General features: G+C 39.0%; 8 protein-coding genes and 1 long non-coding RNA gene across 26 annotated transcripts in view; 3 read left to right on the plus strand and 6 right to left on the minus strand.

The window, feature by feature from the left end:
* LOC119141171 overlaps positions 1-3,319 on the plus strand; it is a 6,444-nt gene extending 3,125 nt beyond the window's left edge. Inside the window, exon 2 of the long non-coding RNA XR_005101863.1 lies at positions 728-3,319. This is a non-coding gene — a long non-coding RNA (uncharacterized LOC119141171). The remainder of the gene's footprint in view (positions 1-727) is intronic.
* A 19,591-nt stretch (positions 3,320-22,910) lies between these two features.
* Positions 22,911-44,528, minus strand: LOC119140945. The gene is made up of 7 exons (XM_037372596.1): positions 44,489-44,528; positions 41,101-41,265; positions 39,149-39,271; positions 37,089-37,136; positions 34,609-34,697; positions 32,994-33,086; positions 22,911-23,099 (listed from the first exon to the last, which is right to left on the minus strand). Exons 2-7 carry the CDS (start codon positions 41,210-41,212, stop codon positions 22,911-22,913), a joined length of 654 nt encoding a protein of 217 aa, XP_037228493.1. The 5' UTR covers positions 41,213-41,265; positions 44,489-44,528.
* A 14,443-nt stretch (positions 44,529-58,971) lies between these two features.
* KIAA2026 (KIAA2026 ortholog) lies at positions 58,972-114,044 on the plus strand. Of its 2 annotated transcripts, XM_037373239.1 has the most exons (8): positions 58,972-59,756; positions 61,877-62,077; positions 69,665-71,088; positions 82,502-82,578; positions 88,006-88,095; positions 102,061-102,176; positions 106,012-106,199; positions 107,595-114,044. In XM_037373239.1, the coding sequence occupies exons 1-8, from the start codon at positions 59,242-59,244 to the stop codon at positions 111,221-111,223; spliced, it is 6,240 nt and encodes a 2,079-aa protein (XP_037229136.1). In that variant the 5' UTR covers positions 58,972-59,241; the 3' UTR covers positions 111,224-114,044. The 2 variants fall into 2 exon arrangements, with proteins under 2 accessions (XP_037229136.1, XP_037229137.1); XM_037373240.1 differs by lacking the exon at positions 88,006-88,095.
* Positions 114,045-121,914: 7,870 nt separating this feature from the next.
* MLANA (melan-A) lies at positions 121,915-130,622 on the minus strand. The gene is made up of 5 exons (XM_037374513.1): positions 127,772-130,622; positions 125,183-125,279; positions 124,982-124,989; positions 123,434-123,527; positions 121,915-122,312 (listed from the first exon to the last, which is right to left on the minus strand). Exons 1-5 carry the CDS (start codon positions 127,843-127,845, stop codon positions 122,244-122,246), a joined length of 342 nt encoding a protein of 113 aa, XP_037230410.1. The 5' UTR covers positions 127,846-130,622; the 3' UTR covers positions 121,915-122,243.
* Positions 130,623-135,194: 4,572 nt separating this feature from the next.
* On the minus strand, positions 135,195-143,416 carry LOC119140976 (monocarboxylate transporter 13-like). The gene is made up of 4 exons (XM_037372634.1): positions 143,215-143,416; positions 139,193-139,336; positions 137,262-138,065; positions 135,195-135,421 (listed from the first exon to the last, which is right to left on the minus strand). Exons 1-4 carry the CDS (start codon positions 143,414-143,416, stop codon positions 135,195-135,197), a joined length of 1,377 nt encoding a protein of 458 aa, XP_037228531.1.
* Positions 143,417-157,281: 13,865 nt separating this feature from the next.
* On the plus strand, positions 157,282-177,068 carry ERMP1 (endoplasmic reticulum metallopeptidase 1). The gene is made up of 15 exons (XM_037374134.1): positions 157,282-157,577; positions 158,398-158,699; positions 162,136-162,263; positions 162,622-162,727; positions 163,586-163,732; positions 165,234-165,326; positions 166,683-166,895; positions 168,115-168,335; positions 170,921-171,095; positions 171,642-171,832; positions 172,444-172,596; positions 173,114-173,316; positions 174,047-174,162; positions 174,628-174,791; positions 176,324-177,068. Exons 1-15 carry the CDS (start codon positions 157,303-157,305, stop codon positions 176,486-176,488), a joined length of 2,652 nt encoding a protein of 883 aa, XP_037230031.1. The 5' UTR covers positions 157,282-157,302; the 3' UTR covers positions 176,489-177,068.
* Positions 177,069-185,705: 8,637 nt separating this feature from the next.
* Positions 185,706-239,061, minus strand: RIC1 (RIC1 homolog, RAB6A GEF complex partner 1). Of its 7 annotated transcripts, none has more exons than XM_037373904.1 (27): positions 238,658-238,735; positions 234,548-234,617; positions 227,364-227,471; positions 222,865-222,955; positions 209,045-209,152; positions 207,797-207,939; positions 207,423-207,559; positions 206,350-206,441; positions 205,179-205,267; positions 204,025-204,169; positions 203,486-203,534; positions 202,242-202,391; positions 201,684-201,887; positions 200,195-200,233; positions 199,817-199,927; positions 199,118-199,207; positions 198,395-198,555; positions 197,267-197,405; positions 195,288-195,404; positions 193,644-194,372; positions 193,165-193,323; positions 192,921-193,054; positions 191,557-191,909; positions 190,608-190,802; positions 188,640-188,817; positions 188,313-188,501; positions 185,706-187,878 (listed from the first exon to the last, which is right to left on the minus strand). In XM_037373904.1, coding segments are annotated over exons 3-27 (4,089 nt in total). In that variant the 5' UTR covers positions 227,365-227,471; positions 234,548-234,617; positions 238,658-238,735; the 3' UTR covers positions 185,706-187,592. The 7 variants fall into 7 exon arrangements, with proteins under 7 accessions (XP_037229801.1, XP_037229799.1, XP_037229795.1 ...); XM_037373902.1 differs by having other exon boundaries at positions 222,865-222,941; positions 238,658-238,734; XM_037373898.1 differs by lacking the exon at positions 234,548-234,617 and having other exon boundaries at positions 222,865-222,941; positions 238,658-239,060.
* Positions 239,062-243,715: 4,654 nt separating this feature from the next.
* PDCD1LG2 (programmed cell death 1 ligand 2) lies at positions 243,716-274,563 on the minus strand. 2 transcript variants are annotated; one of them, XM_037373916.1, is made up of 7 exons: positions 273,682-274,563; positions 266,002-266,070; positions 264,325-264,687; positions 262,974-263,258; positions 262,268-262,408; positions 261,485-261,526; positions 243,716-259,332 (listed from the first exon to the last, which is right to left on the minus strand). In XM_037373916.1, the coding sequence occupies exons 2-7, from the start codon at positions 266,054-266,056 to the stop codon at positions 259,250-259,252; spliced, it is 969 nt and encodes a 322-aa protein (XP_037229813.1). In that variant the 5' UTR covers positions 266,057-266,070; positions 273,682-274,563; the 3' UTR covers positions 243,716-259,249. The 2 variants fall into 2 exon arrangements, with proteins under 2 accessions (XP_037229813.1, XP_037229814.1); XM_037373917.1 differs by lacking the exon at positions 273,682-274,563 and having other exon boundaries at positions 266,002-266,175.
* Positions 274,564-278,017: 3,454 nt separating this feature from the next.
* The window catches only part of LOC119141512 (programmed cell death 1 ligand 1-like), an 11,902-nt gene continuing 1,561 nt past the window's right edge, over positions 278,018-288,358 (minus strand). The window contains exons 1-11 of one of the 10 annotated variants that reach the window (XM_037373914.1): positions 288,080-288,358; positions 287,873-287,932; positions 286,415-286,488; positions 285,907-285,975; positions 284,906-285,256; positions 284,138-284,419; positions 282,803-282,913; positions 280,543-280,593; positions 279,519-279,581; positions 278,974-279,033; positions 278,230-278,315 (exon numbers count right to left, since the gene is read on the minus strand). The exon at positions 288,080-288,358 is cut by the window's right edge and continues 1,289 nt beyond it. In XM_037373914.1, coding sequence (XP_037229811.1) covers positions 279,011-279,033; positions 279,519-279,581; positions 280,543-280,593; positions 282,803-282,913; positions 284,138-284,419; positions 284,906-285,256; positions 285,907-285,975; positions 286,415-286,451 — 987 coding nt within the window. In that variant the 5' untranslated portion in view covers positions 286,452-286,488; positions 287,873-287,932; positions 288,080-288,358 and the 3' untranslated portion in view covers positions 278,230-278,315; positions 278,974-279,010. The other 9 variants (XM_037373907.1, XM_037373906.1, XM_037373913.1 and 6 more) reach the window with 9 other exon arrangements.

A 288,358-nucleotide genomic window follows, 5' to 3' on the forward strand; every position in this document is an offset into this window, starting at 1 on the left:
GCTGTTGGCACCTCCTGGGCAGAATGTTCCCTGCACCAGGCTTGTAGTTCTCCTTCCAGGGCACAGCCATCAATACAGAGCTACAGAGATGTGACTAACCTAACTTCACTAGAAGAAGAGATTAATTTCATGTTGACAACAGTAAGATAATGGGGATAAAATGCATAGCTAGACATCAGAATGAACAGGACAGAGAGGAAAGGAGTCAAGAATGTGAAAGTAAAACATGGGACTGGTGAGGAAAGTGCAAAGATGTAATTGGAAACAAAACCAGAAAACAGTGACAAAAAAGTATAAATGCATAGAAAAGGAAAAATTGAAATGAGATTTTAGGAAATAAGACAATGCTAGTTTTCTTAGAGGAAAACTATAAAACAAGAATGAGAAATTAAGTGAAAACTAAGTAAATTGAGAATGACATAACAGTAAGCATGAGTTTGTTTTGAATTTAAGGAATTTTTTAATGATTAAATGTTCAAAAGCAAACCATGATGTAAATCGGTTGTTTGGTTTTGTTTTTTTTTGAGATAAACTAGTTAACAGTTTAAAATTATGGGATGAAATATGGGGGCTATTAGAATGGAGCCTTTGCATGTGTAGACATTTTCATAATTTTCCATGGGTAGTTTGCTTTAGCATGTAAATAAAGATAATTACTTGCTTGAGATTTTATTGGTTCTGGTACTTGAAATTCTGTCTGAAATCTTAAAAATTTTATGTTTGTCAGTAGGAGACCTCTTGATGGAATGGCCTTGATGTGGATAAAGTCATGGGGATGGGCAGAAGAAGCCAGAGATGAGCTTGACGAAGAGACAAATGCATATGACACGTGGGGGGGGCATGAAAGAATGGAAGTGTAATACAGAGCAAAGGAAGCAGAAATAAGCCCCCAGAAGAGGGAAACATATGCCACTGAGATTTCAGGATGACCTGTGCAAGAGGAGCAGGAAGCCAGGAAAGAGAAGACAGAAAATCTTTTTACAGATTTATTTTTCTTGTGAGCTTTAGACCTGGAGCCTTTTGAAGACTTGTAGGCAATGTAATAAACTGTGTGAATGTTTCATTACTGTTTTGCTCAGATGTGCTGATGTGCCTTCCAGGGAAGAGGAAGAGAAGAAGGAAATGGGAACTTAGTAGAACTCCCGTGAAGTCAATGTGACTTCATTCCAGCACAAACATGTTGGGAGAGCAAACCAGGCTGGCTGACTTAATTAATTTTATTTAAACTTGATAAAGAGAGCAAAAGCAAATGCAGTATAGTTGTTGCTGATAACGTAGCAAGCATATGTAAGAATGGTAACCTATATGTAGAGATGACTGTTCTTTTCATCGTGTAAGGGGAGTTTTGAAATACAGGAAAGTCGTGACACTAAGAGTTCATAACATAACTTTAATTGATTATGATAGGAATAGAGAAAGATTTGATATGTATGATAAAACCAGTTTTCTATAGCAAGGCAGTTAAATAATAAATCATTTAATAACTGCTTAAGAAATTTAAATGCCAGGTAACACTACTAATGCTTAGTTGGTTAAGTGGGATTTTTTAGGAATGAAGGGTAAACTCAAAACTCATCATGTAAGCACAGAAGTTAGAAAATGAAGACCAGACCTGGTCAAAAATACCTACATTTTGTTATGTAGAAGGAGAGAGGCATGTCTAGTTTATGTCCTGTTCTCTGTTCTTTCTCTGGCTCAGAAGTCCCTTTAAGTTTGAGCCTCTATTATTTTAGAGAAGATATGAAAGGATGACATATACAGGGCCATTTAATACTTTCCACAGTACCATTATCTTTTATGTGGGTATTTCCTCTTTAAAAACCAGAGTGGTGTAGACACGGTCTTATCCTAGAGTAGTATCCAGTCTTCAAAACTTGGGCTAATTAGGAGGAAAAGCACCAAGGCCTTGGCTTTTTTTAGAAGTCTATGTGTTTTCTCTCCATGGTTTTAGATTTGTGAGATTCTTTTCTTACATTTCTTGATATTTTCTTAATTTTTTCTCAGTGTGACAGAATACTTTCCAAAGGTATAATAATTTTCAAAGGAAATATCAGAAACCTTTTCTGAAGCTGTAGAATTTATTGTGGTAGGCCTGGTGTTAGGATAGATAGGTTGCCCATTATAGATGTGTTTCCAAATAATGTCACTCTGTTGTTGGTGAGAATTAAAGCTATATGAACTTTTAGCTGGCGATCTTATGAGATAGCTCAGGCTAGCAAAATAAATTGGTAAGTATGATAGCAATTGATAACACCTTGATGTGACTAAAACTTGAACTTTACTGTAAGCTACTGTTCAATTGCATAATTTATAAAGAACATTCATTTTCTTTATAATCCAATCTTTCTATTTCCATCTGAACCTGTGTGATTCACATAATTGATTCCTATTGCTCTAATGTATTTTTTGCTTCAGGTGAGCATCCTGTGTTACCAGCAGTGTACATGCTACTGTTGTTGGCATTGCACAAGTAGAAGAGACACTGTTTTGGTCTCATAACTGAATCTGGAGCATTAGCAACTGGAAGCAGCTCATGAAAAGTTCTTAAAAGTATAGTGAATCAAGTCTTCCATTGGTTTTACTTGAAATTTTCCAGGGAAACATAAATTAGGCTATTGAGATAGACATTTCCATTAATTTCAAAGGAAAATTTCTATTGCATCTGGGCCAAACTTTGTAGAAAAGCTTATTTAAAATCAGTAGGGCATTTATAAAGCACTCTTGACTTATAATTTGATAAAATTACTCCTTGAAAACCAGTGGAGCATTCATATTGAATTTTCAGAAATGGCAAATCTATAGTTCATCTACTTTCATTTCAGTAAGTTTAGGTTCGTGAAGTAGAAGAACTTTACAGCTAGGTTTATTATATATGGGATAAGTAGAATAGCAGGAGTTTCAGCTTCAGCTTCCCAATTGTTTTCAAAGATCATTCCAAATCTTGAGGTTAAAGAACTACATCCTGCAAAATTAAATGGAACTGAGCACTCTAAAACCTTTTATGGTCTCCTGCGTGTTTCTGAAATCTCTAGGTATGCCATTCAACTCTTGTATAGTCAAAAAAAATAACCCTCGTCTCACCTTCCACACTCTGTAATGAACTGCATTTTAGTTAGTGAGCTGGCTGAAATGTGGAAATGTATCTCTGATTTGGGAGTATGTGAAAAATAATTGCAGTGAGAATTTTTACTACAAAAATAATAAACCTACAAACCCAGACTAATAGTGGAAACATCAAAGTAAATGTAATTATCTGGGTGTTGTGATATCCAGTGCTAATGTTATTTTTTAATAAAGTCTAAGAATTTGTTTGGTGTAAGCCATTGTAGACTTCTTGCATGATTACTGTTTTATCCATGTAACAAGGGACCTCTTGCATTCTTCTCCACTCACAGTAATGCAGAGAAAACTGTACTTCACCAGTTTTGCAGGTAACTTTTAAAGAAATTGGAAAGTAACCTTTTCAGTGGTTATATTAACCAAAAAGGATGCGTGGAAGCCTTTGTCACTAACATCCCTCAAGAGAAGTTTTCAAAATTTGGGAAGGCAATTTTTTAACCACATAAATCATATTTTTTCTACTAGAGCTATTTTTCCATACATGCAAAAGGACCCAAATTGAGACCCCATTTTGTCGCAGCACTCTCCAAACTAGCCGGAAGCAACAAGGTCTTTTACCATCTCATACCAGCACACTCTTCATGCCAGTCCCTCTGCTGCCTTCACCTAGTCTCTCCTCATCCAGGGTGTGCACACACACTTTCCCTCCTCTCTCTTCCTCGGCTGCTCTCTCTTCACTGGCTGCCCAACCTCTTAACAGAACCAGCCACACCTGTACCTTGTCTACGTCAGCCAACTCACCACCCCTGAAGCCAACCCACAGCTGTATATTATCAATGTTAATTAACCCAGCTTCATTCCTCTACACCATTTGTACAAACCTCATATGAAACTTTACCTAACATACTGTTTAGCATTGTCAGGACAGCTTAGTTTAACTAGGAGTAAGTACATAAAACTGCTTCTAGGATAATCTACAGAATAGAGAACCTGTCTTAGAAGACTAGGAGGGTTGACTTGCTCAAAGCTAAACACAACAGATGAACAAAATGAGAATAATTATGTGACCTCAGGTGCAGTGTTCAACAAGAACAAACTGAAGCTTCAGAAAATTTTGACTCATTTCGAGGTTGGCAGCTAAAACTTGGTTTCCAATGAGCAGAAGTTGAGGGCTAAAGGGAGGTAGTTATTTTTAGATCATCGTACAGCAGTAGTATTCTATATGGTTTTTTAACATCTGTAGCTTGCCAAACATATGAGATAAGTTTATATGGAAGTCACCTTCCAGCCTGATCTAGCATTTCACCCACAGCTGACCCAGCCTTTAGTGTAGGACATCACCCTTTGCTACTCTATTTCCAAAGTGAAACACTGACTTCATTTTACTGCCTTTGATTCTTTCTTATGTGTCTGTTAACCTAGGACTGAAGGTTCTGGTTTTGCGGTGATGTTAGTTACAAAAGGCAAAATTTTGTCACACTAGACTACAGCTTGAGTGTGACAGTAGGCTTTACGCTACATTACACGTGGCAGTGCAATGCTAAGCAAAAGGTAAAGTATAATACAATAATAGGTAGTAGTCACCTAAGTGAAATATAATGCAAGAATAGTAATAGTTAGCTATTACCTAATACTAGATAATTACTGAAAGAGTTATGTAATTGCTCATAGACCAAAATAAACAAAAGCAGAACTCCAGGTAGGCCAAAAAAAATCCAGGCATGTCTTAAGGCTTGCGTTGTTAGCTTAATACAAAGTCTGTGTCCTGTTACAAGCATTTGCGTGCCACATTTCCTGGACTTCAAGGCTACACCTTTAACATAACTACAGACTAAGCAAAGCACAGGAAACTCTGCACGTGAATTAACATTTGCAGTTGCTAATACTACTATCAGCATTAGTTGAGCTTGCAGGCCTCACATTTGCAGGATACGCATTCTCAGCTGAGAGTCAGGAGGAGGGAGTTTCCTTTGCCTGGGCCATGGTGTATTAACACTGCAGTGGCCATGCAAATTAAATCAGGGATTTTCTTTGTCTGAATTAGAAATGTAATTGTACTCTACATCCTAAGTATTTAACTGCCTCAGTACTTCCAGTGACAGAGCACGTGGGAATGGTTCAACGCTGCACAAAGGGAGGCTCAGACTGAACATTAGGAAGTATTTATTTACCAAGAGGGTGGTCAAGCCCTGGAACAGGCTTCCTAGAGAGGTGGGCAGTGCCCCAAGCCTGTCAGTGTTTAAGAGGCATTTGGGCAATGCCCTTAATAACTTGCTTTAACTTTTGTTCAGCCCTGAAGTGGTCAGGCAGTTGGGCTAGGTGATTGTTGCAGGTCTCTTCCAACTGAAATACTCTATTCCATTCTATTCCATTTAGAGCATATTACTATGCCCACCATGACAAACCAATTGAAAAAAAATATCTGTGAGACAGAGTAAGCACCTTATTTTGTTAAATAATGGCCATTCTGATGACTGCTTGCACATAAGTTCTCTGTAATTTATTCCACTGTCTGATTATAAACTTAAATATATGAAACTTTCATAGCTGTATGCAACGTTATACACATAGCTGGTATTCATAGCTGGAGCCACAATAGACTCAGCCCTACAAAAACAGAGACAAGTAGGTGTAGTATAGTTCAACTAACCTTACATTACTTAAAAATGTCTTAGTGACAAGTGCAAGTATCCTATCAGCCTCTTGCAGTAAGGTAGATATTGAAGCCTTTTGGTAGAACAAATACATTATTCCAGACGGAGAAGACAATATATACCCGCATTTTTGGTCCCATATCTTGCATCCCATTCCTGGACCTCCTCTGCTTTTTTTCTGTCTGTGAGCATCTGGAACTTTGTCCAGTTTTATTCTGAAGACTGCCTGCCTATTCCACACTGGAAAGTAAAGGTTTTTATTTTCTGTTAGAATCAAGTCTCACCACTGTTGCTTCAGCTGTCCTGTATATGTGTAATTAAAGACATTTTCTGAATTTGTATTCAATATGCTTTGCATGTAGACAGGATTTTGCCTCTGTTTATGTTATAATAACATTGATTCTCTGCTTCCATCTTAATTTACCTTATTTCATTCTATAAGTAGTCTGCTCTGCTAAGGAAGGACTTACAAACTAGGCTCAGCCTAACCCTGTAGCTGAGCTGGCTATTCAGGGAGCTCTTCTCATTTTTGTGGAATCTGGCAGTTGTAATAAATAGGTTGACGTTTTCTTTAACTAAAATGTCTGTCTAAATACAATAAAGTATCACTTCCTAGAGGGACTGTAAGACAGTCCTTCCAGCTGGTTAATTGAGCTTGTGTAAATTAATGTGATTTTGGTTTGCAGTGATGGCATTCTGAGCATTTATATGTCCAGTGCCATATAAAACTACCAACATTCTATACACCATGGCTGCCATCCTTCATTTCTGAAAAAAGGTACATTTTTTATAACCCCATGGTGCACATACTTACATGTGTATGTTGAATGTCATTGCATTCAACATACACAGAGTGACACAATCAACATATCAGATAGTAACTATAAGCTATTAAAACAAGACTGAAAAAATAGAGTGAATGTTGAATGCTATAGTGACATTACAATGTTCAGTAAAATAGTTCTTGGACATGGGTGGAGTTTTATGAGTAAGGGATGTAATATGGTTTCCCAAGAGAATGAAGTTGTGACTGGGGACAGAATCAGCCTATTATCCACGTTATTATTGTGATGCTTTTATTTTAAAATGTTGTTTAGTTGTCTGGTATTTAAAGGAATTAGCTGGGACAAAAAGGAAGAATTAAGTAATTTTATAGTTCCATGGGATATAGACTAGAAATCTAAGAAATCTTAAGAAATTTTTTGGAGACATTCAGGAATTTTGTAACCCACGTAGGTGATTTTATCAGGTAGTAGACTTTGCAATAAAAATCTCTTTAGGGATACTGCTAAACATGCAACCAAATGAAAAAAGAGAAATAAAAAAGGCTTTAGCTTTTCAACACAGGACACGTGTTTGCGTTACACTTTACGCACGATAACTGAAGACCCTGCCTTGTGTTAAATTGTGGAGATCATACGATCAGAGATTTTACCACCTGATCTAAAACTAATACATCAGAAAATTCCATGTAATCAGCTGTCTGATATGACATATCCTGCAGTAACATTATTGCTAGATCTTACTAAAGAAAGGAGTGAGTAGGTCTGTCTGGTTTAGGGTCAGCTTGCTGTTAAATATGATGTGAATCCACTACTACAAACTCAAACTCCTGCAAGGACCAAAGTGTGCACTGACCAGCACCTTTCCTTTTTATCATTCTTGACTCCCACAAGCCGTGGGAGCCACTCCCAGAATGACATGTTCCTGATTTTTCTTTTCCACGCTGCCTTTGCAAGGTTTCTAAGGACAATGGATTGCTTAGCCTTAGGATGGCTACGTCTATCACTTGCTGTAATGCATGGTAAGAGGATGTAAGGGCCAGAATATAACCCAATCCATTTTAAACTAATTAATTTTAATTTTTTTTTTTTGCTGGTATACTCTGTGGATTTGGGGTTTTTTTGTTGTGGTTTTATATATAGCTGTTCTACCATGCTTTACACTTGTGGATTATCAACTGCTCTTTTGTACAAGAAATTGAAGTGCATTGTTTTGGGAGGAAACCTTGCACTTGCAAACCTGTGGAACAGAAATGGAGATGCTTTTCCATTTGTTCTGAACAAAGTTTGCTGAGGCAGTGGAACTGCCTTAGGCAGTTACAACACGGTAATAAGGTGCTCGAGGAAATGCAAAACCAGAGTGTGGTAAGGGAGCCATCCACTGGACTGTGGTGAAACACACAGCCAAGACAAATTAAAATTAAATAATCAGTTTTTTCTGCCTTTTTGACTGCAAGATGTTGGGTGTTGTGCTTTTGTCCAGAACTTGCTTTTACTATTAAATGCCAAATTTCTTTACTTTTTGTGTTCATTGTAAAGAACTAATTTTCCCCCAAACATGAAAGTTTTTTAAGATCAGGATACAGAGCTGCATTTTCTAGAATACCCATTCAGCTAAACTGTGAACATGAAGTTCCATTTTTTTTCCAGTTTATATAATGGAAAGGGAAACGTACAGTACAAAAAGAAATGAGATTGGAAGATATTCATTCATCTTTTTGATTTATGTGCTGAAATACAATTTAATCCTAAAGTTTTTAGTTTTACATTTGTGGTATTTTCACTGAACTTAAAGCATTTCCAAATTCTTATTAGAGATTTATTTAGATTATTTTTAAAGGTTCTTATAGATAATTTATGGATGATTTATTTTAGCTCAAAGAGAGAATTTGCCAGTCTTTCCTAACCTTGGAGAAAATATTAATTGAAAAGAAAATTAACATTTATCTTTATTCCCAATAATCCAGCACATAGTAGACTTTTCCTATCATCCTTACTGATCAAATCTTGATCAGGGATTGATCTGCAGTAAAAACACTTGACTTCGTTTCTTGGCAAAGAATGGCTTAAGTAGTTATGTTACATATAAACATGCAACTGAGCAACAGTTAACTGAAAAGGTAAGAAGAATTCAGCACAATACCAGAGATAGCTTTCAGATTTTTATTCCTTCCTGTATGGTATGTTCATCTGAGGCATGTTTGTCTTCTGATCACGGGCAAAAACTGGCAGTAGAAAACAGAATCTTTTCCTGAAGCTCATCTGACATAACAGTAAGTAAGTTTATGAATTAAGCCTATCCTTAACCTTTTTATCTCCACTAACTTGAAGTACTGGTTTGGGGTTTTTTATTTACCTTTTACTAAAAGGTAAGCAAAGCAAATTTTGGATAATCTGCATGTGTAGTCTGGGTAAGTATGTGAAAAAACTGACTTTAACCAGGTTACAATATCAAATAATTGATGGAGTTCTATAATGAACAGAAATGCATCAAGATCATGTTCATAAAATTTAATTTTCTTGCATTATGAACACAATAAGAAATGTAGGTAATATTATTTGTTACTTCACTGTTTTTTTATATAAAAATTTGAGTGCTTTAAGGATGGTTTAATCACTCTTAAACTTGTTTATTTATTTTACTACGGAATCTGGAAACCCATAAGTCTCTTATGGGTCTAGACCAAATGCACATACAAAGTTGAGAACTTCATATGCAATAGTTCAGGGTATAATTTCTTAATGCTGTAGTATATGACCTGTAGTTCTGGCTGACATAGCATTGCAAAGCCTTATGTCAGCATTTTCCTCCTGTGAATTTTGTCATACATGCCTATGCAAACTGGTCTATTAGGGAAATAAAACTCTGGCTACAATTTATCTTTGTCTATGTTGGCTGAAAGCTGCGCTCAGGATTGTGTTAAATTGTCGCAATCACATTTTTCTGCTCTTCCAGTGGATTCTTAGACTACTTTGGGAACAGTCTTTTAATTTATGAGAATGTGTAGGCTGCTGTTGCAGTCAAAATACAGTTATTTTATATTTTAGAGAGGAAGAAAGACTGAATTGGATAACCCTTTTTATAGTTATGCTAATATTAATACTTTGCTTTCACTAAGAAACTAAAGTACTTGAAAATCATATATTGCAGGAGAAACACTCCCCCTTTTTCAGCTTTTTACTGCACTGTAGTTTGGGGATGGTTGGCTGGTAGCAGAGAACTGATGTAGTTTGGCCCCTAATCTTTACATCACCACCAAATGAATTCCCTGTCTAGCTCAGGTGGTTTGCTGGTATTCCACAAGTCCAAACTGGAAACTGCCTTTCTGTAAGAAAACCACAGTATGTAGGGTGATCCCTTTTATCAGGAACAGCAATGGTAGTTGCTTCATGATAGTTGTTGCAATAGGTATGGATCACATTTTGACGGAGTTGTGCATGTGTTGGTTCAAAGGTGCACAATGCAATCCTGTGCTGAATTCTTTCATTTAAACTAAATGAAGTAAAAAGTCATGTATCAGGATCATCTGTACCAGGGACAGTCTCCCATAGTTATCCGGCTATCCTGTAACTTCAGAACATCTTGAAATGCAGTGCAAAGTGACCTTTTTTCATATAGTTATCTCACAGGAAGTCCAGTTCTGTATTTTGAATAAAACAGTGCCATTTTAATTTGTCCTTTCTTTCTGTCACTCCAATAAAATGCAGTTTAGGCTGTTTTAAAATACATTTTCTGCAAAATAGCTGCTATTAAAAGCAAACATTAAGGAATTGTAAAATTTACTTAGTTAAAATGAACGATTTGATAATTTAATAAATGCTGGCAAAACAATTCACGCTGGTACGAGATACAAAACTTTTAGACTTGGTATAGTGTACATTGCATGCCACATCTCCTGCTAACTCAAACCAGACAGAAAATGGTGCTTTCTCTTTTCTCATGGTAATTTTATTCCTTGGCCTCCTTGCTTCTTGTTTTTCTGTCTCTATTCAATTTTTGGGGGTAGTATTGGCTAGAAGAACACAGTTTCTTGCCAGTGCTCGTCTTTTTTGTATGCTGGGGGAGGGAAGATCAACAAAATAGACCTTCTGTATTGATTTCCAGCAGAACTGAGAGGAAGTAATCCAAAGCGTGTCTGTCTTGCATCTGTATGCAAAGGTCTGGGGGTGGTGAAGAAGTCTGACATTAAAATGTAGTGAACAGATTTTAAAAAAATGGTAATTTAAGAACATGTCATCATCTTCAATGGTGGAGCTGATAAATAATACCCAAAGTAAAATGACTGTTATTTTACAGAATATTTCCATTGGCTTATTTTCACTGTTAGAAATGTATCAGTATGTTATAGGATTCGTAGCTACTATATGAGCAACTCCTTTACAGAAACTAAACTGCTAGATGAGAATGTAAAACAGTCCTTCTTATCATCTCTTTCAGCATCTAAAGCAAAAAGGGACGTATCTTTCCATCTAGGGTTTCATGTTTTTTATCATCTTCCCAATACAGTTGTTAACAATGAGGTGGAATAGCTGACATGGACTTCGATTATGGGACAGCACCTTTCTGTATTTGATCTGTTTGCTGAACTTCCAGTTACTGGAGAATACAAAGCATTTTCATAGAGCACTCTGAGAAAGGGGCACTTTATTTCTGAGATTAAATTTTGAGCCCATGAAATCGTATTCCAATTAGGGACCTATTTTCAAAGTAAATTGATTTCAAAACATAAGTTAAAATAACTCTCAGGCTTTACATCTGCCTCTGACTTTCTTCTGCCAAATATGAAGCTTTAGTACCATATTTTAATTTTTAAGCAATGTTAATCTCTTGCTGTTCTGTTAAAGACCCATTCAAACAGAAGAGGATTGAAATACAGTCTTCATTGTGCAGCTGAACCAGCAAGTGTTCAAGAAAAAGGATTGTTACTAAGAGATCTGAGAAACCGTAATTCACAGTAGCCCTAAAGCCTTTCTAGATCCTGCTTCTGCCAACACTAAACCTCCTAGGCACTGTTCTCTAAATGCCAGCTCCTCAGCTCTGCCACCCCACCATGGTTAATCTGGCCCAGAAACTAATATAGCTCCTGTTTTAATTACATCAGGCACTTGTGCATTACCAGTGAGCACCACTTCTTTGGAAGTAATTGATGATTTGGCCTATTTTAGGCCAAAGTAAGAGCAGAGGGAAAAACACTGGTGCTCTAAAGCAAGATGAAGCATAACATTCAAAGCCAAGGAAATTGGTGGTGGCAGTACCACTACATTCAGCAGTACAGCTGTACTTTGCATCTTTAAATGTAGCTGAACTTCACAGTTCAGCAGTGGAACGTTGAGAACTCAGGGAGAACTCTTCTGTTAGGGGCAATGGACTGCATTACCATCACATCTTTACCATGAATCACCTTGGCAGTATCTTTATTTACTTTGTGCTGAACACAGACCGAAGCCGTCCAAATGCCAGCAACAAGGTGGGCATCATAACCACAGAAAAAGATTATTCTGTTGTACCCAGGGAGGGAGGGACTGGCTAAAAAGCATCACAAGTACCATTGTTACATCTCAGATTGTAGTTCACATTGCAATCTGTCTGACTTCACCCCAAACAATGCCTTCATCAAATGCCTTCTGCCTTCATCAACAGTTAAGTAATGCACAGAATAAGATTATGTAATAAAATAATTTTAATATTAACCATTTATAAATTAGCACCTCATTGTACAGCCAATAATATCTCTGTTTGCCAAATGCATATCCCACTGTGATAAGGTGTGTAATAGGGTTTAACAATGGAATTACACTAGTATGTCTGTGGATTCTCTTATCAGCAACTTATTAAATAAACAGTAGTAGTTCTGTTCATTAGCACTAATACTGCAGAATTGCCCACAAAGTAGCTCCATGCTGGGAGTAGAAGAATTGCTTGTCAATAGCCTACTTTCATCCTTGTTAGAAAAATAGGACTAGAGTTAAAATTTTAAATGTATTCGTTATATTTATTTGCGATTAAGGGTCCATAGTCAGAACTGGGACCTTGCTAAGATGTTATGCAAAGACAGTTTGTTTAGATTTCTATTTAAAGTATGACATGATAAGAAAGTATAACAAATGGTAGAGAGAATAGGACTACAAGCAGGAAAGGATAAGGGTTATAGTATATTTCTGACCCACTCTCTCCTGTATACTTTTTGTGGATTTTAAAGCTTCTTGTGACATAAGGGCAAGCATAGGCGGTAAAAGTCTGGGCTAAATGACTAGACACTAAGTGTCTATTATGCCTCTAATTCTACAACCAGACTTTATGACTCAGCTGATCCCTTCCATTTCCGTAGTTGTTCTCTATTTACACAGATAGTTCATAACTTTCAGCAATCCATGGTACATTCCTGGTCCTGTAAAATTAATTCTCAAAGTCAACTTTAAGTCATATTACTAGGTTTAGGGTATTACCAGATGGAACCTGAAAAATTGTGACAAATAAATTGAGATTAATCTTAGGTTGTAAATAAAAAGATCAGTTCATCATTGTGATTTGAAGTAATGCTTTTGGAAACTGAACAGATGACTAAAAGACAAAAGAGAACATTGCCATATCATCTGTTTTCCCATAAAAATACTGGACCCAGTCCTGCCATAAAGACTACAGGACTGAAGCCCAAGATATACTCACTTCAGTGTGAAGCCAAATATACTGTCACTTAGGTTTGCAGATGGCTTATAATGAAGATATGGTGTGTCTGTATTTCTAAACTGTCAGTTCAAAGCTATCAAAGCCTTAAATGTGTTTTGAGTAATCAAGAGGAAAGCTGTATAAAGTTAGCTCGTTTTTCATGATCTTTGTCACCTATTGAGAAGAACACTGCAACAAATAACAAATTACCCTAAATTTTATGGCTAAAATTAAAGCACAAAGAAATCAAAGAAATAGAAATATAGTAATAAGAGAAAGCATATTAAAAATTCTTTGATTTAATCAGCTAACTTTTTTTATAATAAATTTGTTTATATCTCTGTAAGGAAGATTGTGGCAGGGCCTTGAAAACATCAACAGGCTCTAATTGCCATGAGAAACCTTTAAGCCTCTTTCACTGCAACCCCCCCTCTGCAATCTCTTCCCCACGCTGAGTGCTTGAATGCTTTTATTTAAGGTCAGTTTACTTTCCCTTGCAAAGAGGCCAACCCCTGCTGCTTCCTGGCAGGTTATCTGCTGTTTCTTCCTCCAAATGTCTGATATTAGTGCCTTAAAATTGTGTCTCCATTTTTTAATAAAAATAAATGAATTCCAGAAAGTTATTTTGTAGATCTTACAGTCAAGTTAACCTAACTTAACTGATGAAAATCTTTTTGATGCAGGAGATTAATAAAGACCCACGATAAAAGTTTGCAATAAATTTTTCTCCTCTATCTCTCGGGGGGGAAAAAAAGAAAGAGCTGTATTTGGAAGGAGATACCAGGTTTACTTCAATAGGGTTTGCCAAACTAGATTATAATTAGATTGCTGACACTACTATTTTGATAGCAAATTTCATTTGCCTTCTAAAAAGTATTTATGAATCTTCTGTTAAACTTGCCAATTCTATGGTGTCTGAATTCTTATATATATGAAGTTCTGCATTAAAGACAGATAATGTTTCTATTTTTAAGCAATTTATGACAATTAGAATCATACATGAGACTATAACACAATGCTGGCAAGTCTGTGTTCACAGTTAAGACTTGTTAAATTTCTTGAGATTTATATAGTACACATGTACCTAAAGACTGTAGATCATTTCATCTGTTCAAACTAAGTTCCAAAGAATATTCAGGATGAGGTCCTTTACAGCTTTCTGCCAGTAACTTGTTACATTTTATTAGAATCGAAACCATATGAAATTACTTTCATTTCTATTTTGAAAAAAGCAATTGACTACTAAAAGGTCAATATCAATCCTGAGTGATTGATACATTTGTGAGACATTTTGGTATTTCATACTCTAAAGTGTTCATACTCTTGTTACTTATGGAAAATCCATTAGAATCTTATTACTTAGCTGTGAGAATGTGTGTGGATGTCAGTCATACCACAAAGCTGCAATTCTGCACTAGAAAAATACCAGAGGAATGTGTGTAGGACTGGGAATCATGAGTTAGAATTCTGACTTTGCCGTTTGCTATTTCCTGGTCTCAGCTAAGTCATTTTTCTGTCTCTAGTTTCCTCTATTTAAAATGTACACAATAAAATTTGTAAAAACTGTACACGATAAAATTAATAAAAAACCTTTATTGCATGTTAGTTTTTTACAAAATCTTGACTAACAAAGTACTATGGGATTGTGAAGTGTTACTGCAGGCTGTACTGGTGCAGACAATATGACAACTTCATCCATTTTGCTTACTTACAGTTCTAAGGTGTAGAATAAGTGCAAAAAGCCACAGTGGATTTCCACCAAATCAGTACATCTGGAGCATGATACATATCCAATAGTACCTTGGGAAGGTATATGAATACAATGAGAGTTTGGGGCCTAAATTTATAGTTCTATTACATGCAGATGGTACAGCTGCTGTTGTCAGAATGATTTTTTCAGTTACCTCTAAAAAAAAGTAGATAATGCAATACTGAAAACACTGGACACAGAATTAAGAACACATTGTAGAACAACAGAGATAACTTAGGGTTCATATTTGAGGATTCAGTGCAGTGTCTTTCTGAGCAGAAAATTTCATACAAATGTTTTATTCTCACTCAAGGTATTTTTATCCCATTTACATGTTCCTGATGCTCCTCTCAGAAGCAATTTTTCTGGCATAAATTATTCTTATACAATAGAATCACCAGCAGTTGTTATAGAGTGAGGTTAGAAGAAATCTCCAGATATCATGTAGTCAGCTCTGCTGCTCAAAGCAGGGTGAACTCGAATGTGCTACTTATCGCTTGTCATGCACATCATCACTTTTTGTCTAATTCATGGCTGTTCTTGAGATCCATCTGATCATCAGGAGCAAATCTTAAAGTTCTTCTTTTCATCTACTGCAAGAACTGGGTTTTGTGCTGCATCCAGATTACATTTAGTAAAGTCCACTTTCAAAAATATTGAACAATTATCCCTGTTAATTATTAGACTCATTTAAATGGTAGATAATTGAGAATAATGAGTACTGTCTAGGTATTGAATAACTTTTCGATACTTGTCAGATGGTCTTTAAAAGCATAGCTAGTTGTTACCGTCTCAATAACATGGTTTTGGGAAAAAAAAAGTTATAGCAAAGGCACCTCAGTGTGACATGATGAAATATTAATTTCTTTACTCTTGAGTCAAATCCATAAAGCAGTTGTAAGGCTTATCTTAAGAGTGAAGCTTAATTGTCAGCAAAGATTGCCTAACTTTGTAAATACAGAACACATTTGTTTATAATGTTAGCAGTCAACTTATGATAGTGGTTAATATTAGTTTTAATACTAATGTATTAGTATTTAGTACGACCTTATTCAAAATAATTGCATAATTATGAAGAAAATATTAAATTAATTTCAGACAGAAAATGTGCAAATGCCAGTAAAGGAAGCAGCAAAGGTCAGAATGTATGGGTCTTCTAAAACTACCTTGAATTATAGATCCCCTATTTCTAAATAACTGCTTTATATATAGAAGCTCAGATGGAAAACAAAGCAAACTCATAATTAATTGTAATTAACTACTTTCTGTCTTTCTAAGCTATCAGAAAAATGAAGCTGAAACCAGGCTGAGAGATCCTGCAAATTTCATAGTAAAGCTGCAGGAAATAATGAAGAACATATGACTTTCTAAACAGTAAAAATTTAAGTACCCCACATGCATGTAGAGCTATATTTAATTCCTTTTTTTTTTTTCTGCATTTCTTCTCATACAGGAAAAGAATGTTATTCAATATGCCGCTTAGATGGGATGTCTACTGAGGAGCTGAAGCTTCAAACAACAGGCAATAGATCTAATTTCTGTTGTGTATGAGCACATACTTATTATCTTACAAATACACCCCAGGGCACCATTTCAGTTAGTCTATCTTATTTGCAGCTCTCTGTGCAACTGTAGAATAACCTGGGGCCAGAGGCGAGCACAGGGGTAAAAGATTTTGTTTAAATATACCTTTATGACTTCTTTTCTTTGAGAGTGATTTGCACTTACCTGGGAAATTATGATAAAAGGGCTTTGGGACCGATATTCAAGGCATTGTCCTCTGCGCAGCTATGTAAGAAATGCAGGTTTTTATCTGGGGCTAGTGTACTTAACTCTTCTATTTGTTAGTTTTCTAGAGGGAGGAAGGAATAGCATCGTGCTATTCTTTCTTTACTTCATTTCCAAACTTTTTCTTAATCTCTCTCCATTTTGGTTGGTTTTTTTCTCCTTGTGTATGTTTCTGCTCTCCATACTGTGTCTTTCTGTTCTCATCTGTTCTTTCTACTTTTCTCCCTAATTTCAATCCCTTTTCTGGACTTTCTCACCCCCTTTTTCAGGAACTTCGGATGTTCAGTCTCTGTAAAACACCTTAGAATCCCTTTGCCAACAAACTGGTAGCAAAGGTACATTAAACAACATTTAAGTTTTTCTTATCAGTGTCTACTAATCACTTCAGTTACTTGCTCTGACAACAGTAAGGCTTGAAGCCTGCTACACCAACAACTTGACTAGAATACTGGAAATCTAGTTGCTTTTTCTTTGTAAATATTTTTATAAGGAAGTAGTGCAAATGTCAGTTTTGCTGGTGTAGTGCCTAACAGGACAGTCTTAATGTTACTGAAAATAGCATGCCTGTCAGCTGCAACTTCAATATCTATGAGAGAAAAATCTATTTACTGGTAGTAATTTGCATAACTTGTGGAATTTAGGTAACAATTCTATCTACATGTATTAGATCTTTTAGTTTTTAATGTTGTTAGAATACCTGATGTACATTCTGATTTCTTCAATAAAATTGTAGTTTATTCATTACTTTTAGTGCTGTGGTGGTGGGATTCTTACAGAATTAAACAGACTTCAGTACACTGAGATGTCCTTACTGTATTTCCTGAGATTGTTCAAATATTGAGAAGACTATTACTGCAAGAAAAACTACACCAGAAACAATCAGGTAAAATGACAGTAGCTTTCGAATTCACCTGATAATCATAGTGCAATTACTTTTTATTTTCCAAATGAGGCCTTGTTCTCCTTACACAGTTTTCTGCTTTGAAATAACCCATGTGTTTCGATCTGAGTTTTCTGAAGATCAAGAGGGAATCTTTCACTTGTTATGACATTTTTTCTGACACTGAATGTATTTCCCCTCAGGTTCAAGCCTGCATGTAGTCGTGAAAACATTGTGCACTGAGGTGAGTCAGTAGGATTTATTTTGTTTGCTTTTATGTGATTCTTCTGTATGTTTGTGTAGGTTGTATTGAATACTTTTGCTCTTTGGATTGAATACACTGTAAATTCTGAGGCACTGAAGCTGCCTTTGAATCATAAAATCACAATATATAATTTACATTGGAAGGAACTCCTGGAGGTCATTTTGTCAAACTGCCTGCTCAAAACAGGCTTACTTTCAGTGGTAGATGAGGTTGCACAGGGCCTTGTCCAGTTGAATTTTGAAAAACTCCAAAGATGGACATTTTTTAATCACAAAACCTGTTCCAATTCCTACATATCCTTATCCTTTTTTTTTTCTTCTTTACAGGCAGTCAAGATTTCCCTTGCTACAGCTTGTGACTTCTGACTATTGTCCTTCTGCTGTGCACCTCTAAGGAAAAGCACAGAAGAGATAGATTTGTAGAGATATATGTACTAACGTACAGAGGTTTATATGTACTAAAAGTTTCCTTCGAGTTCAGGGAAATACTTATGTTGAACACTTTTGCAGTTCTTAACAGGCAAGGGATTAAGCCTCAAAGAGTGGTGGTATCAGCCCAGGCTCCATCATCAGCTTTTGGCGACAGTCCCCCTAAATTCACAAACTTGGGAGTTCGCAATGTCCGAGAGATGTCCCACTCAGGAGGAGATGATCTTTGCAGCCCATTGCGGTCCAGGAGAGCTCAAAAGGGCCTTTCTTAGGACCACGGTTTTTAGGGTTGGAGATGATCAGCTTTAGTAAACAGCAATTTTCCATCCTGGTCACCTGAGTCAGTAATTACCGGAAATTTTCAAAATTCCACTGACGGTGGTACTGTGCCATTTGGATTTGGATAGGGAACGTTCCAGGGCTTGTTGGGGGATGTTATGATTCAGGTAAGGAATGCTCCAAGGCTGTCAGGGGATGTTACAATTCAGATGAAGAATGTTTGTGGTAAGGTCAGCACCATTTCCCACCTCAGCCATGCGCAAGTTGCTAGTACAGCCAAGGGACACTTAACCACCCAGCTCATTGCACAGAGGCTAGTGCCTAATGGGGATTCCTGAGCCCAAGGGGAGGGGGTGAGATGAACCACCGTGCCACCTCTCGGCAATGCCCCTCCAGCTAGGCGAAGAGTCACCCTTCTTATCTCCAGGCTAAACAAACCCTGCTGCCCTAGCCTCACCTCCATCCTTCTCAGAAGCCTCACGCCACTGCTCAGCCTTGCCGCAGTAGCGCTGGGAAGCCCAAACCTGCACACAGTGCTGCAGGTGTGGCCTTGCAATGCCACACAGAGGAGGACTTGAACGGCTTGGCTGTGCCCTGCAGTCATTGCAGGCACAGCACATCTGGGCCCTGCGTCAGTTGGAAATAAGTATCAGGGTTCGCAAAAAGAAATAATTCTTTTGTTTTCAGCTGCTGAGAACTCTTTTTGTAGCTTGCTGATGTGATAACACCTGGATGCGAAGTGGCTACCGTTCACAGGAATCCTGGGAGATGATGCTGAGCAGGGATCCGAGGAGCCAGCGGCGGCCACCGGCAGGGGGCTGGCGGGGACCTGCTGCTTTGCAGCCACTCGTACGCACAGGGAACAGGAGCAGTGGATTTAAAACACACGAACGTCAGAGGAATTTAGCCTGCTTGTGGTTTCTTTGATCAGGCAAATTACAGACAAATAGAAACAAAACCAAAGTGACATTTCAAAAAAATCTCTGTTCATACACACATACTCCAACATTCATGCCGTGTGTTATCTAAAAGCAGCAACACTCAAGACAGAATACTCTTCTGCCTAAATCAGCAGGGAACTGTGAGATACATACATATTATTGTATCTGTTGTAATGGCAACACCATCCCATCATCCTGTCCAAGAAGAAAGGGCCCTTGGCTTCAGGCTGGGTGGCTGGAAGGGTGAGAACGCTGCACCAGGGAAGAGGCACAAACGAGCCTCTGTCCATTGATGTGCTGTGTTACTAAAGAACCTTAATAGAAACTGCGTGATTTGGATTACTTACAAGTTTTAGTACTGTTGCAATTGCCTTAATGCTAGATTGTAATTGTTTAGACTGTAAAAGCATTAATTAGACTAACAATTTCTAATTCTAATTTCTACTTCTTTGGCTGCCTATAAGGAAGGTGGTATATAACACAGTGTATACTAGGCACGTATTTCAGGGCAAGCAAGGCTGGCTGCCAGTCTCTTGCTACAACATGACAGTTGTTCCTAAACTCACACTTTAATGCAGTCATTATTTTACTAGTCTTGAGTGTTTTTTAATGTAAATGTGTGTGGGGGGGGGGGTTACTGTAAATGACCATTCCCTTCTCCATGATTGAAAGAACTCTGGTTTCCTGAAAAATTAGCACATAGATCCTAAGAAAATATGGTCCCCTCTTTCACATACATTATCTTAGCTTTTGTCAGATTAACTAGCATAAAAATCACATTCTTCGTAGTTATTGATGTTCTTCTCACAGGTTTTATTTTAACAAGTCACAAATATGGTCAAAGTACTAGAAGTTATATATGAAGAATACTTGCATTAATTTGTTCTACAGCAAACAGAATGCAGTATTTTCTTTAAGGAACAGTTTCTGAAGAAAAGAAAAATAAGAGCAAAATATTTGTGATAGTACTTTAATAATTATCACATTAGCTAAGTAAAAGTATCAGTACTGTTTTGAAAATAAAATGCAAAATATTAATTATATTTCACGTTCAACTGGTAGACACACTGGATAAATGTTTTTTTGTATTTTAAAGTGTTAAAGGCTATATTTTTCTAAAAGACAGACTGGCATTCATTTTCTATTTTTAAATAGAATTTCTACATGCTTTCCACCCCACAAAACAAAAACTTATCTGCCGCTCATGAGATGCTCAGATTAGTGGGAATTTGAAAATGTCAGTTTGAAGGTTTATATGAGGAAAATAAGAATCCAAAAGACATAAGAATTTTTTAACTTGTTTCTCTATATACATTTGTAGTTAAAAAGCTGGCTGGATTTATTGTGTTTTCTGCGAAAAACTCTCAAATGACATTACTATCTTGTATCTCAAATCTGAAACTTTACGAAATTTCACTGCTGCTTCCCATAAGGACTTTTGTTCCTTAAACCATTTAAAAAATCTTTTTAAGGTAGGTGGTAGAAGTATAAAATTCTGCAAATAACCATAATTTAAGTTTTAAATATAAAATAGATTCAAAATTCACTGAGGTCAACATTACTTTTTTGCTGGCATCAGCAATGCTGATTTCATTCATATGCTTTGTATGAGCTTTATGATGAGTTGTGATCATTTCACCAACTTACCATCTAAAGACTGTGTTCTGTAATGTAGTAATCACATTATAATCACATAATAATAAATTATTATTACCAATAATAAATGTATGACTATGAAGTTATAGTGTATCAGTTAGCAAAATTATTGTACCTGATATATAAATGAATTTATTTATTGCACAACATAATAGAAAGGGCTAAAATAATTTAATTCTAGTGTAATGTATGCTGAAATCAGTATCTAGAGTTTGGGTTTTTTTTCTTCCTGCTGATTTCACTGAATTCTTAATAGATTCAGAAGTTCTAAGTATTATTTAGGGAACACTCAAAAGCTGTCTTCTGCTCAGTCAGCATAGGAAGCAACAGACTGATTTTCACTATTTGAAGAATACAACAAGCTCAGCAGTGAAACCCCACAGTGCTAGTAGGGGTGGGGAAATAAAAAATCTAAGCTCTCACAGGTGGTTGGAGTTTGGTCTACTACAAGTAATTGCCATATTGTAATGTGCATTGGTGTGATTGACTGACATTAGGATTCCTATTTCAGGTATGCATTGTTATATTTATATAGAACAATTCCTGCAAGTGCTGTGTAGCTTATGGGTTGTTCCACTGCAAGTAAGTGACAACCTTTTGGCATAGGTGTGTGATGTCTATCATTGATACACATACATTCCCAGATGACTTGCATCAAAGAAAATTGCCACTAAATCACAGTGGAACTCCATGCATAGCAGCAAGGAAACAGATCTTTAACACCTAGTGATCCTGATCACTTACGGTTTGTTTTCTCTTGTATTTCAGATGTTTTGTGCCTTGCAGGGTATAGTCTATGGATATTTAAGTGTCAGCATCTTCCAGTTCGCACTGGCAGACCCTGTGGCTGAAAGGCAGGTACTCTTACTGCTCCTCCAGTGTACCCCACATAAGTACCCAGTGTTTATTTATTCAGTCGTTTTGAACATTTAATTATTTTTCAGATACTGTTCTGCACTCTGCTTTGCAGCTGAAGACATGACTGCATTTCCCTCTGTGATTCAGGGACGGAAGCCAATACGTCCGAGCAATTTTCTGTCAGTGTTCCAAGACATCGGTTACGGCCCATTGGTTCAATGTGCCTCCCTCCCTCTGCCTGCATGTGGCAAGTCTGATGCTCTGTGTACATTTTCTTAAGAGTGCTGCCATGCTGGATAGATGCTGAAGTTGCATGATAGAGTATGTGGACTAACTTGGAGCTACAGGGGCCAAGAGACCTGTCTACTCTTCAGCCTTCCCTTTGTTGTCCGTTAGACCTGAGATGCATTTTCCACTCCTTTTCCAAAGTCAGTCAGTCAGGACATGCACATATGCACTTAGTAACTTCTAAATGTTTTCTTCTCAAGTTCAGGTGAGCTCATAAGAGACATTTTTTTAAAAAGTAAAATTTTTACTACATGGAGTAATAACTGTGCTTTGTACTTCATATCCATATATGCTTCCTTCTTTTTGCTGTCTTTGAAATATCCCCTATGTATTTTTCCCCTTCCAGAAGAATCCAGCTCCTTAAAACCATAATTGTGCAGGTAAGATACAGAGAGACTGATCAGGTAGTGTGTTTTTCAACTTAGCCTTTCTCTTTTCCTGGTGAGAATACAGGATGTTACTCATGCAAAATGGTGACTCAATAAATTTTTAAGTAAAAATTAAGCCAAAACAGAAATTAGTTGATGTCAACCTTCCTTCTCTAGCTTATCTTATTATATCTTATCTTATTATAGGAATTGTATGGACACTTAGGCCACTGAAAGGTAGACAAGTTACTTTTCCTGTAAATATGACACCCTGAAGTAAAAATTTTTTTCCTCATCAGGTGCTTTGTTTTCCAGCTTGCGTATATCAAGTGAGTCATCATTCACATACAGGTAGTAACTTTTGTCTTCATAGCATTGGAACTGCACTGAATCTCCTTGGTAATGCATGATGAAAAAGTTATTATCTTCACTCAGCTATGAAAATACATAAAGTAAAGAACATGTTATATTTCTAAAGCCTTTCTATAGGTTTTCATGTGACAAAAATTCATGTATATTGCTGTCTTGTTGTATTTTGAATGCTTTTCTCCAGTGACACATATTTAGCAACTTTTAGATAAATCTTTGGCAACACTTAATCATTGTGGGACAGATTCTGTGATAACTATGAATAAAATATCAAAGGACTGAGTTTTTCCAGACCCATAGCTGCATTCCTTTGCTTCACAAAAACACCAGCACAGTATTCCTCTGTAGTATATCTGTTATTGGGATAATTTAGGATTTCCACCTGGTTATTCTCTTACCACAGACTTACCCTGTCAACTTCCACTAGCAACAAAATGCCAATCCACAGTTTTTCTTACCTCTTTTGAAGTAAAATTAGAATGTTACAGTACCAATTACTCTTAAACAATTGTTCTACTACCTTTGATTTTTCTGTACATCTCCAGTTTCTAATATGCTTTTTTTAAGATCTGTCTTCAGAGGAATGGCTATTGTCAAAACAGCCCCTCTGTGTGTGGATATGTTTGGGCTCTCTAGGCACCTCAGAGTGAGGGTGGAGAAATAGCAACCAGGAAATACAGTGTCAGGGAAAGGAAGAAGATGTGCTAAGAGGTTGCCTCTGAAACCATAGGTCCTGGAGACTGGTAGCTCTGTTAAATATGCAAAACCTGATAAACTTAGGGTACCAAGGAGCTCTGAACCTGCCCAAGGTCTCTGGTATACACTGGTCATGTAACACACATGATGGGTCATGTAACCCACACCACATGCAAGAAGGCAGCAGCTGCTGCAGGTGGACAAAGACCACGGAGCAGTGTATATAAGCACACCTGCTGAAAGAAGGGACCCTGTGTGTGACTGTGCACAGCTGGCTGCAGACCCCTGGAGCGTGGGTACGAGGCCCGGCTCCTGAGTGTGTGCACTGTGCCAGGGAGTAACTGAGAAGACGGTGTGAATAGTTATCTGCTGCTAACAGCAAGAGCTTAATTAATAAAAGGTTGAGATTTGTGTTCCTCCCATCTGAACCACTTATCAGGGAGCTTATAGTATCTTTGGGGGAAGACAGGGATGGTAAATGAATGCATCACAATCAAATTATTTCATCTTCCCTTTTGACTGATCTGTTTGAATGCCCAGAAGACAGTTCTATAAACCTGACCCATTTGGTGTACTATCTTTGTGCATAATGCTTAAGAGGACCTCTAAAATGAAACTGAATGGTTGGGGAAAAGCAGGAGTATATTAAAGGGTCCCAGCTATGCTGGAGATTACCGCATTGGCAATAACCACCTTTCCATGGAAGGAGAAATGTGTCCTCATATGACAAGGGATGGAAAGAAAATGTCCTGCAGTTATTGCAGAGTCCATGAAAGAAACATGAGGATATGCCTCCTATATTGGCAAAGCTATAATGGGAAGCAGCTAAAACATTGTCCTGATCAAGCCACTGTAGCACCAGAATACCTGCAGCCTCAATCCAAAAATTCTGTTTTAAAATATACTATTAAGAAGGTTGTAGACAATTCGTCTTTAGGAAAGAAATACCTTCTAGGAACTCAAAAATGCAATAAGGAAATATAAACAGAATAAAAGAATCTGGTGAGTTCAGGAAAAAGAGGGAAAAAAAGAATGAAAGAAAGAAAGAAAAAGAAAGACCTGCAGAAGCAGGAGAGGTATTAACGTGTATAATGCAGAAATTCACCCTAGAGCAAGGGAGACCTCAATGGGATATGGCAAGTGTGAGTCAAAATTATGTGCTTGCAAAACCAAATCAAGATGCAAAAATTACAAATAACTGCTGTATCTGCATGAAATGATGTAAAATTAGATGGAGAGCCATCAAAGGAAGATGATTTGGGGAATGATATTGTGTGACTGGGAGAAGAACAAGGAGGTGAGAGCAGAAGCATATCCAAACACTAGGAGTTGCAGCAGGTCATTGAAGGACAAGGTGTTTTGCAAGAAATCGTGACACAGATAATTTTCTGTTATGGTCTGTTAAGAAGGCTGACAAGGAAACTTGGAGAATATGGTGGACTACTGAAAATAAAGTTCATCATGAGGGCAGCACCTACGGCAGCAAGCATGTCTGAGTGACCATTTGCAAGTTCCAAGAAAAAAACAACTGGTTTTCAGTTATAGATCTGAGTGTTTCTTTGCCATTGCATTAAATGAAGAACCAATTTGGAGGTTACATTTCACATTTAGTGACAAAAAAAAAAATACACCTTTACTCACGTCCCACAGGTGACAATGCACTTGTGATGGCATATGTATGCTCACATTAGAAAAATGCTACAAACGTTGTCTCCACAGGTTCAAGAAAGAAACATTGTTTTATGGAATAATATGTCAGTGATGGAAGCTACAGAGAATGATGTAAGAAAGTAGTATCCAAGTTTTAAAATAAATATACTCAAAATTATTTAAAGTCAGTCTGAATAAGGCACAAGGAGCATAACCCCAGGCTAAGCTCAACTGCTGCACACTAAGCCAGGAAGAAGGTTTGGAAAAGGAATGGGTATGAAGGGCAGATGAAACAGAACAAATCATCTTACGCTGCCATGACATGTTACGCAAAGGAGTATAGGGCACACTACAATCTACATTTTTCCTCAGATGAAGCAAGGAAATAAACACATGATCAAAAACTGCATGAGTTGTACAATGACTCAGGCTGGCCACTGCCATAAAAGATAACAAAAAGTGCTTTTTACAAATACTTTAGAAACAAAAGGAAGGCCAAGGATAATCTCCACCCTCTACTGGACACAGGGAGGAATTTTGCCACAAAGGATGAGGAAGAGGCTGAGGTACTTAATGCTTTCTTTGGTACTGTCTTTAATACCAAGATCAGTTACCCTCAGGGTACCCAGCCCTCTGAGCTGGAAGACAGGGATGAGGAGCAGAATGAGGTTCCCGCAGTCCAGGAGGAAACGGTTAGTGACCTGCTGCTCCACTTGGACATGCACAAGTCTGTGGGGCTGGATGGGACCCACCCCAAGGATACTGAGGGAGCTGGCAGAGGAGCTTGCCAAGCCACTCTCCATCATTTACCAGCAGTCCTGGCTAACCAGAAAGGTCCCAGAAGACTGCAGGTTAGCCAGTGTGACGCCTTGTCATGGTTAAATCCCAGCTGGCAACTAAGCACCACACTGCTGCTCACCCCTCCACCACCCCTCCCACCCCTCCTCGTGGGCTGGTGAGGAGAACTGGGAAAAAGGTAGAACTTATGGGTTGAGACAACAATTTCATAATTTAAATATAATGAAATATTATAATAATAACAATTGTAATGAAATGAAGAGAGACAGAAAGAGGAATAAAATCCAAAAGGAGGAGAAAAAAACCAAAAAAACCCCAAGTAATGTGCAATGTAACCACTTACAACCTGCTGATGGATGCGCAGCCAGTCCCCAAGCAGTGATCCCTGCCCAACCAACCCCCCAGTTTACAAACTAGGCATGTAATTCTATGGTGTGGAATATCCCTTTGGCCTAGTTCAGGTCAGCTGTCCAGGCTGTGTCCCCTCCGTATTCTTGTGTCCCTCTAGCCTTCTTGCTGCAGGGCCTAAACAACTGAAAGGTCCTTGACTTGGTGTAAACATTCCTTAGCAACAACTAAAAAAATCTGTGTCTTATGAACATTATTCTCATACTAAACCCAAAACACAGCACTGTTCCAACTACTCAGAAAAAATTATCTCTGTCTTAGCTGAAACCAGGACACACCCATCTACAAGAAGGAGAGGAAGGAGGATCCAGGGAACTACAGGCCAGTCAGCCTGACCTTGGTGCTGGGGGAGGTTATAGAGCAGATCAAACTGAGCACCATCACATGGCACATTCGGGACAACCTAGTAAGCCCAGCCAGCATGGGTTTAGGAAAGGAAGGTCCTGCTTGACAAACCTGATCTGCTTCTATGACAAGATGACCCACCTAGCAGATGAGGGAAAGGCTGTGGATGTTGTCTACCTGGACCTTAGTAAAGCCTTTGACACCATCTCCCACAGCATCCTCCTGGGGAAACTGGCTGCTTATGGCCTGGACGGGTGCACTCTACATTGGGTAAGAAGCTGGCTGGACAGATGAGCCCGAAGAGTGGTGGTGAATGGAGTCACATCCAGCTGGTGACTGGTCACAAGTGGTGTTCCCCAGGACTCAGTGCTGGGCCAGTCCTGTTTAATATCTTTATCAACGATCTGGATGAGGGGATCAAGTGCACCCTCAGTAAGTTTACAGATGACACCAAGTTGGGTGGAAGTGTTGATCTGCTTGATGGTAGGAAGGCTCTGCAGAGGGGTCTGGACATGCCGGACCGATGGGCCGAGGCCAGCTGGATGAGGTTCAAGAAGGCTCCGTGCCGGGTCCTGCACCTGGGTCACACCAGCCCCACACAGCGCTACAGGCTGGGGCAGAGCGGCTGGAAAGGGCCTGGTGGGAAAGGGCCTGGGGGTGCTGGTCGGCAGCCGGCTGGGCATGAGCCAGCAGTGTGCCCAGGTGGCCAAGGAGGCCAGCAGCACCCTGGCTTGTGTCAGGAGCAGTGTGGCCAGCAGGGCAAGGGAAGGGACTGTCCCCCTGCACTGGGCACTGGTGAGGCTGCACCTCGAACCCTGTGTTCAGGTTTGGGCCCCTCACTGCAGGAGGGACGTAGAGGGGCTGCAGCGTGTCCAGGGAAGGGCAGCGGGGCTGGGGAAGGGTCTGGAGCACAAGTCCTATGGGGAGCAGCTGAGGGAACTGGGGTAGTTTAGCCTGGAGAAGAGTCGTCTCAGGGAGGACCTTACTGCTGTCTACAACTACCTGAAAGGAGGTTGTAGGCAGGTGGGAGTGAGTCTCTTCCCTCAGGTGACAAGGCAGAGAACAAGAGGAAACAGCCTGAAGTTGTGCCAGGGGAGGTTTATATTGGATATTAGGAAACATTTCTTCACTGAAAGGGTGGTCAAGCACTGGAACAGGCTGCCCAGGGAGGTGGTGGAATCACCATCCCTGGAGGTATTTAAAAACATGCTTAGATATGGTGCTTAGGGACATAGTTCAGTGACGGACTCGGCAGTCTTGGGTTAACAGTTGGACTTGATGATCTTAAAGGTTTCTTCCAACTTAAATAATTCTATGATTCTATGATGATAAGCAAACTAGTGGAACTGAGCTGCCACCTTATTTGCATCGAAGAAGCTATGTATCTTGGAAAGCACTACAAATAAATTATATGGTGCTTTGGATTTTGACTAAAACAGGGTTGATGACACACCAGTGTTTTGGGTATTGCTGAGCAGTGCATGCACAGCATCAAGACCTCTTTTTCTGACTCTGCAGCAGTGAGTAGGCTGGGGTGGGCAAAAGGCTGGAAGGGGACATCCCAGACTAGCCAAAGGGATACTCCATGCCATATAATGTCATGGTCAGCCATAGACTGGTGCAGAGGAAGAAGAAGGTGGGGGTTCTTTTGCTTCCAAGGTGGCTATTGCTCAGAGACTGGCTGGGCATTAATCTGTTTATGGCAAGACCTGAGTAAGTGTTTTTGCATCACTTGGGTTTTTTTCTGATATTTGCATATTATACTGTCTTTATCTTGGCTCACAAGTTTGCTCACTCTTGCTCTTGCTATTCTCTCCCCTGTCCTGTTGGTGGGAAGTGGTATTGAGTGGATGTGTGGGGATATGGCTGCCTGCTGGGGCCAACACACCTCAGTGCTTTTAATCTCACAGCTGGTACTGTCCTGACAAATGGTAGGACTGTGCTTCCAGCCCTGGGGCAGTTGGTTCCAGGTGTATTGGATACCCTCCACATGAAAGCAAAGTGTGGCCTCCACTCTGCTGCCAAAAGGGAGCATGAAAAATGCTTTGGCAACATCAATTGTAGCATACACTCTGTCTTGTTCAACTCCCATTCACAGTGGAGCTCTACAACATCTGATACAGCAACATTCATTGGTGGCATGACTTTATTCAAGCCACGGTAGTCCACTGTTAACTTCCACCCTCCATCAGGCTTCCACACTTGCCATATGGGACCACTGAAGGGTGGGTGAACCTTACCTATCACTCCTTGGCTCTCCAACAGAAGAATCAATCTATGAAGCCAAAAAACCCCTCCAACTGCATGATGGGTGCCAAACAGGACTGTGATAGGTTGACTCAGCCAGCAGCCAAGCACAGTAAGCGTGGCATTGTCATTACTGACAAGGTCAACAGTTCTGAACCAGGTAATTCTGTGGACTTCACATGCCAAATTTTGCCTGTTTGGAGCTTCATTTTCTTTATTTTGGCCTATTTCACTGGAGTAAGGAGGAAGTCCTACAATCAGATCTTTCATGACTGCACAGCTAACATCTGACTTAATCTGTCTGTCTTGTTTAGCTTAATCTAACTACTCGGTAAAGTATATATAGAATAAAAACTGTTACAGCTCTTCACGGAGCTTTGAAAGTTGCAGTCCTTCAGATTTCAGTCCACCCAGGCTAAGGAATTCCAAATTTTGGGGAATTCCCAAATTCAAAGTTTTGGGAAAATGCTGTCCAGTTATAATACACTAACAACTTTGAATTATCTGCCAAGGGACAACAACTTGAAAAGGAACATCCAGATCTAGTTACAGAATTGTTGGCTTCAGTAATCTTTTAAGCAAATGTCTTAAGTCAAGAAGGAATTTAGGTGGGGTATCAACTGAGAAAGGAAAGAGAAAAGAATGAAACTGACAGAGAACTGAATGCTACTAGTACTTAGTAAGAGCTAAGAGGTTCATTATACATATGCAAAGGTCTAAGGGTGGTAATGTGTCATGAACAGTAAAATATTACAGCTGAACTAGAACAGAAATAACACTGAAGGGAGACAGTACAAATATGTACTGAAGGAAGTGTGTACTTCTCTGATAACTGGTATATAATTACTAAACACTGCACTTCTGGAAGAGTAAAAAAAATAGTAAAAATTTATACGTAATTAATGAGAATGGTAAAATGAGAACATTAAAATCTAGAAATACATGTAACACAGAGAATATTAACAACTCTCCTAAGTAATTCTCCCCTCTACTATGTGTCCCCCCTGCACTCCTCTCCGATACTACATGGCCGCATAATTTGGGTCCAGACTTCTAAGGAAACTGCTAATTTATGAGACAACCTGCAAGAAGATAAGAAGGACATGAAACAGTAGCAGTCCAATTGAGAACTCCAGGTCAAATCAAGTCATTAGTGTGAACAGTGAATGCTAAATAAAACTCATTTCAACATCATAACCACATGCTGGTTTTTTTCAGAAATGACTGGGATTAACACTTCCCTGTGCATGGGCTACATCAAATGAAAAAAGTCTGTAAATGTACTCTTATTTACGCTAGAAGAGACTGTGGGAGAATTATATATGAGAGGTGAGAAACATCCCATCATTGCCAACATGTTGTAGGGACATAGCAGGGAAAACCTTTTCTGTGGTGGAGCTAAAAGTAAATACTGTTCTGTATCTCTTAATTCATCCTGCTACGTGGTTAACTGCATTTGCTTGTAGTATATTACTAATTATGATAAGCATGCTCTATCATAGAGTTAAAATAGTTATGGTAATAAGCAAATGCAAGCCTACTTCTGAGGGTTGGTTTCTTCACTGCTGCTCCTGAGTCAACCACTGGGGTTGGTTTCTCCACTGCTGCTTCATCCAGGTGACTGAAAGTGTGCGCACTGTGTGAGGTAGTAACTGCATGTACGATGCAGTTTTCCACTCTTGCCAACATAGTGTTGCAATAAATACTGGTTCTGATCTGTATTACCTTCCTGACTTAATCCTCTACCAGAATAGGACGTTATTATAAACAATTACCTGCTGTTACAAGCTGTTATTATTTTATTGTGATAACAGCCTGATTAATAAAAGATGTTTTAATAAATATTGGTTGTGAACTGTGTCTCCATAAACCTTGGCTACAGAAATGGAAATTTACAATACTATAGGCAACTCTTTCTGCTGGTGTAACAGCAACCTCTACAGATTCTCATATTTCTGGTAATTCTTCTGGAAGTCTTCCAATGAAGAAAAATGCCTGTCTTTAAGATTTACTGTTAGAAGCTAGCAGACTAAATATCACATTGCAGCATCACATAGCTTTGTCATTGGTGATGAGAAGTATTTCTCCATCTTTGTCGACTACTCCCACAGTTTTTCAGCCTAAGGACAGTGAAGGCTTAATTCATCACACCAGAATTTATTTCCTGGTCAGTGCACTCATTCTAGAAGGCTTAAGAATCTCATGACTATGATTTTGCCTCTCACACAAATGACTAAGATTCTTTTTCTTTTATTTGAAGTTATCAGCAGTAAACCCTGATGAGTAAGTAGATCACTGTCTGTCTTGTTAGGCAATGAATGCATTCTCAGAACAGATTTTTCTTTTTTATTATCTGTTTAGAAACCCAGAGTGATGAATAGGTCTCTACAGGCTGTTACAGCTCTTCTTTCCAGCTGTCCCCCAAAACTTGCAGTCATCAAGACATTAATTCTTTCCCTATGAACAGCTCCACAGAAAAATGTGTTTTTTCTACAGAAAAGCATATGAAGTAAACTTTAGAAGAATGCAGTATGACTGTGATAGTTTACATTATAAAAAGAGGGGGTTAGAAGTTGCATTATGAATTTCCTAAGCTTTGTAGCTTTCTCCTTCTATATAGAGCCAAGAAATATTTGTGGCAAGTAAGTGCCTCAACAGGAACTTAAAGTGAAGGACCCACTTGAATCGTCCAGGCCCAGTACACAGGAGTTTTGTTCATTAATTATTAGGTAAAAAAAGGAATAGCACTGTAGTTCATACTTTTGAAAGACCATTTCAGAATGACTTTAAACAAGAAATTTGTAATTTCAAATTAGCAGAATTCCTTTCTTTTCTAGGAGAAATGTTAGCAATGTTAGAAATATTAGGTTGGGAATTTTAGGTTTTCAGCATTTCACATGTGCTATTACGAAGTTCTGAAAGCTATCTGATCCCAGATAGCTTTAATTTTGCTCTCTGAAATTGGAAAGATTGTCTTTTCAATCGTCCTCAATAGTCATACACTGGACTACATCCCTAACAAATATTCCAATTAACTACATATCATTGGTTTTTCATATTCTTTAGGTCAGAATGTCTGTCTAAGATCTCTTATAAATCAACTAAAGTAGTTTTGTTCATGTGTTCACAATGTTTTGTCTTTTCTATCTAGAGAAGAGCCAACAAAAATCAAGCTTTGGTCACAAAAACATGTTAAGAAACCACCTAGCTACCTGTATTTCTATACACAATGCATTATTCCTGATTTATAATCATCTGCTGATACTGAATCAACTCTGAAAGTATTTCCATGACTGCTTACTTTTAATTTCTTAATTATATTAGATTATATATAAAAAAATGTATTATCTATATATATATTATGTTTTAATTATTTCCCAGAAATTTTTGACTGATGGATTCACTATTTCTTGAAAACATTATTAGTCTTGTAATCTGACCCTTCTAGATACACTCATGCAGATTTTCTAGAACTTGTATAAGAAGTTGTACCAAGTGAAAACCATTTTGTATCTCCCTGGATTTTATATAAGCAGAATAATATGGGAAACATCTCCATCTTTCCTGTTTTAACTGAAAGTCAGGTATTTTGCCTGTAGATTGAAGGATGTACTCATACATACAAGTCAAGTAAAAAGTATGGAAGTTCTTATATTCCTTCTCTGAGGAAAATACTAAAAATCAGCTGAAGTAGGAAAGTAAATAATTAGTCACTTAATGAATAACAGCAGGATGCATTTAGCTACATTTTTTTATACCTAGATTTGTATATACACTCAAACACATGGTTTTATTTGTTTGATCATTATTACATACCTGTTTGAAGTCAGGACCTTCATGGCTGCATGTTTTCATGTTGCATCTGGTCAATGAAGGATAATTTGGTTCTGAACAGGATGCTTTCAAGACCTGTGTTTACAACCACATAGATCGGTAATTTTGTCTTCATATTTTGCTGTTTTAGTCCACTGAATATAATACTAATTCTAAAAAACCCTCACTTTTTTAATGAAGTCTATTAATTATTACATTTAAATTATCCAAGATTAATAAAATGTTAAGTTCTCAAAACACTTCCATGATACATATATTCCTCTTTCACCATTTGCAACGCAAAATGAATCGGGTTGAAAGTAAATACTGAAGACAGTCCTTCAAAGTGTTTAATGTCCAGATTCTATTTTGCAATGCAGTGAAGGCTGAACCACATTGTAATGGAAAACCAAAACTTTATCACAGACAAGGAGCCTTGTCATCTTCCACATTAGAATTCCTGTTGAGATTAAGAAAATTATTTGTATTCTACTGGAAAAAGGAAGGTCCATGCTCTTTCCAAGGTTTTTACATATTTGCGAGACGCTAAATATGTCTTAACTAATTTTCAGATAAGAACCGATTTTATTCATGTCAAGAAAAGTAATCTGGTATAACATGGTACTCAAAATAAGTGATTGGGATAGTAAAATCCATTAGGGTTCAACACTCAGTTCTTTCCCTGATTCGGTGGAACACCTTTCAAACAAATAATTTATGAAAAGATAATCTCTGAACCAGAAAAATCCTTTTAAAATCGCTACTTTTTCAAGGACAGAAAGGAAAATCCCAGCAGGTTAATAGGCTATAAATATAATGAATGTATCTTAAAACATACATTTTCCCAGATCATTTCAGGAAACAGATTATATGGGAAGTTATCTCTGAATTAAAAACAATCAAAAAACTTCAAAGACTTAATTTGAGGAAGCATTTACTAATTTATACCATCATGCATGGCCAGTGTTAGATGAAGGGTCATTCTTTATCTCAATATAACCAGTGTAAACTGAGCTTCTTAGACCTTTGCCCTGTTTTAGAGGGTAAATTCCAACATAATGTTCTTCTTTAGATGAATTTTAGTAAAGGTTATAACCCTTCAATAGGCAAAAGTAGCCTTGCCTGCTCTTCCTCCCATAAATAAACCTTCACAAGACAAGAGAAAATGAGAATATTTTAACAACTGGTGGTAAATGTTTAAAACAGGATACTATATTCAGCTGCATTTTCTTTTCATCACATTCCTTATGTTGTAAATTAGATTCACTAGGAAAAAATAATTCCCCTCTGAAACTCATCTCTTTCCAAGGCAGCATTCCTCCTTCTTCCTCCCCGTCTATTTCCTGCATGCTTCCTGGTTAAGAAGCCCCCTCTCCCTCCACAAAGACTGGAACACAACATCCCTGACTTCTTCTAGTAACAGTAGTTAACTACATAACCCCAAATTTTTTGCAATAAACAGCTTCAAATATTTCCCCAGACAGAATACAGGGAGGGAGGTAGAAATTGTGAAATGTGGCAGGTGGTAGGTAAAAGAAAAAGAAAAGGTCTTGGGGGAAACTGTCCTATAGTAAGTAAAAGCAACCACAAATTACAAAAGAAATAAACTACTTCTTACCTTCAGAGAGAGCTGCTTCTTACCCTTGCACAACAGGACAAATTCATTAAGCTTTGATCTCTGCATGAGGATCACCAAATTTTTAGAATCTGCTTTACATAAAGAAGAATATTGCAATAAAACGTATATCACTTCGTAAAATGAAGCATAGCTGAAAATACTTTGTAAAGAGATTCAGGTTCACTTTACACCAATAGGCATAGGAATAAAAACAAATATAATCACTTTTGACACCATTCTCTTCTGTAAGGTATTTAAAGAATTTTTTTATTTAAAAAGCTCAGTCTAGTTTAAACAAAGTCTTTATGGTGTTTAAAATTTGCCACATATATACTTTATTTCTCTATATTTATAGGTAATGTATGGAATATCAGTTATACATTGATATATATAATATGAACTACAAAGGCATCTATAGTAGTACTTAATTTACATAATACACTTTACTATCTACACATCACTAAGGAAAATGCAGCATTTTTTCCCTTTTACTTTCTGCATGCTTTCTAGGACAAGCTACCACAATTACCATAAAGCTTTCCACTACCATAATTTCCAATACCATGGGTGCATTGGATTTAGCCCCTTTTGAGATAACAGTTTTTTCAGCTGCAGGAAATAAGTGTATCAATAATACAGGACACTCCTCAGCCTCACAAACTGACAATATTCGTACCTTCTGGTACTTCAAGGCCTCAGCAAAAAATAAATAAATTAAGGTACCCTTTGTCAACTGATACAGCACACAAGGCTATGACCTAGCAAAACCCATGACAGTAATAACTATCCAGTGATGCTGTAATTATCTGTCTGCCTTGCAGATTTACTTCAAATAATACCACTTGTGCAGTACAGAGGTGTACTGTTCAAGAGAGAAAATAAAGTACCAGTTGATATATATGTCTGTCCTTGAAGCAACTGATGCAAATGTTACAGAGATTAGGTAATTATGCACCAACAGTCGCAGCTGCAGTTAAGGAGAATTTTTTTTTTTTTCATATTAGCAAAGGTATTTTTTAGCCTTTGAAGGGTATTTGGAATCAGCAGGACATGTTCAACCCACCTGACTGATTTTACCTGCTCTAATCCTGGCCCTGGTTTTAGTTGCCCTAACTTACCCTAACTGTAATGCTTTTGTGAAAGTCTTGTGGAGGAATTTTGTCTGAGCCAGCTGCAGCATGAAAATAGCATAAAAATTCTTGTTAAAAATTGAGACAGACTCCAGCCAAATGTATTTTACTCAGTTTACAAGTGTATTCAGATTAATGTAGTGGAATGTAGAAGGTCTAAAATTTTGCCATTTTTATTACTTTTTGTGACATCAGTTTAGATTTCCTCAGCTGCAACTGTCCAGCCAGCTGTAGCATGTAAGAGGCACATCAGCAGGCAAGAGAGATTTCATACCCAAGTCAAGAATGTTCTGACTTAGATGTAAGAATGACAACAAAAGAGGAATGCAGGTGTCCAGCCAGTTGACAATATGTCAAAATGAATTACATCCTAACAATCTTTGGCTGTCTCCATCTGTAGATTTTATTGTGACTCGCTTATACATTGTTTAGTTTGAGTAAATCCAAAGGAGTCTAGCTTTCCCTATCACTTCTGAAAAACTTGACAAGTGGTATCAGGCAGACAGTGAATGGTAGGGGAAGTACAGAACCTTTCCATGATTTTATATGTGATACTTGCACTCTCTGATGGACTTCAGATTAATTACCTAGCCTCTCTGGTTACTAAAATCCTACCAGAGTCTAAGGGGCAATTTTACAAATTCACGCTAAGGAAATGCTTTGAAATTAACTAAATACAAGAAACTACTTGTTTGGGGTGTCCCTGAAATGCAAAGCACTGGGATTTGGGAAGGTATCAATATTTTATAGTTACCTAGAAAACCTCATTTGGCCATTGTTCAAGATACAGTATTGGACCAGATAGATACTTGCTCTCATCTGTTACAGAAGCCCTTTATGATTGAAACTGGAATATGTTTCTTTTCTAGTGGAATACCTGGAACTAGTATATCTTTGATTTTCCCAATCACTTCTTATACTTAAATATGAAAGTTTGTCTCCTCTTTCTTCATATCCATTTCTCTTTGCTTTTCCTCTCCTGTTACTAGCTAAGACCTGTATGCCAGCAATAGAACACGCTCACTTTTCTTTAAAAAAAAAATAATTGGATTTTCTAGCTTACACACATTCTGTTTCCTCAAATACATTTGTCTTCAGTCCAAGCCATTACTCATAACTTGCTACCACAAACTTTGTGACTTGGAAGATTTCTTCTTATGGAACACAAAAAGGCTCTTGTTTTCAGAACTGTCCAGCAACCTGACCTGAATGAAAAACTGGTATAAAATGTTACTTCTAATGTCAAGTCTACGTATAAAACATTACTGATTTATTTTCTAACTCTCAAATCTCTTCAAAATCAGACCCTAACAAAGAGAATGATACCTTTTATTCCCATAGGAGTCTTACCAGTAACTGCTGGTTCATTCCTTGTGAATACGCTTAACCATGCAATATCTGAAATAGAAGATATTTAACAAATATGTGGAATTAGATAGTTACATTCTTCAAATTTAAAAATGTCACAAACAAATAATTGCTCTAAAACATAATCTGAGAAAGAGCTTGTAATAGCAATAGGCATCAGGCTTCATTTCTTGGAGGTCTCTGAATTCATATAACCCTGGAAGACAGTGCAGTTACACCTGTGAACAGGTACCCTGAAGTCTGAACTCTAATACATGTATTGACTCATTAACTATCTTTTACGAAAGAGAATGTACCTGAGAAAAGAGGGGTCAGTAATGAGATGTAAGGCCTAAAATGCTATCAAAGAGAAGCCTACAAGTCTTTGGTAGCAGAAGTGAGGACACTACTATGGAATGTACAAGACTGGAAAGAAACAAGCAGCTACAGCGGGGAGGTTTCTGGCTTTTCTAACATCAGCCTGAATCAGCCAGCTATGTGGGGAAGGTATCACCCACTTCAGGTCAAAGTCACAAACATCCAGGTTACGGCTGGTTCCTAACATGATGTTGTCTTAACTATATGATTATTAATATATGTTTGTGGTGTTTGTGTTTACATATACAAAAATATCACATATAATGTCCTTTCTTTTTCTTCTAGAACGTCAGTACCTTCTACATCACAACCGTCACACTACGAATTTATTCACAAACAGCTTCTATTATATACCTATACAGATTTTGGTCCTGTTCATAAATTAGCAATACTAGTTGTATGAGTTACTTCAAAATTCTATGAAGTTATCAAGTAAAAGATACTCCAAAGGATACAAAGCATACTTAAATACCTTATTAGTGTAGCTGTCATTATTTACAATTTAATAGGATAAAAATAACATTAATTTAGTTATAAATATATCAAACAAGTATTTCTATGACTTTATCTGAAGCATATGTAATGGTTTTCAAATTCCTGTAAAAGCTGGGGGTTTGTAAGAAATAATGTTTCAGCAAGTTGATAGCTATCTCACAGATTTCAACTTTTCCTGTATTTCAGTTAGAAATATGGTTTATTGCTTTTTCTTCCAATTTTCACATCTCTGGAAAATGTAGAAATTTACAATAGTTCTATTTGTTGTTATTTGTCTTTCTGTCCCAAAACATCACCCTCTAACAACTACTTCTGTGATGTTAGTTGTGATATCATTTTTGGTGACAATTAGAGAAGCCCTATTTGAGATAAAAGAAGAGTTCCATGAAAAATAAAATAATCCCACAAATTCCAAAATCTTCTCTATTTTTCTACATTTTGCCCTTGTCTCCAAGGATTATCTTTGCTTTCACTCTCTTAATAGCTAAGCATCTACACTTTCCATTAACTCAAATGGGAGTGAACAAAATAGTCTTATTATTTAAATATATTATCTACCTACTGTAAACTGGAATAAAAGTTTTCTTATATCACTATAAATATTAATATGCAATACAGTGTTACATCTACAGAAAATATAAAATCATAGAATCATTTAGGTTGGAAAAGACCTTTAAGTTCATCAAGTCCAACCATAAACTGCCAAGTTCACCACTGAATCATGTCCCTAAGCACCACATCTACACATCTTTTAAATATCCCCCAGACAGTGACTCAACCCCTTCCCCAGGCAGTCTGTTCCAATTCTTGACAAGCCTTTCAGCAAATAAATTTTTCTTAATATCCAAACTAAACCTCCCTGGCACAATTTGAGGACATTTCCTCTCATCCTACCACTTGTTCTGGGAACAGACCGACCCCCACCTCAATACAACTTTATTTCAAGTGGTTGTAGAGAGCAATAAAGTCTCCCCTGAGCCTCCTTTTCTCCAGACTAAACCTCAGATCTCTCAGCTGCTCCTTGTAAGACTTGTGCTCCAGACCCTTCACCAGCTTTGCTGCCCTTCTCTGGACACGCTCCAGCCCCTCTATGTCCCTCCTGAAGTGAGGGGCCCAAAACTGAACACAGTACACATAACAGTACATTAACAAATATTGTTGGTGAGGTTTGATATAAAAAAGCACACTACCTTCATGAGATTGTGAGTCCTTGGTTGATATTTCATGATGACCATCTTCATCTATGTCAAAATGCACCGTTTTTGAATCTTCAGTCAGTATATAGCATTTCAGTGTTTCTCGCAGACTGAATGCTAATCAAAAATGAATTGCAATTAATTTTATTAGCAACAGAAAAACAGTAAAATTTCTCAATAAAAAGATCGACTGTATTTTTATAGCAATCTAGCTTGATCATCTATGTACATTTGAACTATGAACAGTATAGCAAACGTACAATACAAATCACACAGTGGGCTTAAGCAGATGTTTTTTGGGTTTGGTGTTGGTGTGAAGAAGGAAAGCAAAGGTTTATTTGCTTTGAAGGTTATCTCAATGAGAAGAAGAGATGTATGCTGTACCTTTTGAAGAGTTATTATGAAAAACTTGAGCTTGGAAAAATGGCTTCCGACCCAAGAGCCTGATGGATAGTGTAAGAAGGGGGATTGTGGACAACCTTCAGATAGCTGTGTTGAAAGATATTAATGGGGGTGGGAGGAATTTAAACACAAGAGAGGGGGAATAAATTAGCAGTTGGCTGGTGAATGAGTAGGGTTTCAGTGGGGAAGAGAGCTCTGTGGGGAGCTGAGGCCAGAGCAAAGTTGTGCACAGGAGCCTGCGCATGGAGAGAAATGTGAAAAATGGAGTTACATTTTCATTCTGAAGAAGAGGTGAAGTAGGGAAAGTGTCACTGCAGCATACTGTTTCTATACTAGTTTCCTTTATTTCATAGATAAGTAGTTGCCTGTTTCCCAGTTTTGCACTTTGAAAATTGGATCTGTGTACAGACAAGAGTTTTAGGTTACAGTGCAAATGTCTACCTAAAAGAGCAGCATTTATTTTGAGGACCTGACATCTCTTACTGAAAAAAAACCCAAACAAAACCCCACATCAGATATTTGTAGCTAAAAGCAGTCAGGAGGGAAATTGTTCCCTACCACTATTGAACACAACTGTGCTGTTCTGGATGTAAGAAGATGTAGGCCCAGCCACCTGCATGTCACACACCTACAGAACAACACTATAAGGCACACAATTTTGGTTATGTTAGGCTGAACATTGTTTTACTGGAATATGTTTGCTGTCTTCAAATTCAGTTAAGACACTTCTGAGACCACACTCCAGGGTATGGTATAAGATAAAGAGTCCTTTTTCACCAGAACAATTCGGCAAAACAACAGGATCCTCAAAATGCACCAGCATGACATAATGTTCTTTCTGGGAATGCTTGACTTCACCAAAAACTTTGTTACTCATTTTATATTGAAGTACCTCCTCTGAAATACCTGCATTTAAGCAGACATTTTGAAAACAGTAGAATTGTTTCCAAGAAGCTTTCTTCCTGCCCTGTTCAGGGTGAGCCGAAACTCTGCATGTACATTCAACAAAAGAGATGATACACACCAACAACTGGCATCACACCCTTGCGCAGCTGATCTATGCATGGGCAAAGACCTTCTCTTCACAGACCTGGCAATTAAGGCTGCCAGGCTTCCAGAAAAAAGACGGGTTGTTCCAAAAAAGCAACAAGACAACAATTACAATAATCAACAACAACAAAGCAAACATTTTAAAAATTGTTTAAATCTTTGTAGTGTAAGAGTTCTACTTTTAACTAGAATTACAAGTACAGTGCCCAAAATAAAATGGTTGGCAAGCCTGCTATGTCGTTCACTCTTTTCCAGGGTGGTGTAGATGTACTTTAGGAATTACTGGTCTGAATTTCATGGTGTGAAAAAACTAATGTTGTATTTTCAGGAGTTGTTCTGTATGGGTTGTTTTAAAGCCAGCTTTTATTTGTTCCTCCATTCTTGACCTTATTATAGATAAGCTGTTCCAGATACCTAATTTGTTTGGATTCTGCCTTGGATCGGAACCATGTTTCCAAGATTACAAACATACTTGTCACTCAGGAAAGAGTTACCTGACTTTTCAGGAGCTGTTCTCACAGTGCTCAGCAGACATTGCCTCTTAACACGCTGCCTTCTGTGGAGAGACACTTCACACGGCTTTTTGCAGCCTGAGCGGAGCAGCATTGCAGCAGCACTCAAGAAATCCTGATAAACTGAGATGTCCCTCTTTTCCAGTCCTAAAGCAGGAGTTAGGATTTTTCACAATACTTTATGTTTCAGATAAGAAAACAGTTTGCAAAGAGTATTAATTTTGGTAAATAACAGTTAAAGGCAGGATAAACTCAGTAATATTTGACTGCTTGCATGACTCAAGCCTGTGTCCTGTAATGGTGTGTTTCCAGTGACAGCAAATCAGTTATCTATCTACACCTCCACTAAGATGCAGGTTATCACAGATATATTTGTGTTGAAGGAATATATTTTTAAAAACTTCCCTTAGATAAAATATAAGCAGTTTAATTGACTTCAGCTTAATTTATTTGTGCTTCTCTAGTCATAGGAAGCTAGCTACACTTTGCTAGCTGGATTGAAAAATCATATTCTTTCAGAAAACTAAGATAATTTTCAGGGTATTTGTAAGTAATTGAAAATGATACTAACTTCAACACAGCATAATCTTTCAGTAAAGACATGCAGCCATATTACAATCTTAAGGTTCAGGAAACAATTACCTCAGGAACGAGGACTGGAGTTCGGAAATTTGAGGAGTATATTAGGATTGTTAATGACTATCACAAGTGATCAGGAAAAGAGTATCGATCTCCTACCATTCTCTGCGATCCATATTTTCAAATAATTAATGTTCTCTTTACAGTTCAATAATCTGACTTCAATGTGCTCTGCATTTTTCCAATGATGTTGTATTTGTGACTATATTTACAAAAAATAACACTTTTCAGTTTTTAAAGGCTAGGTGAATAAAAGGATCTAAGCATTACCTAGGCCAGATATCCTAAGGAGAGGGTGGTGCCTATTGACTGAGGAACCACCTAGGCAGCTAGTAAGATATTCTGTGGGTGCAGCCTGAATTACTGCATTCCAAAAATGCTACGGACTTTGATTTGGTCTGAAGAAAGGGAAACTGGAATTCTTAAGTCTACAAACTCTCCTGAAGTCAACTGCTTATGACAACTGTTTATGGCAAGTACAGACCAAAGAAAACAACGAACTGCAATTTCGTCTGGTATCCTGGCAAAAGAACCAAGCAAAGATGGGTGTAATTTCAGCCCCATGCAGCTTTGTACAGAATAACTAAATATCAGTTCGGCCAGAGAGATCATGGCTCTGATGCAGTTGTAATGATTTGTTAATTCACCCAGAGGAGGAGAGTGCAGTGTTCTGGTTTGGTTCAGTTCATTGATGCAGAATTTTGCATTAAATATTTACAAGAAATGTTAGAAATTAAAGACCTCTGTCCCTTGCAATTCTCTTGTTACTAGACTACAAAGGCTAACTAAGGCTTTTTTTCTCTCTCTGTCTCTTTATTTGTAACTATTCAGTTAGGGCATTGAAAATAGAAACATCTATTAGAAAGAATTAGTTTCTTCTTCCTATTAAAGATGTCTCATTTTTCATATGTCTCATAACTTGTAGTCAGAGGTAGAAAGTAAAAGCTGGTCTTCTTTATCTTGCTGAAATTGCTTTATCACTAAGCATGCTAAACAAAACAGAAGACCCTTCGCGGTCTTCCACTAAATCCTGACTGGGACCAGACCTCTGCAAACATCTAACTGAACCAGGCTCTGCAGAGTATGTGGGCAGTAATACCAGCTTGTGGGTCTTGAGAGATGTTAGTGTGCTAGGTGCTCAACATTAACAAAGCATCGTAACTCCGTTAGATCTAGGGTGCTTGAAAACACACATTTAATCCCTTACAGAACACTCCTGCTGAAAATGTAAGTGCAATTCTATTTTGGTTGCATTTGATCAGAAGTTCTGAAGATCCCAATTCCTGATTTTTATGCCCTGTGAAGCAGCCCGGAATTGTGTTCTCCTGGATTTGCCCTTCATATATTATGGTTACTAATGGCAAGGTATGTAGATATGTAGATTAGTCCTTTTTTCTTTTTTTTTTTTCTTTTTTTTTTTTTTTGAGAACCAGTGTGATACCAGGCAAACCATTTAGATTCAGAGTCTTGCATCGACATTATATACACAGAAAGATAGACAGGTAATCTTGAAGTTCTGAAGGACTGTACTTAATTATTTTGGCTTGTATGAACAAGTAGAAAATGGAAGTCAGTAGTAGAATTTCACTTCTGTAAGCTCTCCAGAACAAATAAAGCTCACTACAATAAATAACAAAAGCTTCCATAGTCTGAATTGCCTCACATGTCCCTGAAGACTGACGCATAAATACTCCAATTCCAATAAGCCTTTCCTCTCATGCCATTTTCTTACATAGATTCACCTACTCCCACTTTTTTCATTCTCACTCATAGTTTTTAATGTTGTGTGTCTCTCCCTGTGTCTATTTCTTTGTTTTAATGTCCTTCATGCCTATTTCTTCAGTTCTTTTCTCTCTTCTGTAAGGCATATGCTGCCTGAAGAGGTCTAGGAAGATCTGGATACTGTTCTTGGCTGCAGACCACGGTTTGTTTTGGAAACTTGGATCTGTTTTGTTTTAGTTTCCAGCTAAGCTAGAAAGAAAACTTGAGCTGTAGCTCTTTAAACTGCAGAAATCAGGTATACTGGAGCACATTTATAGCCAATGGTGATAAGATCACCCTCAAAGCACAGGGACTTTGAAAATTGTTCCTGCTACACAGACAGTACCATTTCATTTATATGAAGGCACCAAAGAAAGCCTTTTACGTAGCTTCTCTTGGCACCTTATTGATCTCATTTTTTCTTAGCCACCATTCTCTCTTCCACTTAACCCCCAGGCACATCCGAGCACAAAAATAAATCAAATTCAGTACATGAAAACAGAATTTAAAATTTTGGGGTTCATTCACACAGTGGTACCATCCAAATCTTATCTCATGCTATATTAGTAAATGCATAACAAGGTATCTCTAAGACCATCAAAGGATCAGAGCTGTTTTTGTGGAGTGTACTGGGTTGCAGCTGCCAGTCCTGCTTCCAAAGAACATTAAGGAAGTCCTCCAAGTTTGTTAAAATTTTACAGTGGATTAAAAAGAACTTTTGGCATCCTATAGCTGTTAAATAATGAAGTTTTCATCTCTTTCAAATCAGACAGGATTTATGAAATCTATACTCTAAACTAGATACAGAAATATATGAAAACAGGGATAAATTAGACTGAGGAAGAAGAAAATTTTCAGAAGAAGATTTTAAAGTCAACTGAAAAAATCACTATTTGTTAGAATCTAAACAAGCAGTCTGATAAAATAATCTTAGCTTGAAGCCCCTACTGTATTTTCCATTCTTGCTTACCTTATTTTGCCTGCTTTTGTCTCTGCTGGGACACTTCTACTCAGCAGAATGCTAGCAGCAGCTCTGCTACAGCCAATTTATTGCCTGCACACATGGCAGGAAGCCAAACCTCTAAATAAAAGAAAAGTCTGGCATGGACCTAATCTTTTAGATTTCTACATTCACTCATTTGCATCAATATTCTCACAACTCTTAACTGCTGCTGGAATTCCAGGAGTGCTGGAAACAGTAACAACAAACTTTAAAAAGTGTTTCTCTAAGATGCCACAGAAGCTGTCTTCCCTGAAGCTGCACACAGATTTTTAGCTGGTAGTTCTGCGTAAATGCCTGAATATCCTTATAAATTCTGCTCTGATATTTTACGTCACTGGTAATGTTCTTGTTATCTGTCATTCCTTCCAAGGCTGATTCAAGGACAGATGCTGGTTTACAGTAATATAGACACATTAAAAGTAGGAGTGTAGCAGGGAGCTTGAAACAAGGTAACTGCTTAAACATTTACCCAGCTATTAAATGGGCTTTGCAGGCGTTGCACCAATGACAGTAGTTGGACTGCTTGTGACATGACTGAACTCGTTTATAGTGGGTGTGCTGTATTTCTTTGCCCATAAAGCCCAGATAATGGTTTTCATCATACAAGAGGTAGGTCTGTCTTTATTACATTTGGCATGTTCAGTTGGCTTTATCTATCTGCCTAAGTACATTCCTTACCCTTCACTCACCTGTTGGTCCTCTGTCATACACACTAAATTTGTTTCAATACACAAGGTTGCATTTTTAAAGGAGTGAATCACACTTTTGTATACATCATTGAAATAGTTAAACTCCACTAAAACCAATGATGACTTCTTGTTTTCTTAAAATCAAGGAGCTACTGCTTTTATCTAGAATTTGCGTACTGTGTCAAGAAAGTTCAGTATTTTACCTGTGTTTGTTTTAGGAAAAGTCTCTTTTAGTTCTTTAAGCCCTCACTGGACACTGGCAGTATATGAGGTCAGTTGAAAGACTTTTTTAAAAGATATGTTTAAAGACAAAGCAATATGAAACTTTGAAATCTCAAGTCTTTGGCTATTACTCAAGCAGACTCAAAAATGTGGGAAAGATTCTAAATGTGATGACATAGAACTGTTGCTTCAGTACAGGACTGAGCTGAGATAGTTCATTTCCTTCTAGTAGCTCGTACAGTGCTGTGTTTTGGATATAGGAAAACACGCTGACGTTTTAGTTGTTGCCAAGTAGTGTTTACACTGTCAGGGACTTTTCAGCTCCTCACACCACCCCACCAGTGAATAGGCTGGGAGGCACAAGAAACTGGGAGGAGACACAGCCAGGATAGCTGACCCAAACTGGCCAAAGGGATATTCCATACCATGGGACGTCATGCTCAGTATATAAACTAGGGAGAAAGCTGGCTGGGGCCACTGCTTGAAAACTGACTGGCCATTGGTCAGTGGGTGGTGAGCAATTGCACTGTGCATCACTTGTTTTGTATATTCTAATTATTTTAACATCATCATCATCATTATCGTTATTATTATTTCACTTCCTTTTCTGTCCTATTAAACTGTCTGTATCTCAACTCATGAATTTTACTTATTTTTTCCCAGTTCTCTCCTGAATCCCACTGGGGGTGGGGGTGGAGTGAGCAAGCTGCTGTGTGATGTTTAACTACCTTGCCAGGCTGAACATGACAAGAACAAATGCAATGAAAAATGTCAGATGCAGTAAAAGCTTTTTTTTTTTTTTTTTTTTTGCTATTTTTTTTTTTAATACAGTCATTCAGAGGCTATACTGGGCAAAGATCTGATGACACTTCAGCAGCTGTATTTTTTGGTAAGGAGCAGATGGATCCAGGTTGCAACATGTAGACTGCGTGTCACATTACCATCCTTACAGGCTTATCTGTTCTTAGGCCACGAGGTAACATTCCAGGCTTAAGTGAGGAGTTTGTGGTCTGTCCAGCACAGAACAATTTTTTATTTTAAATGACCAGCTGTATGAATGTTATCATGCACTACACCAACACTACTGTAGAATAGCTAAATAATAACATAAGCCAGCAGCAGCCATAAAAAGGACCTATCTCAAACTAATAATTGATACAGTCTAGGTGGATTAAGCCACGTAAATGCTTATTGCAGCTGACCTTCCATCTTAGCCCTTGTGGTTTGTTTTAAACTTTATTGTTGTTTAGACTGTAATTGACTATGTCATTGAGCATTTCTGGATCTCAAGAGTCTTTCTAAATCCAGATCAGTAGTGGTCTTCAATAATAAATAGAGGTTTTATTTTATTATATTTCAAAGTTTAGTGTTGGCAGAAAGCTCAGCAATAAACCATCTGTGCAGAACCTTCCCTGACCAGCACGTGCTCTCATCAGCAATAGTGTTTTCCATTCTCTCTCTTTCTCTCCCCAGCCTCCCAACCCCCTTTTTGGTTCCTGCATCTCCTCTTCCCTTTCTGTCACTCTGTCTCTTACTCTTCTTCCTTGTTTGGTTCTTGTTGGTTGTTGTTTTTTCCCTAGCTTCACCATTAAAGTCAATGTATTCATCAGCCATGGACCCCACTAATAGCTATATCCCCAGAATTACAACACTAGGTCTAGTCCAGCACTGCACATACTTTCAAAATTTTCTTCTAGTTCAAATTAGTATCTCATACCAAATTACCCTGAAAGACAAAAGCCTTTAGAAAAGAGTTGTATTGAGAGAAACATCAACAAAATTACTATAAAATTAGTTTTAGTGCAATTATCAGCATGGAAAGTAACAAGAAAAACAACTGCCTAAAACTGGTTTGGTTTTGTGGGTTTTTTAGGTGAAAGGATATTTACCTGCAAAAAGTTAGTATTTGCAGCAGTGAGAAGGAAAGAAGTTTCCTGGTACCACACACTATTGCACAAATAATATTGAACATACAGTAAATACCAGCAGCCACATTTTATCAGCCAGTTAATCTGCAAACAATTTGCAGGAGACCTCACTCAAAGTCTCTCAAGTGGAACAAAACTGAAACAGCCAATGGACTGCACCAAAAAAAAGATCAGATATAAAGACTTATTTCTAATTCTGACTCCAGTGTATTGCCAGATTAACACTGAGGAAAAGTTTGATCACAAATAGTAATATTCTAAAGAAAGTCAATGCAAAACATTTTCAGTGAAAGCAACTTTAAACATTAAATCAGATGTGAAAGATAAGATTTTCAGATTTTGGAGATGTCAGGTCAAAAATACTTGCTCTAGTTTTGAATACAAATTTTCTAGTCTGAAATCCAGTGACTTACTATTAGAGAATACAGATTATATTTTCATTATACCAGAACATATATTGATATTTGTGTGAGAAGTTCCTCTTTTTCTTCACATTGAGGTCTTTCTCCCCCAAAGGCATGAAGGTATCGAATGTAATATAGTTGGCAGCTTACTAAAACAAACTGACAGTGCAATCTATTGATACATTTTTTTCTTGGATACGATAGGGGTTTTTAATATTCTAAGAACATTTTAACATGAGCATGTAACAGTCAACTTTATCTTACTTCACATCCTGTTTACATGGCATGCCAAAGATGTATATAGGACTAAACCAAGTCTATTTAGCCTATCTATTGCTCCCAGTATTTCCAAACTGTCATTAAAGAATTCTATTCTACTGTACAGTGAAGCTTTCTACTACTCAAAACAGCAGGACTTACTTAAATCTCCATGTGTTTTTGCATACAACAGAAGACTAATGATTTAGTAATGCCTATGCTGACCACTGCTGCAAAGTCTTTTTTGAGAAACTTCTGTTCTTAAAAATACACACACAAAAGTGAAAAATGGCACTGTATACATGGAAGCTATTTCTGCTCCTTTTCACTGTTTTTTAACATTTCTCAGTCTAGAGTTCTTGGGACAAATGTTACTGCATTTTTCACTATCGGTTACGTCATCTTTGGTGATTCCAAGAACAACAGGATGATGTCTTCTTGAACTTGAGTTCACAAAAGATGTTCTCTCTTTACTTGCTGGGCGGCAGAGGTCCACAGAAACGGTTCAGCAGAAGTAGCCCACTGCATAGTACTATGCTGCAACACCCAGCCATGTTATAAGCCATGTGCTTTCACTATCTGCAGGGGAAAACCTGCAGGCTGTCAGGATATCTCCTTCTCATACAGTAGCTTCTTTTCTTACATGCAAAATTGAGTCACATTAACTTTGGCTTTAGCTTTTCTATTCCAAAGGAGAGTAGGGTTAATTTTAGAAGAGAATGGGAGTAACACAATATAAAGGGGCATTTCAGAAGTTTACATTTTCACATTAAAAGTTACACAAAAGGAGGCCATACTGTATCTTTAAAATGAGGTAAGTTCTTCTATTTTTTTATTTTTTTTAGTTGTTTTGATTTCAATAAGGATTTTCAATAAGGCACAACAAAGACTTATCCTCAGTGCAGAAGGATCCAACTTTTAAACAAGCTGAGTGTAAACAAGCCCTCGGTACTTAACAGAGGCCCCTGCAAGTGCTGATCATGCTGGCCAATGCCATTGTGAGGCCACTCTTGGTTATCTCTAAAAAGTCACAGCAACAGGGAGAGGTTTCTGAGGACTGGAGAACAGCAAATGCCACTCCTATTTCCAAGCAGGATGGGAAGAAGGATTGAGGGAAGTACTGACCAGTTAATTTCACCTTGATCCCAGAGGAGGTGAAACAAATAATACTAGAAAACATTTCTACACCACAAGAAGGACATGAAGGTGATTGGGAGTAGTCAGCATGGATTCATGGAGGGTGAATTATCAGGGTGTTACCAACCCAACCTGACAGTGTTCTGTGACGAGATGACTGGTGTGGTGGATCATGGGAGAACAGTGGATGCTGTTTACCTTGTCTTTGGTAAGACTTTTGACAGTCACCCAGTGCATACCTATTGACAAACTGATGAAATATGAGCTAGGTAAGTGAGGTGGGTTTAAAACTGGTGTCACATAAAAAGGATGGGGAGGGGGGAGGTGAAGATTTTCCCAACCCTGTGGTTTTGATCTGTCTGTCAGCACCCCAGGAAAGCTGAGACCCTTGTGCCCGACCACTCTGTCAGCGTACCATTACAGGGACCCTTCACTGAACAGTCCCGCTGGATCGAAGGGCAATTTGACTGACTTGTTCAGGGAAACACACCAACAGCATAAGGGGGACCCTCAGCAGGTCTTCCCACTTTATTTGAATGTTACCTGCTGCCAGCAACGGCTGGCACCCACAAAGGGCTAACACTTTCTGCAGAATAACACTATTATGAAATCGTGACAAGTTAAGATTTGTGAGTGCCAGTAATAGGGACTATCTGCAAAAACAAGCTTGAACTTACATACAACCAAACTGTATACAGCCAAAACATTAATCACTAATAACAGCTAGTGTAAGTTATTTAGCGTGCATAAGACAAAGTTCTTACCCAGCAGGCGTCCCTATGAGGAGAAGACAGGTTCAGTCCATCACCCGATCCCAAAAGTTACGATGGAGTCTTCCCTAACTCCTCCTGTCATTCATTCCCTTTTAATACTTTACTTTGCTCTCAAGTGGAATTTGAGTGACTCTAGTCATACACTTCTATTATTGATCGGTGTAAGATTCTCTCACTTTCATTTAAAGACATAGTTATAAGAAATAGAGAGCGCATGCTCAGGGAGGGGTGGTCATGCCTTGGAGGTAGGTAACGTTGGGATGGAGGTGTGCATTAGGTTTATAATGAGATTATAATGAGCAAGGTTCATCTAAGGAGAATAATTTCTCCACAGTTGTTGGCTCAGCAACAGACATCTTCTCTTACATTTTCCACCTGACAGCTGCTATGTGGCTTATCAGCTGTATGGTACTATCACATTCCCAGTCCTGCAGGGAGTACAGCAGAGCCTGGCCGAGGTGTCTCCACCCCACTCCACCCTCCACTGCTCCTCTAGGATAGCAAGTTGTGTTGCCAAGGGAGCCATGTTGGAGTAGATTGTGTGCGTGCCAACCATTCTGAAAGGGGCAACTGTATTTTACCCTAAACAGGTTATAATACTACAACCTCCATTAGGTCCCAGTTTTCTATAATTTCTCCCCTCCAAGCAATTTTTCCACAACTGGTGCCAAGCTTAGAGGGTTGTAATCAGCGGCATGAAGTCCATCTTGGAGATCAGACAGTCATGGTGTACCCCAAGGTTGATACAGAGACTAGTACTGTTTCATATCTTCATTAACCATCTAGATGATGGGACAAAGTTCTCCCCCAGGAACTTTGCAAAGAACTCAGAATTGGGAAGAGTGGTTGATACACCAGATGGATACACCACAAACTGTCACTCAGAGGGACCCTGACAAGCTGGAAAAATGGGCTGACAGGAACTTCATGAAGTTCAACAAGGGGAAATGCAACCTGCTGCACCTGGGGAAGAATGACACCCCACACCAGCACAGCCTTGGGGCTGATTGACTGGAAAGCAGCTTGGCAGAAATGGAACAGGTTGTCTGGACAGGTTGTGGAGCCTCCATCCTTGAAGATACTCAAAATCCAACAGAATAAAGCCCTGAGCAAGCTGTTCTAGTTGCTCCTGCTTTGAGCATGGAAGCATGGAGGCAACAGACCTCCAGAGGTCTGTTTCAACCTCAACTATCCTGTGATTCTGTGAAAATGATATTAAGAAAAACATTAATTATTTATATTTATTCATTCATTTATTTACTCCAACTTTTCTAAATCTTCTGTTTGGAAATAACTGTGTTTTTTCTTTGAATGTAGAGTCAAAACAGATGTACAGCGGACATGTGGTTGGGTGGACTGAAGACGGTTACATTTAACCAAAATTTACTGATGGTTTCCTACAAGTTTTGTGAAAACACTCCAGAACAAGCACCAGTATTCGTAGTTATCCAGAAATACAGATCATCATTTTTATTTATAATTTTCAAGTATTGCCCAGTCTTTCCACTATTCTTCATTGATGGACTGGTACACAGTAGGATACAAGTGCTGTCTTGTATGTGTGTTCAGCGTGTAAGGTGACTAAGCAATGCCACAGCATCTTTTGTTTGACACCAGCAACCAACCACAGTGACATACAATGCACACTGTAGAATTGTTGATAATTTGAACACATTTGGAGAAGTTCTCTTTCCAGTCAGAAGTAGACATTCATATCTGGGTGACTGCAGTTTATTCAACAGTGCACTCATGGCAAGACTCAGAAAGTACGTACATCTCTGTTAAATGCCATGTAATTCTTCATTACAGAAGACAAAATGACACATAAAAGTTGTTGTAGGTAGATACAATGATCCGTTTGCCAGTATAATTAATTTCAGGTACCTTCTCTTTTTTTGTTTGTTATTCTTTTATCCTACTTTGATTGCATACTTTAAAAAAAATCCTTTTTCAAATATTTTGGTGATACATGTCACAGCTCCCAATAAAGGCTATTATCTTGCTTTGTCATATGTGGCCCCATTCTTCACTGTAGATTTAATTTCAGGGTGTAGTCTTAATATTTGTATTTCTTTCATCACCATAGATGAAACGATCTGTTTTCTAAGGCAGACCTGAATATAGCTGAGATGTTATCACACCAAAATCTACGGACATCACATTTCGTGGCTTCTCAGGTACTAATCTATGGAATGTATGCAGAATTCTGACTACAATTTCTCATAGCCTCAAGACAAGGCCAGATGTATAGCAAGAAGTAGCAAATTTTATTAAGCTACCTAGTAGTGTTGAAGAAAGTATAAATGAAGTTCCAGGCAAATAAGCCCTTCTTCAGGAAAAAAAAAACCACCAACAACAAACCCTAAAAAACAGTGGAATTGAAAGGTAAACATACATTAAAAACATCTGCTTTTATTTATTTAGATAAGCAGCATATGATATATACCATCCATGTTATCTCAGTACTGACTTGAGGAACTAACAAAACATTTTCAAAGACAAGCATTGAACAAAAATTCTAACTTTTTGGAATGCAAAAAAAAGTAGAAAACTGTGGATAACTGACTAGCTGAAAAGGGTCACATAGACATAGTCCAGCTGGCTGGACAAAAATGCACATTGCTCTCAGCTTATCTGAAGTAAAGCAAAAATAACTGTCTTTGGCTGTTCTTGTTACACAATAACAGGAAGATTTTGGTGGGAAAAGAATGTTGCAGGTGGGAACCGATAACTACAGAAGAGAAACAAGGGGCGGGCTTGGTATTTAGGCAACTAACCAATAATGAGCTTAACTTTTGTAATATGTATGAGCTAATTATAAGAAGGCATAAAAGGTGACTGTAAGGTACAATAAACGAAGTCTGCTGATCACTCATATTGAGCGACTGTGTCTTCCCTCCGTCGCGACAAATGGCGCCCGAACAGGGACCCTAGAGAGGGCTGAACCTGCGAGCCACGGTTCGACGGAGATTCGGGTACCGGTGCTGAAAGCAGCGCAGGAGGCGGAAGGGCACAGTCCCCGCGCCCGGGAGCACCTACAGAGGGTCCCGCCGGCCACGCGTCGCCGAAGTCTCGCAAAGGCTGCAACAGCGCTGACGAAGGTATGGAGAGACAAGCGACGTACGATTCGCTCATATGCTTTTTAGAAAAGCGGAGCGTTCGGGACATAGATTGTAACAAGGCATTACCCGGGTTATTAGCGTATGGGATAGCATCCGGGACCCCCGCGGCAGCGGCGAGCGGCGGCGCAGCCCGGCAGGCCCCTTCCCGGCCGCGGCTTCTCTCCGAGGCTGCACCCCCCCCCTCCACCCCCCCGCTCCACCCCCCCCGCTCCGATCGGCGCCATGGCGATGCAAGCGGCCAAGCGAGCTGACATCCGGCTGCCCCCAGAGGTCAATCGGACCCTTTATATTCGGAACCTGCCGTATGAAATCACAGCGGAGGAAATGTATGATATTTTTGGGAAATACGGACCTATTCGACAAATCAGAGTTGGAAACACTCCTGAAACAAGAGGAACAGCTTAAGCTTCTGAAGGAAAAATACGGAATTGAGTACAAACCCACCAAAAAAAGTGCTTCAGATGTCCCCTACAAGAAATGGGTTTCTGCCTTGAACTAGCAAACATCTCTGTGCTTAAAGAGAAGCCTTTTTGCCTTGATGGAGATAATTTATTCTGTATTTATGCTGTATTCTGAATGTGGAAATTGGTTGGGACTAGGAGGCTGGCTTAAAGGCATTTTGCAAACGGGATTATTATTTTTGATCGTTATTGTAATAATAGTTTCTTGATCAAAACCAGCCAACACTATTTGTAAGCATTAGGCATATCTGAAGAGAATGCCTTTATTTGAATCAGCAGTTAAGGTGTAGTTTAGTCTGATGCTGTGGTTTTATCTGCTTCTGGTGAATTTTTGAAGTGATGAAATCAGAGATACAAGGTATACTAAGAGTTATGAGGTAATAAGGTAATAATCTAAGTAAGGGTGCTGTCTTTTATATCTACAAGTGCAACATGCTTTTATGTAGCAGAGAGAAACTTTGACAATAATGTCGCTTGAGCGAGATGTGCATGTGACAACTTGGGAAAAGGGATATCACAACTGGAGTGCAACAGTGTTTCTATGTCTGGCAGAGTGAAATCTTTCAAGACCTGAGTTTAGACAGTCTAAAATAAATTGTTAGTATTCAGAAAACCCATCTTAGGCCTCTTTTGCTTACATAGTGTTATGGAAGTCAACTGCTATTGTAGAGAATTAATGATTTTTTTAATACATATTGACGAATACTACTATTTTACCTTGAGGCAGTTGAGTGAGAAATACTCACGTGTAGCATTTGAGGGAATGTCAGCATAAATCGCACTTACAGTAAGACTGCATTTTTAATTACTGTACTCGTTAAGATTTGATGATGCCATAAGGCTAAGGCCTTATATCACAGATTGGTTCTGAACTAAAAGGTGTGTGCACATGTAGATATGCACATTTGTGTTATTTTCCTTAATTGGCTACAAAATAATATAATTAGGTTGGGGACTAGATCTTGGGAATTTACCTATTATACTTCTGTTTGTTAAGGAACGTGCATAACACAGCACCCATGTAGGCTTGGCTTGTGGCATAGTTGTCAAATTTAGCATAGACATTCAGACAGATAAGCAACGTACTCTTCTTGTGTGTATCACCTACAAGCCATTATGGCTTAGTGTGTAAATCTGTATGTAACTATTGAAAAATCCACTTATGAATGTATATAGCTTAGAACTAATTTTTTCCCTTTGTTAATTCTTTGATATCAATGAGGAATTCTTCAGAAAATGTATGGACTGGTTGGTTGCATAAGGGCAGTTGTTATTTGGACAGAAAATTGTTAATGGTCAGGGATTTTCCACTAAAATATTTGCAAATATTCCTAGTCAAACATCAGTTTGGTTTCTTTTTGGGTTTTGAGCTTGCATTAGTCCATGTTCAGAACTTTAAAATTACCTTTGAATTTTTTAAACTTTTTATATCACTGGAACAGAAAGAGCATCTAAATTAAAGCTTCAAGCTAACTTTATTTTTCAAGTATTTCAGGAATTATACTTCTGAACTGAGATTTTATAAGTTGGCTGTGTATTTTCCTGTGTTAAAATGCTGTTATTGAAAATGGTCAACCAAGCCTATGTCGCCCAAAATAAAAACGGGGGAATTGTGGATAACTGGCTAGCTGAAAAAGGTCACATAGACCTAGTCCAGCTGGCTGGACAAAAATGCACATCGCTCTCAGCCTATCTGAAGTAAAGCAAAAATACGCTATCCTTGGCTGTTCTTGTTACACAATAACAGGAAGATTTCGGTGGGGGAAGAATGTTGCAGGTGGGAACCGATAACTACAGAAGAGAAACTAGGGGCGGGCTTGGTATTTAGGCAACTAACCAATAATGAGCTTAACTTTTGTAATATGTATGAGCTAATTATAAGAAGGCATAAAAGGTGACTGTAAGAGACAATAAACAAAGTCTGCTGATCACTCATATTGAGCGACTGTGTCTTCCCTCCGTCGCAACAGAAAACAGATACTGGCTTTGTAGCTCATGATAGCTTCTCTCCCCATCACAAAACTGCATATTCCAGAGACTACAAATTCTTTTTCTTTCATTAAGAAGACAGCCACCTCAAAGAAATCGTAATAGGCACCTGTACCCTAAGAGCTTTTAAGCAGCTGGGAAGATGGTAACTGATTGGCTGACAAAAGTCAAATCCACTTTATTGTTGCTATTTCCAGTCTCTGTGAAGTTGGATTTCAGAGAGGAAGAGGCCCTTTGGAGAACACCTCTCACATTTTGGGCAATCATAAGCGGGTGTAGTCGGTATAATGTGTCAGGGAGCAGGCTAGCCAGGAGCAGAGAGACACAGTAAGGCATGCAAGGCAGAGTGCTGACTAACAAGAGCTGCAGTACCAAGTACCCAAGCAAAAAGAATATGACTTACAATTCCCTCTCCCCTCCGACAGTATGTGTTTGGTCCAGCTGAAACAGTTGGACTATAGTCTTGCTAAGCTTTCTTTCACTCTGCTCTTCCTGTGGCTAACAGACTTCTTGCAAAGTGCCTGGCTGCAGGCATGTTCTACAGTGGGAAGGATGCAAGCAACGCATGTTTCAACGGGACTGAAATACAGGAGAAGGACGTGCACGGCCCTGAAGAAAGAAAAGCTTTATTTTGAAGATTACTGGAGAGATGATCATCACTAATCCAGGACAGGCCTGATCTCAAGACTTGTGAAGGCTTGTGGCTTTACATGTTGTTAGGCCAAGGACTGAAGGGAGGAGGGAAGCTGCTGCTTGAGTGTTATGCGGGAAGAGGGCCAAGAGTCCTGCTTGGATGAATTTTCCCATCTGATTGACCCAGCAGTACCAGAAAGTGAGCATTGCTGGCTGAACATCCCAAAGCCAAAAAGCTGCTAAAAGAGCTGCTAGTCTAACCTACTCTTATTTATACTAGTAATTCCCACTTTCTTGTGGGTTGGGATGGCTCCTTTCCATCATCTTCGGTCATACTTTTTCTACAGTTGATTTAATCTTCACATATGTTACAGGAATCCCTCCAACACTTCTGTCCCTCTGATGGTGACCCTCCACTTTCACCTTGGACTGGGAATTAGACAAGCTGAACACTCTTCCTGGGATGTTATTAGAGAAAACACAAGACATCATTCCCTTTGTTTTGTACAAGGATGTGCTGATCCATTATGGTCCCAGTAAGAAAGGCACTCAGACTCTGCAAAGTATTATTTCAAATGCAATTTGAAATAAAGAAATAGAGAACTGTTACCTTACAGCACTTCAGATGCTGTGTGCCATGAGTAGCACAGCATCAAATGGGCCTCTGATCAGGGCACACTGTGAAGACCTTGTCTGTGGAAGGGCTACCCCATTGTGGTCATTCCAGCTATTAGAGTATTTTCTCACAAGAAAACAAATTTATTCATTGTTTCTACAGAAGCGATATTCACATGATAAATTCTTGCTGCACTGTTGGATAGAGGTAAGGTCATGGAGGTGCTGTAATTGCCAGTACAACATTGGAGCTGCCCACTCCCGTGAGATGGCTGTTTGTCCTGTGGCCATGGCACTGGCATGGCACAACACAGGCCTGAGGGTCATGCTGTACATGGCTACACTTGGGTTAACGTTTGCATGGATCACTAAGGTCTCAACTTACCATGATCCTCCAGGCAAGATCACCTCCCTTCAATGCTGCAGCACCTGCTCCAGTAACACACCCTGCATGCTGAGGAGTCTGACCTCCATTCTGTGGAGCCTGCAATTCAAGAGGAGGTTTTGGAGGATAAAATCAGGTAGCTGTAATATTATTAAGTGATAAGGAGAGATGGCAGGACCTCGAGGATCAGCCTTTGCACATAGGCTGTACTAGGGCTTTGTAGACTGGTGTTGGAAGGTGGGGCTAAAGGGCGCTTCTGCTAACCTTGTGGGTCCCAAACTTCTGTCTTGCAGGCACAGCCTACAGGGGAAGCATAGCACCACGAGCTGGGTACCACGTCTGTGGTCTCCGCTTAGGCTTCTTTTGCAAAAACAGCTTGACAGAAGCATTTATGAAAGCTGGCTGTGACCAACCGGGCATGGAGGGGACAAATTTCCTAGTGACCTTAGAATGAGTAAGTGCAGTAACAACAGGGGAGTGTTCCTACATTTCTTTATATTGCAAAGTCTGATTTATTCTCATGGTGTCATGAGCAAGGTCTCTGGTGTGATACTTGCAGTGTACAAGAAAGAATGCCCCTATATGAGCAGATGATGGGTCTAATAAACCCTGACACACCACCACCACCACCACCACCACCACCACCACCCCGCCCCTTACATTCATTCTTTTTGTTAGCATGATACACTAAACGTTTCATTTACGATGTTGGGACAAGCTCGAAGCTGTGCACATGAATATCTGTCTCCCAGGGGCTTACTGCTGCTGCTGTGGCACCCTGGCGCGCAGGCAGTGTCCCTCCGTGCCGCTGTGTGGCGAGCAGGGCTGCAGGGCTGAAGGGCAAATCTGAAAGGACTGCAAGGTGCAGCCCCCAGGACGGATCAACGTGGTTTCTAGTAGGTTCCATTCACAACACACCAACTTCTCCAGTCAGTACTTCAGCAGGTAGAACTCATTGCTTTTTCAGGCTTCCTCGCTTTAACGGCTGAATGTCTTTAACGGCACGCCTTTAACATTCCAAAATCCGTTATCCGGGTGCCCTTAGGAGGAAATCTCGGACATCCCCCGCACAGGAGCACGGCTGGCGGACACTACGCAGCAGCGGCGACTGCCCTGCCGAGCCCCCCCAGCGCGACCGGCCAGCGGCACCACCCCGGCACGCAGCAGCCCGCAGCGCCCCCTAGCGCGCCGCAGGACGCGCCCCCCCCGCCCACGGACCTGCCCACGGACCCTCCCGGCGGCTGCCGTCCGCCCCGCCCCACTTCAGCGCGCACCAACGGCCGCCGCCTCCGCCAGCGCAGGCGCCCGCAGAGCCCCCCGCTCCTCCCTCCGCCCGGGCCGGGCGCCTTCTGATGACGCCTCCGCGCCCGGCGTCTAAAGCAACCAGCGCGCCGCCGCCGCCGCCACTCAGGCGCATGCGCGCTGGGTGAGTCGCCGAGGCTCTTTTTCTCGCCCTTCCGCCGGGCCGCCGCGCGTCCTCCTCGCCCCCTCCCGCTCGCGCCGGCCGTTAACTGGCACGGCTGCCCGCCGCCACCGGGCCGGCCCCGCCGCGCTGTGAGGCGAGGAGGGGAAGCGCTCGCCGCGCAGAGCACGGGCTGGCGGGGGCGGCCCGCGCGGGGACGGCGCCCGCCGCCCGCCCTCTCGCCCTCTTCTCAGGAGGGGCGTCGGGCGAGGGGAGGAGGGCGGCCCCGTCACGGCGAGGGGGCGCGGGCGGCGAGATGTGGGAGGAGGGGCGCGCCGGGGGCGGCCCAGCCGGGCGAGGGCGCGGTGCCCGGGCGGGCGGGGCCCCGCGCAGGCCCGGGCGCCAGCCGGAGGCCGGGGGAGGCGGGTGCCGGGAGAGGCGGGCCAGGCCGGCGGCCGGCCGCTGCCTCGTGCCCGGCACCTGTGGCCCGTCCCCCGCGGCGGGGGGCAGGGCTGAGGCCATCGCGGGGGAGCGTGGCGAGGACTGAATCGTGTCTCTGTGCGTAGGTGAGCCCGATGTCGATTCGCCGGCTGGGCGAGGGCGAGGGGGAGCGCGGCGGTCCCTAGCTGATGCTGAAGAGCCGGCCCGGGGCCGGCAGCGCCCCTGGAGCCGGCGAGGCGCTGTGCGTGCGCGGGGTGGGAGATGGACGCGGCAGAGCCCGCGGGCGCAGCGCGGGGAGACTCGTCAGCGGATCGGCCCGGGGCGAGCCGCCTTCCGTGCGGGGACGAGGAGCCGGACATGGAGACAGATGATGCGGCGGGGAAGAGCGACGGCTGCGCCTGGGAGCGGAGCCTGAATCACGAGCTGCAGCAGGGATACCGCATCTTGCGCGAGTTTCTCCTGGAGAAGTACCGACCTCTGACAGCACCGTTTTTGAAGCCCCTCGCGGATCAGGCGTCTGTCAAGGAAGAAGGAGCTAGCTCCCTCTCGGGCCCTGAGAGCAGTGACTGCCTTCAGCAGTCGCCAGCTGGAATGTGGCTATTGAAGATGGAAGAGAAGTTTTCCAGTGGGCAGTATGCAGGAATAGCAGATTTTGTGGGTGACTTCCGGCTCATGCTGGAGACATGTTACCGGCTGCATGGTGTAGATCACTGGCTGTCCAAACAGGCCCAGAAGCTGGAGATGATGCTGGAACAGAAGCTGGCGCTGCTCTCCCGGTAGGTGTAGAAAACGCTATAGGGGCCTTGCCAGATCCTGTTTATGTAAACGGTGTGTTTCTTTATGTGAAAAATACTGTTAGCGTTTTTTTTTTAAAAAAAAAAAACCACAATAAAACACTTTAGCTGTCAGTACTGCCAGAGTGGGGGACGTTTCCTACTGGGAACTATAAAAATCGTAATTCAAAATACTTCAGAGATTCCAAACTTGAAAATACCAAAATGCAAAATAGGGCACAGCATTTCCTGGTTAAGATTGTGCCCTTTATGAACATGGAAGCACACTTGTTTAGACAAGATGTGAAATGCTTCTTTCTTTATTGTGTACTGTCAAAAGCAAGTGAAACTACCTAAACTTTGTATGAACATCTGGCTTTTTAAAATTGTAAATTTTAGCCTGTGAAGTTTTTATTGTCTTCAAAATAGGAGGAACAAAATTTTGAGCCAAAGTACCTGCTTTGAAATTGCTTATTTTTTGATCATCATAAAATGAAAGATAATGCTTAGCATGTTACAGTCTTAAATGGTGAAATGGAAATTGGTATGTTTAAATATAAGCCCTTGGCAGGAACTTGTTTATCAGCCAAAGCAGCTGAAGCATAGAAAGCTGTCAAGTGGTGTAGAAAGCCCAGTGTAAATCGTGACTGGAATATATGCTTTCTCATGAGTTTAACATAGGCTTAGTTTAGTCATATTCAGAAAACCGTGGTGGCTGCTTACACTGAAAGGTCTGCCAGTCTTCTGAGTGACTTGGTGTTGTGCATGTAAAAACCAAGAGGATTTTTGTGGCAAGGGGTGAAGGTGAGGAAGAACCAGTATTAGGAACTGCTTAAAGCTGTGCATGTCTGTCAACCTTAAACTCGCCGGTGATATGGAGTGTTAGCTGCCAGCGGTGTGTGTAGTACGAACACTTGAAGAGCGTGGCACAGAACTTGACTGTATAAGCCAGAGTGAATGTATTCTGTGTTGGTGTAGCAACACTGTATTTGAAACTGGTTTTGTGCAACAGCTGTTTTGGGACAGTTTGGGATAGAAGCGAAGGGAACTGAGCCTAATGGGGCATGAATGTTGCAAGTTTGCTTGAGTAAAGGTGATTTAGAAAAAAAAATAATTCGGAAATTGTGGTTAAAAGACTTACTGCTAGAAAATAAATAGCTAACCAAACCAGCTTGGAAGGTATGTGCCAAGTTAATTTCTGTATGTGTTGTGACTGTAATGTCTCAACTGTACTGAATTGAAGGGCATTTTCTTGAAGACTTTGTTGAATTGGATTCTGTAGAACCTGAGAATGCTCAATGCCTTTTTAGTAGAAACTCTGTAAGAAAGTGACCTCAATGTATGTACTGTGTCATCAAATAGGAACATATGTATTTAGTAAAAAAAAAATCAATTTCTGTTGTCATTCTTTTACATGTCACACACAAATGACAAATGACAAATCTTGGAATAATCATTCTTACTTCATTACAGAGCAGTATTTAGCTCAATGATCCCCATCAATTGACTCAAGGGAAGCAATCAGTGTTGGTTGTATGATTCTCAGATTTACAAACCACAGAAAATTACCTTAGAGTGGATGTTGCTTTTGAAGGGAAGTTGGATTTTTCCCCCTCCCCTCAAATATTTTCAAAGGTTGTGGGTAGAGTGTTACTTCTCATACCAGTTCTGCTGGAGTACTTTGAAACAGTATAAGATGAAACATAACTTTACAACCAAATATACAGTGTTTCACTTTTAATCTTTCTTTAATTTTTAACTAAACTGCTGTTTCACACACACACACACCCAACCCAAATCAACAAGTGCATGTGTATTTTTAGGTGTCTCCTAGAGGTGATAGTTTTTTATCACAGGTATTGTGGATGTATTTTCTTTCCAAGTCTACAAGTAATATTTGGTTACTTGAGATAAATATTGACCATTTTCAAAAGATGTGAAAACATAGCTCATGTTAGCATGTTGGTTTTAAGTTTAGAATTCCATAAAGGAGCTAGATGTCAGGTGAAAAATAACTGCTTTTTTTCGAGTTACATGCTTGATCTATGATTGGTAGTGTAGGTATTGAAGTGCTGTTGGCAAGGGAAATTGTAATTGTGAATTGGCTTGCTTTTTTCTTCTAGGCATTTAAGAGAGAAAACATCGATAGCTGTAACATCTAGAGGATGCTATGGGCTGGAAGATGAGAAAGGAACAGCATACATTTCAACAAGACGTCGTTCCACACCTCGCAATTTAGTAGGCTTGTCAACAGGCATGTTTGAGTCTGTGATGGTTCACGTTCTAAGACAAGAGGAACAGCTGAGAGCAAAAGAAGAAAAGAGGTAATAGGAAAACTTGTTTTGGTTTGGTTTTAAATAAGTATGCCTCCCTAGTTCTCTACAGGGGCTAGCTCCTTAAGGATTTTTTAGGTAAATAAATGTTGTGGTGCATTTTGTCTTTAAGTTCATGAATGAATCTAGGACTTCAAAGCATAAGGCACAATCTCGTCCTTTTTCTGGCTCACCTTCACCCCGTAATACTCTTATGTCCTACCCTCAAGCAGTGCAGAGGGATGGGGAAGGGAAATTGTGGTCAACTTATCACACATTCTCTGCTGCTGCTTCCTTCTCACACTCTTCCTCTGCTCCAGCGTGAGGTCCCTCCCATGGGAGAGAGTTCTGCATTAATTTATCCAACATGAGTCCTTCCCATGGTTTGCAGTTATTTACTCACTGCTTCAGCGTGGGTTACCCACAGGGTCACAAATCTTGCCGGCAAACCTGTTACAGCGTGGGCTTTTTTCTCTGCATGGGTCCGTAGGTCATGCCAGGAGCCTGCTTCAGTGTGGGCTTCCCACAGGGTCACAGCTTCCTTCAGGTACATCCACCTGTTCCAGAGTGGGGTCCTTCATGGTCTGCAGGTGGATATCTACTCCACTGCAGGCCTCCGTGGGCTGCAGGGGCACAGGCTGCCTCACCATGGCCTTCACCATGGGCTGCAGGAGTCATATATATATATATATCTGCTCTGGTGCCTGGAGCACCCCCTGCCCCTCTGTCTGCATTGATCATGGTGGTTGCAGAGTTGTTGCTCTGGCATATTCACACTCCTCTCTTCTGCTGCAATTTGTTGTGCAGATATTTCTTAAAAATGTTAACACAGAGGCACCACCACTGTTGCTGATGGGCTCAGCCTTGGCCAGCAGCGGGGTGTGTCTTGGGAGCCATCTGGCATTGGCTTTATCAGACATAGGGGAAGCTTCTAGCAGCTTCTCACAGAAGCCACCCCTGTAGCCCCCCGCCACTACCAAAACCTTGCACATGGTAAGACAGCATTAGGTTTAGGAAACAAAGTATTTCCAGTTTTTTTTCAAAGTTCACAGTTTTGGAGATTTTTCCCGTATATAACCAGTTCACTCTCATTTCGCAGGTAATCTTCATTTGCAACAGATTTGAAACCATACAGTTCTGGCTGACTGAAGTCTTAGCCAGTACCTTTTCCCTAAAAATGAGTGAATCTTTGTTTTTCTAACCCACCTCATACTTTGCAAAACAACAAAGATCACAAAGTTTATTGTTTCTCTGGTAAAATTCTCTTGATTTGTGTTCAACTCTGTGTTCTGGATCTCTGAACTTGGTAACACTTATGAAAAAGGATGTTTTGATTGGACTTGAATTCATCCATAGTCAGTAGAACATACTACCTGATGAAATAAAAATTTTGCTTTTATACACCTGTTTTAAGCATGTTCCTGCAGAACTGTAGTTATTAACAGCTAAATCCATACATAGGGATATGCTCACAAGTCCCAGATTCTGTGCAAAGGATACTCCACAGTGATTGATTCAACAGAATGTTCTACAATACAGAAAAAGATCACAGCTTGCCTCTTTATGCCCTAAAATATGTATCAGCAGGTAGCTGGTTGAAAATGGCTCTATTGATCTCCTCCAATAATCATGCTTCTGGTATCTTCTTAACTTTCCTTATTTCCTCGTGGATTGGCTATGTTTTCAAAGTAACTTGGACCTCTTTGTACCAATTACTGCCCAACTTACCAAAGTGAAAATGTTCCAAAGGTACGTAGTAGTAGTGTTTCCTTAAAAAGGCTTGGAAACTGGAAGGCCTGTAAAATTAGGAATATGTTGCTAGTGATGATTGTGTGATACAAATTTCTGAAGTTTTACATGTAAATGTACATACTTGCAACACTAAGATGGAACACTTTTTGTTCAAAAATGTTTTACAACTTCCTAAACTTATTTGATTTATTGCTAAAATATAGATTTTGTTGAATGCATAGTTATATGTTAGGAAGAGAAAATTGTTATTTAGCTTGGGGTTTTCTTGGTGGTTTTTGTTTTTTTTTTTTTTTAGAAATACCACATGGTGAGGTTGGCACAGAATAGATACTTCCAAAACTATATGCAAAATTGCAGACTTGAGTAGTTTAATTGGAGTGCACAGTGCTGACCTTCTGATAATCCATTGCAGTATTGCTTAGAGCTATAGTCTTGGTCTATAGGCAAAATGCATGTTCATTATTGAGTTTGGCTTTCACTCACTCTTCATTTTTTTTGTAATAAAAATGAATTTTGCTGCACTGAAATTGCATTTAAATCTGTTCAAAGCTTATATTAAATCTGCCATGAAAATTCTAGTAAAAATATATGACTGAATAATATCAACATCTTTTTCAGGCTACAAAATGTTAGTGCAGAATTGCTGTTTAATGTATTCTTAGAACTGAAGTGCTACCTTAGTGGATACAGATTATTTTACTGATTGTTATTATTGATTATTTCATTCAGTCTTCTATTGCAGTTGTAAAAGAGTATCTGAATCTGTTGCTATAATATAGGCTATCCTGTGTCAGAATATGATTATGAGTGACTGTGATGGTCAACTCAAATGAGCGGGTAAACTATTTAGGATTTTAATTGCTACCGTATGGAACTTTGCCTTCTTCCCAGTCTAGCTCTGCTGCTGTTTTTCCCCATAACATTGTGAGCAGTGTGGTAGTGTAAATTGCTTGTGTGCTGGCAAATCAGTTGTGTTTGGATAGGCAGCACCTTCTGTTCACTCAACTTGCAGATGAGTTATCAGGAACATAAACAGTGCTCACTTTTCACTTTCTGGCCATCCAGCTGACCACTTTACATACGTGTACTTTCTAACTTGTTTAGTCACATCGCTAGGAATTACATACTTTCAGCCCCAGATAAGTAAGGTTGCAAATGCAAATGCCTTTCTACAAACTTAGCCTCATACCTGAAGAAATTGTCTGTTGAAGTCCAAGTTAATATCTAATCTGTTGCTTTAGATATTTAGATACTCTTGTAAGATACAGGTGTCTTAGGATGAGTACAAAGAACTGCAGTAAATGAAATCTTCAAAATAGTTTTTGAATATTTTTTTCCGAAAAAATCCTCAAATTGATTTTGCAAGTTTTTTCAATTGCATGTTTTGCAAGAATATCCTGAAGTGTGGTTTTTATCTTCTTTTCTGTAGTTAGCTTCATGGAAATACTACTCCAAATCCTCTTGTTATTTTTGTTATATAGGCAGAGAGTTCTGTTTCTTCTTTAGTGTAGTTTATCCATTTCTTGCACAATCTGTTTCATTTTGTCTTTATTTACTCTATAGCCTCCCTCAGGTGATACATTCATCATGGAAGACTCAACATGTGAAAACTGAGGTGTCTTTGCGAAGCTGATTTCACTATTTTGCAGCTATTAAGTTTCTGTACAGTAGTGAAAGCACTTTGCCCCTCTGCCGAGTGTATATATATATGTGTGTGTGTGTGTAACAACATCTGATTTACTTTTCTTGTCAGTATGGTTATTAACTTTCCTTTTTATTCAATTGTTCTAACTACCAGAATATTGAATATCTTCTTTGGATTATTAGTTACATTTCCATGAGGTTTGACTCAGTTGCTTGGTTACATGCTGATTAAGTAACATATCAATATACATACTAACTTACATGTTAGTTAACAGTAAGTAATTGTGGAATTATTGTATAATTGGAAATGCTTGCCTATTTAGAGGCATTTAGCCATGGAAACACAGAGTTAGATTCCTGCTGAAATTTTTAAAACCACCGGTGAGTGACAGGTAATTAACTGGTGGACTTCAATGTGAATTAAGTGTTTGTATGGCTTTGATTTGTTGACAATTATGCTAGGCAGCTCGATGTCTTTAACATCTCTGAAAATGTGATCCTGGGATGCATTTCAGACATATTCATTAAAACATTTAAAGAATTCAATTACAGCTGCAAGTTAGTAATTTAAATTGGCAAATTGTAGAATGAGGTATGCTTGTACAGTCAATTTTGTCTTTCATGAGGATGTTTGCATGGAATTAACTGGGTCCTATGAAAAATGTGGAATATGTCATAATGTGATGTAAGACGTTACAGATACACAATTAAGGTCACATGGACATCTGCAAATTTAATTTCTTCTGGCTATTAAATATTTATTTGATTTAGTTTAATGTGTAATATTGCTATTTTGTGTGTAGCTTTTTAGTTTATTTTTAAAAGGTTTGTAGAAGCAAGTTATTGTAGAATTATAACAGTTCTCTGTACCTTGTCATTAGAGTTCCAATGCCTTACCTTTTTACCTGTGAAAAATTACTCAGCCCAGGGAAAAAAGTACAATGTAGTTTCTACCTCCTGTCCCTTACAAGTGAAATCTCTTGTTGCAAGTGAGAAGGATCTGGTGGTGAGATGTGCCTGCTGTCTTAAGGGAGAAAATTGTGCGACAAGTAGGGGGTTATGTCTGGATTCTGATTTTGGTGGTATCTGTACTTGGGGAGCATGCCCGCTAAGTTTTAATGTCAAGTGTGATGGGTTTATCCACTCAAAAGCTGCGAAACAGCTGCTGCAGATGTGTTCTAGGAGTATGTTTGTCTTTTGTTAGTCTGACCTTAGAATAGCTTTGTGTTGTTGTAAACACAATACATGTCTGCAAAGATATTATCTATAAATGTAAGTAAAAGTATGAAACAAGTGTTTTTACAGTTGCTGTCAGCATAAAAGCCAAATATGTTTGTCCAGAGAATTTCTTAGTGTGAAGGATACTGCTAAATATCATTATTTTTTCTCTCTCCTCTACCCTCCACACCTGCTCCTCTGCCCCAGCTCCTCTCTTCTCTTCATCCTGCTCCTTCCTTTCAACCCGCTTCCCCCCCCCCCCCCCCCCCCCCCCCCCCCCCAAAAAAAAAAAACCACCCCAAAACACAACAAAAAAACACACCAAGAAATAAAAAACCCCCACCCAAACCTCAGGAAAAAGCAATACCCTCTAAAAGGTGGCCAGCTAGTAGGAAGACCTCAATAATGAAGATGTGAAAGTGTGCTATTATATACATTTTCTCTTGAATGTCTGCTGAGAATGGAATGACTACAGATATTGTGATACAATGATAGTTTAAAAAAAAAAAGGCAGACTTTTTGGAAGTGAAATGTATGTTTTTCTTTTTTAAAAGGATATTTAAAATAGTATAATGATTGTCATTTTATGATATGCAGGACAGAGGTGAATCTAGGTTATTGTATTTGTTTTGAGAATTCTACCTTAAATTACTAATTGATGATAAGTTGAAACTGCTTGCAAAGGCAGAATTTTTAGGTAGTCTATGGCCTGTGTTTTTGTTAAATAATACTGAAATCTGATATTTTTTTCTACAGTTTGTTCTACCTCACTGTCTCTCTATTCATATTTAAGCTTGTTTTCATACCATTTTAACAAAATTCACACCTTTTGGAGGCAGCAGGTTATTTGGAAGCATGTTTTACAGCTAGGAGGGAGTGGGATTTAGGAATGCTTTGAAATTTATTTTTGAGAACACTTTCTACTTACTATAGTTTCTTCCTCTACCCCACCTGTAAGTTGCTTATTTTTATTTATTATATTAATGCAATATTTATGCATGGAAATAGAAAAAAAAATTTTTTAAAAAAGCTCACTTTAACTATGCAAGTAGTGTTGTTGAATTTACTGGTTTATTCACCTAGAATGGCAAATGGGATTTTTGTCATTAAACCACATTGATTAAATGTTTAAATTAGTGCTGCAGATTGGGATTTTTGTCTTTAGATCCCATCCGTTGAATGGTTACATTAATGCTGCATTGGGAGAGTGAAGCTGAGAATTTACTGACCTGTTTGCTTTTACATTTTAATTTTGTTTTACATGAATCTGTCTTTCCGTGTTTGATAGGCACATAAATAACGATGCATGCATGTAATATTAAAAATTGCTGTTCAAATTATGGTAGCAAGTCACTTGAATTTTAATTTAATTATATAAGATAAAGCATTTAGTGGAATCTTACTGTATTATATGTCGTTTTGCACACACAGAGGTTGCAGATCTTAAGTTTGTGGTTATGGCATATTTCTCTTGCATTGATACTAAAATGGGGGCTAAGCTAGTTTGTCACATTTGTAAATTATTGAGATATCCAGTCAATACTTAATGCTTCAAATACATGTTCATCAGGCTAGAAGCCACTATTAGCTTCATGTTGTCAAAGGAAACATTTTAACATACCATTACTCTTTGGCTGAATCTGGAAAACATTGATGCTTTGAATGGATACATGGCATTTATTTGCTACTTGTCTACAGAGGAATAACTGGAGGTTAACAATCTAGAAATAAGGACATGTAAATTCCAGTAACAGGTCACATTAATGATGTAGTCTGGTGATGGTTTCTTGAGTGGTCAGTGGTAGAAGCTTCACAGGAAAAGATGTTAGAAGTTTGGATGAGCTCTAGAAATATTTTCCTTTACGTACAACTGTGTCTGAATTGGAGCTTTTGGAATCTAGTCACGCTTCAAGGCAAAAACGCTAGTTTACCATTGCAACATTAAAGAAAGATCCTGCCTGTTACTGGTAACCCTTTACGTTCTTGTGATTCATACAGTTGTCCTATTTTTCCCTTTGAAACTAAATTAATGTACCGTGTGTTCTACTAAATTAGATGTTAAGCTGTGAGTGCTTGATTATCTGGAGTGGAAGCATTTCTTCCACTTAAACTTGTTGCCTTTATAAATTCATCATGAAATTTAAATAAAAGTAAATAGACGTTCCCAGTCTATCATATTAGTTTTGTATATTGTTGTCATGTTACCTCTTGCTAGTGTTTTGCGTAGAGTCCCAGATTCTTCAGAAGTTTTTGCAGGCCTCTAATTACTGATAACCTCTTTCTCTGAATACCCACTATTTCTGCTCTATCCTTTTTTTAGATAGGGGGACCAGAACTGAATACAGTTTTTCAGGTGAGGGCAAACCATTTATTAATAACATTTTGTTTCTGGTGTTATTTTCCATCATTTATTCATGCATCTTGATATTTGTTTCCTTTTTGACCACCATTGCAAACCAACTAGTAACATGCCTATGGGTGGGAGGGAAAATTGCTTTTGTATGTGAATGAAGTACGCAAGTTAGGCATGTATACTTGTGTACTGAGGAAGGGAGTTACAAGGTAGGTCACATAAATCACAGGGCAACCATTTGAAAGTAAGACTTACCTGGAATTTGTTTTCAGAGATTTTTAAATGGATAGTTTGCTGGAAATACTTAATGCTGCCAAAAATGGATTGGGGAAGGGAATATATTTTAAAAAGAAAAATCTAAACCACCTAAACTACTGATATATGCCAGGTTTTTTTTCTTTCCCCCTTTTTTAAACTAGTAGTAATAGAAATAAAAGACTATAATTTCCCATTTTGGTGCAGTGATGTGTTGTGTAATCCAAAGTAAGACAAACTGAATTAAAAGTTTATGTACTGTGTTCTTTATTACTTCAAGATAAGTATGTTTGTCATGCTGTAGTTCTGGGTTTTTTTCTTCATAGTTTCTTTTCATTCACCTGATAACGGAATGTTCATGAACTTTGTTTTAATAGGCTGAGAGAGCAAGAAAGAAAAGAAGCAGAAGAAGCTAGTCAGAAAGAAATAGAAGAATGGGAAAAGGCACTTTTAGCTCAAGCAGCACCTACAAGGATGGAGACAATGTGGGAAATTCCAGCTATTGGTCATTTTCTTTGTTTAGCACAACAGATTTTAAATTTACCAGAAATAGTATTCTATGAATTGGAACGTTGTCTTCTGATGCCTCAGTGTAATGCCTTTTTATCTAAAATAATGACTTCTTTGTTAAGTCCTCCTCATCGCAGATCTACATTACATCGCAGGCCTACACTTTCTTACCGGACTTGGGAAGCAGCACTCAGACAGAAGGTGCAACACTGGTATACTGTTGTAGGGCAGACTGACAATCCTAAAAGTGCTGCAGAAAAACTTGGATTGTGTCCTCAGTTTTTCAGAGTCCTTGGAGAAGTTAATCCCTTGGAGGAAAAACCATTTCATGAGCTACCATTCTATCAAAAAGTGTGGCTGCTAAAAGGTCTCTGTGATTTTGTGTATGAAACACAAAAGGATGTTCAGGATGCAGTGCTAGGTCAGCCTATCCACGAATGCAGAGAAGTAATTCTTGGTTATGACTACTTGGAGAACGCATATGTTCATTTTCCACAGTTCTGTGGTGCAGATGTTCGGATTTACAAACAAAAACCTTTCCAGGCTCCTGAATTCCCATCTCCTCCCATCAAAGTTAAAAAAGTGTCGCGTATGAAATTAGAGAAAGTAAAACATGAATATGTAAACAAAAGCAATGGGGAGGTCATTTCTTGTGGTAGAGGAGAACCGCTACATCCTTCCAAGACAGAAGTAGAGAAAAGTGTGAACTCCATTGTTTCCTGTCCGGAAAAAAGTACACATTCAAGTAGCTTTAAAGCCACTACAGAGGAGATTAAGTATGAAATCAAGACCTCAAGAGTCTGCAACATTAAAAAACCTGGTTGCTGTAAAGAGAACTTGAGGAATTTGATTAGTTCAGGAGAGGTTGTTGGTATGGGTGGTCACCCTAGTTCAGGAGAAGTAAGAGCTGTGGAGAATGGACAAGGTTGTGCTGAAGTGGCCAGAGTAAAAGCAGACATCAGTCCATTCAGGGAGAACACACTGAAAGCTTGCCAAATGCATGTCAATGGCACTCACTGGGACAACCAAGGCATAAATTACCATGAATCTGCTAAAGAAACAATCCTAGAGAACTCACTGCGAAATAATGAATTAAATAAGTTGCGGGCAAAAAAGAAGAAAAAGAAAAAAAAGTTGAAGGATATTTTACATGAAAATCTACACAGAAAACTTGATGACTTGCAAAGAAAGCGTGAGATTCATCTTCATCCATTCAAATCTTATAAATCTGAGATCCAGAACAAGTTGTTTATAATTAAAAAGAAAGCGAAACACAAGAAGCACAAATCTGGTAAGTCGACATTCTTAACCTGCAGTAAAAATTACAAAGGTACTGATTTCTGGGTTTTAAGTCTTTTCTTAGCTGACTAGTCTACATCTTGCTTTGTGGAACAAGACAGCCTTGTGGCATTAGACTTTTCTGATGTTAATCTTAGTGTGAAAGTTTCCCATTCAATAACAAACATTTAAAACAAGCTTATCAGCTGATTAAACCATGATCCATTTGCAGAATGTATCTGTAGAGAACATAATTCATTGTTACAAAAAATATTTAGGAGGATGAATCTGACTGGTTAGCATCAGTATAGGTTGAAGCTGGTTTATGCTGCCTTATGTCACAGCAATTCTGGAAATATTTCTCCACTTTCTGATAATATTACCTTATCCAAATTTCAAAGAAATGTAGAGTAATTATGAGATCACGAATCTAAAATCATTCCTACTGGAACCATGCAGTCTTAGGTCACCAAACCATACCGCTTTGACTGCAGGCCTTATCATGTTTCTGCTTAGTCCAACAATTGAGACACAGAATTTGTGCAGATGGCATTTTTATTACCGATGTGGGCAGAATCTAGCTAAGTATTTTAGGTAATGGTCCATGTTGCAGTTATCTCACTGGAAAATTCTAAAACAAATTTAAAACAGTAAAGTTACAATGTCTTTAAATCAGTTGAAATTGTCAGGTAGTTGTATTGTTGATATCCTATGAAGCACCGTAAAGGTTGATCTGCTCTCCTGTTGAGTCATGAGCTAAGCTATCAGTGCTAGATTTTAGCTTTAGTTAGACTGCTTCAAACATTTTATGTTTTTTGAAGTAACAAGCTTATCTTCAGAACGGTGTAAATACTGATTTCAACTGAAAAGCAGAGCACCAAACCCAGAGATCTATGTAACAAAATGGCTTCTAAAGAGTAAGAAAATTCAGAGGTCTGATGCCAATGCATTTTATCTAGAAGTTGAGTGGAAGTTTAAAGCTAAGTAAACAATGTTTAGATCCTAGATATTTGTGCAGAATACCCAAAGAACTGTCTTACCATGTAGTTCACAAACCCCTCCCTCCAAAAAGATTTCAATGCCTACATCTAAACATAAATTTGAAGAGTTACAGTTGAAGTTATGTAGGTAGTATTCAGAAAGTGATGTATTTTACATTCACTTTTGTGACTGTTTGGTCTTCAAATGTATCACTGTTTTCATTCTTCTTACAAACCAAACAAGAACAAAATGACTAAGCAAAATTACAAATAAGAGGGCTTTAAGTTACAGAACTAACGGGGGGGAAAAACTTGGGACCAACTGTGCTTTATTTTTCTGTGAAAGTATTTAACGTAGGTCCCCATCTTCATTGTAACCCTCATTTTACAACTCATGCTTAAAAATACACTTTCTATGAATTAATCGATGCTCCTGGAACAGCATGTGTCATTTTTTAATAGGTAATTGTTTTGAAAGACAACCCCTGTTAGTGAAACAGACTGGCAATATTTGAAAGTAGATTTTGAAGGTAATTGATAGAGATGATGTTTACTGTGGTAACTGCTTTTCTTATATGTGTCAGAAAAATAACAAAAGTTAAAAAAAGCTGCCTGTTTGCCTCCATCTTGATACTTGATATACTTAATAGCGTGTTAGCAGGACTTTTTAATAGTTAAAAATTATGTTTTGTTTTTGTGTTGGGCTTGTGTGGCAAGATCAAACCACCAGTGTTTAAAGATAAGAGACAAATTTTGAAGTGCTGTTGGAAGAAGTGTAAATACTGGCATGGGAGTTTAAACTTTTATTTAAAAAAGGAATGAGTCATGAACAGCTATCACAGAATGATTGTATTTATAATAAAATGTATTCTATCATATTATAGATATTATAAATATTCTCACTGAATATCTCAGAAAATAATCTCAGTGAAAATTCTCATTTTCAATTTCTAATTTTTAGTCTGTAACGTTGAAGAATTTGTGGTCTTGAGTAGAATCCAGACTAAATCCTGCACTGTTACTGGAAACTGTAGTGCTTACTGTAATATGCTTAATTGCAACAACTAAAAGCAGTTCTTTCAGTTCAAAATTCCTGTCTTCTAATTGACAGATTGGAAATTAGGCTCATTAATAGAATTGGAATCAAGGGAGGACGTTACTTCAGTCAGTTTCCTCTTTGTATCTCGCATATGTGCATGGATGCTAAGTGAAAACAGCAATCCCTGGCTCTTCATTATCTCAGTTACCTTACATATATTGACCTGTATAGCTATTATGTGATCTCCATTTTTTGCAATGTTTCTTTTGTTTTGTGAAACTCTAAAAAAGGTTTGGGTTTTGTAGCATCTTAATACCAAAGCTCATCTAATGTTGATTGTGAGATATAGGAATATAATGGAGGTTATTTATTCAGTTATCATCCTTTATTAGAATGCATTTTAGGACCCAAATATGTTTCAGAAGCTTGTTATAAAACAAGCTGGTGTTCCATACTACTAAAAATGTGGGAGTTAAAACAGTTCTTCAGTTTTAATATGTGGTTTTACTTGACTGAATAATAAATTCAGCAATAGAATGCCATGTACCTCGGTTTTTCCAACTCCATATTGTTGTAAGGAGCTTAACGTTATCAGAGGTAATTTAATACAGAAAATAGTCAGTATACAGTTTTGTTAAGAGTATCTGTGACTGTTGACCAGATGCCATTGATCATCTGAACTTAGGTTTTAATTATACATATTTTCATCATCAGAGAACACCGTATTACTCCCTGTCAGTTTCAGACAGGGAGGAAATGTGTCAGTGCAGGTGGGAATCCTGAAAAGATTAACAAAAGGTTTTATGTCACACATTCTCTGGTATTTGCTCAGTTTTGCAACCCTGAGTGCATGCAGAGACTTCCTGTGTGTCTATTCAATGAGAAATGATGGAAGTTTCTCTTCTCCACTTTTACTTTTCCCGTGTTTTTGACTAACTGATCTGCTGGATCTGATACTTGAAGTTGCACTCAGATGGTGTGTTTGTTGCCATTCAGGTGGAGGGCATAAAACATTTTCTCATCTGCATCTCATCTCATTGTCCTCTACATGGTATGAAGGGTCCTATTTCTTTTGATACTCTCTTGTACTTTACCTCTTAATATGTTGAGGCATTTTCTTTCTTATTCTGACAACTTCATCACTTCAGATTTTGACCTCACTGGAGAAAACTTTCCTAAAACATTACAGTATTACAAGATCCTTTTTCCTATGGTTGTCAAGTGTCTGGTAGTCCTGTGGCTGTTAGGCTGATATGGATAGGATTGGGTTGAATTCATGGTAATGCTTTATGATTTTGTGATGTTTTGTAATGTTTAAGGCTAAGTAGTATTTCTCAAAGTTCTTCCAAAATCTTGTGTTTAAAGATACCCTTACAGTGTAAAATGGAGAAAGATTTGGTAAAACTTGTTCTGAATTCACAAAAACACTTGATTTAAATCTGATCATAGCCATAACCACTCTTTACAAAGTTCTTTAAAAGTATAGGAGGTAGAAGAGAGCATCAGGAATGTAAAAGTGAGTACCTTTCCTTATATTTTAACAAGGTGATTTTTTTTCCACCACTGTTGATTCTCTGAGGCAGCTAAATGTAAATGAGTCATAGTTCATATTTCTGTTGGTGATTTGCATGTTCCTGGCTTGCTGTAGCTGTGGTACTGAAGATACTGTATATGACTAAGACTGGTTGTGCCGGGGTTTTTTAGCTGAAAACTTCCATTAAGTATTGTGAGCAAAACTTACTGGAGAGCACAGCGATGTCATGAGCATTGCTGTAGTTACAAGGTTTTCTTGCAAGTTATGAAAAGGATGACGTAACCACTTCATTGAATCTGTGTCTTTGAAACAAGGTGATGGTTATTACTGTGGGAGTGTTCTGTGTCAATGTTATTGACAGAGTAGTACCAAATATAATGGAAAGACAGAATCAGTAGTTCTGTACATTTTAAATGTTATATTTTTACAACTGGAGTTAAATAAATGAGGCTATAAATCCTTGAATTGGACTGTGACAATAGCGATAGGCTTGTTTGGATCTGGACTAAGATAGATGGCTGTGCTGAAGTGAATTGTGGGGTACAACGAGGGTTATAGTGCAAGGCACACTACAAAAGCATGAGAATTGTTTCAGTTGGGGATTGGATGAAATTCAGAACATCCGTAGGGTTGAGAAAATAGGAGGGACCAGAGGCTGCTTGAAGTACCTCTGATGTGCCTGAAGCAGAGGTTGAAGTAAGTGTAAGTTGAATCTCTTTTATTCCAATTGGTGTAGAAAACACCAGCATAGCACACACCTTTAGAAGAACCTCAATGTAAATTCTATACCCTGTACTTGTGCTCTGAAAGATTCATAGCAGTGCACCTGCTTGAAGTCTATTTCACGGTATATTTTATTTCTTTAGAGTACCACTACACTTTGTGTATGACGTCAAGCATTGCCTGAATGTGAAGAACTGAATTCAACAGCCTGGCAGCGTAGATTTGTAGTGTCTTGTGTACTGTCTTTGGGAGTTTAGTCTTCACTTTTGTCTTCAGACTTGCAAAAACTTCCTTCTACTGTTGTCCAGCCTCTGGATCTGGAACAGCCCTGTTAACCACACTGAAAACAGTAGATGAGGTATTCTACCCAGTTTTAACAATGTACTCAATGCAATAAGCTGTGGTGTCAGTATCTTTGGTAACAGGTGCCACTGAGGTTTTATTGGCTTAGCTTGCATTGTTCTGTAGTTCTGTACATCAACATTATCTGCTTTGCTGTTTCGACTGTATAAAAGCATATGCTATGTGTGGAAGTAGTGTAAGTGTGGAAGCTTCAAAGTCTATAGTAATACTTCATTTTCCAGATTATTGCACATTATATTTTTCTAAAAGGGGAGCTGTTTGGAGCAAGATAGATTAGGAGAATAAAGAGAAAACAGGACATGCCCAGCAGTTGCCAAATCTTTGAAAGGCATGAAACGTGTATTACAAGTCTGTGAACAAGAAAATACGGGGCCAGTTTTTCTATTTGAGAACAGTGGAGTTGCTGCTAGAATGTAACAAGAAAACAGGAATTCTTGGAGGGGGCTAACTTTATCTTACCCTGCAAACATTACTGAGTTAGTGTTTGATGTCAAAAACATCCATTTCCCCATCTGGAGGAATAAGGCTCTGCTGCATATGCAGTAAAAAATGCATTTTTAATAAAAAATATTAAAATTTTGATATTTAAATTGGTCTCTGTTGCCACTTTATAATTTGAAGCATGGATTGACATTACTTTTGTTCTTCCAGAAGCCACAAGGACTCAAATATCATAGTTCATAAAATGTTGTAAAAATGTTCCTGTTTTCAAGTCAAAATGATTTATATTATGATAACTTATAAATGGTTTTTATTGTCCTTCCTGAGGTAATTTACAAATGTCAGGAGCATTTCTATGGCTTAGTATTTTGTCTGCATTTCTATGCCTCTAAAATAGGACTAGAAGAGATCTGAAACATCATTTATTTATTCCCCCTACTGCACCTCAGATGGCTTGAGGTGGTTTCTGTTTTAGTTGCATCATATATCCCTAGTGGGTTTTTTGGACGTCATAACTTGTGTCCAAGCCCTAGTTTTTATGTTACCTTGTTAATTGCCTGCACATCTATTCAGTAATAACATCTGTGGAATTTGGTTTTGCTTGAAAGAAAACCTATGGCAGCCAGATAACTTCTGGGCTTACTGAACTTAAATAACATCTAAGAATTTTCTCAGAGCTGGCTAAGGGGCTGTTGACTATTACAATGTTGGTTGCCAGTGAATCTTACAACAGAAGTGTTTCAGCAGTGGTGTGATTTCAAAGGAATAAGCATGAAAGATCTGTAGATCTGGATTTGGTTTTTACTTTCAGCAATGAGTTTGTTTAACAAATTAAAAATATGTAGAAGGAAAATAGATAAAAACCTGCTCTTAACTACCAGTCAAAGGTATAAAATAATCCAATCTCTTGGAATTGAAATTTGAACTGATAATAAATCAAAACAGTATTAATTCAAGGGAGTCATTATTTCTTCCACTCCACAAATTGTAATCACCATTATTATAGAACTAAAAATTAAAACACAGTAATGTAAAATTTTTTCATCTTTGAATTATTTTACTCATTTTGGTTTAGTTTAGGTTTGTTGCATAAAGTAGTCTTTACTCTGAGACTAAGTCATACATGAAACCTGGCATACACTATTTAAATAGTACAGATATTTCAGCGCTTTCCAATACAACATTCACTTACTTTGAAATCAGCTTTTGTCCAAATAGCATGTTTCATATTCATGTTAGTGCTTTCATTAACCCCTGTTATTGGCTTATGCTAATACTCACTATACAGGTTTCTATCCTCATCATCCATTAAGAGCCAAACGCTGTCTGGGTGGACAGGGCAGTATCCAGGTTAAAGATACTTGTGTCTGCTTAGTACAGTTTTCAGCTTTTTTGGCAGATAGGTAAGGTGTTGCTCAAATAAGTTTACTGTGGAAAACCTGTATTTTACTCCATTCCTGCTGCAAGGTGGAGTTTGTTTTTTTATTCAGAAAAAACAATGGAATGATGGCTAAAATGTTAGACAACTGCACTGTCCTTTACTGCAGATTGTATGCATTTTGACAGTGTTCTTTTTTCAATCTGATATTAAAGTGTTTTGTTTCAGCAAGTAAAGTCAGGAAACAGGCAAATTGAGCTTTTGGGCTCCAATGCTACCAGCTGTAGGTATAGGTTGGTAACATGCTATTGCAGAGTAATACTACCTCAGATCAATAAAGAGCTTTGTTCTATATCCACAAATAACTGAACTGTAGTCTAATTTAGGATAAGATTTGTTGGGAAGATTAAAGTGATTATATATTTTCCCTTTATTCTCTGGTACAGAATGAGAAGGACTCTATTTGCTGCACACTCCTGGTATGTCCACTGAACATGGAAGGGCTCTTGCCTTGTGTGTCTGTAGTTGTCCACTGCCTAATCTCAAGAATGGTTTAGCTCTCTGTCAATACTGGAGGTGGTGTAAAAAGAGCTGATCCTCTTCTGCAGCATGGGAGGGGAAAAGAGCTGATAGTTACGACTTCTGTCCAACGTAAGATGTCTTGTACTCTCTTTCCCTCTGAACTGAAACCCAAGATGTGGATGGAGCCTCTTGGAAAACGCAGTGTGGAGACATAATTAATAATTGTGGCACGGTGAAGTCAGATTAGTGGGTGATTGTAAGGTTACACAGGAATAATGTAGGCTGACATTTTCTAGCTTTGGAACAGTTCCATTTGCAGCAGAGTAGTTTGGTTTTGGAGTTTGTGGTTTTGTTGTGGTTTGGTTTTTTTAAACATAAATTTGATATGTATATATTTGAATACAAACTAGCTTTGTTTTCTATTCAGTAATGTTATTTTGTAATTCTGGCAAGGAGGAATAAAGGTCTTTTTTCTTTTTTTTTTTCTTCTCTCTCCCAAAGAAGGATTGACTGTATCTGAAATTGAACTTTGTATCAAAAAGAAGTAGAATTTCAATCTTTATTACAAGTATTACCCTATAGTGGAAACAGGAATAAGAATAATTCCATATTTATTTATAAAACATTTATCAATACTTGTCCAAGTATTTCTCTACTCTGCAAAAAACAATTTAGTGTTGTAGCTGTGGCAGAATAGGGGGGCTACTGTTAGCCTCTCAAGATGGGGCTAAAACCAGCTTTTATGTTGTTGCAGCTATTGAAGGAGAAGGCTGCTTCAGCTGTTTCAAGGTCATTATTTTCTTTGGACTTCTTGTTTTAGTTTGGAAAACTTAATTTGTTTTGGTAGGGAATGTTTTTCTCCTTCCTTTCTTACATGATTAGGGAGAAGCATAAAGAAATTGATTGGACAAAAGTTACTGATTTCCTATGTATCTGTTACTAATATATGTATGCTGTGCATGGCAGTCTTCAAGAGTCAGAGCCATAGAAAAGCTGGTTGGAAGGAACATCTGGAAGTCACCTATTCTGAATCCTTGTTCGTACCAGGATCGTCACAAATACCAGATCAGGTCGACTTGAAGACCTCTAAAGATGGAAATCTTTCTATTGAGCCACTGTTCATCCTTCCCTCTTTGAGAATTTTTGTACTGAAATTGTTATTTTGTCTAAGTGTAGAGCTGTTAATCAGGTGTTTTATGAAGTATGGCTAGTAGAAGCTGGGAACCAAGAGGTGGGAAGCAAGCAAGGGTATGTTGGATTGGAATAGGTGACCTGAAGAGATAATCATATGAGCTTCTTTGTTAGAAATTTTTTTCTTCATTAAAGTGTGTTTTTTTCTAACTGATTACTTTTAGTGAGGAATTAAATATATTTATATATTGAGAATGCTTTGAAAAGTACAGTGTGCTGTGATTCAAAATGTGTCTAGCTACTGTCAGAGATGTTACTTCATCTGCTGAAGTAATTTAAACCATTTTAAATAGCCTCTTTGCTTATGGGCAGAGAAGCTCTGTTGGAGTGGTTTGAGAAGTTGCCACTCACAGTTGATGCCTGTTCAACCCCTTAGTGATTTTTATGCTCCATACAGAATCTATGCCCACCTCAGCCTGGCAGTTGAAGCTGGCTGCTCTGTGGTGGCATGACTGACGTGTTTGCATGGTTATGCTACATAAGACAGAGCCAGTAGCAGGGAGGTGGTAGAGGCTGGCATCCCCTACCATTGCTGTTGGTTTTGCTGAATGTGTCAGCTTGTGGTCTGAGAATCTAAACTAAGAGATCTTGATTTTTTTTATTGTGGAAATCTGATCCTTGGTTAATCTTATCCAAAGATTTTTCAGCTTGAAGGTAAATGAATTGGAGTATTTTTAGGTACTAAAGCTAATTTGGAAACTGGATACAGGTGCAGCTACATTGTCTCAGGAATAATAAATAAAAGTTTTCCTTTATCATTTTGGGGATGTTTTTCCTTGAAAAATTACTGAATAATTTTTTTCTTCTAAAACTTGACAAACAAGAATATGGTTTTTGGAAAACCAGAGATAACTTTTTTAAAAAGTTTATCAGTATTATTCCTATAGCTTCTTTTGAATTTCAGTGTGATTATTTTATAATGACATTTCTAAGGTAAAAGATGAGTTTGCCAAAGTTGGCTTGCTGTATATATTAATTCTCTCCCATTGTGCAAATATCTATAGTGTTTTCTGGGGTTTTTTGGTATGTGATATGTACCTGCACCAAAGGATATCTAGTGTGTATAGTCACAATGTGGGAAAGAATCTGTGGTGCTGCTATGTAGAGATATATTCTTAGTTCATGGCCGATGTCAGCCTGGGACTTGTGCAAGTCTTACGGTACATATATTCCAGTAGGTGTGCTTTATGATAACCCATATGTCATACTCTATTTTCAAAAATGTTTTTCCCTTGATTTGGTTACACAGAAGGTAAGGCTCATTTGTCTTGTGCTCCTAGTCAAGTGTGGGTTTTTTTAATTCTTGTGCTGTCTGTTACCCCATATCTTCCCTATTGCATACTTTTCAGATGCTGCCATGAAGGAAGAACTATTAAGTTTATTTTTTTGGTAATTAACTGTAATTCTTCCTAACAAATCCCCCACCCCCAGCTTTTTTCAATAGGAAATATTGGTGAAAAAAAAAGAGTATATTTCCGTTAACTGTTACTTTTTTGAAGTATACTACATCATACAGCACCTGGTGCCGAAAATTTTCAAGTAAATATTTGCTGAAAAGTGTGTTGAAAGTATTCAAGTAAAATGAAGATTTTTCAGCTTAATCACATTCAAGTCTTTCTTTTTGTAAAGAAGCAAGACAAGTCTAGCTGCCCCATGTGTTTATCCCTTCATTTCTTGCCAGGTAATGTTCTTTTACAGGATTATAACAAGGAACCACCATATGACCATACTTCTTTTTGAGTCAGTTAGTCAAGAAATCTTACATTACTTGTCTGCTTTAGTTCGTTAAATGGACAACACAGTTCTCAGTAGTAGCAATTACGTTTTCAGTGCAGTTGGATCCATAAAATACGTAACAAATGCTGACTTTTTTGCCCATTGTCAAAACTGAGTTATTGTTCTAATAACCTTGCTTCTGTGTTTTAGCATTTGTTCTGTAGCGTAAAATCTTATGTTTCGTTTTGGTAGTTGAGGGCTCTTTAAATTCTGTTATTTATTCAGTATGTGGACTTCCAAATCTAGCTTGATTTATTGATTTTTATATGATTTGGTTTTATGTGATGTTTCAAATCTAGATCCTTTGAGCCCTGTGCCCTGTCTCTTAAGTGTGTTTTATTTCAGATTCAGGTAAGATGTTCAGGAAGCTCACAGTGTAATAAATTGAAAATAAGGTAGTGTAATAAACTAAAAACATAGGTGCCTAGGCACCTATGAGTGGGTTTATGTATATGTACATATGTATTTGCACACACAAGCAAGCATCTATTAGGAAAAATTAAATGCAATTCCTGTGAATAGTTTCATTAATTTAAATACCAAATCTACCTGTGTTTGTGTTATTGCCAAGTGCCTGTAATGATTCTATTTGACAACAAATGCCACATACTTTCGTATGATTTTTTTAAAAGGTTTTTAATTATTGTTTAGGACTCATAAATGTGAGCACGGCAATAATCTTAGAGTGATGGTTTTGGTCTGCATGAATAGGGCAAAGGTGAGATTGTTTCATTTTACCATGTGAATGTAGAAATAACTATATAAGAAACACCATTATCTTGCATATATGGCTTGGTGATACAGCTACTTGATTTGAGAAATGTATGTGATTTTGAACCCTGATACTATAGGCAGTAAAGTACTTGCCTTAGCTTCAAGGAGGTTTTTAGTTACATCCATGTTCTTACATAGCACAGTTGACTGTGAGTGGCATCATAGGAAGGTGTTTGCTTTCTTCTAAAATGTTAGGCTTTGCTACGGCCAGGAAAAAAAGATCAGCAATCTGATTTAATTGGTAACTTAGAGATTTCTAGATATTACTGATGCTTTGCGGGTATTTTTTATTGTAAGATACAGAGATCCCAGGCCATAATATGTGGTTCACTTTACAGTGTCAGAGAAAAAATCTTGCAGGTAAGATGATATTTTTCTTAAGTTTGTGGCAGATTGTGGATTTCACTCCTTTCAGAACGGTGGTGTCAATGTTTCTTTTATGACTTACATTTTTAGGTGGTATATTATGGGCATCATAGTGGGTTTATTATTTTCTCTTTTTTTTCTTTCTTTTCTCCCCAATTGCCCTGCACAGAGAATTGTTTAATGCTTGCTTTTGCTGAGTCTAGTTCTGATTCATCATGTTTATGTGACTTACTGTAATCCGTTAGTTATAGTTTAACTTTCAAGTCTATATGTAATTTGGTTTTATTAATGAAGTACAACAAACAGCCTTATAAAGCTTTTCTCTTTTAATCTTACAAGGAAAAAAATCGGTATCTAAAAAAGCAATCACAAAGAAGAGGAAAGGTGTCACAAAGTCTACCATACCAGAGTTTCAGGTAAATTATTTTAAGTTTTGCTTTAAACACTTGAAATCTGAATGTCTATAAAATAAGTCATTTAGTTTCTGATGGAGACCTTGGATATCCTAATCAAAGTTGAATTTCCTTCATCTAGTTCACAAGGTTTAATCTGATAGTGCTTTTAGGAGTGCATTTCACATTTTCTTGGTAGAGGATGTTCTAGCACTTTTTATTATGTGCTTCTTACACACTGTTTCACAGTATTGTTAAAGATCCCAGATAAATCTGTTACAGGACAAAACCTGTAAAAACTAAAGTTGTTAATGGATTTTTTTCAGGTAGATATAGTATTCTTGTATAAAATTACTTGGGTTTTGTATGTGGTGTGACACTGTGATCCTTGAATTGAAATCTAGCTTGATGTATAGAAGGACTTGCAAAAAATTTGTAGACTGCTGGGTTCATCTTGCTTGCAGCTTTTACCCCTTGTCTGTATGTGACCTTTAGACCAGGGAGCACTAAGCAAACAGTACTAATTATGGTAAGGTGGTTTTATGATACTGTAATAGTTACAGTACTTCAGTTCTAAGTCACAATTTATTTATGCATGACTGCTTGGCTTGAAGTTCTCATTTGGCTGTAAATTTTTCTTTTTCAGAAAGCAATCTGCTATCCTGAGCAGTAGACCCACATTAAAGCATGACTGTTCTGTAAAACTCTCACATAGAATCAATTTATTCTATGATGATGATGTGTTTCAGGTGGAGCTAGTAGGATATCTGGTGATAAAATTGTTTAGTAACAGCCAATATCGAGATATTTGAGTGTACACTGACTTTTGTATTCTAATGGTAGTGACTAAAATGTTTCCTAGCAGCTCCAAAAAACAGGTAACATTAAAAATTTTTCCCAGCACATTACCTGCATGCCATGAAAGTACATGGTTAGGTTAGAAATATTTTTTTACAGCATTAAACCATTGCATTTCAGTAGTCTAAAACATTAATGCTTAGCCCAACTTCTTACCTAAGTGTAAAACTAAACATTATCACATTACCTAGGTGAAATGTTAATTAAAACTTAACAAAATAATCCTGGCTCTTTTAGTCAAAGCTTGTCTTTGTATTTGTTTTAGGCAAAGCTAAGACTGTTAAGTATGAGCAGTTTAATCTTATTAGGGAAGTTTTTAATAATTTAACCTGTCTTTTTCAAGAGGACAGGCAGGACTGGTATAAATTAAGAGTATTTGCAAATATTAGAACATTGATATTTGGAATACTGCTAAGACTTTTAGAGCCTAGTAAAGTATTCTTCAAGATACCCTTCTCCACATACATGGACACATAATGAAATTATACAACTGTTTGAAGGTGAGAGCATATTTTTTAAGTATTTGGTAAGACAGCTTGAGTATATAGAGGCCCTGTGAGTGTGCCAGGGAGGGTATAATCATAAGAATATTACCATTTTTAGATAGAGATATATATATATATACACACACACTGGAGAGACTTGCTGCTCTCTATCATAGTTCGAATGTCATGGACAAAGCAGTAAAAGCATAGGTCAGTCAAAGTCACTCCTTTGTATGTGACTTCAGGCCTTATGTTAATTTCATAGCTCAAGGCTGCTTTAAAAGAAAAAACACAAACAACAAAACAAAAAACAAACCCAGAACAAAAGCAGATGCATGTTAAATTCTCTATACGAAAGAAAAAGACACAAGAAATGTCCTGGTTTTAATATCTTGAACATTGAGAAGTGAGTCTACGGCTTCACTGATGCAGAGTTATTTGGCTGTTGCATAGTTCCTTTTAAAAGAAATTCTGAATTCCAAGCTTATTACCACCTTTGCTTACTAATGTTTTAAAGACATTGCAGCAATTATATTGCATTACAGAAGGGACACTAAATGTGCATTTTTTGGATTTCTTTTCCAGTTAAAGTACATTTAGGTTTGGTAAGAAGTGCTTTGTCTCAGTCTTTCCTCCTTTCCCCTGACATATATACACATGTAGCTATACAGACGTGCATGTACTATAACTAAGGAAAAAAAAGGAACACATGCATTTTAAGGAACTGGACTAACTTCAGCTGTACTGTTTAAGTGTGTCTTAACAGTTTCAGTTTTATCAGCTATGGTCTATATTAAATACAGATACTGAAAGGGACTGTCTGGATGTTTTCCACATGGAGAAGGCAGCAATAAAAGAACAGGTTCATCAGAAATAAAAGTATAACTTGCAGCGGTTACACAGATAACCTGAAGTTAAGCATGAAACCCCACTGAAGTGAGTAAAAATTATGCTAAAAGGTTGGCTGAAGTTAAGGGAGGTGAGGAAGGAACATCAGTGATCTGGGGGAGTGCACTAGGTTTGTATTTATGAATAATCCTCAGATTAGATTTGTTTTTATAATCATGAATAGTTCATTTATAAATTCTGAGAAATGGATGATGGAAGAGCCCCCAGCTGGAATAGAGCTTGGTCCCTCTGTCTTCCCTTAAAAAAAACAGGGGATGTTTCCTGTCTTTCCTCCTTGAGGAGTCAGTGAGGTTCTTTGAGAGATTACTAAGATCTGAGATTGTATCCTAAGAGGAGAGTTGAACACTGAATTTGAAAAATTACTGGAATACTGAATACCTGAAGCCTCCATTATATTCAATAAGCCCATATTTAGTAAGTACTGTGCCTGATGTGAAAACGTCTTTGTTGTAGTTGGCATGTACGTAATTAATTACATGACTTGTACATTAATCAATCTTTAAGCCACCACGCCGTGTTCTAGAGAATAGGGTCTAGCTTATCTTTCACTACCTTTGATCAATTATAAAGGAAACATTTTTTCTTATGATGGATGATTGGAAGGCATGTTCTTCATGACCAGTATGTGAAACTACCAGAAAGCTATCGGAATGTGACAGAATGATTAGATTGTAACATTAATACCTTCATTTTTGCCTTCACATTAACTTACCTGTTAAAACATACAAAACAATTTAAAAAGTCAGGGGTGTTTGCAGAAAATTGACTTGCTAAGTTCAGCTAATTAACAACCATGAGAAAAGAATACTGAAACATTAGGCTTATCATGAGAAATAGCAGCTAGATTCCATATTAAAATGTTCATACAAAATAGATTACACTTTATAACTGTTCTTTTTATCTTTCCTTCAAAATGCTGGCTTCGTTCTGTAAGAAGGGAAATGTTAACCAAGCAAGAGAAGTTTCAGAAATAGCTTCTTCCCAATCAGTGTGCATCTTTAGTACCTCATCTCAAATCCTGCTGTGGTTGAAGAAATATAAATTTCTTCTTGACCTTTTTTATAGTGGTTTTTAGTACAGTATTGGAGTATTTCAAATAATAAACTAAATTTTACAGTAAATCCTCTAAGCTGAGGTGCTGTTACCTTCCTTGTTTTACCAGTGGGCAGTTGGAAAACACATATTGGCCTCAAATGTACACCTCTCCTGATGAAAATTGGGACTTAGAGATTTGATTACTCTTCACTGTCACCCCCAGCCCCAAGACAACTTAACTTTACATATTGGCATTGCTTTTCACATTGACATACTTTTGATTAGTATACACTAACAATTTTGTAAATTGGATCCTTATGTTTCAAGTGACTCTTCTGAAAAGGAGAGACGGGACTGGGACCTGTGAAAAGTTTGGCCACATGAATTGTCTGATGACATGTAGGAGGTTTTTATGGTAGAGTCAAAGATAGAGTTGGTATTTCCAGGACAGCGTTCAACTAACAACATTGAAATCATCCTTCTCCTTACAAACTCTTTGCCTTCTTAGAAGTGAGTCCTTGAAAGAAATTCACCTGCTTATAGCTAATGAAGACAGTATCTTTCTTTGATTCGTAGTTCTGCTTAATCTTCGATCCATGGTACACTGGACTAAATGTGTCTCAAAGGAGAAAATAAAAAGCAATGATAAAATCTAAAAACTGAATTGTCATGTATATAGTCAAAGGAGTGGATTATAACTGTGCAGGGAAAAATCTTTATCCATGCCTTTATTTACTTATTTCAAGGGTTTGATGTGACAAACTTGTACCTTTTTATCTAATACTACAGTATTACAGATTTCAGGCCAAATGGGAAAAGCAAATCCAATATTTGGCTTCCAGTTTACATCTTACATATTTGGAACTTCTTCAAGGGCAGGATAGACATGCAAGTTCAACCTGGTAGTTACACATAGTAATGCTGTTTTCTGGGTTAAGAGATGAAACTTTAGCAACTTAATTTTACAAACATTGTCTACAGCAAGACAGTGCTAATTTCCTATTCATTTGCTATTTTAAACTTGATAAATGTAAACCCTGTGAACTTTAGTTTAAGTCACTCCAGTTTCTCAATGCTCTCAAATGTACACAAGTGTTATGAAAATAATGGCATGTATGTGTTAGAGGTTTCTGAAATTTACGTGTTTTGCTGAAGTGTCAGTTCTGTGTTTTAATAGTGAAACAATGTTTTTTTAATACACATTCACTATAAATCTAAAACTGCATGTGTAATTGAAGTAAAAATATATTGTCATGAATTACTGATTTGGAAAAAAAATTAAAAATCAGCAGTTGTATGATAACATTTTTGTGGATTTTTTCCTGTTTGGATTTTATTTCCTGAAATTAATGAAAGTATTTCCACCTAAGGATGTTCAGAAAGAAGCAAGTCTTAACATATGATATGGAAGAACTTAACAGTTTAGTAATTTCCAGTTTATTAAGGTCTTTAATTGCCCTAAATGATGGTAAGCCAAAACACACAGATTACTTTTGTTTGTCAGTTGTTTTTCAAGAAAACAGCATCCATATTTTGAAAGGAAAAACATAAAAAGCTGTTTTTGAAAGACAGGAATAAGAAAAATACTTTTTCAAAACATAGACAGGTAGGTACATTCTGTAGACATGACTAGGTTGTCTTTCAGGAAAACTCTGTGTAAGCATATAAAGTTACATTCAGGAAAAGTTGTTACAAGTATAATTACGTTACAAGTGCAGCATAATCCAAGGCTGTTACAAGTATAATTACGTTACAAGTGCAGCATAATCCAAGGCTGTAACAAGTATAATTACGTTACAAGTGCAGCATAATCCAAGGCTAGTACACTTTAATTCACCAAGGACTAGTTTGATACTCAGACCTCTTCCAATTCATTACTACAGTTGAGACAGATTTGGTAGCTGTCATTCACAGAAGTTTTAAGAAGATACCTACATTTTGAAATGGAAGCTTACAGGCAGAGATGTGGTTTATATCTGAAGAATTAAATATTTATTAGATTTTCTTACTTTCAAAAAGACATTTTGTTACATTTTAAAATGCTATAAGGAAAAAATTAAATGGTGGCACTAAGTAATAACACATGCTTTTAGGTTTTATTTAATTTCATTGTACACTTTCCAAGTCCCATATTACCAAGTGTTTGTGTTCATTTGTTTTTTAGCTTATTTGCACTAATCTTGATGAACTCAGGGAATTAATCACAAAGATTGAGAATGAACTCAAAGATCTGGAGGACATTAAAAAGAAATCGGTATGTGACATTAAAAGCTTTCTCTTGTATGGGTATAAAACGGTGCCAGTTGTTTGCTGAGGCCTGTCAACCGAAGTTTTTATGCCTATTCAGTAACTGCATGAAGCCTCATAAGGTTAATAACTGGAGACTGTAAGCTTAATCTTTTCTGTATATAGTTCTCTGTTCACAATGTTTTTACAATAAGTAAATTCAGTAACTGTTTTAACACTTTTCACTGCCAAAATAAAATATGGATAGTGCTAATACCTTAGATGGAGTAGTTAATTTCTATTAAATATGTGAGCATTCTTCTGTGAAGACAAACTCTTAACCAACAAGCAGTTACAGGATAGAGTTCTTATATCTGCCTATGCAGTGCTGATCAGATCTTCTTGTGAGCTGACTCTTATGTTGCTTGTTAGGATTCCTAACTCCTTTTGTTTGCAAGTAAGTTATTAAAATTGGCTTTGCTTAATTTTTACTCAAATAGGTTGTACAGGAAAGCATGCTATCTGGCTTTTTGATACCAGATTGAGATACAAATTCTAGCTATGTACACTGGATCACTCAATCTATGCAACTGAAAACCTCAAAAGAGTAATGCTTAGACAAGAGAATCCAACATGTTTGGGATTTTGTAGGAGGCAATGATTCTCATAAAGATGGTGATTAGTTTTAAATACATAAATGGTACTCATTGAAATGGCTTTCTACAGCCAACTCTTCTTATTACTTACTCTTTATTGCAGTTTTGTTTATTAAACCTTCGATAGGCATTTCTGTGGCACTTCTATGATAAAAATATTGCTTTTTCTATACCTGAGAAACTAGGCTGCTGATTTCTGTGAATGTCTTTAGTTTCATACAGAAACAATTCATTCTTAAATTATGTAAATAGGGGAGAGAGATATGGTAGGTAAGAGGCAATACAAATTAGGACTCTGAAAGACAAATTTCAGTGCAGATACTTAGCATAATAGCTGTTAAAATATCCAAAGGCATAAAAACAGACTTAACTTGAAATTATTTTGTAGCTGCTAAATTGCAGATTGGTTTTATAAGACTGTCAAGAGGTTATCAGAACAATAGCTCAACAATAGAAGAAAAAGCCAAAAATGAGAGTACATGCTGATGTGTCAATAATCTTAATACAGGCGAGACTTTTTAGTCTACTAGTAAAACCACACCAACAAGACTTCTTCAAGGGTAGACAAATGCTAAATATGTCATAATTGCTCTTTGGAGTGAAATCTGATAATGTCATTATGTAAATAAGTTTGATGACTTCAGCAGGAATACTATGTTTAGTTCTAATCACACAGTCTTAAAAAACCCAAACACTTCAGTAGAGCGGAGTTAAAATACAACTTATTCAGCATTCAGAAGCTGTGAGGTAAGAACGATCTTTCTGTGTGCCTGTATAGATCTATCAAATGGAAATTTTATGTAAAGAAGAAATGCTAGGACTAATTGCTGAAAAAGTTGTTATAAGGAGACAGTAAACTATTGATTTTTAAGCAATAATTATCAGGGAAATTTCATATTCACTTGAAATACAAATAAAAAATGTTAGATGACTAGTCAATAAACTTGACTTGCTAAAATGAGGTTTTATTTTCAAGGGAAGTCATTAGAACTTCATTTTTTATGTCTAATGTTCTGTGTAATTACTTCAGATATCTTAAAAACTGGAGGAAATGCAGATTTTCATTCTTTAGCTCTGACACAAATGACAGTGGCAGTTTCAGAAGCATCCAGAATAAAAGGTTGTTTCAGCTTTTCTCAAGTACCTGGTCTACCAAGTAAAAACACTGTTCTAATTTAGTGATGGAAATCTGACCTAATATGATAGGTTACATTAATAGGATGGTATTCATTTTGCTGCTGTTCATGGACTACTTTCTTGTTTTGACCCGAAGATGGTGGTGGTCTTACTACTTCTGGGTAACTTTATTGATTTCTGTTTGCAATAGTGACCTAGATGAAGCCACAGGAATCTTTCTTCTTTGTGACTAACTTCCTTGGTAATTCTAGTTTTAGTAGTTGTTAGCACATGCTAATGAGAAACCCTCAAGGCAAACTTTAAAGCTTATGCTAAAAACTAACATATATTAGAAATAGGGCCTGTCTGATTTATGTTGAGACTTTAAAGCATAACCTTCCTCTTACTCCTAACTGCCCTTTGTTTCCTAGGAGACTATTCTAGAGTACATAAAAGGAAATCCTTCTCCAGAACTTGGAAGTACTGGAGGCTGTAATGAAAGAGCTGAGCTGTAAGACTTCTTTTAACTTGAGTAAACTGTTAATTTTTTTGTAGGTAGTTGGACAGTTTGTATTTGACACTGTTCAGAACATCAGCTTGAGCCAACAAAAGACACGAGAGATTTTTAGCCCAAAGAATTTAGTTTGGCAAGTTAAAAGCAAATTAGCACAAGGTTATGTAATGGAAAGCCATGGGCAATTTTAAGTGTAGGCATTACTACCTGTTTCTTCTGAAAAATGAAAGAATAAACCTGTTGGAAAGGATTTTCACTGTTTGGTTCTGTATTTTTTGTACATCTGTATTGTCTTTTGAATTAGCTGTGACTAATAGTTTTACATTTAAAACATCTTGCACTTTTGCTTGATTACTGGTGAGTTTGTTGTAACAATTATGAGATTTCCCTTGTGCCAGTTTGCCATAATTGTTTAGAAAGGAAAATTAAAATGACCATAGTTCTTCAATATTTTTTTAAACAGAAGTTCAACTCAGTCTTGGTGTTATCACATACTAGACTGCTTTGCTCTTGAACTGTAGCCACAGTTCTGAAGCAAGGCTGCAATTTCACATAGCCTTTCGACTGAATAAGCCAAAACTGCTGCCAAATAAATAGTTCCTCCTCCCGGTGTCTCTGGCACTCTTGTTTTTATATATAGATAGACAGATGGATGTACTCACAGCTTATATTTTCTGTGCTACCCCATGAGAGAGGGTAGCAAAGTGCTCAGCTGCATGGTGATAGAGTTAGTCTGTGATAAACCTGACGACTTTTTTACTGTTGTTGAGGTGTTTGTAACCCAGAGCAGTTTTCTAGTGCAATTTATCATGCAGTTGCACAAATATCTGCACTTGTATTCTGCCACAGTTTGAGGGGTCACTCTAAGAACAGGAATGAACACCTGGGGGCAAAAGGCAGTGGGACTGCTTTTGACAGGAAAAGTGCCATTTTCTGGCAGGTGAAATTGTATGTTATTTTAAAAACAGGAGTGCTCTGAAAAGTCTATCCCTTCAGCTACTAAACAGTTCTTCTCCTTACCATCTACTACATTTCTAGAGGGAGAGGAGAGAATAAGTTAGTCGGATTTACTATTTGAGTGCCTGACTGGAAATCAGAAAGCGGGAGGTACAGAAAGGGGACTTGAAGGACTTGAATCTAATGCTCTGTGCACTGTCTGGCAAAAAGGTGGCGGTGACTTCCTAAGGAATGTCTAAGCTAGAATATCTTCTAGCTTCTGTACGTTCCTTAGGACATCTGAAGTGATATTCATTTTAAAGCAATGTAACTAAAAAATAGAGTAAAAATGGAATGAATAGAAAAAACAAAGAATTTACAGTAATAAACAGATTCTAGTAAAAATCATATCTGTTTAGTTGGTAATACTGACATAGGTAAAATGTTGGGAAAGTCACAAGCAGTCAGTAGAAAATTATGAATCTGAAGTAGAACATATTGGCTAAAAACTCTATTGAGATTTTATTGCATTTTTACCTTGTTTGCTGAAAATTTAGACTGTATATATAAGCATGGCAGTTCAGTTGAATGTGACTCTGAGAAATTTCTTACAACTAGCAAACTGATCAAGACATGCAAAGTAGCCTAATTCCACTTGAAAATCTATTTGCAACGATACAAATGAAAAACAAATTTTGACAACCGTGATAGTGAAGCATTCATCTAAGTTTTCTATATAATATATGAAATCTATTTTATGAGAAGAGATGGTGAAGTAGCACCTGTCAGTTTCTGATAGAAACTATCAGTTTCTAATATTTTGAATCCCATTTTTCTTGTTGTCTTCTGTGTCAGGTAAAATCAGTGGGAGTTGCAGGGTGAATGGAAATCTTTTTACTGCCTTTTAGATAATCAGCTTCTCTTGTAATCTGAAGTCACTTTTTTCTGTGAAACTGTTAATTAAATTATTATTTAAGTTGTACGTATTTAACTGTTGCATATCATAGCAGAACTTGATTTTTTTAAAAGAAAAAATCCTTTCTTGCCATTTTGTAGTATGAAACTGACAGGATTTCAGATACTTGTATCAAATAACTTTGGGCTTTTTTGCAGAATGCCATTTTGCAAGCTGACTTTGTCGTGAGCATGTTCATTGTAAAATGAACTGGCTTTTGACAAGGGCAATTAATTCTAGACCCTGTCCTGATTATGTTAAAGCATAGATTGTCTTGTAGAGAACATAAACATTGGAAGTTTCCTTGTTTACTGAAATGTAAGACTTTATTTTGGTAGTGCCATTGGATTTGAGTCATTCCCTGCAAGTCTGATTGGTAAGTGTGTAGCTGTCTGGGGAGTGAGAAGGTAGCTCCCTGTAGGAAGAGAAGTGAGAGAAAGGTGAGAAGAAGGAGAATTACTTAGTCAAAGGACACTATCCAAGTTCATGGCTAATTAGGGTTTGGAGAAAATGCATCAAAGATTTTATTTTTTTGCAGAGGTCTGTTACACTCTGTTGTAAAAAAACACTCTTCATAAAAATGTAAAAACGTCCTTTATAAAGCTTTTGGGTTCTGCCATCTTCTAATGTTGTTCCTGAACATTTTAATTAGACAGTCATACTTGTCAAGACAGGTGAATGTCTGTCTGTGTTTGGGAGTGGATGTATTTTTTAAGCAGATGAGTCAGGAGGGCTAAAAACAAACAGGTTTTCTCCTGTTCTAAGCGCATATTACCTGCGGAAATGTCTTTCAAGTGCACTTAAAGATTCAATTAAACCCACAGGTTCAAGTAAAAAATATTTAAAACCTCAGGCATAAATCAATTTTTAGGATATTGAGCTATCCAAAGGATTACATTGGGCTGGGATGGAACATAGTATTTTCTGTGTCTGCTTTTTTTTTTTCATGTTCCAAACAGGCAGCTTTTAAATGTATTCATAGAAAGTGGAAGTATCTAAACTAAGAGAAGAGACTGTTTTCTGGGGTTTTTTTTGTTAATTTGCTACACTTTACTTAAAAAAATGTTAATATATGGCAAAAAATAATGCAAAATGGCTCATTTACTGAATCAGTTTATAAAATATTTCTTCTGTGTACACTAAAGAAATGGAAAATATTGCCATATGTTTGAAAACATTCAGTAGTGAAACTGTTTTTAGACAAGTCTCTACAGGGACTTCCCAAGAACGCTCAGTAGAATTGATGTAGCCATCAAAAATAGATTAGGACTTTTACTAATATTTTAGTGAATCGAACCTCAACTTTACAAACAAAGTGGAAAAAAATCACTGTCTCTTCTCATTTGGGCCTGGTGGAAACCTTAATATTACTGGGTTCAGTCATCTTCACTTTTTTGCAGGAGGTAGACTTCCTTCTTCTCATTCCTCTCTTCTCTTCTTCTGGCCTCTTCCCCCACTCCTGAGAAAAATGTGTACCATGCTTGAGGCTTTTGCATGTAGAAGTTTTTAGTTATACTTGTTTTCATCTGTATTACTGTTTATGTAAATGTACATGTAAACAACTAGATGTCTCTATGACAGTTTTGCCATAGAGGTACTACTGTATGTTCAGACCATTTCACAGTGCTTTGGATTTTGGTCACTTAGTATATTACTTTGAAAAAAATTAAGGCATTCCTGTCACCACATAGTCTGAGAAACCTGTGTTTGCATGCACGTTCACAGATTTAAACTGCAGATGAAGAGATTCTTATTCCAATAAATAATTAGGATAACAGAATTTAATAGACCTGCTTGAAGTCTTTCAGCTGAAACATTTTCATTTTCAGCTTAGTTTCTGTGTTACTGTGCGTTTTTGTCTGTAATGTATCTAACATACTCTGTTTTTCCATTCTTTGTCCCAAGAACTTGATTTGTACTGAAGTCACTTCCTGTCATTGCTTCTCTCTGGCTTGCCTGCATCTTTTAAAAACACTGATATAAGCCCAAGACATTGAGTTTTGAGTCTGAAATTTACAAATTTACATCCATGCAGTGTCTTCTGAGAAGAGATTGAGCATGTGGAGCTTTTGGAAATCCAACAGCTTTTTAGTTGTCAGCCAGCTATTTAGTTGGATAATGTGAATAAATAAAGCCAATTTTAGGCTTCAAATTTTGAAATCTTCTCCACAATAATTACATTTTATTTTCTGTTATTTCTGTCTTCTGATTTTTTAGCTAACTTCCAATTTTTTGTCCCAGTCTTCAGCTTTTCTTAGCTCCTCCAGTATCATCTTTTTCTGTCTTTATTGTCTAGTTTTTTCACAACTATTTTATCTTAGCTTCCCATGATCCTTCATGCCTTCTCTTGTGAGGCTAGCCCTCCAATAAATGTTTGCTAAGAACCTTTCCTTAACCCACTTTTATCATGTACCTTCCTACAGTTCCAAAAGTGAAAGTGTGGATTCTACATCAAAGATATGAATGTGTACTCATATTTAATCTGGGACCTTTTTGTCATAAAGACACTACTGTAAATTCAGAACACTTCACAGTGCTTTGGATTTTGTTCAGTTAGTATATTATTTTGAAAAAGTTGTTGAAGGCATTTCTGTCCCCACACAGTTATTACGAAACAGCTGTTTAAGATGTTCAGCTGAAGAATAGAGAAATAATGTATATCCAGAGTTAAGAAGATGCAAAATTCAGCTATATGGAAGGCAGTTAAGTGAGATCCAGAACAACTTAAAAACCATAACTTTTTTTTATAAATAGTTTAGGATACTACATACTTCTGTGACTCATGAAGAAACTGGATGTGTAGGTTATTTAATATCTTGAAGCTTTTTTAAGGAAGATTAAAATGTGACAGTTCAGTGATGGATAATTTCACCTTTCTGAGTTAGACTCAAAAAGATAGTAAGATCATGCTGATAATAAACTTTCTCCTGTTTTTGTGCTTTATATCTTCAAAATAAATGTGGTAGATTGATCAACACAATGATGATCATGTAGTAATTTTGTGTAAGGAAAACACACAGAACATGTGACTAAATGGCTGAATGAAAAGTCATTTCATCGTAATGAGTTATGAGATAAAGACACTCTTGGTAGCAAGAAATTTATTGGTGTTTTTTACTTCATTTGTTTGCAATGCTTAATAAAAGTATGGGATACCATTTTAGGATATAGCATGGTGTGATGGGATATCTAGGTCATGGAAGTGCAAGCTCAAGTCTTTAAAAAAAAGTTTGAGGGCTGATAAAAGATTATAGCTTTTCATTAATTGCTGATAAATGCTTAAAGATAAAATTTATTAAAGATGTCATAAGTGAATTTCTTTTATAATATACTACAAATAATTCTTACTGACTATATTCAGTCCCAGTCTTCAAATAACATATAATCATAGAATAGTTTGGTTGGAAGGGACCTTAAAGACCATCTAGTTCCAACCCCCCAGCCATTGGGAGGGACATCTTCCAGTGGCCGAGGTTGCTCAAAGCCCCGTCCAGCCTGGCCTTGAGCACTGCCAGGGATGGGGCATCCACAGCTCCTCTGGGCAGCCTGTTCCACTGCCTTATCAGAGGTTAGCTGTTGATAGATATTTATAATATTCAGAATGACATTGCTGAAGGTAAAATACAAGATACTGACTTTCAGGAACTTTTACGGAAAAGTAGAAGATAACTCTAAGCATTTTGAAAATGAAAACACTTTCGATTATACATGAGTTTGTATAGTAGGAATACATAATCTCATCATACATTCTTAATCAAAACTGCCGTTGAAGTAAGTGTCTGAAATCTTACTCTTTGGCCCACAAATTGGTTAATAAGAATGTTCAATATCAATCCACATCAGAATTGAAAAAGTTATCAATCTCTTTTCTTTAGGTATCTGATGTCCAAAGCAGCTGGAGATCACCAACTCCCTCTCTGTGTGACATCACTAGAAAACGCTAGACTGGTGATGTCACACATACCACAGAACCCCGCTGCAGAATGGAGCAGGCCTATTAAGGGTAAGGTAAGTTGTCTCCCTCCACCACCACCCCTTTTTAACAATATTGCATGGTTTTATAAGATTTATAATTTTCTTTGTTTTATGTCCCTGGGATATAAAGTAAAGATGAAAGAAAATCTTATAAAACTGCATAATATTGTGGTTGTGTGTGTGTTTATTTAAAAACAAAAAAACCCCTCCCCTAAAAAGTTCAGTCCTTACCCCGTATATCCATATCCTGGCTCCAGTCTGCTTTGGGGTTCCATGATGAGTATGCCAGAATAGTGTATGTTGAGGCATCACGGAGAGTGGAGTCAGCATTTCCTGGCTGCTCTGGATGTCAGAAACCTTATTTTAAAAGGTAAGTTTTCAGTGATAAATGTGTTGAATGTCTCTCTCTGTTTATATGGAAACATTCAGCATATTACTAAAATCTATTTTTATTGTGTTTGCATTTTTAAAATACACTTGTAAATTAACACAGCTGAAAGTCTCATTTTATACTTGTCTTCTGTCTAGGACTTTTTTCTCTTTTGTACGGTTGTCAATTCCTTACATTGTGTTTCCAGACAAAGATAGCATTTTGTTTGTAACTACCTGGAACAAGACGGTAACTAAGTTCTGTTTAACATCTTTAACAGTGATCTGGATGAGGGGGATCAAGTGCACTCTCAGTAAGTTTGCGGACACCACCAAGTTGGTAGGGAGTGTTGATCTGCAGGAAGACAGGAAGGCTCTGCAGAGGGATCTGGACATGCCGGACCGATGGGCCGAGGCCAGCTGGATGAGGTTCAAGAAGGCTCCGTGCCGGGTCCTGCACCAGCCCCACACAGCGCTACAGGCTGGGGCAGAGCGGCTGGAAAGGGCCTGGTGGGAAAGGGCCTGGGGGTGCTGGTCGGCAGCCGGCTGGGCAGGAGCCAGCAGTGTGCCCAGGTGGCCAAGGAGGCCAGCAGCACCCTGGCTTGTGTCAGGAGCAGTGTGGCCAGCAGGGCAAGGGAAGGGACTGTCCCCCTGCACTGGGCACTGGTGAGGCTGCACCTCGAACCCTGTGTTCAGGTTTGGGCCCCTCACTGCAGGAGGGACGTAGAGGGGCTGCAGCGTGTCCAGGGAAGGGCAAGGGGCTGGGGAAGGGGAGGAGCAGCTGAGGGAACTGGGGTTGTTTAGCCTGGAGAGGAGGAGGCTCAGGGGAGACCTTACTGCTGTCTACTACCTGAAAGGAGGTTGTAGGCAGGTGGGAGTGGGTCTCTCCTCCCAGGTAACAAGGGAGAGGACAAGAGGAAATGTCTTCAAGTTGTGCCACGGGAGGTTTATATTGGATATTAGGAAACATTTCTTCACCGAAAGCATGGTCAAGCATTGGAACAGGCTGCTGAGGGAGGTATTCAGGTGGAGTCACCATCCCTGGGGATATTTAAAAGACATGTAGATGCAGCACTTAGGGGTGTGGTTTAGTGGTGAACTTGGCAGGGCTAGGCTAACGATTGGACTTGATAATGTTAAAGGTTTTCTCCAACCTAAATAATTCTATGATTCTAGAAGTCAGATCCAAGGTATAGAAGCAGTTGTACTGGGAATGTGAATTACAGATCACATAAGAACATAACTGAGTACACACCCAAGTTATGTACTGGATATTTCTATTTAAATAATCAGTTAGGAATGCAGGCTGTCATCAGACTTAGAATTTGCTCAAGTAAATTGAAGAAGAACAGTTTCTTCACACATCTGTTAAGACCAAGCTCTTCAGTGGTAGAGAAAGACTTGTTTTTACATCTGAAGTACTGTCTTGGGTTGATGTAATTGCATAATTTTAGTTCATGTCTACTAACAAAAACCTGCTGGATTCCAGAAGGCAGTGCATACAGATCTCCATTTCTCCAGATGCTTGTTGACAAGAGGACTGAACTGCAGGGCTGTAATAGCTATTCCTGTATAGTAACCCGGCTGTTTCACTAAACCATTCCTGGTGGGATTTTTTTTGAACTGTATTTTGACGACTAAGAGTGGAACAGTCATGGCTACTCTGTGGTCAGTTCCTTCTCCGCTGCCATTATGTTGCATTCGATTAGTTAGTTAACCCATAACATCAGATCATACTCAGAGGTTTTTGTCTTTCATTGTAAGGAACTCTGCAGTACTTGAAAGGGACATTTGAAGATCTCCCCACCTTGAAGCAGGGCTATTGTCAGTGCTTCATTAAGCATCCATAACCCGATTAGCCACCTTCTGAAAACCAGAAGGAGAGAATGGCAATTCAACAGCTTCTCTGCACAACCTGTTCTAATGCCGTGTGTTTCTGATGCAAATATACTTTTAAGGTCCAGCCTGAACTCCTAGGCTTCAGTTTGTAGCTCTTCTCCTGTATTATGTTATTCAGTATTACTGAAAAGAACTTGCAACACAGACATCTGTAAAGGCAGGTTTATTATCTGTAGAAATTAGTAGGTAGCTGTGTAATGCTCAAGTAGGGAGTTAAGTCATACCGTTATCAATTCTTGATTTGCTTTCCACCCCCACCACCCCCCACCACCCCACTGGAAAAAAAGCAAGACTGTGTTAGAGAATAAAATTGCATAGGAAATAAAATGCTGGATTTTGTAGTGATGTATCTTAAGGTTATAGAATCTTTCTTTATGTCCTTTTTTATTGTTGTAATTTTTAAGGAATCGTAGAATAACAGCATATAATTTGTGTAACATCTGGGCTTTGCAGAAATCTTTTTTGCACAGAATTCTGGTTTGCACAGAAAACCAACTGAACCAAAATAATTTTTAAAAGTTAGGAATTTTTTTTCAGTCTTTTGGCCCATGTTTGTTATGTGTCCTGACTATTTCTGAGGGAAGAAAATTCTTGTCATGGCTTAAAATTGTGTGTTTCCACTAACAGCTTTATCATCAATTCCTAAGCCCCCCCAGTAAGAAAAATCAGTAATTGAGATACAAAGAAATAATTAATTTACATTTTCTTAAGAAAATCATGTTGCTATAATACTTGCATTAAAATTATTTGGAAGCAAATGTGGATTTTTCCAGAGATTATATCCAGAGGACACTGATTTTTATTAAAAACTAGCTCTGGAATTCAGGGGGCAGGGGTGGGGGTTTTATGGTTAGTTTTTTGTTCAGTTTTGTAAGCAAGGATAGTGACTTGTATGTATTCTTCTTTGAAGGCAGTAAAGTCTTGAAGTCTGCTATTGATGACATTTTCCTTGCATCTGGCTATTCAATGCATAATACAGTTATCACTTCAAGTTTACTCAGTGGTCAGCTGATATTTATCTGGCTCATCTTACTCTTTTTCTTACTTTTTTTCCTACTTAAGCCAAGATTTTAGCCTTATTTAAAGATGAGTTCTCAGAAATTAATAATTTTTGTTGTGTTCACTCTGTAGTATTTTTTCATATCTTTTGAAGACTGTTTTCACACATTCCATTTTTTGCTCTATCAAATGTATGTACAGCATTTCTGTATCCTGACAGTAGTGCCATGTAGAAGAATGGCTGCAGAAGCGTGGCCTTAGAATCTCTGAAGATCTGCACAATCCAGGCCTGGTATTAGAATAGGCCTGTAATCAGAACTGTACTGAAGTTGCTGTGCTGAAGATAACAAGAAAGGTAGCCTTGAGCTATTCGTGAGTCCTGAGACCAAGTAATTATGTCGTGCCAACAGGCCGTGGCTGTAACAAGCTACAGCTGCTGGCAAAGCAGGTGCAGGGCCAAGAAAGATAGGGAGCGGTATGGGAAAATAGGGAGTAACAAACTACAAGGCTGCAGCACAGCAACACAATTAGCTACATGGATAGAATGCTCATTTTAGTCATGTTAATTAGGGGTGTGAGAACCGCGCGTGTTTAGAGACTACTAACCAATTATTATATTTCTGCTTTACGAATATGCATGTGTATCAGCTCTATGTAAGTAGTGTTAGAAACTAATAAAGTTGAGCAAGATGCATAACTCATATTGAGCGTCTTCTTGACTCCAGCAAACCCTTCTTCCAACAGTGCCATTGTTGATTTTTGCCATTTTGATTTTTGTTTTGATACAATCCACTAATACTGTGTAGTATATAAACTAATTGTTTTAAAACTGTCTATGAAATGTTTTGTATATCTTAAAATAGATATAAATCTGTTCATGTAATATTCTTTATATGTTAGCCATTAATTCTGATGACTGCTAACATTAGGAGGTGATACCAAATGCCTTCATAGGCTACAGTATACACAGGGGCTGTTTTCTGTTGCAGTGTTCAATGGCAGGTTTTATGCTGCAGTGCATTACATGTGCAAATATTATTGGCCACAAATGAAGGATATCAGAATACAGTTTGCTGACTTGTCTGTGTGCTCAACACTAACCATTATGTGGTAATGTGGCATAATTTCTTGCTTAAAATCTTCGCTTTTGTAATTTTAATTGAAGAATGACAAGTAGCTATTTGCTTTGCTAGGTAACATGTAAGTGGTTATTGAAACAGAGCAAGGTCTTAAAAAGATTAGTCAGGATGAGTTTGGTACAATGTTCTGGGTGATGCTCTGTTTGTGTTGAGAAAGGAACAAATAATAAGAAAAGGTTCCACTGACAATGTTAAAGTAAAGGGATACACCACTGAGGATGTTAAAGTAAAGGGATGTACTCTGAATAATTAGAAAAGATAAGGTGGGCACCTGAAGGAGATAAGGAGACCATGGGTCAGGAAATTGTTGAACAAAGAAAGCTGAAAGGTTTACTCCACCTAGATCCCACCTACTATGAATAGAATTATTTGTTAGGTGTTGAAATCAAATGAATATAGCTTCTTTTTCTTGCAGAATCAGGCTTTTTACTGCCTTACATCCTCTCTGACAAGGCAGGAGATAAAATGCTCATTTATGTAAAATGCACAGAATTAGTAAAGTGGCAGAAGTACTAGAGTATACCACATCTCTTTTTGTAGCTGTTATACATATATGCATTGTTCAGTCTTTTATGTAATAAACTACAGAACAAAGTTTTGAGAAGAAATATTTATAAGGGGTATCTAAGAGAGTTAGGAAATGTGTTCTGCCGTATTACGGCCACCACAGTCGCACTGTATATATGTATATACATGCTAGTTATTTCCCAGTGTCTTTTTATCCTCATTCAGCTTTTCCAGACTTACTAATTCTTCATAGAAGACCATAAGATTATATACAAAGAAAATCATATACATTTGAGTTAAAAGCTTAAAGCTTTTATGTTGGAAAACTAGTCTTTTCTGTGTAGCCTGTTACTTCATAAATTCATAAATGACCAATTTGCAAAACTTTTTAAAAAACCCTTTGTCTAGAATTCTAGAAATAAAAGAATGTAATGCAAAACCTGTGTGGCTTTTATCCCTGAAAACTGTAGCAAATTATTTTTGTAAATAATAATGATATAAATGATATCACTTACATTAAATGAGGTTGTGGTAAGATTTTCTGTGAAATTTTATCTGTATCTTAAAAATGTACATACATGGTTGGTTTCCCTGACCTGAATGGATTACTGCTTATGTCTGTTACTCATTTAAGTAATTTTAAACACATGGTGTGTTTGTAGGTTTCTGCTTCAGTTTTAAGTTTGACCCGTAAAAAGTGAACATCCTTGCATTTTTAACTCGGACATTATCTCTTTATATTATTAAAAAAGAAAAGTATTGATGTCTTATACAGGTTGAGGGTGGATGTTACTGTGAAACTTAATATTGTCTTCCACTTGTTTTCCTCCATATGCTGTGTTAGTTACAAGGATTATTGTACTACTAATACAATATAGCAAGATTCAGGTCTAATGCAATGATAAATAAATGGTACTTATGTTTGCAGGGAAGATGGTACCACCGGAAGCAAGCAGTAAAGGAATTGCATGGTACATTGATGAGACTGCTTAATGAACTGTTACCATGGGAACCAAAGCTAATGAAAGCATTTCAAAGAAACAGGTAATTAGCTGCTCATTTTTTTAACAATAGTGCATGGGATGGAAAACAGAACAAAATTCACCTTCTAAAGGTTAGTAAGTTGGCTTCTCACATAAATGAAATGAAAATACTTTGAGGAGAGGAGTGAGGCACTGGAAGTGCTTTAGCAAGTTAGGCAGCTGCTTGAATGTTAAGTGTGAAGGAATCAGATTACACAGGTTGTGCAGAACTAATGCTGAAAAGTGTAAAAGGTATTGTGTTTAAAAAAAAGCCCAACAACATAGTGCTAAAAACAGTAAATGGGTAGGACTACTAAGTGTTTGTTCCTCAGTAGCTTATTATGGATATAATACATGAAATAAAATCCTTGTTTGGAAATTTAGGATGTTGTTGAACATTTTGCTTTGGATAATGGACCAAAGTACAGACTTTACTTTTTTCTATTCCTTTCTATTCAAGTTTCTGTTCATTTTCCTTAGTAGTTCATTTCTTCCTGTTTATAGAATTCAGACTCTTTTGTAAATGTGGCAGATAGTATTACTGTTAGAAAGAATTTCAGTTTTCCTGTATATGGGATTTCCAGTTCTATCCTTCATGTAAACTCTGCTATGGAATGGTTTGGTGCCCAGTGTTAGTCCTTGTTTGCTAAATATGGTTACAGAACTGTTATGTAAAATGTGTAGAAGTACTATATATGAGTTGTGCCTAATATGAGTGAATTCTAGTCTGAAACTGGGTGGTTGTGTGGTTGACTGGCTCAGTATTAGATCAAACTTGAAATCTAGAAAAAAATTATAAATATCTGCAATGAAAAACAAGAAAGAATTTGAAAAACAGAGGGTGTTAGTTAATACTTACAAATAGTTAAGAGACATGGCCTTGGGAGAAGGAATAGACACCAGAAATAGATGAAGCTAAGAAATAACAGTGTAAGGTCAAGGAGAGCTACATGGTTCGTGAGACCAAAGAGAAAATTACTTGAACCGCCTGTGGAGTACCCCAGAGAGCATGCTAAAAGGTCCACCCCCGAGCAAAGAGAGCCCCCTGCTAATGAAGCCCCCTCCTCACAGCAGTCGCCTGTGAAAAGAAAGCACACTGTGCCTTTCGAGGGGGACGATGCTCGTGAGAGCCAGTGAGACTCAGCGGTGCCCGAACCTGCCGGAGCACAGCTGTGCGGGGTGTCCCGGCACGCGCTGGGAGGTGCGGGGCTGTGCGGACCCACCGCCTCACCCCCCTGCGCAGCCGTGCCGTGAGCGGCTGTCCCGGCCCGCGGCTGGGGCCGCTCCCCCGCACCGTGTAACAAACTGTATTAGCAAGACAATAGCTGAGGTCCTGCACATCTGTGCACTGGTAGCTAGAGAAGCATGCATTTAGAGTAGAGAATAATTTCTGAGATTAACTCATTTCTCAGGATGTATATTTAAGGCTGTAACCCTGGTTTATTCAGCAATGTTAGCTAAGTATTTCCACGATGTTTGGACAGACATAGTATACCAGGGAACAGCTCCAGCTGAAAAACGATCTTTACAAATTGTGGGGAAGAGGGGCAAAAGCGGCAGGGGATTGGGAGGGGCGGGGGGGGTGGTGGTGGCAAGGAAGCTGTACCAGTGCCTTGGTCTGGTTCATTATGTAGCTGCTAGGGAGCTGTGTAGTGCCAGTGACAGTGGTGAAGAAAGGTGTGTCATGTGGAAGGGAAAAAACTGAGTAAAGATTGCTTGTGCTGGTGTAAACAGCAGCACTGCAAGTCTAGCTGCAGTTGCAGTGTCTAAAGGGTGTCTCAGCCAGCTACTAACCTCAGTGTTGCCTTCTAGATTATCGAGGGCTGGGCAGAGCTTGATTCTGGGCAAGACCTCAGTGTGGAATAAGAGTCTGGAGTTTTTCTGCCTTCCTTTTTTGATGTCTTTAATAGGAGCACTCTTAATGAGCCAAATTTTATTTTTTTTCCCCTTTCTGAACGGTCCTCTGGTCTTTTCAAAGCTATCCAACCAGCTTTTTACCCAGCATAAAGTATACCAGTCCAAGTCGTGAGCAGCCAGTTTCCCCAGGAGGATGCTGTGGGAGATGGTGTCAAAGGCTTTGCTAAGGTTCAGGTAGACAACATCCACAGCCTTTCCCACATCCACTGGGTGGGTCATCTTGTAGGAGGTCAGATTCCTCAGGCAGGACCTGCCTTTCATAAACCCAAACGTGCCACATGATGGCGCTCAGGATCATCTATCTGCTCTATAACCTTCCCAGGCACTGAGCTTAAGGTGAACTGCTTGTGTCCACTGATCACATTTGTTCACTGGCCCCACAGTAGAAGTTCCTCAAAAGAAAAAAGCAAATTCCTATCTAGAAGTAGTACAGAAGTTTAGTACAGTAGTGGTTCCCTAGTGTCCTTCTGTAGTTCCGTGGTGTCTTCTTATAGTTCTTCTACACCTAGACTTCAAGCTCGAAATCCTAATGACAGAGTTGAAGTATCGTCCACACTAGATCTTCATACAGACTTCAAGGTTGTCCTCTCTCAGTGAGAGTGTCAAAGCTGTGAGTAAACTGTTAGGTCTTACTGACCCTGACCAGCCTCACCTGGGCCTCTATCCACATCACCTGCCCATGGGCCCAGGATCCCCACTTCGGGTCATTCTGCAGCCTTCAGTCTCTGCTGTAGGAATGCCAGTTTCCAGATCAACTACAGCAGTTACCCTGCCTGCCCATGAGTCCCGCTGATCTGGACTGACTCTCAGGTTGACCTTGGACCTGCATCATCACCATGGACCTGATTCTGATCTGAACCTGTGACTTGACTTCCCACCTTGACATCATACCACCTGCCTCAGCACCAGGAGGTTGCCTGTTAATCTGAGCTCTTGCTTAAACCCGGTTACCACGGCTAGGCCTGATGTGCACCCTCATTCACAAGTATTCTGGTTGGTGAGGCTTATGCCCTACCAGCTCTAACATCATGTTTGGCTTCTCCCTCTCCATCCTTTAGAGAGCAGCTGCCCATTGCTGTACTCAATGCAAACAGCTGATATTTTAACATGTGAGAATGAGTAAACTTAAGATTTTGTTCTTAACTGTCATAAGGGTTAGATCCAGACTAGAGCCTAGATTCTATTCCACACACGGTGCTAATTGCTGTAATTGCTGTACTTGTTTGCTAAGTAATCCTTACGGATACTGTGTTAGTTACTGTGTTAGATACAGTTGAATCCTGTAGTTCACTGTATTTGTACACTGAAATACCCTAAAATGCCCCCTAGATCTCATCTAAAAAGTGGTTTAGAAGAAGGGACAGTTGGAAATATGTAGCAGTTCAGGAGTATCAAGGTAAGTGGATATGTTTCTGAACATTATTCAAATGAGTAGACCAGCTATGTATGTTCATCATATACACATTTAGTGGAGTGTGAGCCTATGGAAATGACAGTGGCAGCTGTTCTAATGGCCCAGAGATAAAGTTTTCTTAAAGGAGGAAGTTACTTTACAGTCCCATAGCTAGGCCAAGCGCATGATGCATTTGAGAAAAACAAGATTTAGTTAATTTTCTAGCTGGGCTTGCCATCAGAGGAAAAAATAAACTTGTTACAGTTAATACACAAGCCCATACAGGTACAGTTGGCACAGTGCAAGATGAAGGAAGAAATAGAAGATGGATGCAGTAAAACAATGATGGACATAACTTGACTCAGGGACATTACCATCACTTCACTTTTTCTGGGTTTTAGAGACTTGCAGACGGAGCTACCCTAAAGTTTTTTGAAGGGCACAGGCAATTTTACACCAGCTTTTTGTATGGCATCAAATACAAAGGAAAAAAAGAATGTTAAAAAGGGTCTCATTCTTTAGTAAAGTTATTTTTGTTATTTTCAAGGTCTAGACTGAAGAAGGACTATGATGACTTTAAAAGACATCCAGACCATGATAAATTTACCAGAGAATTGTGCAGTAATGATGAAAGTGAAGTTGAATATGGCAAAGATTCTTTTGCAGTAATATGTGGTAAATCTTCAGAGTCTGCAGAACATGTGGAGGTTCCCAGAAAAGATCACCCAGACAATGGTAAGCATTTACTGGCATTTTATAGCTTGAATTTGATTCAGGAGCTGAATCAAGTTGATTCAGGACCTTAATTTTCCTATGTGAACTTGTGTTCTACTTTTTACCTTTACTACTGTGACAGTATTGAAATAGGTTGTGATGCATGTCTGACAGATGCAGACTGGAAGAGGACAGACATGATCAAGATGAAAATTCTGATTAGTGCATGGTTTTGCCTAACTGTTTCTGGGATAACATAATAGACCTGCTCAGAATTTGTTTATAGTGGGTTGACCTTGGCTGGCTGCCAGACACCCATTCAGCCACTCTTACACTCTCCTTCCATAACAGGTGAGGGATAGAAAATAAGATGGGAAAGCTCATGGGTCAAGACAGGGAGGTCACTCACCGCTTACTGTCACAGGCAAGACAGACTTACTTGGGGAAAAATGAACTGGATTTATTGCCAATTAAAAATAGAGTAGGATGGTGAGAAACAAAGACAAAACCCAAAACAGCTTCCCTCACCTTCCCCTTCTCCACCTTCTTCCTAGGCTGAACTCCATTGCCAATTCTTCCACCTCCCCTGTCAGGTGGCACAGAGGGGATGGGGACTGGGGGCTGAGGTCAGTTCATAACACTGTCACTGCTGCTCCTTCCACACACCTCTGCCCTGAGGTCCCTCCCATGGAATACAGTCTTTCACTCAGTCCTCTCCACAGTCTAGAGTCCTTCAGGGTATGACTGCTCCAGTGTGGGTCCTCCATAAGCCACAGTTCCTGCCAGGAGCCTGTTCCAGTATGGGCTCTCCATGGGCTGCAGCTTCCTTAAGGTCACCCACTGTGGAATGGGGTCCTCAACAGGCTGCAGTGTAGATACCAGCTCCACCATGGTCCGCTGTGGGAAGGGGTCAGCCTGCTTCATGATTTTCCTGGGTTGTAGGGGGATCCATTCCAGTGCCTGGCACGCCTCTTTCCCCTCCTTCACTGACCTTGGTGTCTACAGTGTTGTTTCTCCTATGTTTTTTTTCTCACTCCTCTCTGCCATGCTTTTCTGCACAGCGTGGCTTCTCCCTTTTTTTTTCCCTCAAGATAATCTTGCTGGAATAAAACATTCTTACACTCTCACATGCCCTCATCAATTGGTGTGAATGACCAATTTCCACATTGTCTCCCATGCTGGTCAGGTTTGTGTCCCTGTATGTTCATGCTTATGACTTCCTCCTTTCCTTATTACCCCCTTTTTGCATTGAAAAAGGTCCTTGACCAGATGCCCTTAAAGAAGCAGACATTCGCCTTCCATATATCCTTACATTTGCAAACTAGCATTTTGTCTTTAGCTAGATATTGTAAGATCGTTATCTAGAGTTACCAGTTGCAAATGTGTAAAATGGTTTCTGTTCTAATGTCCTTGCAGATGAAATGAAACTATTAGAAGTGAATTTACCTGCAGGAAAAAGCAGAATTCTGAAAAAAGAATCAACTTCTAAAGAAATACAGAAGACACTGCCCAGATTTGTTAAACGACAGTCCAAGCAAAATAGTTGTCTGGATCAAAGCACTAATGACTTTTCACCAAGGAAGAAAGCTAAGCTGGGCACTAATGAGACTGTGGTTCAGAGTTCAGAAAGTAGCCTGCAGCCAGTTAGTTGTGTGACTGAGCTGAAACCATTTGAAGGGTCAACTCTAGAATCATTTTCCTTGACAGATGCTGCAACATCAGTATCAAACTTTCTGAAAGGGACCAAACCCATCCAGGCCTTGCTTGCCAAGAGTACTGGGAACAAAGTGACCTTAACAAATCAACTGTCACCTCCCCAAGGCATAAATGTGTCTACTTCTGAAAAGCCACTTCTGTCACCTTTGGAATCATCGCTGATAAAACCAGCGTTACCCTGCCAGACCAGTTCAAAGACTGCTTTACAAATGGTATACAAAATGACAAATGGCCACTGTGTACCAATAGACCTTCACAACAGCTCTGTAAAAATTCAAATGCAACCTGTGATTGACTCTAAAACAGGAGAAAAAGTCATGCAACAAGTTCTTATTTTACCTAAGAATTTTCTTATTCAGCAGAAGGAAGAAAAAATGGTGTCCAAGGACACTCAGTCACTACAACAAAAATCATCTGAGCTGCACTGTACAACTTTACCAGAAATATCAAATGCCAGTGTTTCTTTAACACCTGTTCTGGTAACAGGCCCTGCAAATGCTACCACTCAGTCACCTAGTACAATTTTTAACAAGAATAGTACCCATTTGTCACAAATGACTGGTCCTATGAACACTATGCAACCATTGCCTGCTGTAACTTCAGCAGGTAACTTACTATCATCAGTAACTAAGGTGAGCCAAACAGAAACTGAGAAGATCAAGACTACAGTTTCAACTGCCACATGCCCTGTGTCTTTGACTTCATCTAATCTCTCTACAGCTAGCCAGTCTTTGATACCAGCAACAGCATTAAGTGGGTCTACAAACACTGCTTCTACCTGTTACAGTCTGGCATCACAGCAGACAACTGACTCCTTTGAAACTAGGCAAGAGCTGAAGACTGTGTGTGTAAGAGAATCACAATCTATTCTCGTCACAACACGAGGTGGAAATACAGGAATTGTTAAAGTGCGAGCAAACCCAGACCAGATTTCACCTAGTAGTTTATCTTCTAGTTCAGTTTTCACTTACACACCTCAACTTCAGGCCTTTCTTGTGCCAAAAACCACAGCGTTACCATGCTCTACTCTTCCATCTGTAGCAACAGCCACATCTGGTCTCCCACATACTGGACAATCATCTCTTTCAGGATTTTCCCCCTCCACAGCTTCTTCTGTTAACATTCCAGCTTTCCCAGCTGATTTTACCCAGACAATGGAAGCAAATATCAAATTCACATTACAGCAGCCGGCTGCTGGGGGCACTTTGGGTCAAGTAACAGCGAACTCCTGCTATGTGTCCTCTCCTCCTTTATCCTCCATTTCATTAGCTACCAATTTGATGTCAGCAACTCCAAACGGTCCTATTAGTGTGACTAGCATTGGACAAAATAACACTGTCATAACTCCAAATTCTTCAATGCAGCAACAAGCTGATACTAAAACCAAACCAAATCCTGTTATACAATCTGAGTCTATTTCAGCAGCAAATGGAGATTTCATCAGTGGTACTGCAGTCCAGAAACTTACATTAGTTACAAATCCACCTGTTTTATCACCCTGTGCGGCATCAGGAGTCAGTATTATTCCATCTCTGGCATCTGCTGTTAATGCTCAGAAGTTGCTTTTCATTAACACACAAATTGCCAATGTCCCATCAACCACCAATCTAGTTGCAGAGTCATTGAAACATAACCTTCCTTCTTCCCTAAGCAAAACCTTTGTTAGTGCCACAGAGCAACCACAGGTGGTTCTGATCCCAACTACAGTAGGAGCACGGGTAAGAATAAATTCATCACCAACTGTTGCTCAAGTAAAAGATGTGAAAATTGGACTAAATATAGGTCAAACCATTGTAAATACTAAAGCCAATGCACAACAGGCTGCACCAGTTAATATATTGCACTCTGCCATTTCTAAGGGAGAAGACAAAAAGTGCATGGGCTTGGCGCTGTCTTTGACAAGTAGTAGTACTTTGGTTCCTGTTCCAAATTTTGTGAGTCAAAGTGCTGTGTCAGTTGATGAATCTGTATGTGTTGCAAAAAAAGCTGAAAATGCCTTTACAGTAACAACAGTAAATGCATGCGTAGAATCTGTTTCAGTAACATCAAGTGGGACTTCTGGGATGCAGCCCACTGTCTTGATTGGTGGAAATGATCCCTCAAAAATAAGGCAAAATCTGGGTAATCGACTGTGTACATCAAATATTGGAAATAGTGTGGGTATATCAACTGTAAAGACAGGACATCTTGCTTCATCTGTGCTGATTTCAACAACGCAACCAACAGTATCTCCTCAAAGCTTAGCATCTGCTTTGCAATTTCCAGTCATTAGCTTGCCTGGATCTGTAGCCACCCCCCACAAAGTGTTACATACAGTTCCTCAGTTGACAGCAGTTCCGGCTCTTTCTCCAGTACCAAAAAGCCAGTTCCCCACACTGCTTCAGTTTCAATCATCAGGAGTTTCAGCTGCTCTGCCAAGTAGTGCAGTTATTCACAAACCTCAGAGTGTGTTGCCCCCTCCATCACCAAATACAGGTAAAGTTACTAGGTTTTCCTCCCTACAGTGCCAGCAGGTGCCTCCCAGTATAGAGAAACAAAGTCATGCTTACACATACGCTTCTACTGTTCAGATGTCTGCAGCTTCACCAACTGTAACAAGCAAGGCAGGAGGTCAGTTGAATGAACCTTGTATTCAACAGAAAATAGTTATTAACACCTGTATGCCTTTGGCACCTGGAACTCAGATAATGATTAATGGTACTTGTTTTGTTGTTCCACCACAAGGCTTTGGAGCTGGCAGCCATGTTCTTCTTCTTTCTTGTAATACAAAACAGACTTCTTTAACTATTAACCATAGTCAGGAGGCTCAAGGTGTACCAGCTGTTAATCCAGTAACCTCAAAAATCATGCTAGCACCAAGTAATTCATTAAGTTGTCAAATATCAAAACATCCTTTGAAAAGCTCTACAAAAATTGTGAACTCTTTTGGGTCTGTGGATGCTTTACCCATTGTGCATGCAACACCCCAGGAATTTAGTACTCCAGCTGGCTCATGTACTTCGCTCCCTGCATCAGCACTGTCTATGCCTTCAGTGATAAAATCTCCTGTTAATGTTGCAGCTACGTCTTCTGTGGTTTCTGCCATTCATCCTCAAAACCCTCAGTTACCAAGCAACACTTCAGTGCTTCACTTGGACACTTCTATCAAAAAACTGTTGGTCAGTCCAGAGGGAGTCATTTTAAATGCTATAAATACTCCAGCATCAGAAGTTTCATCTCTGTCTTCATTACTGCCTCCTGTTGCTGTGTCCACAAGCAGAAATCCTACAACTGTCTTCCCAACATCGCAGTCATCCTGCCTTGACAAACCTGACAAAGCTGCATCCTGAATTTACTGCAAATGAGCCACTTTGAAATTCTGGGGAGTTCTTCTGACTTTGAAGTTATAACTTGAATGATTTCTTACATTGTTTGAAATAGTTGATTTACTCAAAATTACTGAAGGTTATAGTTCTTTCCTGTTTACCTGTGAGGCTTAGGAGGAAGAAATATTTAGTTTGTCAGAGAGAAGTTTCCAGAGAGTTCTTTAGTAAAAAAGGTCATTTCTGACCAATGAGTTCATTAAACATTGTAGTTTGGAGAAATCCAGCCTTTTGCACATGTTCCATCTTACACTATGGACTGTTTGCCAGTGTGTTTATGACAGTATATATCTCCTTTTTATTTGTCAAATTTATTTTTTATTTGTTTCTGTAAAAAAAATTATGCATTGTAAAAATGCAATCTATGATACAGAATTGTACATATTCATGAATTCCTAACAATCTGTACTAAACTATCTGTACAAAGAACTATGCTGTCTTATTTATGTTTTGTTTACATAATGTATAGTTTTTTAAGTATTTTAGTAACTTTGGACCAGTGTACTGTTTAGCAGCAAAGCAGAAAAATCTGCATATAATAAATCAAGTTGCTGTACTGCTTTGTGTTGGTAATAGTTTAAAAATCTGTATATCTGTTACACCATGGCAGGATACATACGTATACATCCTCCTTTTTAAAATGCATCTCAGCTTTTGGAATATAGTAGAATGAAATTGTTTAATCTTCTCTTTGTGGTTTGCATTTCACATGATTTCATAGGAGCTGGGAAGAAGGTTGTCTTATGGATACTCCTGTTATCCTGCGTGGGGTTAACCCATACTTCATCCATTCTTAATAATGTTTGGTTATATTGCCTAAAATCTCCAGTGATGTGGTAAGGTTAGAAATGGTTTCCCAGACAGCAGCCTAAGTCATGCTGCTTGCTGTTCAGGACTACCGTGTTTTGTTATAAAGCTCATAAGTGTGTTGAACAGTTCATTGTTCTCATTTTTACAGCCTTGTATGTATTTCCACATATCTGATGACTGTAACAAGTTCACTCTTCAATCTTCTGTCTAGCTATAACAAGCTACCCAGTTTTTTCACCAGTCATGCTTTCTAGATCTGTATTTTTTTTCTTTAGCTTTTAATTGTTCTCCCTGGACGCATGGTGCTAAAACTTCACACAGTATTAAAGGAGGCCTTATTGGTGCTTTGAGTGGGAATAATTCACATATTACATAAATCTTCCTTTTTTATACAGTGTATTCAGTATTTGGCTTAGGTTCAGCTTTTGATCTGATAAAACCCCTGAGTCATTTTCTGCGTATCGGCTAAATTCACAGGTGTCTGCTGCAGTGTTCATGGAAGTAGAGAAGTTTTTTGGTATCTTTTGAGTCTTGGCATATAAAGAAAGGGTGCCTATCCAGCACCTCTTATTTGATGGAAGGTGATGATTTTAGAAATGCTGTGTTAAAATCTGAGGTCATAGTCTCTGTCAGTTGCTTGGAAGATCCAGTCTTAGGCTGGACATCTTTGTGTGGGATTTTTTTGTTGGATTTTATTTTTTAGAATCTAGAAGGGAAGATTTCAGAAGAACTCGTGAAAGTTAGTTGCCTTTTTAATACCTATGACTTCAAAGAGGGATAAAAGCTTACATATCTGTATTTAGCAGCATTATTAGACAGATTTTCATCAAGACAAAGCTTAAGCTTTTGCTCCCCATCCTGTAGAGTTTTCTTCTTCCTTTACCCATTTGCTCTACATAATTTGGCAGTTTGGATCTTGGGTTGAAGAATAAGACTAAAGCTTATTCCCTTGGTGTTGGCTGCCCGTAATATTGTTCTGAAAAGTAACTAGTTAACTAGAGTTCAGGAAAAGCGTAGGGAAGAAAGGCTTGTGCCTTCCATAGGTACCTTCCTTTTCTGCACTAGCTAAAAAATTTGAGTTAGGAAGTGGCCTCATTTTAGGTCAGCAATCTCCATATTACCTCAGGGCTGGGAAAGATTGAGCTGTCAGTTTTTGTGGTGACGGAAGGTTTGGTTTTCTTTTAGAATAAACTACCTGGTACACTTGGTATTTCTTGTTAAAGGTGTTATATAATTGGTTTTGAAGACACCTAGTAGTAACTAATGACTGCCTCCAATATTAAGACTTTTTAAATCTGGCTGCATTTTGCAGCTGAATGCTGCAGGTGATTCTTTCCAGCAGGGAAGACAGCAGAGAATGGTAATTTCTTTATGGACATTTTAAGTACTCTAAAACCATATATACCAGCAACACATTTTATTTCCATTTCACTGGTGGAACCTTGGAACTGACTTTCTTGGATTTTTCTCTTCTCTTACAATGGCTGGTTTTCCTTTTTAAATTTTATATTGTTTGTTGTAGACTGAATAGCTACATTTTTTGGAAAGGTTAAGACTGGATTCTGCTATAGCAGGTGGCCTGGATGGAGAAAAAAATCTTGCATGATATTTTTCTACGTGCTTATGTAGTAGGAAGATTTATGTTACAATTAATTCTAATAAAAAGTGAGGAAAGCTTAAATGAGGAACTCACAACTGAAGCTCCCTACCTGAATGATTTCTTTGAAGTTTTCTGAATTAGTACAATAATATTTTAGAATTGGTTTATAAATATTTTATCATTTGGCAGGATAAACTTTGCCACATGCGAAGTTGTATTAGAATTTTCATGGACTTCTATTCTCTACTGGACCCATGTTCAGATTCCAAATCCTATTGGAGAAAGGCTTGAGATTGCTATGTAATGGGTTTGCATGATTCATTATTTTGTAAAAACATGTTTTAGTTATTTGTGTGAATAAAATTCCTCTTGCCATCACTCTTCTTTGATAATATACATGTCAGTCAGAGTAAAATTTTCTTTCAATTGAAGTAAACAGCCATTGACAGTTTGCTTTTTATTTTGTTCTCTGTACCGAATGTTTAGTGCACAAGAACTGTAAAAAAGTAGATTATATTCACAGATACAATGAAAAAGCAGAACTACCTGCATCTTTACTTGAAGTTAAAAAGACATTTTATTACACACATAAACAAATAAGTATATAAATCAATCTTTGAAGAAAACACATTCAGCTTTTCAGAGCTTGTAAAATGCCTTGCTTTTAGATCCCTTCAGATACATACGGATATTCAGAACTATATTACATACAAAACTTTGAGATATTAATGACTTACAACATTTTGGATGATATATTTGATATTTACCTAAATAGACATATTCTGCACAATGATTTTACTTTGCTTTGAGTAAAAAATTACATTCATTTTGCCTCACTGTTCAAACCTCTGCGTGTGCACTACCGTTTTCTTCTAGGGACTCTGCCTCTACCATACTAGAAGCAATTACATTTGATAAGTATTAAGAGTCATGGAAGTACCTGTTCAAATTATGTGTGTTATTGTCAAGTCATTCAAACCCACTCTGATTTCATTGTGTGACATAGCAAAGAGTAAGTACAATGTCAAAAGTGAAGCAAAAATTCTCGTAAGTGAAGAGAAACTTACTTGTCTCACGTAAGTAGGTCAGAAAATTACTAAAAGCTGGCATTTGAAGGGAGTCAATAGCTTCATCGCAGGTGTTGTCTCAGCTGGTCTTGCTTATATTTTGTGGTAGTGCGGAATTTTAGTAGCCCAAACTGAATTTAAAGTAGATTAATAATTTTCATTAAGGCACGAATGTTTGTTATGATGAGGCTGTTTCCTTTAGAACAGTAGGAGGTGCTCACAAAGGCTTAAATTCATGTAGCCTGGTCTCGGTAAGCTGCACCTGAAGTGAGTTTACTGACTCAAAATAAGATTAATGTTTGTTATGTTATGTTAATGTTATGTAATGTTAAAGGTCCGTCTATCCTAGTATCATGTCTCTTGGAGCAGTCAACAGAAGCAGTTCGAAAGAGTGTAATAACAGCCCTGAATACTCTTCTGGTGTCCCCTAATCCCTAAGAAAGAGTCTTGGTCGGGAAGCTGTGATTTTTTTCAATGTAATAGTCCTCAGTGTATTTTTCTTTATTAAATGGACCAGTCCTTTCTAGGATTCCTCTTGAGCACATGTAAACTACTACCATCCGCAGGCTTTTGTGATAAAGAGGTTTTTACAGTGTGTAGATAACTCTCCTGTTTGTTTCTGAACCTGACACCTGCTAGTTTCGTTTGATGCAAATGATATTTATATTGTAAGATACAATAAGCCTTTGTTCTTCATACGTTTTTCCATGTGGCGTGTGTAGACATTTGCCATGTTGACCGTCTCTTCTAGAATAAAGAGACATAGTCAACTATTTCTTATATGGAAGTAACCAGTTACTGTCATTGCTGTGTGTACCTTTTTCAGTTTTACTGTATCCTTCAGATTTGGGATCAGAATAGTACATGTTCTAAAGCAGTATGAATCTATTCGGCACTGTGATGATGATTTTTCTTGTAATAATTACTTCAATTTTTTGGAGTGGGTTTCCATTATTTAACCCTGTACCAACTTTTTTTTGTAGAAATATCAGTTTAAACCAAATACACAGCACTGTCAAAATAAATTCAGTTTGTCCTGTAAGGATATACCACTTGCAGAATGTCATGGCTGTAAAGGCATGGTCTTTAAGCCAGATTATTGAAACCAGTGCAAGTCTGGTGCTCTCCTCTCTGTACAGTTCCTACTTCTGTTTGGTTTAACTCTCTTGAAAATACAGAAGAACAAACTGCTGTAAGTATTTTGAACATGATTATTTTTTATCTCATTATTTTTTTGCATAGCTAAGTCTGTATATTAGGTGCATGATCATTTTACATACATAGGCACCTAAATAAAAAAAATTGAGTTGTCGAAGAGCCACTTTTGTAAATGTGACATGGTATGTTCTATTTTAAATATTTTTCTTGAAACTACAGTTGCATAAACCAAATCTTGATAAACATGTCTTCTTTTCTCAAAATATTGAATTTGCTGATCAATATTTATACCTGGATGTCTGGAGTAAACTTGGAAACCAGGATGCATTGTTGTTTCATGTACGCTTGGTCCGGAAGTTCTGCAGGAAGTTGGCGTTCTTACAATTATCTTTTATTTCAATCTTGGCTGAACTGAACACGTTAAATGGAAATGGTATGTAAAAGCAAAGGAAATGTAATGAATTTCTTATAATATTCCTTGAAATTAACTTTATTACACAAGAAGTGTATTAAAATGTGCATGATTTTCCACCTTTTGCAGATGAAGACAGTGAAGTACAGAGTTCTGATAGTAACATGGAAAAACTGGGAACAGGATCCTTGGCCCCGACTCCTCTTCCAGCATCCCATCTGTAACTAAAGGTTAGACAACTAGCCTTGCTTTTTACAAAGAAGATAAATTAATTAAAAAAAGAAATCGTTTAAGGATGTGAGTGGCACTGACAGATAGCATTTATACAAGTTTAATAGCACAAGAAAACAAGATAGGAAAGAAACCACTATAACTGTGATTTTTATGATTGTCTCCAGATTTAGAACTTTGCTTGTCAATATTGATGTCATAAAAACAAGACAATATACTTCTTCAATTAGTTGTTCATATTGATTCCTTCCAGTAAATGTACAAGTGTAAGATCAGACTATTTTGGCTGTCTATAGGTCATGGGTGCCTAGTACCAGCATATACACTGAGATCCTGTCCACATAACATGCTAGTATTTGTAAAATCATTCCTCACTTTTTTTAAATTATCTGCAGCAGTAAAATAGAGTATCGAAGTATTAGTGACAGGGTTACAAAAAGGTATGAGTGGAATTATGATGGAATCAAGATATGCAATATATGAAGCAGGTATTTTTAGCATTATGTTCAATTTTAGCTACTGGGGAGGATGAGGAATTGCTTACATCGGTTTCTTTAAGGCTTGTCTGGCTAGTAGTCTACTGTTCACTACATGTTATGCCTTCAAAATACTGCTCCTTCCTATAGAGTGCTTTTCTGCAAGGTGATATTAGAAGAACCTTTGATAGACAAACACAAAAAGTCAGGGGGCCTGTCGTATTTTCCTCCTTCCTTGGCCTAAGAGATTGATGGAAAAACATAACCTTTTGGTAAAAAAAAAAAAAAAAAAACCAAAAAACCACACACACACACACACACACACACAAAAACCCACAAAAAAACCCCCACATTTGAAAGCGAGTTTCTTGGTTTCTTGCTTTGGCACGTGGAGTGTGAGTGATACATCTGGTATAGCAGTCCTTGTATGAGCTGCACTTTGGACTGGGTATTTGTCTCTCTGTAGTACCCAGTAGAGAGTGCTTAGTGGAAAGAACGAAATAGGTCAAGTATGAGTTAATTTTCCCCAGTATGTATACACAGGCTCCAACAGTAATTCCAGAATTGTGTGAATTCAGCCTGGACTTGTCTGTGACATGAAAGAACAGATTTTGCAGCCAGAGAATCAGGTACTGGAACAAGGTGAGCAGTAATTCAGAGAAACAAAAGCAGAAAAAATGATGGACATAAAAGCATTAAAAATCACTTCTTCAGTTTAAGAAGTGGTAGGAGGGGGTGCGTAAATCCTAAAAAGCAGAAGTTTTGAATGAGGAATTGACTGAAATATCATAGTTGGCCTTCCTGTTGGTAAGGCCAAAACCCAAGAGGTATAGAGTATGTGGACTGCATATCCTGGGGATTACTTACAAATGTAAGAAACACAGGCTTCTTAAATCTATGCCGATACCAAAAATGTTCAGGATGAGATTTCTGGAGATACAGAAATAGGAGTAATTTATTGTAAGTTAGGCACCTGATACCTTTTAATTCTTGTAAGGATGCCTTTACAGGAGATTAATGATCAGGGAATATACACACATGCTGTAAGATTGTGTTGTTTTACTGCAAATTCTGAAGTGGTTCCAAGATTTTTCCAAATATGGTTACCAGATAACAAGCTTGGAGTTCCTCCTGCAACCAACTGCAGGCAGCAAACTTAGCACTGAACAGAGTCTAAAAGCGGCTGCTGTCTTGCTCCCCGAGTGTCAGTAAAGACTTACTTGGGGTGTAAGTGATTGTATGCAGAAACAGCAGTTACTTTTGCTGAGATAAATGGGAAAGGAAAAACTGATAGAAATTGAAAGCTTAGACCTTTTCCTTAGAAAATACTCTTCAACAAGAATTTTTTTCTGTGACAGCTGTAAGAATGCAGCTAATGATAAGGTAAATCCAAAAAAAGAACAGGGAAGAAGGAAGGCTGCTTTTCTGCATAAGCAGAGAACATAGTGAATGTGCAGCAGAGCAGTCTGTTTCTCCCATCCAGAAATGGAAGCTAGCAGAATTGAAAAGACTTTACAAAACCAGTATTGAAAGACTGAAGCATTTACATATTAGGCCATCAGTCTGTCTCATACTCGTTTGTGCTTGACTCGTGATGTGCCTCTCAGGGAAGGAACAAATAAAGCATGTGTTTGAAACACATAATTGCGGCTATTCTAAAATAGTTTGGAAATGTGAAGGCACACCTGCTGCTCAGGCGTCGTTCAGGGCTTGGCCCATATGAGCCCAGCCAGAGTGGAGTTTACTGGGAGTTTTCTGGGGGAACTAGAGAAGGCAATAACATTGTAGCTTAGGTGTCAATAGTGTCACAGCGGATTATACATTCTGCCCTTTTTTTCCAGGTAAGATTGGGCCCCGTAGTCTCTGGTACTCTTTTGATGAGTAAATTTGAGAGACAGTTCAGAGTGGATGAGGAGGAGATGAACAAGGGTCTGAACTTTATATTCCCGTGAGCACAAGGCATTTAGGGATGCTGCTACCTACAAAAATGTGGTCTTTTCATTGGCCTCAGAGTAGAATCTTTGTGGACAGAAGGTCTTGGAGAGCTAGATTTTTGCAGCAAGGGAAATAATAGTTCATTCTCTTTATTAGAAACCAAGCTGCCTTTGTGCCAAGAATTTTCTGGGGAAAGGAAGTGAAAATGGTAAGGATGTAGAATACAGAGGGTCAATTCCAAAAAGTGCTCAAGGGCTGGTTTTTAGCTGTCAGCTTGTATGAGATGTGCAGATAGCAGCTGTAGATAGCTTTTTTTAACTTTGTACTGCTGTTAGTTTACCTTTATTACTATATATGAAGTTCAGTGCAGGTATGTGGCCGAAAGACAACACTGGAAGCTTTCAAGCACTTTTCAGATTTAATGGGCAACAAAATATGTTTAATGAAATGGCATGAACATGCAACAATGTGTCAGTTTTGTTGCAGAGTTTAATATGCAGGAAAGTACAAATGAATAAATTCTGCTTCTCCAAAGCACAGAGGAACTCATTAACCTTTTCCTTTGTGTAAGAAGTTAAAAGCAAACGTTTTCAAGGCAAGAAAATGTATTCATGTCATGTAAATACATGGACATACACCAACAGAATAGTGGATGCTTTAGCAGTATTGGACATAAACATGAATCAAAATACGGTGGCAATGTTTTATTTAAATGAAAAATTACAAGCAACATAGTTAATACTAATACAGTTATTAATACCCTATGGCACTTTGCTCAGTAAGTGGTTTGCTACATGGTTCAGTATGCCAGCAATATTGCAGTCATCAGGACCTGCTGCATTTTACCTTTGTGCAATGGCTGACTGATATTCTGGAATCTTTTAAGACTACCCTGAGTCTTGTAACCTCATTATGAAGTAGATGATCCAGCAAGATCTTACCAGGATTCCAAACACAGACAATGCAACTGCTATTGCCATTATAATTTACCAATCTGACCCAAACACACTATATTAATAAGGAGCCAGGTTTCAGGTTGTTCATTGTAGATCTACATAAAGTTTGCTTGCATAGCTGTAGAGATGTTGCTAAGAATGTCTTGTAGCTGGCTGGTTCAGTATTAGAGCAAATGGCAAATATACGCAGGCAGGTGGTTAACAGAAGGTCAGTCTGTTCTTCAACTTGAAATTTAGACAAAATATGTAAAGATCTATAACAAGAGGGTGTTAATCAGCCCTTACAAACAGTTACCATGACACAGCCTTGGGAGAAGGAATAGACACCAGAAATAGATGAAGCTAAGAAATAACAATGTAAGGTCAAGGAGAGCTACATGGTTCGTGAGACCAAAGAGAAAATTACTTGAACCGCCTGTGGAGTACCCCAGAGAGCATGCTAAAAGGTCCACCCCCGAGCAAAGAGAGCCCCCTGCTAATGAAGCCCCCTCCTCACAGCACGTGTGTGGCAGTGAAGAGCGTGGTCCCTCCAAACTGGGACACGCAGGGAAGACCCGGTGACAGCTGTGCCTGAACCTGGCCGAGGACAGCTGTGCGGACCCACCGCCTCACCCCCCTGCGCAGCTGTGCCGTGAGCGGGTGTCCCGGCCCCGCGGGTGGGTCCGCTCCCGTGCACCGGGCTCAGGGCTCAGGTGTGCGGTAACAAAGCTACTGAAAAGTATGTGGGATCAAGTAAAGCAGTTTGAACTCTAGGCATTTCACTTCTTTATAGTAATTAATCTTTACAGAAATTACTTTCTCTCTTAGCCATGAATGTTCCATCCAACCGTAACGCTTCACAGTCTTTTGAAAGGATGTTGCCCCACGGCAGAGAGTTGCAGAATACAAAATTGCTCAAGATTATTCGCCTTAAGCTAAGTTTTCCAGTTCTGCAAAAAAATGAATGGGCCATGTGTTCTCCGCTCTGGCACTTACTAGCTATAAGCTGGCATTTTATATATTTGCCAGTGTATTCTTCTTCCTGTCACTAAACAAGTCCACAGATTATTTTTCCTTGAAGTTGTATATTGGAAATGACACGTGTAAGACAGCTTTTTAGGTTAAAGCACCTCTCTAAATTTCTAGATTTTCTGAAAACTTATGTCTAATTATCACCATATATGAAGTTTGCGTTAGGCAAGTAAATCTACCTTTTGTTTAAAACTTTTTTTGTTTTAAGGTGTTCATGTTTGCATATTTGATGATAAAGAACTAGATTAATTACTAATAGCAGTTAATTGCTTTATGAAAACAGTTATCTTCTGTAACTGCTTTTCATTTTAATGATTGTTGTACGGTTTTAGCTGCCTCCTGCTTGAAGGTACCTGTCCTTGTGTATAAATTTGTTGATCTGCATATAATCCTACATAACAGTCTGTCAGGTGAACAGTAACAAAAAAGGCTAAGTAAACAACTGCCAATGTATGTAGTCTAAGTTATGTGTATCACAATTCTTCGTTTTCTGTTACTGCTAGCATTCTGACAACCAGGAAAAATAAACACCTTGGAGTCTGCTGTCTTCTGTATTCTTCAAGGAATGTGGGCTTCATACATATTCTTATATTGCTTCATCATATTAGAAACAGATGATATGTAAAGTCTGTGTCTACCAAGCTCTTTTATTTTCTCACAAGACTGCCCATAGGAAACTAAAGGTGATCATCATTATGCCCATTGACTGACCAGTGTGAAATAATATGGACTCTAAGCAGGAATTCCTATGTGGCCTCGATCGTGTTTTATGAAGCATTATTTTATTGCAGGTACGTAAACAAGTGATGAGAGGTAAAAGCCTGTTGTAAAATATAGTCACTTTTTGCAGGTTAATTTTAGAACTGCTGGTAGGGGCAATGGTTAGTCATTGCAACAGGACATGTCATCAAATGGTTTTGTCCATTTTATGACAGATTCCGTGTACATTACATTCTAGGGAATAGTTTATTACTTTTTTACAGAAAGGGAAGATGAAAACAAAGGTGCCAACACTTTCTACTCTGGTTGATACTCAATGGTATGTACTTACTCTTGGTAGAGCTATGAAGGATGCCAGATGCCCAGACTTAAATATAGTGTATTAATCTGACTACAGGAAATTAAAAACTTAAACCAAAAGCACATTCAAATTTATTGAGGCATTTCAAGAAGCAGTTCTGTAAACTAAGCAGTAATAATTTTCAGCAACTACTAGTGAAAGCATGTGATTTTGTTAAATTATTGAAGCTTTGAGAAAGTTAAGCATGTACAGGAAATTAAGAGGGAGCATGAAGAAATCCAATCATATGTTCAGAGTTTAAGATTTCGTGTTATGGTGAATAAGGTGGTGGTGACAGATCTGCAGCAATTTTTTCATAAGCTGGTGGAGCATCAGGTACCTTTAGTAAAGAAAATGGGTGTGAAAGAGGGAAAAAAACAATTGAGTTACAAGAAAATTACATTAAAGATGTAATGAGCTATTTACCATTATATCACATATGGCATTACCTCTTAAAATAGCTGAGCTCATTCATTATGTCTTTATTTTTTTTAAGGTTAGTTTTTGCTAATATGTTTTTTGGTTTTGCATCAGATTTAATTAATTTTGTTTTATCATTCGTCCAAAGAGGGAATTTTTAGTGTTATAAGGACAGGATTTTATTTTTTTTTTTTTATCCTGAGAATTCACACTAATACTGAAACTTTTCTCTAAAAGTCTTGATGCAGGTATATTGTCTTATTTCCAATGTTAACAATATGGGCAGCTTATTTTAAATTATTTGTAAATTAGTTTTTTCCCTATTTTAAAACTCTTTAAACACACCCATAACTTGACATACATATTTATCAATTACGTTATTTTAACTTCTTTATAATTATAGGTTTGAATAGTCCATCTTTCTGCAATGATTAGAGGAGCTAAAACCTTGAAGTTTTACAATGTTCCCTGACAGTCCTTGTCAGGTTATAGTATACCAGGCATGGTCCATTTGTTGTATTAGGGCAGGGGTCCTTAAACTTTTTAACCAGGGGGCCGGCGCGCGGATGCAGTGGCAGGCAGCCATCTGCGGCTGCTTGGTTTCCCCCCGCAACCCCCGGGGGGGGCGGGGGGTTCTGTAAATACCAGGGGCCGGATTGAGGACCCTGGGGGGCCGTATCTGGCCCGTGGGCCGTAGTTTGAGGACCCCTGTATTAGGGAGATATTTGTATATTCAGTATATTTCAGCATTAAGGTGTTACATCATTCTAACATACTGCATAATGGTCATACAACTTAAGAATAAAGATAAGTGAAGGAAGAGAATTTTTTAAAAGAAGAATTCTTAATAGTAGATTTTGTTAAACACTTTTTACAGTAAAAATTGTGCAAAATCCTACTTTTTAAATTAATGTAGAGGCATTGAAAACCTAATCTAGAGAGCACACCCCAAGAAAGGAGTCATTGAGTGGCTGTTTACCAGGATTGTCTGGCCATGTCATACTATGTTGTAAGCAAATGAAACCCTGAGCTGCAACTTACCACAGAATTAAAGCTTCTGTACTCCTGCAGAGCCATTTTGCAGTCCAGTATTGTTCCTTCACCTACGACGGTTCGTATTGTACCCACACTAGAGCTTTTCTGTGACAGTTTATGAAGAAATATGGGGAAGATTAAAGGAAGAAGGGAATGTGAAGTTGGAGCAAACTATGCATCATTTAATATTTGACGGTGTATGTACAGTATGTATTAGAATCTGGGATTAGGGTCAGGCACAATGCCAGCAAGTAAGAGAGATCATCTACCTGTCACTTTTTGCTGTCTCTGCTGAGACATACCCTCTCCCCTATATTATCCAGTAATATGGGATTACCAGAAATTATGAAATTATCAGAAAATGAGAATGGCATTTACCAGAAAAATGAGAATCACATTTTTTAGGTCCAGGACTGCTGCAGGAATTGACACTTTCTCACATACCCAAATGCCGCCTCTTTATCCCACCCATTTCTTTCTCTAATCTCCAACTCTTTTCCATTTTTCCACCTTTCTTTTATATACATTCCATAACAGGCTAGCCAAAAAGCTAATAAAAATCTGATTTTCAAAACCAGAAAGTAGCAATATGCAATGAGAGTGAATTAAAGAGATTGTGCTTTTTGACATGATGTACAAAGCAGGCATAAAGGAATTCTGGTTTGCTTTTTCAAGGCTTTTTGAGTACTACCTTCATTTTTGCAACATTTCACTATGAAAGTTCAGGTTTTATGTATTCTGCCAATTGATATATGTATTGGATAGATCACTGGAAAGGTAACGGGACAAAGTTATAGGAATTGGCAAGGAAGTGGATTTGCTAACTTAGATGACAGATGTTTTTTAATTCCAACTGGTCACATCTTTTTTGAAACACTAGGATGACTGGAAGATATTTACTGTAAATAATATTTACAGTAAATATATAATAAATGTAATATATATTTTATATATTAAACATATGTATGTTTAATTAAACATATAAAAATAATTATATGTATAATATAAAACATACAATGTAAAAAAATTCAATAAGGCTTTCGCTTTAAATAATTAAGAGTGGCCTCTCTTTTATAGGAGAGAAAGCAGAACTTCAGAGATAAAGCTTTGGGACTTCTAATAACAGATGTTATGAGGAGGATTGTACCTTTGTTTTTAATATCTTTTAAGAAGACACAAAGTAGAATTTTTTAGAAGCAGTGTTTAGAAAGTAAACCTCAAACCTGCACTGTTGGGTTGTTTTTTTTTTTAAATCTTAAAACTGCAAGTAAACTTTTATACAAATAAATCATGCATCACCCATACATAATACTTACTTACCTACTTGTAAGTTATTCTTCTTCTCTGCTTCCTAGATTAACTCTAATCATATCTGTCCTTACTTAGGGGCAAGTTTTATGAATAATAAATACATTATTTTTATTTAAATGAGATTACATAGAACACATCTTGGTTATGTGTAAATATCATAATGCTTCCTAGAGATCAGTTTTTCCACTGATGTGCAAAGTTGAGCAACAGGCTTCATCGCCCTATGCTTCTGCTTCGTCTTACCCCTTTGCCTGACTTGCAAGTTCTTCAGGGCAAGGTGTGTTTCCTATTGTGTGATTTTACCTGTGTATAGGTCAGTGTATATATTGCCTGAGGTAATGATGTCCTGCTACAGATTTGATGTTCTCTGCATTAATGTAATGCAAGTAATCATAATGTGTCATTAAAATAATAGCATGCTAGAAAGTGAGCAGCCATGCTTACCCGCAGACCTTTATAGCCAATACGTCTTTTGTAATACCAGCAGCCAAAGATAAGTAAAATTGCCAGGACCAAAATGAAGAGTCCAACACCCAGAGCTCTGTTGGGAAAGCAAAATAAAATAATTAATACCAGAGCTACATGCATTCTTCCAGGACTAAGAATGATTAGAGCAAAACTTTGTGTCGGTATCCTTTTATCAGAGGAAAGCATGGAGCAGAATTTAACTCAGAAAATAGACAAAGTATCAATAACTTCAGCCACTCTCTGTCAATTAGTCAGTTGGCTAAATTCTCTGCCAAGTTCTTAAGCATTTTAAAAATGAGGAATATATTGCTTCGAAGATAATAATCTACCAGTGACTACTGCATCTAGAAAAATCCCTGCCTGTAAATCTTCAGAGACACAGCTCATATTTATTTGTCAAATTTCTCTAGGCAGCAAGTGTTGAGAAATGGGTCCTGACTGCATTAACTGAGTCATATTGCAACAGCTGCTGGTGACAGAAGCTTTTTTTTTTTGATACATAGAACACCAAACAACCTCAAAACCTGAGTAAGAAACTGAATTCTTCATAAAGAGCTCTGTAATTCTTTAGTTATTGTTCTGTGACATACGAGGCACAGAATTGGCGTCACTGGGTCATTTTAGGGAACCTAGGATTTGCAAACTGTGCTGTAAGACATCCTTCCCACAGCTCACTGAGGGCTTGGAAGAGGTAGTGCGGTTCCACTATCTTGTCAGAAAGCAAGCTGACAAAGTAATTGCAAGTTTCCTAGTCACAAAAACCCTTCCTCCTATGCGAATATACTCCCCATTAAGACATACAGAATTCACGCCCCACTTTTTTTGTTCTTTGTCTGTTCAGGAACAGAAAAGTCTGCAAAATCCTTAAAGGAAAAAGAGGACAGGAAAACAGTGACCACATGAGTCAGGGTAAACCCATTCTAACATACTTCCATTGGGACTGAGTAGTGCAGTATGTGATTTATCAGAGACCTTTTGTATCTACTCGCTGTCATTTTCACTGACTCAGAGTCTTGTGAAGGAGTGTTTCCTTGTGACCTAAGAAGCCTGAAAGAAGATGCCAGCAGGTTTTGTGTGGCAGAACACACTGTCTTTTTGTCTGAACTGCCTGTGTGCAGTTTGAAGTGTGAAGCCTCTCGTAGCCGAAGAGATTTTCTTTTTCACAGGTACCTGAATCTTGCAAGTTACGCCTGCCCTTCAAGACTGGGTGTTGGCTGGAGACCTGTTTAACCCAAGAACACAGCTCATGGCATTCACTTTTTTTCCTGGTGCAGCCATGTTGCAGCTGATCTTCAAAGTCACAAGATAGCTCCTCTGGTTTTGTTACAGTCCCCAGCACAGTTAAAACTTGCAGAGACTACTTCTCCAAGCGACTGCTGCCTTTTCTGCCTTTTGAAACTGCTTTTTGCTTTTCTTGTGCGCTGTGGGTTTAGCCATCCATTAGCCTGTATCCCTCACAGAATATAATTTCTGGAGTTGGTGATTTTAACTGCATGTTTGCCATGTAAACTCCTTCCCTACCTGTTCAGAGGCTAGTATGAAAAGCGTGTATGCAATTTCTTGCAATTCCAGCTATAGCTACAGCTGTGCTGTTAGGAATCTGTGCTTGTATCTTAAATGCTCCTTCTGGTACTGGAAGGAGAGAGAGTCACTTTTTCGCTTGCATATCTAGAAGAGCTGCTTACAGCTGCAGCCAGTAGAACTCATGGCAGTTAGAGGTGAGCATGCTTAGTTTCAAGTGCTGAGACATGACTAGCCAGCTTTTTATTTTAGAGAACTGAACTGCTTTGGAAGGACTATGAGAGAGTGAGCCTCCCCTTTTCTTTGTTCTGTCTGCCCAGGATAAATGGAGAAACAAATATCTTGCAGTAGGGGGAGGGGGACACACACAAGCCACCAAGTTTGGCAGCCAGTAGACCAGTATCAGAAGCGCATTCCACCTACAGATATCCCAAACATATTGGAAATATTTGTTTAAAGTAATAACATATCACCAGTGGGATAATGTCACTAGTAATCCAAGACCAAACATAATGTATTGTAAGCCAAAACAATTAACTTGAATTAGTTCTGCTTAAGTGGAGTCTCACACAGAAACAATTTACTGACAGTCACATTAGTATGGCATTGATGTCTCTGTCTGCTTTTTGATGGCATTTTACCATTTCTCTGGGATTTTGGCTTGTATTATTCTTTAGGGTGAGACAATCTCTTGAGGTTCTGAAGAGTGGTTTGTGAATCTGGAGATAAAACAGTGTAAAGACCACCTTGCAAACAGCCTCAAAATTCTAAATAAGCCTCAGTAAACCTGGTAATTTTATTATAAAGACTAATTACTTGTGATCATATGATCACAGTCTAGATTCTTGAATTCTGCAATTTTTCTTAACTGTTGAGGGCTCTTTATGATTCTGCAGTGACAAACATCAGAGACAACTACAGGATAGCTAAAATGCACTCCATCTATATACAATGGCGACTTTCTGATACTATTTTGTACACTTCTTTCACCATAAATTTTATTCACCAGCTTACATACTAATATAGGTTTTGCTTTATGCTTACTCTTCTGCTGCAATATAGCTGTGTCCTTTCCCTCTGAAAAAGTTGTCATCTGCATGGTGGTTTCTCCTGGGCATTTTGTGACCTTGGTCCTGCTCAAACCTACAGGATAGGAATACAATGCCTCAGTGGAATAAATAATTTGTTATCTTTAATATATATATTTTTAAATTTTTTTTACCTATTTGTTTTAACAGGAGCATTTGGGGGAGTCAGGGCAATCTGATATCTTCAGAATCGAGTAGATCCATATACATATGCACCTGCCCAATTTTAAGGCAAAACTCAAAACCATAACTATAGCCTACTTTTGAATAGCTCCACTGACATCAAGATATTTATACCTGAGTGCAACAGAGAAGAATTCAACATGGTCTCTTTAGGTACTAAGTGACAGCAGACTTCTGAAGCAAAATCTCTTAGGAATATGGAAAGAAGGGCAATTTACCTGCACAAGAAAAACTGCAGAAGAAAAACTAATATTGTCCTTAAAAGTAGTTGTTCTTTATTTCTGTTACTTCCTGTAAATGCTCAAGTTTTCAATCAGCCTAAACTCTCAGAGACTGATTGATTTTCAGATGGTTATACTAATTTACGTCTGCTGACAATCTATACTTAGATGTGCAGGGAATTTTATATTATAATCTTAATTTGCATTCTTAAAGGAATAATCATCCAGCTAAAAGCAGTGTGAATAGTTAAAAATCTAATTGATCGAATATAGCAAAGAAGAAATGCACAAGTAGTCATAGTGCTGTCATTTAAACAGCACAGCAACGGATCCTACTTGATAGTTTCCAGCTAATACACAGGTATTCCAGCCTTACACAGGTAAAGTACAAAACCCAATTACTTCACTGAAGAGAATTCTAGCCAAGGATACAAAACATTTGCAGAGTTTGCTTAGAGACAGTCAAACCTCTTCTGAAGCATAATTTTGAAACAACACACAAAATCTTGGGTAGAATAAAAGGCCTCTTACCTCCTTCAGACCTGTATCCTGTCTGTTAACTGAATGGCATGTGCAGCTTTCTTTCCCTTCACTTGGTCTGTTTTTTTCTTCTTTGATCTGTTCTCTTATGACTATCACGAGTTTAAATTCCTTTCAGTACAGCTTCTGAATGCATTAATTAGCATGAAAGAGGCAAGGAGACAACTTTTCATATTCTTCTTACAGTCTGCATCCTTCCCTCCTAATAAGCAGCTCAAAAAATTATTTTTTCATTTATTACGTGCCCTCTGAGAAATGGCTTAACACCATTTTACCTGCCTAATTAGTACAAGCTCCTAGAGTGGGCACACTGCTTCTAAATTCAAACATGTTTCTATTTAGGGCTAATTATGTTGTGACAGAGGGTTGGTGGTTTTCTATGTGTTCAACTATAGCTTTGTTTATGCACACTTTTTGCACCATTGTAACACTGTGGAAACTCGCATAGTTGGAACAGAGCTCATCGGTGGATGTTGTTGTACCATGATAGAAGTGTCTTAGATTAGGGAAAATACAGTTTAGTTCTGTGCAGGACTAATGAAGCCTGGTTTCCTACGGATTTGTGTGAACTGCCTGTCCTCACGCTACAGAAATTCCATTTACAACAGCAGGCAAGAAATGGCAGTCTGGGGTTAATTTGGGGGTCTGGTTACTATGATCAGCTAGCAGTGTTAGTTACTGCCAAAAGTAAAAAAGAAGATAAAATAACCATGTTCTGCTTGTCATTTGTCCCAATGAATTGTTAATTTGGGTGCCTTTGTCCTGCCACTGATTTTTTAAGTTTGAAGGGCTCCAAACTTGGAAGTTTTCACTTATCTTTGAAGCTGTGAAGCTGGCTCTAAATGTGATTGAAAATGACTTGATAGACTCAAAAGTGAATAGGAAAGAACAGACAGTGTGATAGATCAATATCCGCTTCCTTAGGAAATCAGATTAAAAGTCCTTACATCAATATTCTTAGCTAGTGCAGGGCTGGGAAGAGCCAAACCATTTTTCTGCTTGTGTTTTGTCTAATTATGGTAAAAATCTAATCTTTGTTTGGACGTTTTCCCATGGTGGTGCCCCGTGACAGGACCAGAGGCAATGGACATGGACTGAAACATACACAGACTGAAACATGGGACGCTCCAGCTGAACACCAGGAAACACTTTCTTGCCATGAGGGTGACTGAGCCCAGGCACAGGTTGTCCAGAGAGGCTGCAGAGTCTCCATCCTTGGAGATATTCAAAAGCTGTCTGTACACAGTCCTGAGCAACTGGGGGCCCTGCTGGAGCAGGGGTGTTAGATGAGATGACCTGCAGAGTTCCAACCTCAGCCATTCTGTGATTAACACCACAAGGGTCTAACTGTTTTTGCTAGACCCACTAAAGTTTGAAACACCACCTTTTTTGGAGGGAAAAATAAAGGAAGGAGAAAGAATGAACATTAGTGAGAAGCATAAATTTACTTATTTGGCCAAATGTCTCAGCGTTTCTCCTATATTATCCCAGATTAACTCCATGGGAGTTTCAAAGGTGAAAGAGATGCAGGGGAAGGTTTTGTAGATACCCGTGTGTGTAAAACAGTAAGTTACGCTATCACAGTCTATCACATTCCCAAGCGAAATGTCAGCCCTTGTGCAGTACTCTGAAAATGTTGTGGAGCTCATTGTCAGATCACGTGTTTTCTTGAAGAAAAGCTCCACTTCTGGGGGACGGTGATAACTAAAGGGTCCTGTTTGTTCTTGTCAGAATCAGAACTGAGACCTACAGAAAATCCATGTGATGTCAAAACCAGTCTCTGCCCCATCCTTGCCTCATGGGGGGCAGGGGGAGCAAAATGTCAACTGATTGAATATTCTGTGTTCTGAATGTATCTGGGCAGGGGGAGCAAAATGTCAACTGATTGAATATTCTGTGTTCTGAATGTATCTCTTGTTAATAGTATAACACGGTAGGGGAATAAAAAGAACAACTTTCTCATGGATCTGTGGTGCCATCTGATATGTAAATGCACATTGCTGCTATTAAGGAATTGGATGGATGAGAAGGTGAAATGCCATGTCCTGGTTCTGATCTCAGGGTTTTTTACAAAATCTTACTTCTCTGAGGGCACTGCTAACTCCGTGACTTGTAAAGTCACTGGAACTGATGTATGGATTCCATGGGTGTTACCTTTTTAAAGATAACATTTCAGAAGAAGAGTACTTATGAGAAACCCCAGATCAACCCAGGTCTTTTGTGATAGCCAGCAAGCAGTGGTAAGCCTAGGACACTCTCATGAATCTTGATGACAGGTATGAAATTAATGCTTCAAGTGTAAATGAAAATAACATGCTGACTTTTTACAAGAATAGCAGTTGGTTTTATGCTGTTGACAGCGTGAGTCCATCTTTCTAGGACAAGATTCTGGGATTCTTATTAATTTATTTGTTTCTCTTAATTGACAATTTTTATTTTTCTCTGGCTTCTGAGCAGACAGAGCAAAGTACCTTGACAGCTGATTAACAGCTTTAGTTTTGAGTCTTCCAGGAATTTCAGTGGAAACTGTCGAGTGTTTCAGTGCTAAATCTACATTAGCAGTAAAACAGTGCAGTAAGAGTGAATAAGGAGATTATACCCCTTTCAGCTGGTGAGAGATCCTCATCTCTCCATGATTTGGGGATTTACTTTGAAGTAGGTATTATCAGGCTTCCAGGGCAGAACAGTTTTACTATAGGCCTGATTTGGAGGTTTTTTTAAAAGAAGTTATTCCTCAAATTGCTGCTGCCTTGCAGGAGCGGGCTGGAAACTAGGACCATGCGTGGCAATCAGTTAGCTGAGGGGAATGTGCTCGAGCTTGTCTAGACAACAATTAACATGATGAGGCGTGTTTGCAGAGCACAGGGGAGTGGGGTTCGGATGGCGCCATGGATGGCACCAAGGAAAGGTAACACCTTGCGGTTAATTGATGGCAGTTAACCACCAATCACGGATTGCCTAGCCTGCAATGCTTAGCTTCAAGAACCAATCTGTTTAAAACGCGCAGCTTCTGAAAGTGTATATAAACTCGTGCTTCTGTACAATAAATTGACATTTGCTTGCATCAAGCTGCGTCCTGTCTCTTCATTTGCCGCATGCCTCAACTGCAAGCACCTCCAGGAAGCAACATGTTGTCCTGGTGACTGCCTTGCACAGATACCATTAATATGCTGTCATCCTGAAAGCCTGGTTCATGAAAGTAAGTTCCTCCTCAAGTAATTACCAAGTGAAACTGTGGTCCTTAGTGTCAGACCCATCTTCCTCTGCTCCATCTCTGAAAAATGTACAGTAAAGGAGTGGTAGTCTTAATCCTGTAGTAGCTATGCCAAGAGGATGCCCTGAATGCAGTGGTGTTTGTGGTCCTGCACCTTGTTTTTCCAAAGAAAAAAAGACTGGATAGCTTTCTGGTGTGTTTTTCTTTGCTGCTACTTTATCTGTGGTTGACTGGAGGATTGTTCAGATTTATGGGACTTTCTCCATGAGATGCAGGATGACCAACCATGGGTGAAAACCTTTTGGATGCACTCAGGTGCTATCTGGGATGAGGCAGAGTTATGACTTCCCTTGCATGTAATTTCAGGAGGCCATATCTGGGTTCAAGAGAATGGTGTTGCTTTCTAAAGCCTCACAGTTCTGCTTCCACCAGTGAGTGGCTAAGTGGTTTGGAGTGAGAAACTCTTTGCAGGTGAGATGCTGATTTAGGTTTCTGAGGCCATCTCAGAAACTTTGTTTGAAGAAAGTGAATATAGGCAACACTGACTACGTTGCCTATATTCACTATATATTCACCAGCAGCTTGGAACAAAACAGCCCTTTGCAAGCAATCTCTGCAGTAGCAGTCCAGTGAAACTTGACTTGGAATATTGCTGCTACACCTAAAGTAAAAGCAGTCCCAAAATGACTACAAACACTTGCTACTTCCTCTGTGCTATTAAACAGATAATAGTCATCAGCTGACAGAGTGTCCAGACAACTAATGCTATTCAGCGCATTTAGCAGAAAAAAATAAAAGAATGACTCTTCATTTCTCCCTTCACAGGCTCACAGGATCCTGTTCAGACTGGTGGGGACCTGGGGGGCTCTCCAGCCGCAGCCCCAGCCCAGAGCTAGCCGTGGATTCAGACCGGGCTGCTCAGGGCATCACACAGCAGGGCACAAAACCCCCAAGGATGGACATGGCCCAACCTCCCCGGGCCCCAGCTCCACCGCTAGTTTGTCCTCATAGCTCCAGCCTGAGCATCTCATCTTTCAGCTTGTGCGGCTGCCTCTGGTCCTTCTGCCACCTGCCACTTTGAAAAGCCCAGCTGCATTTCTTTCTTCCCTCTTGTCGGTCTGGGGATGCTGTTGCATACCCCCAAAGCTGTCTCTCCTCATGGCTGGACCAGCCCTGATCCCACAGTCTCTCGGTGGTCCTCTGCTGAACTCAGTCATGGTTATCAACTTCTTTCCTGTACTTGGTGTCCCAAAATGGATGCACAACTGCAGAACAGGGGGGAATAATGACCTCCCTTGACCTACTACTGTCTGTGCCCTTGTTCATACAGCCCAGGATACCACTAGCCTTCTTCACTGCCTGTATCAGATGTCAGGACATACCAAAATACAGAAATCAGTGACGGGGCTTGTAAATATAGAATTTTAACAAAGTCAGAGGTGGACACTGCATCTGGTAAACATCTCTCCCTCACCACCTCCAGCAATTTCCCTTCCTTTTATTTTATAAAATGAAAAGTTATTTTAAATATCGGAGCACTGCAGCAGACTAAAGACTAATACTTTCTAGAAAAATCTTAAGTTTTTCAATTGACAGGATTGAAAAATGTTTTCTCAGAAATTTCAGGGCCTTGCTACAAGACTTTGCCCACCCAGTTGTGTCCCTTTCAACGTGTGTTCTGCAATCAAGCTGATACTTGAGTTATTAGTGGTTAGCTAATTTCCTGTAAGTTAAATTAAATTTTTTAAATAATTGTTATTCTTATGAAACAATAAATAATTAATTTAGGTGAGTGATTTATGTTAAACTTGGCTTAACAGATGAATTGTTTCAATGGTAAAAGTTTCTGAAGTTCATAAGTAGGGCAGTTATATTTGTGATAGCTTGAAAGCTTTTAAGTAGTATGGTTTTTCCTTTTAGTCTTTCTTTTTAAATGTGATCCAGCTCCTCCTCACTTCTTTTACATTCCCTTTTCCCCTGATAAAATAAAACGACAAAAAAATGTTATTTGGTTATAGACTTTATTCTCATAAACTGAATATTCACTCAAAGAGCCTCAAGATAGTTGAAATGTAGGTATAAGCAGTCACCTAGTCCATCCCACCTTTCTGAAGGACAATTGAATAGATTCAGATTCTCTCTCGTGTCTTATCTATTATCTGACATGTCTCTGTTTTCATATTCTCCCTATAGTCTGTTTCTACGCTTAACAGGCTACAGTAAAGTTTTTCCCCATTACATAACTCTGCCTCGCTGCAAATTATATTAGTTACAAATTGCCTTAATAAGAAAATGAATTAAGGGTGTCTTCTTTATCTCAACCTACTATGGATTTGAAGGCTGTTCTCATGCTCTGTACAACCTTTTTTCTTCTAAACCAGACAAACTTTATTTCTTACACTTTTTCTTTAGGCTGTGTTTTCTTAACCTTTCTCATTCTTGTTCCACGTAATTCTTTGCAGCTTACATGCCTCTTCCACTTAAAGCCTTGCAAGCATCATTATCTCCTCTATCTTATCATAGCATGGAAAAACATTTACTATTTTTAGTATAGGATTGCATTTGGATTCTCACTTGAAGTCCACTGTAGCCTTAGGTTTTCCTCTGTTCTTCATCAATCCTTCTCCATTTTATGTGTGTGTATTTTGCTTTTTACTTCTAATATTTGGGACTGCATTTCTCTTTACTTACATAACTTTCCCCATATATGAAGTTTATTTATTTATCAGATTCAAGCTCTGCTCTGCAGAGTAGCTGCAAACCCTTTAGCTCAAAAATATATTCATGTACTCTTGCTTTCACATCCAGCTTGTGTACTGAAGACACTGAACACTAATTCTCCATGCTAAACATCTGTGAGCTGATGCCTTTTTCTGTTTTATGGTGATCGCTGCAGTCTGCATTTGGGGGGATGTTTTCTATCTGCTGTATACATACGTATATATGCTGTATATTCATGATAATTTGATTTAGACTATAGTTTCCCTACTTTGCTTATCATGTTCCTGTGGGACTTCTATAGCCAAAAATGCAACTTCAACATCAAAATAGTATGATAAAGGTTACTGGTGTGGTTTGCTTGTAAACTAATGACTTTCTTCCTCAGTTTCAAACATTCCTACCCAAAACTCCCATCATTTTATAAAACCTACTAATATTGAGCTTTGAGAAAATAAAGCACTTCCATACATCCTGAAATGCTGTTAAGGTATCTGATGTAGTCACACCACTACACTATGTTCTTGATACCTTCTGTTTTGAAGTTTCAGGAGGTGGAGGGAAGGGTAGAGTAATGTTGGCTTCTTTGGTTTAGTATTAGGCTGGCTGCTTCTTTCTTTTTTCTGTTGAAGTTGGTCTAAAGTAACTAAAAATCCAGCTGATAGAACAAGAGTGGCTCCTGCCATGTAGAAACCTGCTCTGTAATCTCCAGCCATGTCCACAATCAGACCTGGAAAGAAACAAATGGCAGCAATGTGAATGATAGAAAACAGGGTAATGTGAATTAGTTCGGTAGTGTGAACATACCCTCTGAAGGGAGTACCCTGGCTACGCCTGTCTTGCAGCTTTCTACATCATGAGTGCATGGAACATCACCCCATTATAGCATTTTAAGTTTTGAAACACAACTCACATCTCATTTACTTCGTGTATGTGAATTGCTAGTAATACAAAACGCTTTACAGTTTGAAGCACTTTCCAGCCTAAAGCACAGCCAAAAATTAAGGTAATGACAGAAAAAAAAAAAACATATCATGCAGCCTTGTATCCGAGTAGCCCCATGTTCTGTGGTGTAGCTATCACCAGCTGCTGTAATTTGGGCTGTCACTGTACAGCACAAGAGAGTTTAAGGAAGGAAATGAGAGGCATCTGCTGGAGACAATGTTGGAGAGGTTGCCTGAAGTGTAGTGGGATTTCCCTTTCATTTTACAAAGAGTCATGGATGTTAACAAAAAGACCCTAGGTTTCAGGCAGCTTTAAGCCAACCGAAATACTTAATGCCATTGTGTACTGTACTGTAAAAACAGTAGTTTTTAGTAGTGGCATTGCAGCAGTATGTGTGGTAGTATCAGCCCTGCGGGTACAATGGCAGGTTCATTTGTGGGCTGATGAAGGTTGCTGGCTTGGTCTCCCATTGGAAAGTCTGTCCGCATTTAGTGTACTCCCTAGCCCTCACTCCAAACTAACATCAGTCCTGCTAGGCAAAGGAACTCTGAATCTAAATCTTTTAGATTTTATCCTTAAAGCAGGAGAGAAGAGCTCGGGAAGCACTTAGGATTCTCTTCTCTTCCATACATTCTAGCTTACTATATATACACAAAGAGGTTACACTGATCCCCAGGTAATCAGTGCTAGTGACCAGCCACTATATAAATGTCGTTAACTTTGTATTTTGTTCAGATCTTCCTAACATACTTTTGATACTGTTCTATCTCAAATTCTCTACAAATCTTTCTGGTTCCTGTATTTTCAAAAGTGAATGAAAATATTCCAGTATTTAGTCTGACCCATTTGTAACCTCTTAGTGGTGTCATTACCACAAAAGTCGCTGTGCCACGTGAGCAGCGGTCTTTGGACGAGCACTCAGATCCACATTTTACAAGCCACAGTGGTCTTTTTTCTGCCATATCACTTTGTAAAGTCCCTACAGCTTGCAGGTTTTGTGTCTTGCATTTTTCCAAGACAACTTTGTCTCATTGCCAGCCCATAAATCCATGTGCTGTCTTATTGTCTGCTTTTTCTTCCCACTGTTATGTGCTGCCTCCCCCATTTATTATATTGATTAGCTCAAAAGCTGTCTGAAAACAGCAGGCTTCTCTGTGAATATTTCCTTGAGGTTTACATAGCCTAATGTTTCAAGCTGTTCAAGCTGACCTTCTGTAGAAACCCTCCCAGCAATACCAGCATTTATGCAACATCGCTAGTCTCAGATTTCAGTTTCTTCTCTGAAAGTGTGGATCTGCTGCTTGTCTCAAAGGTACACTTTCATAGCAAGAGGGTGGGAGTCCACTCAGTGGAATTCTGTGGGATTTAGGAAGCAGCAACACCACTATGCAAACCCTGCCATTCTTACCTGCTCCCATGTTGAATAGGTATCTAAATCCACATAGAAGATGGGAGCAAGATATTGTGGAGAGGAATTAATTTTTTTTTATATATGGTTCTTGGTTCAGATACCCCTGAGCTAAAAAAGGGGAAAATTTCGGTCCAGATTCATATTTTTTCAGTTTGGGTTACCGTTCCCCTTTCTTCTTGTAAACTGTATTTGGCAGAGCATCATCTTAACTTACCAGCAAGAGGAGGCCCCACAAAACCTCCAGCACTTCGAATGAGCATGAAAAGTCCTAGAGCACTGTCAAAATCTGGCATGCCCGCAACATCTGCTAGCACTGTAATGTGAACGGCAACTGTCGTACCAAAGAAGAATCCATAGAAGCCAGTGAATATTGCCAAGGACAGGTAATTGTTAGCCAGTGGCAACAGCATCAGGGAAGTACTGATCAGTGCAATTGTCATTGTCAGCAAATGAACAGTTCTGGTAATGTGGAGATTGGCATACCAGCCACATAGCAGTCTGCCTGCAAAGTCCACTGTAGCCAAAATGGATAGGAGGGATGCAGTCCACGATTCATCTATTCCCAGGCTGTAGCTAAGTGGAACTAAAAATAATGGAGGAACAAAAAAACTCATAGCAGCTAATAGGCCAAAAATGGCATAAAGTACAAACTCTGGTTGCCTCACAAGCATCCAGTTGAAGGTTTTGTGTGTGATGGGAGACTGATCTTTGTTTGTCCTAGATTCACCATCGCCAGCCGGTGTCTCAGTTTCAGAATGGCTAGCCTCAAGCAGGCAGCTGCTTGCCAGGGGTCGCATCAGTGCTCCACAGACACAAATGTTGAGTTGGATGCCACCTATGATCAAGAGGGCACCTTTCCATCCATATTGACTGATCAACCACTGGAAAAATGGCCCAAACGTGAATGCAAAGGCAGATTCTCCAGCACTGGCAATAGCATTGGCCAAAGCTCTTTTCTTGGAAAAATAATGGCTAACAATGCTAATGGCTGGCGTCCATGAAAAGGAAATCCCAAGTCCTGAAAAACACCAATACAAATAGCACCAGTTAGACACTATTGAGGCATTTTGTGAAGGTGGAAATTAAAGCAGTCTGTGCTCCTACATTTGCAAAGTTAAAAACTGGTAAAAGAAAATAATTTTTGTTCCTAGCAGAAGCATGAGCTCAGCTGTACCATGTGTAAGAGTTTATTTACGGTGTATATTCTGTAAGAGCAAGCTGTACGTTCAAGAAAAAAAACAGGAGTATGAACTATACAGTACTATACGCTCACTGTGAAGAAAAAAAAAAAAAAAAAAAAAAGGTTGGTTTGACAAGTTTGCCAGTGGGTGAGAAATTACATGGCGGTGTGGTTGGAACCGGAGGGATGTCGGTGTCCCTGCTGTCCGAGCGAGGGCTGGCAGCAGACCAGGCCGCTGGGTTAATCTGAGCCGTGCTCAGAGCAGGGGGCAGGAGGACGTGAAAGCAGCTGCTGCGCTTTGCGCCTGGTGTTCCTGCCCCACCGCTCTGAGCAGGCCTCAACCTGCTGTACGTCACAGCGATTTTAATGGCTCCCTAGAAACTATCTGGCAGCCCAGGGCTGCCAAAGAGCTCAAATTCCAGACGTTTTCTCAGGCATCCAGCGTGGAACTGGGAATGTTTTATTTTTCTCCCTGCCAACTCCACTTCCTGTTCCAGGAAAATGTGCTGGCTGTAGGAGACAGCTTTCTGGCCTGTTTTCACCTGGAGTAAAGGAAAGGACTGAAATCAACTGAAAGCCTGGGACTGTGTTCAAAACATAAGGTTATTTGATAGAAAGCACAAAATTTTGGATCTCTATGTCCTTGTACTTCAGCACTCCAGATCATTTAAACCTTCACAGAGCCTTTGGCTCCAAGTAAAAAAGGAAACACTTTTCATTTTCTGGTTGCAGGTGAAAATTACTAGCATCTAATTATTGACCTTCTTCATTGCTGCAGGTTTCTAGCACAAATTCTTACTTCCAGAGTGGGACATGAGGGAAATGACCTTTAAAGAGGGCTGCTGGTTCCAGTTGCTCGTGAAATCAAAATGGAAACCGTATTTTTAAACTCCTACAATTAGCAGCCTCACATAAGGGCTCTGAGCTGCTGGTGAATGAAATCCACAAAGTCATAAAGTTCATACCCTGTAGGAAGCCAGTTGTTGCATACATCCAGATCATGTTGAGTCCAAGACATCCCAGTGCCATTCCTGAAAAAGCCAGGAGTCCTCCAGTGATCACAACTGCCCGATGGGTGTACCGTACACACAGTGAGCTGGCAACAGGGGCTGGATCAGCAGCAGAACACGAGAAAGATAAATACATTAGGAACATTAAGCTGATTGACAGCACCAAACAATCAAATAAAGCATTTGGAGGAGAAACACTGTTATAATGCTTGTCTTAAACAGCCAGAATTCTGCTGGATGGGGGGGATCAATTGAGATTTTAAAACTGGATTCTTGCTGATAGGGAAATGACTGTCACTGGGACGCAGATTTTAAAACATATTCAAAATAGCTGGACTTTTTTAAAGGGAAAGTATTCAAGTGCCTTCATTGCAGAATAGTTCTGTGGAGTTTCATGTAAGGACACAACTAATGACATGACAGAAATTTGTGTAGCATTTCAGCAGAACACGAAACCCCAGTCATACAACCTCCAGGTTAACCTATAAAAATAGTATTAGAATGTATTATCAATACGGCTGGCATGAAAACTTTCTGGAGAATACTAATCTTCATCTTTTAGAGCTTTGCAAAATTATCTGTTCATGGAATTGCAAATGCTTTATAAAGGACCAAAAATCAAGGTTTATGTCGAGGTAATACTTCTCCAGTAAATTTGCAGTTCATTTCTTAAATTTATTTCAGCAGTATGGTTCCTGTCAGCAGACTACAGCAACACTTCAACACATGAGGGCAAAGTTGCACCAAGTACAGATCTGAGCTGGTGCAGCAGTTCCAACCATCAAAGCACTGGTCTGGAAGCACCTGAAATGCTAGGGCTATTTTTGCTTCATTAAGGATCAGTTATACTGCCTGGCTGTTTTTCCATCAGTGTCACAGAGTTACGATCAAGGCCATGCCTATCATGGAAAGTGACTCGCTGTTCTGTGGGGATGATTTAACACCCCAAGTTGAGGATTATTTTTAAATACCTGTGGACTGTAGAGGGATCCCAGGCAGCACCTGACACTACCCGTTCTCGGTGGGGTTTAATAGTGCAAACAGGGAGTCAGCTCCCTACGATCTACTAATATTCTGGAAACTGGAGTTCAGGAATAAAATGAAATTCAGTTAATGAGGACCATGCTTATAAACTGAAATAGATGGGAAGACAATGAAAAGAGAGCAGTCAGCAAGGAAGCTTTTATAGTCATTTGTAGGGGAAGGTTGTTGTACGTTCACCTGTGTTAAGTAGGTTAAGAGAATTTGGTAGCTAGAACAACTGAAATAAACCTTGCAGAGAGATATTAATGGCTGCAAAATCTGCAGGACATTCAATATCTGCTACTACACCAGCAGGTAGCTGGCAGAAGTTATACAAATCCCAAATGTCTCATCAGCATTTACAGCAAAAATACAATGATTTGATAAGCATGTAAAAATGATACTGGAATTCAGTCATGGTCTGTAAGATGTAGTGGAACGGATGAGACAGGATAAAGCATATACAGTTAGAGGATTGTACATATATGATGAACAAAAGAAGAGAAAAGTAGACTAAGGATAACAAGAGAGAGATCCATAGAAGTGCTTAAACACAAGAGAAACATCTGCAGTTGGGGCAGAAATACTGCCCAAAAGCAGTTTTTGAAACATCTGCAGTTGGGGCACAAATACTGCCAAAAAGCAGTATTTTAAACAGAAAATGAGAAGAAATAGGCAGAAATTGAATATGGATTAACAGGAGGAAGAAAGAAGCTAGCCACATAACTGGAGACGGGGAAGATAGCTAGGGTCCAAAGTCTGAAAGGATACAGGGCAATACACAGAAAACTTACAAAAAACGGAAAGGGATGACAATCACAGTTTAAAAAGAAAGGAGATGGGAGATGTACATCACTACCAGGAGAGGGCCTATGTGTGTGATGGGGAGAATCCTTGCTGTGGTAAATTGAACAGCCTGTTGCAGATGCAAACTCCAGAAGTAGAAGCATGTGCTCTCCTTCCACAAAAGACACAGAGCTGCTTTTGAAAGGATCCAAATGGGAAAAAATAATAATCCACTGATCATCCTTCATACTGAGTCAAATGACACTGAAGGTTTCCCAGAGGAACATATTAAGAAAGACTAAGCCAGGCCAGGAAAGATGCTCAAAGAACTGGAGGCTCAGATGATCTTCAGCAGAAAGTCTTCTGGTCCCTATAAATGAAGCAAAGGCAGGACAAGATAAGGAAAATTACCTAGTGACCCAAGACATTATGAGCTTCTATACAGAAGGGGGTTGGAACATTTGGCCATCAAGCTGTATTCACTGAAAAAGGACTCTTTTCATTGGATTTTGAAGGATGAAAAACAATTTCTGCTGAAAATTACAGCTGCCTTCTTTGAAGTAGGCCAGCCTCACACCTAGCTAGGCAAATACAGTTTTGCTGGTTTATACTTTATATTATTATTTAATATACTCTATCCTTGATACATTCCTATATAATGTAAATATATATAAAAAAAAACCAAAACAAAACAATAAACAAACAAAACAAAAACCCAAAACAGACTTAAAAAGGACTTTGAGTTCTTTTATCCTCCTATGTTGGCTTTTTTTTCTTGTTAAGTTCATATGCCTGAATGACAAAATAGTATCACAATAGGTCATGATAAGTCTAATTTGTAAACCAAATTTGATAGATTCCCCTTTATTAATTTCTGTGGTCTGTGAAGTAGGTGGAAAAGCAGTTTTTTCACTGATTTGTCAATTAATTATTTGTGTCAGAATAAAGCAAGCAGCAATGATAACAGTTTATGAAACTCACAAAATCTTTTTGACTCATGGCTTGCTTTATCTTTTTACTTTGACTTTTGAATTATTGTTTTGTTCTTCTGAATAAATTTTTCAAAGAAAGATCAGTTGCTCATGATCTCAGGAAGTACTGCAGTTACAAGCAATAATATTGATAGGTGTGGACTGAGTAGGATGCATATAATTATATAGTGTCTGTGCAATGAAATGTCTCCACAAACAAAATTATGACAGCATTTATTATGTAAGGAATTTATTACATAAGGATACTTACCTATTGCAACTATTTAGCTGTATGAGAATAAGTAGAGTGGACTTCGCAAATTTGGTACAGATTGTGCCTGCACATGTTTGGAATCCTCACCATAATGGTGAAGGATCATCAAGTTTACAAAGGTGCAAAGGACTCCGTAAACAATTAAATTAAGAGTCAAATGCAGCATATTTGGTATTTTTCCCTCCTTTGTTTGGTGAGATATGGTATTTGACCTGATTGCATAGTTCATTACCTTTGACTGGGAAAGTTCACTTCTCTTCCCTTACTCTCTGTTTGCATGGTCTCGTCTTCCTTATGCTCTCCATGAGTGAAGTGGGGTGTTTTTTTCTTTTTAACTCAGTGATTTTTCTGTTAGATCAATAACTTGGAATCATTCAGAGGGGAAAAAGGAGAGCTAGAACTGGCAATACACAGAAGGAAGGGGGACCTTGATATGATAAAAAGATGTGGCAGAAAGCAGGAGTGAGAGTCACCATTTTGGTATTTGATTGCTTATCTGCTAGGCAGGGTCACAGTCCTTATGTCTAAAAGTACTTTGAAAAAGCGGCAGTCACTGTAAGATCAGTGAACTTGTACAAACCAGTCTAAGAGCTTGATCCAACAAGCTCTGCAGTTCTTCTGATTATCTCAAATGAGTTTGATTCAAAGCCTGTAGGAAAATTGAATCATAAGTCTAGGTACGTGAAGTTCTTTATGGCAATCAGATTCCTGCGTATGTGTAGAGTCCTCATTAACCCATTCCATGTCTGAGGCATGGATACATTTTTATGAGAGGAAACAAATGCCAATTTTCTGTAAAGACAGAAGGAGGAAGTATTGTCCTTACACGTTTTCATTTTGTGGGTTTTTATAAAGGAGGTCTTCAAAATCTCTTGATTAGTTAAGACATTAAAATAAGGTGCTAGAGGAGCACTTCTACCTACCTCCTAAATGAAAGATGGCAATAGTTACTGATGTGATCCAGGAAGTGGTGCTTGCAAGTTCATCAAAGTGCTCCTGGATTTCAACAAAGAACAGACCAAAAGTCTTGAGGACAGCAACAGTGAGGCCCATCACGATGAAGGCTGACACTACCACAACCCATCCATAGCCACCATCTGGTGGACTGCTGTCTTTGGCCTGCATCTTTTCTAATTCTCAGGTCTCCTCTCAGGCGTTTTTTGCTGGGGCACTAGCGATGGTGGTGAGGATTCTTAACAGATCTGCAAATTAGTAGAAGGACCAGCATTAAAGAAATCAGTTAAAGTTTCTAGGAATGGCTTACAGAATTAATCACCAAGTGAAAATACAATATGCATTTCAGTGGTTTGATTGAAAATATTACCTTGGAAACATGCCCCAGGAGACAAAAAGCAGGGTAGAAAGTAAACAAAAGAAAGTAAAAAACTGGAAGAAGGAAAAATATTTAGGTAAGGGGGGCAGAAAAAAGCAGCACGTACTGAACCAGTATAGCCATTTTTACAGTGTAAGCAACTTGCAACGAACACTGCACAAGAATTTTAGGGCCTCAACCTTTAAGCATTTATAAACATTCATGGCTCCAGCACTGCAAGGCGTTTTTGCCAAAATGGGGAACATGCTTCCTTTTAAAGGCATCTTAATAGGGAAGCACATCTTATTAATGCATAACTGAAAAAGTGTATTTCCCCTTAGAAGTTTTGTGACAAACTTGGAGTAATAATGCAGTGCACAGAGGGCACAGGAACTGGCTGAGGGAGGAAAACATTCCTACATTTTTCTTGTTTCTTCATGGACACTAAATTCTGAGCAGGCATGTTGTAGAGAATGCAGGAGACCAAAAAAGACATGGCACAGAAAGCAGGTTTGTTCTAAGAAGGAGAATGTGAGCTAAAGATAGCTGAAGATGTACTATACTTACATTTATCATCCTTGTGTGCAGCTGGAAAAGGTGAGGGTTAAGAGAGTCCATACCACTAGAAGCCACCCACTGAGGTACATGGTCTCAGGAGGACCTAAACCACTGCAGCAGGGTAGGGGAAAGAAGTGTCAGAGCCTTGTAGGGATCAGAAGCAAAATCATTCTGCTGCCATATGTCTGGCTCAAACTTCAGACTAACACGCGGCACTGGATGCATCTGCACGATGGACATAGCCAGACAGATTCATCAGTTGCACAGGGTCTCAGACAACATCCTGAAATTCTTAAAACTCAGCCACAAGAGCAGGAGGAATGCCTTGTGGTTGAGGTCTATATGAGAGAATCTGGCTTTCATTCCCAAGCTTCTGGGTGACCTTGGGCAAGTTGTTTGATTATGCTGTGTCTGTTTCTCCCATTGTCAAATACAGCTAATACTTTCAAGGGTCATGAATTTTGTGAGGTTGAAAAATTAATACTTGCATTAGTCCTCAAATACTATAAGAAAATACAGAAACTAGATCAAGTTGTAGTCATGTGTTCTGATATTGCCGAGTTCAAGTGGCATGGTCATAATTTGATTTGCGGCACTGAAGAACATAAAAAAAGCATGCAACATTCAAGCTAAACGAGCCTGCCTAGGCAGAGTGATGCTGATATTACTGCACTCTGCATGGACATGCCTGGGCAAGGGATTATGGTTTCTGCCACAAGACAGACAGAAGAAATCACGCTACTTACCAGGCAGCACCCAGACTAAAACAGGTATGATACAATCTAATACTTCCTGACACCACCCAGCCCACTTCACCCTCATTAGGCAAATTCTGCCCTAGGAGGAGCATAAATCAGGCCCTACTTCTCACAAGACTTAAATGAACAGTCTTTTTCACGACCACAAATACCTCTCGTATGTCACAGCTCAGAATTCATCCTCCAGTCTCTTTTAATGATCACAGTGTTACATGAAACTCCAAAATGAAATTACTAATTCAGTTGCGTGATTAATTAATGAGGTAGATATCTGCCAGGAGCCCTACATGCTGTAGGGAACTGCTGGAATGCCTGAACAGAGCAGAAGAAAGCGTAGATGTTGCAATGGCTGGGTATGTTGTTTCTGACACCATGCTCTGCTTCCTTCTCTCCTTCACTTGCAAGTGAAAGTTTACTGCAAGAATGTAACTGAGAAAAAACTAAGCTGCAAAAACACACCCAGGATTTCTTTTTGCTCTTAGCTATCGAGTAACAGTAAATGGTAAAGTTTTAGTATCTTCACTTTCTCCTTTTGCCCTTGAAACTAATCTTTTAAAAGAAAGGAAAAACCTGTGAGGAAACTGTCCTTTCTCTTGTGCTTGGCCACACACAATGTCCCTCAAGAATGTAAAGCCATGCTCAGAAGCATCAGCATTCTACCTAGCATCCCACTAACTTCTACCTCCAGGTTTTCCCCTGGCAGCTGGAATGGGTGCCCCAAGAGACACAGGGGCTTCAATTAGGAAAGCCACAATGCTGTCATCTGTGCTTGGTGTGTGCATCAGCAAGAGCAGACAGCTCTGCCAATAGTATTATCCCCTTCATGGTGAAATTTGCCAGCAACAACATACAGGCAAAAGTGCAAGCTTTATCTTTGCAGCTGGATAGCTACAGAGGCTTTCTGTGGCACTGGGGGTGTTCTTTATTCTTGCTTTGCAAGTTCTCCAAGCTATTTCTGCTTTTATTTCTGTCAGTGAATCAGAAGGTTTATCAGACAATAAAATTATATAAAGCTTGTCTGACTGCTTGCATTTCGGGGTGCCATATAAACTTGTGAAGACTGATACTTGTGTTACTTGGTTATCTTGTGTTGCATGTTCTAATTTGTTTTTTACAGAAAAGTAAATGAGTTTAACATATTTGCTGCATGTTGGAGAACTTGGTGGTGGAATCAAGAAAAGACTGTTGTTGCCATGAATCTTGTTTCCATGCAACTCATACATAAAACACCCCAAATAACTATGCTCATTCTCTCTCAGAGGCTGGGTAGACTCTTTGTGAGATGGTGACACTTAGCACTTTGCAGAAACAGGTTGCCTGATGACAAAAAAGGCAACATTAAGTTTTTCCATGCTTAGATGAAGAAAGATGACTTGTCAGTGGGGATTTGGTTTAGGTTTCCAGTACAAGCATGCTACTTTACCTTGGATTCAGACTTACCAAATAAAAAGAAAAATAAATAATAAGAAGAAAATACACTTGACGTACACTATGGCAAACTACTTCTACCAAAGGCTGATACTGGGACAGGACCACCAGCTAGATTACCTTGAAAGTAGGAAATATTCAGCAAAATCAACTACATAAAACTAAATACAAAGTAGTTTGACAACACAGTAACTAATAGAGTCTTGTTTTAATGGTTGTATTAGAAGAAGGTTTGAAAGAAGCACTGAAATAAATTGTAATTTATGCTGAAACTTCCTTCACACACGTGCCTTTGCACACAGCCAGGGAATAGGTACCTACTATGTTTGTCACACTCAGATATATCTGGTATTCATGTAACACTCAAACCAGTTCTGCTGGTGCTCTCACACTGCCGCAGCTTCAAATACAATAGAGCCATGCTAGTTACTGCTCTTCAGACACAAATTCAAGAGGACCTCTTAATAAAATTCTCCTTTCTCACTTCATTAACATCATTTTAGTAAAAGTCCGTGCAATTAATATGGTCTATAACACAATTTACTGACAAAGCATATCAGAATGGAAAAGAAGGGCTGAATGCTCTGAGCAGCCAGTTTGAAGTTACAAGAAGTATAACACAAAGAAATTACCTTATTCAGGTAACCCAGGCTTGTATGGGATATGAAGATTTCTCCTCACCTTCCAGTTGCATGTAAGTTCTTGAGTTGTGCTGCAAACCACCAGGTCATCTTACTCATTGCTCCTTGTACGCACAGTCTATCTGAACAAGCCAATCTGTCTCATTCAGGATGGATAAGCCATCAGATTTTATAAGAATTCCTTCTTCCCCTCCCCCAAAGTCATTTGACTCCACCTACACTCAAAAAAACAAAGTTCTGTTCAGACTAGAGATCAAAGAAAGCAAAATCAGAGATGGGTGGAGGGAATGAAAGAAAGAAGGCAAATTTTATACTGCATCTGCACTGTACTTGTACTACACTTGGACTGCTGTCCACAGTTTTTAGTGAACTCAGTTATTAGGCCAACAAGAAAGTTCAGATGTGTCAGCCAGCCTCAAACTCCCTGGAGTTCTAGGGCGGTTACTGCCAATATTCGCTCAAATACGAAACTCATCCGTGGCTGTTGGGCAGACGCTGGAGAAAGCTGAGCATCACATCATCTGTATCAACTACAGAAATAGTGGGAAGCTCGAGTATGTTCTCCAGGTCCTGAGCCTCAACATGGACAGTCAGAACCTTTCACCATATCAGAGAAGTCCCTCTGTTATATGCTTGTTTTTTTAAGGGCCTCCAATTCTTTATATACTGCTGGACCTTGTAAAGCTTTCAACTCCTGGCTTTCGCTGCTGGTTTATTGTAGCTGATTCTGTGTTTCCTAGTAATTTGCCTTGCAATAAGATCTGGTGGCTATAGCCTGCGTTGTGATACCTGGAGAGGAGGGTGGGTTGTTGCAGTAGCTTCTTGCTTTTTGAAATGTTTTTATTTACATGCTTGTGTGCTTACCTTATGGCTTGGTCAGTAATCTGTGTAGTTGGTGTGTGCTAAGAGGAAGTACGAACATACAGGTTGGTCAGTGGACTTGTATAACTAAGAAACAGATCTATTTCATATTTTTGGCATTTTTCAAGTGGGAAATCAAGTTCATGTGGTAACGTTCTAATTTTCTTTTGCTGGGAGAATTCTCTAGGACCGTTTTGTAGGGCTGGAGAAGTCAAAAGTATGGCAAAGAAAAATTATGGGGTAGTTTTTGAAGTGTATTTAAGTTTGCACTGCTGACTGAAAAGTTGCTGCCAGCCTTTCTTCATCTTCCTGCTGCTATGTGGGCTTTCATGCAGTGAGCCAGACTGGTGAACTGATCCTGCTGGGAAAAACCTATGCTGGGGCAATTCCTCAATTTGGAGAAATTCATTGTGTGCCTTCAGAACGCAGAAGGCAGAAAAAAAATAGCTAGGAATGAAACTTTGTAGATGGGGCTGCTTAATCCAGAGGAGACACTCGCATGGCAATTATAGCATAGTATGTTCATAGCCCCCACGAAGCTGTGAGCCTAGAAGCTCTGCCATACAGACAAGGGAAGCTGGTGGCTCCAGTGGTGCCAATAAGGCGCAATAACTGAATTGTGGACTTAACTTTAAGGCAAAGTTTCAGAGTAACTTGTCAGCAGTGACACTGCTCCCATCTGCCTTCCTCCTTCCCCCCCACGCTAGACAGTTATGTGCTACGTTGCTGCATGGCTTCTGTTTGAGAAACCTGAAAGGCTGTGAGCTGAAAAATGTCTTTAAGCCATATTTTCTTTACACCCTGATATATATAAACTGGATCAGTAGGTCTGGTTCTTTCACAGGCTTATTTCCACTCCTTACTCTGCAGGCCTACATCGCCTTCCAGAGCCTCACCATGAAAAAAATGAACAGTGTAGAAATTGAATGTGTGTAGATGGATGACACCAAGCTATATTGTCCAGACAGATGCACATATCACAGTGACCGTGATAAATAAGACTACATTTCTAACATAGTTAGAGCTGTAAACCAGATGAAGACAAACAGCAATCCAAATGGATTTTGTTGATGACAGCAGAGATGAAGCCTCTCTGGACAACCTGTGCCAATGTTGTACCACTGTCATCATGGTATTTTCCTCCTAATGCCTAGTTTGAACTTTCCTCGCTGTAGCTTATGGCTTTGGCCTTTTGTCCTTTTCCTGTGCTACTCAACTGAAAGCAAAAGGCAATTCTTCGTATGATCACTGCAGGCCTACAGAGGGTTTTGAAGTCTTTTTTGCCAGTTGCACTGAACTTCTGTGCAGTCCATTAGAAAATACACCAATGTAGAAAAGGAGGTACAATGTAGAAAAGGAGGATAGCCTAGTGGATGAGGAAGAATAGCTGCTTGAAATTGCCAAGCCTAGGAACTAGTAAATAAGGATATACCATGTAAACAAAATTAGATTTTCCTTAATAGTTTGTATCCCCTCCCTTTTTTTTTTTTTAATCCATTTAAAATGCTTAAGATGTGTTAGCACTTAGGAATCAGACATTAAGTCAGCAGTCAGATGAGAAAAAGCCTTTAAAGATTAAAAACCTCAAAGATTTTTTTTCTATCTGGTAATACATATGGGAAAAGAGCAGGATTCTTTGTAGTAAAGACACTTGGAAAGACTTCCTTGCTATTTTGAGTTTGTTATTAATCAAGAATTTTTCATTATTTCAGTACTGTGTTATTTTTCAGTCATGGAGCTTTAAGTCGATAGAGAAAATAATGATTTTGGAACAGTTCATCAGTCCATTGGATCATTTTTTAATATTATATTCACTGAAATTATTGGAGATTATGTGCAAAGGAGTATTGTCATGGTCTGTCATGACTGTGGCTTAAAAACAGATGGTCTTACTGATAGTACACTGAATGTTCACTTTCTACAGTTCTTCCTACTGCACACATCTTTAGTTATATCATTCAGTTTGGGTTATCCAGAACTACTATTATGAATTACTACCACAGTAGCTTTTGCTCAGCTGATCAGCCTAAATTATCATTTTCATAATTTTCTGTCAACATATGAGATCTTTATGCTATACCTGCAGCTTTGTACAGTACTTCTCCCTATTCATCCACTGTTTTTCTCCACATTTTACATTTGAAAATTAAGCCCAAGCCTCTCCCATTTCTCCTTAAGAAATAAGAAAAAGCTGTAGACCGAACTTCTATAAATGCTACTTACATTATTTCTTGTTTAGCATTTAAGCATTTCAGAACACTCTTAAGAGAGCTTTCAGGTTTCCATTCATACATTGGAGAAAATAGTTTATTTCAGGTGGCAAGAAGAGTCATTTCTGTTTAGATCTAGTTCGTCAGCTCAGCTTTCACTAAGTCCAATGGCTAGCTTCCACTTTAAGTGCTCGGGTAAGCACAAAATACATTCATAGGTAGACTGCTACATGAAATATCTGCTGTGAAGTGAAATAAGAATCTGCCTGGAACACCCGTCCTTCAGAGAATAATAGTGACTTATTATTAGGAAGAGATTATGCTTCAATTCAGTCCAATTAAGTCATAAAGAATTATTGAACCATTCAGGAGTTAGCTGTGTCTTGGCTTTTACTATTAGGTTTGTAGCACAAAATTGGCAATGGCTTAAGCAGAGCCTGGCTATAGATGCTTTTCAAAATGCCTTTTCCTCAATGGTCTCAAAATTAAAAATTGTGACTATGTTTTCGGTTGCTGCAAATGGTTTCAGCTCCATTGATTTCAGAGTTATTTCACTCCTTTCACCAACCAGGGAAATTCTTCACTGATTTCTCAGTTGGAACAGGGCTGCTTTTGAAGAAGACACAAAATATGTCTTTTGGCTGTCTATTATTGTAGTATGTATAAGATGTGGAAAACAAGTCTCTGGAGGGTAGTTCTTATTTAAATAGACTACACAAACGTAAAAGGCCAGCCTGCCATAAATACACACAGAGCCTGGCAAAGTCTCCTAGCAGTCAGCTGTGCTCTGGTGGAAGGACATAAGGATAGCTTATGAAACCATGCTTCCTGCACTCAGCAGTCCTTGGTGGGGATCACACTTGACCTTCAACCTGGACCTACCAGCTCTTATCACATACACACCCTTTTTTTACTGACCAAAGCTTTCTGAGAACATTATATAAACAGATAGTAAGCCAAGATAAAATATTGCCAGGTCATATCATTTCTCAACCAACAGAATATTTACCAAAATGACTGTCTCTTTAGTCTGTGGTGTTAAATGACTGCTGATGTAATATGGGTAGCCTGAACATGAATTGTCTGAGGACTGTGTGTAGGAGAGATGCTAGCATGGGAAAGTATTGGGAAATGATTATGGAATAAATAAACAGACTGACATTGCTGCCAAAACAGCTGACATGGGTTGCTAAACCAAACTGGGTAAGAAAAGAAATGTAGGTGAGTGTGGAGAGACTTGAGGTCCTGAAAGAAAAAGGAGATTGAGATCTGCTCAATGTGATTAGAGAAGGAGAAGCAGGGAAATGATTTGGTTGCAAAACGTTAGGCTGGTGAAGGAGGTGATTTCTGTGCTTGTGTTTTGTGGAGACAGGATAGCTGGCAGGATTTCACAGAAGTTGTCAGACTGCACAAAGTGACATATTTAATAGTTAAAGGAAGAATAAATGGCTTATATTTGGACTGGGTTCCATTTATCCTATTGTCAGCTTAAGAAATTATTATTAGTTTAAGACTGACTGACCCTTTCCAAGCTGGGAGCAAATGAAGAAAAAGACCTCTATCCTGAAATCCCAGCGGGGGTGGTGATAGCCACCCTCCCCTTTCTCCAGGGTAACATCAAGGCCTGCCCCCCTTTAATAACAAAGGGAATGCTGAGTCTGCATGGGAAAGGGAGCCGTGTATCCACAGGGAAGAGGGTGACATAAAGCCTGTATTGGCTTCAACGGAAGGGTATATCTGTCTGAAGAAAGGTTGTTTTGTTTTTCAACAAGCAATAATCAGTTCATTTTTTGTATGGAATTGTTGGGGTTTGTTTTGTTTTTCAATAAGCAACAATCAGCTCATTTTTACTATGTAATTATTGGTTATGATTACAGCTCCCATTACAAAATAACAGGGTAAGAAAGAGAGGGACCACAGAAAATAAGTACTGCTAAACAGGGAAGAGAGGTAAAAACTTCTTAAGCTTACCAAAACAAAATGCAAATAACAGTCTGTCTGTGCCCTATCAATCTAGAGTCTGTAAGTGGTTCTTCCACCTCCTGTTCCAGAATGAGTGACCAGGGTTTCATCAATCTGGTTTAATCATGGGATAGTAGTGGAAACACCCAATTCTTGGGTACGTCTGGAGTGTTGATGAGGCATTTGCTGTCCTTGTATCTTGGGAAAAAAGATGGATGTGTTTAGCTAAATGAGCCCTTAATACCCTCTGGTTGATGTCCGGGAAAGATTTTCACAAGGATTCAGCTGAGAGTACTGACACTGAGGGATGTAAGCTCATTAGATTCCCTGTGCCATTTTCTTAAACTAGTCTACCATAGGTAATGCCATCAATGGCTACATACTGAAACAGAACAAAGTCTTAAAAAAAAGATGAGTCAGTATGAGTTTGGTACAATGCTCTGGGTGATGCTCTGTTTGTGTTGAGAAAGGAATGTACTCTGAATAATTAGAAAAGATAAGGTGGGCACCTGAAGGAGGTAAGGAGACCATCAAGTCAGGAAATCACTGAACAAAGAAAATTGAAAGTCTACTCCACCTAGATCCCACCTATTGTGAACGGAATGATTAGGTGTCAAAATCAAATGAGCATGTATGTTAAGATGTTGTGTAGCCTCTCACGAAAACTGTATAAAATACCTAACTTTTCACTGAAAACTTTGGAGCTAGTTTGTCTGGTGCAAATTGGCTAGCTCCCCAATGTTGCACGAAATAAATAAATACCTTTGCTGTTTAAAGACAAAATTGGCCTCTGAGCAGTTACTCTGTGCTGTTTTGGCATCAATTAATGGCTAGATACTGTAGTTTGGAGTTATGTCATAAAGTGAGGCAATAATGACCAAGAAGAAATGCAAACTCCCCAGACAGCATGAAGTGTGCCTGTGTGGAACAGTTTTCAAAGTGAACAGCTGCTTATATCTGAACTGAATCCAGGCTACACAAGACTACACTGTGTTTGTACAAGGGTGGATGCTTGCACTGAGTTCTTACAATATTCTTTCTGGTTCCATGTTTAAGACTAGGATAGCTACAGATAATAAAGAGCACCTGTTGATTCAGAGCAATACTGAATGCTTATCAAGTGTGCAAGGCAAACATTTTCAGGCTTGCAGCACACGGAATCAGAGGCTGGCCATAGCTAAGAGATGGAGACTAGCCTGTGGGTAGTAGTGACCAAAAAAACCCCTTGAAGACAGGGTAGAAAACTGACTCAATCTAAGCTTCCAGTTACAACACTGTGGCTATAAAAGTGACGTGACTTATGAAGATGATAGATCATTCGATGTGACTGAAGAGAGGATAGCTCCAAGGCCTGAGGGAGGAGTGAATATCTAGCTGTATTGCAGCAGGAGGGCTCAGATGCTTGGTGGTCCAGGCCTGGCTGTAGTGCAGGAAAGTAAGATTGTTCCAGACCCACAGGTGTCACTAGGAAAGGCTGACACAACAGGCCCTGGATACTCAGGGTGTAAAATCTGGTTTCTCCTCCTCACAGGGTTTCCTGCTTCCTGCGAAGCTCCAGTTTCACCGAAAGCTGGTCTGGAAGATCCTGCCTGTCAGAGACGCTATGGGACACAGAGTAGATGGAGGGAACATGTTGTAGTGACAGAAACAGATTCCCTGACACTTCAAAACTGTGGCAGCATGCTTAAACAAACAGCTCTGCCTCCCTGCAGGGTAGCGAGTATTTTACCTTTGTATCTGGCATTGGTGTTGGCACTGAGATACCACCTCTCCTTTTGCTTCAGCAGTGCAGGAAAGTTACTGAAAAACTGGAAATCATCAGAGAACAGTTAGAAAAAGGATGAAAGGACTAGAAAAGTAACAGCTTATAAGGCTCAAGCTCAAAGATGAATGTAAGAGGGAGTCTTGATCATGATGTGTTAATACCTACAATGGACCAGAAATCCTGTAACAAAGGGATTTTCAATTTATCAGTCAATGATATAAGAGGATCCAATGGATGGAAAAGAAGTGAAGGTGAAGAAACTAGTAGCACAAATCACATTTGAATGAGAAAGGTGACTCTGGGAACAATTTTCCCATTATTTGATGGATGCTTCATAATTTTTTATTTTTGATCAAAACTAAATGCTTTTCTGAAGACAGTGTTCTAGATCCCTTACTGTAAATAACTGATGGTGGCCTTAACCTATGAAAAGTTCATATTTCTATTTATTGGTTAAGCAAGAATGTTATCCTGCTATCATTTAACTTGGTTATGCTACTAAGTTGGAGAACAAACCAGGCCCATAGTCCATGTGAATGAAAGGCTGGATTTTTACTTTTTCTGCCTAAAACATAGCTTACAAGTATAATTCATGCTCAGTGAGCAAGGGATTTCCCTCTGTTGTGAGCTGGCAAAATGAAGCAGCGTGAATTACAAGACACTAGGTTAATCATCAGCCTTCTTGACATAAAGTCAAATCAAATCTATGCTGAATCATTTGTTTGGAAATTAGATCCAATTATCTTAAATCGGTCATTCCAGACTAACAGAGCAATAAAGAGCACTGTATTTGTTGACGTATTTGACCCTGATGTTCCAGTCATGTCAAAACGTGTATGCACTATACTTCCAGTTTAATTCACATTGCACAGTGCCCTTCCAAATACTGTGCTCAGAACAGATAATAAAAGGGCTGTTGGTATTCCAAACATCAGAAGCCTTTCTGGTCCAAAGCAGAAAATTACTTCTGAATTTTGAATTGACAGAATATTAAAAATAATTTTGACCTGTAGAGTGTGACCATCACCAAAATCAGTGTGGTCAAGTCTTTTTCTTAACTGGGGGCTTTTTAATGTTCAAATGTTGCCCAAAGAATGAAATGAAAAAGGCTATTAAGAAAGGGATGAAATTCTTTTAGAGTTCTAATCCTCAGGTAAGTGTAAATCCAAAATAAATGAACGATGTGTAGCTCCTGATTTCTCAGATTGTGTTACCCTCCAGAGCAATAGTGTAGGGCCTGTTCTAACACAGTCAAACTGAAATGCAGCAAAATGTGTTGCTGGAGAGGAACTGCCCCTGTATAAAGCTGCTGAGTTGAGGTTTTCAGGAGTGGTGGACCCCAGTACTTCAGCACTGATGATATTATACATGAAATCAAAATAAAAGATGAAAATGCATATTTGATTCCTTGTTTGACTTCTCTATACATCTTTAAGACCTACTTAGGAATTTCAAAGAAGAAATGCAGATTAATACTGACTATCTGGCTGCATCTTTCTTTAAAATCACGTTTTCTTATGTATTTCAGTAATGCAGCCTTACCATCATGCAGATTATTAATATGACAATTTCAAAGAGCAGCTTCCATTCTATTGCATTTGTGGGGGCTTACATTTAATTAGCTTTGGTTATTTGTGTTGCAGGCATTTCACTGAACTTCTTATACACTTGTATTTTTAAGAAAACATTTACATTGGAATTTTTCATAGTAGAGCTGCTTCTAATGTAAAATCTTCTTTCGAGTGCCGAGTCTGGGGGTATATTTGTCTGCCTGTGAAGCAGGAGGTAACACAGGTGAGTAAAACAAAAGCAGGAAGAAGAAGAACTAAACAAACCTCTCAGGTTACAACTATGTTACTGGGTCTTAAGTGTAGTAGCAGAGTCTGGAGTGTAAATCATAAATTGTAAGCAATAATTTTGTCTGTACTAAGGGTGCAGTGAAGCAAATGAGGAAACTCACTAGGCCAGAATATGGAAATTTACTAGAGCACTGGAGATGTGCAGAGACCATGGACATCACATTTCAGTGCACCACTCCTTCAGACTTGTTCATCCCAAAGGGCATTGCAATTCCATGGGGCAGCACAGAGGCAGGGTAGAAAGCAGCAACATTCAGTGTTCCTCTGCAAACACTGGATATATTGGAACAGCCAGTTCTCTGGATGACACCATTACATAATCTGTTTCCAGATTATGTCACAGAGCACAAGAAACAAGCACCTCTTACGATAGCTTTGGGAGTAGCCAGGTACGTTGCGGAGCAGTACCGCAGTCGACCGGCTCAGTATTACATCAAACATACGCAGGCAGGTGGTTTAACTGAAGGTCAGTCTGTTCTTCCTTCAACTTGAAATTTAGACAAAACATGTAAAGATCTATAATGAAAAACAAGAGGGTGTTAATCAGCCCTTACAAACAGTTACCATGACACAGCCTTGGGAGAAGGAATAGACACCAGAAATAGGTGAAGCTAAGAAACAGCAAGTGCAAGGAGAACCAAACGGTTCGTGAGACCAAAGAGAAAATTACTTGAACCGCGTGTGGAGTACCCCAGAGAGCATGCTAAAAGGTCCACCCCCGAGCAAAGAGAGCCCCCTGCTAATGAAGCCCCCACCCCGTGGAAAGGAGGAACCCTGTGCCTTTCAGTGGGGACGAGGCTGGTGAGAACCTGTGAGACTCCAGCGTGACTAAACCTGACCAAAACTACTTGCTCGAAGCCTGTACCGTGTTTCAGCCCGTGCTGAGAGGCGCACTAGCTCTGCGGTGCAGCCGCCCCGCACCCGCCTCTGCAAAACCTGGCGGGCCGCGGCGTGACGAAGGCAGCGAGATGGCCACGGAGCGGCCTGGGCCACCACTCAAAGGCACCGCAAAGGCTTGGCTCCCGGGCAGGAGCAAGCGGAGTGCTGCGAGGGCGACGGCCCGTGCCACCTCTCGGGCTACCCTGCGGCGGGTGCTCGCCCGGGCACGGCTTCACCGGCAGCTGCCAGCACCCCCGAGAGGTGCCGCGCCACCGCGGGCTGTCCCGGCTCCGCCAGGCCGGCGCGGCGGCTGCGCAATGGCAAAGATGCAGTGCGGGTGGGGGGCACGGACGGGCCCGGGGGCGCAGAGCTCCGCTAGTGCCGGGACTGCGTGTGTACGGGGCGTCACCCCCCGTTGTCCCTGGTGTGGTGGCTTTGTGGCACTCTTCACCGCCGCCCCCCGCCACCACGGTTACTCCTGCGCGCTTTCCTTCGCGTTTCGGTATTAAAAAAACCCAAAAAAGCCGCGGCCACACCCAGCGCGGTCCGCCTTTGCGGGCGACGCGCGCTGCCCACCCCTCTCGGGCCAGCACGAGGCGCGGGCGGGCGGGCGGCGACGAGACCCCGCCCCGTGACAGGCCTGGCCCCGCCCCCACCCCGCGCGCCGAGCCCGGCGGCGCAGAGGGGCGGGCGCTTTTTGACCCTCGTCGGTGCCCGTATCGCGCGTCTGCGCGGCGGAGCCGGCGCCGGCAGCGAGGCGAGGCGAGGCGAGGGGCCCATGGAGCGGAGCGCGGCGGCGACGGTGTGGCGGCTCCGCGCCACCGGCGGCCACCGCGACCGCCGCCACCCGCCGCCGCGGGAGGACAGCGACGACTACGTGGGCAGGAAGAAGCGGGCCGGGCCACCGCCGCGGCCGCTGCCCGAGGGACGGGGGGCGCCGCTGGTGCTGCTGTTCCTGCTGGGGCTGCGGGCGCTGGCGCACGTCTCGCACCGGCAGCTGCTGAGCCAGCCGCCCGCCGCTGGGCCCCGCGACTTCAGCGCCCTCCGCGCCAGGTACGGCGAGCGGGCGGGGCCGCGGAGCCTTCCCGTGTCAGGCCGGCCGCGGGGCAGAGTCCGCCCGGCATCACCCCGCGGGCGGCGGTGGCTGCCGCTGCCCTGTGCTTGGCGCGGGGGCCCCGCTCGGGGCGACCCCCGCTCGGCAGACGCCCGGGCAGCCCCGGCTGGCGGCCGTCGGGGCCCTCTGCCGTCGGGCGGTCGCTGGGTCGCGGTCGCTGGCGGAGCGCGAGTCGCGCCGTGCCCCGGCAGGAGCTCGGGGCTCGCTCGGGCTCCCAGAAATGGGGTGACGGTGCGTAAGGGCCCCCGCGCTCCTGCCGGCCGCCCCGTAAAGGTGCTGCTTTGGGCTGGTCAAACAGCGCATCCTCCGTAGTAATTCTCGTAGTCTTACAAAGGTCTTAGCGCCTGGAAAAGGGTTTTCTTTGCAGATTTTCAGCGGTGTAGATCTTATTGACGGTGCGCTCGTTCAGGGAGGAGCACGTATGCTTATGCAGAACGTTGCTGAAGAGGAAATGTTCAGCTTCTCCATTCAGCCTTTTGTTTATTTTTTGGGATGGTGTGCTCGAACCAGAAAACCAGTGGTTTGGTTTAATGTTGTGATGGATAGCCTGAGGAGCACGGAGTGAGGATCAGTACTGTATGCCCATTACCATGGTGGTCCTTGCCATCTTGACTGCAGTTACTGTCTAATTGGCTTTAGTCTCTTCCACTTACTACGAGTTTTGAAATAGAACAATGTACAACAGTATTATAGTTGTAGTTAAGTTGCATACTAAATGTTGAATGTGTTGATGCTGAATGTGTAATTTATCTCTTACAGGGGATATCTTGACAACATAACAGCAATTGGGCCCAGAACAGTTGGAAGTCCAGAAAATGAAGTTCTTACAGTTAACTACCTCTTAGAACAAATTAGGGCCATAGAAAGAGAAAGCACAGATGCTCACAAGATATCTGTAGACATACAGAGGCCTACAGGCTCTTTCAGCATTGACTTTTTAGGAGGCTTTACTAGTTACTATGCAAACATAACCAATGTTGTAGTGAAGCTGGAACCCCGAAACGGAGCCGAGCATGCAGTGTTATCCAATTGTCACTTTGATTCCGTACCAAATACCCCGGGTAGGTCCACATGTTCGTTCTGCGTTTCTGTGTATTAGGTGAGCCACAGAACTTGGCTTGCTGTCTTGTTATACCAAATAGCCTTATACCCACATGCTAGAATACTGCATGTGCCAGCTAATCTGCTTGATTTCAGTAAGATCCAGTATTTAGAGTGACAAGTTGCTCCTCCAAAAGTCAGGATTTCACCCTCACTTTCTGGTAGGCAGCAAATTACGGATACTACATTTAGAATTCTAGAAAGCTTGGTTATGTCTTCCTTTCTTATAATTCACTGCTTACGCACGTAGTTCATGTGCTGCTTCCACGTGTCATTCAGGTCTTTCCATACTTTTGTACTGATTTAATTCTGGTTTTCCTTTCACAAGATGCTTTGTGCCAGAAACTGTTCCCACCCTCACTAACTAGCCTGTGTTTTTCTTCTGGTGTCCTGCTTTATGTTTCTAGTGTGAAATCCTTAAGCTATGCCAAATCTTTGTTTTCTTTCTGCATTCAGAGCTCTCTTAAGAAACTCTTCCGATCAAAGATTAAGGGGTACTGTTGCCTTAAGGGGTACTGTTGCCTTGGTAGCATGTACATTCTCTCACTGCTACTTTCACTGTCACTGTTGCGTATTCTTTTACTCTTGTCCCTCTCCATTTTTATAAGTCTGATCATGTTAAATAATAATTGCAGCAGTGGTGTAAACAGCTGTGTAAATACATGGTTTTAACAGTGCAGGGAAGGTAGGGAACTGAAAACCACATGAAAACATTTGTTACAACACTCAGCCACAGGTGTGTGCCTGTTACTGCTGTTGAAAAATAACTACAGGTTTCACTCACCAACAGCACAGCTTTTACCGAATTTTCTTCATTTACACCCCACACGGTATTTTATTTCTGAAGGTAAACATTCTGTTCTTTAGCACATGCAAATAGTCTTTTATTATTGAGAAAACAGTTGAGTATTAGCTAGAGAAACAAAGCACTTGCGGTACTCCTTGTGCCTTTTTTCTGGGAACAAATAGGATGCAGAATTTCTCAATCATATGTATGCAAGATTGAGTTTCCAAATTAAGCTTAATAACTGCATGATTATTACACATGATCTGTTATTTAGGAAGTGCAGAGATGCTAATTACTGTATATATAGTCTAAATATGGCTGCCTAGACTCAGAAAGAATAGTTTGCAAGCATAATACAATCATTATTGAGAACTGTCTTTAGATTGATGCCTGTGTAAATTGTGGGTCCGTTACATCTGCAACGATTACTTTCTTTACACTCATTCAGACAGCAAAATACTTCACCCGCCTTGCACAGTGGTGCCAGGAATATTAGTGATTTGTATAGAATTATACAGAAATCTATGGAGGAGCTAGAAATCAGCCTGTATGCTTGCCTGTAATCACAAAGCAGCCTAGCCCTTTACCACAACAGTCAGGAACTGCTGTCTTTCATTGTCTTAGTGTGAAACTTACACATCAGCTAAAGAAGAACCTTTTGTTTTCTGTTCTCTTGTATTTCTGTAAGGTACTTGCTTACAGCTTTTTTTCATTCCAAAAATTGTTATTTAACTGGAATCGGCAGGACTCAGTGCTCAATAAGTAATGTATTTGAAAGTCAGATGATAAAACATGACCTGCTATTGATGCTTACGTATACAAAATCAGTAAAGCAAAACTCACTGAGCCATTAGAACATCAATGCTTAGTTAGAAAGCTCGAGTTCCTTGTGAAGAAAGAACATAAACTACATTCCTAAAACATGTCTCTTGTTCTAATGGTACTAATTTCCAGTTTGTATGGCCTATTTGATTCTTCTCCAATAAACTTGAAGCAGAAACATCCTTGAAATTACCATTGCAGATGTAAGGGAATGACATCATCAGCTACGTTACTGATACTTGCCATAAAATCTGTTTTAACCTCCTGTCAGTTTTGCTGTATATGAAGTGTTTGAGGATGGTACTTTCACTGTGAGCTTCTGTCATTAGTATATGGTTTCACGGCTGCTTTAGTCAGATGTAAATCTGTCTGTCTGTTGAAATGAATAACTTTCAATTTCTTAGCTTTACAGCAAGGCAGATAAGTGATTAATCTCATTGAAAATTATGATCACTTCTCTGCCGAGTTTTCAACACAGCATAAGTTAGATAAAAGAACTCGTGTGGCTAAGAGTAAACTACTGGTAAATTCAGATAGCAATATAATCAGGGCTTTAAATTGGGTATTTGGGGGGGGCTTTTGGAAAGCTTTTGGCAGAACAAGGCATTCATTTGTGAGAAACAGGTTAGAGAACAGTGGATTGGAAACATTTTGGTTTTATTTATTTATTCTAAAATACTTCCATACAATAAACTAAGGCTGAAATTTAGACTGAGACGTGTTTGGATCAGGAACATGCCCTTTTCATGAAAGGGGCAGATATATCTAAATTTTGCCAAGTAACAAGCTTTGGAAGAGCTGCTTTGGTTTTTTCTCTTTTATTTTTGAATGTGTAAATTAAACAGTTTAGCAGCTAATGAGTCTGCCCTAACAGCATGTTGACGCCTGACCACACTGACATGTGTGTGCATGTCAGTGCATGTGGGCATCATATGTGCAATGCAGGCTTGAAAGAATGAGTTAAATCTCCGTTTGCTCCTGTTTTATAGATGAGAGTGGGGTAGGGACATGCTATGGCTGGCACCAAAGTGAGAGAAATGAGGCAATGGTAGACCTTGGCTAAAAGATAGGCACTTAATCAAGCTAAAAAAATGGCAAGGTGTGGGAGGGGGTGTGAGGAACTCGGAGCACGGGCAGAATAGTGTTGGATGAGGAACTCAAAGAGAACAGGCTACTGAGCTCTCGGCAACTGAGGTTTTCTGCACAGAAAGAAGGGTGATGGAAAGCATCTTGTCATGAAAATATGTATTATAATGTGTACTGTCATTTAAAAAATGTTTTCAAGGTGTGAATTCTGGTGTTTCCTTTGCTTTATTTTGCAATCTTGGCTTTATGTTACTTTGAAATTTTGTCCTCTTAACTGAATATGTTACAAGTGTAGGATGCTTTAGGATGACTTGTGTGAGAATGTTTATTTTTTAAAATTTGAGTATGCCAGAAGTAAAAATTATGTCCTTGTTTATTTGTATTGTTATTAGAAAAATAGATAATGATTACTTTACTTGCTTAGTAACCTGGTTAGTGTACTTTTCTTGAACAGCAGTATTGGATCTGGTATCTATTATTTCACTTGCTCAGCTTTGGAACATTATTTTTCTTTCTGCTGTTGCTTTTAACTAGTGTAGACGCAGGGTACAAGCAGTAGTAAAAAATACACTACAGCTTGACGTAATTGTACCTCGGTTAGATTAGGTGACTGAGATAGCATAAAGCTTTTTACTTTTCTGGTCTTTATTGCAATTCTGCATGTTTGTTGTAAGCCGTGCCATTCTGCTGATTATTTTAAGGTGCCAGTGATGATGCTGTTAGCTGCGCAGTGATGCTTGAAATACTTAACACGCTTTCAAAATCATCAGAGTCCCTGCAGCATGCTGTCATATTCTTATTTAATGGTGCAGAAGAAAACATTTTGCAGGTAAGAATATGCCAGAATTATAAAATACCCATCAAAGCTGTGTATCAAAACTGACAGAGGAGTAACTCTAGATATTACTCTAGTATTTAATCTGTTGAAATACTAGTTAAATGCCAGTCTTTAACATTCTGAGGAAAATGTATTTGATTTCAAAGGGAAAAATATACATAGATTAAGAATGTTGTTCATATTAGTTTAATTAGAAGACTTGGGTTTTCTGCATCTGTTAGTGTTGTAAGTGATCTGGCTGCCTTGTCCAGTCTTCATTTACGGTCATACATGGTGGAAAATAACGTTTAGGCTGGTCTGGAAGATATTTGACCTATTTTTTTTTGTTTGTTTTTGTTTTCCCCTCAAGGCTAGTCATGGCTTCATTACACAACATGAGTGGGCCAAGTCAATTAGAGCTTTTATTAACCTGGAGGCAGCAGGTGTAGGAGGAAAAGAACTTGTTTTTCAAACAGGTATGAGCTTGCATTGTGTCCAGTTTCTATACTATGATAATTTGATAATAAACAATGTAGACTTGCAGGAATGTTGAAAGTGATACATAAGCAAAAGACAGGAGAACCTCTGTGCCTTTTTCCCAACTCTGTGCATAAAAGTTCCCCTCCATCTTTAGATACACGTAGGCTAAAGCACTGCCACAGAAGTTGCCTCATAGGGGGAAGCCTATGTAGAACAGAATTACAGATGTTGTATTTACCTTTTACATCAAGGTAATAAGGAGGAAACCAGATTTGGGTCTCTTTTATGTCTTGCATACCAATACTGTCATGTGCTTTATTTAATTTTCACAGCAGTTCTTGCAAAATGTCTGCAGGGAGATGTTGGCATTAAAACTCCAGCTGCTGCTCAGGAAGCAGGAAAACTTGTGTGTTTTGTAGGATACAGTTATAGTTCTGCTCCATTCTAGCTGACTGCGGACTTCCTTCTGCTGGAAGTGCTTAATTGAATGCTTTAATGGAGAGACTTTTTTTTGTAAACAGCAGTTTGGAGGTATGATACGTAGATGATAAATTGGAAACTTTACTAAAGGTTGTGACTTCTTCATTAGTGCTGGATCTTGTTTTGGGAAATGACTTACCTACTCTTCGCTGAACACTCAACACATCAGTGTTTTTTTCCCCCCCCCCAAGTGCAGCTAATTCTTTCTCTCAAGTATGAGTCATGCAGCCAACACAGATGCACTTAGAATATACCCTGTGGGGCAACAGCATTAAAACTCTATTGAGTTCCTTTGCATTATTTGTTACCGTAAAGATACATGTCTTAACTGAAGTTCAAAAAGTAATTGTGAACTTTCTGCTCATCTTTATTAGGACCTGAGAATCCTTGGCTGGTACAAGCATATGTAGTTGCAGCCAAACATCCCTTTGCCTCTGTGGTGGCACAGGAAATATTTCAGAGCGGTATTATTCCGGCAGACACAGACTTCCGTATCTACAGGGACTTTGGCAATGTTCCAGGTATATTATCAGAAGACATGTCAATGTGCATCATGCAACCATTTATTTTAAGTTTATAACGAGGAGACTATTTTGCGGTTCAGTATGTGAAGGTACTCATGTTTTATTTGTCTTTCAGTTTGAGAGCAGATTTGCCCGCTTTTTTTTCTAAGGCAAGAACCTTTAGACTTGGCTTGTCCTGTAGGTTGTTATAGATGTTTTTTGGAGACTGCTGTTTTCCAGGAGGAAAAAACATGGTGGAAAAGTTTCCTGCAAGCCATGAAAACACTCAAGGAATTAACAGTACAATATTAAATACTCTGGTTTGAAACATTTTGGTAATGTTGCTAATAAATTGCAGGAATTAAATGTCTGTACCTAATAGATAAACCAAAATAATCCTTTTTAAAGATAGTGACTTAGTAATCAATGCGTTTTCATTACCTTTTATTTTTTCTTTCATCACAATCAAGCACAGGACAGCAGGTTTTGGTTTTGCTAATCTGTTTATAATTCTGCGGAGAATGACCAGTGGGATAAAACCATGGAACACACAATGAAAACACAATTCAAAGAAATGTAAACTTCTGTAAAATCCTTGCTGTCTGGCACAGGTTGTCACTGGACTCACTTTCAAGAGAAGTGATATTTCTGAATTGATTCTTAGAACAGAACTGTTCCAAAGTAAGCTTCTAGCATGAAAAATAAAGTAGCTGATGTAAAATGTGTTCATTATTTGTTGAGAATCTCACCTGGATCATAAATGGTAAATGAATTCTCACAGACCTCAGTTTTTGCTAAGCAAACAGAAATAGAATAGTTGAGCTAAAGAACTTGTCTGTTCCTCTTTGTTTGCTGGTAGAATTTAGGCCTGATTTGTAAAATGCCTGGAAACTTGTGAGGATTCAGATTGCAGACAGCAGCATTTTGGATATGCGGCTGAGGGGCCTGTGTTTAGGATACAATGGATGTATAATTAATCTTGCAGAAAACTTCATTTTCTATAATGCTTTGTTTATTTTTTACAAATTATTTGGACTTTTAAGAGTTTTTGGACTGGCTGTTTGAAAAGCTGTTTACAAATTAGAAGTAAAGAGAACACACCAGGTATTTTAAGAGGGTGTTTCTATAGTTCCACAGTGCTGCTTTTCATCATGGATCTCTATTGATGTTTTACTAGTAAATGTTTAGAAAGCACCTTGTTCATCTTTTCTGAAGCTGGGTTGATTAGGAATTTTCATGTTGCTCCAGTAGAGATCAGTTTGTGTACAGATGTCAAGCAAATCGATAGGATGGATTGGATGGAAATGGAAAGGATAGATATTTTAAAAATGTTAAAAGTGTCCTTTCTTTAAATACACGTGCAATCTCGGTCTTCCTTCTACAAGGCAGGCTATTATCATAATCTTTAAAAACAGTGAGTACACTACAAAGTAGAGCAATGTTTTGCGTGAAAACTTTCACGTTTGTTTTGAGGCTTTACATTTACGTAATTTCAAATATGTTTTTTCTTTCTATGTAGGAATAGATTTGGCTTTTATTGAAAATGGCTACATTTATCACACAGAATATGACACATCAGACAGAATTGTAACCGATTCCATTCAGAGGGCAGGTTTGTATTTCAAGAATATGGTAATTTACTAGAGAGTTGTGTTGTAGCTGCTTTTTCATTCTGCTGTAAGACTACTATCACAATAAATTAATAAATTTTATTATGTGTTTTAAAGAACAAAGCATGAACTGAATGCATGTCTTTAAAATATGAAGGAAATATGTTTGGTCAACTTGGGAGGATAAACTTCATTAGCATCCAATGAAGTTGATTTGAAGGTAATGGTGGAATCTAGTTAAGGTTATAATCTAGCCACTGATACCTCATTGTTCAGTGTTCTGCATTCCTTTTCTCTCAGTAAGTCCCCTTATTCATTAATGTTCATGGGAAGCTTATGGTTAAGTTGGTAGCAGAGAGACTGATCTGCGAGCAGAGGTTTTTCTTTAGAATGAATCTGTCAAACTTACAAACATAGCACACAGACTACAGATAAACAGGATTTATTTTCTACTGGCAGGTTGTGCTCAAAGCAGAGTATTTGACAGACTGCAGTAAAGAAAATTGGATTAAGGCTTCTAGTTTCCCAGGAAAACCTAACATAATCCTAAATGCCTCCAGGATTTTGACCATTTTCCTCTTCAAGCTTATACAGAAGCCAGCTTAGATGACCACCATGAATAAGAGTTTTAAACACTTTTTGTGCCAATGCAGTGGCAAGATGGAAAATAACACTTCCAAATTCCTGTCGGAAAGATGGTTTTACTGGTCATGGTGGTTATGTGGAACATCTTTTGCTATAACATATAACAGCTGGGGAAAAAAAGAGACAAACTTTTCAGCCAATTAGCACTTTTACAGGTAAAGTAAAAGCAAAATGAAATTGAGAACAGTTGTTCTCATTTGATTACATGTGTTTTGGCTGTACTGTGGGAAAGGAAATGGTTGGTACCCCTAGGCTACAAAGGAAAATAGCCTTCTTGTCTCCTACCTTACAGTCATCTAGGGAAAGAAAGGCAGGTAGTTAACAGTCATTGAAACATAGAGGGGTTGCTAGTGGCAAGGAGAAGAGGAGGAAGATTAGGAAATTATAAACTCCTTTATGGGTAAGCCTTGAAGTCCAGTGCTTCAGTGTCAGACATGAAGGGCTTATGGGCTGAAAGCATGGCTACTGCCTTCATTGAACAGTATTTAAATACATGAAGCTTATCAAGTATACTTATTTTAGTGACAGCTGTATAGAAAATACTATGCTGTGTGTACCATCCTATAGCTATTTGGAATAATCAGTTGTATATTCATGTCTTTGAGGATATTTCAATACAGTTTTATTTTTAAGAATGTTTATATTTAAAAAAATGCTGTGTACTAATTCGTGAACCCTGATACAGTTATGTTCTTTATCTGCTTTTTCAATAGGTGACAATATTCTAGCTGTCCTAAAATACCTAGCAACATCAGACAGGTTGGCGAAATCTTTTGACTATCGACATGGGAATGTTGTGTTCTTTGATGTACTTGGTTTATTTGTCCTGGCTTATCCTGCTCGTGTTGGCACCATCATGAACAATGTTACAGCAGCAATTGCTTTTCTTTATTTAAGCAAAAAAGTATTACAACCCAAAACCAGAGGTAAGTCTAGGTCTTAAAATATATATATATATACATAAAAAAAATTATATCACCTTACTCTTTAGTGAATAGCAATCAGTAGATGAAGGAAGTGTTCAGGCAATTAAGGCCTCTGTTAAGATAAACCTCAGAAATAAAATTTAGTTGTGCAGCATGCCCTAGGAGTTGCTTTGTGTTTAAATCTCTCAACTGTGATTAATTATGATGAAGAAGGGCTATGATAGGCCTAGATGTCTAGCATTTGTGAATCATGATAGTGTCTCTTATCCTTTCATGAAGATTAGAATTAAATCTTTTAAAGGTCTGAAAATGAAAAAAAAATTGCGTAGTATCTGTATAAACTTTGTTCTGTTAACACTGGTCAGGCTTTGGAATCATGTTTCTTTAGCACCTGTTCATAGGCAAGAGCAAATAAGAAAACAACAGATGGGGAAACAAAGCTTAATAAAGGGTGTAAAACAACTTAAATTTTCTAGTTAGACCTTTCCATGTATGTGTAAGAACATGCCTGTTTTAAAAAAAAAAAAAACAAAACATGGTCCCTGAACCCCCAGAATCCAGCAATCATTTCTGGAGTAAAAGAAAATTTAGGAAAAACAACTCCTTTTTCTTTTCTTTTTTTTTTTTTTTTTTTAGACTTTATAGGTGATAGAGGGGCTCTGCTGGTTCCCTAGGGAAATTTTTACTATTAGGATCATGGTAATCTACAAAATATGCTAGTACTTTGGGAATAAATCTTGCAGTGGGGAAGACTGCAAAAAGATTTGCAAAGAAATAGGCTAAGTGATTTAGACCATGCTGTTAAGAAATCATAGAATCGTTTAGGTTGGAAAAGTCCCTTAAGATGACAGAATCCAACTGTTAACCTAGCACTGCCAAGTCCACCACTAAACCGTGTCCCTAAGAATCATGTCTACACATCTTTTAAATACCTCCAGGGACGGTGACTCAACCACCTCCCTGGGCAGCCTGTTCCAATGCTTGACAACCCTTTCGGTGAAGAAATTTTTCCTATACCCCATCTAAACCTCCCCTGGCGTAACTTGAGGCCATTTCCTCTTACCTTGTTACTTGGGAGAAGAGACCAAGTGCCCAGGGCACGCTTTCTTCTTTCCTTGTGCAGTTCTGTTTTGGTCATTAAAGCGATTGTACAGTCTTGATAGCCTGCAGTTCAATACATGACCATTGAATGAAACTTCTGTTTTTTTCTCCTTCATAGCTATTCCTAACCTGAAGAAATTCTTCACTGCATTCAGCTTAACACTGATAAGTTGGGTCTGCACACTGGTGACAGTCCTTACAGTGGCAGGATTTGTCTCTGTTATTGGACGGTCTCTTTCTTGGTATACCCATTTCTATGTTTCTGTGTTTCTGTATGGCACGGCAGCTGCAGCTAAGCTCATTCTTGTGCACACGCTAGCCAAGAAGTTCTTCTACAAGGTAAACTTGACTTTGTTGCTAATGTTGAAGGGCAATGTAGTGTTTGATCTGTGGGAGATAGGATTTTTGAGTTGATTAAAAAGACAAAATAAGTTTACTGTGTTGGACAGAAGTATTGAAATTGTCACTGTAAAAACTGCTTCATCTAAGCACAGGGTTTGCTCTACTAAATTCAGAGAGTTAAAAGCTTCGTGGTTTAAAGCTTCCTCCTTGCTTATGACCTTTAGGAGCTGCTTCAGAAAACAAGGCAAAAAGCCTAGTAGAATACAGTGTCCAATACTTCTCTTCCTGCCATCACTTCAGTAATAAGAGAGCAGAGCAACAGCTGGAGAACTTAGGGGTTTTGATATGTTTCAATGTTCTGTTGATACTTGCAGAATCTACATATATACTCAAATGTTCTTTAAATCTTGCCAGATTCTTGCCTCTGAATGTACTTGTATAACAGGTTCCCTAAATTTAATAACTTATTTTGGTATGGTGCCTCTTCTATATCTCTTAATATTTTTAATCTTTATTTGATCTAATTTGTCATTTACATTTTGTTATGTAACTTGGAATTCTAGTTCTCTCTGTTTTATTCTGTCCTATTATGCATGTTCTTTTGGTAATGTCATTTGTATTCACAACCTTTTAAGCAAATAATACAATTTTTTTCATATGGTTCATATGAAAGCTTTTTTCTTACATCTGTCAGATCCTATAATTCTGCCATGCCCTCTTCCAATATAGTAATCTGCTGTACAGCACTTTCTAAATGAAGCTGTTGTAAAAATTGGAGTTGCCACTTTCTCTCTGTGATTATTCTGATTGATAGTTGTTTTGATCACAACTGGAGATGGAACAGAGCTCTTGTTAGTCCCATGTTCTTTTCTGCAATAGGTAAAGGCTTGATGAGGATTTGGTGTGTTACCATTCCATTGCTGTCATTTGTCACAATTACTGTCTGTCTGCCTTTTTTTTTGCTTAAATTGTTTCTTACGGACTAACCAACATGATTTAACTTGCATTATTATGTCATAATTACAGTTTATAACAATCCCATATGTTTAGATGATAGTTTAATGGTTTTGTATTAAAAACAATTAAGGCCTTGAGGTATCTGACACTTCCAGGGCAGAAGTCTGCTACTAGGTTTAGGTTTTAGGTGCAGTAATATTTAGTCACTCAGCTTGCTGTTACTTACCTTCTCAGCCATTTGTACAAGCTTTTGGCAAGAGAATTTAGGGAATCTAAAGTTGTCAGCCAAATCCAGCTTCATCCAAGTATTTGAAGAAGTTTTAAAAATTTACTGAAATGTGATTGTATGGAAGGTTCCATTATCTGCAAGTGTTTTTTTTAATTGTTTAGGCAAGGGGAGTGTTAGATGTATTTGTTTACATATACCAGTTATGTGGTGGTGTCCATTTGTGGAAGAGATGAGCCATTCATAAAACAGATCTGATGTTATAATTTTCTACTTTTGTACTTTCACTAACTGTACAGCTATTCCAGGCTCTGGATCTACTTCTGTCCTGTTGGTTGTCTTTATCAGCAGATCAACCAACTTGATATCATGAGTCTCTTAATTGTCTTGCATGCTGTAGCTTGCAGTACACCATACAGTTTATGCTGCCTCAGTAGCTGCCTCTGTAACTAATGTTGTACTTAGCATTGCATAATAATTTTGGAAGCTAATCTCTTACTTCACAATCTCAGGCAGTGCCTCAGTGTTTTCTGTTAGTGGCACAAGAACTTGTGAATTACTAAGCTTTTTGTTTTGAAATAGGTTTTGTTTCTCCCCTCCCTCCTTTTCTTTTTGTTTCTTGTCAGCCCAAAACTGAACTAGGCACTTTCTGATAGCCGTTGTTCATGCAAGCAGTCCTTCTTGCTACTAGCAGGAGTCACGGTCAAGAATCTTGCACTACAAACACTGCAGCATTGCTCATACAATTTTTCAAAAAACTCACAAAACCAAGCCACATTTTTGATGGTTACACTTTCAAAAAAGAGGGAAGTTTATCTGGTATTATGTGACTCATGCATGTCTCTTCTTCAAAACAAGTAATATATTTAAAAAAGCAGACTTCTAAAGTGACAGCTATGGCATGACACATAAAGGCACCCATATAGTATTTGTACACTAGTAACAGTGCTTGTATAAGAGTATTAACAGCTGCTGTGCAAAACCAGGTTTAGAATCTCAAGGAGATACAGATAACTTGTTCATGCATAAGTGAAGCATATAAAAAAGCTATGTAGTGCAAATACGAATGCTTTTTATAGAAAGGCCCTTTTTGCCTGTGTACCTGAAACATCAGTCTTGCAACTTCTTAGTATTGTCATTTGTGCATTCCCATCCTTCCTCCGCCCCAGCCCATGTAATCTCTTTTTTTTAATCTGTCAGAGCAGATTTAAAAAATTTAAGAAAAAAAGGATACATCATGGGTAACTTAAGTGGTAAGAGAATGGTGAGATGCTGCTTGTCAAGATTTTGTCCAAGGAAAACGATTATACACAAGAAATAAGGATTTTTCTGTGTGTTCTCATGAGATGTGAGATGTGGAATATGCTCAGTAATGAGTGTATTTGCTTTTTTGTTACAGAATATGAATGAACAGTACCTGGGAGATACTTTTTTTGATGCCTCATTGATGATTTGGTCTATAGCATTGGCTGTGATTACTCAGATGGGCCTTTGTTCAGCATTCATTTGTACATTATGGGTAGCATTTCCTTTACTCACTAGGCTGATGATCCATAAAGAATTCAGCCAAAAAGGTAAGAGTTCTGAGGGGAGGAGGTTGTATTTTGAAACCTCTGCCCCAACTCTGTTATTTAAGCAAAAGAAATCCCAAACTGTGAACCTGAATAATCAAAGTAACCATGTGGCATTTCTGTAACAAGAAAGTGTTCTTGAACTACAGATGGTTTGAAAGTATGGAGAAGCTCTTAAAAAAAAAAATACTGAAATACTGTGTCTCAGTCTAAAAAGAACAATACTATGTAGGGTTATTAATAAGCAATTACATACTTGGATAAACAGTAAAGGTTGGTAAAAAATACTGTCATATTTAAACAGTGTTTGGGACAGAGCGCCTGTTTAATTTTTTTTTTAATACACTAATAATTTTGTGTTGTGTTTAAGGGTTATATTGGCATTGGCTATGTAAAATGAGATCCCTTTTCCGTGTCCATGTCAGGGATTAGGACCTGTATTGTGTATTTGGCCTTGCAGCAGTATATAGATACATATGTTAGTGAAGCTGTCCATGTCCTTTTAAGCTTTTACTTTTTTTGTCTTTTGGTTCTTTCTGTCCCCTGTAGGCACCACAATGAAGTTTGTCATGATGTATATGCTGGGAATGTTTGTTCCCTATCTGTATATGATGTATCTTAGTTGGACTGTATTTGAAATGTTTACACCTATTATGGGACGAAGTGGTTCAGAAATTCTACCAGATATGGTATTGGCAGGACTTATTGTGGTCATCACTATGATTTTGTCATCTTACTTTGTAAGTAGATTTGTAAATGTTGTTTGAAACTTTTAAACTTTCTGTAGAGTTCAGAATCAGTGTTTTTCTAAATTAATTCTTGAAGTTAATGATATTATTATAAATATTACAGGAAATTTCTAGGAAACATGTCAAAGTTTCCATGCTTTGTATTGTCAAAAAAAGTCATTGAAGCAGGGGTTACAAAACCATATCTGCTTTATGTTGAACTAGTAAAGATTGGTGTAAAATAAGCAGTTTAATGCTGGAATTTGGACAGGCTTTCACTTTAGGTGAAGTATAATATGTGGCTGAACAATACATACACTACATTTCAAAAATATTCTCAGGGCTTCTTTTTTTTTTCTGCTGCCCTTGCTACAAAGGTTCTAGGTTTTTGTTGGCAGACGTTTTTAAAAAATGGGAAATTTTTAAAAGCTCTGTAAGTGTACTTAATTCCTTTTGGTTTTAAATACTGAGATTGCAAAGAAGTGTCTTGTAAAAGGTAGTACTTACAATGGAATCTTTTAAGTGTACTTTTAGTTCCATAATTGGATCTTAGAGTTACACAAATAGTGTCTTATTTCTGAAGTGTTGCAGTTTTATAACTAGGCTGTCTTTTTATTCCCTAGATTAACTTCATTTACCTTGTCAAAAGTACAAAAACAACACTAATAACTCTAACTACTGTGTGTGTAGTCACTCTGATTCTCGTTTGTAGTGGAATCTTCTTCCCTTATAGTTCCGATGTGGCCAATCCAAAGCCTAAGCGAGTCTTTCTACAGGTAAGAAAAGCCTTGCATATCATATTGTGTCTGTTTGCAAGAGGGTGTGTTTTTTTCAAAGACCACTGCCCCCCAAAACGTAAGCTTCCCTTTCTTGGTTGCTTTAAAAGCTCTAATGATATTTCCTGGATTTGAAAGAATTGCTAGTGTTTCTCTTGTTCAACCTCTGTGTTCAGTTTATCTCTGTCAGAGGAGCAGGGTTTTTTAGGGGGTTTTAGGTCAGAGAGTTGAGTAAGCAATGGTAGTTCAAAAAGTGAACGTGATGGGAGATCAACAAATACAGGCACAGTCATGTTCTGAATGTAGGCGTTTTTATGATATGTTTCTCTTACCTGAGTAATTCTCTCTATATAATTCATAAATACCATAAATACTCAGATACATGTTCAATGCATACTCAAAATACAGTTGACCTTAAAGATTGACATGGGAGGGTATTTCAGAATCACTTCTGACTCTTGTGAACTGCTTAGGCTCCATCATCTTTCTGTGTATCTTTTTTTTTTCTTCCTTCTAGCACACGAGCAGACGATTTCATGGTCTAGATGGAAATATAGTTAAAAGTGACTCTGCTATATGGATTAATGGGTTTGATTATAATGGAATATTTCACATAACTCCCCATGTACCTGAAATCAATGACACCATCAGAACTCCATGCGAGGAGAAAGCTCCTTTCTGTGGCCTTCCCTGGATTCTGCCAGTGCATTTCATGTTCCGGTTAGTGTGAACACCGCTTCACTGGAGCACTTAACTGGCCAGAGTATATTGGTTATTTATGCAATCTGGCTTATGTAAGGGAAGAAAACACAAGGCTAATCTTGGTCTAAAGGTAAATAATCCTGCCACTTCAGAAGACACTTAAACTTCTGCGTAGGTGGAGTGTCTTCTGCCAGAATCTGTGCAAGAAATTGCTGGGTCTGTTGCAGGAGCTGTAGAAGCTGATGTGTGGAAAATTGATGTCAGCACCCCTGGAAAATAAGGTGAACGGGGGGCCTTCTAAAGGGAAGTTCAGAGGAGGAGTACGTATGTCTCTTCTTTTCCTTCCCCCTGCCTCACCGCAGCAGAGGAAGTCTAGAGTAGCTGGTCTCCACAGGAGAAAACTAGCTGTTGTGACTGTTTCTCATACCCGAGGAACTGTGTGAGCAGAAGTGTACCAGTTTGAAGATGCAGATACTCTTACTTATTTTATTGTTTTGTACATTAAAGCAGATGGAAGTAATGAGTGAACACACTGATGACTATTTTTCTATTAACGCACCCTTTAAATATTTGTCTGGCCATAAGCTGATAATTTTACCTGCCTTCTGCTAGAATCAGTAGCTCTTGAATATTTCGTTTAGTAACAGCACAGTCAGGTGTGCTGTCCAAAAACTTCTGGGATTCTCATATTTAGTACCCCTGAGTGTTGCACTGACAAGTAGTTAATGTTTGTTTGTTTTTGTTACAGGAAAAACTGGTATCTTCCTGCTCCAGAAATTTTCCCAAGAAGCCCCATTCAGTTTAAAGTTCTGTCCAAGGAGCTGATGCCCTGGAATTCTGTGAGGTTAAGCTTTGAAGTATCTGGTGAGTGACTGAAGCTTCTGGTTTGTGATTTGTGTTTATTTTTATATCCATAATAAGGCAGATTTTTACTATAGTACTGCAGGTTCTAGTGCCATTCCCAATATGGTGAGCTTTGTGGGATTAGCATGAATTAATTCAGTTTCATAACTCTAGAGTCTGTGGGTGTTGTATTGCAGTTGTTATTTGGGGGACTGATAACCTTGTCTATTTTGAGTAAGCCTTGATCTTTTTATAGCAAGTCCTTCCGTGAAGTCCAATTTATAGCTCTGTCCTTCTCCTACGTAATCTCATTTATTTCACCACTTAGAAATAATTGCAGTTTCTGCTATACGGAAGACAGTTGCATCGTGTTTTGGAAGACACAAATAGTAATACACAGGTAACATGCTACAATATAGGAAAACAGATGGCTATTCCGTACGTCCACTTGCTGGTACATATAGATATATATCCCTGTCTCTGCAGGTCCAAGTCACATGTCGTTGTATGTTCGGCCACATGAAGGGTCGTCTCTGTCTGCCTGGTCTCTTGGGAATGGTACACCGGTTGCTAGCATAGGGGGAGACTACTTTGTGTTTTACTCTCATGGGCTGCAGGCTATGCCCTGGCACTTCTGGGTAGAACTGACGGTGAGTATGCTGCTGGAAACCTGATGATCCTGTGGTCTGCCCTGTTGTCCCCATTGCTGCATTCTTATGTCAAAAATGTCATAACAACTTCCTTAAGCTTTGCTTTTGTTGATAGATCCTAATTGTAGCTTCCCTCTTTTAATTTGTCCTTCAACTTTATATATCAGCTCAAATATGGTTTTGATGCTTAGTTCACTAACTTGCTAAACAGCCAAAAGGAGAATTTTTTTACTTCTCTCCATGGTCTTAGTTGTATGTTTGGATCTCATAGTTCTTGAAGTTTTATCTTCATTAACTGTTATTTCAGACTTCTTTTTCCCGTCGCGAGTAGTTTTCTTTTCATGTGTCTTGTTTGCTTGGTGTTGGGAAATTACAGGGAGTGCAAGGTGGGAAACTTACCTATCTTGAAGCTGAAGAGAGCTGTAAAAGCTTTGTTTACTAAATTTTCTTTTACATTATTTTCAGTTGAAAGCAAGGCTTCCAGTATTGCTGTTCCAGTGGGATTTATGATCTGCCACCCCGCACCCCCCACCCCTGCCAACGCACTTGCCAGTGAAAAACTTTTTGCAGAGCTGCATATTTTTGAAAGAGTTTTAACAGTGTCTTTTTCTTTGAGTAAATAGTACAAGAACCTTTGAAAGTTTGGAAAGTCCCTTGTTCCTCCTGGATCATGCAGTCTAAACACTTAACCAAATAATCTTCTGAGGGTACTTGATAAAGGCAGACAGGAATCTGCAGTGTGATAAGCTTTGCAAGACTGATAGTGGCAGAGCTAGGGAGAAAAGGCTTTTCATGCTAAGGAATCACAACAGAAGGATCAGTATAAATACTCTGTTGGAGTCTGTCTTGATTTGTCAGCAAAACTGCCAGATACAAACATTGAAGTTAGAGCGTGTGCAAGCTATGTAACATGTCAGAGGCACTGTGATTTAAATACCTGGTTGCAAGTTCAATGAAAATCTGACTTGTCATGTAATGAAATTGGTACATTTCAAGAGGGAAAGTGTTTTAACATGTAGGACGAAGACCTGCAGGATGAAGTTTATTGCATAGGATCATAGAGTAGTTTAGGTTGGAGGGGACTTGGAAAGGTCATCTAGTCCAACTCCCCTGCAATAAGCAGGGGCATCTTTAGATCAGGTTGCTCAGAACCTAATCTAATGAATTCTATCTAATAACCCTCATATACAAGGAAAGTAGTGTACCCATACTGTCTCCAGCAATGGTCGTCCAGGCCTTTATTCCTGACCATCTCCACCTGTCCCCATATAAGAGGTCAGGGGTTTTCCAGGGACATACCCTCAGAAAGTCCCTGTACTTTCATTAGTGCTGGCATGGTCATGATGTCCATTTCAGAGGCGGGGGGTGTCTTGATATCTTGCCTCGCCTGGGACCTTTTCCATAGCCTCTTGATGTACAGGCAAGAGCAAACTGATACATACCAAGTCTGTGGAAAAGTACATCTGGACTGATCTCATATTTAAAAGCCATAAACACTCCTAAAGACTCTGTTGCCCTTTTCTCACTTTCAGGCCCCAGGAAAGCGTTCTGATGGAATAGTGTCTCTTGCCGTAGCAGCACATTACTTTTTTGGGGAAGATCAAAAGTCACCTCAACTCTATGCCTTACTGGAGAGGTTTCCAAACTGGACGTTTTCTTCTGGTTGGTCCTGCACCTATGACCTTTTTGTCTTTTAATGTTGACAGTAATGCAGCACTAATAGGGTAATCTCTGTGACAGAGAATGCTGGTGTGGCAAACACTTCCTAACAAGATGCTGGAGACTTTCACAAGAATTTAAAGTACTTTGGCACAAATGGTATTTCTTTAGCAGTTTGATTATTTAAGGACTACTGCTGTTTTGGGGATATAGTGACACTTCATGTCAACATGAATACAGTTCACCTTGGTTCTTCCACTGGAGTGCTAGTTTGACTAGTGGGTTTCTTAAAATGAAAACTTCATTTGAGCAGGTAAGGTTAGCATAATGTAATGACAACTGTACTGAAAGGGTCTCATGAAGTTGTTTTGATGTTATGTAAAATATAACCATACTTTTCATGCATGGGAACTATCACCTATGAAATCTACCCATCCCATTAAAGTAAGACCTTCAGCTAAAAGATGCTTGTTTACATGATAGGGTGGCAGAGGTGGCAAAGTCCTAAACATTACTTTTGTCACAGAAACTTAGAATGGTTTGGGTTGGAAGGGACCTTAAAGACCATGTAGTTCCAACCCCCCAGCCATGGGCAGGGACACCTTCCACTAGACCAGGTTGCTCAAAGCCCCGTCCAGCCTGGCCTTGAGCGCTGCCAGGGATGGGGCATCCACAGCTCCTCTGGGCAACCTGTTCCACTGCCTCACCACACACAGAGTAAAGAATTTCTTCCTAGTATCTGATCTAGGTCAGCCGTCCTTTAATTTAAAGCCATTACCTCATGTCCTATTGCTACAGGCCCTACTAAAAAGTATGTCCCCATCTTTCTTGTAAGCCCCCTTTAGTTACTGCAAGGCCAGTGACTGGATGTCACTGGATGAAGTCCGTAAAAGCTACGATACGTATGTAGTTTGCATTCCCAGTCTTTGACAAATGCATAATGCAGAAAAATAGATACTATGACAGAATGTGGTAATTATTTATCTGAATTATCTTTTCCAAATAATATGTTTCTGCTAAAAACCTAAATCCTACCTTTTTCCCTGTCTCTTCAGTCTTACAACTTTGAGTGGGCAGGTTTGACCTAACTATCTTTCTGTTCCTATTGGGATCTTTCAGTATAAGCATATAACCGTGTAACTTGGTCTCTTGTATGTAAGAGTGCTAAATCCCCACTCCTTTATGTGGATGTCTTATAATTAATCTACTCTAAATTTCAACTTATCTTCTAATTTATTAGAATTGGCTAATTTTGGTATCTCCTCTGGAGAGACTTGGTAATGTGACAGCATTGCACTTTGTTAATACACTGAACTTGTTTCTTAAAATACCATTTGCTTTCTGTAAGGAAAGATACCTAGAAGAGTCGTCTTTAAATGAGGTCTAATATCTCTGGATTGCTCTTGTTTTATTTCCACAGGATGGGTTTTATAAATGACTGTGAGTGATTTAGAATATCTTCCAGTTTTAATCTACAAGTTCGGAAGCCACTGACCGCTTTGGTTTTTTTTTTTTATACTCTCACGTTTTTTTCAGTGCAGTGTTAGCAGTTAATGTTAGTTTCTGAAATGCAAAGAACTTTGTGTACCTGAAGAAACGTCTTCATGCTTTTTTCTGAACCATATATAAACATTCTGTGACATCAGTACCATGCTACAAATTGTGTAACTAGTATTTTGTTCATCTCATGTGTATTGCCAAAGCATGTAAAACAGATTTTGTGCGTGCATCATCATTTCAAGTAAAAACATGCTAGAACTGGAAGTCTGCAGGGCATGTGAAAGAACATTTTGTGATGCTTTGTGTGAGTTGTGATGCGTAGCAGCTCCCTGGTCAGGTACTTTTCCTTCAAATTGTTCTGTAGTGGCAAGAGCCAGTTTCATGTGTTGCAAGGTGCATTCCTCAAAATTACCAACTGTGACTCATGGACTTAAGAGGTTTGATTACTGTAATCATAATGAGCTGGCCATCAATTCTTAAAACCAGTGAGTCTTTTTACATTAACATGTGTGTAATCATCACTCAGTTGATTGTATCTGATTTGAAACTACAATCCCTATATTCTGCATTTATAATTTTTAAAAAGTGCTATTAATGATTTGAAAACCAGTTTTCGTTCATAAGACTTGTTTTGAATCTCAACAAATATTTTGTACTGCACTCGATGCACAGCTAGTTAACTAAAGCTGCACTGATATTTACTGACTTCCTGTTTTGATTTTTATTTTGTGTTTTGCTTCTGATTTAAAGCTTTGAAAAAGTGCTGTGTGGGAATTCCTACTGGGAACCAAAAATACAAAAATGTCTGTTAGCAGTTTCTGAAATGTCAGTGAAGCAATAATTGTGCTAACTCAGGATTTAACCCTTATTAAATAAATTGAGGGATGTCTAGTTTGTTGTAAATACTTGTTTTTGTAAATAAAAGCAAAACTTAAATCAGTAAAATTAGATTTTCAGCATGATTAAAGGCATATTTGGAGTTCTTTCATTGCACTAATGTTCTATTTAAGCTTGGGGTAGAAATACTGCTAAGTGATGCTGCCATTAGACAACTAGAGCAGAGATACACATGGGCAAAGTATGTATAAATTAACTAAGCTGAGAAGCGTTAAATTGAGGGCCCTGCCTGGCTGCCTGGAGAAGAAGTGTTTCTTCTTGAAACAAGATGTGGTGTGGAAGAGTCACTGGCAGCAAAGCTGCTTTGCAAAACAGACAGGCAAGGGCAAACTTACTGTTGAGTGCAGGTCAAAAAACAGGATGGAAGATTCTGCTGTTTCAGTGTCCATCTGCTTCACCATTCAGTACAAACAGATTAGTCTTCTACTGTAGTTTATTATTTCTCATAAAAAGTAGTGTGTGTCTTACTCTTGAAATACACAAAAAGCAAGCAGCTGGTAATTTTAAGGATAGAAGGGCATGGGAGTAGAAAAAGTATTCTTAATGGGAGCAGTAAGCATTGGAATTCTTCAGTGTTCATCTGAAACGGTTCACATGCACAGCCTTTTCTAAATTGCTTTACTCTTCCTTAATGCTTGAGCTCTTCCCTGACTTTCGATGGCTTTGAGAATCTGTTATGCTCTTTGTTAACATACAAGTACTGCTACTATGTATAGGTAAAAGAGCTTCAGAGATCAGCATTTTATCAATTTAAGCATGTGGTTGCAAAGGAGGCCTGTACATGTCGTGTACGTGATCAATAGAAAACAAGTTGTGTCTTGCACTCAAAGCGGTATGGGAAGGCTCCTCCCTTTTCTGTGTTTAAGCACTTGGGAGTACGGCCACTCGCCATAAGATGGCATTCATTCCGCGGCCCCGTTGAGTATCTCAACAGCCTTCTGCTCTAGGATAGGAGACTAAGATGAGACAGTAAGTTGGGGCTGTGGAAATTTTTTTTTTCTTGGAGGCTCTCCTTCAGCTAAAGTGAGCTTACCGCCCTCAGCAAGTTACCCATCATCTCTTGTAATATCATGGTAGCTGTAGACAACTTCTTCCCTTTATAATGAAAAGGGGCCTGTTCTGTACAGGTTCTGGCTAGATGATGCATTCATTTGTTTAAGTAGTAGTGGATCTCAGCCTGTAGCTTGCAGATACTTCCGCTCTAAAACCATCTAAATTAGTTGCCTTGGACTAAAACATACTAGTGAAAAACTAGCTTGCTTTGGTTGACAAAAGTGATGGTGAAAATCATCGTCAGAAACGTGACTTGACTCAAGCAGTTTTACAAGTATACCCTGAATGAGAGAATTTTTTTTTAAGGGGTAGCACGGAACCCAGCATTGTTGCTGTTTCTCAAAGGCCATTAATTTTACACAGGTTGAGAATCAGATCAAGAAAGCTTGATGATATGCAAATGCTGGTGAAAGAGGAAGTCAGGCCTCTTTCTGTGCTGCTAAATGCTTAAGTAGGGCAGAGGGGCAAGAACCAGGACAGCCAGTTTTATGTAAGCTGGATAAGCAAAACGAGAGGAGAGACAGTGAGCTGGAATTCCATAGAAGATGCTGACCCTCTAAATGGCCCATTTCTGCTATGATTAGATTGAAATAATAGCGCATGATGAATAAACCTTCTGTGATGGGTTAACCTTGGCTGGCTGTCAGTTGCCCACCAAACTGCGCCATTCATGCCCTCTCCTCACCAGGGCTGGAGGAGAAAATAAGACGAAAAAGCTTCTGAGTTGAGACAGTTAGCGTAACAGGCACAACAAACTGGCCTTGAGGAAGATTAATTTATTGCCAATTAAAGTGGGATAGCAACAAAGAAAAAAATAAAAACCGCCTTCCCCCAACGTCCCTTTTCTACCCAGACTCAACTTTACTCTTCTGCCTCCTCTACCACAACGGTGCGGAGGGATCAGGGATGGCCAGTTGAGGGTCAGGTCATGGTGTCTGTAGCAGCTCCTCTCCCCTCACACTATTCCCTGGCTCCAGCATGGTGTCCCTCCCACGGGATAGAGTCTCTCATGAACTGCTGCAGCAGTTCAAGAGGATCCTCCTCTTGATGGGGCAGTCTTTCAGGAACGGACTGTTGCAGACTGCAACCCCCGTGAGCCACAGCTCCTGCCAGAAAACCGGCTCCTGCACGAACTCTCCATGGGCTGCAGCTTCCTGCAGGGCTCATCCACCCCTCTGTCGTGTGGTCCTGCACAGGCTGCGGTGTGGTTGTCTGCTCCGGTGTGCTCCACAGTGGGATGCGGGGGAACAACCTGCTTCACCATGGTCTAAAAAGATGTAACTGCTAAACCACAGTAGGAGGGTACTAATATTAAGAGCATTAGTGTATCAGTTAACATACGTGTTCACTTGTATGGAGACACAGGCTGCAGGGGATCCAGTGCCTGGAGCAGAGACTCCTGCTTCTCCTTTGTGGACTGGTGTGGTGAAAGTTTATTAAATAATGATTGATTACTGCTTATGAAGAAGTCTTTGATCATGCATGTAATCAGGACTGTTTAACTCGGGCAGTGAGCTCAAGGACAACTACAAATCACATTTAGTGAGTCAGACAGGTGGTGCTTGTCCCAGGCCCCCTGCGCAGGCAGGATGCATGCGGGACCACCCAGACAACAAATACGGTGTGCAGCTGTGTTGTGACAGTAACTCAACCATGCTCGGACATCTGGCCAGCATCATTGGTGCGTGTGGACCTTATGGACCATGAGATCTGCATGTGGCACAAACTTTAAAACCTTGCATACACTAGGTATGTAAGCTGGTTTTGTTTTCACAAAGTATAAAGGCAGGCAAGCTCTGGGACTGGGCCAGAAGCCTCACCTATGGGTGGAGGCACCGTGTAGGAACTTCCCAGTTACTGAGATACTCCGGGCATCAGTGGCAGTGGGGTTTCCCAGCTGAAGCGTGGGCTTGGATGATGTTATTAAGGTGGTAATTGGTGATGTATCCTTTTCTTAACCACTGTAATGCTTTACAGTCACAATTTGGTGCATCGCTCCTATTGCTCTTCTATCATATTGTGTGTAATAACCAGTACTGTTTCCTTTTATCATATTGCATGATATTTTACTTTATTATATTGTAATATAATAAACAAGATTTATTGTTATATGTTATTTGGAGTCCATTTTTTCTTGGTACTCAGTCAGTCAGCAAAACACAAGCCAGGCTCACAGACAGGATACAAGTTAAAATGTCTGTATTTAATAAAAAAGAGGCAAGTTCAACTGTCGCTAGTGTGACGATTGATACTCCCAGGTAGGAACACATGCCTTACTTGTATTTTAGCCACCAAGTGGTCTTGTTGTGCTGGACTTTGTGAAAGTTGGGATGCATGCTTGGGAGAAGCAGAACCCCTTGATGTGGTAAAACGTGTGCAAAAGGTACCTGTTGGAAAAGGGAAGGGAGTGGCTGCGTTAGGGCGTTGTGGATGGAATTTGCTAACGGCTTAGAGGAAACAGCATCAGCAGCAGGAGCAGATTTGTGTAGAGAAAGTGGAGTCAGAGCAATACGTAATTTGTAAAGTGAGGTGGTCCTGTTGCAGTGCCAGAATTGTTCGTTGAATACAAGTTGGATGCTTACCAGACTGTGGCTGAGAAGGGTTCGGGTTGCTCAGTGGTAAGTATTGTAAATGGTGGCGTAGAGTGAAAAGGGAAAAGATGTGCAGTTACTGCTGAGGCAGGAACACGGTGGGATCCTGACGAGTGGGACGGTGATACATGGAGTCAACTGATTCAGATGTGAGTGTAGGGGGAGAGTTTGTTTCTGAGGTTGTAGAGATAAAACTCATCACTACAGAAGAAAATTAGAATCGGGGCCAGATGGATGGCAAGTGAGACATGATGTAATTGAGGATTATACTCAGCATGAAATTAATGATATGACAGCGATTCTGGCAGAAATCAAGGGAATCTTTGCTCACTTGGATGGTGCAGCCGTATGATTTAGGAGCGTCAGGAATTGCATTGGATGCTGTAGATAGTAAGAAGTTTGTAACATCAAGTTCTGATTCTTTTGTGCAAGATGTTTTTCAAATTCATGATGAGGGAGATATTTATTTGTTCGCCTTCGCAGCTGCAGGTTGCAACTGCAAATACCCCAACGGAAGGGGACTGGCCAGGAGGAGATTAAAAGAGTGCATACAGTGTCTCAAAGAGGAAGGGATGAAAATTGCTGCCTTCATAGGAGACGTCGGCACGATGATACAGGCTGGGTTAACTGCACCTGTTAGGAATAATAGCATTAAAATTGCTCTGCCTGCATATAACAATGTCATCATGACACTTTTTAATAAATGAGACAGGGAGCCCCATAGAAGAAGTAATTGGGAAGGTACAACAATTGGGAGATTTAGGGGAATGGGATCTGATGCAAAACACAGGGCATGGTAATAGAAATGAAAATAATAAAGCTGAAAATAATAGAATCTCACAGAAAGAAATGTTCGCTGCTTTGTTAAAAGATGTCAAGATAAGATTGATGGAATTCCTACAAATGAGATGTGGAGGTTATTTAAACAGAGGAGGAAATAAATCAAGTAAGTAAATAGCCATAGCCGGCAGAGGTTTGCAGAATCGCCCAAGGATGCAGCTCAGCCTTCTGCCCCACCCTGCGGACCTGGAGGGGGTCCCCACACCCCAGCAGAGGGCCCCCACTGGAGAGTCACACTTTCCAGGGCACAGGGAGGACTGGGGACAGTTTGACGAGCCACATCCCTGGCGCGATGTCAAAACCTTCCTTCAGTAATTTGAAGAGTTAAAAGATGGAATGAAAAGAGGGCCAAGCTCCAATACAAAGGTAGGTTAAGAAAGACAGTCACCCACATGTGGAGCTGCAAATTTATTGGAAGACTCAATTCCCCCAACAAGTCAGAGCCCTTGTAGATTCAGGAGCAGAGGCCTCTTTAATTTACAGAAATGCAGAGTGATTTAAAGGTCCGAAGCTGTTCAAACTAAAATTGAAATGAAAATAGGAAATTTTCCAAAAAGAACCTGTCTGGTTACAATTGTCCTAATCCCCAAATATATTATTGGAATTGGTATTTAAAAAGGGTTAACATTGCATTTACAAGACCGACAGTATCAGTTTGGAGTAAAGCTATATATTATGGCTACACCTGTACTTGTAGGAAAAGTAAAAATGTCCCAGACACAGATTCCTTCTGCAATGAAAGTTGTTACAACAAAACAATACAGAATCCCAGAGGACATGAGGAAATTTCATCAATAAAGGATCTGTTAGAGACAGGCATTTTAAAACCGACCACTGCTGCCTGGAATAATCCAGTGTGGCCGGTGAAGAAAAGCGATGAGACCTGGTGAATGACCGTGGGTTACAGGCAGCTAAATACGCTCCGCTGTTAACAGCCACAGTGCCAGATACTGTCACTTTGATTGAAAAGGTGCAACAACATCCAGGAACCTGGTATGCAGCAATTCATGTGGCTAAAGCTTTCTTTACAATACCCAGCGCCGAGGAGCACTGGGAACAACTCGCCTGTACTGGGCAAGGCAGACAGTGTACTTTTACCCATCTGCCTCAAGGGTGGGTACACAGCCCTACCATTTGTCACCGGACAGTGGCTGAGTGTCTGCATTTGTTGACGCCGCCAGCCACCATACAGACAGTATGCTATATTGACATTATGATTCAGGGAGAAAGTGAGCAAAGAGGTGCAAGATCAATTAGAATTGTTAATTCAGCATATGAAAAACAAAGGATGGCAGATTAATCCAAGCAAAGTCAGGGACCAGCTCAGGCAGTGAAGTTTTTAGGGATACAGTGGCATCGTCGACACAAAGAAATACTGCCAGAAGCCAGGCAGAAAAATTTGGATTTTGCAACACCGTAAAATAAAACCAATGCACAAAGAGTTATTGGATTATTTGGATTTTGGAGACAGCATACTCCATGTTTAGGGCAAATTCTTGCTCCTTTGTATGAAATGACCTGGAAGACATAGGAATTTGAATGGGAATTATGTCCCTGCTAACAGATGTTTTCTTTAGGAACAGGATCATGACCTTTTAGCTCCATCTTTTACAGAACTACCTGTTTTGAATCATGAATCTTGTCCTATGTCTTATGGTCCATTTGGGCAATACCATTACCCCAGGAAGCTATCCAGGAATGACTAATACAATGACCACAAGCTGGTGGTGGAGAAATAGTACCCACTTATGAACACAAAGCAACAATACCTGCGAAGTGAATAAACCTTGTCAGGTAGTTAACCTGATGTTTTCACCAGGAGTGACCTTGTGGAGAGCCCTTGGAAGGAATGGACGTCTCTTCATGCAATATCAAGCGGACCAAGACACAGTGACTTTGTCAAATGATAGTACTATTGCTACCAAATGCAATACTTTTACCCCTTGTTAAAGATATTACAGAGAGGCAGCACCAGCTTGGCTGACAGGCTCAGCTGTGCCCATGGTGGGTCTGTTGGGACCGGCTGTGGCTGCCATGGGCAGCTCTACTCACCAAGGCCACCCCTACTCACCAAGGCCACCCCTGCAGCACCCTTGCTACCACACCCTTGCCACCTAAACCCAATACACCTCTTTTCAAAGCAGCTGCTTGTAACTTCAAAGATGCACTAATAAGGTAATTTTAACTTGGAAATTCAATGCCTTCATCCTGTAAAACAGGCCATAGGCGTCTGATGTAAAAAAATTAAAAAAATCTTCATCAGGTAGTTTCTTTGACAGCTTTCTTTCTCTGAGACTACTTGGTTGAATTTTGGTAACTTACTGTCAATGGGTTGAAGTCAGAAATAGTTATTTTCCACAGGAGTAACTTCAAGTAAAGTTGAATACAGTTGTCTTTTAATTACAGGTATAACAGCAGTGAAATTGAAATACAAAATTAGCACATAGGATTTGCATAGAGATAATCACTACTAAAGAAGTACAAACTTCTAAAATTTCACAACTAGAAAGATTTTACTGCTAAACAACAGTAGCACAATAGTAAGATACTAATATTAAGAATGTTAGTATATCAGTTAATACATGTTTTTACTTGTACAGACCCAAACCTGATCAGCAGAAAGCTGATGATGGGCTTGACTTACATTGTTACCACAGAACCACAGAAAAATATTAACTTGAAGCACAGTTTTTATTTCTTTTAACATAGATTAAGCAGGTTTTTTATCATAAAAAAGCTTTAAGTATCCCCTTATAACAATAATGGATTTTGACGACAGATCACAACAGGCATGTAGGTATGATAGACATTATCTGTAACCAGTAGCTACAATGCAGACTAAGCTTAATGCTGGGACTCTTGAACCAGACTTCTTTACTGTAACTTCATTATTAATTTCAACTCTTAAATGGAAATTCAAGCTGCATTCACTAAAATCCCCAGCTTTCAAAGTAATACTCGCAATTATTGCACTTGTACTGGTTGTATTGGCTTAGTAAAGCCGTTCTAAAGCAACAGTTTAATATTTGTACATTTTAAAGCACTTGATCTTATCTACAAAGAAAATAAACATGATTATACCACCATTTATTTCAACTTAATTGTGAATATTCTTAATTTTCAGAGTTTAAATGGATGTGCAATTAGTAACTACACTAGAAAAGCAACAAATGCTGTAACTACCCTATGATGACTAGTTTGGTCCATGTCAGTAATCAAGTGATGTTATAAAAAATAAACTAGTTTATTTTGTATAAAATGAGTAATGTTGCATTTTTCAGATTGCACAGTACAAACAAGCTAATATCTAAATTAATACTGTTACAGGTAGTTATTACATAGGGACAGCAGCTAGAAAAAATAAGTACCTCAAAGCAACAGACTTCTGCAGCCATCTTTCCATAACATTGTATGAAAGTTAAATATGTCTTAGTTACAAGTATGCATATTATAAAATGTTTGAAAAATGTTTAAGTATGAGCTGTTAAACTAATTTTCCATAGCAAGAGTATATGATGATATTTACATTTTAAAAATTCATTTTTCAGAAAAGAATTTACAATGAAATAAATAACCTTCAGCAATCCCTTAAACCCAACTACAAGATCTGTAAGTGGCAGTAAAAAACAGTCAAGCCACCTTGTGTCAATGTTAGGTCAGTAAAATATGCCTCATCCAGTAAGAAGTGCAACTCTGCTTTACTAGTCATCTAGAAACATGCACAATACATCTAAGTACCTTCAAATATGGTACAACCTCGAGTATTTGTACAAGAGTATTCACAAAAACATACAATATATTTTACAGTCCTTTAATACAAAATATTGATATCAAACCAATCTGAACTGCATTGATCAGACATTTTTTTAGGCAGGCAAGCTGCGAAGGATAACAGTTCTTAAATTTAATCCCCTCTTTGCCTTTTAAACTCAAGCAAGAGATAAGTAGTTTCGTCAGAACATGTGTTGGTGATGTAAAGGTACTGATGAATATTAGTTGAACCTGTCTCCATATGTATTCGCTGTCTCTCAACACTATTAAAGTATTAACAGCTACAAGCTAGTCTGAAGATTGCATAAAAAAAAATCTTGCCTCTTTTTGAAATTATTAGATGAAACTGCTGCTTAGTTATCCCCACTAAAGATTTCAAAGATTGAAATATTAAAAAAATAAAGAGTTCAAATCTAAAACATGGAAGCATGTCTAAGAGCTGGTTTGCTTCCTTTCACACCTGATGCTTGGGAAGTAATTAATCTTCCACTTAAGACACAATACAGTCATAACTGCCTTCTTGGAATGAATCCTCATCCTCTGTCTTAGATTTGTCCTCTTCATGCCTGCTTGCATTGCTGCTCCCAGCATCACTCTGAGGATTAGTGCCATGGCTAGAAGACGTCCTGCTTTCCTCAGCTCTGGGGTTTGCTTGTTCAGTAACCTTAGAAAGATTCACTGGCTGAAAAGCTTCAGGCTGTACTTGCTCTTCTACTATTTCACTTAGTTTCTGGATCTGTGGTTTGATGCTATTCAGAAATGGCTTGTACCCAGGGCTAGGAAAATAATGGTATAGAACACCATGAGTCAATTACAAAAAGCGTACTTCTGTCATATGCCCGAAAAGCAGCTTTTCCTGGGAGATGTTTGCTATAAATAATTATCTTCTATAATCCTTCCTGTACAATTTTTTTTCTTTTAAATAGAGGGAAAAAGGCAACTATAATCAAACAAATTATGTTGGGGAAATCAAACAAAGTTGGGGACACTGTTGTTTGGGGTTTAATTTGTTGTTTGTTCCGCCTCCACCCCCCCAGCACCCCCACTCCCTCCAGTTTGTTCACAACTGTATTAAGTGACTGTCCTGAATTTTCCTGTAAAAGTGCTTTTAAGTAACTGTTTCAGCTAGAGCCGAGATAACTCAAAGTTATTTTTCAGGCAACTAATTATCTACAACTGGAATGAAAATGACATGGAAAATAACACTTACCAATCTGTAGAAGCCCATTTGTCAACAGCATGTAGGCCAGTCTTGATATTCTGACAGATTTCTCCATCAATATCAGAGGATTGCATTATGCTGAAAACCTGGTTGATCACTGAAGATTCTCTGAGGATAAGGCCTATGATAATACACCAATCCAGACATCCTGCTTCCATGAAGATATGTAGCAAGTACCTAGAGAGAGAAACAGTCTACTTACTACTTTTTGCACTCAGAAGACAAAATCCCAGTGTGATTCTGTAGACTGTTTTTTTCTCCTAATGCTGCATACTAGTAATTTTTAGTTTCAAATACAAAGATTATGTTACCTACCGCAGCTGGACCTGTGACTTGTGCGGCCCTTTACTAGCCAGTTCCAAAGAGAGATGTTCAAGCTCTGACTGAGTTAAACTTAAACTGGAGAAGTTTTCATCCACCATGGTCCAGTCACCATCCACCACAGAACTTGTTTCCGTCAGGTCTGTTGCTGAACCAATGCTGCATTCATCACCTATCAAAAACACTCAGAAACATAAGGGAAAAAGAAACTGCTTACTTCCATGAGACTCAGAATTTCAGAACTACCACTTCCTACAGAAATAAACAAATTACACAGTACTGCTTTGCTCACAGTGCTCATAAGGTACTACGGGCATACACTGTCCATCCCACTTCAGCATTCTTCTTGTCACACTATATGGTAGAACAATTACTGCAGGAATGCAGTAGTTTTTCTATCAAATAAAAATAATTCTGCAGAATAGTATCAATAAGGGATCCTACAGATATGTTGGCAACCACTGTCAGGGCACAGCGACAGCCTCTTACATACTATAGTCTTATGTCTGCAGGAAGGGTTGCAGTCTGTCTAAAGATACCACCTTCTTAACCTTTAACTTTTTTAAAAAACAAAGGTGGAATAGCAACTTCTTTTCTTCATACAAAACTCTGAGCATTCTGAATGCTTGGTAATGTAAATATTTACCTGCACTAATTTCAAGAAGAGGTGTTTCTACTAAAAACGTGAAGAGTAGATGCAGCCACAGAATTTTCACAAGAACAGTAACAGCAAAGTGAAAACCATTACAGTGGTGAGTTATGAAGTCATAGTGAAGTCATGAGGGCACCTACCCTCCAGAACAGCTGCCATATTAAAGTAGATGCAACTTTTCTGTGGAACATGTTTACAAAGCCAGAAAGTAATTTTATTAGCTTCTTGCCCATGAATGCCACTGCTGGCTTATTTATTTACGAAGTTATTATTATTAGAATTCAGCTTGTAACATTTTAAAGACTATTAATTTAGTTTTAACTTTAGGATAAACTGCTTCAAAATGTCCACTGAACTCAAAGGTCTTCACCCATCTTAGAAAAAAACATGAGATACTTGTTTATAGGAACAGCAGTAGTGGCAGGACAAAATAGTGCAACGAAAAGAGAAATAAATTTTCTCCATTTTTTTGGAGAGTTCTGTAACAAATTTATTTAAACCTAATGCATTCCTGCAGTCTCCAGAAGTAATAAACATGAGAAACAGGAGTGAAAATAGAACAAGGCAGTGCCCAAGCACAGGGACAGAACCTCACTCTTCCTTCACTTTTTAATAGCAGCTCTGACTGTCACAGGAGGCACAAGCATCTCAGGGAAATTGTGGTTCACACTTAGGTACTTAAGCCGTTCGCCTAATAAAGTGGAAATTAGATGATCTAGACACTGCTGAAAATGTTCCTCTGTGGTCAGAAAAGATGCATACAGATTAATATTCCCCTTTGTATCTTCCTAAACTGTTAATCATTTGAGCTTTTAGAAAAGTGATTTAAGCAAAGCCATAAGGGAAAAAGAAAACTATATGGGACTGTCGTTTTCTCAACTTTCTCAATGAAGAATTTATCTCATAACTTTCTAAAGAAATCCAAAAGCAAAACGTTCATGCATTAGAACAGTGCCAACTCGTGGAAAAGGCTGACCTGAGCAAGAGACAAAGATAGAAAAAACTTAGAACACTCTTCTCAGACAGACTGTAAAAGTACTAAATTTTGAGTTACCACCATAGACAGGAACTTCAGCAAGTATCAATTTCATACTCAAAGTACATAAAGATGTATGACATGGGCATTATCTTTCTGTTGTAAAAATTTCTGTTCACTTTTCAACAAGTCCTCTTCCTGCGACACACCCCCACCCCCATTACGGTTATCAGCAGTTGAGAAGCAACAATAGAGCAGTGGCATGCAAATACCAAGGTGTGTGTACTTCCAGGTGCATTTTTGCAATGAGCAGACAGAAGGAAGAGTGACTAACCTTTGCTTAGCAAAGGAGAAAGGAATGCATCTTGCATGTGTGGTCCATGGGATGAAACGTTGTCAATCTCCCTCTGAGAGGAGCCGATAGTGCCAAGCCAGCTGCGACTCCGAGGTGTGTTTGAAACCCCTGTGTCCATTTCCATGTTTACGAAGGTGTCTGCAGACTGAGATTTTAGCAGCTGCTCCCCCACAGCTGAAAAAAAACCCCAAGAACCCATCAAAAAGAAGTCATGTAATCATGAAATTTGGAAACCTCTCTCCAGGCATTTCAGGAAGCTAAAACTCGTATCTAAGTCAATATTCAATTAGTTTGCTGAGGGATCACCAAAAGCAAGGGAATGCACCAAGTTTAGGTCCTTCAAGAATTTCTGATCAACTTTTTATGCACTGGCATAAAAGAAATATCAGTTGGTAAAGGGTTAGCATCAATAGAACTAAATAACAGTGCTGCTACTACCAAGAGGAAGACTTGGTAGCTAGTGTCAACTTTGCCATAAGAAGGTAAACCAGCGAGCTAGGAGATTAATAATACAACAGAGGCTTACAGCAAGTAGTCAAAATTCCTACCCTTTCAACATAAAGCAAATTTCAAATATTAGAAACATTATTTTTTTAAATTTTAAAAAGTTCATCAAAACCTAATCTAAAAACTATGTAAGAATGTTGATTTTAGTAAATTTCTGTAGCAGAATTTCCATCACAGAGCAATATCCACGTTCAACTCAACATCTGCACAAGTGATACCCAGTTCAGTGCACCTGAGAAAGCAAGAAACCTCAACAGAAACAGTAGTGTAATCAGACTACACAAGAGATGCTGTTCGTGCTAAACAGAATCCCTTCAAAAAACACACTCTGTGGGAGAAAGCTGTGAAGGTGACAAGCCTCAACCTGTCCAAAAAGCCTCAGCCTGTTCTTTGCTTGGTTGAACTGATGTGAAGGACATACTCAGACTGATGGGTACAGGACAGCAGAAGGAAAACTTATTCCAAATCAACTCAGACGTTACAGCACCTGTCTTGTACTTTCCATTCTTGAAAGGTGAATTAATGGAGGAAGCCGGTATGACTGGAAATGGCCAGAGGAAATCCTTGTGCAGCTTTTTCAAAGCAAACACAAAATCCTCCACACGGGCAGCTCTGGCTCGCTCCTTGCACAGCCACCCGATCAGCTCAAAGCCTAACTGTGCAGCAAAGCAGCCCAGGTCTTTCAGCTTGATTTCTTCTAGCAGATGCCGAGCATGCCGCCAGAGCATCATGTCGATGTACATGTTCTCAGCACAGTCGCTGTCTTTACTCCACCTACAGACAGAGCAGAGAACAGGGACATTAAGACTGGTAAAACTGAGTCATAATGGCTGTTGACCACAACCACAGTACATTAGGTAGTGGGAGCTTTCTATACACCAATAAAAGCAGTTTCCACTGTTCCTTGCTATTTATGTTCTCTGAAAGATCCCATTGTCTCAACAGGTAAGTGAAATAAGGGCAGGACATTACAACAGCAGCAGTGTCCATAGAATATTAAACTCTCAGCAACGCAGAAAAAAGTAAAGGAGAGGTAAAAGGCAGATGCCATTGCAAAGTGACTTCTGAGAAAACAGGTTTAGAGAACAAGTCAGGAAAGGTCCTAGACTAATGCTTATCAAAACTCTTAAGATTGTACTCTCTATGGAAAATCACTAAATAGAAGCATCTGAATTTCTACTGAGATTGTTCTGAAAGTCTTACATGGGCAAAAAAGTGAAACCAAGACAACAACGAATCCCAGCTCAGTGCTGCTTCTGAACACTAATACAGATCAATAAGTATTCTGTACACAGCAGTTTAAGCGGGATTCACTCCAAGGGGTAAAGGCTCTATTTATGGCTTGGCAACATACTGCTAGATCAAGATGTGCACAGTATCACAGTGCAAAGTATGCTATGACGCTGCAGTACTGTGAGCTGTTCAAGACTTACCTTTTAGCAAAACAGATCATTCTGATATAAGGCATGGTCTTGCTAGCTATTTAAACTACTACATACACATCCAGTGGATTCAGAGGTTTTTGGTCAGCAGTATCTACCTAGGTGTGCCTGTGTATGTGTACATACAAACACACACATGTGTATTTACATGTGTGAGAAAATATCCTCCCAAGAACGTAAGAGAGAGGCACAGACATTTTGACAGTCGGGAAGAGACACATGCAGAGGGATGTGGAGGGAGACTATGACAAATCTAACTCTCATATAATGTTCTCCTATAACTTAAATTGGTGAGAAAGTTAGTACCTAACAAAGCCAGGAAGAAGGTATTACTACCAATTACCTTTTTCCAGATGGGCCAGAGGGCATACTCAGTGTCTTTGTCAAATTAAACTTGCCATGAAGATTCTCTGCTGATTGGGATAAACTAATGCTGCGATGTCTGAAGAACTCAAAGCCACTACTTGAACTAGGTTCCTAAAACCAAGAAAACCAAAACATACAGTCAAAGGAGCAAACATGCTATATAGTAGCAAGATTAATCATAAAAGGTTTGATGCATAGTATTTGCTGTTCTCATTACAAACCTGAGTTGTTGGTGTAGCTGGAGGTGTCTCTGTTTCTCCAGAACCAATGGCTTTAAGAAATCTGATCATATGACGACAAAGATCCCACTTTCCCTGCTCTAAGGCAGTATTAAATAGGAGAGTAGCATGTTGTCTGCTAACTGCTGGAACTTCCATATTCTGCAAGTAACAAAACATAATTAAGTTACTTGCTTTTGCTATCAAGCAACAAAAATCCTATTAAGTCAAACCACACCATGTCACAGTCAAATATACCAGAGATTAGAAGCAGCATATTTCAAGCTATTATATTCCTTTTTATAACAGTAAACTAACTACTTACGTTGCATGATATTCCCCCCCTTCACAACTGGACATAAGCTCAACAGAAAACTGTTAAAAGTGATTTGTTTTAACATGTCTTAACTTCGGTATGACAATATTTTTAAAATACTACACTAGAAAATATCACTTCTCTTGCAATATGTAAGTACCATTACCTGTAGGATAATAAGATAAGAGGCAGCTGTGTCCAAATCCTGGGCCATTAAGCACTCCTCAAATAAGTCCTTTGGGTTTCCAACAGCAGCAAACAGGTAATTCCACAGGGCATATTCTGTCTTCCTAGCACAATGAACAACTGTCTGCAGGAAGAGGGGGAACTCTGTAATGAACTTCGCCACAGTGGGAAGCAGTGGGTCGGGAATGGGTTCCCGCGAGGTAGCTTCTTCTTCCAGCACTTCATGAAGCATCAGTTCTAGTACATGAGAAAAGTATGGTAACGTGGCACAGGAGTGGGCCAAAAGCAAGGCTTGTTCACCGAGGTTCCTAACCAAGAGCTGGCGTAAAATGTGATGGAGGTAGATCTGAGAGGTTCTCTCAACAATGGAGAAAGGAAAGAGAACCTCTAAGTGTTCTCTAGCACTGGTTTGAGTGTATAAACAGTCATAGAGCACAGTGTCATTAACAGCACCAAGAACCAAGGCATCTTCAAACAAAACAGCCAATGGGTATATGTTGATGTGGAAAGGCAGCATGATCCGTCTTGACAGAAAGGAATGCGGTTTTCGATGATCTCTGGGAAACAGGGGAAGCCAGACTTTCATACCTGCCCCACCACAGCTGAGCCACAGAGCCTCCAGTAAGTGGCGTTTCTGTTTGTTGATCCTGCAAGTAGTCCATACATTTTCAACAGACTGGGCTAGGACAACTGGAGCACAAAAAGGCAGCTATTTTAAAAGAAAGAAAAAAAGAAAAATCAGAATTCTTCATTATTCCTTTTTTTTTCCTTTTACCCTCTCCACAAGAACTCTTTTTTCAGCTATGAACTACTCTTTTCAAACAAGTTAATTCTTCTAACAGAGAAGAAACAAATCTGCTTAACTACACCCTAGCACCTGGGACAACACTACTTTTTACTTACATTAACTCAAAAGACATTTCTTTTACTTATTTAACCTCCTTATACTTAGTCAAGAAGCCAGAGGTGTGAGAATAAGGGAGAAAAATAAAACCTGCTCTCTGCTTCTTCAGTTAGCCCACGAGTCTAATCTAGAACTGACAAAATTACTACAAACACCGTATTTGCTAGTGTTTTACTGAGCTGCAAACAATTATTCATCTAAACTTTACAGATTTCACTCTTCCAAAGTGCTTGTTTCATGTAGAAATGGTTTTTGTCAGCACAGAAAAACTGAAAAGTTCAGTCATTGATTTCTCTTACTGTTGTTTTTACGAACTTTGTAAAAAGATACTCTGAACAGATGATAATGTTCCATAAACATAGATACTAGTTTTAGACAGACTGGAGATTTTCTGTCATTAGTGCATACCAGATTTTGCACAGGAATTTTATTCTTAAAATTCATATTTTTCAATGCAATACAAGTAGTAAACACCAGTATTAAATATTTCAGTTAGATATTTACACAATTAAGTAGTAACATTTCACAGATTCTTAGAGAAAAAAAAATATAATGGGAGTAATGAGTTACTTCCAGCTCACAATTCAGCCTGTAAGTGTACAAACACTGCCTTGCATTATAGACATCTTTTCTTTATGCCTGGACCACTCCATTCCACAACTTCTGCAGTCACTGACAACATCTTTGAAGCCATACAATATTCCACAGATATTTACTCACATGCTTCCTTTGATTAGGGTTATTATCCTTATCTCGTATCTGGGGTCCAGATCGATCCCTTTGCAACATGATGAGTTGTCCTGCTAAATTTAGCATAATACTTTCAGCCTCACAAGCCTAAGGATAAAAGAGTATTATGCAAAGTATTTTAAGCCTTTTGAACGCATCATTTTACTCATAACCACAATACAAACCCAGCATAATAAGAGTAAATTAACTGCACTGTCGTACAGAGATGACTAGCAACCAAATTCAAAGCAGAAGGACTTGGGAAAATCACGTAGAACTAAATACCTACAGATAGATTCACTTAAGCAGTTCTCATGCAAAAGAGTAAATACTGCAAGGTTTCTTTTTCACCAGACTCATTCCATGTGTTTATCTGATATAGGCTTTTTCCAGCTATGCCAAGCCACCAGTATTTGAAGAAAAATAAAGCTCTGGATTCTTATCAGTATCACCACTACATGGCAGCCAGTATCTGACTGCAAAGACTAACACTGGCAGACAAGCCAAAAAGGGTCTAGCCACACTTGTACAGCATCTTGAATTTTTAAAAGCTGCAGTTACAGAAAAATTTTTCTTATTAGACATATCAAGGAAGCAAAGTATTCTTTCTAAAGATTTATTTCAGAACTGTTACGTGTTAACTTCAAACCAAGCCACTGGAGCTAATACCACACTGTGCATGAAGTTTAGTTTTAAAATACATGGGTAGAGGGCCTGTATGGTAAATTGGCAGCATCAGGGGTTAAGGACACTAACAAGTAACATCACTGAAAAAGCTGAGACACTCTGCTAAGTCAGACACATTGCTCTGCCTACAGTGCAGTGTCATACTCAGTGCTAACATCAATACTTTTCTTTTGATCAGGAAGATTGACAAAGTTTGAAGATATGGGCTCTTAGAAAGAAAAGGGGTAATATTTGTTCAGTCTGAAACTAAATTTAAAATAGTACTAGTGTTCTAAAAAGTTCCAGTAGCTTTTTCTTAACACTAGGAAACACCATAGTTCAGGTAGTTCAGGAATAAGGCAAGATGGACTAGAAAACCACAAGTATATTGTTTTTCATGCCCTTGCCTAAGATCATATCAAAGTCTCAGGACAGATGTTCAATTTTATGGGACACTAAATTAGAATGAACTGAAGGAAGCAAGCAGAAACCTCATTTTACATCCATGCCACTGCTTTCATATCTGCCAGTGGCTTTGGTATGTGGAAAAATATGTACATTCACATGTCTACAGGCCTGCCTCACAGATGACACAACTTCTAAATGATCTTAAGGTAGCTGCTCTGATGAAAAAGTATGATTCATACTGCAGCTATCCCAATAGTTAAGCTTAATTTGTTTAAAGCACAGACAACAAAAATCCAAGTTCTCCTTGCACTGTGCTTTCAGTGGACTAAATAATTTCTGGAGTTAAGACATTAAGACAGGGATTCCCCTTCACACCTTAGTCATTGTTTGGCTGTTGGCCTATCTCCTGATGTAACTAGTGGGAGAGATTATCTCACTTTATTTTACTGTAGTAGGAAATTGACTAGAAGTAACCTTATAGGGTCATTATCTTTTCCTCTTTTTTGTTTATTCTTTGAGTAATGGACCTGTTGCTGCCAGAAAGGCATCTCCTAATGCAATGGATTGCTCTGGTGTTCAACTTTCAATACACAACAGAGAAACATGCCATTGACACAGTTAAGTTTAACTTGTCCTCCAAGATTTGGCCCCAAACTTTACAAGATGACACAAGAAGATATGAAATAGGACAGTTTGGATTTTATTTCCACCCACCTGTCCCCAGTTCACACACACAATGTCCATGTAACAAGCATCACAAAAAGCATGTTCTGCATTTTATCACATAAAAGAACCACTGATTTATGATTCATTTATCAGCCAGGTAAGCTTTGAGGACTAAGCTAACTAATCCAGGCACAGATTCTTTTGAATTTTGAGTGCTATAGATCTGTTACCTGCTGAGGCATCTTCAAGGTGATGCCAGTCTCTGTCCTCACTGATGTCAATGTAACAGACACTACAAGAAAAGGATGAGGAATGTACCGAGACATGGACACTTCTTGAAGAACTTGGATACTGGCAGTAGGGTTAAGACTGAAAGGAAAGATGACTACATTTAGCAATTTTAAAACAGTATTTAACGTAAAACTACTATCTTGACATAAACCTAATGAAAATAAGCAACCAGTTTACTCTACAGAACAACATAACTAACTATCCTTTAACCATGAATCCCATAGGCCCACATATCTATTTAAAGATACCAAATAAACCTAAGCTAGGCTACTTTATCTTGAGAGTTTTGGGGAATACAGGTATGAGTGGATAGAAGACAGTATCAGCTACATCAGAATAAGACTCTATTCACCCTTCAGTAAGACAATTCCAGGGTTTGGATTTTGTTGGGAGGGTTCTTTGCATTTCAAAAGCAATGAAAATATTTTCCTTTAAAGCAGATCAACAGCTTGCTTTCTGCTAAAATCAAAAAAAGGTCCCTTCTTGCTGCAGCCAAGATACCATAACTGTAAGAAAAACCACCTGCTTAGGTACTTCAAAAAACTATCTGGGAATCTTTATCACCTCCTTAGGTTCACTATTCTTAACTTCCTGATTATATTGCTGCTACTTTTGCCCCAAAATAGCTCCCCACAACCTTACTGCTGACCAAAATTTTCTGTCATCATCTTTGCTACTCTGCCACCACTCTCACCAATTCCTACTTCTAACATTAGAAACATTTTTTTATTAAAAATATTCAAATATGTGGTTGTCTTTTAGTACCTTTATCTTCTATTTACACTCAGTTTTCAAGTTTCTAACAACTAGAAGATGCTGGTACAGACAGCTGGAAACATGCATATCTCAATCACTACTCCCACACCTAATGTGCGTATCTGTATACATGCAAGCGACAACACTCATGAACTACCACTTGTGCATACAGATAACACTTACCTCTCTGTATTTTAAAAATCTGACTCCGCAAGTTATCCAACACCTTTATAGCATTGTAAGAATTTACCCAGACTAAGAACAGATTTACAAGCACATTACTGCAAAAGCATTTAAATAGTGACACTCACCCTTCAGGCCTTCTCTCAATACTGTAAAGGCAAATGGAACAATCTGCTCTGAACAATATTACAATGTCCCGGAAGATGCTCAGTAGTAACGTGTCTGCTTGCAGTTTGGTGATGTGTGCAAATGCATTGTCAAGATTAGATGTTCGCAGGTAGACTCTCAGCTACAAGAAAAGGAGTCGCTTGAACACAGTTTTACCAACAAACTAATAGTCATTCCATGTTTACTTGCTTTCTTTTTTGTGAATTGGCTGTCGAGGATTTCTAGTGAGACACATTACTGGGTTCTTGTTTCATCAAATGTTTTATCCATTGCATTATATTATTGCATCCAAAATGGTTAAAGAACAGTACAGTCAAATCTTAAATACTGAAAAACAATCATAAGGAAGGAGTTTTATCCATTAGTTTTAAAAAGCAAAGAGTAAGTAAAGCTCTTCTGCCCATCTAATTTAAAACCTTACAAAAGTGTCTCAAAATACTGTAACTAGATATATCAAAACAGGCTTCATGAAACAGGCTTCATGCTAACATGCGAAAATATCACAAAATTTTCAGAATAGTAAGGCCATGGCAGTCAGCAGAAAATAATTTTTAATAGCAATAATAAACTTTTCTAAAAGAATTACCTACATATTAATACAGAACATGACCAAAAGCCACCTATGTATCAAGCTTTTTACACTGTAGAAAAGATATTCTAAACATAATTCACTCATAGCTCACCTCTTCCTGATGATCATTTAAATTATAACATGCAAGAACAATGAAGTCATTCCACCACGCTAAGCCACCTGTTACCATCATATTTTGCTCCTAAAAAGAAAAAAGCAAGTAAATTTTATTTATGCATGTATTTTTATATACTTATACACACATAAACACACACGTACACTTTATGGGTAATTTCTGAAAGCCATACATTATGTCTATAAGCCTTACTGATAGAGGCAAGACAATCTATGTATGTGAAATTTTTATTGTTTAAAAAACTCTTAAAATGCTAAGAAAAATATGTGAAGGACAAACATTGTCTTGCAAAACACAGCTCCACAGTTCCTTATGCTACTGACATCACTGAACTCTCTCAAATTAACTTTCTGCTTTTGGCCAGAATTTACAAGCTTAGCATCTAAAGCTGTACTTCACACAAACTCTCAGATAAGACATATGGCAGTGTCTGACTATACACACTCAGATTTGGAAGCCTTTTAATAATCAGACACAAATTATTATGCCAAAGCCACAGGATAAGCATTTCAGCCATTTTATGAAAAACACATGCAAAACCATCATCTCTAATCCCAAGTGTGTCTACAGGCTGTTGTTTATTTGAAAAAGGTATTTTTTAATTTTCTTCAAGAGTCACATTCCAACAAGTACAACCTCCCCAATATACCTGAATAAAGTACTACAACCTCTCACCTGGGTAATGTTTCCAAATAGCTTCCATTTTTTGGTAAGTAAAGAATAATGTGCAAAACCAAACTTGCCAACAACAGCTACATTCTGTCCAAGCTTGTCAATGGCTGAAAACTGTTTAAAGAGAAAAAACCCCAAAACTTCAGGAAGGAGCTTATTTAAATTATATATCCTATCCAAGCGCAGCACCACAAGGCAATATAATATCAAGAGTCAAAACCTGTAAAGTATCTTCATGTTTTCTACTTCACTGCCCAATACATCCTCTTCTTTTTGTAATTTAAAACACTGACTTCATCTTCCAGAGTCATCCAACCGTAAGGGACAGTTATAAAAAACCAGTACTTTTAAAGAACAAGAATGTATTCTTAAAATACTCACCCTTATAGGCCAGTTGCTCTCTAGATACGTACTATGAATCTAAAAGAAAACAAAGAGAAAACCCAAACCCATGTAACTATACCAAGCACCATTAAAGTAATGATTAATTACAACGTTCTGAAGGAATGTACACAATGCCCACGTTTTTCCAAAACACTGGTTTAAAGGTTTTTAATGGTGGGATTTCTTTTTTAAATACAATTACTTCTCCCACCCCTCACCCCAGAAGTTACTGAAGCCTAAATGTTAGCCTGTTTTTAACATAAGATACACAGAAATACCTTAACAACATCCAACAGCCAATACTATATTACAGATTATTAGTCAAATTTTGCTCTTCTCCCCTGCTAGGTACTTCTCCCCCATTAGAACCTTTCAAGGGAACATACAAGTTTTGATAAAACACAGCATTCAGGAGAGACTTCCAGTGTTGGGATGAAATTTCTAATCCTATCAGAGGTACACATCAGCACATCCAAAAGCCTTGTTATGAGAGCACTTGACTGGGATATGACAAATTAAATCTTGATCCTGGATGTCACATGGTTTCTTCATGTCACATGGAATGATACAAATCCAGGTTCAAACTCCAGCCCTTGGTTTGATACAAGGCATGTAGGTGCTTTCATTAACCAGCCACTGACTGTTCTCATGGGTGTGTTGCTCACTCTAGTAATTCCAATTGTGTTAGTTTTACTCCTACACAGAACGATGACTTTCCCCTCCTGTGCCAGTTTCAGAAGACTGAAGAGCTACCTGGCCAGCTAAGGGAAGATTCAACAGTGTCTAGAACCTGACATACATGCCTCAAGTCAAATGCTGTTTAATAATAGAGATTCAGGTACGATGTGAAAAACAAAATCGGGGGGACTTCTTAAAAACTTTTATTTACAAAAATATCTACCAATTCAAGCATGGAAGAGCATACAATAACATTACAGATTAAAGGTTATTTAATTTTTTCTCCATATTACAGAGAAAATAGAATCTGCCCCATTACTACCTCTGGAAATTCTTCTTTGCAAGCTTGATATTGTGAAGTTTTAATTACATGATTAAATAGATGCCATCTAAGACTGGTTGAAAATATAGCCAAAGTCTGAAGGATATATTCATGAGCTGAATATGCTTAAAGCAATTTGCATAAATAACAGAACAAATCCCTAAAGGATTTCTTGCATTTTGCATTTATTCTCCCTTTCAAAGCCCAGGACAGTAATTTAACTACTCCTTCCTGAAGTCAAAAAGACATTGTATTTTTTTTTATTGGCCAGAATGCAAACCCATTAGCCACAAGGCTGAGATAGTCAACATTCTTTTACCATTTCACAGTAAGAAAAAGCCGTACCAGAGGAAATCCAATTGCCAATTAAAAGGCAATGATCTCATACTAGAGGAAAAGGGTATGGCAGACAGTGATCAGCTGCTAATTCCAGCCCTATAAACTCTTGCAAGCACAAAGCACATATGGGCAACCATCAACGATTACCTGTACAACATGCCAATGCCTGTGTCCTAGTAAAGTGCTTAAACCCTGAGAATCTAAACTGACATCCGAAAATGGGCCTCTCTCCCTGGTAGGCTTATGTTCAGAGTGTGCTGAAGCATTTCTGGGACTCTGAGCCTGGGTTGCATCTCCACAGTTCAAATATAAGCGATCTTCTCCTTGAAGGAGGACTTGTTCCTGGTTACTCTACATTAAAAACAAAACAACAAAAAAACCCAAAAGCAACCTTGAACTCCATGTACAGAAAACAAAGGAAAACACACAATCAATATATTAACAGGTTCTATGTAAACAACATGAACAGTAAGTGTTAAGGCAGTTCTTAGGTTTTTTATCACTACGTACTCGTAGGTTTTATGTTACAATATTGCATAGCAATATATTCAAAGTACTATATTAAAGGCTCTATGACAAAAAAGGAAGACCAGCCTAATGGCTGCAAAGCAGACTTTAAAACCTGTTAAGAGAGTAACTCAAGGTCACCTGAAAACTGAAAATATGCTTTAAAATAAGGATATATTTATCAAACAAAAATCTTACCATGCAAGGATTAACAGTGAGTGCACTCTTGATGAAATGAAACTGCAGAATACCAAACTGGTGAGCTTCATTATTTGCATCTCTTTCAGGCTTCACGTTTGAAGAACTCCCATCAATAACCCACAGATGATACCCTTCTGATCCCCAGGTCTGAATGTAAAAGAATAACAATAATGAAAACCCAAACCCAAACACTATAGTTTTTGAGAAAACAAGAACTACAGAAACTTACTGTAACTAATTTTATGATAGACATGAACCTGGCAAAAAACCACACAGTTTGGTATTCTTAAAAAAAAAATCATTGTAGGAATCGTAAGTAACCCACAGCAGTAAAGTCCACAAGGAATGGTAAGAACCTAGATTAAATTCTTTTCTTTTTTACATAAAAAATGTTGATTAAATGAAAAGTAACTATGTAAGACATCCACATAAGTAATGAAGACTGTTTAGCTTGCAGCTGAAAGCAAATAACAAAAAATCCACAAACAGAATCCGGTATGAAAAAACGCCCGATCCCCAGAATTACACTGGCTGTTCATTAAATTTAATGGTATCAGAATTTCAATCTTTGGGTTTTTTTAGAAGGTACATTGTACTGTCCTTGCAAATATATGCTGCATGTTTAAAATTGTCTATCTTCATAGCACCTAAGCTACACATAAATAAAATCTAGTGTTTTAGAAGTATTGTACAAAATTCATCATGGTTTGTAAAAGAGGCCTTGAAAAATGTGGTTTTTTTCATGTACTAGCAGGATTTCATCTTAGTTAGCCTGTATTGAAACAACAGCAGTTAAGACTCTCTTGAATTCATATTTTGAGTTGAGATACTTAACAGCCAAAGGTAAGCTAGCCATTTTAGGGAAACAAATACATTTACAATTAGTGTTGTTCTGTGCCTCATTGTACTCTGAAATATGCCATCAGAATAAAAAAACCCAAAAGATTAAGGAAAAACCATTCATTCTTAATATTAAAATCAAGTCCAAGAAAAGGCATGTCATGCACACTTCATGATCATATACACAAAAAAGAGTATTTAAAAAATCATCAGTTGTCCCTTTTACCTCTTCCTTCAATACAACATTGGTGTATTGAATCTTACTCTTAAGTAAGTAAGGCATCTTACTGTTTAAAATTAAGCTAAAGAAAACTTTTCAGAAAACTGAAAATCTGTTTTACTAAGACTAATTAAAAATATTAACAGCCATCCTATTACAGTATTTTTACATTCGTATTTACCATAGAACTGATCTTTAGAGGGTCCTTTTTGGAACCATCAGACTGATACCTTAAAAACAGAACAGAAAAATTTGAGTGTGGAAATAACTTCATCAAAATAAGAAATCATCTTCTTATCTTTGTACTGTCATAGGGCTCTATATTGAAACTATAAAGCCTGTTTGATCCATGACGCTGCATAAAAGGCCATAGAATTGTCAGATGTCTAGAATAAACTGTTTGAATTGTGCTTTCTGGATGTTAGCACTTTTTCAGCAAATATATACTGGCACTGAGGAAATTTTAATATTTGCCTGCTTTTAGGGTGCTTTGCTTTTACAGCCAAAAAGACCAATACAAAAAGAAAATAATACATTTTCATTTATATTCAAAAGTTCCCCTCCCAAATATTATTCAATGATTCCAATATCTAAGGAATTATAATTTAAAAGATGTAAAAAAAGCTAACTTGGTGAATTAGTTTTCAATTACATGATTTTAACTATAGAAAAATAAAGGTTTCCAATAAAGCATTTCACAATTTCATTAAAGATACTCACGCAAAATCACCTCCTAAAGTACAGATAAGCTGAGCACCAAAAACACTCCACAATGACAAGCCTCCACATTCCCAGGTCACCATCACAACACAGCTATCAGGTGACCATCGCATTAGTTTAACAGGTCCTGTTTTATTCCAGATATCTGTTTAAAAACAGACAATAACATACCATGTAAAAAACATTAAATGTCCTCCAACTGCTTTCACCATAAGAGTAGAAACAAAAATACATGGAAATAAACATTTGATTTTTCAATTAACTTTTTTGCTACATTCATCAAACTGACATTGGCAACATGAACATGAACAATACATGTTTGGTTTCATATGAAACTAAGTATATACAAGAAAGGCGAGAAATATACTGTGCTATGACACAACCATAGAACTGCAATTCTGGTAACACAATTTTTAGACAAAAGAAGACTTTATATCCATCCTCGAAACCTCTTCCTTTGGCACTTAGCACAACTGTAAAACTCTGTTGTTCACAGACTGGATTTTTTTGTTGAAACCTAGTAGGCACACAGATTGTCAGTTCAGGACACAATTCGCCCACTTTGTACGTTCCTCACTCTCAAGTCCACAACACTCATCATTACTACATGAAAAATTCCACTGAGCTTCTGTTCACTGCAGCTCAGGCAGGGTCCTGGATTACTCATTTTTTTTGATAATAATAATCAACCTACATGTCAGTTGTTTCAAGTTAATTCATACCTCTATTATTTCATTAACAGTTTGACAATAATCTCTCATTTTCTCAGGTGAGTAACAGTAAAGTGATCTCAAGACTACCTGTGGGAACTACTAAAATCTGCATCATTTAAAAAGGAACAACCAGAAGCAGCAAGTCTGTAAACCGCTAACTCAGATTCAGTTTTAGTAAAAAACAAAAAAAAACAAACCACAAACAAAAAAACGCCAAAACAACCCCACACCCGCACATATGAAACACATCCAAAAGTCAGTTAAAAGCAAACAGCTTAAAGAACAAATGCGCAAAAGTAAATTACTACAAACATGCAAGAGTAAATACTAATCCCATCAGTGATAAAGCAAACAACAAATAGTTGTTAACTAGCCAAGGATAAAAATATTCTTTAATACCCTAAAAATAGCTGGAAAATTCTAGTAATAAGAGTAGCTCACCAGGATACTGTTTTGGTGTCAGCTCCAATTTATGAGAAAACTGCATGGCGCCAGTGGTGGTATCTATTGTATAAACCTGCACAGAGCCGCTGGAAGAGATTACACATGCTTTAAGACTATAGACCATTTGGATTTCTCATCAATTTCAAGAGGTCAATATAATCTGCTTTTTTCTCACCAATACCAAATTTATCTAGAACAGAAACATTGTGTCAAGTAACACTCAAAGAACTTTAGGAAACAAATTTGTAAGATACTTTCCAGAAGGTAGTGGAGGACCCAAAACACTGGCCCTTGAAAACCCAATGCACTAAGACTATTTCATTCTCTGATAAACACATGTGTACACACACAACCACAAATATCTATGGCTTCCAACTGCAAGACAATCCAAGAGGGAAGTCAGTATTCACTCAGTGCTGATCAGAAGTGTACTAATGCATACCAAGATCAATGAATTATAGTCACTATTCCTATTTCAGAGGCAAACACCAACACACTGCATTGTTGCTACTACCAAGAGTACTTTTTCTTAGGAAGACAGTTCAAGACTAAACTACCCAGATCTTCTGAAATGCTATAAAAAAGAAATATATAAGATGCAATTTAAAAAAAAAAACCAACCACCAACAAAAAAACAAGCAGCTGCACTCTAGACCAGCTGAAGTAGTTTTATACAGAACTTCTTGAAGGAGCAGTAAGCAAAACACCAGAACTAAAGTACTTTTGTAACATTTAGTTTATGAATACCCAATTACGCAAACAGGCAACATTTTTCCTGACCAAATCAATGCTTCACAGAGCATTTTCTCAGTTGGGGATGAAGTGCTGATTCTTGTCCAGTATTATTACAACTAACTGCTTAGAACTGACTTTATAGTCCTGCTTTGAAATTAACTGGGACAGCTACACTTTCCAATCCTTGCTACTGGTCCAGCCAGCACCAATTTCAACAGCAGTTCAAGCAGGCAATCGTTTCTTTCGTCATTGCTCCCAACTTCTTGACACAGTAGATTATATAATCTCTAGGAAGACTGATCACTTTCATCTTTATAGCTCTGGCAGCACAACTTGTAAGAAGAAACTAGTACTTAAGCTTTGTAATTAAACCACTCTCATCCCCCGCCTCCCGTGGTTGTCCCCTGCATTGAACCAGCCTTACAAAACTTACTTGGCACATCCAAATGCCATTAGCCTGTATTTGTTATTTACTGCCACACAAGTTCCATCAATCACATCTTGAGCCCAGACACCGTGGAGCTGCTGTAAAGAAAGGAATTCACAGAGGTTTTAGCTAACAGTGCTTTTATTCATGACAGTCAGCTTCTACCCACGTGCTACCCATGTATGCCGTATTACAGATCTGCCAGCTGACCTTCATCACCTCAAGAAATTTCTATTGCAAATGTCAAGATTAACTGACATGGCACAGATAAACAAAATCCAGTATATGTAAAACTGGTTTCATTGCTCCTAACAGAAATTACAGAAAGATGCCAGTATGTAAGGAAACTGTTTATCAGAGCTTTGAATAATCAAAGCAAGTCAACACCTATAAGGCAAAGATACACCTGATACTCCATTTAAAAAAAAAACAACAACAGCAGCAGATGGTACTAAGGACGAACAGAAAACACGGAACAAGAAAACAAATCCCCATCTGCAACAGCTGAAATCACAAATATTCTAAATGTGTGAAGTTAGGGACAGACTACACAAATTCTTCTGGGTTTTCTGTAATCAAAATAAGGATATTTAATCACAAAATATATTTGAGTTTGTAGGGTGAACTACAGGTAAGAAAAGACTGAACTAGGAAACGATTCCTTTAAAACAGATTGTGAAGTATGCTTGTCACTATGAGAAGAGTTAGACTTGATTATGGCTAAAAGCTAGAAATAGCACCTATGATACTTTGCCATAGGAGAAACCAATTCTTATCTCCCCACGTATAACAGGAAGTCTGTCACAGAGACAGTAAGAAGACCGCAGAATTATAATGATATTTTGTAGCAAAAAGAAAATATTAAATATACTATCAACTATGGTCTCCCATAAGCAGGTACTAGCCCTAAACCAATCTAGTTTAAATTATGGTATGAAAGTTATCTCTTAAGCAGTTGCAAACTTTTAAATTTTTTTGCAGCTGAATGTTATTTGAAGTAGAAAGCTAACTGAAATGCAGAGACCAAGGGAAACACATTTATTTTAGAGTGCATGCTAGAAATACTAAAGGAAATATACCTCAGCAGTGAATTTGCTTGACATTGGTGTTATGAAACCAACTCTGCCATCATTGAAAACAACAGCAAAACCATCAAGCGTGGCACAGTATTCCATATCTCTGACATAAACATCTTCAAAGCCCAAAAGTGAACCTGCTGAGAAATATCACCAACTTAAAATATGTGAACACAGTGATACTGCAAGCCAGCAGTCATTTAAGTTGTTTACTTATTGCTTCACAGAGAAACCCAATTTAAATAGGCTATTTTGTTCACATTTACAAAAGGCACATTTTTCTCATCTTTGCTTCAGAACAGAAATAACATTTTATATTAGGCAGTATTTTGCCAATAGTTAACTATCATAAGCAATACAAAAACCCCAAAACCTACCTCGAGAAGACTGGAGGTCCACAGAAAATGGAACTGTACACAAGTTGATGGCTTTCCTTCCATTGGTCATACCATCCCAGTGAATGAGATGGAGAAATCCATCAGCAGTAGCCACAAGTAGATCCTCTATCGTGGACTGCAAACTAACAAATGTATTCGTCATTCTCTAAAAAATGGCATCTCAAATCAAACTCACAAAAGGATCAATTACTGTAACAAACACCATACTACCACCTCTTATATCAGCAACCATGTTGAGAAGTTACATCAAATAAGTTACGAACTAAGTCCCTAAATCCTCTAGAAGGTACCAAGCTGACAAAATATGGTGTATGTTTATTTTTCTCCAGCAATAAGGTCCATATTGTGTGAGTAATTGTTCAACCGGTGTATGAATTGCTGAAGATAATTTTAATACTTTTGACTAAACATAAGACATTGCTGCCAACAGTCAGGTTATTCATCTATCCCAGAAAATAACCAATATTGCCTAGGCTGCAAATAATCCACAACACTATGTAACATGTGGTCTAAGTTCATTGATGAAGCAGAAACTAGACTTTTCCTAAATCCTTCCCCAAACATCTCAAAAATTCTGAAAACTATTGTTAATCTATTTGTATGCGATAACAACCTGCAGTTTCCCAGGAAAGCTTTTTTCGTACACAGTGTATTTCTTCCAACATCCATTTTTTCCTGTGGGGCCTCTTCCCAAACTGTACTTTTCCACCCCATCCCAAAGCTACACATTTGCATCAACTTTTCACACACACTTATTTAGCATGTTCAAAGCTTACTTATAGGGAAGGCAATCACCACAAAAAAAGGAAGAGGTGAACAAAAGGGTTTTCCAGGACAGATAGGGACCCTCTGCAGGCAGCTGGAGAAATGCTGAAATGTTGCGTACAGTTTTGCTCTTATGCACCTATGTCCCCATGAAATTGCTAATCGATACTTTGAGCCAAAGGACAAACACATTTATAGTAACATAACGTAATACTGAATGTACATGTGCTATATACCTCTATATGGCAAAAATATTAGTATAGCCAAGCACAGAAAGAAAGAATTCTCAAACAGCAATTTACTTTTTCACCTCTTTACTTACTGTTAGTAACTGTTAGTTCTTACTACTAATAAGTCTAAAAACTTATTAGAAAGGTTTTTTTCCATCCAGTTTCCCCTTCACTTTTCAACTAGTAACCACTATATGCAGAAAAATTCTTAAGACATGATTAGTGAGCATACCTTGTGATAGAGGCTTGCAAGTCCAGCACCTTCTTCATTTCTAGGTTTAATGAAGGAGCACACTGTTCTTCCTTATAATGTGGGGTTCCTTTTAGATGTGGGCCTCCTCTAAAATAAAAGAGAAATACTACAACTGAAACAAGATGACCCTCTAAAGAGCTAAGCGTTACTTACATTCCCAGTTTTTTTTCCCCCCTATATACACCAGACACTCATGCGCAACCTGCCACAAGCAATACTTAATATCTAAGACATAATTTTAGTGCAAAAACTTTAGTCTGTCTTATCCTACACACCTATAAAGACTATGTAAACAAAATAAGACAATGAATACAGAATGAACATTAAAATAACTGTGTAGCCCACCTTAATAATCCTAAAATAAGTGATATATATTAATGCAAATTCTGAATCAGTAAAATGGTATTCAACAGTTTCCATTAATTAAATGTGTTGAATTTTTATGTATCTCCAATTCATTCTTTTTCAAGTTACATTACAGACCCTACAGACTGTAAAACATTCATGTTTCTTCAGTTACTTTTGCCAGATCAATATTTATACTACTAATTCAGCATGCATAACCCAACAGGTAGACATTTATTACAGTAATTCCTAAGAATATACCTCCCTATAACAAATTAAGAGTAAACCTAAGACCTGTTACAAAGCGATAACTAAGCACTGATTCTCTTCCTTTAAACAGACCATTATACAGTATCAACTTCTAGATGTTGAAAGCTTTCAGGTTTTATTTTCCTCATTTTAATTTTCACATTTCATTCTCTAAATGCAGTTATTTTAAAGCTCAATACAGTATCAATAAAATATTCCTTATTTGTCTGGGTTACCAGATGTGCCACACATTTCATTAACTTTTCTTTTTTAAAATGAAAACTGACCTACAATCCTAAGTATTGTAACATGCCATCCAGCTCGTCCATGTCATGAGCATTATGCTAGTAAAGCAAACTATGCATGAAACAGGCATTGCAGACAAGTTAAGAGTTTAGTATAACTTAGAAACAAAGAGATACATACACAAATCTACTAATCTTTACCTGGATTTTAACTGACAAAACCCTTCTTCTATTTTATACCAGGGTAGCCAATGCAACTGCCCAAGACATGGCAAAAACCCAAGCAGCTGCAGTTTTAGGTAAGCTTGACACCACAGGGATGCCTCAATCTCTTTCCTGCCTTGGTTATCACAGTCAATATCAAATGCCTTAATTCCGTTACCATTTTAGAGCTAAACACAAAATTCCTACCTGTTACTGTTTGATGGACACTACACCTTTTCTTACACAGCAAGGACAAAGATACATGCTAGCTAAGGTAAGGCCAAGGCAACCTTTGACATTCTGGAATTAGCAGACCAAAGCAGTAACATCTTTTCAGAACAAAACCATGGTGACCATGAAGGATTATAGCAGAAAATGAGAAAAATTACTGTAAGGTTGGTTAGTTAGTTAATCTACCACCCACAAATGGTAACTTGTACAAACATTACATTACTAAAATGTTTGTATTTCAAAAAAATACAGCTGACTTGGGGAAAAAACGGCCCTTCATGTAACGTAGCTATCCTGGACCGACAGGAGGTCTGAAACAAGTTAAAAAGAAAATGTGGCTAGTTAATACTAGCATTATGGCCTTGTGGGTTCTTTTAAACAGTAAATGAGACTGCATTTCTTGAAGTTCATGAAGCAAAATCCCCCTAATCTGGCCTGCTGTCTTTTAGAGTCAGGGATTTCACAGATGAAAAAATATAACATAGAGGATTAATTCCTTCAGATCTCTAAGTCGCTATCTGCAATGCAACATCCTGGGGGTTGGAGACACTCTTAACAAAACCCCAGGTATTTTGTTGTACATATTACCTACATAACACCATACAATATGCCTGTTGTAACTGACTGAGGTACATAACCAAATATAAACACAGTGTTTCTGCATAGCACAAAATACAAAGCCAGAATGGAAAAAATAAGGTTTAAAAGACAACTTTTGCTAGTAGAGAAATTTCAAATCTCCATGTGGGCAAGCTTCTTTTTCTTTAAATACTTCTATTAAAAATAGTTTACAAGAATATTTAAGTAGTTTCAGTTTCATGAGCTAGTTTCATCTGCAGAGCATACCTTCTTCCATTGAAGCACTATCATCATGACTGACACTCCAATTGTCAGTATTTTAATGCATTGCCTGTGATTATTCATCGATTCAAAAGAATGTGTCAAATTCATCGATTCAAAAGAAACCCTTACTATGGGTGCAAAGGGGCAAAATCCAAGCACACTTGCGTTCATATAGTCCACATCTGCAAGAGTCAGCCATACTAGTTAAGTCATTTTGACCTTTACACGAAGAATGTGCACTGCTGACGGAAGCAGGAAAGAATGTTTGCTCTGGGTTGCCACATCAGCACCTGCTTGTAGCCAAACTTTTAAGTAACTCACTTTTGCACAAGAATTGAGAGGAACACATTCCAGTGACCAACCAGCAGCATGCCGAAACAAATATAACTTCACTTCTGTTTGCACAGCCATCTGTTAATGTAACTAAACCTGTGAATAAAACTTCTTAACACTCAGAACTAAGAAAAATCTCCCACTATATCTGCAATCCAAGAAACCCCCAAACATGTAAAGATTAGGAATGCAGGCTGTTCTTTTAAACATAGAATATAAGGTTTATCGGGAAGTTTCACATCTTGAAGACTAAGGTGTATTTTTTAAACTAACAGGTTCATTGTCTGTTCACTATTTAGCATGTCATCAGTGATACGCTTGTTCACAGAAAACTGAGCACTATTTGGTGTAACAAAATGTCTTTCAGATGTTGAAAGCCTACACAACTGTATCTCATGGATCACCTTTTAAATAATGGTAAAGAGGAATGGTAAATATAAGTCTACCTTAATAGCTTGCCCTGTGTCCAAACTCCAATTCTCTCAGCTTTCCCCACATTAACCTTCTCCTGCTTCAGTTCTAACCTGACTTCCTCAAAATGAAAGAAGAGCCTATAAGTAAGTGAATTGCTAAAATTCCTAGTATGGAGTCATAATTCCTTTGTATTCATTTGATCCCCTAACAGGGGAAGAACTGGCTCTGCAAGTAGCACTGATTCTGTTAGAAGAAAAACCTGTAAGCTCAAATCATGATGCAAGATGCAACAATGAGAAAATGGAGAATTGTATTTAATTCCCCCCCAGCCTCTTCAAAACCCCACAACAAGAAATCTTAAGCATCCTAAGTTCAAGAAAGAGGCAGCACCATGCAAAACCATAGCGACCTAGCCTCCCCTGGTCTGTGAGGAAGAATTTCATTGAGTTTGTTATCTGGTGTGGGGTAGGCTCAGGGAGGAAACAGGACACCACCCAGCAAATTTTTCTAGCAGCACAGTGCTGCACTTTGTCCTCCACTACATGCACAGTGGTTAAGTGGTACACCACGATCCACGGGCAAAACTTACTCAGAAACATCATTACCAGACATAGTCACTGCTAGCAGAAGCAACTAAGAAATACTTAAGAAGTTAATTACAGCAAAATCTGAAAGGATGTACTTAAGGACTTTATAATTTGCAATTAAGATACATAACATGTTATCTTTTTTAGTCTGTTCTATGTATTTCAAAATCATGTTCAGTTTTACAAAATAATGTTCACTGTTTTCTGCTTATTACTGGAGAATTCTATTCCAGAGGTAGAAATAGCATTAGATTAGGATTTAAGTTTCGACCTTACTATCTGGGGTAATCATAATAATACATGTAGATGTTATGGCTGGATAATAGTTTAGAAAAGTTCAGAGATGCTCCCACAGTCAAATACTATGCTTCCAAAAAGAAAAGAGTGTGGCTATTAGCAGGTACTACATTAATTAAAAAACAAAGAAACAATGAACAAGTCAGTAGCATCCCTTCCCCCTAGTCAAATCATAGCTGCTTGGGAAGTAATGGAGATATTTTACTGAAAAAACTCTTGTTCAGTAAGTATCTTTTGAAAAAATAACTGACATAAACAGTATCAAATATTTTTATACTACTTCAGGGCTATGATATTCTGAATCATTGCTGCTAAAATGGTTTCTTCAGTAGTACTTCTTGGAAAAGAGAAAAAGAATCCAATGCCTTGATATTTCAACTATTAAGAGCATTATACATGTGAGAAAAAAAGGGCAAAATGTTTCTAAATTAATTTACACCACCAAGAAGTCTGCGTTGCTCTCCCTGAAGGCACAAAAAGCAAAACACTGAGAGCAGCCATTATTGTTGCATTAGCACAATTACGCAATGTTTATTACCTGTTTTTTAATTGGTTCATGCAAAGACTTCAGTTAGCCAGTTATCTGTAGAGCTAAGGACTTAATTTTTTTTATACCTGATTCAAAAAGCCTGCATCATCATCTCTGAACATGTGATTCTTCACTAATAATTGACTGTCCACCATGCTTTTTAGGAGTGGTTCTTAAACAAGTAAAACAAGTTACACTATGAGCTTTGATTTCCATATGTCTAGAGTCTTCTCACCCATAAACCTGCATCTCTTCACCATCCAGTGTAGGCAGCCACCAGCTGAAGGTGAAATTTACCCAGCTGGATCCACAGCTATATGCACACAGATTGGCAAGAGTGGGACAAAGGAAGATTTAAAGAAAGCCCACAGGAACTATAAAGAATGAATAAGGGTTTAGAAAAGTAATTCTTAGTACAGCCTTTTTAACCCAAGTCAGTAGTAACAGGTTTCCATGGCTTGAGAAGAGAAATAACTAGCTAGCATATTAATCAACGATTCATGTAAAAATGCTAAATGGTTTACCAAATCATTATTGCAGTTGTAAAGATTTCTTGATGACATTTTAAGCCTCCTGAACCACATCAAGGTCTAGCAAGTGCCATAATGGTTAACAAAAATTCTACAAGTAATCTAGTTTTAAAAATAAATTTTCCAACCAATACTAAAAACAACTTACGGGGAAAACCACACTGTTAAAGGTTTAGCACAAGCTTAATTCCAAATAAAAATTATTTAGTAAGTTAATTAACTGTACACCTCATCAGTTACCCTTGTAGAGTTTAAAGTTCAAAACCTTTGTACACGCTAATCTTAAATCTCCTGAACCAGGAAAAAAAATCCCCACTGATTAGGTAATTTATGGCACCTATAAACCATCTCACTACAGAAAAGGAAAAAGCTTTGAAAAGTGCCAGAAAGAGTAGGACACGAATACAGACATATAAGCAACAATGCTGTATTGTAAACCAGGATATTAACACCAGCTTGTTCACATGCCCATATTGGTTAGAATATTAACACTAGGTTTGTTCACCTGCCCATATTGGTCAGAAAGCAACTTATTTTTAAAGCATTTTCAGGTACATAAAACTCTACAGCACTGAGGTTGCATTCTAGATTTACACGACATTCACATGACTTCCCCCCATTCCCCACATGCAGGCTCCACTTGAGGATATGATGAAATCTTGAGGCAGAAGAATCTCCCAATTACCATGTTTAGTTTATTAGCCATGTAAAGTTTTTTAGGTTTTGTCTTTTTTAAAAGCAAAAATACCCTCAGTGTTATGTCACCACATGTTGTCTCTTCAAGTGACAAATCTTAAGTGACTCTCCTTGCCAAACTTCTAAGGAGAAGTAAGTAACATTTCAGTACAGGGAAGCCTCTGCTGCATCTCATCACTGTGAAACAAAGGAATATCTGTAAAATTCCTTTGGAAACTCCATGAAAAGATATTACTATACCTTGCCACAGCTTACAAAGGTACAAATTAGCCTGTATGCACTGCCACTTTTCTTAAGTGTATCACAGATGGAGATTAATTTTATTTGCTTTGCCATATATATGTTTTGTTCATGTTTCTTCTTGTAACGGCTTTGGTAATATGGTAGTAAAATCAGACTGAACTAATTGAAGCAGGACTTTGTACTTGTGCTCACTGGAGGAAAGTATCCCAGAATGTGGGCTAATGGCCAATACTGATTCTCTTCCAAGTCTTCTCTGAACTGGAGCAAAGCTTCTAAGAGCTGGAATGAAGCTGCAGACTATTGTGGCTCAATTTGAAAACAAAACAAAACCACACAATTACTGCCTTTTCCCCTGTTTTTAGTCTAAGAAGTTAAGCAGGATACTTTAGGTTTTCATTGCGCATGAATGTCTGTTCACTCCAAGAACAAACTAGAATTCCTAGCCAAATATCAACAAAGCCAAAAATATTTCCTTCAATAGAACAACTACACTTCATAACATTCCTAAAATCTTACAATTTGACAAAAAACTATCAACTCTAGAAAAGTTTTAAAAAGCTTCCTTGTTTTTTAAATATAAGTATAAATACTCAAAATTCGTAACAGAATGCTGCACTTATGGTATCAGCACTCGCTTTATCACATTAACCTAATAATAGATTTTACATAAAATGTGCATAAAGCTGAACAGGTCAGTTCCTTATTTAACTGATTAAACCTCTGAAGGTATAAAATAGCTAGCATTTAAAAAGCATTCCCCCCTCAACCATCTTAAAGTTCTTCATATATTCTCAATTTTGTAAGAGCTATGCCCTCAATTTTTGATAGAACAAACTTAAAAAGGTTTTGTGGGCTCCAGGAACAAATGCTGATAACCTTGAATTCCAGCACTTCCACTAAAACATTTAATTTCAGAATATAAAGACCATTACAATAGGCTGATATGAAAAGGAGGAAGTCATGCCAAAAGGGCATTTTCAAACAGGAAATCAATTTTCCTAGACTCTTGATTCTGTCCAGTTTTAAACAAACAATAGCATGGGGCAAGGAGAGTTCACTCAACCTTACTTTCCAAAATCTGGTCATTTCATTCTACTAAAAGATAAGGGAAGCAGAGACTCTTGCATTCAAACACAATGATAGCTTAGCCTCAACTCACACTTTGATTCTTCTACCAGAACTAAAGATTGCTATAGAAGAGACTTGACCCTTAAAAAAACCCACAAAAATCATACTGTGATTAGATATACTCTACGTGTATTGCGCTATAAACAGGAAAAATGTTTCTATTCCCCAGGCAGGTTTGGTTTTTGTTTTATCTTCGTGCATTTCGTTCAAGCTGTACCAGCAGAAAAATTTTGCAAATGTAATTACAGTTTACACAATAACTTTATGCTAGAATAGTTCTGTGAACAGATCAAATACAGGCAAGCTCTTCTGGATCATCTTGCTCAACAGCCATATATAGTAACAACTCCGTGTAACAAACAGCTATGAAGTGGAAGGACTGTACTTTTTCTCCACAAACATACCTCTCCCATATGGACAAATGAGGAGTGGTTTTTATTTTCAGCAACTTTTTTTGATCCTTTTCTTCAAATCAAGGCTAAACCACTATCAAGCAAATTTTAAAGAAGTTACTTAAAAAATGCCAATACCAAATAAAACTGTAATTTAACTGCAGCTACCAGTGTCCCCATCTGGAAGACTGCAAAAGTAACTAAAGTCAAGAAAGTGGTGGTCTATCATATACCTTATCACCTGCTTTTCTGATGTTCCTTTTTTACTTACAGTAAAATATATAATTTCATTCAAATGAGAACTGAGCTGACAAGAGAATTTAAACACAACCTTTCTTAATCTTCTCACTTGTATGGAATCAAACCTAGCAAGTGCAACTTCAGGGTACTGACTAAACCAGAAAATCTTGCACCAGGATTTTGGTGCAGCTAAGGATGTTACTGGTGTGTCCTTCCAGTGCACAACCACCTCATTATGTTAACTTATGCTGCCTAAGAACTCTGTTCAAGCTGAAGTTGTATTAAGAGAGTTTTACTTTATTTTGTAGTCACTATACTGAAATTTTATGTTTCTGTCACATTTGGTCATTATTATGTAAGAAAGGATACAGAGAACAGGCTTTGCTCCACTTATAAAAAGTTAGTAGATATGGACAGTTTAAGATTAAGAACTAAGTCATAATTTTACAAAGTAGATTAAGACTGAACTTTCAGAAGCACTGACAGAAGTGTGCTCATTAGCTAAAAAAAAACCAACCAAACAAAAAAAAAAACCCTACACACACACACAAACCAAATAACACAACTCATGAAACTGATGATGTTCTACAAGACCTCTTAACTTTCGGACATGTTGTGGATGTGTCCAAAGAGAAGAACAGTAGACAAAAAAAAACTTTACCTCAAAATATGCAAAGTGTGGAGACCTACATTTGAAACTGGTGTCCATCCATTTCACTGTTTTTACTGACTTGTTTCCAGCAGCTGTCCTATCACACAACTAATGCAAGGACAGCATTACATCTTTGTACTCTGCAAAAGGGCCAAGGGGTCCAGGAAGGCTGGACATTCTTCAAAAAGGAGATCTGAACAGAGAGCTTTGGCTGGAACTCAGGGGAAAAAGGAGTTTGCCACCTTTGGAAGAAGGGGCAGGCAACTCGGGAGGACTATAAGGATGTCGTGAGGTTATGCAGGGAAAAGATTAGAAAGGTGAAAGCCCAGCTGGAACTCAAGCTGGCCACTGCCAAAAGATATACATCAGAAGCAAAAGGAGGGCCAAGGATAATCTCCATCCTTTATTGGATGCGGTGGGTAACATGGCCACAAAGGATGAGGAAAAGGCTGAGATACTTAATGCTTTCTTCGCCTCAGCCTTTAATAGTAAGACCAGTTACCCTCAGAGTATTCAGCCCTCATGAGCTGGAAAACAGGGACGGGGAGCAAAATGAAGTCCCCACAGTCCAGGAGGAAACAGTGACTTGCTGCTCCATTTACACAGAGTATATGGGGCTAGATGGGATCTATCCAGGGATACTGAGGGAACGGGCAGAGGAGCTCACCAAGCCACTCTCCATCATTTATCAACAGTCCTGGAAAACTGGAGACGTCCCAGAAGACTGGAGGTTACCCAATGTAACACCCATCTGCAAGAAGGGCAAGAAGAAGGATCCAGGGAACTACAGGCCTATAAACCTGACCTTTGTGCCAGGGAAGGTTAGGGAGCACATCATCCTGGGTGCCATCACGTGGCATGTGCAGCACAACTAGGGGACTGGGCCCAGCCAGCATGGGTTTAGGAAAGGAAGGTCCTGCTTGACAAACCTGATCTGCTTCTATGACAAGATGACCCACCTAGCAGATGAGGGAAAGGCTGTGGATGTTGTCTACCTGGACCTTAGTAAAGCCTTTGACACCATCTCCCACAGCATCCTCCTGGGGAAACTGGCTGCTCATGGCCTGGATGGATGCACTCTGCGCTGTGTAAGAAGCTGGCTGGACAGATGAGACCCAAGAGTGGTGGTGAATGGAGTCACATCCAGCTGGTGACTGGTCACAAGTGGTGTTCCCCAGGGCTCAGTGCTGGGCCAGTCCTGTTTAGTATCTTCATTGACAACCTGAAATGAGGGGGTTAAGCGTGACCCCAGTGAGTCTGCAGATGACATCAAGTTGTAGGGGAGTGTTGATCTGCTTGATGGTAGGGTAGGAAGGCTCTGCAGAGGGGTCTGGACATGCCGGACCGATGGGCCGAGGCCAGCTGGATGAGGTTCAAGAAGGCTCCGTGCCGGGTCCTGCAGCTGGGTCACACCAGCCCCACACAGCGCTACAGGCTGGGGCAGAGCAGCTGGAAAGGGCCTGGTGGGAAAGGGCCTGGGGGTGCTGGTCGGCAGCCGGCTGGGCATGAGCCAGCAGTGTGCCCAGGTGGCCAAGGAGGCCAGCAGCACCCTGGCTTGTGTCAGGAGCAGTGTGGCCAGCAGGGCAAGGGAAGGGACTGTCCCCCTGCACTGGGCACTGGTGAGGCCGCACCTCGAACCCTGTGTTCAGGTTTGGGCCCCTCACTGCAGGAGGGACGTAGAGGGGCTGCAGCGTGTCCAGGGAAGGGCAAGGGGCTGGGGAAGGGTCTGGAGCACAAGTCCTGTGGGGAGCAGCTGAGGGAACTGGGGTGGTTTAGTCTGGAGAAAAAGAGACTTGGGGGGACCTTGTTGCTCTTTACAACTACCTGAAAGGAGGTTGTAGTCAGGTGGGAGTAGGCCTCTTCTCCCACGTTACAAGCTATACAACAGGAAGAAATGGCCTCAAATTGTGCCAGGTAAAGTTTAGATCAGATATTTGGAAGAATTTCTTCACTAAAAGATGGTCAAGCATTGGAACAGGCTGCCCAGGGAGGTTGTGGAATCGCCATCCCTGACAGTGTTTAAAAAAAAAACCCACATAAATGTGGTGCTTATGGCCATGACTTAGCAGTTTTGGTATTACTTGGCAGTCCTGGGTTAATGGTTGGACTCTATGATCTCAAAGGTCTTTTCCAACCTAAATGATTCTATGACTCTATGAGAAATAATCACCTTCCCACTCACTTTGTCTGTCATAGGTAAATGACCACATAAGACAGAGCTAGACAAGCTGTAATTAACATTTGCATTAGAATTAAAACATTGCAAGCAATTGCTTTATCATGAACTATCATATGAATATCGCTGAGCAGTCACTCTGTGTTTTTGAGCTTCCCACTGCTGCTAGTCAGTGCTACTTCATGGTTACCATTTTCTAACGCCAGCCTTTATTATATGCCAACATGCAAGCTAAGCTACTGGAACGCAGGGGAGGGGATAGGGAGAGGTGAAGAAGGTAGACAGGCAGGTTTAGTTTCCCAGTTGAGTCAACAACCCAACCTTACTTAAGGCACACCTGCATAGTCACTGCTGCCAACACAGAGGAAGGAGCCAGGGAACACAGTTTCACAGTGGTAGAACACAGTAAGATGCCCCTTTCCAAGAACAAGGCCAGTGAGATATAAGGCCTTTCACTGATTTTTAATGGCTTCAGAATCAACAAAATTAATTGGGCATTTTTCAGACCAGTTGCAATGAAATCCAGCCACTTCAGAGAAATGTCTTTGGAAAATGACCAGAAGTCAGAAGAAAGTTAAAAGTTTCAATTCTGGGCCTTTAGTTTGTCTGTTTATTCATTTTTGGTTGAGGTGGTTTTTCTTTGGCTTTTTTTTCGTATTTAATCTACAAAGCAAATTAGTGAAACTATACAGGCTGTATCTGTACCAAAAAAAGTTTATCCCATTATAATAGCTTGTAGAATAATTTGATGTTAATCACAGCAGGCATAATTCACACACAAATGCTTGTGTTTTCCTTTTGCTCTAATATAACCAGAACAGTAGTAATTTTCTGTAGGTTTTCAAAATTGAGGGTTAAATAGAGACAGACTAGTAATCCCAGTAAATTCAGTGTAATAATTCATCTTCTTAAAGTTAAGCATATGCATTACTCTTAGCAGATTGTGAGTGACCCATCATAAACACTCTAGGGACAAACACCTCATCTTACTCATCCACAGATTTCAGCATTCTATCCTTTTGGGCTATACAAATATACCTTTAAATCCTCACCATTCAACACACAGCTAACAAAAAAAAATAAAATCATAAAACACATGCTTTTAGGTTGACAACACAAATGAGTTACCATTGTTTTATAGAAAATTCAGACTGGTTAGTCACTGACTGTTCAACAGGTATTTTCAAACCTTCCTATATGTGCCATGTCTAAATGAACTTTCCAAAGCTTCTTTTTTAATTCTTACTGCATATTTTATATGTATTTCCATATATTTTCAGATTTTGCCAATAAAAAACCCAACGTTGCAAACAGAACAGGAAGAACATACAATAGTCTTTTGCATTATGTACAATGCACATATTGCTGAAGATATACTATCCCTTTATTTATTTCAACAGGGTGCACTAACAGGTTTTCTGCTTATTTTTTTCCTGATGACAGTAAGTCAGACGTGAAAAGTCAGTTTGAAAAATGCTACTTGCATCTCAGAAAAAGGCAAGTAAAGTAATAACTTGTACACATTGGTCTTAAGCTTTTGGAAAATAGACAAGTTGCAACAGTAAAATCCACATAATTCCAGAGCTTTGAGGGCTAGGTAGATGAGCTAAAAGATGCATTATAGTAGTAAAACACACCAAATCTTCCACTCAAGGAAGCAAGAATTCACTCTGAAATCATCTACTACCTGCCAAGTTATTTCTTCCTATATGCACTTGTAAAAGAATAGAGATTTAAAATGTAAATGCTCCTGAGAACCTGATCTATTTTTCCTTAATGTTCACAGTTTAACAGTTACGGTTTTAAAAAAATAAAAATGTTTTCCTCTTACATGACCAACCAACTTTAATTCATTTTACAAATATGAAAAAAAAATTTAATTTATCTAGCATTATCATAACGATGAACATATACAGAGAGATAAACCAAAAAAATCAGTTCCTAGCCAATAAGAAATCAAGAGTGTTTTATTATTTCTGTAGACAAATTTGAGCCATCAATGACTACAGATTCTGCATATCTAAACGCACAAGCAAACACATCCCTTGAGGTTTTAATTTATCCAAAATACTTCCCAATTCTGCCAAACCCAAAGTCAAGTAAGTCAATCACAAATACGTCCAACATACAGTCACATCTTAACACATACTCTGTCAATAAGGAAAATAAGACAATGACAACACACTGCATCTAAAATACTTGTGTATTCTTACTAAAAATTATTTGTGTACTTTCCATAATATTGCGAATTTATTTCCCATTTGTTTCAAAATTCTCTGAAGTCCACAGAATCATGGAATGGCCAGGGTTGGATGCAGGGTTGGAGCAGGTTGCAAGGAATTGCACCAAGGCAGCTTTTGAACGTCTCCACAGGAGGAGACTCCACAGCCTCTCTGGGCAGCCTGTTCCAGTGCTCTGTCAGCCTCAAAGTAAACAAGTTCTTCCTCATGTTCAGATGGAACTTCTTGTGTTGCAGTTTGTGCCCACTGCCCTTTGTCCTGCCACTGGGCACTACTGACAAAAGCTAGCCCCATGCTCTTGACACTTCCTTTTAAGATACTGTGGACACCGGTAAGATCCCCTCTCAGTCTTCTCCATGCTAAACAGGCCCAGCTCTCTCAGCCTTTCCTCATATGGGAGATGCTTGAGTCCCCTCATCAGCTTTGTAGCCTCTGCTGGACCCTCTCCAGCAGCTCCCTGTCTCTCTTGAGCTGGGGAGCCCAGAACTGGACATCACACTCCATATGCAGCATCACCAGGGCAGAGCAGAGGGAGAGGATGACCTCCCTCAACCTGCTGGCCACACTCCTAACACACCCCAGGATCCCACTGGCTGCCTTGGCCACCAGGGCACACTGCTAGCTCATGGGCAGCTTGCTGTCCACCAGCACTCCCAGGCCCTTCCCCGCAGCACTGCCTTCCAGCAGGTCAGCCCCAGCCTGTGCTGGTGCGTGGGGTTGTTCCTCTCCAGGTGCAGGACCCTACACTTGCCTTTGCTGAACTTCATTACGTTGCCCTCGGCCCAATTCTCTAGCCTGTCCAGGTCCTGCTGAATGGCAGCCAGGTTATTATGGAGTTGAAGAGCTGAGAGGAATCTATTAAAAACTGCAGCCTAGTAGTTCCAAAGAAACATGACTTGCTCAGCTGAGTTACTCAAAAGAGATTATTAAAGTTTGTATTGATCATGAATTCAACAGACTTCCTCAAATTCTAACACTAGACAATTTTAACCCTGCTGTTTAAGATGTTGACAGCTTGTAAGATGGACCTAAGGAATCTTACTAGCGCACCACAAACCAATTAGACCAGCTTCTCTGAACTGACTCTCATTGGAATGATGCTTCACACTCAAGTTTTAAAACATACTTTGGAAGGAAATATTTTTTATCATGAAATCTGCTTAGGATTTGTCTAGCCATATTTTTTTCACACTGTGGGGATGCGAAGAAAGTTTAACACACTTACTTGGGATACACTGGCTCATAAAGATACTTGTCTCTTGCTGAAGGGATTTCAAAAAATAAGATGTATCCATTTGCAGTCTGAAAGAGAAACACTGATAAGATAAATAGTCTATCTGCATGAGTAAAATCCACACAAACTCTTGCAATTTCTGCATGTCTCATACATTGAATGTATCAAATTTCAGATATATTAAAAACCCATGCATTGAAATTCATTCTAAGTAAAATCGATACTAGCCTTTACAGCCCACTGAACAGATCACTTAGTAGATAGATAAATAGAAAAATCCAGCAGAAATTTTCCTCCAATTCATACAAATACGTAGTACCTGATCTGGTGTTAGATTTAGAATCTAATTGACACCAACAAAGACAATTAACGCAGAAAGCATGTAGTAGAAGGTAGCAATCCTTCAGAACAAGACCTCCAGGTGTTTGAACACAAATGGACGCTACAGAGTTCAAAGAAGCTGGGCACTGCCTCTCAATGTTGGTCATCCAGGTAGTTTTGAAAAAATCCTCATGCCACACACCTTTTCAAAACCTTCTGGTGTCTAAAAAAAAAATTCTACAATTCAATTCCAATGCATATCCTGCCATTCTGGAAGACTGACTTCAAACTATAACACTATGCAGAGAACAAATATAAATCATTTAGTTATCAGATGTTCCAGTCATGACTAGAAGCTGATCCAGTGTTTTATAAGCACAGGAGAGGCAGATGACCAATAAGGTTAGCTGTTCCAAGAAGTATGATTTGTTTAAAGCACAAATTTATCCTTCAGACAAGTGCATTGTTGTGAAACAGGGTTTCCATCGAATCATTTTAATATAGGCTGGGCATGTACCCAAAGAACTATTACAGGAGACAAGAAGCACTGGAATGAATGGTTATCAAGTTGCTTTGCAAAGCTGGATTCCTTTTCTTTGAATAAAGGCAGAAGTAACACTCCTGTTAGCTTAATTTATCAGTTCACAATTGCCATGTTTTTCCCCAGTCATTTTGCTTTATCATGAAAGAAATTTGTTTTGGCTTCCAAGTCCAAGAAACACAATTACCCTAATTCAAAGTGAGTATATGCAAGAATAAAATCGAACCACAGCGGTGAGATTGAGATAGGCTGAAAGTAAATGGAAGCTTCTCTGTGTGCAGTAATATCATGTTCAGGTATTATGTGGCACAGAAACGTGCCCATTTCTAACATCTTTACAGGTTCTTTCCATTACATCATTAAATATTCAACCTGTAAGTTATCTTACACTGGAAGGGAAAGTAAAATAATACTGTGAAGTATCTTTATACTGATATTAAGTACAAAGAGCCTTACTGAACACTATTCCAAGCACAGAGTTGCTATTGTTACAGGTTCATTTCTAAACAGAACCTCAAATTCCACAAAGAGCTGGATGAAATGCAGAAACATTCAACCTACACGTCCTGCAAATTGATCATATTCATTCACACAGGTTTCTACATTGCTTTAGAAATGTCGGTGTTGCAATGAAACTTACTGAAGTAACCATCACTGTCATCTGTTCCCTGATCATTCTCATCTTTGACAGTCAAAAGTATAAATATACAGTATGTTGCAAGGAGTTTCACAACATACTTTCTTGTATGCTATAATCTTTAGCAAAGCTCTGGCTTAGCTATGGGAATGCACACCGAAGAGCAGTCTATTTATACCAAAGCACTTCCTGTAGCAAGGGAAGGATATGCCTTGTATATTTCTCCATGTTGAAGCATCTTGACCCAAATCACAACGTTTAACCACTAGTATTAGCTACCTTAGGTGTATGTACTAATCCAAACAAGAAACAAAGTATTTCCCAGTAACACAGGAAAAATTACAAATGCAGCAATATGAAAGAAGAAACTACAAAATATCAAGGAAAAAAAGATCAGTTTAGAAAGGGTGCCAACAGTTTAGTAGTAGAAAGTATTAGTAGCAAAGGAAGTTAGAATTGCTAGGGGATGATGACAGTGTGAGAACTGCTTAAGTTTCACTGCATACCATTAAAGCTACTTGGAAGTATTTTATAAAGCCTTATATAGTAGACCAAAGTTCGCCTTCAGTACTAATAATAATTACCTCAAAGCACATGCTGCAAAGTGATTTATTTTCATAGATATGCTCTGAACACTCTGGCAGTCAGAAATATAAAATGCTGTATTATCACTGCTGTAGTGGTCGTTAAATCCAGACTACGCTCCCCATCATTATGTCATCCAAAAAAAAAGTGAATGTACCACTTGGCTTACAAGTCCATACTAAGCCTTTTGTTCACCTTCTTAACGTAATTTTATTATTACATAGAACTATTACACTCAAGAAACTCAAGAGCACAGGTAATAACAGGTGAGAAACTATATCACCTAACTCAGCTTTCAAACTAGTATTTTTAGCTATTGTACAGGACTTCAGTAATTAAACTGAAGTTAATTTAGTCCAACAAAACTAGTAGCACAAGCTATTCTTTTTAATTAAGAACTTGCTTTGCTATTGCTTCTTCATTTGTATTTGTTAATTTTCTTCTTAAGAAGAAGTCAAAGAGGGGAGAAAATGTTTATCCTCTTGGAAAGAAGTTCACAGTTTTACTTTGGGGGTAAAAATATCATGCATCAGCAGGAACATCTTCTTCATTAAGGTCCCGGAATTGCCTTTCCACCCTGTCTCTCTGTAACAAAAATACCAGTATCTGTCTTTCAGTAGGACTCACTAACTGTTTCAAATTAAACTTCATATATATATTCCAAAAGCATATTAAAAAAAACCTGCAAAACAGAAGTGGTGATACAAATATGCTTGACTATATTATTTGTATATATACACTCAGGAGATCCAATGTAAGCATGAGAAACATGAAGAATATTAGGAATCTCATCATACTCATTATTTTATAAACTGTTTGACCATTTTAAACTTTAATTTGTAAAACCTAGGTTTACAAACAGACTTTATGGGCATTTAGATTCTGACATCATCTGCCAGAAAGAACACTAAACATTTAGCTGCAGAAAAAGTTGAAAGTACAGTAACTGAACTGGCAGAAACTAAAGCTAGTCTGACTGTCAGCTGACATACAAGGTTTCTTGAGCAAACGGATCCCAACATCACAGAAAAAAACCATAATATGCAAAGTAATTCAATGTAAGAATTTAAATCTCTTCTGAACTACTGCATAAATTACAGGACAATAAAATATATTTGGATATTTTACATGTGATTATATGCTGTATTATAAAACTGTAGAGTTCTTTTTTATTCATAATAAATGTTACAGAAGTCTCCCTTCTGTCTTTGCTGGTAATCATTAGCATTTGCTAACTGAAAATATAAGCTGACACTAACAGAAATAGTTTATTGCATTGATTCCATGAGATTCTTTAAGGTGAATTAAACATTCCAAACCAGCTACTCAGAAAAGTCTAGCCCTGCATTACACACAAGAAAACAGGAGCACAGGAAGTTTAGCTGATGTAGAGTAATGATGATATTAGTAGAGACAGGAACTATTCCATAAACCATCTTGTATTTTCCACTAAGATAACAATATCTGATTGGTTTAAAAACTACAAAGCATCACAGGCATAATTTTAAGCACAGAGAGTTTATATTAGGAGGTAAAGTCAGTACACCAACAAATACGGTAGTTGTTACCCGGTTTCCACATAATGAACTTCTGGTGGGGAAGTTTAATGATTTCATTCTTTTCTTCTGCACCTTCTCAGAAGAAAATGTAGAAAAAGAAAGTTACCCAACTCAAGGCCTCGTCCTAATGTAAGACCTGACCAAAAATCACCAGGAGTGCCATCCCATATTCTGACTCCTACAAACTCTACTCACACCTCTGTGTCTACCTTGCATCTCAAATTTATATATGCTGGTGCTGAAATAGCCCACTTTACTGCTGTGAGCACAGCATCAACTACAAAACAAGATTTTATTTCCATGTAAGGCAAGATCTCATCTTTACCTTTAAGCGTCTGAACAGAAGAGTCTATGTATCACCTATCACTGCCCATGTTTCTATGTTCTCAGTGCCCTGCATTTTTTCTGAATCACCAAAAGATACTGCACCATAATAAAACTACAGTTTCATCCTCCTATAACCACCTTTCTGAAACAACTGTAAATCCTACTTATGAAGTGGCATATGTTTATGTCACTTAACTCCTCAACTATTTCATATCTTCCAATTCCTTTATTCTCTGTGACCAGATTACTAAACTAATGAGATGCTGTATCACCCCTCACCAATACATTAAGCATTATTTTAATACCAAGAATTGCAGTTCATTCTTCAGGGGGAAAAAAATGAATGAAAGCTACTAAAGGAAGCTTCTATCATCCAAAAATACCTTGGTACTATTATTAAAATATATATATATACACTAAACGTACATACAATCTGCAAATTTGTATAAGCACAGAAACTGGTAATACAAAACTGTCTTTGCAATTGTTTAACCACAGAAGTAATAAAAACTCCACTTACTGAAACAGCTATCATGGTGCTGTCAGGACGCCATTCTGCTTGTTTATAAGGTCCAAACTGGGAAGCTGCTTTTGATAGTTCCTTGTAGCTTACGATTAATACACTGGGCTGGAAGAAAAAAAACCCAAACTATTACATGTCATATCTAGAAGAATGGGATCGTTGTCATATTGTGATATAACTGTAAACAACTATGTTTTCTTAACAGCAAGAACACATTTCCCTTGAAGGGGAAGGTTAAAAAATCTGTGTGTATTTGACAATGCATTACACAATGGTGCCTTTAAAAGAAATTTATGCAGAACTCCTACCACACTGTCATTCCTAATCTCACTCTTTCAAACCCAGTATATTTAAATAAAAACCTTCATTTGCCCAGAAATGAGTCATGACAGAATACAAAAGTAGTTTCAAGGTAGACAAAGGGTGACTGATAAACAGAACCACCTCCAAGAGGCTCCTACAATGAAAAGGACTGTCAAAATTAACTAAGATGAAAAATTCTACAGAGTATTTGGTACAATCCATTTGCTTAGTTTCTACTAAATAGATGGGTCACTGTATTAAAGAGAATGATAATCAGGTAATCTGTTTCACACCACTTCAAGAACTGGTTGCCAGAAATTGTGCAGAAAAACCATCCCTACTGTTTGCTGAAAAGATTTTGCATATGATGAGATATACCCATGAACACCTTTCCTCCCGGGAATGAAAAAGAGCTTTGGGGCCATGAAGCCCACACAAAGCTACCATAGGCAGTAAGTCTTCATTCCCTTTCATGAAAGCAGTTGAGAGCTGTGACACAACAACCTAATGGGAAGTTACCCTTCCTTGCTCCAGTGCTTAGAAACACTCTTTTTGTTTGTACCTTCTTGCTCTTGAACCAGTAACAGTTTTCAGCTTAGATGGGTATTGTGGATAACTGGCTAGCTGAAAAAGGTCACATAGACATAGTCCAGCTGGCTGGACAAAAACGCACATCGCTCTCAGCTTATCTGAAGTAAAGCAAAAATACACTATCCTTGGCTGTTCTCGTTACACAATAACAGGAAGATTGCGGTGGGAAAAGAATGTTGCAGGTGGGAACAGATAACTACAGAAGATAAACTAGGGGCGGGCTCGGTATTTAGGCAACTAACCAATAATGAGCTTAACTTTCGTAATATGTATGAGCTAATTATAACAAGGCATAAAAGGTGACTGTAAGGCACAATAAACGAAGTCTGCTGATCACTCATATTGAGTGACTGTGTCTTCCCTCCTTCGTGACAAGACAAGGTATTCCCCAGTCTGCTACCCTACACCACTGGGAGGTAGCAACAGTGAAAGGTGCATGTATATTAATTAGATGACAACTGTACTTCCTCAGCCTTCAGTTAAATTAAACAAGCCACACTTCCTTCTGTAAAAGAAGTTCCCCCTCATCTTCCTAACAGATGTTCTTCCTAACTTATCAGTGCCAATTTTCCTTCATAGTTGCAGCAGCAAACTCTACCAAAACCAGCACTCTCCTCCAGCGCCTGTAAGGAAACTAAAAGGCTGAAGAGTACTTTCAGCAAAAAGAGTGATTAATCATGAAAACCCCTGGCAAAGCTTGTCGTCCACCACAAGAACCACAGGTGATGGCAACTTGCCATTGTTCTTAGTGAGCTTACTTGCTCAAACAGTGGAAGCTGTTGCAAGTCTAAAAACATTAATCCTACCCAGAAACTACCCGAGAACTCAGTGGATATCTACTGCCATCATATTTGGAATCAGTTGCTTCAGTTTCCCTTAAAAAAAAAGTAGTTAAAACCAAATCAATTTAAAATGAAAAATCATATGAATAAGTAATCATATGCTTTCATCATACATATGAAAAAGGAGCACAGAGAGTCTTAGCGTTGGTAAATTCATAGTGTAACTCTGCATCCTGTAAACAGCATTATTACTTAAAATTTTACACCCACACAGAACCGAATTATCAAAAACAAAGTTAAGTATTTATACTGTAAAGTATAACACGCAAACTAATCTGTACCCCAAAACTATTTACACCACTTTTTTCAATTCATGTGGCTTCTTTTGCAGGTATTTGCTGATCAAATTATTCTAACACTAAACAGATAACTAATTATTCTCAACAGATTCTTATTGGTTGCTCTCATGAACTACAGCCTTTCACTGCTTGGCTGAGACCCGCCTTAACTGTTGTAGATGTACAGATAGAGAGTGCCTTGTGAGGGCAAGTACAATCTTGGTAATGTGCACCATTAACGCAGATTTGGAGACCTATTGTAAAGCACTGTTGTGTTTCAAGCATTTTAGCAGCAGGCAAAGAAAGTTTTAGAAGCTCATTAACGCTGAATAATTTTCCTTCTACACTGCTACTTTTACAGAATGTAACAACAGCTCTTATACTGTAATGTTCTTGAGACATTTATTCACAAGAAAGCTGCTATTACAACTTAAAATCTGGAAGAACGTTCACATAAGCAGCAGCTATACAATTTATACAAATTGATTTCTAGACTGATTTTATTTTGTGCCTTACAGACAAGGACTAAAGGAGTTAACATTAAGAGGGCAAGCAATCATTTTTACCTTTTTGTAATTTAAGTAGCTTCTTCTCGTATTAGAAAGCAGACCCACTTCTAATTCAATAGGTCAAAAAGGCTACCTAGCTAATGGTTAAGCCATAAATACTTCACTGATGCAATTTATTTCCCCATACTTCCCAACTAAAAAGCATAATTTTGTATGTGAGGAAAACCTCAACATAGACACTTTATTCCTGTGTATGAGCTTCCCTCAAAAGCATGAACTGCTACATTAACAAACCAGAAGGGCAGCTCAATATAGCTCAATATCCTGTTCGGCTCATGCAAGAGAAGGAGAAATGGTCATTCTACACCTAAAGTAATTTATTACATCTGAAGTGACCAAAGATTTATAATGGCAGAGGAGTACAGAAGTCTATCAGCCTAATTTTAATTACTTGCTCTGAACAGAGCAAGCCATTAAACAAACATTCTCTCAAAAATAAGGGCCTAGTTAGTACAATTCTTCTCTCTGATTAGTTTTAGATATTTAACTCATGGCCTGTACAGAAACTGTTCAGATTCTGTTACACAAAATTTTCTTAAATTTTTACATTTGTCTCTGCTGGAAAAACCAACTGTCTGTATCAGCTTCATGAAAACTCCATGTTTTTTTCCTCTTTACACTTCTACATGCAGCTACTAAAATTATAAAGAAACCTAGTTAAGTAGAACTAATAAGACACACATACTATTTCAAGTAAGCCAAGATATTAATCCTCCTTTATAATGCTTGCTGAAATACTAACCATAGAGCCACAGCTTTTGGAGAAAACTAGTGATTCCTGAAACATAGCAAGTGACCTAACAAATAAAGGGTTGTTTAAACAAAACAAACAACAACAAAATCTGTCTACATAACAGAAGTACACACCTTCAGTTCTCCAGGAAGAAAGAACTGAGTAAGCAATTCTTCACTCAAATTGCAACTAAAACTAGCAAAAGCTTCCCAAAATAGATAAGAAGCATATCTGGCATGTTACAATCTGCCGCAGAGAAAATCTAGCATTTTGATACAGTACATTTTGCCTCTTGGGATGAATGTAAGATCACACAAAACAGAAGGTGAGACAAAACAGAACAGTGGAGGTGGATGCTCACAGGGTAACAGAAATGGTGAAAAGAAGAAAAAAAAAAAAAAAAAAAAAAAAGAGGGGAAGATAACCTTAAAAGAATGTAGCAGTTTTATTACCAAAGAGGAAACAAATTCTCCAGTGCTCTAGTTAATGCTACTGAAAAGAGAGAAACAGAACTTCTTGTACCCACAGCTAAATATACTTTATCTCCTTCCCTCCCCATACATCATTCATTTGGCTACCTTTTCACAAGAGCACTTTCCACAGAAGCACTTACTTCAAAATCTTTACACGTCTCAACAATGACTTTCTAGCATAAAATATGCCTTTTTTTAGTGATGTGAGATTTTGACAAAATTCAAAAGAGACAGACAAAAGCAAATGTGTTTTGGATGACCAATACTGAAATATAGGAATTGCACTATTTATAAAACAGTAAGGTAGCAAGCTAGCTTCATGAGCAGACACTTACACTATTTTCAAACTCACTTTTGTTTCATTATTAGTTGTTGTTGTACATTAGGAATTTCTTCGGACTTTCCACTAAAAAAGATGAGCTCTGCATCAACATCAGGACAAAATACCTAAGCAAACAATTAAAAAAGAAACACCAAAAAAAAAAAACCCACAAAAAAACCAAAAACAAAAACCCCAAAACAAAAAAAACCACACAAACCAAACTCATGGTGAAATAATTTTAAGTTGTTACTATTTTAGTTAATTCTACCTGACCAAATACAACATCTTTCCCATTTCTTTTTAAGCAGTAACTATGAGCAACGTAAGTAGTCTCAGAACATTGAACCTTATGGTTTTTAGGAAGAAATCTATCAAGATACACAAACACAGCAGATTCGGAGAGCTTAGACTTGCGATATTACCACTTAACTTCTCTAAACACAAACATTCTATCACATTTGATGTAAATGCAAATCAAGCAGACATTTCAATACCAAACCAAGACATGAACATTGCTCTGAACAGACTGTCTAAAGAGGACAAGCAGTAGAGACCTGGGCAACAGCCCTCATGAGCAAGTGTATATCCTAACTGAGATGTTTAACAGGCTTTGAAGAAAACTATACTGGAGAGAAGTACAATCGCTGTTTGTTTGACAGTATATAAAATAATGAAACAGTGAGTCTCCCTTAATTTGGACTCTGTGGTTTGACTGCTGGAGGTTAATGATGAACTGTGTATACAGTAGATTTAACAAGTTAAGTAGGTCAGCAAATACAATGGAAAACTACTGGCCTAAGTTTGACAAGTAAACACCTAACAGTATGTATGCATTCAGACAACGAAACTTTTTAGTGTTCCCTTATTTTTAGTTGCTCTCTTACCACAGAATTTACTTAAACGCAGAAGGGAGGAGAGCAAGACAGGAACACTGCTACTTATAGTCACACAAAAAATTACTGAAAATATGAAGTAATACTCTTGCTCAGGCCTGTGGATGTTCGTGTGAGACACCAGCACTTCTGTAATTTTTAAGCAAAACAAAGAAGTAGTTACTATATCTGTATGAAATATAAATAGCAAAATCATACCCTTGCCTAAATTCTAAGAATGCTGCATCACACAGGATACAGTCATACTCCAATTCTTACATACCACAAGAGGTTAAATGATTTTTTTAGAATACTGATAAAGCTGCACTGAATTAAATTATTTCTACCCAAATAATACCCAAGAACATTGAGAAGTTCTGAATGTTTTGCCTAGCCTATCCATAACTGATGTGTTCAACTCTGAACTCCATTTTTTTTATTTTGCTCTTTTTATTGTAACCATAAATCCAAAGTAACTTGAATTTTAAAACCAAGTAAATTTCACAATCCTTAATACTTCCTTCTCTCTTTTAAACAACTCATCTTTAATGCCACCAATTCACTATTACCAAATAATTTTTTGCATTTAATTATAGCTTTCAGACACTGAGTATCTGGAAGAATAGCAATCTTTTCACAACAGTTATGTCTAGGAAAAAGTTCTTAGCTTGGCTGAGAGCATGCAACAGTATTAGCAACTGACAACATGGTGTTATATATGGGTTTGGGTTTTTAATGTAACATCAATTCAAGAACCTGCATGGCCATAGGCAATTGTTAAAATCCTAATATTCTCAACCCCTAACATTTAGTATTCATGACACCAAAAATTAATCACATTTAGAATCAAGAGACAATTTCTTTCAAAACCACAAATGTACTGTTCAGTTTTCTAAGACAAATGCTTCAACACTTCACTAGGCTGTAGGCCCAAGACAAAAATAAAAAGCATGTTGTTCTGATGAGCTTACCATCTAAGCAACAGAGACAAGGCTTGGAGAAAACCAAACAAAAGGCTGGTGACACTGCACTTTATTTCATCAGTAGATGGTCTATGTTCCACTTTAAAGACTGAAGCTTTGTAGGTTTAGAAACAAACAAACCAGAAAGGTTAGATGGAAAAAAGGAAAGCATGCATGCATGCATAAGGAACAGGACAATTCATTAGAAAGGACCAGAAGGAAAAAAAAGAAAAAAAAGACCACGAAAAAGCCATTTTGTTAGTAACAGATACAAGATGGCGATAAAAGAATTTCTAAAAGCACAGTTAGTTATAAAAATGTAACTCCTTTAATTCAGTTTTAAAAGCAACTGGAAAGCTTAGAATCAGCAGAGTATCCATCCAACAAACATGGCAGACACAGTTCCCAACACTGTGCTTCACAAGCTACTGTGAAAGAGCTCAAAAAACCAAAGTGCATCAAAACTGTCAACAACTAACTCTACCAGGTGAAAGTCGTTAGTTAATCTGCTGCTTAAAAGTGCTGCAAATAAGAAAAGCCATCCATATTCGATAAGATACTTGCTGCTGCTCCTCAGCCCCGTTAATTTCCAAGTGCTTACATATGGATTAAATGGAATTGCGTGTGATAGAGAACAGACCCTCTAACCTCATCTCTGATCTCCTATTGGCAAACAACTCTATTATGTGAAACTAGTTGGACAGTTAAAACTCGTAACTGAGGATGCTTTTCTCTTCATGCAAGTAATTCTGAGATGCCTTTCAGGGGTCACCTATTTTATATTAACACAGGAGACACGGAAAACTTGGTAAGACCTACTGAATATCCACATAACAATTTTACATTTCACATTACAAATCCATCAGTCTAACCGGTTAATCCTCATTTCCTTAATTACATAACAACAATATATCTTTGCAATAGAAGCAACAGCACAACTGCTACTGACGTGTAAGAAGAAATGGCCTTCTCAGACATGTCTGATAGGTATCAGTAAGAGGTTAGCATCTCAGGGGTTAAATTACTAAGGAAAAAAATACAGCAGAAGAGGCAAGATGTCTTAGTTTGCACTGATGCCATGTCATATTGTTAACAATACACAACCACTTACATCATTATCAAGACTTCTGTTGTTCATTTTGCAATCAAATTCCACATAAAAATGCTACAGACATTGTATCTAATCTTATGTAGGAAAAGGCCACATACAATAATTCAGTAAATTATTCTGCTTACAGTTCTGAGATGAAAGCATAATCCTGAAAGCACAGTCAAAACATAATTATTTTCTTATCTCAATGGCCACCTGCAATAAAAAAAGATTACAAAACAACTGTGTATTTTTAAAATATATTTATTCATCTATCATATGAACTATAAGGACTGGTGTCACAAGCAACTCCTTTTGTATCATGCCAAAATTCCAGGTTATGGAGATCACTTCTCTAACAAGCACAGTCCCCTGTTTTGTCCTGTGTAACAAATGTGTATGCTTACATTTAAAGCATGCATCAAGTTCAACTCTAGTACTGCAACAGCTAGAGACTGAAAAGCACCCAAGAGTGTGAGTTACGAGGGCTGTCTGGATACAGACTTACTCAGCATTTAAAATGAATACAGATTATTTGACAATCTAGGATTCTGACATGCATGCTTTCCCATGAGCTTACAGTTCATTTGGGTGTCCCGATTAAACATCGGATCATCACAAAAAGCCCAGGAAAGTTTAGAAACAAGGGCAGACATAAATCATAAACTGATAAGCACCTAGGTAACTAAGAAATGCTCCTCAAAATGAGTAGTTGGGGCAAGCTACTCTTGGCTTCAAAGAGCTAACAAAACTGGTTTTGACTGGCAGAGTCATAGCTGACTGTCCAACAACCTCCAGGAATTTTCATTACATATTCAACACCAGTACTTACTCCTGTCATTGCCACAAGTTTGTTATTAAAGAAGGGACATTCTGAACTATATTTACACATAGAACTACATCATCAGACTATTCTTGTTGCACATAATTCACTCTTCAACACTTACAGGGGAGCTCCACTGATCTATCACACCTCCTTCCTTGGTTGCATACATCTTCCCTTAATATGTAGAGCCCTGTGAGTGAGTATCTAGAATTTCCTGTACTGCCTCAAGCTCTTATTTCATGAAATAACAAAAGCAATTTAAAATTAAATGCCACTACTGTTAAAGGAGTAACACTTTCAACAAGCCAGCTACACTGCTCCTTTGATTCCTTCATTAGCTGAAAAAAAATAGGCTGAAAAATAGCAAGCCAAACAACCCTGTAAAAGCCATCCCCAGTTCACAATAAGAGCCACTAGAATACACGTGCAAGCAGGAAAGATCATGACACTCAAGACTGCACGGCTGCCTCATGATAACTCACCTGTAGTTCCCCAGTCAATCTACTAAACATCAGTTACCTCATTTTCATTAAAGAAACTTTGAAATGCTAATTTAAATTTCTCATTTCAAGCATCCAAGTACTTAACATTATGGAATGAAAACAGTGACAAGCCTTCCAAAGCTGTCAATGAAAACAGTTTCATTGGCTCTTGGTGTCACAGAATCTTTTGAGGTACCCAAGCCAAAAATTTCTTCTGATATAAGAAAAATATTTGGAACAGCGTTCTCCAACGTGGGATGCATTTAATACAATCCATTGGGATGAAAGAAGAAAATATTTTTTGTAGCACTAATGAACAAAATAAAGTAAAAATTTAAAAATGTGTTTATTTCAACTTTACCTCATTCTTTTTTTTTTTTTTTTTTTTTTTTTTTTCTTCAAACACTGGAACAGTCTTCCTAGTGAGGTGGTCAATGCCCCAAGCTTGTCAGTGTTTAAGAGGCATTTGGACAATGCCTTTAGTAATATGCTTTAACTTTTGGTCAGCCCTGAATTGGTCAGGCCAAGGCCAGTTGGTCTACTCTAGTCCAACAACTAGATGATCTTTGTAGGTCCCTCCCAAGTGAAACAGTCCATTCTATTCTACTCTATGTTGTGTGTGCTTGACAACATGCATACTAGTAAAGTGGCACATGCATATGATGCATAAAAAAGTACACATTTGGAGGCACATGCTCAAGAGTCTTTCACCAATACTGGTGCACGATCAAAAACATTCACCACTCATCAGTGGTCTTTTCGATCCACAATCCAATCTCCCTGTACAAAATAACATGTAAAATAGTCACGGGCTTCTTGGCTCAAAACCACTAACAGAATTCCTTCTGGTTTTACCTACATCATTTACCCAAGCTTCTATCTTAATACATATATTGTTTCAAACCAGAAAACCATCCACACTTTGGGATAAAGTTTCCTTAGTTCTGTTAGTTCTTAGGACACGGTAGGTGAAAAGGAGCTTTAAACATTACCACCTTACTTGAAAAATACACGTACTGAATGTAAATTCACACATCTGAAAGTATTTCAAAGGGCTCCCTGCTCTTGAAAAAATCAAAACAGAACTTCACCAGCCTCGTCACCTCATTCTTACATGAAACCTTTCAAATATACAGTTGAGAAAATTCTTAACAAGAACATTAGCCTGAAGGCTTTTCTACTTCAAGAAACTGCATTAGTTTAGCCTGACCAGAACTTAGCCTTGTTCCAAAGAAGATACTTCCGACAATGAAAATATTTTCTAGAATGCAATAATTTCAGTTTGTTTTACAGAAGTCCAGCATACAATTTTAAGCTTCACCTTCAAAACCAAACAAAAACCCAATCCAAAAAACAACAAAACAAACCACCACCACGACATGCATGAAAATAACACAAGAGATTATCTTTAAAAATGCTCTTAAATGGCTGGATGTCCACAGCAGTGGTGAGACTGTAACATACTTTTTAGTCTAAGATCAGCCAGTGATGAAGCCTTGCAAAGTCAGCACTTTCCTCAAAAGTACCCATTACATACTGAATTAAAGTGTATTTAAAAAACTGAAACAATCTGTAAGTTTGCTCAACTCTTCTGCATCGAGTGAATTCTTTTACTGCTCTGTCTGTAGCCAGTTATACAACATTCAACATTTCAAAACAAGTTCAAGCATGTAAGTTAAAGAATGTCGTCCTCAGAAACAGACCATAAAGTAAACTACGTTCTAGACAACGGGGCACATCTTGAGAAGCATTCTACAAGCCTGGGGGCTTTTTTAATGTATTTTTCTGGAACAGAACAGCAGTTGTGGTCTGTTGACTGACTACAACTATAGGTTTAACAACTGGCAAAAGCTAGAAGAGCATACACTTTATCTACCCTATGGGCCACAAATGAAAAAAAACAAGAGGCCCCGTGATGTTCAGACAGCGTACCTGCTGGGCTGTTATGTCCTAGTCGGATACTCACACAGGTTAAAAAAACCCCAGAACAGTATCAGCACCCCACCCAGGAACTAATGAACAGCCACGCAGAGCACAACACAAGGAAAAGCAATGAAATCTCAACATGTTAAAACATAAAACAAGCTTTTAAGGCTAACTGTCATTTGAGACCTTCCAGTATCAGCTTTCTAAAATTGGCTTAAGTTTTCTCCTGTAATCTGAGATGAACTCTATAAATTATCTGGAATTGGAAATATTTATAGACAGATTTAGGGTCTAATCTACGATTATTTAAAAGGATCCAGCATCAGAACTTAAAATCAATATCACAGCTGTTTCATTGACCGCACCAAATCAAACTGACAAAGAGCATTTTTGTTACCGCGATTTAAAAGGAAGGCATTTAATGTTAATTATACAGGCAGTCTCAAACCGGATGTTGCTCAAGCAGCAATTTCCATGCAAAAGCCATGGCAATTCTTCTGGTTAGGGCAGCAAAACTTTTCATAAACTTTTTCATAGAAAGAAGAGTTTGTGAACTTGTGTGTAATACCATTACACAGAATGTTACAGTCTGTTCTGTGTTTTATAAAAAATGTTTCGTATCTCCTGCGTTCATACATTCTTTTACATAAAATACAATACATACCAAGGCAGAAGGCACTAACAGTACTTGCAAAAAGAAGCATTGCTACAAACTCTCATATTAAGCTTAAGCGCTACTTAAAGTCAAGTAAAAAACAAGTTGGTTCAAAGTTTCATTTTCAGGAATAACAGGTGTTAACTCCAAGTAGGTTGACTTTACATATTTTAACACTACCCTGATATCAGTAACCACGGAGGCTTCACCACTCCGATTTACAAATAATGAAGTATTCTGTAAGTTTTAGTCCCAAATTTTACGACCCTTTCTGGAACAGGAACGAAAAAAAAAATAATTTACAGATAAGAGGGCTTTTCAGCTGGGAGCACAGGACCTGAGGGGTAACATAAAGATGGATACTCACTCTGCAGTACCAGATGCTTAGCTGAGATGGGGATAACACTGCGAAGAAAGCTCTCTGGGGATCCGTCTGGATGTGAAGAGGTTGCTCCAGGACCTCCAGAGGACATAACAACCTCTTAGGCCAGCCGCTAAGAAAATACATGGCTGTAGATTTCCCTCTTCCCGAGAAGCGGGCTCTTGGCTTACTCTAGCCTAGGCGGGGGCGGCAGGCACATCAGCCGAAGGAGAGATGCAGGAGGGCTCGCTGCCCGCTCGACGGCCTCCGAACGACGGGCTCTGACCACCGGCCCGGGGCCGACCATGCATAATCACCAGCAAAGCGACGGGACACCTCGGTCCACCGCCGCCACCGCCCGTGCCCAGGCGGGGGACGGCTAAGGCCTGCTCGCCGCCGGGGGCCGGGGGCCGCGGGCCGTGTCCCCAGCCGCCGCCTCCGCCGTTGCTCTCGCGCGGGCGTGGGGGCGGGGAGCGCCGCAGCCGCCGAGGATAGAGGTGGAGGCGAGTCCGGGGCGGGGCGAGTGCCGAGCGGGCCGCGGCCTGAGGGAGGCGGCCGGTCACTGCTCCGAGCGGGCCCGCGGGAGCTGCGGCGGCTGCAGCGGCGGCTCCTCCCTCCTGCGGGTGCCTCGCCCGCCCGCTCTCCGTATCGCTGTCGTCGTCACCGCCGAGGCCCCCGCCGCCATCTCCTTCCTCCTCCTTCTCCTTATCCTCCTCCTCCCCCGCTACGGCGTCTGAACGCCGCGGCCCCAAGCGCGACGGCGGCCCCGCAGCGGAGGAAGGGGGAGGGCGGGGGCGGGGTGGGGCCGGGCGCGGAGGCGCCCATTGGCCCCGGCGATGGAGCCGCGCGGAAGTGACGTCAGAGGCGCCTGAGTCTCCCGGGCCCAAGAGACTCCGTGTCAAGGTTCCGGGCGAAAAGGCGCGCGCAGGCGGGGAGGGACCGGGCGGGGAGCGCACGCGCATTCGGGGGGAGGGGGGGGGAGGAGCGGGGCGGGGCGCTCTGCGCATGCGCGCAAAGCATCGCCCGCCACTTGGCTGGGGGGCCGGGGGCGGGGCCGGGCTGGCGGCGGCCTGCGCATGCGCGGGGGGCGGGGCGGCGGGGGCGGTGCCGAACGGGCAGGCGGTGGGGGCTCGGGGCCCGGGCCAGCCTCAGCCCGGGGGGCCCGGGCTTGGTGCTGTCGGAGGCGCGGCGTGGCGGAGGTCCGTTTGGCACCCAGCGCTTCGCAGGTGCGGGGGTGGTTCCATGACAAGGTGCCAGGGATAGCAGCTGTAGGTGACAAAGGCAGGTCTGAGTGAGGAGAACCGGTGAGCCGCCGACAGGAGCGTTGCCGTTGAGGCTGGTTTGGGGGCAGGATGAGGGCAGGCACAGGGAGCAGTGCAGCGTCGTGGGTTTGGCGTCAGGCTTCTGCCAGGTGCTGGCACAGACGTTTCACCCAAGGGATGAGTTGGATCGAGGGTCTGATTCTTTTAAAAAAAAACTCCCTAGGTTATTTTTTATGCAGGACCTATTTGTTTCTTATTCTTATTTTCATGATTGCCCAAATGCTTTTATTCACGCATTAAGGAGAGAGCAGGAACATGTAGTATGAAGGATTTGAAGTGGAAACTAATGCTATAGCTTTAGATGTAGTGCATGGGGCTTGTTAGTCTTCTCCTGCAATTGGAAAATAAAAGGAGATAGAAGAGAACGAAAGGTAGATGTCCACTGGTAGAAATAATCAGGAACGTTCACAGAAGCAGTCCCCCAGCACTGCTTGTTAAAGGAGTTCTTCCAGACCTGTCTTGAAACTGCGTCTCGCTGCAGGCGAGTTACTCAGTTCCCTTCAAAGAATATGGCGTGTCCACACACCTAAGGCCAGCTCTCTGAACATCTTCCTGTTTGGAAGTTGTTAACATACAAATACCATGCTCCAGCTGAAATACTCCCATATGAACACAATCACAAGCAGAGAAGTGAGTTACAAGGATGCACATACTAGAATCCAGACAAAACCATAATATACCCTGAAAAAAAAATGTAGTAGAGGAGCAAAACACCAAGATATTTCGTACCCCAGACTTAAGTGGACAATTTGGACACAGCCTTACCATCAAATTCCTTGCTGTCAAATGGATGGCAATCAGTGCTTCTGCTACTAACACCCTCCTTGCTATAGTTTCTTCTCAGAACCCTTTTTGGCCTGTTTTTTTGATATCTAGCCTTCTAAATTAGGAAATGGAAATAATATTCGGGAGTGTAACAGCATCTCATTCATAAAATCCCCTTCTATTGCTCATATTATAAAATAAATAGCCCAAAGTACATCCTGAAGAACAGATGTGACTTTTAGAATCATCATTCTGGATTAATTACTTTTTGCCAGCTTCATGTTGATGAAAGTACGAAGAAATTTCTCAAAGAAAAATCGTGAAACAATTAATAAGGGACTTGCATGTCTTTCATACTTCTTTGTAGCTTACTTAGTTAATGCTACAGCATCCTAACACATAAAAGGCAAACATGCTTCCAGCTTATGTTGTTCCTGAAGAACAACGCCAGGTTGTGTGCTGAGAGCAGCGTTAATGGGGGGAACAGCTTCTGCTGTTAATAGCAATTACATGGTAGGATTTTGTTCTAACTGTACATTGTGCCAAAAGTAAAGAGGCTGACGTCTTTGTAGTGTTTGTATTGCTGATACTGTTGCTTTCTCTGTGGAGAGACATGAGGCGCATAATTGAAATCAGAAATAAGACGATGCAGTGTTTTGTTAAAGGTGTTACTATCAAAATCCTCACATCAATGATATGGATATGTTCTGAACTATGTAATTTTTTGTATGTTTTTGTGGGCTGATCCGAGTACTTATTTAGATGCCTAGAGTGGTAATTTGGTTTTAATCATAGGCTGTTTGTACTTGAAAACATAAGCACATTTCTCAGTGTTGCAGTATGGGAATATAAATCATAATGCCTTGGGACACAAAAGTTGTGTAGAAATCAAGTGTATGCGGGAGACCAAGCTCTCGGAGTTTCTTGAACAGTTCTGGCAGTGGCGATCAAAGCGCAATTACAGGATATAGCAGCAAGACTATGATAACAAAGCTCAAGAGAACTGTGAAAGCCCTTTATGCACAGAGGTCCAATTGTCAGTTGTCATCAAGTTCACCTAGTCTGAGATAGGAGTTCCTTGCAGCTGCCTACTCAGTGGCAGTCATGTTGTTTTGGAAGCTGCACTCAGCTGTGTCCTGAAAAGGAAGAGCTCATGCAGAGCTGTGGGAACATCCAGGGACATTAAAATATCATAAGCCTAGATACATAAGTCTTGGTATTAGCAGGCTAGTGAAAGGAAGGAGGGGGCACTGCTGGTGGCAGAAGTAGATCCAGGATGAAGATGTTGCAGAAGGGTAGGTATTCTGAACAGTTGCCATGGTTAAGACTCCTGGCATTTATTTGCAGCTATTGCCATGAGCCGTCATTTAGATTGTGCAGCTAGCTCTCACCTGATGTTATATCTGGAGCTGTTGCATGAATAATTATGAAGGGTCAGTCCATGTATGTGAAATGTAAAAAAAACACCTTAGCCCTCCCCCCACTATTATAACTGCCAGCAGTATAGCTCAAAGCTAAGAAACCTTATAGAAAGACTGTCAGTGAGGCATGGTCATAGTCAATGGCAGGAAGTTTTTGCCATGCTGTTTACAGATGCAGGCATTAAGGCATATAAACCACAGAAAGCTTGTGATTATACATGAGCACCTGTGTTATGTACATCAAAATATCTTAACTGAGCCATCTTGACTTCTTAAAACTGGTTATGGAACAAACGAGTCCTTTACTTTGTAGATTTCTGCTGCTGACCTGTGAAGATTGCCATAGATTAGCCTTCATTTAAACTGCCGGTTTTATTAGTCATCCTTTGACCCACCAAAATGGGCTTTTTCACTGACAACGGTTCCATATAAACAGAACAAGGCAGGGCAAATACTCAACTAATTTTCCTACAGACCATCCACAGAGCTCATTTCAGAGGGTGAATTATAATGGTTGTTGCCATCCTTAAAGACGAAATCTAAAGAAATACCAAAACATTAAGATAAAAAATTAAAAAAAAAAAGTAAAAGGGAAGTTATTTTCTATAACACCACAGGAGAATCATACATATTTTAAAAGGAAAAGAAAAAAAAACCACAGTGGATTAAATGGTAAGGCTAGTCAGCTGCAAAGCTGTGAGTTTTAATAAAGTATAGAGAAAAGTCACTCTGATTATTGCAGACATTTTCTGAACTCATCCAATAGAGATGGAAGGAGTATTCCTTTGAAGAGACTGTTGGAAGGGGAAGGTCTGTTTATTCTGTTGTTACTGCAAAATCAAAGTCATCAAACTGTGCTTAAATACAGTATGTGACCTGAAATACTGGGACAAAATTTATTTACGATAGGTAGACTCCATCATTTTACCATATAAAACAATCATTCTGGACTAGACTAGGACAGGGGTTTTGGATTAATCATCATATTTATGCTAACTTTCTGTCAATATTGTTTATTTTTATACCCAGCTATGGTTACATAGAATAAAAAGTAATTGTGAGCAAAGAAAGTGCAAGTAGTAAAATTAATTGAATACATTCCAGCTGTTTTTTCTAGCCATCAGTTATTCACAAATGGTCACAAAATCATTTGGAAACATTTCTTACCATTTGATTATTTGTAAGCTTATGCAATTAATAATAATTTGTTTCAGATCATTCCCTAATTACCTGTAAATACACTCCATCTGTTTCATAGTGGTATGTCATTTCACACAAGTCAGAGAGTACTGTTTCAGTTTCTCACTGGACAGTTTATGTAACTAACCAGCAGTACAAACCAGTAGGATTAGAACTCATTTTCCTGAGTTTTGCAATGGAATTTTGCAATAATGTTTCTGGATTTTTTTTCAGTGGACGAACCAAACGAGCATACTTTTATGCTGGATTTTGGAAACATATATATTATTCAGAGATGGCTTTCACCAAGCAGTCAAGAACCCAAACCTGAAATTTGCAAGTGAATTAGTAGATTTGCTAGTGAATTTTGGAGCAGAAATACGTGTGGATACAAATACTACAATAAAGTCATCGCTGTGGTTCAGTTAGAAATCAAATAAATTTGGGCCCAAACACTTTCTTATGTTTACTTGTCTCTGAGAAAATAGAAAGGGAAGTCAGAGCAGAGCACTTACCCATACATTAACAGCTGTACACAATATATAAAGCCAAATAGGAAGGCAGAAAAAGATGAAAAGTTCTGAAAGCAATCCATATAACTTAATGGATTAATCATTGTCAGCATCAATAAATATATGTGCCAAAACCATGGGCTATCAGATTTAACATACCTACCACAACTTTGCAGAAGATTTGGGTTCTTTGGAATAAAATCTATATAGAAACAAACTTCAGTTTGGTTTTCATAACTGCTATAAATTCAGTAAGGGGTTATTTTTTAAAACATTCTTCTATGTCAGTGAAAATATCCTTAGAAATACATTGTCTTCCTTCAGACTTTATGTGGGTTTCAGTGACTGACAAAATACGCGCTTAGTTTCATGAGTCTACCACTGAAGTATTTACTTTATGCACACAATTACTTTTGCCAAAAGCCATTGCAGTTTCTGAATATGTCTAGAGAATTGCATTCCTTGAAACTGTTAGTAGAAGGAGCTACATGACTCTGGTATGCATTTCCTAACATAATTTTCAATATAAACCAGTGCTGGAAAAACATTTTTTTTTCACTGTAAACAAACTGGCCAAAGAACCATGCAAGCTGCCATGTATGGAAAGAAATGAATTAAACTTTTGTGGGATGGTGGCTGCATGTTTTTACCAGGTAGCATCTCTTCCTGAAGTGCAGGGTACACAGTACGGTTACAGTATGTTGCATAGATATGAGAAGTGCAAGCAAAACAGTTGGAGGGATAGGAGCTCTTACATATAGAAGCATTGGTAGATAGGGTGACATGGACCTGTCTTATGTTATATATTTAAATTATTGGTTATTCTAGGGGCTTGTGGAATTTCGCAAACATTTGCTGTATTGCATCATCTGAAACTCGCAAATGTGCACTTGAATTATATTGCTATACATATTATATTGATACATGTTATCCATAACACAAGTGTTGTGGATACAGTATTATCTGTAATAGATCACACTTTGACTCCACTGTTAAATTTGAAGAGTGTTTTCAGTTTGAAGATGTACAGTAAAGGAGAACATACATGTTGGAGGCAGGAGTCTCATCTGGTAGGCTGTTGAACATCATCTGCAGCATTAAGGTACCTGTAGCATTAGCAGTGCCCTTTATAGGCTTTTATTTGGTAGGCAAAGAGAGCTGTAGCAACTCCACTCTATTTTGATTACATATGTATAGTGGTTGAGCTAGTTCTTATTAAATATTTTCCTAGCAGAGCATTCTTTGAATGTTGGAATTTTATTCCCAGCTGTGTGGAAACAAACATGAAGTACTGTAAGTGAACATCTGTGAAGCACTATGCAAACAAATTACTTGCTTGTTTCAAGAGCCTGGTTTCCCATCAGTTTGTATGTCACTACCATACAGCGTCGTGTGCAGCAAGAATTCTGGTTTCCATTGCTCTTCCCCTTAGCAGCTCATCTCTCTCTGTCTATACTAATGTGGCTGTGTCTGAAAGAACAAATGATCAGTTCAAGTTCTTTGTGATCACTGACTACACTGAAAAAAAACCCCAGCTTTTTTATAAGGGCCAAGTTGATACTGAGGTAGAGCCATTACAACATCCCTAAGATACAGCTGCAAGTACAACTGAATTTGTCACTGTCAGAGAAGGCATCATATTTTGAGCTGTTTCCTGTTGAAGTCAAATGTAAAAGAAATTATTTTTGAACTCTGCTTTTTTTTCCAATTTGTTAGTGACCTATCTGTTGCACCTTAAAGTATCTTCCACTTGCAAGACAAAACTCGAAAGTCATTTATCTCTTGGTAAATTACATGAGAACTGATTGCTCATCCCAAATCATCATTGATTAAATGGTAACCCATTCAATGCAAAAAAAAAAGCTCAAATAGAGCCTTTTCATTACCGTATTTACAAGTAAATTGCTTTTCTTCATGCTTAACGTCTGCACATCAAAAAAAATACAGTTTCCAATCAGGAGGGTCAGAGCAGTGAGGACAACCATATTCTGACTTACGGTCTGAAACTGTACAGGGACTCTTGTGTGGTGTCTAGGAAGTCTTTGTTGTTAAAACATTTCTGATAGTATATACCTCACCAAACTGCTATGTCTAAGTTATGTAAGGAGACCTGTCTGCCAAGCAGAAGCTTGTGTTTTCTTCAGCTGAAGATCTGAAGGGGCAGAAGGCGCAATGTCAGGACGCGCTGGTAATATACACGCACAAAAAAAGTGTGAATGCTGTCAGTTATGTTCTTAGATGAACCCCACAGATATTAAATAACCTATCAGCAAAATACACCCATTAAACAAGAATACAATAGAAAAATTATTGAGAGTTGGTTGACTTTATCCACAATTAGAAATACCGCTTAACTATCCTGTGGGCTGTTTAGAGGTTCGACATTCGTAAATAAACACTGTGTGGCGCTATAGAGCTTGTTCTCCGGAGGGTGTAAATTAGCATCAAAACAGCAAAACAAAAGGGCAAGTGCTGTATGAACTTCTGGTTTTAGGCTACACTCCAGCAGTCATATTTTTTCAATCACTGAACCATGCCAATTTTTCAGCAGTTCCTTGACGGCGTGGAACAGACGTTTTCCTAAATGTAATCAAAGCACTTATTTTCAGTGATACGATCTTAATAAAAAAAAAGAGAAGCATTTCAGCTTTTGTAGACCATACCCACAAAACTGTTGAGTGGGAAGCAAACTGGTTGGAATGCTGGCAGAACAAAATACAGTTCTCTACACCGACGCTTTCTTGTTTTGGTAAGCATGTTACATATCACTGAATGCCAGTTTTCCAGCTTGAATAGCGCTTTATGACTTGGCTTAATACTTGTAGTAAATAAAGGACAATTAATGCAAAATAAGGACATACTCAGACAAAAGTGTTGCCATTACTTATCTTTTTGGAATCATATGATGAAACATAGCACCAATTGTTAAACAATCCTAGGAAATGCAGGTCTCAGAGTGACTGGTGTATTTACAGTCTTATTAATTGCTAGGTTTTATTAAGAATACTACCATATTAAGAGTGTTTTTTCTGTTTCACTTATGTAGGTCAACAAAAACTGCTGGCCAGCCCCAAATATATCGAAATAATCTCTGTGACTGAAAATGCACATGCCTGATAGACGACAGATGGTGCAAAATGTTTAGTGAGAAGGCTCTACTTTAGCAAATATGTGTTCTAAGTGCCTTTGTGACTCACTGAAGCCAACTTCAGTGTACTTAAATACACTAAACACCATAGTCCTTTCAGTGTGTCCTACTGTAAAGATGAGGGTTTTATGCACAAATTGAAAATTACTGAAGCATGTTTTTAATGCACTCCTAAATCAGCACTACATTATAAACTCTTCAATGCTTTTTTAATCATTGATGTTTTTCCCTAACAAATGCTAGCTCAGTATTACTTTACTAATAGTAATGAGAACATTATTTTATCAGTGTTTAAGTTCAAGGTATTCTTGTGACTTTAACACTGTTGGTTGTTCTCACCCTTTCACGTCAAAAAGGGCACCAAGGGCACCAAGAATGATCAAAGGCCTCAGGACTGCAGGATGCTGTCTAGGATCTGACCCAGCGTTAAACTCAGTGCACAGGATGTGGAAAATTATTGTACGTGACCTGAAAACAACTGCAAATCTGAATGTACATGTAAGATATGTGAGTGGGGACACGCGTATGTTTCACTGTTGACCTTCAAGACTGATCAGCCAGCGAGGAGATACCTGATCCAGCCACCTGTATGCCTGTGCTTATATAAGTGTGGTTTGTGTTTATGTAGGATTCACAGAAGGAAGAGAAGAGGGGGAAACATTACAAAATCTATCAAACCTAGTGGTGTAAGTAAGGACCTGCTGTTCACTGTCCCTTCCATTATAAGACCTAGGGAGTATCCAATGAAGCTTGCCTTTGGGTAGGTACTGAAGTCAGTGGGTCCACTTCTTGAGTAGGCTGTTACACTGCAGACACATGTTTTTTCTCCATTTTACAATTTTTTTCCAAAATCAGTGGATCAGCCAGATCAAGGAACAATCTATTGTTGCTTGAAGAGAATGAAGAAGATTTCATAAAGCATAAAAATCATAGTGCCCAGAACCAAAATCACTGTCATTTCTGTGTCACCTCAGTGTGGGATGCATAATAGTCTGTGAGCTGTCCCCAGCATTAAATGAGGCAAAACTCTAATGCTTCATCACCTGTCCAATGGTTCTCCTTCAGCTTGTACTCAGGCAGCACATTTCAAATTCCCATGTTTGTGTTCTTTGACGGAGTATCCATGTTGTCCAGAAACCATGTATATAGAATTCTAATTAATCTCTGTTGACATAAAAAGGAACCTTAGTGACTTGCCAATTACAAATTAATTTTTAGTAGATAGAATTGCAAAATTTTGTTTTCTGTTTAATTCCTCTGATAGGACATGTGAGAGCTTATGGGAGGGCACACAGGCAAAACTGCTGTTGAAACCTTTGCTTTTTAGCTGGAAAAAGTCACCAGCTTGCGAGGCTTGCACAGAAGCACAGGACATGCATAACTGAAGTCAGTAGAAAAATGAAGTGTATAGATCTAGTCTGTGAAACAGCTGGTTTTGCAGCTTCTTTTGAACATAAAGGGACTTGCAAGACCTCTGCACCCCTCAGGAGGTATCTCTATCATATACGTGGTAAAACCAGATATGCCATTGCTCAGCAAAACCTGGAGAAGAGCTAGTTTTAAAAGACATACTTGTTCATGTTCACATGCTGTCTTGACTCATGTGACATTCTTGGCCTTGTGAGACTTCAGTCTTGTGATCCTTTTCCCGAAGTTTTGTAATAGTCCTTGAAATATTGACATTTCATCCCTCTTTCCTTCATACTCCCACTGAGAACTGGATTTCAAATAATATACCCCTTGCTGAGACAGCAAAATAAAATTCCCATGATACAGGCAGGAATCTGTGCTGTGTTGCAAATGTAGCTGCAAAGGTTTGAAGAGAAGTTTCCAAATGTGTCATGAAAATCTAAATTAAGGGGCTGAAAACTTGAGCTTCTGCAGTAGAAGAATACAAGAGGTGCAGAAATACAGGATTTTTCACCAAGACTAGAACATCATAATTTCATTATTGATGAAACAGGTGGAACCAGTTAGAAATTGATTGTTTCAATATGTAAATGACCGGCAAAATACAAGCCTTCCTCATGTCAATAGCAATGGAAGGTACCACTGTTAGGCTAGGTGTCATTAAAACTGTAGGAACACTAGAGCCAGATTCCAAGTCTCTTAAAAAATGCATACATGCTACTAGCACACAGCAAATATTTTTTTTAAAAAAAGAAGAAAGAAGAAGAAGAAAGAAAAACGTTTCTCAGTATTGTTGTTTTCACTCAATGCTTCCTGCAAGAAGCAACTGCAGCTGTTGTTTTCATGGGATTCAGAAACAACCCTCACACACACCCATGTCCCTGGACAGAGCATAATGCTTAGGCATTCGACAGCTTGTTTGATTGTATTTATAGTGTCTTGACTTGAAATGGCACCTTAGTCAAATAGTGTAAAATGTTCAGATCTTTATTTGTAAAATAAAGCCTTTAGAGACTTACTAGCAAAAAAGGAATTATTGGAGACATCAGACAGACAGCAGTACTCTGACTCAGCTGATGTTGGTTACGTAGGTAAAAATGTTAATAAATGTGTTGTCATTTTATATTTGCTTTTTCTGTGGCTGTTGGCACATACCACTCAAGAGAAATATGAAATATGCCAAGGAGAGGAGAGGAACCAGACAGAAAATAGGACTGAAAACTATTAGTCTAGCATACAAAGAAAGCTTTACTAAAGAAAGCTTTACTAATTTGCTGACACATTCCTGATTAGAGACCCCCATCAAAATCCTGTTGCTGTTTGAGATGCACAGGATGGCAGGTTTATGTGCCCAACAGCCAGGACAGGGGTTAAATAACTGAATAGCAACACAATTTGCTTAGCTATGAAACTATTTTCTTTTCACATCTTCAGGGCTGCTTAGTAAAACATGCTTCAAATTTTTGCAGCCTATTCCTTGTTTTGGAGTGGGGGGAAGTATCATAGTTACCATCTGTCATTGTCTTTTTTTAATAGCACTTCCTTTGTTCTTGCATTTTGCCAGATTGTTTTTTTCTGTAAATAATGGGATCTTACTATGATATCTTGTTTATAAGCCTGCTGCATTGTGAGAAGTAGTGAAGTTGCAAAGTCACGCTGTACAGCTGTCGGAAGCAGTCCTGAGATGGCATCTCGATATTAGATTTAACCAAGTTTGTTTTGAAAAAGAGAAGTGAATAGGTCATTAAAGCATGTAACCAATCCACCTAACTCGAGGTAAGATCTGTTAGCAGCATTGTGGTCAGCTCAGCAGAGCTTAACTATAGAGACTGTGGGACAACTTTTGTTTCTTGATCACTTTCATATTTTCAGGGATAGAATCCATTTGCGTGGGTACACAGATGAAGTTGGCTGTATTTCTGCTCAGAGTTTTCCAAATCTGTGCTTGCAACTCAGACTTTTCCTGCTTTCCCAAGAGAAAAAATCATGCTGCTGTGCAATGAAGAGCAACTGGAAGTTAACTGACTTAATTTTTGTTAAGAGTCAGTTACATGTGAGTATGAATATAATAGCGCTATGCATCTATGCTTCCCTATTGCAAAAAAACCCTTTAACGTTTAAAAATAACAACATGCAGGGCTGTAGTTAAATATAACAGCTAAAGCAGAAGGAGCGTGGGTACTGCAAAGTGGCTGCTCTAAGAATAGCAGTCACAGGAGATGTCCTGCTTGTCTACAAAGACAATTGCTATTAAAACTAGTTATAATGAACACAGGATGTTTTACAGAAAGCATCAGGCTCCTCATTGCCAGGGGACTACATGCAACAGCATGCTTCAGCTGCCCTGGCCAGCCTCAGCCAGCCGCTCTGTCCATGGCCCCAGGAGCCCTCATCAAGCACATGCCCAGATACCCAGTCTTGCCTGATCTGAGCTGTAGGTACATGCCCAGCCCTGTCTGCCACTGTCCTGACTTACTGCTTCTCCTGACTGGACTGTGGGCCCGTGCTGTAGATTGCCGTCTCCAGGCCTGGCTGGCTGCATGTAACTGCGTAGATGTTGGACCTGACCCATCACCGTGGCTACAAAGAGGTTGTTGAGAGATTGTCACCAGCCCTGGTCCTGCTTAGGCACCGCTGGGCTGTGGCCCGAGGAGAGCATGGTGCTGAGGTTGCCATCTACTTCTGGTTCATAGCCCCTTGTGGAGCAACCCACTGACAGATTGCTTTGCAAGGATAATAAAACTAGTTTTATGGGGATGGTAGTGAAACCTCAAGAGATGTGGCTTTTATTCCTTTTGTGTCTTTCAGTCTGCATTGACTAAGGTACAAGCTTACCTTCATCAGTAAAGTAGTATGATAGTGTTTGCACACACTTGGAAAACACTTCGAGGTTCTCAGATAGGAGATGCTGTGTTGACACTTCACTAGCCTACAGAACCATGAAATTAGCTAATTAAATCCCTTTCTCAGGAAATTCCATGCTTCTTACGAAATAGATTAGGTGACAAATAGCAAAATTCAGTAGAAAAAAGTAGTCCCTATCCTGAGTTTTCTTATGTGAACTCATCTACAGGATAGAAAACAGGGCCAAAATAGGCCACCCTGTTCCTTCTGAGAGCAGCCATGAGTCTTCAATGCAGTTACTCCTACATTTTCAGGAACATAGTCAGCTATTTTGCTGCTGATTTTAACAGCCACTGTTTGCCAAAATTAGAAACTCAAATAAACACGGTACTGTGGTGCTGGGGTGTATGGCCTGCAGACACTTGATAAAAGTAGGTAAGTAATTCCCTGCATTCAAGTGTATTTGCTGTAGTCTGCTGTATTTCAGTGGGCTTCTGTAAATGTGTCACATCTGCTTATATAAATCAGCTTGCAGCACTGAGATCTCCAGTTACCAGATTTTGGAGGAAAACAAGTACAACCTTATCTTGTTGTCTCAATCTTCCAAAAGCCAGAGGAGGAACCCCTCTTTTCATGTACAAAAGGGGATCTTTAAAATACACTATATCCTGTTGAAACACTAGTAAAAAGAAAAGTTTAACTTAAATCTACCAAAGTGGAAAAATTCAAAAAATTAGGCTGAAAATACAAGCCAGATTCCCTAAATCATTCCAGCTTTATCTTAGCTCCCTGTGGCTTTTTGGATTTAATTAACAATTTAAGAGACTTCCTAGGACATTCATAGTCACAAGGAGAGGTTTAAACTAGGTTGTGTCATGTTTTCCCCTGCACACTGACTAGCATGATTTGTTTCAAATGCTATTGTAGTTGCTCTTCACGGAGTGTATCTTCATGGCACAAAGTCCAATTCTGCAAAAAACCAAGCTGTCTTGTGCCTGTGAGCACACACATTAGGTGGCCAGTGCCTGCAAAACTGGAGCAGCAGGCAGGGCAGCCGGTTTGTAGCTGTCCTCTGTGAGAGGGCTCCTGCTGTCAGACAGCTATGAAGTGCAAGGTTGGCATGGAGCAAGCCTGAGCATCTACCTACACGCAGGAATGGCTAGCTCACAGCAGTCGCCGTGCAGGACTGAAGAATGGTTTACCTCGTTCCTTATTCCTTCCATGAGGCTTCTGGTTTCGAAACCAGCAGCAGGCCCCTTTACTAGAGTATTTACTTCATGGCACCGCAAGATGAAAGCTGTTTCTCATGACAAGTAAGATTTCAATATATATCAAAGCACTGCACATGTTCTTGTCCTCCTGGGAAAAACGCAGGTTTGAACAAGTGTCCAGTCAGACACCAAGGGCAAAACTTTTTTATTAAAACAGACCTTGTTGATAGGCCTAAGCAAACAGAGTCTCCGAGTAGGAGCTCAGCAGTAGATAGCTGCAGCTTGTTGCTTTAGTTTATTAAAGGAGGTTATGAAGGAAAATTAATGCAGGCTACACTTACTGGGTGGGAAGTAGTGTCTCAAAAGTTCTAACTCCAGGAGAGCTGGTGTCCTCACAGGTATAGACCTCAGCAAGTGGTAAAAAGGGTTTGTGTAGTCTTTAAGACAAGAGCACAGAGTTAGAGAAGGCCTCATGATGGCCATGTCCAGGACCCTGATGTCACAAGACCTGAGTCACACAATCCCTTCCACAAACCAATTGAGCTCTAGCTGTAAACAAGTTTGGGTTTTGCTCTACTGCTTTCACTCAAAAGCTTCTTCTGAGCCCCCCTACCCTAAAACTCTCAAGCAGCCTGATCTCTGCGCTGCATTTAGCACAGAGTCACTTTATACCTTTGTTTCTATGCCACTATTGACTTTTAAAACAGCTCCTTTCCATCCTGGTGGGCTACTCCTCCAATAGCCTAAATGAGATATTTTTCTTAACAGCAATCCTGTCTTCCCCCTCAGGCAGGCAGGGAAACCCCAAGGAGTACTCAAGTACTGCAAAGGGCAATGACAAAAAGGGCAACTATGCAGGCTTAGAAACAGGAAGCTTAATTATCTCAATTATGATCTTGTTTTGAGATAACAGATGAAGGAGCAAATCATACATGTAGCCCAGAACTGGAGCTATGTTATATGTGCAGTCGCGCTGCTGTAATTGACCGGGTACCTGAGGCAGATCAGGTAAAGAATAAAGCTGAAAATATGCAGATCAACAAAGGTTGCATGACTTATATCAAGACCCAGCATAGGGACTGTGAGCCTATCTGTCTAGTTAATTGTGCTAATCACTTCCTACAGTTCTTTATGGATTTCTCTATTTCAGTCAAGAACCTTTCAGCTTCTGCCCATTGGCAGTCCTGTCAGGCAAGATGCACAACTAAATCTCTGTGTTTCAGACTGTAGCCAGTCACCTGGAAGCACCAGTAACATGAAGTTATCCCAGTGCACAGTTTGGCTTCCAGCATAACAGCATCCTTTTCTGAAGTATCAGAGACTGGACAAGGTGAGCAGTGACTAACTGAGAGCACAGTTGGCTCATGCCCTGAAATAATTCCCAGAATATGTCTTGTTCAAGACTGTCTTGATTGATGCAAGAAAATTTTTCACTCCTTTGGGCTTTTTCTACCTTCCTCTCTCCCATGTGGGGTACAATTGTACAACCCAGCATTGTGGAAATCCTGAGAATGCCTGACCCGAACAGCTTCCTCCTAGTGGAGGCAACTGGGGCTCTGATCTTCTGTTCTCTTGCGGCAATTGTTACACACATTTTCAGTTTTGGAAAACTGAACAGCTTCATAGAGGTGTAGTTTGAGGCTTGTTATAAAGAACCCAAGCAATCCTTCATAAACTGTAATATAGGGGCAATTAAAATAACTGATCCAGTGATCTCTTCTGATGTCAAACTGTGAAACCTATGTCAACAGCAGAATGTATGGGAAAGTGGAAATAATTCCCATTGGCAGCATATACTAATCTTCATCTGGCTCTGAAATTTAGACTCTCATGTAAACAGGCTTCTCAGCTGGGAATTCTCCATCTCTGAGATTGCTAAATCAACTTCTGCTCCTGGCTTTGAGCATTTAGCCAGTCCAGAAGCAGACTCTATCCCTGACATCTTCCCCAATACCTCAGCAGGGTCTACACTCTGTGGTTTACTTGTTACTTCACAGCTTTTTAGGAGCACAAAGTGTGTGCGTGGCAAACGTACAGAAAATCAAAGACTGCATGGAGGTCTAGATACATTGCTTTTGCTCTATAAGTTTACAGCTGTCTTGCTGCTTCAGTTATCTCACCGGTCTGAGACAGCTCCATGGACTAGGGCTGCAATATTTTGGAGGTGTACAGAAGAATCCCTCAATAGTTCTTGGCTTCTTATATGAACCAGGAAATTCTTTGAAATGGCAGTGTTTCCTCTGACTTTACTGTTCTCACAAAAATTCTGTGTCCCTCTTGAAAAAAAAATTGTTGGCCATCTCCTGTTCCCTTTTCCCACCAAAAGCTTCTCCTTTCTCAGTGACATTCTCAGGTTTATGTGACTCTTTACCACTATCTGGCTTCTTTGTTCTGCCAGGCTTTACTTTAATGCTCCATGAATACTAGGTAGAAAGAGTTATTTCACCATTGGTCAACTTGGTTTTTTGGCATAGCTGTTGCAAAGCTGGAGCATTGTTAAGACTGACAGTTATCACTTTTAGATATGGGAAGAGTGTGTTCATCGTCTTACCTAAAAAATGTGATTTCATACACAAATGCAGCCATCCAGTAGCACATCAATCTTCTTACAATTACAAAAAAAAAATCCAATTACAATTAGAATCCTACATTTCTGACTAGCTAGATTCCCCACCTCATCACAGAAAGCCTTGTTGTCACCAGCTGAGACTCATCTTGGCCCACTACTTAAAAAACACGTGTGTAAGGAATGCACTTAAACCCACTCTTCAAATTTCTACTGCATGTTTTATTTCCTTATGTAAAGTGGTTTCTAACACAGACTGCATGAAAGACATTTCACTTCTCACTTGGAAAAGCCCATTAAGGAAGGAGGGTTGTGAGTAAACAAACCTCAGCTGCAGAAAAAGGTCAGTAAACATAAAAGCCAAAAGTAAATACACTGGAATCAATTAATGTTTCTTTCAAGTCAGCTTTTAACAGTGTTTGCATGGGGCACTTACCTGTGTCAGCTACTTTTTACCATATGGCTGTGTATGGGAGTTGAGTGAAATACTGCAGTGCGCTGTCTATAAAACAGTATTTCAGGGCACACTTGACAAGATGCTGAGGAAAACCAGGATGCCTTGTCAAACCGGAGGCCAGTCATTGAGCTGGGGCTATACTTTTTCAGGCCACGCTTTCATCAGACAATTACAAAGGACAGGGAAGCTAATTTGAACAACAAATTTACAATCAAAGGTCACTTAGGGTTAGAAGGGTCACTTAGTTGATCCCCACCCCCACAGAAAGAAAAGCCAATTTTGAAGTTAGATCTGTTTCAGTAATGTTGATTCTTCACAGTGTAGAGATGGTTTGTAAAATCTTTCTCCTTTGCTGTTTTGTGAAGTAGGAAGATACCAGTTTTGGTGGCAAGCAGCATGTTTTTGTCAGGCAAAGAAAGAAAGTCTGTAAGAAAAGATGACTGCACCATTTCTTAAGAAAGGCAGGATTTTGTTCATTGGCAATCCAGACCTCTAAAAAAGCATTTCCAACTGCTCCCAGTAAGCACATGGTCAGAATCAGCTGACAGTTTTCTGCTATGCAGATGTAAGTGTTGTAAGACTTAAGTTTCAACTGGCCATTAGAAATCCTTCTTCCACTTCAGTCTTTTTCCAAAGCTATTAACTTACCTGATGTTTAGTGTTGCTTTCAAACACGTCTGTGCTAATGGAAATCAAGTAAGTGGTGGATTTAGGCTGTTGTTGGTATGAAAGTGAATGTGATACAAAACAGACATAATCTTACTCTCTGTGATCCTAATCACAGTGCAAGCTCTGCAATTCTGCAGAGTATCTGCAAGTATCTGCAAGTCACAGATACTAAAAATGTTGCTACAAGTAGCAAACCTCAGAGAAACCTACTGCAAGCCCTTAAAATCTATCCTTATTAGCAGAGGTGAGGAATCCCCTAATTTGCCCATTGCTCCTGTGCTAAAATGGCAAATAACTCACAGTAAAGGAGGTCAGGGGACTGCAAAAGTAGTGTTCCTTAATCAGACAAGAATTAAATGCTTAGAAACTATTTTTTTATACCCGCATTGTGAAAAATGGTCTTCCTCAATATTCAGTAGCCTGTTTGATGACTATAAACCAGCGAGTAGATTCTTTGCACAGATTTTCATACAAACATTCCATCAATGTTCACTGAATCTGTACATTTACACAATACAGACACATGCTATTGCTTATGACAGTCTCCCAGCTGGGACAAACTTATGCAGATGAATAGGGGAGGTACATATTAGAAAAGATAATGGAGGCTTCCTATGCAAGGTGTCCTCTATGCCACTCCGAAATGAGAGTTGAGAGTGTAAGTATTAAAGTCAGTCCCTACAAAATAAACTTTATAGTACATCTAAAAATATCTAATATTTTATGGTCTAATAATATCAGGTCTTGACTTACTGTAAACTTCAAAATTATTTAAAAAAAAAAAAAAAGCCAAACAGTTTGCAGACAGTTTATCTGTATCTGAAAACTTTTCAGCTGTTTCAGGATACCCACATGTAAAACAGTAGCTGAAGCAGGAAGAACAGAGACTCATCGTATCACACCCGTATCATATGCTCCATGGTTTACAGTGAAAAACAACTCATGCATGAATTCATAGACACATATAGACTGGCCAAGCTGCTGACAAGCTAAGTTTCACAAACTAAAATGTGACAACCATCCTGATTAGTTTTTATTGCAGTTCTTAAGTACCCAGTAAGAGCTGGTAAAAATACAGAAACCTGTAAACCAAGGATATATTTCTGGATGTTCTTACGGTTATCACAGCAAATAGTGCTATTGCTCCTTTCATGTGAAACGGGGTGGGTAGGGCATAGGACTGCTGTGCAAAGCTGGGCTGCCTCTGCCTAGGGGATACTGCGTGAAACCTAGCAGTATACAGACCATGAATAGGGAAGCAGGACAGTGTTTGCTATGCCTGTAAAACGGGCACCAAGTGCTGCCCACACCTGTTCTTCCCCGCCCAAACCCAGGCAACATTTGCTCAGCGGCGTAAGATGATGTCAGGATGACTTTCATTTCAGTAAGGTACAATGATAATCACCATAATCTAATTTCAAAGGCTGTGGTGTTAGTATATCCACACTGTTCATCCACATAAATTCAGTATGAATTACTTCCATTTTATGATTACAAGGAAAAAAGAAATAGAAAAATGCAAAATTAAGTCCTTCCAGGAATACACTGGGTTAGATTTTTCACTGTGGCTGACAGAAGGGGCTCATAGTTCCCAGCAGAATACAAATCTGGCACGGGGAGAAATTTCTTGACCTTATGTACTCACCCTTAAGTGTTGCTAGGTGGTGCAAGCCAGGGCAGTCCCTAAGCTGCTATTGCATCTGAAGCTACACAAGTGCTTCAAGAAGCTGCCTCTGATTCTCTGACATCTACCTGATTTGCCATGTCAGCAAGGACATTACAATCCTAGCAGGGATTTGTCTCAACTAAATCCTATAGCCTCAAATGAGTATTTAAAGGTACAACACATGGATAACTGAAGTGATGACAGAGAGAGACATTCGGTTTTCTCTTCTACAGGTAAATCAACAGCAGCCCTGCTATTCAAAATCAGCTATCCTGGTAAAATAGATGGGGGGTGGTGGTGGTGCATCTTGTCCTTCTGGGCTCGTAGCAGCACTGTAGGTCCACTTTGTGCCGAAGTAAATAGCTGCAACGTGACCCTGGAGAAGCAGCTCCCATCTAAATCCAGAGCAAGTGCTGTGAAGAAAACCTTAACATAATTGATACAATATTTTTTGTGAAACAGATAGCAGTCTTCGAAGAGCAAGACAATGACAAAAGTAGTTTCCATGTGAACACCTTTCTTCAATCTTGTTACATCTCAAGAGAAAACACAGCTGACCAGAGCCAGCGCTTTTTGAAAATAACGTGACAGATTCTACCCAGTGCCCTTGCTTCACTATCTGATGACTAAGATGCAGAGTTGGTTCCTGTTGGGCATTTTTTCAAAACTGGCATTGTAGAAGCTATGCCCAGTGCACAGTGTGTTCAGAGTTGAATGAGGCATTTTTAGGTGTTCCAGTAATAGGAAATAAGACAGATAAGTGCCTGGCATGGAAAAGATTCATCTTTTCCTTTGAGAAAAGTTGTAATTACTGTTTAAAAACAGTCACTGGAGAAATCTTCTGAGCTTCCTTTTCACTTCTGCTTCCAAATTCCTCCTAAGAAATTTTTTTTGTCTGTCTTTTGATTTAACTTCAACCTTTTATTGCTTTTTTGATGTGAAACGCCTTCCATATATTGCCATGCTGGTGGGTGCTTGTGGTAATTTCCAGTTTAATGTGCTGGGAAGTTTGGAAATAAGATAGGAGCATGTAATGATGTCTCCACCTGAAAGATGACTGTTTAGAAATAAGAGTATGTACAGCTTTTATTCAACTTGCCGAAAGATGTTTGAATCCAAGCACCATTCCTGAGACTGGAACAGTTAATAAAGGCATTCTTAAACAAACTTGAGCAACAGTAAGTGCAAAAGTGTACCAAAGGCACTTGGACACCCTCTCTGCAATGGTAAACCACATTTCATGACCACATAATTCTCAGTAACTTCAAAATAGGGTATCTGAAGAAGCATAGCTTTCCATTGCTACAGTAGCAATAAATCCCCTTGAGTTCACTGTTCATGCCAAAGATAAAGTGCTGTAACTGTCCTTTGAAGTCCCCAAAAACAGATACAAAAAGTGCAAATTACGGCATGTGAGATGAAGCGTTTTCAGAGACCCACACTCCCACTGTCTCTTGAAGCTGTGACAGTTGATAAGTATAAAGCCTCAGTTTGAGAGTTAAAATCATCTCCTTGAAAAAAGAAAACGGATTAGTATTATTCTTTAAATCTGCAATAATTTAAGCAAATAAAGAACTGTTTTTAACAACTGAGTGGTAAAGAGTGAAGGCCATGTCTTTATTGTATGCAAACGTTTCTGGGCTATGCTGAAGTTAAAATGGCTCCTTAAAGCAGCCATTAATTACAAAGATATCCTGTTGCAATTCTTTTTGAGGGAAGAATTCTCTCTCTCTCTCTCTCTCTTATCTGTTGTCCAAATTCTGAATTTACTATTACACCAGAGCTATCACTATCTGCCATATAAATTAAATAACAAAACCAAAATCTGGTTAGATAGCATCCATGGGAATGCTTATGGGTAAAATCTGCGCATCTGAATAAAAGTTTGCAGAACTGGGACTTCAGTGATGAGGTGAAATGTCCTACACCTTCAGTGCTGATACAGCTTGAGCTGTAGGATAAAATGATAACATGAGCAATCCTTGTTCCTGTAACCAAGGCCATGTGGGTCATTTCCAAGGGTCTCTGGTAAAGTATCTGTGGCTTTTATGCCTCAACTACCTATTCATCATGGAAAAAAGGTTATTTCCAGTGTTTCTTAAAAATATATGATGCTGAGAAATATGAATGTTTGTCATATGACTTACTGCATGTTGCACAAAGACTTTCGGTCATTAAAATGAAGAAGTAAAACAAGACCACAAAAAGCTGCTACCTCTCCTTTAATTTCTTCATTTCAGTAAGTGCATAGAGGCGGCTACGGCCACAAAGTGAAAAAATTCTGCAACAGTAATACAACAAGCCATGGGAAGCCACGCTACGCTCAGACAACGTGCACTGGAATCACGTCCAGACATGCACCAACGCTGTCCTTCAGATTGCTGCTTGCCTTGAGCTTCTGTTCATTTGCCCATGGCAATCACACCATCACGTGAAAAATAAGAAAGGGCTTTGACTACAGCAAGTGCTGACTTCCGAAAGATGAAAGTGTTTTTCTGAAAGTGTCATTTTGACTGTAATACCTACCAATGGCAGTGGATTGGACAGCTACAGGTAAGATGCAAGCACCGCAATCTGAGGTGATGTGGGAATCAGTGAATTCATGCCCTCTCCATTCAATCCCTAGTTTTCATTTTACCTGCAGAAGTTATTTTTTAGGCTGATGACTTCTTGACCTATTTTTTGTTTAGCAGTGAGAAACACAGGTGGCTTCTCAAGTCAGTTCTGTCCCTGGAAAAGCCCAAAGCTGCCTATGTGTCCAGAAACTGCTGTGTTTTGTTTCTTCAGGCTGCTTGGTCAGCAGCATCACAGTTTTGCTCCAGTTTTGCTCCTTGGGGGAGAATCATTTATATACCTAGAGCACACTTGGCAGCCTCAGGCCTGATCTCCATAGGCTGTGTTAGGCTCTGTTTGGACACCAAGGAGTTACAGCTGAGCCCAGTACCACCATACCTAACACTGGCCACAGCCTCTCTTCTGACAGTACATTAACCTGTCAGACTTCTAGGTATAGGTAACAAAAGCGATTTATGTAAGTAGGTATTCTAAGAGCTTTCTTACCATAGCATTATAGTTCTCTATGGTAGTTTCTTTTTTTCAGTTCCATTTTAGTACAGGACAGTTACATACATCCTGATACTTTTTGAGGCATTACCTTCCCTCTGCAATGCAAAAATTCCTGGTTGTCTAGGGCAGGCACATACTCATAAGATGAGAAGTGGCTCTGGCTCAGTTGCTGATCTAATATTCCATGTAAACGAGGTATCTTTTTTTGTTGTCAAAACCTGTAGCCTGAGCCACAGGTATAACAGACTATTACCAGAAAAATCTTGATGGCTTCTAGAACAACCAGATTTCTGTGTGTATCCTACTCAGCTATGGCTACTAGAACTGCAGTTAGCATACAGAGGTGTATACCGACCTATGTGTGTAAGCTATCTGTAGCTCAGTGAAAGGGAACAAACATTTACACATTTTTAAATCACCTGTGAGAAAGTTATACCATTAGATTTGGCATTCTTAGAAAATTGAAGAAAAGCTGAATCCAAATTCAAAGCTAGTCTCTATTTTGATGTAAGCTGCTACCTACTTAAGCTGCCATAAGATTTTAGCTGTAAGAAAGAAAAAGCTGTAAGCATAAATATAGAAAACCGTATGACTTACTGTTCTCATCTTTCGGGTTAGGGTTATGTTTTCTTTTCCTGTCTGTTAAAGTAAATACATATACAAATTTAGATTAAACATTTCTAGACTTGAAAAAAAAAACACCAATTCAACAAACTTTTAGATTAAACCGAGCTTTAAGCACATTTAAGTTTATTAACTCCTACCAAATACCTAAACTTCTCTACACTTCTTTTCTTTTACAAATTTTGAACTGAATTTGGACGTCCTTAATAGCAAGACTTTAATTTCATGACAGTAAATGCATTTGCCTGAGTTTACTAGAGTCTATCCATATGCAAGACTAGAATAATAGCCTGCTTCTTTTATTACCTTCCACTATTGCACTTGCAAACAAAGAAAGAAACACTGTTTGTAATAGTCCTATACAGCATACCATTTTAATTATACAGCCTTAATGGGAATCAAAAATAAAAATTCTGTGTTGTATGCTGTAGCTACGGTGACTTTGTAGCCATGAAGAAAAACATCGTTCAAACTATGTTTTGACAGCCCTTCTTACCCAAACCAAAGCTTTGTTTGTATTCTTTACAGAATAGTAGCTGATAGGATTAAAAAATATATCTTCTCACATACCTTGTCTCATGTAAGTAACAAGGTAAGGAAAATAAAACCCAACTCAAATGATCCAAGATCTCATTTTAGAACAGAGTGCATCTAGAAATAAAATGTGACTAACATCACACAAGTGTGCCTAGAGTTACTAAAACTTCCAAAAGGTCATGCTAAGTGAAAAGATCCACTATCTGAAGTAAAATGTACCTTCTTTGGGTTGCCCATTCTCAAATGATTTTCTCTTTTGAAAGATTATTAATGCAGAAGGAAGAACAGCCACCATCACACACGTGGGGACGATAAATAAGACCAGGGATTTTTGTCCATTATACTGTGTACTTATTAAAGCTGTCAAAAAACATGAAAATAAAGTAAATTTATAACTTTTACAAAACAGGCATTGTTTATGAAGTAATCAGTTCTAACTCTCCAAAGTCTTGCTCTGACTGAACGAAAGATTCTTAAACTTTATCAACATGGTGGCTTACACTCATCTTATGAATAGTTCATTCTGCAATATAACTATAGGAAGCTTTAAAAAACATGAGTAAAATCTTCCATTTGTGTGGCATTTGAGTGAGCACTACTGCAATTTATTTGTATCCCATTTGGAGAACAATTAATTAGGAGTCTAGATCAGGGGAGACACCTATGCAGATTAAAGAATTTCCTCTGTACTAGCAGCCAAATAATGGGAGCTACCCTGAACCTAAAATACATAGCAAAAAAATGACAGACTAGCTTGCTGGAGTGTGAGATAGCTGAGGCTTCAAAGGCATAAATAATAGCCTTGTTTCTTTTCCAGAGCATCAATATTACACGGTTTTCTAGAACCAAATTCCAGTGATGGGTTATAGGGCACAATGTATATACTAACACTCTCTGTCTTGTATAAGTTCAAAGTCATACAAACCTAAAGTGGAAATATGAGCTGAAGTTTGTCCATTCAGTTCCTTATTCCAGAACACACAGCTGTAGTTCTCACTCAAGTTTGGTTTGAATGTCAGGATGCTGGTGACATTGTAGAGACCGTCTGCAGTCAGTGTATAGGTGGTATTTGCAGATCCACTGAGACTGAAGTTCTTCTCATTTTGCCAGAAAACCTCTGCCAGAGGAAAGCCTTCTGACTGGCATATAAAAACAAACTTGTCTTCACCTGGTTTTCTCATTACTTGAGTGTTTATTCTCTTGTAGGATGCTGCATAAGAAGTTGAGTGAAATTCCTTTATGCAACAATCATCATTTTCCCAGTTCGCTCTCCTTCCTTCCCTTTAATGCCATGTTTTGTCTATGGCTGTGTCTGAGGCACACTGACTTGAAATGGTGAAGGATGTTCTCTAGAACAATTCAGTATTTGTTATTCAATCCTTCTCATGCCTCCAGTGACAGAACTTACTTCACTACTTTATACAAGGCAGAAGCTGACACTGAATTTATAATTTATCAATACACAGGAAACAAGTGAAGTCTCACAGGACCCTATTTCCACTTTTTGAATATGCTACATTAAGAAAAAGGCTGGGTTTAATATTTGTTTTACCATAGCTTATAGACAAGTGTGATATTTTAGTCATTTTACAACAAAATGAACTTAGAATTTCTGTAAGGACAGTTCAGAGGAACAAATGCGGGTCTTAAAAACAGCTGTATCCATTTTTGCATTTGACAAAAATCCGTATTTAAATGCCTGGGTGGGAAATGAACGCTGCTTTGTATCACACAGGCATACTGCAGTTAGAGGGAAACACTAGAGGCCTTTCAAAGGACTGGTCTGTCATGCTCTCCGGTAACGTACGCATCTATTACTAATGTCCCTTTGGCTTTGACAAGCTCAGAAAATCACGTCCTTGCTCTGGGAGCTGCAGTCACTCGGGGAATTCCCAGCCACTTAGGTAGCTGCAGCAGGGCTTGTAAGTCAATTAAAGAACCTCTGAGAAACTTTTGGGAATCGCCAGAGGTGACCCAAAAGGGCAGGGGGTCAAATGAGAGGTATGGGGTGGGGCCACTGGAGGAGAGTGTGGGAAGAAGTCAGAGGGATGAAGGATGGAGGCAGAGCAGTCTGCTCCTGGAGAAGCTCGGCTGGCCACTGAACCAAGGACTAGCCAGCACAAAGATAACTTTCATGGCCCTGTGGGCTGTGCACAAGGTGTTGGTGAGAGAGTTAGAAACAAATCCCTCCCAATTAGTCAATTTCTACAATCTTGTAGGAATTTAGGGGGGACATTGCAATGAATATATACTTAACATTCAAGCCAGCCACTAACCTTTTACTTCCAAAGTAATGTACTTGTAGTCCGCACCCTGATAGTCAATGAGACAAAGGTATGATCCCGCATCTGTGATCTTCACGCTGGTGATCTGAAGGATAGCTCGTCCCAGTTTCAGTTCGCTGTGCAGAAGTGCTGCTCTTCCTACATAATCGTGATGTTGTGATGGAAGCGATGCCTTCCCATTGCGGAGCGTGTACACCTCTTTTGATTTCGACTGGCCCTGCCTTTTTTGCTCCCAAACAACCGTCAGGAGTCCTAGGTTTAATGAACCGTTCACAGGGAATCTGCATTCCATGGTTACATTGCTCCCATGCTCCACAATGTATAGCTGTTGAGGAACTTCAACTGTAAATAAAGCTGCCACAGGAAGAGAAAAGAGTTTTGGTGGTTTTTTTTGGTATTAAAATATGTTCTGATTTTCTTTAAATTTGGGTGAAAACGTGTCATGTAGTCAGGTATATGGCTACTGGTTTAACTAAAAGTTTTTAGCATTTTTTGTTCCTAATCACACTAACGTTTCTACCATGTCAATAGTATTTATAGCAAATCTTCTATATTCTCTATTGATAACAGAGTCTGAAAACCAAGGACAAAATGAGCAAGGTTTTATTTTCACGTTTTAGATATAAGTTAAGGCTGAGAGGGTGATTACACAGGGAGTACCTCTGTGGAACTGTGATTGAACTGTAAATCCTAAGATTCTAGTAAAAGCAACAGTTAATTTTGGAAATAGTAAATCTGGTTTCATTATCCTTTACCAAGAGAACAGTGCAACTCCTGTGAAACAGCATTGCACTGGATAAGCACATGTAACTTGGAAGAATTGATACCTAGCAATTCCAGTCTTCTACAAGCCCAGGACCACCTGAACATAACTTTATCCCACGCATCTTCTCAGATACATGCAACAGTGTTACAGAAAGTATATCAAAATAATCTTCTTAGCTATTCACCAAATATGAAATTAATAGTTATGACTAGTTTACCATTTTAAAGTGTACCTGATAACGGAGTTATTTATGATACATCATTCAATATACCTTGTTACTACTTTCCATATTGGATGTACCATATACTGGTAGATTTAATTCAGAAACACTTGGAATTACTGATAGTGACATTAAAAAAGAAGTTCATGCACCTGTTTATGCATTCCTGTTATTTCATGTGTTTGTGAAATACAGGGAAAGCTTCAATTCCTCCTAGGAATGTTTGTTTATGTATTTTAATACAACCATAATGAGGGAAAAGTAATTAAAAAGCTGCCCAGCTCCTCCTGGGTTTTAGCCAAGCTGCTCGCGCTGGAGGCCTGGACAGGGGAATACATGTGGTTTTCGCTCACTCTGCCTCACACTGGGGTTGTTCTGCTCACAGTTGGCTTAGCTTGCTTTGGGCATCCTCCCTCTCATGGCCGTGCCCGCTGCTGCTCTGCGCCTCAGCTGGCAGGACACTGTGCCTTAAAGAAGCCTGACTGTGGAAAGCGATGGACAGCTGCCCTGCGCTGAGTTAGTACGCAGTGCCTTCTGCACAACGCTGCAAAGCAGAGGCTGCAGACATCGCCGGCTGTTCGTGTAGGTGTCACTGGAAGTGCTGAAGCCCGTGTACTGAGGGCGTGGTGATATTTGCTGCATTGGTTCTACTGGTGGAATTGAAAGGCAGTTTCTCTCTCACCTGAAACCATGGAGAGCTGTGTTTCCAGCAACAGCATTGTGAGGATCTGGAGCATTTTGTCAGGTGGATCTGAAAGAGAAGTGGGTTTGCACCAGAACTTGCCACAGCTACCTCCTCCTGCTGAGATGGGTTAGAGCAGGGGTCCTCAAACTACGGCCTGCGGGCCAGACACAGCCCCCCAGGGTCCTCAATCCGGCCCCTGGTATTTACAGACCCCCCCGCACCCTCCCGCCGGGGGTTGGGGGGGAAACCAAGATGGCTGCCTGCCACTGCATCCGCGCGCCGGCCTCCTGGTTAAAAAGTTTGAGGACCCCTGGGTTAGAGCCATGCTAGCCTTCAAAACCCATCGCAGCTAAAAATCAGTAAAAATAAAAACAAACACTAGGCTACCACTAGAAACAGGGAAAATCCTGGTTAAAACAACCTGTGCACACACATGGAATGTGAACTACTGACCTGTGGCAACGAAGGGAAATAAAACTTCCATTACTTCAGCCATGAGGCTTTCAGGGTCTGTAGCTTGCAGGCCAGTCTTAGTCTGACAGGCCAGTGCTTTTACAACTTCACACTGAACCTCTACCCATCAGTAATAAAAATCAATTGCAGTTGGCTTCTCACATGTGGAAGAGCTTCAGAAACATGCACAAGCAGACTTTTTTAACTGCCTGCACTAATGCCTGATCTAGCTTACAAGATTGCTAACCCTGATTTTGTTTCAACTCTGCTTTGTATACTTTTTTGTGGATACTTATTGCCCAAGTTCTTTAACCTCAAGACCAGCAGATACCTAGAACTCAACAAGAGATACTTGGAAATCTCAGGGTGGGTAAATTAAAGTTTGCTTCAGAATGGATTAGATGTGAAAACCTACTGCTGTTAATTCTTTCGCTTTGCACGTGGCAGCGCCTGACACATGCAAAGTACCTTGTATTACTGACAGTAAACCAACAGCCCTGAAATAATGCAATAGAAGAAAGTCCAGTTTTAGAGTACCTTACTGTTCCAGTAACAAGCAAACTGTACTTTTGTATACAGATCAACATAACTAAAAAGCCAAGCACAAAACCCACGGACATTTATAACAAAACTGATGAGATAATAGAAAAGAAGGAAGAGTTACTTTGAATAAAGCATGCTAACATAGAGTATACTCTAAAAAAAAATCAGCGAAGGAGATCCAGAAGTAGGCATAAGGAAGTAAAGAAGAGAAGAAGCAATTTTAGACTTCCCCGGAGCTAGACTTACTGGAGACGGTTTTTAACGTTACTTCCCCACTCATTTGTGGCTCAGCTTGAAACATTCTGGCTCTGATTTTCTCAGGTGTTGCATTTCTGTGATCGCTTCCATTTTTGAGCCCTCCGTACCCCAGAAAGTTAGGCTCAAGCTTTAGTAAAGTTAGCAGCCAAGATTTTCCTGGAAATGTAGGCCTTAATTGTTTGATGTCACAGCTAAAGGTGACCTTTATGTCACCCTAAAGGGGTGTGTGCAAACTACAGTAAGCAGGCTTATTACATGTAAATAAAAGCAAATTAGCTTTATCAGAGGACTGAGTTTCCACTACTTAATGTGTGATAAATTGTAATTATTTTAGCTGTATGAGAAAGGAGCTAATAAACAACATCAGCATCACTATCTCCATTTCTCGGATGTAGAAACAAAGATCCCATCCCTGACAGCTGGGTTAGATTTCATTCATTATGTAGCCAACACAGCATTTCACAGTTAATACCAGGGGTCCTCAAACTGTTTAACCAGGGGGCCGGCGCGCGGATGCAGTGGCAGGCAGCCATCTGCGGCTGCTTGGTTTCCCCCCGCAACCCCCGGCGGGGGGGTGGGGGGTGGGGGGTGGTGCGGGGGGGGGGTGTCTGTAAATATCGGGGGCTGGATTGAGGACCCTGGGGGGCTGTATCCAGCCTGTGGGCCGTAGTTTGAGGACCCCTGGTTAATACTATAAAGAAATTTACCATCCTCAATCTCCTGCTATACTCACTTCTCCACACAGCCTACCTAGAAACAGGTGGACATGGAGGGAAGAACTGAATGAAGAATGCAACTATTTCACATCAATGTTGAGATCCCTGGATTAGCCTCCTGTGGGACATTTGAAGTGATCTACTCTCTTTCTATAGCTCACAGTACATTAAGAATGCAGACCATGTACCTTGCATAATGTAGGGGATGGGACTTTTTAAAATATACATTATTACTGAGAGTAAAAGGGTAGAATAAAAATAAGGGGATACATAATCAAAGCCCCAGCAGATAACAATCGTAATTATTAAATACGAAATAAGAGTAAATCTTGCCTGGCCAGATGGATTAGAGGGAGAAGAGTTTGACATATAGCATAAATACATAGAAGAATACAAAGAGGGAAACTTTTTGCTTGTGATATTGAAAGCAGAGTCATAAAATGCTTGTGGTGACCAGCAAGGATCTGTATTAGAAGCAACAGTCTGTATTAGAAGCCATCTTTCTTTTTTTCCATGATTTTACTAGTGTACATCAATCTGTTGTGCAATCTCAGCACAATCTACCCATGCAACTCAACCACATGGCTCTGCCAGGCATCCTGATGCACTTCCATGAAGAAGGTCTGCACCAGCATCTGGAAGGTGATTTTTTCTGAGCTTGCAGTACCAACCATTCATGCTGTTACAGAATAGCCCGTATGTTCTCCCTACCTTTTGTGAAACATGTGCCATGCAGTAATCCTTGTACACAACTATCCTAACAAGTTTGTGCACTTGTGTCTTTTTCTTCCTGTAGGCAAAAGGCCATTTCTAAAGTGCATTTATCATCTCTTTGTTACAACTTCATAGGGATGTAACAAAGCAACACTGCACCATAAAAATCAGCACTTGGTGGTTCTGGCAGCAAAGTCAGGAATTGAAATCCACATCTAAGAACACAAGGAAGTTGCATGACATTTCAACAGCAATTTGGATCCTGTCAGTAAATGAATGAATTTCCCAGACCAACCTGCAGAAGAGAAAGCAAGCTTTCACACAGTGCTGTGTGATTATGAAAATGAAGCTGAATAAACCTTTGAAGGTTGAGGTAATAAAACCCACAGCATCAGACATCTAAACGCCATCATGGCTTTTTATGAGTTGTAAGAGTTCCAATGAGGCTATGGGGCCCAAGCCTAAAAATTTAAGTGGAAACAATGAAAACAAAGACATGACAATATGAATAGGAAAAGGGAGGAATATATTCTTCTTTTTTTATACAGCTTTTTTATTTTACTAAAAGTACTTAGTTGAAACTCATATTTGACTTTGTTTGGCCCAAAAGAAACATGTTCTGGTAAGTTTTCTTAGTGAATGCTGAGTGAAATTCAGAGGGCAATGATAATAAATAGCTAAAATTCCCCAAAATGTCAAAACAATACTATGTAGTTTGCCTCCTTTTGATTCAGTTGACCATCTATGACTTTAGTCCTGGCCCAAGCTCACACACCCACAGGGATTATAACACTCATCTCTGAAAAAAAAAAGAATTTTTTGGCCAGTGGAATGCCCCAGTTCACATAAAATCTCAAGCAGTTGCTCAAAATTCTCCTGGCAAAGAGTGAGAAAGATATTTCTTTTTCCCTCTGAAAATTTCGGCTCAGCATTCCCATCTCAAACTGCACAAGCTGTGTGCTCCAGGCCACAGTATTGCTTTCAACTTAGTGTTCAATTTTCAATATTAAGCATAGGCTTCATTCAGTTCTACAGACAGAAGTGAAGGGGTGCTTGTCCTTACAGGAGGTACAAGTGGTGGCAAAAGGGGAACATTAAACTCTGGTATATGCCTAAACCATGGAGCTCTTGAGCAAAAGCTGGGATGCTTCCTTTAAGCAGCTGTGCTTTGTGTAGATCTCTTTGGCATGTCTTTATTGTTATGGCTGGTGGATCTTATCTTTGGGGAACACTCATGTTATGAACCACAGTGATTTGATGAGGGAGATTGGCACAATCTGCTCAGAAGTGTTAAGAGTGATTTGACCTCAGTTACTGACAACTCCTACAATGTTGACAATACTGAAAAATTTGCAAGAAGCTTTGTAAGAAAAGGAACATGGAAATCACAGAATATTTTGCATTTTACTGCTTAGTAATAAGAATCCAAACCCACATTTGAATAATGTGAACTGTGAATTCAGTTTTATTGATTTCATCTGTGTATCGGAAAGATCACAGTGGTTTTCTTAAATAAAAGGAACATCTTAGTATAAGACATGAGTACAAGACCCTCTGGCACCAGCGCTGGTTAGTAGCCTTGCTATGGTTGTCCCTGCTCATTGCAGGAGGGTTGGACTAGATGACCTTCTAACCCAAAGCATTCTATGATCCTACGATTGCTGCCAAACAAGGGTAGCAAAGGATCCTGTGCTGGATGAATCTTTTTTATGCTGTCCGCTAACACAGCTGAACACAACCAGAGGCAGTCAGTCATTCAGGGACTCCATAGCCTAAAAAAAGCCATGGATAACCCTTTCCTGGAAACATCATTTCAGCTATTAAAATATTTTGTATTCCAGTGAAGGGACAATTAAGAACAGCAAAAACATTTAGCATTTACATAATGACACTTAGTGGCAGTAAGCAAGAAGAGTTTGTAGACCAAGAGTGTATCCTCCACTAGAATAACGAGAACTGCTGGAAAATCTAAACAAGTTTCCAGGCACACTGGCCCTTCTCCAGGTGTAGAGTACAAGTCAAACATACAGAGAAGTTCACAATAATCGCTCAGACTTCAGTGTGAAAAATTAAAGGACCAAGGAAAGGGTACTTGGCCCTTTTAAAGTTAAGCAGGTATTGTAGACACACCCTTGCTTGTATTGTATTTCCCTGCAGATCAAGTTAGCACATTGGCAGCACTTGCGATGTGATCATGCTCCATTTTAGCAGGTATAAGACACATGTTCTTACAAAGTTCCTGGAAGAATACAGGTTCATTGCACTCCACAGATGGGAGATGGGAGGAGGCTGGCCGTTCACCAGGCTGGCCAGATGCCCTGTGTCCACCTCCGCACAAACTCTCAAATGCACTTCAGCAAACAGGGTAGTGGAAGTGATGTGAAAGACTAGTGAAAAATCCTGAGCTGATACATTTTGTTAATAGATTTGAAACTTGAAATTGATTTGCTCATTCCTACATTCAACATTTTTGCTCTGCCACTGATACACTCTATAAAATTACAGAGATCAGCTCAGATCATGCTTTTCCTATTCCCTCTCTTTCTAAAGTCTTTGTATTTTTGTACTGCAAAGGTAGTGTCTGTGCAAAGCACAATGCAGTCCCCTCTGGAAATATCCCAGAAAGACAAACTCATCTGAATACCAGAAGCAAACAAGCTGTGTTAACATGGTATCCTGCTTGGCTCCATTTGGCCAAAAGAAGCATCAGAGCAATACCAGGCTAATGTGACTGTACTGCTGCTCATGCCTAAACTACTTTGTTTTGGGGTAATTCAGATCTTCCTGCATGAACTGAGTTTTATGCTTATTCTTCTGGAAAACAGACCATCTTCTCATACACATATGTACACGGCAAAAGACTGAAGGGTCCCAGGCACTGTTTGCTTTCTTTGTCTTTCTCTGTTACTGAAACTCTTTTGCCTTCGGTGCATCTTGTGGTTTCAGAAGCTTCCTTCCAAAACTCTCACGTGTGCAAAAAGACACAACCTTTTCAACCTCCTCATGACATGACTAAACTGATTTTTCTTTCAGTGAAGGATCCAGCTTAAACAAAAAAAAAGGTTTTTAAAAAAAGTTTAAAATTCCTAGCAGCATTAGATCCTTATACAAATAACCTCTGTTCTATATCTCACTGTCAGAAAGAAGGTATTTGCTTCCATTTCAAGGACTTCATAAAAAAACTAGCAATGCATATTAACATTTGTTCAAGGTCCATTTCTCAGGCTGTCTTAGTACATTCTGTGGACTTTGTCTTCTGCCCTCATCCTCTCCAACCCACCTCATCCACACACCCTCTCACCTGCTGTTCTTCCTCTGCTGCTGCACCCTCACTGCAGTCCCCTGTTGTCCACCTGTTGTGGTTTAACCCAAGGTGGCAGCCAAGCACCACACAGCCACTCACTCACTCCCCCTCAGCAGGCTGGGGGACAGGATTGGAAAAGTGAGAAAACTCATGGGTTAACATAGAGATGGATTAATAGGTAAAGCAAAAACCACACACTACAAAGCAAGCCAAGGAATGCATTCACCACTTCCCATGGGCAGGCAGGTGTTCGGCCATCCCCAGGACAGCAGGGCTCCGTCATGCGTTAACAGTTACTTGGAAAGAAAAAAGCCATCACTCCGAACCTTCCCCGCTTCTTTCTTCCCCCAATTTTGTATGCTGAGCATGGCATCATATTGTACAGCACATCCCTTTGGCCAGTTGGGATCAGCTGTCCCAGCTGTGCCCCCTCCCAGCTTCTTGTGCACCCCCAGCCCACTCGCTGGTGTGGTGGGGTGAGACACAGAAAAGGTCTTGACTCTGTGAAGCTCTGCTCAGCAATAACGAAGACACCTCTGTATTGTCAACACCGTTGATATATATATATTTATTACTATATATAGATATAAAATAACTGTTTCCAGCACAAATCTAAAACATAACACCGTGCCAGCTACTATGAAGACAGTTGACTCTGTCCCAGCCAAAACCAGCACACCACCTCAATATGCAGTTAATTTACTGTTGAGTCCATTGCTTTGTATCTGATGTTCACATCACCTGTGACAGCCTATTTGCATTGTTTCAGTCAGCTCTCCATCTCACTTCAGCTTTCAGATAAAGAGATAACATTTCTCACTTCCTTCTTTGCTCACCCATGCTGCGCATTTTCACTTTCCTTCCATTGTGTAACTATCACCTGTTGTATATTTTTCACTGTTATTTTATTCAATGTTAACTACTATAATTTGAGTACAACCTCAAATAAATATATTTTTTGCCATAAATGTTAGGATAAGATTGGGTTGAAAACTTGTTACAGAAAATATTTAAAATGCAGCTGCGTATCTAGGGAACGCATGCTTTTCAGCTCTAAGCAGCAGCACAGAACAATACAGGCTGACACTTTGGTGTGATACATTGCAAATCTTCCTTCATATCTCCAGCTTCTACAGAAAGAAAGACTTCAGAGGAGCACAAGAACTTCTCCTCTTCCTAGCCTGTGCTCCTCCTGGGAATGCAGAAGGTGAAGGTCTCCAGACTTGCTGTACAATTAAAACAACCTACCACCTGCAGGTAGGGGTTGAATAACAACTAAAAGAAAGTAAGCAGGAACATACAGATACAAACATGTACAGATTTTGTTCTCTATACAACTCCTCCCTGAAATTCAGAATGAAAGATCCAGGAACAGCAACATCCCAATGCATAAGCTCAAGAAGCTCGCTAGCACCACTCTTCTGCCATTGCTTATGACAGAAGATTGAGATGCAAGACAGGTTCAGCTTCTAAAACATTTTATTCCCCAGAGTTTGAAGTTATATGGACCTGTGTTTTAGGATCTGGGACTTATCCAATCTCTGGTTCAGAATCAGAGTCTACTTCCTACATATCATTTAAAAATAAACTTAATTTAAGTAAATCTTTAGAATATAGGAAAAAACCCTGCAATCCACCAGTCAGAAATACAGTAAATATCAATTTGCATTTTAGCAGCATTGTACTCACTTTAGATGTTTATGCAGGCATTGGAAGAATCAGGTTCATGCAACAGCTAGGAGTTTTGGTTTTACCAAGTAGCTCTATCAGCTACTTTGCACTACAGCAGAAACTATCCAGTTCTCATGATCAGTTTAAAACATGTACCGACAGCATAACTTGGAGGCTGATCTTATCCAGGCTCTATGTCACAGAACAACTGACTGTGTTAAAAGGAAACCACCAAGTTTCATAGGAATTTGTCAGCAGTTCCAGTTTCATTTTGAGATTTCATAGTTTGAGTTCAATGCTCTGCATTGCTGAGAATGTGCATTCAAACAAGCTTACTCAAAGGATTCTGTAAAATTTATATGGTCAAATTCTGCTTTTAATTACAGCCATATTTTTTTGCTGGATTTATACCCATTTAGAGTAGTACACAGCCTTGGCATCTGAACTAGCATTTACTAGGACTGTTCTGCATTCATGAAACTATCAAGTTACATTTTCTCAATTTTCATCAGATTAGTTTTACAATAACTCCTTGAGAGATTACCTAACATTTGCAGAAGACATTTTCTGTACATTTTTCATCTATATCCACATCATTTATAAAAAAATAATCACAATGAGGCATAGTCAAACAGTGTTGCCCAGCTGAAGGTTGTCAGTCTCCACTCTTGCAAATATACCAAACTTGACAGGACAAAGCCTGGGCAACTGGATTTAAGTTGGCCATACTTTGAGTGGAAGGTTGGGCTAGGTGACTGCCAGGGCTCTTTTTCAGCATAAAGTATTCTGTTCTATTGAACAACCTTACTGATGGATGTCTCTGTGCATTTTACTGTTACTAGGTACAATTTACTCCCATACTGTTGTTCATCACTCTACCTTTTAATTTATGACCAGATCGCAAGAAGGAGACATAAAAGAGGATACAGTTTCTTCCCAGGTTTCTTGGATGTATTGGTGCTTCAGGTGGGACACACATACTCTTTTGTCTACAGTTAGTTCTTCATGACTTGGGAGAATAGTGCTCCATCTCCATGGAAATAATGGTTGTGGCTTGAGTCCCATGGGTCCTGGCTGGTTTGGGATGATGTGGGATGACTGCCTGCCTCAGAGCTCCAGCCCAACTCAGACTATGAAATCATGTCTCCTGCTGCCTGGTGTAGAGCAATCCATCTCAATGAAAACACTGTTATACTACTTCTTTTTTCCTCAGTAAACTTATCCTGTGTAACCCTACCACATACAGTAATTCCTGTGTAGCCTGCCTTTTTTCCAGGAAGGCTCCGATGACCCCTTGGACAGCTGTCAGAAGTCAATGGTTTGGATGATTGGACACTTGAAAGGGAGATAAGAGCCCATAGGGCCAGAGCTGAGCTTGATCTATGATTTACAATCAAAATCAAGTTAGCCTGATGTCCTAACTTTCACTAAAAGCAAAGGGGAAAAAATGGCAGCAAACTGAAATCTGTGCTCTTTCTGTAGGTGAGAAACAGGAGAATTCAATGTTCCTAGGGCAATTCTTCCCAGCTGCTGCCTGTGCTTACTGTTTCCCTTAACAGTAAGGGAAACTTTTTTTCCCTCCACCAACTCTCCAAGGCCTTGTCTGCTCTGTGGCATGCTAAGACTAATAGCCTGTTTAGGGATGACTTTTTATGCAACCACACCTTGCCATTAATATCGGTTTTCAAAGGATCTCTTAATCATAAAATAAAGAAAAAGGCAGAAAACTATGAATGATGTGCAAGCTGTGCAGAGCCCACAGGCATCCTGAAGTGGGAAAGGCAGGAGACAGCCCTCTGCCAGGGACATTGTGAAAAATGGACATCCCAGCTGCAGTCACGGTGATTCCCAGCAAATGCCTTTGCAGAGCACCAGTGGCCTACCAAGGAAGGCTGTCTAGCTGCATGAAGTCCTCAGGGAAGCCTTTTTTTGTTGATTGCTGTCCTTCCCTTCTGATTAGCCCTCTGGTTGCCTACCCCACTCACAACTTCCCCACTTGTTTGTTAGGGAATCTCTACACCCCCTGTGTCTTAAGTTCTAGCTTCCCTGCAGGTACTGAGACTTAGGGAAGGAAAACAAAAGTGTTCCTTGTTCTCTTCCCACCTGACAGAAAAGGTACCTCAAAGTTACTTCAGTTACCATCACCACCTACTCATTCTAAGCCAGCTCTGGCCACAGTGGGTTTTCTTGATGTGTTCCTGTTTCAGGACAGGGAGACAAAAGCTCAGTGCAATTGCCTCAGAGTCAGTGACCAGCCTCGGGCATCTCATGAACTCAGCAGCAACTGGCAGGGACTTGCCTGGGACAATCTCCTAGATTGCAGGATGGAGAGTGAGACAGGGAATCAGGGAGAAGATGCAGCAAAACCAGAAGTCCCACTGTGGACTTCTGATATGTGCAAAAGCAGAAATTGAGTTAACATCTCTGACATTTTGCTGGTTAGCCCATGCTTGGATACGACACCCACATTAAAGTTACTTTTTTGGCCAAAAGGGAAAAGGGACATGCATCTTCCATGCTGCTCCATGAAAAGCCCTGCAGGCCAACAGCAGTGATTCTATTTTTCTTATTAGTTATTCCTTAATGTAATTGTTATTAGTAATAGCATTCATATTCTACAGAACTAAATGCCACATCACAAAACAGGCCACCAGACTGGTTCATAATTATATTTTTCAAATGCATGAATCCTGAACTCACATACCAACAAGCCAATTTTGACTGTGCACATGAACCAGGCTTTTTTGAGCATGTCTGGGCATCTAACAATGCTTGGCTATTAGGAAGAAAAACAAAGCTTACTGAAGCTGAGTCTGCTCTAGCTTCCTGCTTCATTTTCCAGATACCCAAACTCACTGAAGTAGCATGCAAAAATTATTAACTGAAGAAAAAAAAAATTATTGCAAATATGGTGCTTAACTCCAGTTTTTGTTAGGATAGGAAAGGTTTCCTTTTTCCTAGTTGTCATGACCTCACTGTGTTGTATTTTCAGTTAGGTGTGCATTCTCCCTCTGTCACAAGCAGAAAGCAATTGTGCAGGAAGAACTCATGGCACCAGAGGATGAGTGTGTGGGCCTGTCTCTCTCTATTCACATGAATGAAGCCAAAAGTCTTAGCTTATCCTAAAACCCTAATTTGTAAAACTACTAAGGTTAGATTAGACAAGTTCTGGTTTGGATTTTAGAGAAATACAAAGTCAGGCTTATTTAGAGAGGACAGGTCTTTTCACATCATCTGTTATCTACCACACATCCTGCTTTTCTAATGAAGAAGCAAAATTTAAAGATTCCCATCAACCATTCAGGAATTCAAGCACTTGCATTTTGGACAGCAGCATTCAGCTACAGAATTTAAAAACATATTTATATCCCCTCATTTCATTATCTTACTGACCTGACATACAGTACTGCCAGTAGTAACTTACCTCTTCTCCTGCTGGGAAAAGATAAATGTAACAGTTCCTGCTGTCCGGGGGAGCTTGATAAAGACATCAACTTCAGTTCCATGATACTAAGCACGGCGGTAATAGCACTGCCTTGCAAAGGCTGATAATAACTGACAGGAGTACACTCTTAGCTTTAATATGCAAACAGCTGTTGTAGTCTTAAAGAGGAAGTAGGAAATGAAGAGGCTGCCCAAAATCACCACCATTACATGGTGATATGAAGCTACATTTTTGTGTTGAGGAGGGTCAGTGCTTTTTCTAGAAATGGCCTTAACATTCCCAAAGCCATTCTTGTACTCTGGGAACAGTTAAGATTTGGCCATAATCTTCAGTGACACCCAGACTGTAGCTTCAAAAAGCATGTTGGGAAGCAGGATGGGATGTTCAAGTTAGCTCCTTAAAGGATCAAATGGCAAGAACTGGTATCAGAATATGCAAGTTCTGCAATGAATTAGGAGATCACTTTATAGTATCTAGTTTACTTAACTGGGGTCTACCAATTCCATTATGGTTAAGAGACTCATTTCTCTATCCTACTATATAAGGCAGTTTGCTGAGATGTATTAAACACAATGTTACGTTAGCTAGATCAAATACTGCCAGCAGTGAAGCCCTGGGCCAAGAGCTGTATTCTCATTCTTAAGACTGCACAATAGACCCATCTATTTTAAACTGAAAAATAAAACCTGAGCCCAGTGAGATTCCAGCTTTCTACTCTCTCTTCTTTGTGGGAGCCATTAGAGGGATGACATGGTTGTAGGTACTATTCTACACCCAAATTTTAGATACATGATTTTCCCAGAAAAAGCACAAGTAGTGCCAACACTACTTATTGACAAGTCAAAGTGAGAAGGAAAAAACACATGAAAAACAAACATATTTTATTTTAAAAATGTAATTGTGAATAGCATTGTAATAAATAATTTTAATCTGTGTATGACCCAATAAAAGCAAAGAAAATGCACCTAGCAAAATGTCACAAAGCAATAGCTTAAGAAATGCGATCCAGGACCCCGTTCCCTCAGCATTTCTTAAGTAATCACATGAGCGTGTATTTCGTGTTCTAGCCGTGAGAAGGTTCTCTTCCTTCTATTCGCAAGATGAACAACGAAGCAGTCCAAATCAAGAGCTGTCCTTCTCAAATATCTGAAGAGTTGCATTATCCCCAAGTCAGAAGAGTAATGAGCAGTAACTAAGTATACTCCAGCTATATCACAAGGAAATTAAAAACCCAAAACACATTTCAGAGAAAGAGATCAAGAAACTCTGTATTATCAAATAATTTCCAAACCATAGTTGCCAAGAGGGTTAGAGCACCTATTTCAGGCTTAACTGTGAGTATCTGGGTTTTTTACGATCTATAGTAGGGACAAAAAATGCCCTGTCTGCATGGCATCTTGTTTTGTTGTACCTTTATCTTTTATGAGGATTAAAAGTAATGAAAAAATTCTTCAAAGGCTGGAAAACAAAACCTCTTCAAGAAGTGAGAGCTCGGTGGGGGGAGGCGGCAAAAAAAAGGAAAAAAACAAGCCCAGAAAATGGCCTGTTCAAGAACTAGCCATGAAATTCATGATGGTCATAGACCTAAAGTGCTTTACCTTAAAGATATTTTAAATTAAACATGTCTTTGAAAGTGCATAAACTTGAGAATGATGTAACATTAATATTTAAATAAATACCTTCACACCTAGTCTCATATGCAGAAGCCTGAATCCAAGGACTTTTTATGCTATAATGATTCTAGTACTTCATTGCAGTTCTTCCTGAGTTACAACAAGGTGGAGAAAGATTGCCATCACAAAATGAGAATAAAAAATTAATATCCCCCTTAACAGACAGAACAAAGAACATCTGAGCTGTCAAACCTTCACCACAGAGGAAAAAAAGCTTCCTCCGATTTCCCTAGGTCTTCTCAATTTGCATATCTGTAAAAGGAAGAATTACATGAAAAAATTATCAAATTACAAAATATGGTGTTGCAGACCATTTCATGGTATTGGGATTCTTTCCTAGACCTCAGAGGTACCAAAAAAATTTCCTTTATTGTCAAAATTAAAGAACTAAAATGAAATTAAAAGGTCAAATAGAATAAGAAGTTGATCATGGGAGGAAATACAGTGATAGTTCAAACACACTGGTGGGAAGTACTCTAGCAAATACAGTGAAATTGCTGTGGCTTGGGTCGCCCTTTTTAAAAAAATCTTATTTTAAAGTTCTTCAAATACATTCAGTGTTCTATCTGTTGGTACCCCTAGCAGCACACCCCACGCCTCAACTCTCTGACTTGGAGCATCTGTCTGTTGGAACAGGGGACTGAACAAACCAGCCATGAATCAAGGCTCTGATAACTACTGATGATTTACACTGTGTGCAATTTGCTACTATTTTTCCCTTCATAATTTATACTTACATTTCAACTCATCTTCAAAAGAAGCATCTCTGCAGTCGTGTGTATCCTTCTCTTTTGACAGCTCTTTAAACAAATTACACACATACAGAGAACAGTCAGCATAGCTTGAACTTTTCATGTAGTGATAAATCTGTGTTAAAAGCTGCTATCTCAGGTCATCCAGGAATGGTGTGACTTAAATGCAGGCTGGGAGGAGAGATTAATACCAAGTGTTGTGTCCATTTTGGGCAAGTATTCACAAGAGAGGTTTTCTTAGGAAAACCCCCAACTGCCAGTATGAACTAATTTTCACATAGTAGTTTAATTTATAGTGGTCTCCAAATAAAACCATACAACAAACAGAATATCCCATACCATACATGAGCCATCATGAGAGGAGGCTGAAGGATTTTAGTCTCTTCTCTCCTGCTGTAAATATTAACTCTCTCTCCACTCTTTCCTCTATTTCTGACTGCCATGCTTCTACTGGCCATTCACTGAGCTTTGCTTATAGCAAATAGCATCAGTATCTCAACAGGAGGAAAAAGAAACTGTTAAGAGAAGCTAAAGCTTCTTCTCAATAGGGCAAAACCCTCTGTCCTCAATGGTGTGACAAAGACCTTCAAATGCACACTATAATACTGGGGGAAACACAGGATTGTGCCAACATGGTTTGAATTGCAGCATAAAGTCTGCACACCAGAATATGCTGCTATCGTGAGGTACATGTCCCAGGGAGCATGTCCTATCCTATCACAGACTTCCCAGATCATAGCACACCGCCCTGTCCTTGTGCATATCAGGACTACATCTGGTCCTGGAACAAATATGCTTTTCTTTCATGTTTTCCTTTCAGTAAGTTGACATAGTAACAAAAAAGTCACTGATCAATTGTAATTTATAGTTGTTACGTAAGGGAAAAGTAGAAAGCAAAATGAAAGCTGTATGTAAATCTGTGTTTGGTTGGCACCATTACAAAGTAAATTCTCAAGCAATTATTTCTGCATTAATTACACTGATCTATATTTATACTGTGTGTACATACTTGCTATTGATGAACTAGCCACAGGTGTTCCAGTGTCCTTATTTGCTCTAGCTGAAAGAAAATAAGAGAGAAAAATTTAAAAAACCAACAACATACTTACTTCAGAGCTAATGGGAGCTTAAGCACACTGGTGGGAAGGGCATGCTTAGCATAGTGTTCTCAAACCCCTCCATTTCTTCAAAGAATTTAAAATATATTCTTGAGCGCCCCCGACCTGTCAGTGTCCTTTCCCTTTTCCTTTCTTCATTCCTAAGACAGAACTTCATTGATACTATACACTACTATCTGTAGAAAATGTTTTCCCATTGTATATTATAACCAAGAATTTGAACATATTGGGCAACAGGGAACAAAAAGGGGATCACTTTCTCAGTGCTTTTTGAGGGGAAAACCACCCATATTCCAAGGAGGTTCTGTTCTGAAAGAATCATTTGTCATCTAGGACAGCTTGCGTTTTAAAACAAAAACCTGTTGCTACTGCTCTAGCTTCTGAATCAACTTGTAGTTTATGACACACATGCATATACAACATAATCATGATAATCACATACATTGTGACATATATACATTATCATGTATATACACGAACAATAAACATTACTCAAGCAACCTAGGAAACTTCTGACCTTCACTGAAATCCCCAGCGGGAATCTTCTGAGAAGTAAAGGATTTTGCTGTCCCTCCTTCCACTTTCATGTTCTGCTCACGTCCCTGTTGTGTTATTAGGCCAGTGTATTCTTATACATGCAGGGTTATATACAGGCCTTCTGCAGTCTGTTAGCATCACCTGCAAGCCTGTTAAGCTTACAAACACTTCTCCCAGGACTTGTTTCCATAGCACCAATGCAGGAGATAAGTTTGTGACCAAAACACTGAATATTACGCAGTTATATTACATATTTAGAATATAACACATTTAGTTTTATCTTGTATTTATTTTCTGCAACTTGAACGTGAATGCTCGGTCTGGAGTTTATTCATAGATAGTTTGTGTAGTTTCTAGACAGAAATTAGGGCTGTTTCTGGTTTTCACTGTGGAAAAGAGAGCAGGTACACAGGAAAACCAACAGTTCTGCTACACCACCTCAGAAAGTACACCTTTTAGTGTGGAAGCTGTTGAGATACCACTTTAAAAGAGAGTACAACTAGCCTTTGCATTAATTCCAGCTGAGTTTCATGCTACCTACACATATGTACATCTATAAAATTCAAGAATTTTAAGAGAAGCATTTAGTCAGCTATCTTGTTCAGGTTTTTGGAACATTACATGACTGTGTAATAATTTACACAGTCATGCCAGTATGATATAATGCTAGGAGTATTGTATCGGCTTCAATGCCTCTTGTACTTTTTCTCTGCAGACAACTGGACAAAAAAAAAAACCAAAAAAAAACAAACAACCAAAAACCCCAACCACCAAACTCAAAAAGTTATTTGGAAAAAAAGAAGTAGCTACACACCAGCTAAAAAAAATCCACAAATCTGTTATACAGAGGAAGAGTTCTGCTCAAAACCAGGATGTTCAGCAAAACCACCTTCCTTTTGACATTTTTGGATGAGTCCCATGGATGTTCTGAGACCTGCATGACTTTATTGTATCTGTTAAAAAAAAGACTAAAAAATAGACCTGTATATAAAATCCTCAAACCTACTTTGCCTCCAAGGGAAAAAACCCCACAAACAACCAAAGAACAAAATGTAGCAGTACTTATTTCAGGTTAAGGAACACATTTCAAACATTTTTCTTTAACTTGGGGGCAAACCACATTCTTTTCATGCTCACCCTCAAAATTATTTCCCCAAGATTTTTCTCTGGTTAGCTAGCAAGTGAAAACAAATCATTGTCAATGCTTCAGCTCTTCAGCATACTGTGATGCTGAAAATGTCCAATTCAAGCCAGTGAAGTGAATTGAAAAAGCTCAAAGGGTATAAATCCAGTTGTCTGAAGCCACAGTGGGAATATTCGCTCTTGTAGGAAAAGAAAAAAACAAAAATCTTTCAGACTCAAAACCTTAGATCTATCACTTCATATGTAGTCCGCAGTTTATACGGTGTTTTAACCAGAATCAAGATGTATGTAGAATTCATAACAATTAGATCACTTAAAAAAACCCATGCACTAACAGTTCAGTGAAATTTTTTAGAGAATGTAGGGAAAAAAAACAACTCTAGTACCCTGTCTTCTCCTAGCATTCTGGTTCGCAATCAGTAGAACAGATTGATAATAACTGAGATACACTAAAATAAATAATTTTAATACCTTTTCTTATGTAGAGCATTAATAGAAGCACTGATCCAAAGAAAGCGGTCACAATGAGAATTGGTCCAACAAAGTGTCTGCTCTTAGGCCACAGAAGACCATCAGCTGAATCTTCAAGAAAATCAAGGGGGCAAAACATTACATAATTGCATAAGCTTCTCCCTTTTCCTTTCATTTTCACCATGTTACTTTTGCTATGAGCAGTTCTGACATGATAACAGCATTTCAGATTTTGTCTAAGGTCAGGTGCTGATGGTGCGCTTCACCATATCTCATCCCAACACAGGAAAAGAAGGAACATTCATATTTATCTTTGCCTTCCTCATTCCATGTGATAGTGTCTTTACCTACAAGCACAAATCCTGCCTGTCACCACGGTTAGAAGTGTTAGAAGCTTAGTTTTCCATGAGGACTACAGGAAAGAGCTGACTGAGAAAGAGAACGGAGTGCCTCTCAGCTGGTAAAGTTCTGAATGCAAAGGGTAAGTGGCTTCCTTGAATCCCAGAGACATTTCTTGTTAAAACCATACTTGCCTGCTCACCGCTCACTGAAAGGATGGCCTGGCTTTCCTCACTCTCAAGCTGCCTGTTTCCACCCCTTGTCAGTCCCAAAAAGCTTGCCAGCACGTGTTTTTAAAACTGCATGATGAACCAGGGAAATGACCTAACCAAGTAAGTCTGATAAACAGAAATACTATTTTTGGGTTGGTTCAGGTCTCCAGTTTGGTTGAAAGCTTGTGCAAACACAGCAGGGTACAATGCAGAAATTAAGAGTAATCAAAAGCAGTAGGGGTGATGCCCAGTTAAAAGGTCTAATGAGAAACTGCATTGGTCTTCTCCATTCACACATCTTCCTTCAATCCAGACTTTATGAGAAAAAAAATATCTGTGTACAATTTGTTAGATTTAAATCTGCTCAAAGCAAAGGCTGTAGTTGCAGAAAAAGACAAAACGGTGTTCAAAGTTATTTGACAGTTACCATCATCAAAACAGAATTTTCTTGAAAGGTTTGTTTAATTTATATGGGGAGGGTTTAATTTCTAGGCTCTAAGCAATATGCTTTTCAAATAATGGAACTTTTTTAACACTCAGAGTCAATTTTCACATAACTGTATGTCATGCAAAATTTCTACCCTTGAATTCTGTCCAGACGTGCATGATGAACATGTTATTACGGTGAAACTATACACTAATAACTAATAACAACACGAGAATTTCTTTTTAGCATTTTCAAAAATATATAGGAAAGAGAACCAAATCACAGCTGATACAACTGGGAAAAAGTTACATAGTACCTTCGAAGTATATTGCCATAAGTGAATATCAGAAAAGCTACCTGCTATGTGTAAAATGGCAGATGTATTTTCTTGCAGCTCTTTATTCCAGAATATACAGTAAAAAAACTCATCGATCCTACTTTTGATTGTAAGGGTACTTGTCACACGATACAGCTGGTCACTTCCAGTTTCATAACTTGTGTTTGCCTTATCAGTCAAATCTTCATATCGTCTGTTTCGCCACATCACTTCAGCTTGTGGGTATCCTTCTGACTGACATGTCAACTTCCATTCATTGTCTCTCGTGCTCACTACTCCTTGGGTTATAGTTCTGTAAGGAGCTAAACAAATGGAAGAAGATTATTACTAGTAGTTAGCTAGAAGAACAGCATATATTAGCAAGACAGCATTTCTTTATCATTAGCCCCTCGGTCCAGTTTCTGTACATCAGCTAGGATTTTGTAAATAATGCTCTTGATAGGAAAAGTAAATATCACTATTGTGTCTCTCCATAGTAACTGGAGGTACAGGATTTATTACAGTCTTGACACTATTTAGAAAAGTACATCTGCTTTCTGGTTTTCATCCTGTCTAAATGGGTTTGCAACACAGTTCCTCATATGGCATTGTGGGAAATAAAGGACAGAACATGGATTCAACCCAGACAGAAACACAAAGATAAATAGCTGTGCAAGGGCCATGAGTCAGCTTCTACCCCTGGAAAGGTTTCTTTAAATGCTAACACAGTCATGTCTTACTTCAGGGACTCTTCCGAAATCTTTTAACAGTATCAGAGAACACTGAACCTCCTGCAGTAGCACACTCACCCTTAACTTTCAGATTGATTATCTTGTAGTCAGCTCCCCCGTAGCCAATAACACAGCGGTAAAACCCTGCATCTCTGAGCTTCACATCAGTGATGTGAAGGAGAGACCGACCCAAGTTCAGATTTTCTTTCAACAATTTTATTCTTCCCCTAAAGTCACTGTGTTGACTTTTGAAGTCTTCCTCTCCTTTAAGAAGTGCATAAACCTGCTTCAACTCATCTTTCTTTTCCCAGCTGACACTTAAATCTCCAAACTTTAATTTCCCATTCACTGGAAACGTGCATTCCATGGTCACATTGTTCCCATGTTCCACAGTGTAGAGTGACTGGGGGGCTTCAACTGTGAATAAAGCTGAAAAACAAAATTTGTAAGAAACCTTACTTTTCCAATTTTAAGACTAATCTTTCAAGTCATGCCTTACCATATACATAGGACATTTTAAGGACCAAAAGTACCTGCCCTGTTCAAAAAAGTTAAACATTCTTGTATGCACTTGCCCAATTTTGGTACAAACTGGGTTATTTATACCTGCAGACACCTACTTTGTGCACACATGCAACGTGATGCTGTACTAAATATAGGCAAATGTGTGCATAGCCTGTTGCTTTCAGAACACTGCCACAGTAACTGGCAATGGTTAGTGCCTTGGATAGGAATGCTCTGTTTATACAAAAGGCAATTGTTTTTACACACAATGTTAAATACATGACAACTCCCAGGTTTGACAGTGCCAATAAAACCTTTTGTGTAATGCAAATAGTACCTTGTCTGAAATTATGTCTATGCTGAAACACTGGGGATTTCAACCTGGCCCTGTATCAAAGCACACATATTTAGTTAAAAGTAAAAACATGCTAAGACCTTTTTATTTAAAACATTAATGGAAAAACTCCAGACGCTAGCACTTGAAAGAAAACTGAAGAATTAACATTTTTGTGCTTACACATGGAACGGAAACATACTTAAACAGTTCTACTGCTTCTTAGGACTCATCTTCTTACCATTTAGGAAATGCCAGTAGAATATAAATATAAACAAAAGCAAAGGCTTTTCCATGATGTAGATAGAACCTAAAATGATAAAAATAATAGGTAAGTATAAGTATCTGCTCATTTTTCTAATTTGCACAGTAAAATACGCTTTGTAGTCACTCCATGCAAAGAACTAGACAGAAGGCACTGAATTCCACTCTGGCTGAAAACATGACAAAATTGCACCTTTAGCTACAGTAGATGATCAGGCAGAAACCTTCCTGCACAGTTTCAGGAAGAATATCCGATTTTACTTGCTTTAAACATTTTCCCTTGGTTATGGCAAAACATATGCTTTATTACTATCTGTCAATTAGTAAATAAATACTGACAAATCCCCAGTTGTTCCCCTAAACTGTAGCAGGGAGTGCTGTTCCTCCTAGGAGTATGGAGAAGTTTTCTATATATGTTCGGTGGAAGAAAAAGAATTTAGTTCTTCCCCACCTGTTTGCCATACTTTAACATAATGTGAACATACCTGGTTTTGTAACACCTGATCTCACAGTACTTATCATGGGGCTTGTGAAGTTACATATTCTGCCAACAGAATTCCTGTGGTAATTAATCACTTTATGAGTATTTACACAATAGTGCCTTTGTAAAACAGTGACAAAAACAGTCAGCCTACGAAGACAATCTATTTTCTTGAATTTCTGCTGCTTTACCTCTGAACATGTAAATTATTTCAATTTTCCATCAGAAGTTTTTTCCCTCTTTACTGACATAGCTTTTATACTCCTACACAATACTATAACGTTAAAAAACACTGATTACCTTCACACACACCCTGCACTTGCTAAGTGTCTGTTTTAAGTCAGAGGAATACTGGTATCAAACACTGCCATCGTTTTTCAAATTACTGTCAAGAAATATTCAACCCGCTGTAAGGGAAGTGTTCAGTGAGTACAGAAAACTGTAGAATCTTAAGTCCTCATTTTGGATACCCAAAGACCCAGAAAAATAAGGAAAGATTGCCTTCAGCTGTTTTCTAGTGGTAGTGTCAGCATTTGTGTAAGAAATTAGGCAACTGTAATACCCATCATGCTTCCTAACTCATGAAAATCTATCTGGACTGTGACTCTTACCATTTTGGTAAGTTTGTCTTTCTTTCTCTGGCTTTCAACTTTAAGATGATAATAAGGTAACAATATTGTCCTCAATCACAAGGCATGTGCCTTTGCAGTGTTACGGCTTAATGGAATTAGACTTCTTATAAAAAATTGATTCAAGCTACTTTTTTCCTCAGATTGCTGCTGCTGGCTGATGCCAATAGCAGGTTTGCAGAAGCAAACACAGACAGAGCTGAGAAAGTGAGTCAGTCTAACACATTGTGAGGCAGGCATGAGCAATTACGAAAGGATGTTCTGCTAACAGGGACAGGAAAATAAAAGATTCTCAGGGTGAAAGATCTGTTTCATTGATAAATAAATCCTAGGTTTCTTGAGATGGTTAGGTACCCAATTCAGCCCTTAATGACAAGTGATGTTCTTAAAAGCACTAGCAAACCGCTGCCTAATCCTGTGGGTACCTAAGATTTTCTGGTGGTAACGCATGAGAGTGCCTCCATCATGATGCCACTGCCTCATGTGTAACAAGCAGTCCAGAGCACCAACTAAGCTCCAAAGTAAAGCTTCTCAAACAAGACAGAGGCATACCAATCTCACAGGTGTGCTCTGATTGCGCTTACTCTAGAGGCTAGCCTGCAGACGAGCAAGCCGCTGAGACTGATGGGTATAGTGAGTGTGCAACCTCTCTACACTCCCCATGCCAGAATGACCAGAGCTGTAGCACACCCAGCCCCAAAATACTTTCTACTTTTTTTTTTTTTTTTTTTTTTTAAAGTGGACACTGTAGCTGAGAGACTGCTCAGAACAAGTAACATGTGCACTGTAGTCATAGAAAGATACCCATACCCATGCGTGCAACTCATACCCACTTTTTTGTCTGGAAATCTGAATGTTGGTGTGAACTCCAGGACAGGTGTTCTGATTAACTCCTGTAAGATGGATGACAAGTAAACTTTTACAGTTCTAAGACCCAAGATTGTATCCTGCAGTTGCTGAATTTTAATTCATAAACTTTCTCCCACTGTAGAGGAAAACAAGCCTTACTGCACACAAAAAGAAGTATGACTCTTACTTACAAAATTCTGCAGGAGCGAGAAAGTCTGCTGCTGGGCTCAACTTTTCACTTTCAGAGAGGAAAAAAAGTAGGTCCAGGTCAAATCCAGATGCACATTAAAAAACCTGTTGCAATAACAATTACAGACCCTTCTCCTCTTTCACCCTGAGAAGAACAATCCGCTGGCTGGATCAGCTGAAGCAGCTCAAGACCTAGATGCCAATGAAAGAACTTTAGCAAAGCTGCAATCTTCTGTTTCTTACAGAACCTGCCACAATTCCCCTTCTCTCCTCCTGCCAGC

This window comes from Falco rusticolus, chromosome Z (genome assembly GCF_015220075.1).
Source record: "Falco rusticolus isolate bFalRus1 chromosome Z, bFalRus1.pri, whole genome shotgun sequence".
In the NCBI taxonomy this organism is placed as follows: Eukaryota; Metazoa; Chordata; class Aves; order Falconiformes; family Falconidae; genus Falco; species Falco rusticolus.

Bases quoted from the DNA above. Each gene is read 5' to 3' on its own strand.
- LOC119140945 (XM_037372596.1), bottom strand. From the start codon at position 41,212: ATGCTGCTCCGCTCAGGCTGCAAAAAGCCGTGTGAAGTGTCTCTCCAC. The intron at 33,087-34,608 runs GTAAGAAGTAGT...TTGTAAACACAG, and splicing joins AGAAGCAGCTCTCTCTGAAG to GTCTTGAAAGCATCCTGTTC. The intron at 23,100-32,993 runs GTATGTAATAAT...GTATTTTCATAG, and splicing joins AAGGTCCTGACTTCAAACAG to CTGAGTGAAGATAATAACTT.
- KIAA2026 (XM_037373239.1), top strand. From the start codon at position 59,242: ATGGACGCGGCAGAGCCCGCGGGCGCAGCGCGGGGAGACTCGTCAGCG. The intron at 59,757-61,876 runs GTAGGTGTAGAA...TTTTTCTTCTAG, and splicing joins AAGCTGGCGCTGCTCTCCCG to GCATTTAAGAGAGAAAACAT. The intron at 106,200-107,594 runs GTAAGCATTTAC...ATGTCCTTGCAG, and splicing joins AAAAGATCACCCAGACAATG to ATGAAATGAAACTATTAGAA.
- MLANA (XM_037374513.1), bottom strand. From the start codon at position 127,845: ATGCCCAGGAGAAACCACCATGCAGATGACAACTTTTTCAGAGGGAAA. The intron at 125,280-127,771 runs GTAAGCATAAAG...CTTTCCCAACAG, and splicing joins AGCTATATTGCAGCAGAAGA to AGCTCTGGGTGTTGGACTCT. The intron at 122,313-123,433 runs GTAAGTTGCAGC...TCTTTACTAAAG, and splicing joins ACAGAAGCTTTAATTCTGTG to GTACCTGATGCTCCACCAGC.
- LOC119140976 (XM_037372634.1), bottom strand. From the start codon at position 143,416: ATGCAGGCCAAAGACAGCAGTCCACCAGATGGTGGCTATGGATGGGTT. The intron at 139,337-143,214 runs GTAGGTAGAAGT...CTGCTGATCCAG, and splicing joins TGCCATCTTTCATTTAGGAG to CCCCTGTTGCCAGCTCACTG. The intron at 135,422-137,261 runs GTAAGTTAAGAT...GTTTCTTTCCAG, and splicing joins TGTGGGGCCTCCTCTTGCTG to GTCTGATTGTGGACATGGCT.
- ERMP1 (XM_037374134.1), top strand. From the start codon at position 157,303: ATGGAGCGGAGCGCGGCGGCGACGGTGTGGCGGCTCCGCGCCACCGGC. The intron at 162,728-163,585 runs GTATGAGCTTGC...CATCTTTATTAG, and splicing joins AGAACTTGTTTTTCAAACAG to GACCTGAGAATCCTTGGCTG. The intron at 168,336-170,920 runs GTAAACTTGACT...TTTTTGTTACAG, and splicing joins CCAAGAAGTTCTTCTACAAG to AATATGAATGAACAGTACCT.
- RIC1 (XM_037373898.1), bottom strand. From the start codon at position 238,798: ATGTATTTTCTTAGCGGCTGGCCTAAGAGGTTGTTATGTCCTCTGGAG. The intron at 193,055-193,164 runs GTTTGTAATGAG...TCTTGGTTTTAG, and splicing joins CAGCTACACCAACAACTCAG to GAACCTAGTTCAAGTAGTGG. The intron at 188,818-190,607 runs GTTAGTCACTCT...TGTTTTTGATAG, and splicing joins TTCTCCTTTGCTAAGCAAAG to GTGATGAATGCAGCATTGGT.
- PDCD1LG2 (XM_037373916.1), bottom strand. From the start codon at position 266,056: ATGCTCCAGATCCTCACAATGCTGTTGCTGGAAACACAGCTCTCCATG. The intron at 264,688-266,001 runs GTGAGAGAGAAA...TTCCTGTGGCAG, and splicing joins ACAGCTCTCCATGGTTTCAG to CTTTATTTACAGTTGAAGTT. The intron at 259,333-261,484 runs GTAAGTCATACG...TCTTTTTTCAAG, and splicing joins TAACCCGAAAGATGAGAACA to GAGATGATTTTAACTCTCAA.